The sequence below is a fragment of the Lynx rufus genome, unplaced genomic scaffold (genome assembly GCF_022079265.1).
Source record: "Lynx rufus isolate CCGP_SWC_20201006 ecotype Redwood Valley unplaced genomic scaffold, mLynRuf1.p SCAF_16, whole genome shotgun sequence".
In the NCBI taxonomy this organism is placed as follows: domain Eukaryota; kingdom Metazoa; phylum Chordata; class Mammalia; order Carnivora; family Felidae; genus Lynx; species Lynx rufus.
This window is the reverse complement of record NW_025814830.1, coordinates 188,477-476,834: the sequence shown is the minus strand read 5'-3', so window position 1 is coordinate 476,834 and position 288,358 is coordinate 188,477. Positions and strand designations below refer to the sequence as shown.

Here is a 288,358-nt window from a genome sequence, read left to right as displayed (position 1 = left end):
ACTACGAGATCATGACCTGAGCCAAAGTCGGATGCTTAACCAACTGAGCTCCCCAGGCACCCCTGTCTCCTACCTTTCTGACTTGGAATCATTTGAGAACTAAAACTGTCTTTTTTCCTGAAGCTCTGAAAACTTTAATATATGTAATTTTATGTAAAGAAATTGCCATAACAGGGTCACCTGGGTGGCTCAGTCAGTTAAGCGTCTGACTTCATCTCAGGTCATGATCTCATGGTTTGTGAGTTCAAGCCCCACATCGGGCTCTGTGCTGACAGCCTAGAGCCTGAAGCCTGTTTCAGATTCTGTGTTTCCTCCTCTCTCTGCCCTTCCCTGGCTTGCTCTCACTCTCTCAAAAAAAAAAAAAAATTTTTTTTTTAAATTTTTAAAGAAATTGCTGTAATAGCTCAAATATAGACAGCATTAGTCTATATTGCCAGAGACATTTGAACTATACCAGGAAGATTTGTCAGGTTGCCCCTGCCTGCCTTCACTGTATCTGAAGATGGTTCAGGTCTGACATCTAGATATCTGCTCTACTGGTTACCCTTAGAAGTCAGAAACTGGGTTAACTGTTGATCTAATGTTCTTGGTTTGTTTTCATATAAATGCATCATTTATTAAAATTACTTGAACCACAGGGCTAACTTGGAAAATATACCTATCTCGTTGCCTCCTAAAATGAGTTTGACTAACGTATCTATTGTCATGATTAAAATGCTAGATCATTGACATGAAAGAATCTATCACATCAACTTTTACTACATGAAACTCCCAAGGAAATTCCATATGGGGGGAATGGAAGGGGTTTAGGACAGCCTTTCCACCTCCTACTGCCACAATATGCCACAGTGTCCTGTGGATAATTTGAGATGAAGGTACTTGAGAACCTGCAGGGTCAAGAGAACCTTACTATCCCTTCCTTAACCATACAGAAGAATCTAAATTGAGGTATATTTCCCAGAGTAAGAGTTACTAACAGAGCCAAAGTTTATCTCAGTGACCTACCTCTGTGAGGTAGGACAATCATCTAATTATGAAATTTGTGCTCTTCCTATCATCCTGTGAAATGCATTTCTTTCCAGGAAGCTCCAGGCCTCCACCCCTTTTTATTTAGTTCAGGCTGACATATGTACCTCATCTTGCCTGACAGACTTTGGAATTTCCATGTTTATGTGGATTCCCTGTATATACACTTATTAAATTTGATTTTCTCCTGTCAATCTGTGCCACATCAATTTGATTCCAGGTCCAGCTAGAAGGATCTTTGAGGTGACAAGAATCCTTGTTCTTGACAGGGGATTTGACTTTAATACCTCATTCCTGGCATCCCATTTCAAGTATAAAAAGTATAAAAACATGGTGGAGCAGTAGGAAGTCTTCTAGAGGAGTTGATATTTTTGAGCTCAGTTTTTGTCACTATTTCAGAAGGTTCCTTATTTTTTTCCTGTGTGGATACTATCTTGTCAGTGTTTTCTTTAAAAGCTTCTAAGTAGCAGTCAAAATATGCATTTCACTCGATTTGTTTAGTTGAGTAGATGGCTCTCTGGAAGTGGATGTATAAATACACAAATTATGTATTTCAAGGGTTCTCTTTGACCATTCAAATCATCCTTAGTGTAGGGGTGCCTGGGTGGCTCAATCGGTTAAGCATCCAACTCTTGATTTTGGTTCAGGTCATGATGTCATGAGCGAGAAATTAAGGCCTAGGTTGCACTTCATGCTGAGTGTGGAGCCTGCTCGGGATTCTCTCTCTACCTCTGTCTCTGCCTCTCTCAAAAAACATTTCAAAGAAACTTTTAAAAATCATCCTTAGTATAATTTTCTATTTATTTAGGTATTTGCAAATATGTCGTCCATGTGTGTTAAACGATCCCACTAGATTGTTGGAAAGTGGTTCTCCATCCTTTTTCTCCATTGTGATGGTTTATTTTCCATCCTAGTGGGTTTAAATGCTCAGCACAATCTAAGGGGTCTCAGCTGTGAATGAATTGCTAGAGTGACCTTCCTCCTGCAGATGTCGCCCTGGAGTTGGTTGATTGTATTTTGTGTATTTTGTATATTTCTCTGGACTTAGCCTGCCTAAATTCAAAGTGCTCAGCATGTTAAGTGGCTGATTCTTTGATGCTTTCCCTGAGAGAGCAACTAAATTATTTGTGTGGTGAATGGGAATCCCTGTGGGATGGCTGCTGGGTGCTGTTGACTCTGCCCCTGTCTAATGAGAAGAGCTAATGTCCTTTGTCTTGGGATTCATTCAGAATCTCATGTACAGAATGCATCAAGCATTTACATTGACAACACTGTGAAGAATTTTAAAATTCTAAGAAGAAGAGTCATTTCTGCCACAGACCAATAATCTGTGCTTTCCTGACTCTAAAGTGTATTGTGGCCATGCAGTATTCCAAAGGAAAATGATCATCCTTTATTAGAGTCCTAACTGAACACCAGCTTATTGTGTAACATACAGCCTAATGGACTGCACATGGAGAGCTAGATCAGAAATTTCATTTCCCATTGCTAGCCAAAACAGAAAAAAAAAAAGACAAAAACAAAAAATTTTAATATAATCACAGATCCAGAACCATAAGACCTCTCAGATTCTGTAAACTTTTATAACCAGAAAAGGACTAGTCCTCACCAAAATGAGTTTATGATGAAACTGCAGCCAAGTAATAAGAAATTTCTCTGGTGTGTCCTAAGTTATTTACCAAGAAAGGTTTTCCCAGCAAGAGGCTTAATTTCTCTCATTGCAAAATGAAAGAACCATACTTGAGTCATTTCGCATTTTACTTCATAGTCGTCTTACAGCTAACTTTTTGATATGCTCAATATTTTTAAACTCCTCTTGTGTGTGTGTGTGTTGTGTGTGTTCATGATAGCTTAATTCTAAATGTTATTCTGTGCCTAAAATGTAACAGTTGCTTTCGACTTATATTTGCTTATGTATAGCTTTGTTGTTTGAAACCAAATGCAGAGTCTTGAGCAGGTGACATTTGTGATGTGTCTAATATCAGAAAAGGGTCACAAATACTACAGTCCTAAAAAACTCCTTGCTTTATAAATGCATTACTTCTGGTTCTGGGATATATTAAAATAACAACTGTATTTATAATACGTCAGCATTTTCTAGTAGTTTCTCTTGAATCCATTTTTAATATCCAGCATTATACAGGCTGGGCAGTTATACACTTCAGGCCAATACTATCCAGACTGTAAAAGCCTATAAAATAAATTTTTGGTACTCATCAGTCTTCTACACTTGATCTTAGCCAAAAGGCCGAGAAGCGATCATCAGTCTTCTATATTCAAGAGCAAAACACATACATCCTTGTGCAGGGCTCAGAGGTGCAATATATTTCTCTTGAATATCTGAGAAAATGAGAAGTCCTTTGAAGAAAATCTAAGAAACATAATAATCCTACCTGCTGACACTAAGGAAAAAGGACTTCATTCACTCTTTCATGCAGTGATTTACTGGTCCCTACTGTTTTCCAAATTGATCACTGTAATAAGTTATGCTGGTACCTCTGAAAGTCAGCCCTGTGATCTTTACTTGTTTTGTGTTTTGCTTAAAATCAGCAAGATTGAAAATTTTGATTGTGTGAAATTGGACATGTCAAGGGCTTTCTTTAATGGCTGAGCAAAATAATGTATCCACTTTATTGTGACCCATTTTTCACTATATGTGCTTTGTGTATCTAATATTTATTTCACTACATACTAAGCTCTTGTTTCTTCACCTGTATTGTTATATATATAATATTTTATTGAGATGCAAATAAGATTGTGTAATAAAAATCTCTCTGGATTTAAGCAGATTAGAAAATGCTATGTTACAAAAAACAAAAATATCTACAGTTAGAATTCAGCCTTCCATCATCCTTCAGTGCCTTTTCAAATAAGGTGAATTTGAACACATGTATTGTCCTTAGCTCATTACAGATAACAGAAATTGCATACACTTCTAAGATGAAACTGGGAAAAAGAAAAAAGAATAATTATAGTGATCTCTCAAAAATAAAAAAAAATAAAGTGCCATAGGCCAACAAGATCTGGTCAGCTGCTGGATGGGACCTTGAGATGCTCCCACTGTCCAGGGGTCAAACAATCATGGGCAGAACATGTACATGGGACTGGGTTCCCTTTATGCACACCAAAATAGTACCCAAAGCAAATGAGAGTTTGTGCACCGTGCACAGTATGCCAATAAAATCATACACTGAGCTCTTGCAGGGAACCAATTTAAGCTATTTGTGTGGCCCCACCCAGGAGAAGGAGAAATTAATGTTCAAGAGTCCTAAAGTCCCCAGTGGCTTGCAAGTGAAAGTTTATAAGGGGAAAGCTGAGTTCAAGCCTTCTTCTGACAAGATACAGCAGAGATTAGACTCATGCCTCCTCAACACTGGCCATGAAATCCAGCACTCTTTGGCTGCCAAGATAAAAGAAAAGAAAAGAAAGCAAGCTAAAACTCTCTGCCTATTGAATAGTTTGTGTTGCAGTAATTCGGAGGATGCTTACTATGAACACTGGCAAAGACTGGACCAAACCAGGGTCTGCCATGATGGACTCTCCCTGACCTCTACTTGGGGAGTCTCACTGAGGACACTTTCCTTTGTGCTTTCTCCCTTCTTCTCAAGCATAATCCCCAAAGAAACCTTGCCTGAAACTCTGATTTAGTTTATTATCCATTTCTATTGCTTAGAAAGCTCAAGGGCATGGTTTGGTTCAATATCACTGAGAAGGTGGATGTCGTTGATTGGAGATCCATGAGGCCATGTTAGCATACGTTACTTGATAACTTCTGCTGCCACTTTACCTGATACCCCACAGATGTATTCCATCTCAAAAGCCTTTGAGTCAGAAAAATATCTTTCTTCTTTTTTTTTTTTTAATATATGAAATTTATTGACAAATTGGTTTCCATACAACACCCAGTGCTCATCCCAAAAGGTGCCCTCCTCAATACCCATCACCCACCCTCCCCTCCCTCCCACCCCCCATCAACCCTCAGTTTGTTCTCAGTTTTTAACAGTCTCTTATGCTTTGGCTCTCTCCCACTCTAACGTCCTTTTTTTTTTTTTTTTTCCTTCCCCTCCCCCATGGGTTCCTGTTAAGTTTCTCAGGATCCACATAAGAGTGAAACCATATGGTATCTGTCTTTCTCTGTATGGCTTATTTCACTTAGCATCACACTCTCCAGTTCCATCCACGTTGCTACAAAAGGCCATATTTCATTTTTTCTCATTGCCACATAGTATTCCATTGTGTATATATACCACAATTTCTTTATCCATTCATCAGTTGATGGACATTTAGGCTCTTTCCATAATTTGGCTATTGTTGAGAGTGCTGCTATGAACATTGGGGTACAAGTGCTTAAAGATCATAAAAGCCATTTATGAAAAGCCCACAGCTAACATCATCCTCAACGGGGAAAAACTGAGAGCTTTTTCCCTGAGATCAGGAACACGACAGGGATGCCCACTCTCACCGCTGTTGTTTAACATAGTGCTGGAAGTTCTAGCATCAGCAATCAGACAACAAAAGGAAATCAAAGGCATCAAAATTGGCAAAGATAAAGTCAAGCTTTCGCTTTTTGCAGATGACATGATATTATACATGGAAAATCCGATAGACTCCACCAAAAGTCTGCTAGAACTGATACATGAATTCAGCAAAGTTGCAGGATACAAAATCAATGTACAGAAATCAGTTGCATTCTTATACACTAACAATGAAGCAACAGAAAGACAAATAAAGAAAATGATCCCATTCACAATTGCACCAACAAGCATAAAATACCTAGGAATAAATCTAACCAAAGATGTAAAGGATCTGTATGCTAAAAACTATAGAAAGCTTATGAAGGTAATTGAAGAAGATTTAAAGAAATGGAAAGACATTCCCTGCTCATGGATTGGAAAAATAAATATTGTCAAAATGTCAATACTACCCAAAGCTATCTACACATTCAATGCAATCCCAATCAAAATTGCACCAGCATTCTTCTCGAAATTAGAACAAGCAATCCTAAAATTCATATGGAACCACAAAAGGCCCCGAATAGCCAAAGGAATTTTGAAGAAGACCAAAGCAGGAGGCATCACAATCCCAGACTTTAGCCTCTACTACAAAGCTGTAATCACAAGACAGCATGGTATTGGCAAAAAAACAGACACACAGACCAATGGAATAGAATAGAAACCCCAGAACTAGACCCACAAACGTATCTTTCTTCTTTATATTAGAGGTTCAATTAGGTACATGCGGTAGTTATAGTGTTGTATTGAATAACTATTTGTAAACTAGTGGGGTTACCTTCCTATATCTTGAGTCTGGGCTACATGTTCCCCGTCTGGTATGGCCATGCAATATGACGTGAAGTGTGCATTTTTTCATCTGAACTGACAAGATCAATGCTGGCTTCATTAGATCAATTTGGTGTTAATACTGTTAGGGAGCACAAATTTCTATCCCCTTCAAGGACCTTCCAGCTAGACTAAGAATCCAATTGAAATGAGACAGATTAACAGGAGGAGGGCAAATTAAGTTTTATAAGTACAAGAAACCCTCACAGACATGGAAATCCCAAAAAGAGTCAAGCAAATTGAGGTATACATGTCATCCTGAAGTAAGGAGGAGGGTCTGGGGCTTTGAGGTGGAGAAATGCCCTTCACAGGGCGATACGAAGAGCAGATTTTTGGTAATTAGATGTTTGCCTTTTCACACAAATGGGTGACTCAGATAAAATTTATCTCTGGTAATAATACTCTGTGAACGACCCCAAGTTTTTATTCTTCTGTATAGTTAAGAGAGGGGCAGAAGTTTCTTTGGGGTGCGGTGGGGGGCATCTGTGTGGCTCAGTCAGTTGAACATCTGACTCTTGATCTCTGTTCAGGTCTTGATTTCCTGGTCTTGAGTTCAAGCCCCACATTTGGCTCCACACTGAGCATGTAACTTACTTTTTAAAAATTCTCTTGGGGCGCCTGGGTGGCTCAGTCGGTTGAGCGTCCCACTTTGGCTCAGGTCATGATCTCACAATTCATGGGTTCGAGCCCTGCATCAGGCTCTGAGCCCCACATAAGCCTCTGGGCTGACGGCTTGCTCAGAGCCTGGAGCCTGCTTCAGATTCTGTGTCTCCTTCTCTCTGTCCCTCCCCTGCTCATGCTTTGTCTCACTCTGTTTCTGAAAGAATAAATAAATGTAAATAAAAAAGATTTTTTTTTATTCTCTTGGGCCTATAGTATGTCAATTGCTTTAACCCCCGGAAGTTTTCATGCCAGTGTCCCTTCTTGGGACAGCCTGCCCTTGGCCCCTACAGAACATTGCTTTACCGTAGTCTTTGCATATAGAGCTGTGTGTCATGTTAGATAAACTCTAAGATAACCTTGGTTAACAGCTCTTTTCTTCCACTTATTGGTTGTTTAGCTGTCATAAAAGAGAAAAAAAAATATGTTGGTCTCAAATTTTTTGGTGTCTCTTTCTTTGTATTAACTTATAAAAATTGTTATAATGCTATCTAATGACTAATGTTTAAAAATGAATGTTGAGGCGCCTCCTTAGCGCAGTAGGCAGCGCGTCAGTCTCATAAAAATGAATGTTGTTGTCATTCTTCGTATTCCAGTAGATCTTACAATTGCCATGAAAATCATTCCATTCAAACTCAAGACATAACAGTGTTTTGGGAAATAAATTTCTAGAATTCTACATTGTCTTCTCTACTATGGACAAACTGGATTGAAAATTAGAGGATTACCAACAAAACTCATATTCCTATTTTTAAAATAAATGGGTCTTGCTATATCTTATGCCAGACATGGTCACCTTTTTGGAGCAAAGAAGCCCTGGGATGTGAAGAGAAAGTAGCTTTACATACAGTTAGGTGGGAATGAATTAAGCAGATGACACAGGTCCAAAGGTGAAGGAGGAGACCACACCTTATAATGTGGTTCGAATGGAAATAACTTTTGAGAAGCTTCAGTTCATTAATCTTGCTGTAACCGATATACAATCCTATCTAATTTGCGCCAAGCTTTTACATCCTCTAAAATTCTCTTCTTCTCCCTTGGTCTTCCATCATATTCACAGTGAGGGGCAAAGAACTTGCCATAACCTGTGAGGGCCTCCATGATCTGTCTGCTTTTCTATGGCCTTTGCAGGTCTTGGGAAATCTGTACAATTTTCTCAGGAACTCTATGCTAAGCCATTTTTTAAGTTCCATTTTTCCTTCATGACAGAAGTTGATTGTTATGTTTCTTAAGAATGATTTTCTAATTTTGTCTTGCTTATATATGAAGATCCTGTGACTGTGTTCTCTATGTTTTCATTTTTTAATTAGTGTTTTCTGAAATTCAACTGAGATTTTATTTTTTAATGAAACTTATTGTCAAATTGGTTTCCATACAACACCCAGTGCTCATCCCAACAGGTGCCTCCTCAATAGCCATCACCCACCCACCCCTCCCTTCCACCCCCCATGAACCCTCAGTTTGTTCTCACTTTTTAAGAGTCTCTTATGTTTTGGCTCCCTCCCTTTCTAACCATTTTTTTCTCCTTCCATTCCCCCATGGTCTTAAGTTTCTCAGGATCCACATAGGAGTGAAAACATATGGTATCTGTCTTTCTCTGTATGACTTACTTCACTTAGCATAACATGCTGTTACAAAAGGCCATATTTCATTCTTTCTCATTGCCACGTAGTATTCCATTGTGTATATAAACCACGATTTCTTTATCCATTCGTCAGTTGATGGACATTTAGGCTCTTTCCATAATTTAGCTATTGTTGAGAGTGCTGCTATGAACATTGGGGTACAAGTGCCCCTATGCATCAGTACTCCTGTATCCCTTGGGTAAATTCCTAGCAGTGCTACTGCTGGGTCATAGGGTAGGTCTATTTTTAATTTTTTGAGGAACCTCCACACTGTTTTCCAGAGCAGTTGCACCAGTTTGCATTCCCACCAACAGTGCAAGAGGGTTCGCATTTTTCTGCATCCTCGCCAGCATCTATAGTCTGTTTTGTTCATTTTAGCCACTCTGACTGGTGTGAGGTGATATCTGAGTGTGGTTTTGATGTGTATTTCCCTGATGAGCAACGTTGAGCATCTTTTCAAGTGCCTGTTGACCATCTGGATGTCTTCTTTAGAGAAGTGTCTATTCATGTTTTCTTCCTGTTTCTTCATTGGATTGTTTTTCGGGTGTGGAGTTTGTTGAGCTCTTTATAGATTTTGGATACTAGCCCTTTGTCCAATATGTCATTTGCAAATATCTTTTACCATTCCGTTGGTTGCCTTTTAGTTTTGTTGATTGTTTCCTTTGCAGTGCAGAAGCTTTTTATCTTCAGGAAGTCCCAATAGTTCATTTTTGTTTTTAATTCCCTTGCCTTTGGAGAGGTGTCAAGTAAGAAATTGCTGTGGCTGAGGTCAGAGAGGTATTTTCCTGCTTTCTCCTCTAGGGTTTTGATGGTTTCCTGTCTCACATTCAGGTCCCTTATCCATTTTGAGTTTATTTTTGTGAATGGTGTGAGAAAGTGGTCTAGTTACATCCTTCTGCATGTTGCTGTCCAGTTCTCCCAGCACCATTTGTTAAAGAGACTGTCTTTTTTCCATTGGATATTCTTTCCTGCTTTGTTAAAGATTAGTTGGCCATACTTTTGTGGGTCTAGCTCTGGAGTTTCTATTCTATTCCATTGGCCTATGTGTCTGTTTTTGTGCCAATACCATGCTGTCTTGATGATTACAGCTTTGTAGTAGAGGCTAAAGTCTGGGATTGTGATGCCTCCTGCTTTGGTCGTCTTCTTCAAAATTACTTTGGCTATTCGGGGTCTCTTGTGGTTCCATACAAATGTTAGGATTGCTTGTTCTAGCTTGGAGAAGAATGCTGGTGCAATTTTGATTGGGATTGCAATGAATGTGTAGTTAGCTTTGGGTAGTATTGACATTTTAACAATATTTATTCTTCCAATCCATGAGCACGGAATGTTTTTCCATTTCTTTTTTTTTTTTAATTTTTTTTAACGTTTATTTATTTTTGAGACAGAGAGAGGCAGAGCATGAACGGGGGAGGGTCAGAGAGAGAGGGAGACACAGAATCGGAAGCAGGCTCCAGGCTCTGGGCCATCATCAGCCCAGAGCCCGACGCAGGGCTCGAACTCACGGACCGTGAGATCGTGACCTGAGCTGAAGTCGGACGCTTAACCGACTGAGCCACCCAGGCGCCCCTTTTTCCATTTCTTTATATCTTCTTCAATTTCCTTCATAAGCTTTCTATAGTTTTCAGCATACAGATCTTTTACATCTTTCGTTAGGTTTATTCCTAGGTATTTTATGCTTCTTGGTGCAATTGTGAATGGGATCAGTTTCTTTGTCTTTCTGTTGCTTTATTGTTAGTGTATAAGAATGCAACTGATTTCTGTACATTGATTTTGTATCCTGCAACTTTGCTGAATTCATGTATCAGTTCTAGCAGACTTTTGGTGGAGTCTATCGGATTTTCCATGTATAGTATCATGTCATCTGCAAAAAGTGAAAGCTTGACTTCATCTTTGCCAATTTTGATGCCCTTGATTTCCTTTTGTTGTCTGATTGCTGATGCTAGCACTTCCAACACTATGTTAAACAACAGCGGTAAGAGTGGACATCCCTGTCGTGTTCCTGATCTCAGGGAGAAAGCTCTCAGTTTTTCCCCATTAAGGATGATATTAGCTGTTAGCTTTTCATAAGTGGCTTCTATGATGTTTAAGTATGTTCCTTCTATCCCAACTTTCTCAAGGGTTTTTGTTAAGAAACGATGCTGATTTTTGTCAAATGCTTTTTCTGCATCGATTGACAGGATCATATGGCTCTTATCTTTTATTAATGATCTTTTATTAATCTTATCTTTAATTCATCTTTTATCACATTGATTGATTTGCAAATGTTGAACCAGGCCTGCAGCCCAGGGATGAATCCCACTTGATCATGGTGAATAATTCTTTTTATATGCTGTTGAATTCGATTTGCTAGTATCTTATTGAGAATTTTTGCATCCATATTCATCAGGGATATTGGCCTGTAGTTCTCTTTTTTTGCTGGGCCTCTGTCTGGTTTAGGAATCCAAGTAATGCTGGCTTCATAGAATGAGTCTGGAAGTTTTCCATCCCTTTATATTTTTTGAAATAGCTTGAGAAGGATAGGTATTATCTCTATTTTAAATGTATGGTAGAATTCCCCTGGGAAGCCATCTGGTCCTGGACTCTTATTTATTGGGAGATTTTTGATAACTGATTCAATTTCTTCACTGGTTATGGGTCTGTTCAAGCTTTCTATTTCTTCCTGTTTGAGTTTTGGAAGTGTGTGGGTGTTTAGGAATTTGTCCATTTCTTCCAGGTTGTCTATCAACTGTGATTTTAGATCCTAACATGCTTGAATGTGTATATGTTTTATAAGAAGTGAGCTCAATAATTACTAAAAACCTTATATTTATTACAATGTTTGTTCATAAATATAAACTTCCCTTGAGGCAAATATTAATCATCAACATTTTCATCCACTTTTCTCAAAATGTATCCTAACTGTGGTATAATTAATACCCAAAGGTTTATATATACATGTACATACATACACATATATACACATACATAGCAGTGATGTTCAGCGTAGTTTACACACTCATGGTATTTCTTATTCAAAAATGTCGTCTTCTTCTTGTTGTTGCTTCCAATGGATGAAAAATATCCTTGACATTCAGTGTAAAAGTGAGATTATCTCTTAATCATTTATTGTCATTTAAATGCTTATAAAAATTTTATTACAGCATTTTATGATTAGCTGTAATGAATTTTCTGAGAAATTTATTTTTTTAATGTTTATTTATTTTGAGAAAAAGAGTGAGCACATGCATGCATATGAGTGGGGGAGAGGCAGAGACAGAATCCCAAGCAGGCTCTCTAATCTCAGTGAGGAGCCCAAGGCAAAGCTGGATCCCACAAACTGTGAGATCATGTCCTGAGCCAAACCAACTGATTGAGCCACCAGGTGCCCCATTCTGGGCAATTTATGTCATAACACATGTAGTGCTTCAAATGCTTGTTTTTCTTGAGTGCATAGTGTCAGTTTAAAATTATAGTTATTAGGAAGGATCCTTTTATAATAGAATATCTTTTATTCAGAAGTTTTTTGGTTACAATTTCCCTTATTCTTGAATTCCAGTTCAATAACAAACTTCCTTTTTTTGTAAAACAAAAATAGCTTTATTTTAAATTATGACCTTTTTTTTTCTTCCAAGGTTTTATTTAAATTCAAGTTAGTTAACATATAGTGTAGCATTGGTTCTCAGGAGTGGTATTCAGTGACTCATTACTTACATATGACACCTAGTGCTCATTACAACAAGTCCCCTCCTTATGCCCAGCATCCATTTAGCCCATCCCCGCACTCCCTCCCCTCCACCAACCCTCAGTTTGTTCTCTATAGTTAAAAGACTCTTATGATTTGCCTATTTATTTTCAACTCAGTTTATTTTTCCTTCCCTTCTGGCACATTCATCTGTTTTGCTTCTTAAATTCCACATATGAGGGAATTCATAGGGTATTTGTCTTTCTCTGACTGACTTATATCACCTAGCATAATACACTCTAGTTCCATCCACATCCTTGGAAATAGCAAGATTTCATCCTTTTTGATGGCTGAGTAATATTCCACCATGTAAACATACCATGTCTTCTTTATCCATTAATCAGTCAATGGACATTTGGGCTCTCTCCATAGTTTGGTTATTGTTGATAGTGCTGCTACAAATATTAGGGTGCATGTGCCCCTTCGAATCAGCATTGTTGTATCCTTTGGATACATACCTAGCAGTGCAATTGCTGAATCTAATTTTAACTTTTTGAGGAAACTCCATACTGTTTTCCAGAGCAGCTGCACCAGTTTGCATTCCCACCAACAGTGCAGGAGAGTTCCCCTTTTCTGCCTCCTCACCAACATCTGTTGTTTCCTGACTTGTTAATTTTAGCCATTCTGACAGGCATGAGGTGGTATCTCATTGTGGTTTTGATTTGTATTTCCCTGATGATGAGTGATGTTGAACACCTTTTCATATGTCTGTTGGCTATCTGGATGTCTTTGAAAAATGTCTGTTCATGTCTCCTACCCATTTCTTAACTGGGTTATTTATTTTTGGGGGTGTTGAGATTGATAAGTTTTTTAATATATTTTGGTTACTAGTTTTCTGTCATTTGCAAATATCTTCTTCTCTTTAGTAGGTTGTCTCTTTGTTTTGTTGATCATTTCTTTTGCTGTGCAGAAGCTTTTTATCCTGATGAGGTCCCAGTAGTTCATTTTTGCTTTTGTTTCTCTTGCCTTTGGCAATGTGTCCAGTAAGAAGTTGCTGCAGACCATGTCAAAGAAGTTGCTACCTATGTTCTCCTGTAGGATTTTGATGGTTTCCTGTCTCACATTTAGGTCTTTCATCCATTTTTTAAAAATTATTTAATGTGTATTTATTTTTGAGAGAGAGAGAGACAGTTCAAGCTGGGGAGGGGCAGAGAGAGGGAGACACAGAATGTGAAGCAGGCTCCAGGCTCTGAGCTCTCAGCACAGAGCTCCATGCGGGGCTTGAACTCATGAACCTTGAGATCATGACCTGAGCTGAGGTCATATGCTTAACCGACTGAGCCACCCAGGTGCCCCGTCTTTCATCCATTTTGAATTTATTTTGTGTATGGTGTAAGAAAGTGGTCCAGGTTCATTCTTCTGCATGTCTCCAGTTTTCCCAACACCATTTATTGAAGAGACTTTTTTCCACTGGATATTCATTCCTACTTTGTCAAAGATTAGTTGGCTTTATAGTTGTGGGTCAATTTCTGTGTTTTCTCTCTTCCATTTATGTGTCTGTTTTTGTGGCAGTACCATACTGTCTTGATGATTACAGCTTTGTAATACAGCCCAAAGTTCAAAATTGTGATGTCTCTCACTTTACTTTTCTTTTTCAGCATTACTTTGGCTATTTGGGGTCCTTCCTTGTTCCATACAAATATAGAATGGTTTGTTTTAGCTCTGTGAAAAATTTGTTGGTATTATTTTGTTAGGGATTGCATTGAATGGGATTAGGGATAAGGCTGTTTGGATAGTACAGACATTTTAACAGCATTTATTCTTGTAAACCATGAGCATGGGATGCTTTTCCATTTCTTTGAGTGTTTTTCAATTACATTAATAAGTGTTCTACAGTTTTCAGAATGCAAACTTTGGTTAGGTTTATTCCTAGGTATCTTATGTTTTTTGGTGCAATTGCAACTGGGATCAATTCATTGCTTCCTCATTTTGCTGCTTCATTACTGGTGTATAGAAATGCACGGATTTTTCTTTTCTTTTCATGTTTATTTTAAGGGAGAGAAAGAACATGTATGCAAGGGGGAGAGGCAGAGAGAGAGAAAGAGAGAATATTAAGCTGGCTCCACACTGACAGCACAGAGCCTGATGCAGGGCTCGAACTCAGGGACCATGAGATCATGACCTAACCCAAATGAAGGGTTGGATACTTGACCAAATGAGCCACACGGGCGCCTCTAGCAATGCAACAGATTTCTGTGTGTTGATTTTATATTCTGCAACTTTCGTCAATTCATGTATCACTTCTAGCAATGTTTTGGTGGAGTCTTTCAGGATTTCTACATAGACTATCATGTTATCTGCAAAGAGTGAAAGTTGGACATCTTCCTTGGTAATTTGGATGCCTTTTCTCTTTGCTGTCTGATTGTTGAGGCTAGGACTTCCAGTACTATGTTAAACAACTGTGGTGGGAGTGGACATCCCTGTTGTGTTCCTGACCTTAAGGGAAAAGATCCCAGTTTTCCCCCATTGAGGATGATAGTTGTGTGTCTTCTGTATATGACTTCTATGCTGTTGAGGTATATCTGCATCCCTACTTTTTATATTTGTATATAACTTTTCAAGTTTATTTATTTATTTTGAGAGAGGGGGAGTGAAAGAACATGAGCAGGGGAGGGTCAGAGAGCAGGGGTGGGGGGAGAGAATTCCAAGCAGGCTCTGTGCTATCAGCATAGTGCCTAATGCAGGGCTTGATCCCACAACCCTGGTATCATGACCTGAGCCAAAATCAACACTCAGATGCTCAACTAACTGAGCCACCCAGGCGCCCCTATTCCTACTTTCTTGAGAATTTTTATCAAGAAAGGATCCTGTATTTTTTCATATGCTTTTTCTCCATCTCTTGAGAGGATCATATTGTCCTTATCCTTTCTACAAATCTTCCTTTTTAATGATAGTTGCCACAATAGTAATTGTTTTTTTAAATGTATGTTTTATATTTTTGGATAACAATTTTCAGTTGAGTACATTTGGACAGTGTAGGTTTTACTTCAAATAGGAATCAGCCACTGTTAATTGCCAATAAATTTATATGTGTATTTGCATGTGTAAATATTACCCATACATTGTTGGTTCATGACTTTTCTTTTTTCTTAGTTGTCAATGGCTGCTTTATCCTGGATAAGCTGTCATATGGCATTATCGTCATCATCTATTAGTGGATGAATTTATATCCTCTTTGTGAAGCAAGCACATTTTGGAATTGAAGGTAATTTTTTTTAACTCATCATTATCAATTTTAGGTATCATGATTTATCCATAATTTTAGTCAAAAACATATGCCATAGAATTTACCATTTCAACCTTTCTTTAACTGTAAAGTGTACTTACATTACTGCAAAACCAATCTCTGAAATGTTCTCATCTTGCAAAACTGAAACTTAATACCTGTTAAACAACAAGTTATATATCTGTCTCTATTCTAAGCCCCTGGCAATCAATCTTTCTTTCAGTCTGTCATCTCCTTTCCTTCCTTCCTTCCATCCTTCCTTTCTTCCTTTTTTATCAGGTTCAGGACACTAGTCACTTAACTGAAATCATGGTGTATTCCTCTGAGTTGTTTATTTCACTTAACATAATATCATCATGCTTTAACCATGTTGTATAATGTGAGAATATGTGTCTTTATTTCAAAGGCTAATACTATCCCAGTGTATGTATACTCTACATTTTCTTTATCCATTCTTGCACATTTCTGTCACTTACACTTATCATTGGCTTTTCTAAATAATGCTGCTATGAATCTGCCTGTGCAAATATGTCTTGCACATCTTACTTTGAATTCTTTTGGTTATATATTTTCAAGTGGGATGGCTAGATCATATAATAATACAATTTGAAATTTTCAACAAACCTCCATTCTGTTTTCCATAATGGTTGAGCCATTTGTATTTCTTCTAGCAGTGCATAAGAGTTCCATTTTCTCCTCGTCCTTTCCTACACATGTAGTTTTTGTTGTTCTTGATTAACGGTGGGATCCAAAGAGGCATGAGGTAATAACTCACTGTTTGATTTGTATTTCTTTAATGAATGGTGATTTTGAGCATCTTTCATATGTCTATCCATTTGTATATTTTCCTTGGATTATATCCATTGAATCCTTTGTCATGCTAGTTACTTTATGGTTGTTGTTGCAGGAGTGCTTTCTATATTATAGATATTAATTCCTTTTGCTCTAGAGGCTTTGCAAAAAAAAATGTCCTTTTATTACACAGGTTGACTTTTTATCACTGAATGTTTCTTTAGAATAATTTTCTCTGAATGCTATATGCTTCAATATTTTGTGTTTTATTTCATTAGTTTCCACATAATTACTGGTTATTTTTTAATTTCATTTTCACCCACTGTTCAAGAGTATGTTGTTCAATTTCCAAATATTGGTGGAATTTCCAATTTTCCACCTGCTATTCATTCCTAGTTTCATTCCATTGTGGTCAAAAAGATACTGTATGATTTTAATCTTAAGTTTCTTATGAATTGTTTTGTAGACTAACAGGTTGTCTCGAGTAGAGAATGCTCCATGTGTGATTTCTGCTCTTGTTTGCTGGAGTGGTCTGTATATGTCCATTATATGCAACTAGCCTGTAATATTGTTCAAGTGCTGTCCTTATTGAACTTGAATGTGGTCTTTGTATCCAGTTAAAGTGAGGTATTAACCTCTATTGTTATGATGCTGTTTATTCCTTGATTCAATTCTATCTTGTGTGCATCACATATATGGGATCTTTGATATTAGATGCACTTATAATTGTTATAGTATCTGGGCAATTTCATTCATTTCAAAACAAAGTCCTTTTTTTTCCTTTCTGACTCTCCATCAACTTAATTTGTATTTGTCTGATATTAGCATGGTCACTCATGCCCTCTTTTGGTTTCCATTTGCATGAGATCCTTTTACATACTTTTCCTTGCATCTTATGTGTGTCATTAGATTTAATGTGACTCTCTTGTAGACAGGAGGTTGTTGGATATTGTGTTTTATTCGCTCAGCCAATTTGTGTCTTTTAATGAAGGGAGTTTAATTTACTTAGAGTCAAAACAATTACTGAGAGGGAAGGACTGCTGCTGCTGTTTCAGTTTTCTGTAATTCGTGTGGCTATTTTATCCCACTTTTCCTCTTACTGTGTCCCATTATGTTTATTTTATGTTTGTAATGACATTCTTTGATATCATTCTTATTTCCTTTTTATGAGTTCTGTAAGTTTGTTGTTTGTTGATCATGGGAATACATAAAATCTCTCAAAGCTGTAACAAACCATCTTAACCTGATATTGGTAATAGCCTACAAAACTCTACTACCTGTCACTTCCACCTCTGTACCCACTTTGTTACCCTTATCCCAGCTTCTCTATTTTATGTGCTGTATTCTACAATTTAGATACATCATTTTTATGGGGTCTTCTGCATTGTGGCAGGTGCTGGACTCGGGTCTTTGAGGGGTTCACCTGCATTCTTATTGTGCACATGTGGCGTTTTGGCACTAGGAAAGACAGAAGCAGGAGAGGGTATCAAAAACTAGGTGTAATAACAACACTGGTCAGAGGGAGAACTAGTCTGTTCATACACGCTGGTCCCAGTTCATCTGAACTGTGAACTCAGGTGTGTGCCCGGTTGAGTTGGGATTCAATGCTGGTGTTCTGGATACGTGGCCTGATGAAGGGAGGAGCACATGACTGCAAGGTTTTGGTCCTGAGCGGGGCTGTGTGTGCCAGAAGTCCTCTCTGTGCACATATAGCACTGGGTGGGAAACTATCTGCGCAGGCACTGTGGGAAGCCATTAACAAAGATGAAGTCTGGGCAAGTGAAGGTAGAGTCGCATTGGTAGCTAATGTGCATGTGCAAAAGTGGGCGGGGCGGGGAGGGAAAGATGTCACAGGGCGTCAGCTGCCCGTTTACAACGTGGGATGGAGGTTTATGCCTCATGAGAAAGTGCTCAAAATGAGGTGATACTGTGTGTATTAAAAGATGAACTGATGTATGTTCAAATTTTCAAGTTATTTTGACCAGTTATTTGTCTATTCAAGTGTTTAGGCATGCTCCACCTGCAAGAGCTAGCAGTGAGGTTTTTATAGAGAGGCTGTGGAAGTACAGGAAGGATAGTGTTTGATTGGATATACCTTAAGCAGTTGCCTTATTTTTGGAAGGCCTTGTTGACTGTAATTGTTCTTTTCTTTGTGCATTGACGGTAAATTAAGTTATGGTTTGCCTACAGAAGCTGCTGAGGCATTTGAGCCACCTGATTCTTTTTTTAATGTTTATTTTTGAGACAGAGGGAGACAGAGCATGAGTGGGGGAGGGGCATAGACAGAGACACAGAATCTGAAACAGTTGAGCCACCTGATTCTAAGGGCTTCCCTGTTTAACAGAGGACATGTAGTTAGTAGTATATTATAGGGTTTTTTTAAATATCAGTTTGCAAGGGTAATATTCAATTGCATAATTCCATAAACATGAATGTTGCAACAAGGTCTCCTTTACAATTACCGTGAGGTATGATGTGTTTTTGTGTTGCAGTAAATCCATTTCTAGTAGTGTGAAAAGACCCCTTCATGTAGCATTAAGGTAAACAATTTGATCCACAGTAAGTCTCATATGACAATATTTATGTAACATTGAACCAGGTACAAAATATTTTAGTGTCTGTGTGTGTTATGCAATTTCAGAGTATATATGAAATTGCATAAGAGGGATGATTTAGCTCAATCTCACCAATGGTTATGTCTCAAGATCTGAAGTTTATAATTTTCATTTTACAGTTAATGATATGCCTATGTGGAGTTCTTTTCTATCACTATCATATCCAGTTGCACATAGGTAGAAAAGTAATAAAAAAGTAGTTCTGTTATTAACAAGTCTGAATTTCAGTGGACTTGGCTGGGCTTTCTGTTTAGGGCCCTATATGGTTAAAAATCAAAGTTTCATGAGGTATTGGATCTTCTCAGGAGCCTCTAGGTCACCAGTCACTCCCAGGACCTTTGAGATTGTTGGCAGAATCCATTTTCTTCTCATGGTTTCCACATGATCTCTTCCGTGGTCAAACCTTGCTCATGGTATCCTCAAAGAAGCAAAAATGTTGAGTCTCACTGTTTACTCAGATTTTGCCTGTGGTCCTTTACTGTCCATTCAATTGAAAGGATTACTGGGTATTTTATAGAAGCAAGTTATTGCCTTATGTGCTGAAATTATAAAGTGTGTCATATGTAAATCAGAGAATTAATGAGTAGGATGAATTTGTGCCCTCCACATGAACACCTGCAAATTTCATCACCCCAGATCTCTCCTTCTCCTGCCTCCTCTCTACCCTTCTTGTGACCTCAATCTCTCTATCCCTGGGACCATTAGATTTCCATGAAACCTAACTTTTTCCCTGCAAATGACCCTCCTAGTCTTCTTCACTGTTCATCTATAAGGTGAATTTTACTTATTTATTGGTGCACTTTAGACCTCTAGACCAATAAAACCTGATTTGCCTGATCCTAGCACCCTCAGCCCAAACATCCTCCTTTTTCCATTGCCATTTATCTTCCCTCCCATTCCAATGACTTCAGCCCATTTTTTATGTCCACTGCCCTCAATGTCCCAGGCATCCATTATCAGGAGTCCTTAGTTTCCTCATGAACCTGCACCTAATACCAACAAACCTATACTCCCTGATACTTTCTCATGGGCCCTTCAGCCTACTGATGCCCACTGTTGGACAAACTCTGATGGTGCCCTTTATGTTCTCCACACATCATCTTTCCTTCCCACCCTTTATCTCAGTTTGGAGCACTGAATACCCCCAAGACTCCATTCACAAGCCAACGATCTTCCTTCTACCCCCTTGTTCTTCAACCCTTCATAGGCAGAAAGGTTTGTGTGCCTTTGACCCAATTTTTTCCTCATCCATGATCCCTTTCCTAGGATTTCCTTCACCCTCTTATTCCCTCTCCAAACATATCAATCATATACTTAATGTCCCTGTATACACTCCACCTCCAACCTTAAATCCTGTAGTGCACTTTAACCTTTGATAACATTTAACTAGTCCCTTTTAGCCCTGTTATGGATTACATAGTGTGCCTCAAATATATATGCTTAAGTCCTAACCCTCAAGTTCCTGTAAATGTAAACTTATTGGGCAATAGGATCTTTGCAGATGTAATCAAGTAAAAATGAGGTCATACTAGAATCAGGTCAACTCTAACCCAATAACTGGTATCCTTATAAGAGGAAAATTTAGAGACACTCTGAAGGATGTGTGATGATGAAGGCAGGGACTGAGTGATGCATCTACTGTCCAGGCTAGGCCAAGGAGAGCTGACAGTCCCCAGAAGTTAGAAGAAAGACTCAATTCTTGAGATAAAGTATGGCCCTGCCAACAGTTCAAACTTCTAAGAACCTCCAGAACTGTGAGACAGTAATTTCTCAGTGTGTTTAGACCCTGACTTGTGGTACTGTGTGACAGGAGCCCTAGGAAACTAACATAGGTTCCCGTCTTCTCTTTCCCTGTGGCTCTATTACCCCAAGCATCCAGGGTCTTTGCAACTCCATTTATCTCTGTGCCCTCTTTCTTACCCCCCACTGTATCACTCCTCATTTTCATGCCACACATCTCCACTTAAGGTGGCAGTGCTGCTTACTTCCAGGGGCACACGTTGTATCATCCTGGATTATATTGTTAAATGTATACATCATACCAGAATCCTGATTTTTGTCTTTAGTGGAAGATATACACTAGTGCATACTTGAAAATGCTGTGTATTCTCATACAGTCACAATATTCTAATTTATAAGATTATATTTACCAAATAAGCACATACCACCTTCTAGACAGTCCATTCTAGAGAACATAGTAATTACCTGTAAATTTCAGAGGTGCTTTTTGCTACTCACCTATGTCTGTGTCCAGACTGTCTCCATATTCTCAAACTTCAACATTAGCTCTTTGCTGGGTCTCCAGCCTACTGGTCTTTGCAGACTTTAGAATTTCCAGCTCTCACAATCATGTTAGCCAATTCATTAAAGAAGTCTTCCCCTCTTCTCTATATATGCAGACATATAATGAGAGATAGATACCTATTTCTATATATGATAAGCCATACTTCTATGTAGATCTATAGAAATATAGATACAAAAATACATATATAGATATCCATTCTATTGATTATTTCTTCGGAGAAAACTAATATGGATTTTAGCATATGTACATTTCCTTCATCCAAAATCTGTTGAACTTGACTCACGCAAATAATTATACATGTCATGTCTAATTTGAAAAACCTTCCTTCCCATGTGCTTTTCAAAATTATTTTTGTGGGGCACCTGAGTGGCTCAACTGGTTGAGTGTCTGACTTTGGATCAGGTCATGATCTCATGGTTCAGGAGTTTGCCTCACATCAAGCACTCTGCTGTCAGTGCAGAGCCTCCTTTGCATCCACTGTTCCCCTCTCACTCTGCCCCTCCCCCCGCTTGTTTGCACGCACTCTCTCCCTCCCTCTCAAAAATAAACATTGTATTAGCACAAAAATGAAAACAGAAGTTAAATCCTAAACTCCATTTGAAATTTTACACTTATGTGTTTAATGAATATTTGAATTTATGTAGTCTTTGATATTTGTCCTTAATACCAGGTGGTCTTGTGCAGAAATTTATTTGAGGTTCTTTTTATACAGATTAGGATATAATTTACATGTTGAATAATTTACCTACTTAATGTGTACAATTGATGGGTTTTTAACCAATTCATATGTAGAAGCAAGCAAGCCATTGTTAATTTTAGGACATTTCATCACCTCCTAAAGAAACCTCATACTCTTCAGCTATCACCACCCTCTTATCCTTATGACTAAGTGACCACTCATCTGTTTAACTTTTTTTCAGTGAGATATTGACATTTAACATTATGTTAAAATGTTTTGCAATATATAAGTTAACATTCACATCACATCACAACTATAAATTTTTTGTGATAAAAATTTTTTAACGTTTCCCATTATACCAATTTTCAAATAGGCAATACAGTCTTGTTCATCATAGACAATATGTATTGTATATATACACCACATTATCTACTCCTCTGACAATGGACATGTTATTTCCATGTCTTGGCTGTTATGTTGCATGTTATTTTTTACGTTAGTGAATATTGACTTCATTTCATGCTATTGTAGTCAGGAAAGATGGTTGACATGATTTCAGTCTTAAATTTATTAAAACTGTTTTCATGGACCAACATATAATCTGTACCAGATAATGTTACACATACACGTGAGAATGTTTTTTCGTTTGTTTTGGGTTTTTTTTTGCTATTGGATGGATATTTGTAACTCCATCTGCTTAATGTCACTGAAGTCTGATGTCTCCTTATGGATTTTCTGTCTGAATAATCTACCCATTATTCAAGGTGCAGTATCAAATTCCCCTGCTATTGTATTACTGTCCACTTCTTCTTGTCTGCTAATAGTTGCTTTATGTATTTAGGTGCTTTTATCATCGGTGCATAAGTATTTATATGCTTTTATTGAATGGACTCCTTTAATTTTCTTTTTATTAGGGAAAGCAAGTTATATAGTGATCTTTTATTGTTGTGCAAATAGATATATCTTCAAACAAAATTACTTTTTTAAAAGTAAGTGACTCATGTATCCAAATTTTGGTCAAAGCAACAATATTCCAATTCACAAAGAGATTATTATTTACTTCAAGGACCAAAAAGCTAACAATTGTACTTCTCATTTCTGTTACATTAAAGCTGTAGGTTTGTATATGTTTGTTCCTATATTTCTCCAACATTAAAGGAATAAATGTTTTATATTTAGTGAATATGTATATGATGTATAAAACATTTTGTCCATATAATGTAGCCTAAAAAGTGTGAACTAAGTAGAATGTATATCTTCTCATAAGAAAGCCTTACATTTCAGAAAGAACCCAACCTGAAATAAATCCATATTGCAAAGATGACCCATAAAAAGTCAATCATTTGCAACTGTATACAAACTTCCCAGAAATTAATATCAGAAATCTTACTGAGGGAGTATTATACTAACCTATCTGAAAGGACAAATAATCTATTTGGCAACTTTAAAAAGCAGATAACAATGTAAATTAAATAACATGAAAAAATATGCAACGTATAATAGCAAGATGTTAGGAAAAAATACTGTGAAAAAGATTTATTAACCTGTGCAAGTTGGTTTTGATCAATTGCCTGCTTGGTAGAGTAAATTACCAAGATTTTCTTTCCAACAGTATTTTCCCACACCCATTAAATTCTGGAAGCAATACGTTTTTCTCAAATTGTCATCCAGTGTTCTTTTTTGTCCCCAACTCTCTAAACACAGAAATAGGTTTTGAATCTCAACTAACCATTCAAGGGAGACAGAAGATAGAGATGTTCATAAACACTACACAAGCTAGGGGTGCCTGGGTGGCTCAGGTCGTGTCTCATGGTTCATTAGGTCAAGATCAGCATCAGGCTCTCTGCTGTGAGCAGAGAGCCTGCTTTCAATCCTCTGTCTCCCTCTCTCTCTCAAAAATAAGTGAACATTTTTAAAAATTATACAAGCTGCAATTGAGGTAGCTGGACAAACATCACCATTCATGTGAAAAGGTGTTGGTTTTAAAAGTGGTAAGACTACATGAGATATATATACTCATGTATATAGTTATACACACACATATTTGTGCGCCCTTCAAAACCAAAATTGAGGAAAACTTTATTACCATTCTGTCAACCACTTAACTAAAAATGTTCAGAAAGTGATCCCTTTATTTTATACTGACATTCACTGTGTCTTAGAGCAATCTTAAAATCTATTTTGTCTGATGTAAGCATAGCTACCCCACTTTCTTGTGGTTTCCATTTGTATGAAATATCTTTTTCCCCACCTAGACTTACATCTGAGTGTGTTTCCAAATCTAGAGTCTCTTGAAGGAGGCATACAGTTGGGTCTTGTATTTCTTTCCATCCAGCCAATGTATATCTTCTGATTGGAGAATTTAGTCCCTTTACATTTAAGTGTTGATACAGGTATGGAGTTACTGTTGTCATTTTCCTCCTTGTTTTCCAGCTGTTCTAGAATCATTGGCTCCTTTCTTCCTCATTTGCTCTTTACCTTTGTAATTTGATGATTTTCTAGAATGGTAAACCTCAGTTCTTTTCTCTTTTGTGTATCTACTACAGGTTTTTGCTTTGGGGTTATACTGAGGCTCTATGAAGACATCTTACAAGAGTCTATTTTAAGTTGTTAACAGCTTATGTTGCATATTAAAACTCTTAAAAGTGAAAATACAATGGCTTGTCATTTTAGAAAAGAGTTAGCTATTCTCTTTCTTATATCTGTAAAGATTTCATCATTTCAACCATTATTTTTCCCTGCCCCTGTCACTTCTCTCTTTGTATGTGCTCTTCCATCAGCACCACCACCACCCTGTTCTTTGCTTGTAGCTGGTGTTTCTGGTTTTTTGCTTTGGGTTTTTTTCTTCCTTTGTATTATTTATTTGTGTGTTTTTGTTTGCTGTCTGTTTTCCTTTCCAGGGCTATGTCAAGGAACAAATCAAAGCACACCTGGTGGAGGGTCCAAATCATCCCTACGAGTCACGAAATAAAATAACCAAAGTCACAACAACAGAGAGCAATTAACACTCTCCAAAAAACAGCTCCTAAAGGGCCAGGCCCTGGACAGTGTATGACGACCCCCCCCCTTTAATAGGGCAGTGCTCACAGATGCAGAGCACATAACAAGGTTTTAAATACATAAAGGAGACAAAACTACCCAAAATGATGAAACAGAAGAATCCTCCTCCAAAGAAACTCCAGGAAGAAATGACAGCAAAAGAATTGCTTAAAACAGATATAAGCAATATAATTGAACAAGAATTTAGAATAATAGTCATAAAATTAATCACTGGGCTTGAAAAAAGACAGAGAATCTATTGCTGCAGAGATCAAGGAGTTAAAAAATAGTAATGATTAATTTAAAATGCTATAAATAAGGTACAAAATAAAATGGAGGTGGTCACAGCATGGCTTGAAGGGGCAGAGGGGAGAACAGGTGAAAGAGAGATAAAGTTATGGGAAAGGATGAAGCCAAGAAAAAAAGATTAAAAAATTCTGGATCATGAGAAGAGAATTAGAGAACTAAGTGACTCAATTAAATGGAACAAAATTCATATCACGGGAGTTCCAGAAGAAGAGAGAAAGGGGCCAAAGGTGTACTTGAACAAATCATAGCTGAGAACTTCCCCAGTCTGGGGAAGGAAATAGACATTGAGATCCAGGAGACACAGAGAACTCCCTCCAGAAGTAACTTGAATTGATCTTCTGCACAACATATCATAGTGAAACTGGCAAAATACAAGGATAAATAGACAATTCTGAAAGCAGCTAGGGATAAACAGGCCTTAACATAAAAAGGTTGACACATAGGGGTAGTAGCAGACCTATCTACTGTCACCTGGCAGGCCAGAGGGGAACGGCAGGAAATCTTCAATGTGATAAACAGGAAAAATATGCAGCCAAGAATCCTTCATCTAGCAACCCTGTCATTCAGAATAGAAGGAGAAATAAAGGTTTTCCCAAACAAAACCTGAAGGAATTCATCACCACTAAACCAGCCCTACAAGAGATCCTAAGGGGGATTCTGTGAGTGAAATGTTGCAAGGACCACAAAGGACCGGAGACATCACTACAAGCATGAAACCTACAGACATCACAATGACTCTAAACCCATATCTTTCTATAACAACACTGAATGTAAATGGACTAAATGCTCCAGCCAAAAGACATAGGGTATCAGAATAGATTAAAAAAAAAAAATCTATTTGCTGTCTACAAGACTCATTTTAGACCTGAGGACCTTCAGACTGGAAGTGAGGGGATGGAGAATTATCTGTCATGCTACTGGAAGTCAAAAGAAAGCTGGAATAGCTATGCTTTTATCTAGACAAACTAGACTTTAAATTAAATGCTGTAACAAGAGATGAACAAGGGCATTATATAATAATTACAGGGTCTATCCATCAGGAGGAGCTAACAATTACAAATGTCTATGTGCCAAATACGGGAGCCCCCAAATATATAAAACAATCACAAACATAAGGAACCTTGTTGATAAGAATGTGGTCATTTCAGGGGACTTTAATACTCCACTTACAACAAAGGATAGATCATCTAGACACAGGATCGATAAAGAAACAAGGGCCCTGAATGATACATTAGATCAGATGGACTTGACAGATACATTTAGAACTCTGCATCCCAAAGCAACAGAATATACTTTCTTCTCGAGTGCATATGGAACATTCTCCAAGATAGATCACATACTGGGTCACAAAACAGCTCTTCATAAGTATACAAGAATGGAGATCATACCATGCCTACTTTCAGACCATAAAGCTATGAAACTTGAAATCAACCACAGGAAAAAGTCTGGAAAACCTCCAAAAGCATGGAGGTTAAAGAACACCCTACTAACGAATGAGTGGGTCAACCAGGCATTTAGAGAAGAAATTAAAAAATATATGGAAACAAACGAAAATGAAAATACAACAATCCAAATGCTTTGGGATGCAGCGAAGGCAGTCCTGAGAGGAAAATACATTGCAATCCAGGCCTATCTCAAGAAACAAGAAAAATCCCCAATACAAAATCTAACAGCACACCTAAAGGACCTAGAAGCAGAACAGCAAAGACACCCCAGACCCAGCAGAAGAGAAATAATAAAGACCAGAGCAGATATAAACAATATAGAATCTAAAAAAAACAGTAGAGCAGATCAATGAAACCAAGAGTTGGTGTTTTGAAAAAATGAATAAATTTGATAAATCTCTAACCAGGCTTCTCAAAAAGAAAAGAGAAAGGGCCCAAATGGATAAAACCACCAAAGAAAATGGAATTATTACAATCAATCCCTCAGAAATACAAGCAATTATCAGGGAATACTATGAAAAATTATATGCCAACAAACTGGACAACCTGGAAGAAATGGACAAATTCCTAAGCACACACACACTTCTAAACTCAACCAGGAAGAAATAGAAAACTTGAAGAGACCCATAGCCAGCGAAAAAATTGAATCAGTTATCAAAAATCTCCCAACAAATGAGTCCAGGACTAGATAGCTCCCCTGGGGAATTCAACCACATTTAAAGCAGAGATAATACCTATCCTTCTCAAGCTATTCCAAAAAATAGGGAAAGAAAACTTCCAGACTTATTCTATGAAGCCAGCATTACTTTGATTCCCAAACCAGAGATGCAGTAAAAAAAGAGAACTACAGGCCAATATCCCTGATGAATATGGATACAAAAATTCTCAACAAGATACTAGCAAATCGAATTCAACAGCATATAAAAAGAATTATTCACCATGATCAAGTGGGATTCATTCCTGGGCTGCAGACCTGGTTCAACATTTGCAAATCAATCAATGTAATACATCACATTAATAAAAGAAAAGAACCATATAATCCTGTCAATCGATGCAGAAAAAGCATTTGACAAAAATCAGCATCCTTTCTTAATAAAAACCCTCGAGAAAGTTGGGATAGAAGGAACATACTTAAACATCATAAAAGCCATTTATGAAAATCCCACAGCTAATATCATCCCCAATGGGGAAAAACTGAGAGCTTTCCCCCTGACATCAGGAACATGACAGGGATGTCCACTCTCACCGCTGTTGTTTAACATAGTGTTGGAAGTGCTAGCATCAGCAATCAGACAACAAAAGGAAATCAAAGGCATCAAAATTGGCAAAGATGAAGTCAAGCTTTCACTTTTTGCAAATGACATGATATTATACATGGAAAACCCAATATACTCCAAAAGTCTGCTAGAACTGATACATGAATTCAGCAGTCACAGGATACAAAATTAATGTACAGAAATCAGTTGCATCCTTATACACTAATAATGAGGCAACAGAAAGACAAATAAAGAAACTGAACCCATTCACAACTGCACCAAGTAGCATAAAATACCTAGGAATAAACCTAACCAAAGATGTAAAAGATCTGTATGCTGAAAAATATAGAAAGCTTATGAAGGAAATTGAAGAAGATATAAAGAAATGGAAAACATTCCATGCTCATGGATTGGAAGAATATTGTTAAAATGTCAACACTACCCAGAGCTATCTACACATTCAATGCAATCCCAATCAAGATTGCACCAGCATTCTTCTCCAAGCTAGAACAAGCAATCCTAACATTTGTACGGAACCACAAAAGACCCCGAATAGCCAAAGTAATTTTGAAGAAGACAACCAAAGCGGGAGGCATCACAATCCCAGACTTTAGCCTCTACTACAAAGTTGTAATCATCAAGACAGCATGATATTGGCACAAAAACAGACACATAGGCCAATGGAATAGAATAGAAACCCCAGAACTACACCCACCAAAGTATGGCCAACTAATCTTTGACAAAGCAGGAAAGAACATCCAATGGAAAAAAGACAGTCTCTTTAACAAATGGTGCTGGGAGAACTGGACAGAAACATGCAGAAGAATGAAACTAGACCACTTTCTTACACCATTCACAAAAATAAACTCAAAATGGATAAAGGACCTGAATGTGAGACAGGAAACCATCAAAACCCTAGAGGAGAAAGCAGGAAAATACCTCTCTGACCTCAGCCACAGCAATTTCTTACTTGACACCTCCCCAAAGGCAAGGGAATTAAAAGCAAAAATGAACTATTGGGACGTCATCAAGATAAAAAGCTTCTGCACTGCAAAGGAAACAATCAACAAAACTAAAAGGCAACCAACGGAATGGGAAAAGATATTTGCAAATGACATATCAGACAAAGGACTAGTATCCAAACTCTATAAAGAACTCACCAACTCCACACCCCAAAAAACAAAAAATCCAGTGAAGAAATGGGCAGAAAACATGAATAGACACTTCTCTAAAGATGACATCCAGATGGCCAACAGACACATGAAAAGATGCTCAACGTTGCTCCTCATCAGGGAAATACAAATCAAAACCACACTGAGATACCACCTCACGCCAGTCAAAGTGGCTAAAATGAACAAATCAGGAGACTATAGATGCTGGCGAGGATGTGGAGAAACGGGAACCCTCTTGCACTGTTGGTGGGAATGCAAACTGGTGCAGTTGCTCTGGAAAACAGTGTGGAGGTTCCTCAAAAAATTAAAAATAGATCTACCTATGACCCAGCAATAGCACCCAAGGGATACAGGAGTGCTGATGCACAGGGGCACTTGTACCCCAATGTTTATACCAGCACTTTCAACAATAGCTAAATTATGGAAAGAGCCTAAATGTCCATCAGCTGATGAATGGATAAAGAAATTGTGGTTTATATACACAAAGGAATGCTACCTGGCAATGAGAAAGAATGAAATATGGCCTTTTGTAGCAACGTGGATGGAACTGGAGAATGTGATGCTAAGTGAAATAAGTCATACAGAAAAGGACAGATTCCATATGTTTTCACTGCTATGTGAATCCTGAGAAACTTAACAGAAGATCATGGGGGAGGGGAAGAAAAAAAAAGTTAGGGAGGGAGCCAAACCATAAGAGACTCTTAAAAACTGAGAATAAACTGAGGGTTGATGGGGGTGGGAGGGTGGGTGATGGGCATTAAGGAGGCCACTTGGGATGAGCACTGGGTGTTGTATGGAAACCAATTTGACAGTAGATTTAATATTTTAAAATAAAATAATAAAAGGATCTCTCTTCTAAAAAATAAAAATAAAAAAATAAATATTACAAAGCCATAGTTATCAAGATAACATCCTTCAGACATAATGACAGGCATAGAATAATGGATAAGTGATGATGAGCTAGACCTTACTTCTCCACGTTAATGTTTATGACAATGAACTGAAGACCTCATTAAATTCATATTGTGGCTTTGATTTCTGACTGGGGTATGAATTTCCATATTTCTCTCAAATTGCGAGTGACGCTACAGTCATTTCAAGAGACATGATTTTAATTCCAAAAGAAAACAAAAAAGGAAAAAAGAAAAAAGGAACAAATCATGATGACTTTGAAATTAAAGATTATTGTGGAAAGTACAAGTTGTGACCTCAAGAACAGTAACAACAATTTTCCTTGAACATTTCCTACACAGTACAAACCATTCTAACACTTTTTCATAAAGTCCCCCAGGAATCCATGGTGACCCATGTGAACGTCTGATGTGATTTTCATCTTTCACAAGAATATGTTGGAAAAACTGTAGTCATAGCGGAGCTTGAGTTTTAGCTCAGATTGTCTGTCTTTGAGTTTGTCTAATGGAACACACTGACCATTATACAGAGGAAACCCTAAAAGAAGGTTCAGAGTAGGTTTCACAGTGAAAGAGGTAACACAAACACGACTGAACCACAGACCTCATCAACCAAAAGAGGGCAGTAAAGATACAACACAAAATATGAAAATTACAAAAAAAAAAAAAAAAAGTGTGATAGAATTAAACTGTTTTGGTCACTGAAACCAAAAAATGTTTTCAGGGGCTTAAAACGTACAGATCTATTTGTGGTGGAAGCTTTTTGTGTCCCCCCAACACACCACAGAGACCAACCCTCACATTGATATAATGGACATAGCTATTATTTGTGAATTCCCTAGGGTTTTCAAAGTTCTCGCCCCATTGATCTTTTCTGCTGAATTATATTTTACATATTTAAGACAGTTGTGTATATATGATGCATATTTTTTTTTCTAGAGCAACAGCGAAGTGACAAGGAACAGTCCATCTGTGACATGAGTATAGAATCGAATGGAAACTTTCAGCAGCAAGGCCTGATTTACAAATTCCACTTCCTACACTAGTATCTCCAGCAAACATAAGAGAGAGCCTTCATTTTCTAAAGAGACTAAAAACAACATGACTCACAGAAGCGAATTTCCAGCTTCAATGAGGTGATTTATGCATATCTTTCAGTAAATCCTCCCAAGGAATTTAACCTTACATGGGAAAAAAACGTTAACTTATCATGGAGGGATCTTGCTGAGATCAGAGAGCAAATGAAGTGTAGAGATCCGTAATGGTTCACAGTTGTGTCAGGTGCCTAGCATTCTTGAAAGGACATATAATAACTGCTGGGAAATACATGTCCAGAGCAGCAAGTAAGTAAATCACAATCTAAAAGTAAACATGCAAACATGTTGACAGGACTCCCAGTTCTCCTGCTGACTGATGTCTAATGTTTTTCTCTCAGGATGAGATGTTTTTTTCATCTCAGGATGTTCTTGTATTCTTTCCTCAGTGTGCTCAGAGCAAGGTACCTCTCCATACAAATGTTATTCATCCAGTCAGATAGAAGAGGAAAGGCAGAGTTTATTTAATGCCAACTGAATCTATGGCTCCCTTACCTCATTTGTCTCTCAGGTTTAACCAAAGAATGATAAAAATGTGAATCCTTTTGAGGTGGTGGAAAAAGAGAGGGAAGAGGCACACCTCAAGTGGGAACCAACAGGTTCAATCAAGTGTCCACAAAATCCAGCTTGAGTTCAGTCATGGGCACTAAGTGTGTTTACAAAATGAAACAAAATCACAAAATACTTCTATAATCAGAAGCTCACTGCCCCTTCTAGGCTGTAGAACGTATGTCACAGGCCTGCATCACAGGAAATGAACAGTTTCAAAAGATGCTTAAACACAGGGAAGAGGACAAAACAGGTGAGCCTAAGGCCCTTCTCTCTCCTCTTTTCATTCAAGCTGCCTCCACCCTTGCATGGAGAACTTGGTCAACCACTTTTATTTCTCCTTCTTCTCGTCACCATACCAAACATATTCTTGGAAGTAGTTGCCTCTTTTACCCAGCGATGCAGGTACAACTGCTTCTGATTGAAATGTTGCATTTCTTAGCTTGGAGCCCATCGATTCCATAGCCTTTAAAAATATCAAGTTTTCTCTGTCCTTTTAGTAATTCCCAAGCTTTATGCTACAGGATCTCATGTGTTTTCAACCCAGGTTCCTTCCCAAAATCTGACTTTGACTAAAATGAGCATGGACATAAAGTTTAGTTGCACTTTGGCATTTTCCCAAAAGGACCCACTTATACAGAGAAGCCTTTAGAAGACATGTACCCATTATTTTTTTTTTTTAATTTTTTTTTCAACGTTTATTTATTTTTGGGACAGAGAGAGACAGAGCATGAACGGGGGAGGGGCAGAGAGAGAGGGAGACACAGAATCGGAAACAGGCTCCAGGCTCTGAGCCATCAGCCCAGAGCCCGACGCGGGGCTCGAACTCACGGACCGCGAGATCGTGACCTGGCTGAAGTCGGACGCTTAACCGACTGCGCCACCCAGGCGCCCCACATGTACCCATTATTACAGGCACTTTAGGAGAGGAGAGATGAGACAGAGCACACGGCAGGGCAAACAATTTGAGAAGCTCTCACAGAAATTACTGTTCTTCATGTATCTCCTGGGCTTCTCAGCCAATGAGGACTCCAGACTCCTCAGATGTTCCTATTCACCTTTCCACTCAGCGAGGCACACTCTCCTCTCTACCACGGCCTACTTTCCTCCAGCAATTTACCTTTATCTCCATTTTGATAAAAATAAATTAGCTTTCCTAAGTCTGCATCTTACTATGAACACCTAGGATGAGCATGATTTAGAGAGTAGGCTAGCTTTCGTTACAGACAACTTCTTAACAAAATGTTTAACCTATACATGTACATGTGGATTGGCATCTAGTTTGTTTTCTCTGTGTTCTCTTCAAGTATACTTGACACAATGTTACAGCAGTTCGGATGTACAACTTGGTCATTTGACAACTCTACAGGGTTAATTAGGCTCACCACAAGTGAGCTACCATATGTCACCATACAGTGCTGTTATAATACCATCGAATGTATTCCCTGTGTTGTGTCTTAATAAGTCATGGTGATATAATTCCCTAACTGGAAGCCTGTCCTTCCCTATCCCATTTACCAATTTTGCCCATTCTCCCTCCCTCTTCCACCATGGTAACCAGATGTTTCTGCTTTTGTTGTCCTTTCTTACCGTTTCTAACAATGTAGATACTTCTCAGAGTAAGTACTTCTCAGAGTAAGCTCAGCTGGCAAGTATTCACATTAGACATCACTGGGGAAATCTCAATACCCCAAAATAACAGGTATTGAAAATGAATTCTTGTCCTTCCATTGAACCAATGTGAAATGTGTGTAGAGCATGCTACCCTACTTTATTTTATTGGGTTCTACAACTGATAAAAATCCTCTTTCCACTCAGGTCCAAATGGGTGCAAGGACAGCCTAGGCCATGAAACAACATAGGGACATCTAGCCTAAAAACTGGGTAGGCTGTTTACAGCAGAGATATGCTCAGTGCCAGTGACTGGTGACCAGCTTCCCAAGGAATCAGTGCTCTGCACATAGTTTGGAGCACAGACTAGACTCAACACAGGGCTGAGTGGATGTGAGGGAGGTCTCTGCCAGCTGTGGGTCAGGATCCTTGGAAGGTCACCCATCAACAATGGATGAGACCTATGTTGGGCTTATATACCTGGGATGCCAGTGCTTTGAGGAACTACCCACATGCCTTGCTGGTTCTGTTAGTGTCCAGTAGCCTTTTGCATCTTTAACACCAACTCTGTCATGTGACATCTTCAAGCTATGCCCACAATGTTCCCCACTCCATCAACCTCTACAAAACTGGGCCTGGGAAAGTGCAGTTATCTATGGCACCCAACAGCATCTGCTCCACAGTACCACTAGAAAATTGTTTAATCCTGAGAAAAGGATCTGACATCCCTCGATCCCAGAAAACCACCAGGTTGGTTCCCAAGTTCCCTTCTAGGTCACATTTGTTCATCACAAGAATTGTCCTATGATCTTGCAGTGATCAAAGAGAGCTTCTTGTCAGAGCTTTCATCACATTTCAGGAGCTTTCCATATTTGTTTTTGTAGGATCTATCTTCCTCTCAAAGCATACTATCCTAATGTTTTATCTGTCCTCATAACTCTCTCCATACCAATTGCCTGAAGTAATCCTGTAGACGATTTTTTCCTGTTTCTTCCATTTAAGTGGTGATAAGACTGTACTGAAATATTAGAGATGGCTCAATTGATCCAATTAGCAACATTTCCCATTATATTAAAAAATTCTAGAGGTGCCTGGGTGGTTCAGTCAGTTTAGCACCTGACTTCAGCTCAGGTCGTGATCTCATGGTTTGTGACTTTGAGCCCTGCATCAGGTTCTGTGCTGACAGTGCAAATCCTGCTTGGGGTTCTCTCTCTTTCCCTACTCTGTCCCTTCTCCATTCTCTCTTTTTGTGCCCCTAAGATGATGAAATAAACTTAAAAATTTTTGAAAATTATAAGCTACTGGGGTGGGACAGGAAGATGGCGGCGTAGGAGGACGCTGGGCTCACCGCGCGTCCTGCTGATCACTTAGATTCCACCTACACCTGCCTAAATAACCCAGAAAACCGCCAGAGGATTAGCAGAACGGAGTCACCGGACCCAAGTGCAGACGAGAGGCCCACGGAAGAGGGTAGGAAGGGCGGCGAGGCGGTGCGCGCTCCACGGACTGGCGGGAGGGAGCCGGGGCGGAGGGGCGGCTCGCCGGCCAAGCAGAGCCCCCGAGTCCGGCTTGCAAAAGCGGAGGGGCCTGACGGACTGTGTTCCGACAGCAAGCGCGACTTAGCGTCTGGGAGGTCATAAGTTAACAGCTCTGCTCAGAAAGCGGGAAGGCTGGAGGACAAAGGGAGGGTGAGCTGCGGAGCCCCCGGACGACAGAGCTCAGTTTGGTGGGGAACAAAGGCGCTCGCCAGCGCCATCTCCCCCGCCCATCCCCCAGCCAAAATCCCAAAGGCAACCGGTTCCGGCCAGGGAAATTGCTCGCTCCGCGCAAACACCCAACTCTGTGCTTCTGCGGAGCCAAACCTCCGGCAGCAGATCTGAATTCCTCCGGCTGCCACAGGGCCCCTCCTGAAGTGGATCACCTAAGGAGAAGCGAGCTAAGCCTGCCCCCCCGCTGCCGTGCACCTTGCCTTCCCACCCCAGCTAATACGCCAGATCCCCAGCATCACAAGCCTGGCAGTGTGCAAGTAGCCCAGACGGGCCACGCCACCCCACAGTGAATCCCGCCCCTAGGAGAGGGGAAGAGAAGGCACACACCAGTCTGACTGTGGCCCCAGCGGTGGGCTGGGGGCAGACATCAGGTCGGACTGCGGCCCCGCCCACCAACTCCAGTTATACACCACAGCACAGGGGAAGTGCCCTGCAGGCCCTCACCACACCAGGGACTATCCAAAACGACCAAGCGGAAGAATCTCCAGGAAATAACAACAGCTAATGAGCTGATCAAAAAGGATTTAAATAATATAACAGAAAGTGAATTTAGAATAATAGTCATATGGGGCGCCTGGGTGGCGCAGTCGGTTAAGCGTCCGACTTCAGCCAGGTCACGATCTCGCGGTCCGTGAGTTCGAGCCCCGCGTCAGGCTCTGGGCTGATGGCTCAGAGCCTGGAGCCTGTTTCCGATTCTGTGTCTCCTTCTCTCTCTGCCCCTCCCCCGTTCATGCTCTGTCTCTCTCTGTCCCAAAAATAAATAAACGTTGAAAAAAAAAAATTTAAAAAAAAAAAATAAAAAAAAATAAAAAAAAAATAAAATAGAATAATAGTCATAAAATTAATCGCTGGGCTGGAAAACAGTATACAGGACAGCAGAGAATCTCTTGCTACAGAGATCAAGGGACTAAGGAACAGTCACGAGGAGCTGAAAAACGCTTTAAATGAAATGCAAAACAAAATGCAAACCACCACGGCTCGGATGGAAGAGGCAGAGGAGAGAATAGGTGAACTAGAAGATAAAGTTATGGAAAAAGAGGAAGCTGAGAAAAAGAGAGATAAAAAAATCCAGGAGTATGAGGGGAAAATTAGAGAACTAAGTGATACACTAAAAAGAAATAATATACGCATAATTGGTATCCCAGAGGAGGAAGAGAGAGGGAAAGGTACTGAAGGGGTACTTGAAGAAATAATAGCTGAGAACTTCCCTGAACTGGGGAAGGAAAAAGGCATTGAAATCCAAGAGGCACAGAGAACTCCCTTCAGACGTAACTTGAATCGATCTTCTGCACGACATATCAGAGTGAAACTGGCAAAATACAAGGATAAAGAGAAAATTCTGAAAGCAGCAAGGGGTAAACGTGCCCTCACATATAAAGGGAGACCTATAAGATTCGTGACTGATCTCTCTTTTGAAACTTGGCAGGCCAGAAAGGATTGGCACGAGATTTTCAGGGTGCTAGACAGCAAAAATATGCAGCCGAGAATCCTTTATCCAGCAAGTCTGTCATTTAGAATAGAAGGAGAGATAAAGGTCTTCCCAAACAAACAAAAACTGAAGGAATTTGTCACCACTAAACCAGCCCTACAAGAGATCCTAAGGGGGACCCTGTGAGACAAAGTACCAGAGACATCACTACAAGCATAAAACATACAGACATCACAATGACTCTAAACCCGTATCTTTCTATAATAACACTGAATGTAAATGGATTAAATGCGCCAACCAAAAGACATAGGGTATCAGAATGGATAAAAAAACAAGACCCATCTATTTGCTGTCTACAAGAGACTCATTTTAGACCTGAGGACACCTGTAGATTGAGAGTGAGGGGATGGAGAACTATTTATCATGCTACTGGAAGCCAAAAGAAAGCTGGAGTAGCCATACTTATATCAGACAAACTAGACTTTAAATTAAAGGCTGTAACAAGAGATGAAGAAGGACATTATATAATAGTTACAGGGTCTATCCATCAGGAAGAGCTAACAATTATAAATGTCTATGTGCCGAATACCGGAGCCCCCAAATATATAAAACAACTACTCATAAACATAAGCAACCTTATTGATAAGAATGTGATAATTGCTGGGGACTTTAACACCCCACTTACAGAAATGGATAGATCATCTAGACACAGGATCAATAAAGAAACAAGGGCCCTGAATGAGACATTGGATCAGATGGACTTGACAGATATATTTAGAACTCTGCATCCCAAAGCAACAGAATATACTTTCTTCTCGAGTGCACATGGAACATTCTCCAAGATAGATCATATACTGGGTCACAAAACAGCCCTTCATAAGTTTACAAGAATTGAAATTATACCATGCATACTTTCAGACCACAATGCTATGAAGCTTGAAATCAACCACAGGAAAAAGTCTGGAAAACCTCCAAAAGCATGGAGGTTAAAGAACACCCTACTAACGAATGAGTGGGTCAACCAGGCAATTAGAGAAGAAATCAAAAAATATATGGAAACAAACAAAAATGAAAATACAACAATCCAAATGCTTTGGGACGCAGCAAAGGCAGTCCTGAGAGGAAAATACATGGCAATCCAGGCCTATCTCAAGAAACAAGAAAAATCCCAAATACAAAATCTAACAGCACACCTAAAGGAAATAGAAGCAGAACAGCAAAGGCAGCCTAAACCCAGCAGAAGAAGAGAAATAATAAAGATCAGAGCAGAAATAAACAATATAGAATCTAAAAAAACTGTAGAGCAGATCAACGAAACCAAGAGTTGGTTTTTTGAAAAAATAAACAAAATTGACAAACCTCTAGCCAGGCTTCTCAAAAAGAAAAGGGAGATGACCCAAATAGATAAAATCATGAATGAAAATGGAATTATTACAACCAATCCCTCAGAGATACAAGCAATTATCAGGGAATACTATGAAAAATTATATGCCAACAAATTGGACAACCTGGAAGAAATGGACAAATTCCTGAACACCCACACTCTTCCAAAACTCAATCAGGAGGAAATAGAAAGCTTGAACAGACCCATAACCAGCGAAGAAATTGAATCGGTTATCAAAAATCTCCCAACAAATAAGAGTCCAGGACCAGATGGCTTCCCAGGGGAGTTCTACCAGACACTTAAAGCAGAGATAATACCTATCCTTCTCAAGCTATTCCAAGAAATAGAAAGGGAAGGAAAACTTCCAGACTCATTCTATGAAGCCAGCATTACTTTGATTCCTAAACCAGACAGAGACCCAGTAAAAAAAGAGAACTACAGGCCAATATCCCTGATGAATATGGATGCCAAAATTCTCAATAAGATACTAGCAAATCGAATTCAACAGCATATAAAAAGAATTATTCACCATGATCAAGTGGGATTCATTCCTGGGATGCAGGGCTGGTTCAACCTTCGCAAATCAATCAACGTGATACATCACATTAACAAAAAAAAAAGAGAAGAACCATATGATCCTGTCAATCGATGCAGAAAAGGCCTTTGACAAAATCCAGCACCCTTTCTTAATAAAAACCCTTGAGAAAGTCGGGATGGAAGGAACATACTTAAAGATCATAAAAGCCATTTATGAAAAGCCCACAGCTCACATCATCCTCAACGGGGAAAAACTGAGAGCTTTTTCCCTGAGATCAGGAACACGACAGGGATGCCCACTCTCACCGCTGTTGTTTAACATAGTGCTGGAAGTTCTAGCATCAGCAATCAGACAACAAAAGGAAATCAAAGGCATCAAAATTGGCAAAGATGAAGTCAAGCTTTCGCTTTTTGCAGATGACATGATATTATACATGGAAAATCCGATAGACTCCACCAAAAGTCTGCTAGAACTGATACATGAATTCAGCAAAGTTGCAGGATACAAAATCAATGTACAGAAATCAGCTGCATTCTTATACACTAACAATGAAGCAACAGAAAGACAAATAAAGAAACTGATCCCATTCACAATTGCACCAAGAAGCATAAAATACCTAGGAATAAATCTAACCAAAGATGTAAAGGATCTGTATGCTGAAAACTATAGAAAGCTTATGAAGGTAATTGAAGAAGATTTAAAGAAATGGAAAGACATTCCCTGCTCATGGATTGGAAAAATAAATATTGTCAAAATGTCAATACTACCCAAAGCTATCTACACATTCAGTGCAATCCCAATGAAAATTGCACCAGCATTCTTCTCGAAACTAGAACAAGCAATTCTAAAATTCATATGGAACCACAAAAGGCCCCGAATAGCCAAAGAAATTTTGAAGAAGAAGACCAAAGCAGGAGGCATCACAATCCCAGACTTTAGCCTCTACTACAAAGCTGTCATCATCAAGACAGCATGGTATTGGCACAAAAACAGACACACAGACCAATGGAATAGAATAGAAACCCCAGAACTAGACCCACAAACGTATGGCCAACTCATCTTTGACAAAGCAGGAAAGAACATCCAATGGAAAAAAGACAGCCTCTTTAACCAATGGTGCTGGGAGAACTGGACAGCAACATGCAGAAGGTTGAAACTAGACCACTTTCTCACACCATTCACAAAAATAAACTCAAAATGGATAAAGGACCTAAATGTGAGACAGGAAACCATCAGAACCTTAGAGGAGAAAGCAGGAAAAGACCTCTCTGACCTCAGCCGTAGCAATCTCTTACTCGACACATCCCCAAAGGCAAGGGAATTAAAAGCAAAAGTGAATTACTGGGACCTTATGAAGATAAAAAGCTTCTGCACAGCAAAGGAAACAACCAACAAAACTAAAAGGCAACCAACGGAATGGGAAAAGATATTTGCAAATGACATATCGGACAAAGGGCTAGTATCTAAAATCTATAAAGAGCTCACCAAACTCCACACCCGAAAAACAAATAACCCAGTGAAGAAATGGGCAGAAAACATGAATAGACACTTCTCTAAAGAAGACATCCAGATGGCCAACAGGCACATGAAAAGATGTTCAGCGTCGCTCCTTATCAGGGAAATACAAATCAAAACCACACTCAGGTATCACCTCACGCCAGTCAGAGTGGCCAAAATGAACAAATCAGGAGACTATAGATGCTGGAGAGGATGTGGAGAAACGGGAACCCTCTTGCACTGTTGGTGGGAATGCAAATTGGTGCAGCCGCTCTGGAAAGCAGTGTGGAGGTTCCTCAGAAAATTAAAAATAGACCTACCCTATGACCCAGCAATAGCACTGCTAGGAATTTACCCAAGGGATACAGGAGTACTGATGCATAGGGGCACTTGTACCCCAATGTTCATAGCAGCACTCTCAACCTTAGCCAAATTATGGAAAGAGCCTAAATGTCCATCAACTGATGAATGGATAAAGAAATTGTGGTATATATACACAATGGAATACTATGTGGCAATGAGAAAAAATGAAATATGGCCTTTTGTAGCAACGTGGATGGAACTGGAGAGTGTGATGCTAAGTGAAATAAGCCATACAGAGAAAGACAGATACCATATGGTTTCACTCTTATGTGGATCCTGAGAAACTTAACAGGGACCCATGGGGGAGGGGAAGGAAAAAAAAAGAGAGAGAGGTTAGAGTGGGAGAGAGCCAAAGCATAAGAGACTCTTAAAAACTGAGAACAAACTGAGGGCTGATGGGGGGTGGGAGAGAGGGGAGGGTGGGTGATGGGTATTGAAGAGGGCATCTTTTGGGATGAGCACTGGGTGTTGTATGGAAACCAATTTGTCAATAAATTTCATATATAAAAAAAAATTATAAGCTACTAAGAAACAAGAAGAGCCTGCATGGTTTTCATGGCAGGGGGGAAAGTCAATGTAACACAGGAAAGAACACTGTGATGGCTACATCATTGGAATGGAGATGAGGAGACAGATGAACTGGAGAGCATTTGGCAAGAAAATGAGAAAAATTTATCCTTCTATAATTCAGAGTCACTTGTGCAGCCTAGGTCAGATGTCCTTCCCCATAAGAAGAATTTATGCCAATGCTTCAGCCTAGATGTTTATTAAATCTCTTATCTTGGGCTGCATCATCACTCTTAACAGAATACTGTTTTCTTCCTACATTTAGAACATCTACTAAGCCCTCAGCACTGTGCATGTTTGTTTCCTTCAAATAAAGGTGAACACAACCCATGACTCATGAATCTCCAAGTTTTCACCTCATCAAATTTTTTCACAAAAGTGAATATCTTGGATGAGGTCACTCCCAAGAAAGCAAAGGAATAGTAACTAAAGAAATCTTATTCAGTGTTCCTCTCCAATTGAGTGGGAAGGAAATGTATCAAATAAATTACATGGAATTTAATATGCTCCTTATAGAATTACTCCCATATTCAAATGAATATTTGAACACCATGTCATTTCATGCAAGAGAATCTTAAAATCCCTGCGCCACTCATAGAAGCAAAAGTTCATGAACACTGGAACGTGGAAATAGAATAGATTCTACAAGAATATTAACCAGGTAGACAAGACAGGATTTGCATGGGGAGATTCTCAAACCAAGATACGCAGAGATTTAGGAGACATAAATTCAATACAAAAAATGTAGAGAAGTATTCCTGTTTTTATAAATCCATAACATTTTGGTTGTCAGGAAATTATCAGTTTTAAGATTTAAAATATCCTCATTTCAACAAATATTCCCATTCCCTCTAAAGATCTTGGTTTGCATACACATGCATTCTTCTTCCTTATTAGTACTGTTATTCCAAAATCCATCTTTAGCCTAACATAATATATTGCATTCTGTGCATTTCAAAACTGTAAAAATCTGGGTTCCATATGCTCACAAAAACTACACTAAAAAAAAAAAAAACAGAACAAAACACATAGGTTAAGACTTCAAATAGTGACTAAGAGGGGCGCCTGGGTGGCGCAGTCGGTTAAGCGTCCGACTTCAGCCAGGTCACGATCTCGCGGTCCGTGAGTTCGAGCCCCGCGTCGGGCTCTGGGCTGACGGCTCAGAGCCTGGAGCCTGTTTCCGTTTCTGTGTCTCCCTCTCTCTCTGCCCCTCCCCCGTTCATGCTCTGTCTCTCTCTGTCCCAAAAATAAATAAACTTTGGAAAAAAAAACAAACAAACAAACAAACAAATAGTGACTAAGAATCTGTAGAGAGGTCTTAGATTTGTAGTGAATTTGTTTAATTAGCAGTTGTTAAGTAGAACCGCTGTGCATTATTTTGTGAGCCAAGGATCAATAAACAAAAAAGAAACGATTTACTACTCATAGGCCATGGAGGATGTGTACAATATGTCACGAGGGGCAAGATGTAGAGGTTAAGGTTGAGTGCAGGCAGAGAGAATGTCAGGAACTGGGCAGATGCCTTTTTGGGGGTGCATGGTTGGAGGACTGTGGAGCTCCTGGGCTAAGTCTAGAATGCACAGTTGACCTCAAAATCAGTGGAGAATGGCAGATGCTCTCTGCAGGGGTCCTCTCCAAAGGATGTGCAAGGTGAATGAATATACTGAGATTGGGCACTCTTATACAAATGATGATTAGAGAATTCCTATCAGGAGCTTCTGTTTGCTTGTGACTGTGGGGCTCTTATCTAGTGAGTTTGGTATTGGGTGGAGCTAGAGTCAGTTCAAACCCACCTCCTGCAGCCAGCCTGTTTATACCAAATGGATTGCAAGGCAGAAGTATCAGGAAATTGTTCAGCTACATTCTCAATAATACTCTTATATCATCCTTATTAAAAGCTCCTAATGCCCCATCACTTACAAAAAGGAAGGTATAATATGTAAACTTTGGGAAAATTAAGTTCAAATAATTTGAGGTTTAAGGCCACTGGGCAAAGAGATCATTCGTGATAGCATCCCACTGCTTAAACAAGCACCAGTGACTCTTGAATGCAGGGGTTCAGTGTACCCACCACCCACGCAGTTGAAAATCCGGGTACAAGTTTGACTCCCCAACACATCAATTTAATAGCCTACTACTGAGAAGAAAAGTAGTCAATTAAAATATACTTCACATTTTATAGGTGTTCGTTATGGTATTCCTACCATCAAGGAAACTCATCAAAAGAAAATATTAAGGAAATCAAAAGGAAGAGTACATACATTTACACTACTGTACTATAAATAAATCTTCCTGTAAGTTGGACTCACACAGTTCAAACCCATGTTGTACAAGGGTCAAGTGTACTTTGTGTTCCTGTTTACCTGCAACCTTGATGAAGATGGGGCAGGCTAAGGTTGCAGTAGGACACCACTTCTTTCATTATAAATCAGAGTTAACATATTAAAATCCATTCTGGCTTATTAATGAACAGATATTAATTTCAAATGTACTCTTAAGAAACCACTGCAAAATCACTGTATGATCCTTGGTCAAAATGCACATTAAAGTCTTTCAAGAACCATTCTTTTTCCCCATATGTATTGATTTGTGAGTTGTACTTTCCATGATGTTCGAATTAAGGCTAATTATTGAGTAAAAGTAGATTGATAATCATCTTTCACCCCTTTACAGAAGAGTTAGCTATACTTTCCTCAGATATCTGTGAAAATCTCTTTATTCCAACTACATAACTAATATTCTTCACTTGTAATAAATGCTATTATGAAGATATACTCAGATGTTTATGAGCTGCTACTGTATTTTTTCTATACACTAACTGGCAAAACATTTAAATTCAGAATGTTTCTGTCTCACTTGCATGCAAAGAATGATACCCTGAATACTTCTTGGTGACTGATATCATTGTTATATATCAATCCCAAAAAGCATCCCCATGTAGACTTCCTTCACATGTAGTACCTAACAGTGTCCTTAATCTTCCAAGTCAAAGTAGCTAAGCATGCATTTCCCATCATAAAAGAGCCCCTCGTGTCTGTGAGACAACAGTCAAATCATTTTGCATGACATAAGCAATAAAGCCATAGCATGAGATGATCTATGAGTAAAACTAATAAAATATGCCATGCAGGGGCGTCTGGGTGGCTCAGTTGTTTGAGCGTCCGACTTTGGCCTAGGTCATGATCTTGCCATTTGTCAGTTGGAGCCCCACATCCGGCTCTGTGCAGACAGCTCAGAGCCTGGAGCCTGCTTCAGATTCTGTGTCTCCCTCTCTCTCTGTCCCTCCCCTGCTCTCGCTCTGTCTCTGTCTCAAAAGTAACTAAACATTAAAAAAAATTTTTTTTAATAATAAAATATGCCATGCAAAAAAAAAAAAACCCTCAGATATGGTCGATAGAAGAAAAGAATAATTATCCTTCTCCAGATATCCATTACCCCTTGATCCTTTCAGGCATCTCCAAAATATAGCTGATCATTCAAGAACATGGGTTTAAACAGTGTGCATCCATTTATACAAAGATTATTTTAAATATAAATCCAATGAACTACTATAAATATGTTTTCATTATAGGTTCCTTAATCTTTTGTTTTCTCAAGCTTACTTAATTATAACGATACCATTTATAATACAGACAACAAAGAAAAGAATACGATGATTCACTGGCAATGTTCTAGGTAAGGCTTCAGGTCAACAATAGGGATTCATTCCTAGACTGCAGGGCTGGCTCAATATTTACAAATCAATCAACGGGATACATCACATTAATAAAAGAAAGGAATAAGAACCACATAATCCTGTCAATAAATGCAGAAAAAGCATTTGACTAAATACAGCAACTTTCTTAATAAAGATTCTCAAGAAACTCAGGATAGAAGGAACATAACTTAACATCATAAAAGCCATACATGAAAGGCCCACAGCTAATATCATCCTCAATGGGGAAAAACTGAGTTTTCCCTGAGGTCAGGAATACCCTAGGGATGTCCACTCCCACCACCGTTGTTTAACATAGTGATGGAAGTCCTAGCCTCAGCAATCAGAAAACAATACAAAATAAAAGGCATCCTGGGGCGCCTGGGTGGCTCAGTTGGTTAGGTGACTGACTTCAGCTCAGGTCATGATCTCATGGTTCATGGGTTCGGGCCCCACATCAGGCTCTGTGCTGTTGGCTCAAAGCCTGGAGCCTGCTTCAGATTCTGTGTCTCTCTCTCTGCCCCTCCCCAACTTGTGCTCTCTCAAAAATAAATAAATGTAAAATAAAATAAAAGGCATCCAAGTTGGCAAAGAAAAAGTCAAATTTTCACTCTTCACAGATGACATGATATTCTACATGGAAAACTCACAAGACTCTACCAAAAAACTTCTAGAGCTGACCCATGAATTCAGCAAAATCGCAGGATATAAAATCAATGTACAGAAATCAGTTGCATTTCTATACACCAATAATGAAGCAATAGAAAGAGATATCAAGGAATCGATTCCATTTATAATTGCACCAAAACTCATAAAACACTGAGGAATAAACCTAACCAAGGAGGCAAAAGATCTGAATACTGAAAACTATAGAAACTATGAAAGAACTTGAAGAAGACACAAACAGATGGAAAAACATTACATGCTCATGGAGTGGAAGAACAAATATTGTTAAAACGTCAATACTACCCTAAGTGATGTACATATTCAATGTAATCCCTATCAAAATAGAACCAGCATTCTCCACAGAGCTAGAACAAACAATCCTAAAGTAGGTATGGAACCACAAAATACTCCAAATATCCAAAGTAATGTTGAAAAAGAAAACCAAAGCTTGAGGCATCACAATCCCAGACTTTAACCTGTATTACAAAGCTGTAATCATCAAGACAGTATGGTATTGGCACAAAAACAGACACATAGATCAATGGAAGAGAATAGAGAACCCAGAAATAAACCCACAAATATATTGCCAGCTAATCTTTGACAAAGCAGGAAAGAATATCCAATGGAAAATAGTCTCTTTAACAAATGGTGCTAGGAAAACTGGACCATTTTATTACATCATATACAAAAATAAACTCAAAATGGATGAAAGACCTAAATGAAATGTGAGACAGGAAGCTATCAAAATCCTAGAAGAGAAAACAGGCAGCAATCTCTTTGACCTCAACCGCAGCAACTCAATATGTCTCTGGAGGCAAGGGAAACAAAAGCAAAACTGAACTATTGGGACCTCATCAAAATAAAAATCTTCTAAGCAGAAAAGGAAACAAAGAACTAAAAGGCAACCGACAGAATGGGAGAAGATATTTGCAAATGACATATTGGATAAAGGATTAATATCCAAAATGTGTAAAGAACTTATCACAAACAGACACATAAAAAGATGCTCCACATAACTTATCATCAGGGAAATATAAATCAAAACAATAATGAGATATCACCTCACACCTATCAGAATGGCTAAAATTAACATCTCCGGAAACCTGTTGGCAAGGATGTGGAGAAAGGGGAACCCTCTCGCACTGTTGGTGGGAATGCAAACTGATGCAGCCACTATGGAAAACAGTGTGGAATTTTTTCAAAAAATTAAAAATAGAACTACCCTATGACCTAGCAATTGCACTATTAGGAAATTATCCAAAGGATACAAAAGTGCTGATTTGAAGGGTCACATGCACTTCCATGTTTATAGCAGCACTATCAACAATAGCCAAAGTATGGAAAGACTCCAAATGTCCATCAACTGATGAAATAGAAGATGTGGACTGGAGGAGTTAAAATGGCAAAGCAGCAGGGAGAGCCTGCGCTTATCTCATCCCTGAAATGAAGCTAGATCAGCACCAAACCATTTTGAACACCTAGGAAATTGATCTGAGGATTAACACAACTATCTGCCTAACTTTAGCCACAAAACTCGGCAGGTACATGATCTGCAGAGGTGAACTGAGGAAGAGAAAAGCCACATAGAGTAGGGAACCATTTTTATAGAAAGAGGACAGAGAGACAAAGAGAAAGAGGGAGAGTATGATACATTGGGATTGTGAAGAAAAGCACTCCCCCTCCCCGAAAGTAGCTGGAGAGAAAAAACAAAGAGTGAAAACCTTCACAGAGAACTGAACAAAAAATGTTCCCCAAAACCATTGATGGGAAGAAAGGAGGGGGTTTCAACACCACCAGGATTCTATAAGCACTGGAGGTCAGAGGCTGATGTTTCAGAGCTCAGTGCCTTGTGGTGCTCTGGTGAGGAAGTAGGCAAAACCCCAAGAGCACACAGCACGGCCTGAGGGGTCCATGTGCCACATGGGAAAAAGCAGTTCCCCTGCTTAGAGGGCATTTGGTAGAGGCCATATGGCCTCCCCACAGGCAAAAGTCCCAGGAGACCCCAGAGAGCAGCCACATTTCTTGGTATTGGGACAAAGACACCGAGTGCAGTTAAACCTGAAGCTGGCTGTGTGTTGGCCATAATCTTGGAACCTTTACCACTGCATGATCGCATGAACATTTTCTGGGGCAAGCTGGCACTCAGCCATTGCTCAGCAAGACCCTCCCCTAGAGAGTCAGTTTAGGTCCAAACCGCAGGAGTTGCTTAAGTGTGGTGTTGTGAAACACAAGTCCATGTGAGATAAAACTATGGAGGGAGGTACCACCTGGCAGGCAGACAGCTTGAACATGGACAGGGTAGAGACAGGGAGTGGAGGGAGGCCTGAGACAAAAAGAAGGAGTGCTTGATCGAAGGTCAGTGAGAGTGCAAATTTCCTGTACCAGAGACTAGGGAACTGGGTGAACCCATTTCCACCTCTCCCATGCACATTCATGTGCACGTGCACACTGATCCACTCCAGTAAGCTAAGCAGTGCCACTTAGTGGAGAAGGGAGCCATTAAACAAAGCCCCGCCCAACTTCCCCTTCCAAGCACATACCCTAGAAGTCCAGCACAAGTCACTCCACTTGCTTAGGATACAGACTATAAAGTGTTTAGTAGTTTCAGTTCTAGGGAAAACTGTATGTGACTTCGTTTGGATTTCATTCTGTTTGCTGATTCATTTATTCTTTTTCTTTGCTTCTGTTTTTGCTTAAATTGTTTTTTTTCTTTATTTTCTTTCTCTTCCTTGAATAAAGAAAAATTTATTTTTATTATTTTTATTTTTTAAAATATTTATTTTATTTTCATTGTTTTATTCTATAATACCTTATTCTATAATTTTTTTTAATTTTTAAATATTTTCCTTTTTTCTTTCCCTTCCCTTTTTTCTCTATTCTATCAAGCTTCTTTCAACAAGCAGACTGAAACACACCTAGAATCTAGTTTCCTTTATTTGATTTTTTTGTTTGTTTTAAATTTCTTTATATTTTTTATTAACTTTTTTTCCTCCAAAATGACAAAATGAAGGAATTCACCCAAAGAGAAAGAACAGAAAAAAATGATAGGGACTTAATCAACACAGATATAAGTAAGATGTCTACACTAGAATTTAGAACCATGATATTAAGAAAACTAGCTGGGGTTGAAAAAAGCATAAAAGACACCAGAGAATCCCTTTCTTCAGAGATAAAAGAAATAAAATCTAGTCTAGCTGAACTTAAAAATGCTATAACCAAGATGCAATTATTGCATTGAATGGATGCCATTACAGCAAGGATGGATGAAGCATAACAGCGAATCAGTGATATAGAAGATAAAATTATGGAGAATAATGAGCAGAAAAAAGAGAGGGAAACAAAGGCAAAAGATCATGACACAAGACTTGGAGAACTCAGTGATGTATTAAAAGGGAGTAACATCCAAATCATAGGAGTCCCGGAAGACGAAGAGAGAGAAAATGGGGAAGAAGGTTTATGTGAGCCAACTATAGTGGAAAACTTCCTTAATACGGGGAAGAACACAGACATCAAAATACCAGAAGTACAGAGAACTCCCATTAGAATCAACAAAAAAACGACCTTTACCGAGGCATATCATAGTCAAATTCACAAAATACACAGACAAGGCAAGAATTATGAAAGCAGCAAGGGAAAAAAATTACTTACCCTATAAGGGAAGACACATCAGGTTTACAGCAGACCTATCCACAGAAACTTGTCAGGCCAGAAAGGAGTGGCAGGATACAATCAACATGCTTAATCAGAAAAATTTGCAGCCAAGAATTCTTTATCCTAAACACTGTGTAGGTTCCTCAAAAAATTAAAAATACACCTACCCTATGACCCAGCAGTAGCACTGCTAGGAATTTACCCAAGGGATACAGGAGTACTGATGCATAGGGGCACTTGTACCCCAATGTTTATAGCAGCACTCTCAACAATAGCCAAATTATGGAAAGAGCCTAAATGTCCATCAACTGATGAATGGATAAAGAAATTGTGGTTTATACACACAGTGGAGTATTATGTGGCAATGAGAAAGAATGAAATATGGCCCTTTGTAGCAATGTGGATGGAACTGGAGAGTGTGATGGTAAGTGAAATAAGCCATACAGAGAAAGACAGATACCATATGGTTTCACTCTTATGTGGATCCTGAGAAACTTAACAGAAACCCATGGGGGAGGGGAAGGAAAAAAAAAAAAGAGGTTAGAGTGGGAGAGAGCCAAAGCATAAGAGACTCTTAAAAACTGAGAACTGAGGATTGATGGCAGGTGGGAGGGAGGGGAGGGTAGGTATTGAATAGGGCATCTTTTGGGATGAGCACTGGGTGTTGTATGGAAACCAATTTGACAATAAATTTCATATATTAAAAAAAAAAAATAAAATAAAATTAAATAAATAAAATAAAATAAAATAAAATAAAATAAAATAAAATAAAATAAAATAAAATAAAATAAAAAAGAATTCTTTATCCAGCAAGGCTGTCATTCCAAGTAGAAAGACAGATAAAGAGTTTCCCAAACAAAAACTAAAGGAGTTCATGACCACTAAACCAGCCCTGCAAAAAATTTTAAGGGGATTCATTGAGTGGAGAAAGATGAAACAAAACAAAAAGACCAAAAGCAACAAAGACTAGAAAGGCCCAGAGAACATCACCAGAAACACCAACTCTACAGGCAACGCAACGGCACTAAATTCCTACCTTTTAGTACTCACTCTAAATGTGAATGGACTAAATGCTCCATTCAAAAGACAGTGGGTATCAGAATGGATAAGAAAACAAGACACATCTATGTGTTGCTTACAAGAGACTCATTTTAGACCTAAATACATCTGCAGATTGAAAGTAGACATAGAGAAACATCTATCATACTAATGGTTGTCAAAAGAAAGCTGGAGTAGCCATACTTACATCAGACAAACTAGATTTTAAAATAAGGATTGTAACAACAGATGAAGAAGGGCATTATATAATTAAGGAGTCTATCCACGAAGAAGATCTAACAATTATGAATATTTGTGCCCCCAACATGCTAGAACAAAAATATATAAATCAATTAATCATGAACATGAAGAAACTCACTGATAATACCGTAATAATTAGTAGGGGACTTCAATACCCCACTTACAACAATGGACAGATCATTTAAGGAGGAAATCAACAAGGAAACGGTGGCTTTGAATGACACACTAGACTGGATGGACTTAACAGATATATTCAGAACATTCCATCCTAAAACAGAATACACATTATTCTTGAGTACACATGGAACATTCTCCAGAATAGATCACATACTGGGTCACAAATCAGCTCTCAACAAGTAAAAAAAAAAAAAAAAAAAAAAAGAGACTGAGGTCATACCTTGCATATTTTCAGATCACAATGTTATCAAACTTGAAATCTACCACAAGGAAAATTTGAAAAGCCCATGAATACTTGGAGATTAAAGAACATCCTACTAAAGAAAGAATGGCTTAACAAGAAATGAAAGAGGAAATTTAAAAGTCCACTAAAGTCAATGAAAATGAAAACTTCACCTCAGGTCATGAGGCTCCTGTGGGTTAGCCCTGCATCAGGCTCTGTGTTGACAGTTCAGAGCCTGGAGCCTGCTTCAGATTCTGTGTCTCCCTCTCTCCCTACCCCTCCTCTACTCATGCGCTCTCTCAAAAATAAATATATATATTTTTTTAAATTTTTAAAAGAAGGAAGAAAGGCCTCAGGTATGCAACCTAACCTTACACCTAAAAGAGCTGGAAAAAGAATAGCAAATAAATCCCAAAACCAGAAGAAGGGAAATAATAAAGATAAGAGTATCAATCAATGGTATATATATTTAAAAAAAAAAAAAAACAGTAGAACAGATCAGTGAAACCAGGAGCTGGTTCTTTCAAAGAATTTACAAAATTGATAAACCCCTAGCCACTTTGACCAAAACGAAAAGGAAAGGACCCAAATAAATAAAATCACAAATGAAAAGGGAGAAATCACAACCAACACCACAGAAATACAAACAATAATAAGAGAATATTATGGGTAATTATATGCCAACAAATTGGGCAATCTGGAAGAAAAGGACAAACTCCTAGAAACATATAAACTACCAAGACTGAAACAGGAAGAAACATAAAATTTGAACAGACTCATAACCAGTAAAGAAATTGAATCAGTAATCAGAAATCTCCCAACAAACAAGAGTCCAGGGCCAGATGCCTTTCCAGGGGAATTCTACAAAACATTTAAAGAAGAGTTAACACCTATTCTCTTGAAGCTGTTCCAAGAAATAGAAATGGAAGGAATACTTCCAAACTCATTCTATGAGGCCAGCATGACCTTGATTCCAAAACCAAAGACCCCACTAAAAAGGAGAACTACAGACTAATTACCCTGATGAACATGAATTCAAAAAATTCTCAACAAGATACTAGCAAACCAGATCCAACAATACATTAAAAGAATTATTCACCATGATGAAGTGGGATTTATTTCTAGGATGCAGGGCTGGTTCAATACCCACAAATCAATCAATGTGATACATCACATAATAAAAGAAAGGGTAAGAATCACATTATCCTCTCAATAGATGCAGAAAAAGTATTTGACAAAATACAGCATCCTTTCTTGATAAAAACCCACAAGAAAGTAAGGGTAGAACCAGCATACCTCAAGATCATAAAGACTATATACACAAGACTCAGTTCCAGATAAAGGTCTTGCCAATATTCCTGACAATTTTAAGTATCTTCCCAGGATGTATTATCTCACATTGAATGTTTTATGAGTTAAATGCTTTGCCACCTTCTTTAAATTTTATGGTTTCTCTCTAGTATGCACCCTCTGATGTTCAGAAAGTTTGCAGTTCTGCTTAAAGTTTTTGTCACATTCTATTTTACATTTGTCAACCATCTCCCACTATGTATTACCTTAGGTTGGTAAGTTTTGAGAGGGTAGTTAGTGCTTTTGCCACATGCTATCCATTTTTAAGTTTTATTCCTATTATAAAATCTCTGCTGTTGAATAAGTTTAAACACAAGTTAAAACCTTTGCCATAGTTACTACATTTCTAAGTCTTCTCTCCAGTGAGGATACAATGCTGTATAATAAGATTTGAGCTTTTGTAACAGACTTTCCCACATTTATTACTTTTATACTGTTGTCTGGAAATTGAGTTCTCTGATGTTTATTAGGATGTGACCCTTAACATTTCACCCAGATTCACTGCATTGTTAATTTCTGTTTCCATTATAAAGACCTCGGTAATTATGGGAGATGGAGTCCTCACTAAAGATCTTCCTAAATTCACAACACATAAAAACTTGTTCCAAATTAAGTATTATGTGATAACTATTGAACTGTGATGTTTGCATAAAGACCCTTCTGTGTTTATCAAAATTAGAGACTTTGGAACAAGGAGGGATCATGTGTTGGTGGAAGAAAAGTGAGCCCTCCAAAAAGGACTTCTCAAATCAATCACACTTATAATTTTCATCTTCATTTTAAAATATCTAATTTTCAGAAATGTTTCAGTGAATGATTAATCCAATCTTATATCTGAAATGGTTTGAATGATTACTTTCACCATGGATTAGGTGACTTTCCAAAATTTCCAAATGTCCTTTCAGAAAACATGTATGTTTAAAAAATGGATTTGGGTCTTTGCATTCAAAGACAGCATTGTGTAAAATATAACTGGCTTAACGTTGACTCCCCCCCCCATTGTTTTATATCCTTGATCTCTTCTGGCAGTGAGGATTTCATTCTTGGTAATTGTCTCAGTTTGGTTATACCATCCTAACATCCTTTCTGCCCTTTACTCCCCCCATTATTGTCCCCATTCAGTATAAATACTCAGGGCCACAGCTTCCATATCTTTCTAACATCAGTCTATGGGATGAATCTCCTGTGCTTGCCTTTGCCAACAAGTCAAGGGTGTTATGGAAAGATACAAGCAAAATATATAAAATAAGATAACCTACTTCCTACACTCACATACATATACGTGAAAATGCTAAAGCACAAAATTAGTACCCATCATAGGACATCAGCAGAATAGAGAAATAGGAAGTTCCAGGACTTTGTTCTTCCATGAGTAAAAAATGTACCAAATTATCTTTTTCAGTGCTCCACAAGCCAGTTAGGAGTACATGGCACACCCGGGAAAGTACAAACAAGGAGCCACATCAAAGAGACAAGGAAAGTTTGCAACACTTGCCCACAACATCTGCTCATTCTCCCTGGCACTCCATGGCAAGACTGATAAAACTGATGTGTTTGTTCAATGATCTAGTTTCTTTGCAGCTGCCTGAGAGACTTCTGTCATGCATGACACGGAAAATGCAGGGAATGAGAGCACCCTGTGGATGCGCTCTGGTGACTGCTCCAATAAAATGTGACATTTGTTCAAACGATGGTGGGACAACAGAGCTGCAGAGAGAGGAAGTTATCATGTGCTCTCAAGTAACTACACTTTATTAAACTGGGAAATTGCAAAACTCAGACATTACAAATGCCCAAAACATATGTGACAGTCCCCAGCATTACTATAATTTGAGCTCCTCTGTAAAAGCAAGCCCATAAGCCTGAGCAGAGGCAGTGTTTTTAATTCCCAAATGTTAACAAAAGATCACAAGGCAGTCAAAGAAATAGAAAGACATGTTCCAATCAGAGGAACAAAATAAATCTGAAAAACTTGTCCTAAGTCAATAAAGAACTATTAATTGTCTGACAAAGAATTCAAATGACCATCATAAAGATACTCCTGGAGGGAGAAGAGAAAACAGCTAGATAACTAAATGATATCAGGAAAACTGTGTGTGGCCAAAATGAAAATCCAAACATACGGAAATTATAACAATAATCAACTAGAAATTGAGAGCTGAAGAGTACAATCACTGAATTTAAAAATACACTAAGTGGTCAGCAACAGACTTGATCAAACAGAATAAAAAAAATAATTTAAAACAAGGGGTCTTTCAGTTGTCTTATCTACTAAGTAGACCATAGAAAAGTGTGGGAAGGTAGAACTACAGACCAATTTCCCTGATGAACATGGATGTGAAAATCCTCAACAAGATACTAGCCAACCAGATCCAACAATACATTAAAAAAATTATTCACCACAACCAAGTGGGATTTATACCTGGAATGCAGGGCTAGTTCAATACCTACAAAACAATCAATGTGATACATCACATAGTAAAAGAAAGGACAAGAAACACAAGATCCTCTCAATAGATGCAGAGAAAGCATTTGACAAAATACAGCATCCTTTCTTGATAAAAAACAAAGTACAGATAGAAGGATCATACCTCAAGATCATAAAAGCCATATATGAAAGACCCACTGCTAATATTATCCTCAATGGGAAAAAGCTGAGAGATTTCCCCAAGGTCAGCAACACGACAGGGATGTCCACTCTTGCCACTGTTGTTCAACATAGTACTGGAAGTCTTAGTCTCAGAAATCAGAAAACACAAAAGAGTAAAAGGCATCCAAATCAGCCAGGAGAAAGTCAAACTTTCAGTCTTCGTAGATCACATGATACTCTACATGGAAAACCCAAAAGATTCCACCAAAAATCTGCTAGAACTGATCTATGAATTCAGCAAAATCACAGGATATAAAATCAATGCACAGAAATCGCTTACATTTCTATAAACCAGTAATGAAGTAACAGAGAAATCAACGAATTTATCCCATTTACAATTGCACCAAAAATCATAAAATATCTGGGAGTAAACCTAACAAAGAGGTGAAAAATCTGCACACTGAAAACTATAGAAAGTTTATGAAAGAAATTGAAAAAGACACAAAAAAAATGGAAAAATATTCCATGCTTCTGGATTGGAAGAACAAATATTGTTGAAATATCAATACTACCCAAAGTTACTCACTTATTCAAGGCAATCTCTACCAAAATAACACCAGCATTCTTCACAGAGATCAAACAAACAATCCTAAAATTTATATGGAACCAGAAAAGACCCCAAATAGCCAAAGCAATCTTGAAAAAGAAAAGCAAAGCTGGAGGCATCACAATCCCAGACTTCAAGATGCACTGCAAAGCTGTAATCATCAAGACAGGACGGTACTGGCACAAGAACAGACAATGAGATTAATGTAACACAATAGATAACCCACAAATGGACCCACAAACGTATGGCCAACTAATCTTTGACAAAGCAGGAAAGAATATCCAATGGAATAAAGACAGTCTCTTCAGCAAGTGGTGCTGGGAAAACTGGATAGCGACATGCAGAAAAATGAACCTGGACCACTTTCTTACACCATACACAAAAATAAATTCAAAATGGATGAAAGACCTGAATGTAAGACAGGAAGCCATCAACATCCTAGAGGAGAAAGCAGGCAAAAACCTCTCTGACCTTGGCCACAGCAACTTCTTACTCAACCCATCTCTGGAGGCAAGGGGAACAAATTCAAAAGTGAACTATTGGAGCCTCACCAAGATAAAAAGTTTCTGCACAGCAAAGGAAACAATCAGCAAAACTAAAAGGCAACCGATGGATATGGCAAATGACATATCAGATAAAAGGTTAGTATCCAAAATCTATAAAGAACTTACCAAATTCAATGCCCAAAAAGCAAGTAATTAGGTGAAGAAATGGGTAGAAGACATGAATAGACACTTTTCCAAAGAAGACATACAGATGGCCACCAGACACATGAAAAGATGCTCAATGTCACTCATCATCAGGGAAACACAAATCAAAACCACATTGAGATACCCCCTCACACAGGTCAGAGTGGCTAAAATTAACAACTCAGGAAACAACAGATGTTGGCAAGGACGTGGAGAAAGAAGATCTCTTTTACAATGCTGGTGGGAATGCGAACTGGTACAGCCACTTTGGAAAACAGTATGGAGGTTCCTCAAAAAATTAAAAATACAACTACCCTGTGACCCAGCAATTGCACTGCTAGGTATTTATCCAAGGGATACAGGTGTGCTGTTTCAAAGAGGCACATGCACCCCAACGTTTACAGCAGCACTATCAACAATAGCCACAGTATGGAAAGAGCCCAAATGTCCACCAATGGATGAATGGATAAAGATGTGGTGTGTATGTGTATACACACACACACACACACACAATAGAGTATTACTTGGCAATCAAAAAGAATGAAATCTTGCCATTTGCAACTACGTGGATGGAACTGGAGGGTATTATGCTAAAAGAAAGACAAATATCATATGACTTCACTCATATGAGGACTTTAAGAGACAAAAAAGATGAACATAAGTGAAGGGATACAAAAATAATATAAAACAGGGAGGGGGGCAAAACATAAGAGACTCTTAAATATGAAGAACAAACAGGGTTGCTGGAGGAGTTGTGGGAGGGGGGATGGGCTAAATGGGTAAGGGGCACTAAGGAATCTACTCCTGAAATCATTGTTGCACTATATGGTAACTTGGGTGTAAATTAAATAATTAATTAATTTAAAAAAACAGAACATTCTCCAAATGAGAAACAGCAATTGGAGAATTTGAATAAATTTTAGCAATTCTGAATTAATAAATATGGTATATACCATTTCAAAAAAGAAGAAGATGTGGTTTATATACACAATGGAATAGTACTTGGCAATAAGAATGAAATCTTACCATTTGCAACAACGTGGATGGAACTGGAGGGTATTATGCTAAGTGAAATAAGTCAGTCAGAGAAAGATACCATATGTTTTCACTCATATGTGAAATCTGAGAAACTTAAAAGAACATGGGAGAAGGGAAGGGGGAAAAAACAGTTTCAAATGGAGAGGGAGGCAAACCATAAGAGACTCTTAAATACAGAGAATAAACTGAGGGCTGATGGGGGGAGAGGTGGGGGAGAAATCGGTGATGGGCATTGAGGAGGTCGCTTGTTGGGATGAGCACTGGGTGTTGTATGTAAGCAATGAGTCGTTGAAATCTACTCCTGAAACCAAGAGCACACTGTATATACTGTATGTTAGCTAACTTGACAAATTATATTTAGGGGTAAAGCAGGGGGAAGGGGATAGTAAAGGGAAAAGATCAAGAAGCCCAAGTCCCTAGTAACTTCAGAAGCCACTATACTATCCTCGGACTACTCACTTTAGGTGCATCTCTGTTATTAGGAGCTGAATGCAATTCCTCACTGATGTATTTGTCAAGGATGGTTTTAAAAAACAAAATTCAAAGTAAATTTGAAGATCTAAAAAAAATAATAAATGTGATGGTTTCTACACATCTCTCAATGCATCCACCTAAGATCCTTATGAATGATAAGAGGGAAAATATGAATGTTATAGGAGAGAAATCTGGCAGAGAACACGATGCCAATAAAAGAACGTAACATCAGCTGTAAGGAAACAATTTGCTATCAGTGCCTAAGGCACTCTGAGGACACACGATCACTGGTGCGTGCTTGTGGCCGCCAAACAGTAAGTCAAAATATAAATCTAATTATGAGAATTCAGTGGATTTATCCAAATTCCAATCACATTATAGTCCTATAATAGCTGCTATATATATATATTTTTTGTTTTATTTTTAATTTACATCCAAATTAGTTAGCATATAGTGCAATAATGATTTCAGGAGTAGGTTCCTTAATGCCACTTACCCATTTAGCCCATCCCGCCTCCCATGACCCCTCCAGTAACCCTCTGTTTGTTCTCCATATTTAAGTCTCTTATGTTTTGTCCCCCTCCCTGTTTTTATATTATTTTTGCTTCCCTTCCCTTTTGTTCATCTGTTCTGTGTCTTAAAGTCCTCATATGAGTGAAGTCATATGATATTTGTCTTTCTCTGACTAATTTTGCTTAGCATAATACCCTCCAGTTCCATCCACGTAGTTGCAAATGGCAAAATTTCATTCTTTTTGATTGCCAAGTAATCCATTGTTTATGTATACCACATCTTTATCCATTCATCCACTGGTGGACATTTGGGCTCTTTCCATACTTTGGCTATTGTTCATAGTCCTGCTATAAACATTGGGGTGCATATGTCCCTTCAAAACAGCACACCTGTATCCCTTGGATAAATACCTAGCAGTGCAATTGCTGGGTCACAGGGTAGTTGTATTTTTAATTTTTTGAGGAACCTCCATACTGTTTTCCAGAGTGACTGCACCAGCTTGCATTCCCAATAGCTGCTATATTTTAAAGAGTATATTTTTCACATTCCAAAGACTAAGAATGCCTTTTTTTCCCAGAATTTTCCAAGTTAATCTGGGCCTCATATCCGTCCTGTGCATTTGTTCATTTTCTTCATCCTGGTCTACACAGAGCTGATAAAGCATCCAGATCGATTCTAAATGGGAACAGTTTTCTTGTTTTCTTCCTTTTTTTCTTTCTTTCTTCCTTTCTTTTTTTATCCATATTTTTTTTTCAATATATGAAATTTATTGTCAAATTGGTTTCCATACAACACCCAGTGCTCATCCCAAAAGGTGCCCTCCTCAATACCCATCACCCACCCTCCCCTCCCTCCCACACCCCATCAACCCTCAGTTTGTTCTCAGTTTTTAAGAGTCTCTTATGCTTTGGCTCTCTCCCACTCTAACTCTTTCTTCCTTTCTTTTGTGAGAGAGAGAGAGAGAGAGTGAGCAAGCAGGGGAGGGGCAGAGAGAGAGGGAGACACAAATCTGAAGCAGGCTAACAGGCTCCCTGTCAGCACAGGGCCCGATGTAGGGCTTGAACTCACAAAACATGAGATCATGACCTGAGCCAACCAGGTGCCCTGGGAACAGTTTTCCTTGAGTCCCAGGACCAGACCCCATCAGCAAGACCCCATCAGCAACAGGAATCTTCAACTCAACACCTTCCCCTATGGATCTGTCATAAAGGGAGTATTTTCATACTTGTAGGACTTTAATTAAAAGTGACAACTGTTGGGGCGCCTGGGTGGCGCAGTCGGTTAAGCGTCCGACTTCAGCCAGGTCACGATCTCGCGGTCCCTGAGTTCGAGCCCCGCGTCAGGCTCTGGGCTGATGGCTCGGAGCCTGGAGCCTGTTTCCGATTCTGTGTCTCCCTCTCTCTCTGCCCCTCCCCTGTTCATGCTCTGTCTCTCTCTGTCCCAAAAATAAATAAACGTTGAAAAAAAAATTTTTTTTTAAATAAAAAAAAAAAGTGACAACTGTTGATGCCCTATTGGAAGCCAGGTTGGAGAATGGAGAGAAGTCTCCAGTTTACAGGGAAGAAGTGGGTTCTAAAGACCTAATCTTGAGTATCATTTCTGAAAAGATTTAAAAATTAGGTGAAAACATAAGGCAGAAATATCAGAAGTAGAAAAATCAACATTTGCCATTTCTAAATACATAGAATTTCGGGAGAAAAAGATGATGCAGCTTCCAACGTGGGACACAAGGCTTAACTGAGAACTGGCCATTTCTTCTTCTTTCACCTCATTCTCTAGATTTATTTCTTGGGTGGGTTTTGTGGTGAAATCCCAGCTGCATCGGGAGAATATGTCTTTAAAGCCACCAACACAGCCTCTTCACCAGTGAACTGCTCACTGGCAGGACTTAGTAATGCAAAATTCCTGGTCCTTTGTGTCAGGAGGTATTCAGAAACTCTGAGCTTCTACTTGCAGATCAATCCCTGAGCTTTCCTTCTCTACTTTCAGGTGGCTTCTCCTCCCATAGACACCCACAAATTCTGCTAGAGCATAGGAACAGTGTGCTTTATGAACCTGACCCTCCCCCTGAAGCAGAGACCCCGTTAAAGGGTCCTTGAGTCAAAGCCTGCACTCAATTCTCATAAATTGATGGGAAGCCTTCCTGCTTAACCCTGGCCTCACTTAGATCACCTGGAGCACTTGAAGAACTCTGTCCTTTCCACCCAACAAAAATTGATGGAATCTGTGGGGGAGAGCACAAGATATGAGCATTTTTCAAACTCCACATATGATCCTATTGGGAAGCATTTGGGGAGGTGACCAGGCAAAGCACAGTAACCAAGGCTATGGTTGTCCAGATTTAAACCCCTACCTTCTCCACTGATCAGAGTTTCTGGAGATTTACATTCTTCTGCTTTCTGCTACACACAGGGAGACATCCTTATAAATGAAGCTCTCCCTTATACATGCAAATACCTCTTACAAAAGGAAACTTATCCTGTATGTGGGTGAAAAACTAAAGCACAAAAACTAATATTGTGGATCCTAACAAAAACAGAAGACATGCAGTTGCAAATGGAAAAACAAGACAAACTTCACCACCTAAATTCTGGATACGACATAGATGTACTACTAACAAGATTTCTTCCATATAATGTAAGTCTTAACCATGACTGTGAACTTATTACGGTCAAACACTAGGAATCATGGGTGTATATTGTAGGGCAGGAACATTCCACAGGAAATGCAACAGTTTAAAGGAACCGTTTAATGACTAAACATTTAAAAGACACTAGAGAAATTTAATATGTATTAATATAGTGTTCCCACTATTATGCTAAATATAAGGGCTTTAAGTTCCCCTTGCCAAAAGCCACAGACTGTTTTAGTGAGGTTTCCCATTATTAAGTTTCACATTCCTCCTTGTTGATCGAGATCTTTCCTTGAAAGCATCACTGACCAACAGTCTGGTTCATTATATTGAGTGGTTTTGTCTCTCAGGGCCAGGAAGGCTTCCTGGTTGTCATGTCTCAGGTCACAAGGGAAAGTATTCAGCAGTTGGAAATCACTGAAGCCACATTTGAGTGTTGGGGGGGGGGGGGTGGTTAGAAAGAAAAAACTCTCAGGTGACTCACATCTGAGGTTTGTAACTTCTCAAGACTAAGTATTTAGCCACCATCAACTTATTGGGTACACCTTTCTTGTAAAAGATTGATAGCAATTACAAATCAAAAGCAACTGATAATTCCAAACTGTATGTTGGTTCTAAACCAGGACCCTAGGTCTGAAAGGGTCCTGAAATATTTACTAGCATTTTTCTGAACTTAGGGAAGAAATGTTTCTCTCTATGAAAGCCTCCTGGAAGTCATCTCTTAAAGTGGCTATGAGGCAAAATAGTGTAATACTATGGGAGTGCACTGAATGAAATAACCTAGCATATTTAGGAACATACACTACATGTATAAACATGCAGCAATAGTTAATGAAATTTTTGCAAGAATAGCAAATCTTCAAAGACTTTTTAAGTAGGCTCCACACCCAGCATGGGGTTTGAATGCATGACCTTGAGATCAAGATCTGAGCTGAGATCAAAAGTCAGATGCTTAACCAACTGAGCCACCCAGGCACCCCTCAAAGACCTTTTAAAACAGAACTGTTATCTCTAAGGAACTGTTTAAAACCACATGTGTTATCCATAATACTCTGTGAAGTTTTAAATTCCAAAACCATGCATTTGGATACGAATCCAGAGTAGGTTCATAGTTATGGGGGAAAAAAACAACAACTGTGAATTCTCATCTTCTAATCCTTCAGAAATGCTCACAGGATCATAATGAGGCTTTTTCTGAAAAGGCCATAATCAAAAGACGTTCCTCCTTTTGCAAGAGATTGGGAAGTTGAGGAAAAGGGCATTTTCTTTCCAGAAAAGAGAGTGAAAAAAACAATATTGAGAAAAGTTACACAGGTCTAGCCTGGACATCCTGGGAAAGCTGTCAGCCCAGATGTTGTCTGTTTTAATTCCAGGAAATCTTTACTTTCATATCATCAGATGGTGTGTTGGTCCAGTTAGGTTCCGGTGCTTTCTTTAGACATGTTACATGGATTCAAGAGTCCATTCCCTGGAGTTTGGGAGCACAACGTTGTCAAAGGGGACCCCATGACTGTTTATTCAGTGGTCTTAACTAAAGGGCAGTGGCAGAAATGATATCCCCATGCCACAGGGTCCAGTCAATGTCTATAATACCCTACTGGGCAATAACAGTCCCCACGTTTTTGGGTGAGCATTCCAAGGCCATTTCCTCTGTAACATATACAAAGTGGAAAAAAGGAAATTGATAATTCAGATGTCCAAGTAGGGGTATTGTTTAGACTTTCCTTTAAAGTCTCAAAGCCTATGTCATCCCCTCCTTTCAAAATAATAGGATTAGGTTTGTTTGTTTTTTTAGTAAAGTATATGCAGGCTGAGACCTAAAGGAGAATCCAATTTCAGATAACCAGAAAGCTCCAAGAAATCCTCATAATTGGTGCTTACTTTTAGGATTGGGGAAATTCAGAATGTCTTCACTTCTACTTGGATCCAAATGTAGTCCTTGTTCTGAGAGCAGGTGCCCTAAATATGTAACCTGAATCTGAGCAAATGGCAGTATTTTTCTTTTTTTTGGGGGGGGGGGGAGGAGATTTTATGTCTCTTTAATGCCAAAAGTTTCAACAGGTACAAGATGTCTTCATGTGAACAAGCTTGAGAAGTGAGCAGATAAGCAAATCATGTATACACCATATACAGGAGAGCCTGCAGAAAACTTTATGTCATTCAAATCGACCTTCAAGGTTTGTGACAAATAGGATGGACCCTCTGTGGAACCCTGAGGCATTACTGACCAGGTGTGTTGCCTTTCCTCCCAAGTGAAGGTAAAAAGATACTGGCTATCCTTATCAACTGGAATTTTTTTAAAAAGCACTGCATGGGTCAATTACACTGAAAATTTTAGTCAGTGGGAATGGATGTTACTGGCATATGAGGGTTGAGAACAGCAGGATGTTGACAGATAAGAGTGTTATTTATTGCTCAGAGGTCCTGGAAAAACTTTCATCCTCAGCCTTTCAGTTTTCTCAGCGGTAAAACAGGGGTGTTACATGGACTGGTGTAGGGAATAAGAGGGCCCTGAGATTTACAATCCTCCATTATGGGTTTGGTACCCTCAGGCACTAATTGTAGGGTAGTAATTCTAGGCAGAGATTTGGTGGGGGGGATCTAGTTGAATCTTAATGGGAGGTGCACTGTGGATTGTGCCAATATCAGTTGAACATTTTCTTCATAAAGAGAATGGTAGCTGATCCAGTAGGAATAAATACTCAGAACCCCTAACCTGAGCTATTGTGCCATCAGAGACAGAGCATAGAAAACACGTTGAAGCATCATTTATTTCCCCTTTGTTTCCAATTGAGCTTACTACTGTCAAATTCTAGAATTCTTTTCCCCTTGGGGCACCTGGGTGGCTCAGTCAGTTAAGCATCCAACTCTTGATTTTGGCTCAGGTTATGATCTCACAATTTGTGAAACAGAACCCTGCACTGGGCTCTTCACTGACAGCTAAGATCCCACTTGAGATTCATTCTCTCCCTCTCTGTGTGTGCCTCCACTGCTCTTTCATTCTCTCTCTCAAAATAAATAGACTAGTTTTATTTTTTTTATGTTTATATTTTTGACAGACAGAAAGGGAGACACAGAATACAAAGCAGGCTCCAGGCTCTGAGCTGTCAGCACACAGCCCAACACGGGGCTCAGTACCACAAACCATGAGATATGACCTGAGATGAAGTCAGACGCTTACCTGACTGTACCACCCAGGCACCCCGAGAAAGAAATTCTTGCATGCTATTTTTTGAAGAAATCCCAGCCTAGTAAATGAAATGGGGCAGATGAACTAAGGAGAAATGGGTATGTAATGCTCAAAGGGCCTAGATACAAAAAATAGGTTCATTGACAGGGACCCATGGATATTTATTGAAGACCCGTATTCTTTGGACTGTTTTAGTTCTCTGAGGCAGGGGGTACTTGTAGCACTGGGTTTGAGCACCAAGAGTGCAGCTCAGATGTCAGTAAGGCAGACACAGATTTATTCCCAATGTGGAGAGTGGTTTCTCCAAGCAAACTGAGATGGAGGGTTGGAAAGAGCCCCTGTAGTTCATTAGAGTACTGCCATTGTGAATTAGGAAGACATTGAAAAAGTCAGCTCAAGAGCTTAAGGTGCCTGAGGCTCTTAAATTTATAACACTTTTTTTCCAATGTCCTGGTTCCTTGCAGTAAGTGCAGGAAAAAGGCTTTCCAGTTTTGTTTATGGGCATTCATTTGCTGGAGTTGAATATTGAAAATTTTTAGCCATCTTTCTCTAGGTGACTTATCCAGGCTGTGGGCAATCTGGTCTGCCAGGTTAATTAAATATGGGTGGACATAGCATCCCACTCCATCCTGGTCCTTTTAACTAAAAGGGAAAGATGCTGAAATAGTCCATTAATAAACATAGTTAATGCTACATGGGTGGATTCAACATCTAAAGATCAAAATTTTCTTTAAAGACAAGTTAGATTTGACTATAGTCATCATGAAGGAATTTATCAGACTTCTGTGTACAAGCCTGAATTTTTTTCCGATCCACGGGTTTGGGGAAAAGCCATTATAATCAATTGGAGGGGTCTTCCAGTGACTTCTCTAGGATCCTGCCAAAAGTCAGCGGTCTGTTTCTTTAAATCCTATTTATGATGTTCCCAGTGAACTAGTTTCATCCCAAGTTTGGCCTACCCCACACCAACAAACAGGTGGACCAATTGATATAAATCGGAGAAATCATCTTGGTAAATATGAATAACTATGTTAAGTCCTTCAGCAAACCCATGGGGGTCTTTGGTCACTTAGGGAACTCTTTCACTATGGCTCAAAGTACAGCCTAACTCCAGGAAACCTAGGAAACTTGGGTCCACTTAGATCCTCAGAAGACTCAATTTTAAGGAGCTGGTTTTAATAGACTCAGGAGATGAGAACACAGAGGGCACTTCAGAGCAAAAGTAAGGTGCAACAAAAGGACAGAATGAGGGTGGAGACCTCATGCCTGTCAGAGTGGCTAAAATGAGCAAATCAGGAGACTACAGATGCTGACAAGGATGTGGAGAAACGGGAACCCTCTTGCACTGGGTGTTGTATGGAAACCAATTTGACAGTAAATTTCATATATTGAAAAAAAAGATAGACTAATTTTTATACTTTTTGAAATAAATATAGCCTGCTTTCTCGTAAAAAAATAAAAATAAAGGGATCAATTCAATGAAAAGGATATAACTTTTATAAATATTTATGTACCCAACATAAAAGCACCTAAATATGTAAAACAACTATTAACAGACAAGATCAGAGAAAGAGACAGCAATATAACAGCGGGGACTTCAATACTGCACCTACAATAATAGATTATCCCAACAGAAAATGTGTAAGAAAACCTCAGACTTCAGTGACATTAAGCAGATGGACTTACAACATTGCATCCAACAGCACCAGAAAACACATTCTTCTCATGTGCACATGGAACATTCTCCAGTATAGACTATATGTTGGTCCACAAAACAAACCTTAATAAATTTAAGACTGAAATCCTGTCAAGCATCTCTTCCAACCACAATGGCATGAAACTAGAAGTCAATTACAAGCACAAAACTAGAAAATTCACAAATATGTGAAACATAAGCAACATGCCACATTATTCATAATAACCAAGACATGGAAATAACTGGTGTCCATTGTCAGTTGCCTAGATAATATGGTGCATATATACGATATATGCTGGCTAAAATGAACAATACCGGATTGCCTATTTCAAAGTTGCTAAAGCGAGTAGTTCTAAATCCTAATCATACACAAAAACTTGATAACAGTGAGGTGGTGGATGTTAACTTATCGTGGCAAATGTTTTGCTATATATACCTATATCAAGTCGTTATGTTATACTCCTTAAAATAATATAATGGCACATGTCAATTATATCTCATAAAACTGGGAAAAAATTGGGGCGCCTGGGTGGTTCAGTCGGTTGAGCATCCGACTTCGGCTCAGGTCATGATCTCACAGCTCGTCAGTTTGAGTTCGAGCCCTGCGTTGGGCTCTGTGCTGGCCGCTCAGAGCCTGGAGCCTGCTTTGGATTCTGTGTCTCCCTCTCTCTCTGTCCCTCCCCCACTCATGTTCTGTCTCTCTGTCAAAAATAAATAAACATTAAAAAAAACTGGGAAAAAATTTAAATAAGCAGATTAGCGGTTGCTTAGGCATGGGGATAAGAGGATGGGAGTCATGATAGCTAAAAAGTATGAGGTTTCTTTAGGAGTTGATTAAATGTTCTAAAATTGACCACTGTTTGCACCAACATGTGACTTGGTTAAAAACCTACCGATTGTACCTTTTAAATTTTTTTAATATTTATTTGGAGAGACAGACAGAGCATAAGTGGGGGAGGTGCAGAGAGGAGACACAGAATCTGAAGCAGGCTCCAGGCTCTGAGCTGTCAGCACAGAGCCCTACACCCGGCTCAAATCCACGAACCACGAGACCGTGACCTGAGCTGAAGTCGGATGCTTAACCGACTGAGCCACCCAGGCGCTCCCCTATTGTACATTTTAAATGGTGAATCATACAACATGTAAATGATATCTAAATAAAGCTCTCTAAAAAGAACCCCAAATAAGAAAATTCTGCATAACAAGATCTAGTTTTATGATAAATCTCAAAGACTGCATAAATCTAAATATTAAACATACACACACACACACACACACACACGTGTAAGATTTCAAATGGAATTTAGAATTTAACTTTCTCCTCTGTTTTAATTTGTATGATAACATAAAAAACAATTTTTAAAAGAAGCACATGGGAAGGAAGTTTTGTCAAATTACACAAACATGTACAATTAGTAGTATGAGTTAAATTCAACACTTTGACGTTGGATGAAGAAAATGTACATATACTAAATTCTGTATTAGTTTTCTCCAAAGAAACAAAATCAACAGAATGGATATCTATGTACCTAGTTTTGTATTTTTAATACATTTTATGCTTTTTAAATTTTTAATGTTTATTTAGTGTTTTTGAGACAGAGAGCAACAAAGGGCCAGCAGGGGAGAGGCAGAGAGAGAGAGAGGGAGACACAGAATCTGAAGCAGACTCCAGGCTCTGAGCTGTCAGCACAGAGCCCAACACAGGACTCAAACTCATGAACTGTGAGACCATGACCTGAGCCAAAGTTGGACGCTTAACCAACTGAGCCACCCAGGTGCCCCTAATATATTTTAATAAATATTAAAATATAGATATAGCCTATCATATATAGAAATAGACCTCTGTCTCTCTATATATCTCTGCATATATAGTGAGATGGGAAGATTTCTTTAATGAATTGGCTAACACGATTGGAGAGCTGGCAAGTCTGAAGTCTACAAAGATGACCAGGAGGCTGGAGACCCAGGGAAGAACTGAGGTTGATTCTAGAGAATCTGAAGACTGTCTGGAGACAGACATTGGAGAGTAGAAAAAAGCACCTCGAAAATTTGCAGGAAATTACTGTGTTCTCCAAAATGGACTGTGTAAAGTAGGTGATATGGGGTCATTTGAGTCAAACTTTAATATCAACTAATCGAAATGGAAAAAACTGCAAATAATTTCTGAAAAGAGTTAAGCAATCTTATAAATTAGAAATTTTTGATTTTTTTATTAAATAGGATTAGAAAATAAAAAATACCTCTGCAACTGAAAGCTTATTTTTCTAACTATAGGAAAAGTTAATTGATAGAATACACATGAATATTCCATAATGAAAACTGCTCAGTTTCGTAGCTAGAAAGTGGAATACAGGGGCAGGCACCTTGGTTAATCGTCTGACTCTTGATTTCAGCTCAGGTCATGATCTCATGGTTTGTGAGTTCAAGCCCTGCATTAGGCTCTGTGCTGACAGCACAGAGCCTGCTTGGAATTCTCTCTCTCCCTCTCTCTCTGCCCCTCCCCCACTTGTGCTTTCTCTCTTTCGCTCTCTCAAAAATAAACTTTAAAAAAGTGGAATACAAATAAATACACAGACATCACTTTTAGCCTTATGATAGCTGAAATTAAAATGAGAGGTAATAAAGAGTGTTGGTGAGGCCAGGAGGAAAAACTCACACATTATTCATAAAATAGGGTATAAGTGCAACTTTAGGGATGAGCTCCTGTCCAATACTATAAAAAATTTCAATTCATTCACTTCTGAAGCAGTAACTACAGTTCATGTTCTACGATCCACAGAAATCAACATATACAAATTTGTCTGAAACATATCACTGCATTCTTTCTATAGAGGAAATTAAAAATGACTTACGTGTGATCAATAAGAAAATACATGGATATTTATGGGGTGCCTTGGTGGTTCAGGTGGTTGAGCATCTGACTTTGGCTTAGGGCATGATCTCTCAGTTCATGGGTTTGAGCCCTGCATGGGCTTTATGTTGACAACTCAGAGCCTGGAGCCTGCTTCAGATTCTGTGTCTCCCTGTCTCTCTGCCTTAGCTCACTTGCACTTTGTCACTCACTCTCTCTCAAAAATAAACATTAAAAAAAAAAGAAAATACATAAGTATGTACTCATTTTATTTTTAGTACTAGTAAAACATCTCTAAAATATATCAGGAGAAAATCTACATCATGTTAGGGCAAAAATGCACATAAAATGGCTTGCATACTTTTACATATATATCCCTGCATTTATAAAAGATTTACAATTCTATAGCTAGGAAAATACGAGGGTATGTTTCTGTAGAGAGGGATTCATATTGTACATATAAAAGAACATAACTTCTCATTCAGAAGTATTTGAAATATTTGTCCAAAAAAGAAATGTTGCACTAGTAACAAGTGTTGGAACCACACTGGAAACTGTCTGATCACAAGGCCAAAGTTCTGGGTTGTACCTCAGTTGAAGCGTAAGCATTTTTCTCTCATTTATAATGAATACTCCACAAGATGTACTCCATATACAACTGGACTTCAGTTCAATGGATGAGGTGTAGATTTTCTCACAACCAGTGTTTTGGGGTTGATCCAGTTAAAAATATTATTGAGGATGTCAATTGTGTCCTGTTGGCCTTCTCACTGAAGCTCTCATAGTTGTTTTTGCAACCTGATTTTTACATTGTCAATGGAGACATTTAGGAGTGAGCCAAATGCCTGATTAAGATGTCTACGCATTTGGCCCCTGGACTCATTGAATAAAGTGGGAGTGATACAGTAGGTTGTGAAACCAAAGTCACATATAAGCTGTGGTCGGGTCCACAATACCTGTTGATGGTCCCCTACCTAGACAACAGTGGCCTTGAATGCCTGAAGTTGGGCAAGGACTTATTGATTGATTCTCACTTGTTCTTCTATTTTTTTTTTATTTTTTTTAACGTTTATTTATTTTTGAACAGGGGAGGGTCAGAGAGAGGGGGAGACACAGAATCCGAAGCAGGCTCCAGGCTCTGAGCTGTCAGCACAGAGCCCGACGCAGGGTTCGAACTCACGGACCCTGAGATCATGACCTGAGCCGAAGTCGGACGCTCAACCGAGCCACCCAGGCGCCCCTCTCACTTGTTCTTCTAAATCTAATGTGGTATTTTGCATATATTGATTTATTTGATGTGTGGTCTGGAAGGAGATGGCTAGAGAGGCGTCTGCTCAGGCAGCTGTTGCTGCTAGTGCCGTAATGGCCAAAACAGCCACCAACAAAAAGCCTAGAAACGTTTTGGTTCTCTTTCTTTCTTGTAATGCAGAGACAAGCTGTTGCAGTGGGGACACCCCCCTCCCCCGCCAAGGCTGATTTAATTGGATTGGCATCTGAGCTGTGCCTTTTATTTAGCTGTGTAGACAAAGGTTATATGTAAATGTGATGTGTTTGTAGTGGAGAAACAAGGGGTCACCCATGTTTTGTTCCCTGTGAAAATACCACGTACCTCATTAAAATCTGGACTTGTAGATGCAAGTAAGAAAATATATGGCCCGGTAGTACATAAAAGAGTACCGTTGATTTCATCGGTGTAGGACCAGTTAAATTTACCATGTATAAATGAAGCAGGTGGCAGCCAGGAGATCTGAGATTAGGCTAGGTTTTGATCGAAGGGGTTATTTATTGATTTGGGAATCCATTCCTTGGCATCCATGTTCTGAACTTGGGAGGCCTGACTCCCGTTTTGTTTCAGGGCAGGGGAGTCTGTGCCCCTCTTCAAGTTTCCCTGAATAGGGTTACCTTGGGAATCTATTCTTGATCTACATTGATTGGCCCAAAGAAATTTTTTTTTTAATGTTTTATTTATTTTTGAGACAGAGAGAGACAGAGCATGAACGGGGGAGGGGCAGAGAGAGAGGGAGACACAGAATCCGAAACAGGCTCCAGGCTCTGAGCTGTCAGCACAGAGCCCGACGCGGGGCTCGAACCCACGGACTGTGAAATCATGACCTGAGCCGAAGTCGGATGCTTAACCGACTGAGCCACACAGTCGCCCCGGGAATTTATTCTTGATCTACATTGATTGGCCCAACGAAACCCTTTTTTTTTTTTTTTTTTTTTTTTACATTTTTGGCATTTTTTTGAATAGGGCGTTTTTGTTTTCCATATTTAAAATATTTTGGGAGTTTTAGTGTTGAGGCTAGTAACACAGCTTTGTAAGATTCAGTCCCCACATTTTGACAAGTTTTAATCATTTTAGCAATATTAGGGTTCCATCCCTGTAAGGGAGCAAGGATCTTCTAGCAATCCTGGTTAGTATTTTCATATGCCAATTGAAGAGTTAAAACATTTTGAGCATCCGTGTTAGCAACCTACCTTAAGATAGCAGTTTATAATCTTTTTTTATTTTTATTAAATTTTTTTTCAACGTTTATTTATTTTTGGGACAGAGAGAGACAGAGCATGAACGGGGGAGGGGCAGAGAGAGAGGGAGACACAGAATCGGAAACAGGCTCCAGGCTCCGAGCCATCAGCCCAGAGCCTGACGCGGGGCTCGAACTCACGGACCGCGAGATCGTGACCTGGCTGAAGTCGGACGCTTAACCGACTGCGCCACCCAGGCGCCCTTATCAGGGTTTTTTTTTTGTAAAGCGTGAATGGCAATGTGGCGTAAGTTCCAAGTATGTAAATGAGAGATCATTACCGGGCCAAGAGCACTTTTTTTTTTTTAACATTTATTTTTGAGACAGAGAGAGACAAAGCATGAACGGGGCAGGGTCAGAGAGAGGGAGACACAGAATCTGAAACAGGCTCCAGGCTCTGAGCTGTCAGCACGGAGCCCCACGCGGGGCTTGAACCCACGAACCGTGAGAGCAGGCCGAAGTCAGCCGCTTAACTGACTAGTGAGCCACCCAGGCGCCCCCTAATATCCTTGTAGTTCCTTAAGTGAAAAGAGCACTAGAGGCATCTTTCGGTCCAATATTTGGTCTTTGATCTCATCTGTGACAGAGTTCCTAAATCCCTTGGAATGTCCTGGGTGATAGGAGCAGCTCTTATTCTTAATAAACTTTTTATTTAAAAATTTTTAATGTTTATTTATTTTTGAGACCGAGAGAGACAGAGCATGAGCAGGGAAGGGGCAGAGAGAGAGGGAGACACAGAATCGGAAGCAGGCTCCAGGCTCCGAGCTCTCAGCACAGAGCCCGACGCCGGGCTCGAACTCAACGGACCGCGAGATCATGACCTGAGCCGAAGTCGGCCGCTTAACCGACTGAGCCATCCAGGCGCCCCCCAAGAGCACTTTTCAAGCAGCGCCTTACATGCTCCCATTTGGCCACTTTAAGGGACCCCTTAGTGGGGTATCATGGGCATTGCTGATAAATTATAAAAAGCAACTGGGTTGAATCTCTGTCTGGGCCTTTACATGCTGATGAGTGCAGAAGCATATGGAGTTGCTTCTGCTGTTTAGATAGTGAAACTCCCATGACAGGCGATCATGAAAACACAAGTAAAAGAGACAAGAAGATGAGGGGTTCTGCACACCTGATTGGAACAGGAAAGATTAGGCAACAAATGTCGCTGGATCCTACCTAAATAAGCATTATGGGCATCGCGTGCCAGTAGTTCCTACCTGAATGAGAGAACGTCCTCTTCCCTTTCTGGGCTTGAGAGAGGAGGTATGCATCTGGGAGCTAGTCGATTCTGCTGGTCCCTGTTTGGGCACCACTTGTAGCCACGCACTGAAGACAAAGTTCTCAGACACTTAGACTGAGTGGACGTGCAGGGCTGTCTTTGCCAGCAAAAGGGCGGCAGCAGCAAACTGCACATGATCTTTATTTCATGCTCACCAGGTATAAACAGCAAAAAATGTCAGAGCATGGGAGGAAAACACAAAGAGCATCCAGCCAGAGACCCAACACACATCTGGTGTTTATGGGGAAGCATGCAGGAAAGATGTGCGGTTTCAAGAACTGGTAGGTCGTTACAGTGGGTCAGTCTCCTAACTGGCCCCTGGGAGATCGTGGGGCTCTGTTCTCATGGTGCTATCACATCTTACAGCCTTGAGACCAGAACATCGCTGATGCTTCAGCAATTACCCCATTCACTGTCCCAGGGCTTACAATACACTCTAGAACTAACTCCACATTCAGCTGGTCCAAGGTGGGGCCCATGAATTCATACTTTTTTCTGTTGTAACTCAGGAACTAATTTTACTTAGTTTCAGCTCTACTGAAATATGACTGACCAAAAACTATATATGCCTAGGTTATACAAATGGTACTTTGGTATATGTATACCCGGTGATATGATTACCACACCAAGCTAATTATCGTATCCTTCACTGCACATAGAGTTCTTTCTTCCTTTTTTATGGTGGTAAGGGCCAGGGGGAAATGGGAAATGTTTGTCAAGGGTACAAACTTTCATAAGTTCTGGAGACCTAATATACAGCATGGTGACCATAGTTATAATAATGCATTGCATACTTAAATTTACTAAGGGAATAAATCTAATGAACTTGTACACATCTTCAGATGGTTCTGATGCTAGTCGCCTCAGACCCCACTTATAGTTGCTATGATTTAGTAAAAGGCAGAGAAAACTAGAGCCTGTTTCACTAACCCACATATTTCAACACAAATATTATTTGTTCCCACTACAAGTCTGTACACTTCCTTAAGAGATCATCTTCTCAGTTGGCCCTTTGCAAAATGAGAGGGAACAAGAGACAACTGTAGTGTCTGAACAAGGCTGTATTTGGGAAACAACATTCATTCATTCATTTTTTTTTTATCAAATGAATGTCTCTGGAAACAAACTGGTGGTTGCCAGAAAGGAAGGGAGGGGGAGGGGGGATAGCAAAATGGGTGAAGGGGAGTAGGAGGCACAGCCTTCCGGTTACAGAATGAAAAAGTCATGAAGATGAAAGGCACAGCACAGCAAAGACAGACAACGATATTTTAATAGTGTCGTACGATGACAGATATGCTTAGACTTATGCTGAGCACAGCATAACATAACTTGTCCAGTCTCTGTATTGTGTACTTACAACTAATGTAACATTGTATGTCGACTATACTTTAGTAAACAAATTCATAAATAGAGCATCTACTATCCACTCACATACGTGGAAAGATGCATATAGTGTGGGAACTTCACATTATGTGAGTCAATCCTGACATTACCATGGGAGTTGGTTACTACATATCTACATCTTTCCCCGGGTGCTGGGCCTTGGATGCTGGCCCAGAAATTCTGGGGGCAAAGTTTCTCTGTCTCTGTGTCTCTTTGTTTACTTTATTGATCCTAAGAATGATCCTGCATGAGAGAGAAAATAAGTAAGAAGAGGATAAGGAAGCCTGGGTGGCTCAGTCAGTTAAGACTCTTCATTTTGGCTCAGGCTGTGATTTCACAGTTTATGAGATTGAGCCCTGTGTCCTAGATGACAACACAGAGCCTGCTTGGGAGTCCCTCTCTCTCTGCCCCTCCCCCACTCATGTACACATGCACATGCTGTCTCTCTCTCAAAATAAATAGGGAATTTTTTATTTATTTCTGAGAGAGAGAGAGAGAGAGAGAGAGAGAGAGAAAATGCATGAGTGGGGGAGGGGAAGAGAGAGCGCAGGAGATACAGAATCCTAAGCAGGCTCCAGGCTCTGAGCTGTTCGATGCTGGGCTCGAACTCATGAGCCGCAAAACCATCACCTGAGCTGAAGTCGGATGCCCAACTGACTGAGCCACCCAGGCACCCCATTAATAAGACATCTTTTTAAAAAAGAACAAGAAAAGAGAGAAAATGCATGAGTAGGGGAGGGGAAGAGAGAGAGCAGGAGATACAGAATCCTAAGCAGGCTCCAGGCTCTGAGCTGTCAGCACAGAGCCCGATGCGGGGCTCAAACCCATGAGCCACAAAACCATCACCTGAGCTGAAGTCGGATGCCCAACTGACTGAGCCACCCAGGCACCCCATAAATAAGACATCTTTTCAAAAAAGAACAAGGGAAGGATAGAGAAAAGGCTTTTTGTCTAAGAAGCAAAAGACAAAGGAGAGAATAGAGATTTTGAGATTTGGGTATTCACTTGCATTCATGTATTTTGTGTGTTTCCACCTTGAAGGACAATCAATACGCTTGCTAAAAGTGGAAGATGGGTTGCTGCAAGGTACTCCTGAAGCACATGTTTTAATCAGAAAGATACAAATGCCCTCACAAAATTTAAGTCCTCTCTCTGAGTCGGGTGTCAGGAAATAGCACCAATCCTGGACCATCAGGGAATGGGGCTGCCCTGAACTGTGGTTCTCTGAGCTGTTCTAGAAAGGCAGAGCCGTGGGAGAGTGTGGGAGAAGGGCCAGGGTGGGGCCACCACCTGGTCTGAGTTTTTCTAGAGGAAACTTGATCTGGCAGTTTTCTGTTATGCCCTGCAGACCCAGACAGGCTGTCTCTAGTATAACCAAGCATCACCCCAAATGGAAAATACCTGTAACATCCAACTGTGGTGTGAGATTCTAAGCAGGTTATAGGATTGTATGTATAGTAGTGTTACTCATCCTTGGAACTGGATTCTAAAGATAAACAGTAAGAAAAATTCACACTACAGGACATTGTGAGAAACCAGGGATGTGCATTCCACAAAACTGTCAGTGTCACACAACATTGGGGGGGGGGGGGGGGGGGGGAGGAACTGTTCCAGGGGAAAGATACTAGAGATAAAAGAATCAAGATGACTAATGCAATCCTTGTACCATGATTGAATCCTGGAGATGAAAACATGGAGATAAGCCATGATTGCACCACTGGGAGAAAATGTGTATGCAGACTCCCTACTAGAGGAATATATAATAGCAGTGGTAATGTTTGGACTGTGATGAGTATACTGTGGTTATGTATGAGAATGATCTTCTTGTTAGGAGAAAAATATTCTGATGCTGGAAGGGGAAAGATACCAAGATGCCTATATGTTACTGTAAAACTAAATAATGGAAACTTCACGGAAATTGAGTCAGCCAGCCAGAAGGGGGCGCTCCCATGCTTTACCACTGCAGACCCCAACAGGAAGAAGCCTATACTCTACTTCCTCTGCAAGATGAAGAAAGGGTTTCTCCTTGCCTGTCAACAGCCCAGCCAACAAGACATTGCCCCAACTCACCAATGAGAAGCCACTACACTTCAAACACCCAGTTTGCTCCAATGGACATTTTGTTTATAACAGCCCTCCCAGGGGCGCCTGGGTGGCGCAGTCGGTTAAGCGTCCGACTTCAGCCAGGTCACGATCTCGCGGTCCGTGAGTTCGAGCCCCGCGTCGGGCTCTGGGCTGATGGCTCAGAGCCTGGAGCCTGTTTCCGATTCTGTGTCTCCCTCTCTCTCTGCCCCTCCCCCGTTCATGCTCTGTCTCTCTCTGTCCCAAAAATAAATAAACGTTAAAAAAAAAAATAAAAATAAAAAAAAATAAAAATAAAAAATTTATAACAGCCCTCCCAACCCCATGCCTTCCTCTAGAAAAGTGTGTTCCTCTACTTTGTTCTCCACACTTTGCTACTGTTTGCCATAGCTTGCTTGTCCCTATTTGCAATTCTCTGCTTTTCCCAAATGGATCCACTTTTGCTGGCAAATAACTTTTCTTTTTAAGGTCAACATTATTCTCACATAATAAATGCTAAAAACATACACAGAGAAAGAAGATGTGGTTACATGGCGAATTTCAATGTGTACAGACAAAGAGTATGCAGTTGTCTTTTGTGCTATCGAAGTATTCCCTGTAATCCCCTTTGCTACCATAATTCTCTGCATTTTTTTTTAGCCCTCCCTCTGCATCCAATGTCCCCCATTTAACTTCCTTGCATACGTTGACCCTTGTGGCCTCAAAACCCCCAATAGTTTTTTTTAATGTTTATTTTTAAGAGATAAAGATAGCAGGAGTGTGATGGGAGGGGGGGGGAGCAAAGACAGAGGGAGACAGAGGATCTGAAGCAGGCTTTGCACACTGACAGCACAGAGCCCATTGTGGGACTCGAACTCATGAACTCGAGATCATGATCTGAACCAAAGTCTGACACTTAACCCACTGAGCCACCTAGGTGGCCCCACTCTGATTTAATCTCTGTGCCCTTCAGCCCCATTCTCTGACCATCTGCACTCTCCCCTTGTACCCTCTGTCCCTCACCACCATGCTCCCTGGGTTCCATCTTTCCCTATGCTTCCCTTTCTGTGTCCTCTTTCTTACCCTGCACGTTCTTACACTTACATTGTTATACACTCCAGCTTTCCTGCCATGCACCTCATCCTGAAGAGGCAATGGTCACTGCACTCTTTAAATGATACACATTGTGAACGCTGTCGTGGTGGTTTTTGCAGGTTTAGAAAGAGTATAAAAGGTGCAAAAGGCACCATTTTTCATTCAGCCTGTGTTCTGGAGGCATTACTATTCTTCCACATATGAACATGCTGTCATGGTAAATGTGTGGATGACAGTGCTGTGATAGAGAGCATAGGGTCATGTGTATGTATGTGTAAGTGACCGGTTTTGGTTATGTGGATGCATGTCCACGAGTGTGTTATGTTTAAGTGTGATTTCTCCACCCTCATGACTCCAATTCCTGACTTAGAAATCAAGGATAATTACACAGTGAACCAGAATCAAATTTCGAGTTGGAAATACCAAGGGTTGGCATATACTTATTTTATATATATTTAAAGAGAGAGAGCACACACGAGCAGGGGAGAAGGCCAAAGGAGGGGAAAGAGAGAGAATCTTAAGCAGACTCCACACCCAGCTCAGAGCCAGATGCCAACCTCCATCTCATAACCTGAACCAAAACCAAGAGCCTGATGCTTAACCAACTAAACCACACAGGTGCCTTGGTGTGAACTCAGATTTTATATTTCATTTCTTATAAAAGTAACGAGTGCCCATGACTTTAGTTTCAACAACAAGTATAGAGGAGTGTGGTAATTATTCAATCCTCCTGAACTGAGTGAGAAAAATTGAATTTTTATATTCTTTAAAGGGGAGATTCTGTCTGTAAAACCATCTAATGATGGTGCTTTCATTTGTTTAGTTCTTTCTTCTCTTTCTTTTGTGGATATGGTTTTATTTAGATTTCCTGTATTATTGAGGTCAATATTGCTCAATCACATTTTCCCACAAAAAAAAAAATATTTTTAACCATCTAACTTTAAAATTCACTGGCATTGGGGCGCCTGGGTGGCGCAGTCGGTTAAGCGTCCGACTTCAGCCAGGTCACGATCTCGCGCTCCGTGGGTTCGAGCCCCGCGTCAGGCTCTGGGCTGATGGCTCAGAGCCTGGAGCCTGTTTCCGATTCTGTGTCTCCCTCTCTCTCTGCCCCTCGCCCGTTCATGCTCTGTCTCTCTCTGTCCCAAAAATAAATAAACGTTGAAAAAAAATTTTTTTTTTAATTCACAAACCGTGAGATCATGACCTGAGCAGAAGTCAGATGCTTAATCGACTACGCCACCCAGACACCCTGATAATTGCAGTTCTGAAGGGAGATGAGGTCACAGAATCACAAACCCATATCTCAGGGTCTGGCTGCCTCCCTGTCACACATGCAAGGGCAGTTGCAACCCTCACACTAGGTACACCTTCCTGGCACTAGCATATTTTCTGTTTCAGTGTGAGGGACAGAGTCTGTAAGGGAAGGAGGCAGATTAACAAGCTGGGTAAGTGATCATGTCAGTAAATGGAATTCTGGGGTAGACTGTACTCCACTTCAAAAGCTGCATAGGAATAAAGAAAATTCCTGAGGCATGAGCTGAGCTGGTAGAGAGAATGGGGCTTTTGACGCTATAGCAATCCCCAATGGCTTTTTTTTTTTTTTTTCCCAACGTTTATTTATTTTTGGGACAGAGAGAGACAGAGCACGAACGGGGGAGGGGCAGAGAGAGAGGGAGACACAGAATCGGAAACAGGCTCCAGGCTCTGAGCCATCAGCCCAGAGCCCGACGCGGGGCTCGAACTCACGGACCGCGAGATCGTGACCTGGCTGAAGTCGGACGCTTAACCGACTGCGCCACCCAGGCGCCCCGCCAATGGCTTTTTTAAGTTTATTTATTTTGAGAGAGAGACAAAGTGTGAGTGGGGGAGGATCAGAGAGAGAGGAGAGAGAATCCTAAGCAGGCTTTGCACCAAGAGCATGGAGCCCAATGAGGGGCTCGAACCCATAAACTGTAAGATCATGACCTGAGCCAAGGACGGATCCTCAACTGACCAAGCCACCCAGGTGCCCCAATCCCTGATGGCTGTTAATGTAATTTACTGTACTCCTTACTGGCAGTGTTTTCTCGTGTTTAATCCAAGTAATAAAATCTGATTTTTAAGATGCTTAAGGATTACAGTTCTTAAATCTATCTCTTGAGTTTATTTTGACTAACTTTTCAGGGTTACCAAAGGGTGTCTGCAATACATCCGTGCTTCTAATCATGACTCAGATTGATCTTTTGGAATCATGTAATCTTATACAAGAACGGTCTCTGAATGAAAGTTTCTAAAATAAAAATATTTTTCTCTAACTATGGGTTAGGATGCACGTAAGGGGGACATTGATTCTGTCTCTACCGGAATATCTGTTTTGTGATGATTATGGAGAGACTGTTGAAGGTAGGAAATAAAGAGCATTTAGAAAAAACTTTGCACCATGTGTTTCATAGAGCTGCTGTCAGGCTCATATGCATTTTGTGATGTTTTCTCTGGTTTAAAAATACCTTAGTGTCAAGCCCGAGTTCAACATGCATTTCTCCACAACTTTCTACCATTCACAAGACTTCACACATCTCACTCAATTGGTGAAAGTTTCATTTACCTCAAGTGTGAATAGAGAAATAAGTGATCTGAAAATAGTCAAAACTTCATTTCTACACAAGAGTATATAAAAGATTGAAGTTTCAGGTATTATAGTTAGTGAAACAAAGGATGTGATACCCTATGTGACATTATTGTTCCATTACTGTGATATATAACATCGTACTTTGACCCTGGCATACAAGCAAATGAGTCTTATTAAATAATTGAGTCATTCCGCTTTCATTAAATCCAAGTTGGTCATGGGGCAGATTCTTTTTCCTATTCTACCGCAATAGTTCACCTAACTTAATAAGAATCCCAAGTCTTTTTCCCTAGTTGATATTGATCTGCAGAATGTTTATACCAAAAACAAAACAAAACAAAAAAAAACTCGTGAAAAAAATTGTTGAAAAACTATCAACCTAAACTAAAATGTCAAGGTATAAGAAACTAAATAACCCTCTAAATTATTTGAAAACCCAGCTGTCATGATTTATTAGCACAGCACAGTAGATAAGAGCAGCTTCTTTGCTACAACCCCAGCCACTCTGCCCCTAAGCGGTGTATGCATTTTCACATATTGGCTAAACATTGTGTGCCTACTTCATTTTCCTCTGCAAATGAAAACTACATGTGGGCCTATATTAAGGAGTTACGAAGATTTTAAAAATACATGTACAGTGTTCATACCAGTGACTCATATAAATTGTTCATTTTTTTAATATTTTTGAGGAGACAGAGAGCATACATGAGTGGGGGAGGGGCAGACAGAGAAGGGAGGTACAGAGGAACCAAAGCGGACTCTGTGCTGAGAGCAGACAGCCCGATGAGGGACTTAAAGCCATGAACGCAAGATTATGACCTGAGCCAAAGTCAGATGTTTAAGCAAGTGAGCCACGCAGGTGCCCCCATATAAATAAAGTCTTATATGGTCAAGGATTGGAAGCCTCTTAACAAAAGGACTTATATTTTAAGAATTTCTTTTTCAGTGGGAACTAGTAGTAAATGTGAAATCTCAGCTTCAGTTGACGTGCTCCATAGAAGTCCTGCCTCATATTTCCATGTAGGACTGTGTGGACATGAAGGTGAATCTCAGTCATCTGGAAGCCAGCAGAATGGCCTCCAGCCACTTGACAACAAGACTTATATTTCTATTACAGACGTTAGTTGAAATCCTGAGGAATTTCTTTCTTCTTTCCCATTATATCCTTTTATTCCACTGGCAACGGGTTGAGGTCCACAGATCTGATTCTCAAACACCTGACCATAGACAACTCTTTGGTTATTCTTTGGAGTCATCTAGACAATGGCAGCTTTGGGGCTGACAGATATTCTCAACGATTTTGGATGGAAATTTGTTTGCAGGGGGCAGGGGTGTGTCCATTGGCACACCTGCCTCTTGAGTGTCTTTCAGGCCATCATGATTAGTCCTTGGAACTCCAGGTGGGCAGACCTTAAAGTGCAATCTCCCAAGTACATGCAGGCCTATATGTCCCTTAAGTGGATGCTTCATATGCTGATAAATTCGATTTGTCCTATAATTTGTGGCTGGCCAATTGAACAGGAAAAATATCATCAAGAAGAAAGATTTTGGATACTGTTCTGCTAAATTTCATGGAGAAATCACAATGTCACTATTTGTGCATGGTTATAATTCCCTGGTGTTACACCTCTGGGGCTGATCTGGGGCAGTGGCTCCACGATTTTTATGCTGTCCTGACACAAGAAGCAAGTCCAACACTTCCATAGAAATCAGGTTTTCCCCACATCTCCCCAGAGACGAGAGCTACCCAGAGTATCCTTGTCTGTTTGAGCACCCTTATATCATTGTACAGCCTCCCCTCCATCTTCCAGGTGTATATTGCTCTTGTTAATAACCCCAATCACTGCTGATGAACATCTCTGCACATATTTGCTGCATGTTTCCCAACTTCCTCCCCTTTCTTCTCATGAGTCATGACTCCAATCTATCTGGGCTCTGTTGGGACTGGAGAAGGAATACAAATCCTCCTAATATAATCAGAGAGATGTGAATTCTAGGTTTTACACAACGTTCTGATGTTATTTTCATTCGTCTCCTGCCAAGTCCTAAGTTCTTTTAACACATTACGGGCAAGCAGTGACCAAGACAGATTGAGCTTTGCCCCAGTAATGAAAAGTAAACTGTAATAGCAATTGTAAATGAAATTCTGTGTGTTTGTTGTCGACCTGTAGAATTCTAATGTTATTAATGCTTACAGTGGAAAAGTCCAGAGTCTATACATTAATAAAACATTAGATGCTAAAACAAACTGGAGATGACAGAGAAATATCTGAGTGTGTAACTTTCAATGCGACAAATCAAAATGTCCCAGATGTTAATTAGGAATGGGAATTTAGGACAATTTTATCAATAAGGAATCACATAGAAGATGATCATTCAAGAAACTGAAGAAAAAATGGACACACAAAGGTAGCAGAGAAATGGTGGGTCAACATACCATCCATCCATCCTAGAGAAAGGACATTCATTTAAAGTATGAAGTTATGGAGGAACCTTAGCATATTTAACTTTTATTTGTGTGAAAATGGCCATATATGAACTTACATTACAGGAGAGCAAACCCTGATTTACTTGCTGATCTTTTAAAGGTATCTAGTGAATATGAGAAACTTATACACAGTGTCTTGGATCAAAGGCAATTTGTTTTACTTTATTTAGTGATTATATCAATTGACCATATAGGTATTAGGACTTTTAAGGGTTTGCACTCATGATCTTCAAAGTGAAAAAGTCTGTAATAAAGTTGTTATTAAATTTGAAGGTTTTGCATAGTCACTTAAGGAGAGGAAGTTTTTGTCTATGGGGAGTTTGTGACTTTTGGATTCCAATGAGAACGTAATGAATATTCCTCCACTCTTAGGAAATATTTTAATACAGCTCTCTCTGTAACAACAGTGTAAGCCTGATTCAAGATATTAAGCAAAGAAGTAGACAGATCACTTTGACATACTAACAGTGATATATAGAGTGATATACACAGCATATACGTATATATGTAAAATTATATAAATATATATATAGGATATATATAATGATATATATAGGAGATATATATATGATCCTCTGCCACAGTGAGGTTCGAAGCTTGTGGAGCCTAGAATATTTTCCAAAATAGTTTTCTCATGAGGCGCCTGGATGGCTCAGTCTGTTAAGTGTCCGACTTCAGCTCAAGCCACAATCTCATGGTTTTTGAGTTCAAGCCCCACATCAGGCTCTCTGCTGTCAGTACCGAACCCACCTTGGATCCTCAGTCTCCCTCTCTCTGCCCCTCCCCTCCTCCTCCCTCCCTCTCTCAAAAATAAATAAAAAGTAAAATATTTTTGTCAGTTGCTAATTACCAATTACCAGTTTCTATTATGAGGTCACACACTACAACCAGACTGTTAAGAGTGTTCAGGAGAAAGGGTTTCTCTTCCATCATCCCTGGAAAGCAAAAATGCTCTCATATGGAGGGAAGCAGACCAGGCTCAAGTCTGACACATGAGGGATGGGCACCAAGCTTGTGTGTGTCAGTGGATTCTAGGTTTTCCTGAGAAATTCTTCTACTGGAACTTCAGTTCTTTCCTAATCTTCAGACCACTGAGCTGTGCCATGATTCATAAGTAGAGAAAAGCAATCAAACAACTCGATAGACTCAGGAATAGACCAATTAAAATGAAATGACAATAATTTCTGTTATGCTAATTTGAACAAATGAAAATCAGTTTGCAAATTAAATAAAATGAACATGTGGTGGGAAAATATAATCTAACAATATTGATCCCAGGATTAAAAAGAATTCTAAACAGAATATTCATAAAGAGCATGAATGTTCTAAAAGAGCCTCTCAAAAAAAAAAAAAAACAAAAAAAAAAAACAAAAAACACCACCACAGGAAAAGGTTTAGTAAGCAAATTCTGCCATTTAAAAAAAAAAAATCAGTGAAGGGCATTTACACATAAAGACTACTGAATAGTTATCTTTCTCACTTTTTTTGTAGTTGGCATTAACTTCCTAATATTGAACAAATATTAAAAATTATTTGATCCTCGGGGCGCCTGGGTGGCACAGTCGGTTAAGCGTCCGACTTCAGCCAGGTCACGATCTCGCGGTCCGTGAGTTCGAGCCCCGCGTCGGGCTCTGGGCTGATGGCTCAGAGCCTGGAGCCTGTTTCCGATTCTGTGTCTCCCTCTCTCTCTGCCCCTCCCCCGTTCATGCTCTGTCTCTCTCTGTCCCAAAAATAAATAAATGTTGAAAAAAAAAAATTAAAAAAAAAAAATTATTTGATCCTTTCAGATTTCAAGGACGCAAATCCACATTTGATCCCGGTCTCCCTTCCAAAGTCACCACAATCACCAAGGCATGAATTAAAGTTGTTATAGGGGATAACTATATTCTACTATACACACAGACCATATGTACACATGGACAGGTACAAATACAAGCCTCCATTAACACTCAAACATTCAAATACACAATCACATATACTCACACGCAGTCACCTATATACTCACACACTTAGTCCCACATTCACCAACATCCATGCAGACCACATACCATATAGAGACTGCCTCATAACCCACACACGCATGATGAAACACACTTATGAGGACACAATCTCACAGTCACACTCAGGTTCACAAAATCTCATTCAGCCACATGGGGGAGTGTATCTCCACAAAGCGTTTGTATGTGGAAAAAGATCAACTACAACCCTCTGGATGTCTGCAAACAAAAGCTCTTTCCACTCTTTACACTCCTTCCAACAGAGCAAGCTTCACCAGGACCATATTCACAAAGTGAATTCCCATTCTAGGGTGCAGCGCATGATATGAAGACAAGAAGGGATACGGTGGGGTAAGAAAGAAGACACAGGCAAAAGACACAGAGGGATAAATGGAGCTGCAGAGACCCTGGGGGCTTGGGGTCAAAGAGCCACAGGGGAAGAGAGAACGGGACCTGTATTAGGGTCCTAGGGCTGCTGTCACACATTATCATACCTGGGTGTCTAAACACACTGAAAAATTACTGTCTCACAGTTCCAGATGTTCTTAGAAGTCTGAAGTCAAGGGGTGCCTAAGTGGCTCAGTCAGTTCGGTGTCCAACTTCGGTTCAGGTCACAATCTCAGGTCGTGAGTTCAAGCCCTGCATCAGGCTCACTGCGGGCAGCACAGAACCTGCTTCATATCCTCTGTCCCCCTCTCTCTCTTCCCCTCCCCTGCTCCTCACTCTCTCAAAAATAAAATATGAACAGGGGTGCCTGGGTGGCTCAGTCAGTTAAGCGTCCAACTTCAGCTCAGGTCATGATCTCGCAGTCTGTGGGTTTGAGCCCCACGTCGGGCTCTGTGCTGACAACTCGGAGCCTGGAGCCTGCTTCGGATTCTGTGTCTTCCTCTCTCTCTGACCCTCCCCCGTTCATGCTCTGTCTCTGTCTCAAAAATAAATAAATGTTTAAAAAATAAATAAAATATGAACATTTAAAAAATTAAACAAAAAAAGAAGTCTGAATTCGAGCTGTTGGCAGGGGCACACCTTATCTTAAGAATTAAATCTTTCCTCTTTCTAACCTCTGGGGACTGTCAGCTATCCTTAACCTGGCTTGGCTTCTAGATGCATCTCTTAGTCCCTGCCCTCATCATCACACACCATTCTGTGTCTGTCTAAACTTCCTTCTTCTCAGCAGGACAGCGGTCATTGAATTCGGTTTACCCCAAACCACTATGACTGCATTTTAACTGGATTAGATCTGCAAAGATCCTGTTGCTCAATAAGATTGCAATTACAGATACTGAGGGTTAGGACTTGAGTCTATTTATTTGAGGCACACTACGTAATCCACAACATGGCTAAAAGGCACTAGGTAGTTAAATGTCACTGAGGGGTTAAAGTGCACTATGGGTTTTGAGGTTGGGAGTGGAGTGTATGCAGGGACATTAAAGAGAGGAGGGATACGTGTACTGAGGGAATAAGAGGGTGAAGGTAATCGTGGCAAGAAGGGGGATAATGGATGAGAAATTAATTGGCAAAAAGAGTTAGGAGGCAAGGTTGGGTCAAAGGCCTTTGACAAAGGTCAAACCTTTCTGTCTATGAAGTGTTAAAGAACACAGGGATGGAAGGGAGATAGTTGCTTATGAATGGAGTCCTGGGGGTATTCAGTGCTCTAACCAGAGATAAAGGATAAGAAGACAAGAAGATGCCTGAGGAACAATGTGCACAGGAAATAAATGTGAGTGGAGGCAGATCATCAGAGCTGGGAGAACAGTAGGCATCAGTAGGCTTAAAGACCGATGAGAAAGTATCAGGAAGTGTAGGGCTGGGGGTAATGGGTGCAGGGTCATGAGGAAATGAAGGACTCCTGATAAACGATGGCTGGGATATTGAAGGCAGTGGACATCAAAGACACAATAAATGAGCTGACACATTAGAATTAAGGGGTGGGGAAATGAATGGCAATGGAGGAAGAAGGAACGGAGGACGGAGGTTTGGGGGACAATGGAAGGAAGTTTGGATTAAAGGCTCTAGAATCAGGCAAAAAAGAGGTTTATTGGTACTGAGGTCCAAAGTGAACAAGACGAATGTAGAAAAGCAATGAGGAAACCTAGACGGATCCTTTGGAAGCAGAGTGTCGGGTCTCATGGATACCCACATGTCGTGGGGGGGTACAGAGATTGAGGTCACAATGGGGGGATGGAGATGGATGGAGAGAAGGGTTGGATCTGGGGGTGATGGAATTTGCAGGGGATCAATTGGAGGTCATTAATTCATTCTCCTACTCATTAATTACCACATTGGCATTTGATTCACAATTGTCAAGTTTCTAATTTAAGCCCATGAGTCAATAACCTCACCTCTATAAAATACCCAGTAAGCTTTTCAATGGAATACACAGTAAAGAATCACAGGTAAACTTTTTTTTTTTAATGTTTCTTGAGAGACAGAGACAGAGAGTGCAAAGAGAGGGAGAGAATTCCAAGCAGGGTCTGTGCTGTCCACATGAACCTGACTCATTGACGATGAGATGATGACCTGAGCTGAAATCAAGAGTCAGACAACTAACTGACTGAGCCATCCAGGTGCCCCAAACCTACCAAATATTTAAATAAATAAAAATATCCATTAATTACCTCCATTTAGTAATAGTTTGGTGTTCAGATAGAACAACTCATTGGTTTGAGGGATTCCTCCTTCTTGTGTAGTTTCAGAGTGCACGTGAACTTTTTTTCTTAACATTTATTTATGAGACACGGAGAGAGATAGAGCATGAGCAGGGAAGGAGCAGAGAGAAAGAGAAAGGGGGAGGGGAGGGGAGGGGAGGGGAGGGGAGGGGAGGGGAGGGGAGGGGAGACAATGAATCCAAAGCAGGCTCCAGGCTCTGAGCTGTCAGCACAGAGCCCAATGCAGGGCTCGAACCCAAGAACCAGGAGATCATCACCTGAAAAAAGTCAGAAGCTTAACCAACTGAGCCACCCAGGCACCCCAAGAGTGTAGGTGAAGTTTCATTTGAAGTTTATTTATTTGAGAGAGAGAACATGCACAGGAAGGGCAGAGAGAGAGAGGGACAGGGAGAACCCCAAATAGGCTCCTCACTATCAGTGCAAGGAGCACATGACCTATTAGATCATGCCCTGAGCCAAAATCAAGAGCCAGGTACTTCACCAACTGAACCACCCAGGTGCCCCTGAAATTTCATTTGAAACTCATTAGGAGTCAGAAGGAAGATGGCAGCGTAGGAGGACACTGGGCTCACTGCATCCTGCTGACCACTTAGATTCCACCCACATCTGCCTAAATAACCCAGAAAACTGCTGGAAGACTAGCAGAATAGACTCTCCAGAGCCAAGCGTAGACAAGAGGCCCACGGAAGAGGGTAGGAAGGGCAGAGAGGCGGTGTGTGCTACACAGACTCGCGGGAGGGAGCCAGGGTGGTGGAGAGGCAGACCGCCTGGCAAGGCAGAGCCCCTGAGTCTGGCTTGCAAACATGGAGGGGCCGGACAGCATGTGTTCTGACAGCCAGCAGGACTTAACATCTGGAATGTTATACGTCAACAGCTCTGCTCCGAGAGCAGGAGGGCTAGAGGACAACGGGAGGGAGAGTTGTTGAGCCCTGGAGGACAGAGCTCAGCTTGGCAGGGAACAAAGGCGCTCGCCAGCACCATCTCCCTTGCCCATCCCCCAGCCAAAATCCCAAAGGGAACCAGTTCCCATGAGGGAACTTGCTTGCACTGTGCAAACACCCAACGCTGTGCTTCTGTGGATCCAACCCTCCAAAAGGTCTGCCTCTCTCCTGGTGCCACAGGGCCCCTCCCGAGGCAGACCACCAAAGGCAAAGTGAGCTGAGTCTGCCCCTCTCACCCCTGTGCACCTTGAGGATCCACCCCAGCTAATACGCCAGATCCCACATAAGCAGCACCACAAGCCTGGCAATGTGCAAGTAGCCCAGAGAGGGGCCACACCACTCCACAGTGAGTCCTGCCCCTGGGAGAGGGGAAGATATGATACACACCAGTCTGACTGTAGCCCCAGCAGTGGGCAGGGGACAGACATTGGGTCTGACTGCAGCCCCACCCACCAACACAAGTTACCCCAGACAGCACAGGAGAAGAGCCCTGCAGTTCCACACCACTCCAGGGACTATCCAAAATGACAAAACGGAAGAATTCTCCTCAAAAGAAACTCCAGGAAGTAGCGACAGCTAACGAACTGCTCAAAAATGATGTAAGCGATATAACAAAACAAAGATTTAGAATAATAGTCATAAAATTAATCACGGGGCTTGAAAAAAGTATAGAGGACAGCAGAGAATCTATTGCTACAGAGATCAAGGGACTAAGGAACAGCCAGGAGGAGCTAAAAAATGCTATTAATGAGCTGCAAAATAAAATGGAGATGACCACGGCTCGGACTGAAAAGGCAGAGGAGAAAATAGGTGAACCAGAAGATAAAATTATGGAAAAAGAGGAAGCTGAGAAAAAGAGAGATAAAAAATATCCAGGAGTATGAGGGGAAAATTAGAGAACTAAGTGATGCACAAAGAGAAATGATCTACGCATAATTGTTATTCCAGAGGAGGAAGAGAGAGGGAAAGGTGCTGAAAGTGTCCTTGAAGAAATCATAGATGAGAACTTCCCTGATCTGGGGAAGGAAAAAGGCATTGAAATCCAAGAGGCACAGAGAACTCCCTTCAGAGGTAACTGGAATCAATCTTCTGCATGACATATCATAGTGAAACTGGCAAAATACAAGGATAAAGAGAAAATTCTGAAAGCAGCAAACAATAAACGTGCCCTCACATATAAAGGGAGACCTATAAGACTCGTGACTGATCTCTCTACTGAAACTTGGCAGGCCAGAAAGGAACGGCAGGAAATCTTCAATGTGATGAACACGAAAAATCTGCAGCCGAGAATCCTTTACCCAGCAAGTCTGTCATTCAGAATACAAGGAAAAATAAAGGTTTTCCCAAACAAAACCTGAAGGAATTCATCACCACTAAACCAGCCCTACAAGAGATCCTAAGGGGGACTCTGTGAGTGAAATGTTGCAAGGACCACAAAGGACCAGAGACATCACTACAAGCATGAAACCTACAGACATCACAATGACTCTAAACCCGTATCTTTCTATAATAACACTGAATCTAAATGGACTAAATGCTCCAACCAAAAGACATAGGGTATCAGAATGGATAAAAAAAACAAGACCCATCTATTTGCTGTCTACAAGAGACTCATTTTAGACCTGAGGACACCTTCAGACTGAAAGTGAGGGGATGGAGAATTATCTGTCATGCTACTGGAAGTCAAAAGAAAGCTGGAATAGCTATGCTTTTATCTAGACAAACTAGACTTTAAATTAAATGCTGTAATAAGAGATGAACAAGGGCATTATATAATAATTACAGGGTCTATCCATCGGGAAGAGCTAACAATTATAAATGTCTATGCGCCAAATACGGGAGCCACCAAATATATAAAACAATTCATCACAAACATAAGCAACCTTGTTGATAAGAATGTGGTCATTGCAGAGGACTTTAATACTCCACTTACAACAATGGATAGATCATCTAGACACAGGATCGATAAAGAAACAAGGGCCCTGAATGATACATTGGATCAGATGGACCTGACAGATACATTTAGAATTCTGCATCCCAAAGCAACAGAATATACTTTCTTCTCAAGTGCACATGGAACATTCTCCAAGATAGATCGCATACTGGGTCACAAAACAGCTCTTCATAAGTATACAAGAATGGAGATCACACCATGCACACTTTCAGACCATAATGCTATGAAACTTGAAATCAACCACAGGAAAAAGTCTGGAAAACCTCCAAAAGCATGGAGGTTAAAGAACACCCTATTAAAGAATGAATGGGTCAACCAGGCAATTAGAGAAGAAATTAAAAAATATATGGAAACAAATGAAAATGAAAATACAACAATCCAAACGCTTTGGGATGCAGCAAAGGCAGTCCTGAGAGGAAAATACATTGCAATCCAGGCCTATCTCAAGAAACAAGAAAAATCCCAAATACAAAATCTAACAGCACACCTAAAGGAACTAGAAGCAGAACAGCAAAGACACCCCAAACCCAGCAGAAGAAGACAAATAATAAAGATTAGAGCAGAAATAAACAATATAGAATCTAAAAAAACTATAGAGCAGATCAATGAAACCAAGAGTTGGTTTTTTGAAAAAATAAACAAAACTGATACACCTCTAGCCAGGCTTCTCAAAAAGAAAAGGGAGATGACCCAAATAGATAAAATCATGAATGAAAATGGAATTATAACAAATCCCTCAGAAATACAAGCAATTATCAGGGAATACTATGAAAAATTATATGCCAACAAACTGGACAACCTGGAAGAAATGGACAAATTCCTAAACACCCACACGCTTCCAAAACTCAATCAGGAGGAAATAGAAAGCTTGAACAGACCCATAACCAGCGAAGAAATTGAATCAGATCAAAAATCTCCCAACAAATAAGAGTCCAGGACCAGATGGCTTCCCAGGGGAGTTCTACCAGACGTTTAAAGCAGAGATAATACCTATCCTTCTCAAGCTATTCCAAGAAATAGAAAGGGAAGGAAAACTTCCAGACTCATTCTATGAAGCCAGCATTACTTTGATTCCTAAACCAGACCCAGAAAAAAAAGAGAACTACAGGCCAATATCCCTGATAGATATGAATGAAAAAATTATCAATAAGGTACTAGCAAATTGAATTCAACAGCATATAAAAAGAATTATTCACCATGATCAAGTGGGATTCATTCCTGGGCTGCAGGCCTGGTTCGACATTCGCAAATCAATGTAATACATCACATTAATAAAAGAAAAGAGCCATATGATCCTGTCAATTGATGCAGAAAAAGCATTTGACAAAATTCAGCATCCTTTTTTTAATAAAAGCCCTCGAGAAAGTCAGGATAGAAGGAACATAAACATCATAAGCCATTTATGAAAATCCCACAGCTAATATCATCCTCAATGGGGAAAAACGGAGAGCTTTCCCTCTGAGATCAGGAACACGACAGGGATGTCCACTCTCACTGCTGTTGTTTAACATACTGTTAGAAGTGCTAACATCAGCAGTCAGACAACAAAAGGAAATCAAAGGTATCAAAATTGGCAAAGATAAAGTCAAGCTTTCACTTTTTGCAGATGGCATGATATTATACATGGAAAACCCCAAAGACTCCACCAAAAGTCTGCTAGAACTGATACATGAATTCAGCAAAGTCACAGGATACAATATCAATGTACAGAAATCAGTTGCATTCTTATACACTAACAATGAAGCAACAGAAAAACAAATAAAGAAACTGATCCCATTCAAAATTGCACCAAGAAGCATAAAATACCTAAGGAATAAGCCTAACCAAAGATGTAAAAGATCTGTATGCTGTAAACTATAGAAAGCTTATGAAGGTAATTGAAGAAGATATAAAGAAATGGAAAAACATTCAAGGTTCATGAATTGGAAGAACAAATATTGTTAAAATGTCAATACTACCCAAAGCTGTCTACACATCCAATGCAATCCCAATCAAAATTGCACCAGCATTCTTCTCCAAGCTAGAACAAGCAATCCTAAAATTTGTATGGGACCACAAAAAGCCCAAATAGCCAAAGGAATTTTGAAGGAAACCAAAGCAGGAGGCATCACAATCCCAAACTTTAGCTTCTACTACAAAGCTGTAATCATCAAGACAGCATGGTATTAGCACAAAAACAGACACATAGGCCAATGGAATAGAATGGAAACCCCAGAACTAGACCCACAAAAGTATGGCCAACTAATCTTTGACAAAGCAGGAAAGAATATCCAATGGAAAAAAGACAGTCTCTTTAACAAATCGTGCTGGGAGAACTGGACAGCAACATGCAGAAGATTGGAACTAGACCACTTTCTTACACCATTGACAAAAACAAACTCAAAATGGATAAAGGACCTGAATGTGAGACAGGAAACCATCAACACCCTAGAGGAGAAAGCAGGAAATAACCTCTCTGACCTCAGCCGCAGCATTTTCTTACTTGACACCTCCCCAAAGGCAAGGGAATTAAAAACAAAAATGAACAATTGGGACCTCGAGAAGATAAAAAGCTTCTGCACAGCAAAGGAAACAACAAAACTAAAAGGCAACCAACGGAATGGGAAAAGATATTTGCAAATGACATATCAGACAAAGGGCTAGTATCCAAAATCTATAAAGAGCTCACCAAACTCCACAACCGAAAAACAAATAATCCAGTGAAGAAATGGGCAGAAAACATGAATAGACACTTCTCTAAAGAAGACATCCAGATGGCCAACAGGCACATGAAAAGATGCTCAACATCGCTCCTCATCAGGGAAATACAAATCAAAACCACACTCAGATATCACCTCACGCCAGAGTGGCTAAAATGAACAAATCAGGAAACTATAGATGCTGGAGAGGATGTGGAGAAACGGGAACCCTCTTGCACTGTTGGTGGGAATGCAAACTGGTCCAGCCACTCTGGAAAACAGTGTGGAGTTTCCTCAAAAAATTAAAAATAGACCTACCCTATGACCCAGCGATAGCACTGCTAGGAATTTACCCAAGGGATACAGAAGTGCTGATGCATAGGGGCACTTGTACCCCAATGTTTATAGCAGCACTCTCAATAGCCAAATTACGGAAAGAGCCTAACTCTTTCCATCAGCCATTCGTCAACTGACGAATGGATAAAGAAATTGTGGTTTACATACACAATAGAATACTACGTGGCAATGAGAAAGAATGAAATATGGCCTTTTGTAGGAATGTGGATGGAACTGGAGAGTGTTATGGTAAGTGAAATAAGTCATACAGAGAACGACAGATACCATATGTTTTCACTTTTATGTGGATCCTGAGAAACTTAACAGAAGCCCGTGGGGGAGGGGAAGAAAAACAAAAAAAGAGGTTAGAGAGGGAGAGAGCCGAAGCATAAGAGACTCTTAAAAACAGAAAACAGGGGCGCCTGGGTGGCGCAGTCGGTTAAGCGTCCGACTTCAGCCAGGTCACGATCTCGTGGTCCGTGAGTTCAAGCCCCGCGTCAGGCTCTGGGCTGATGGCTCGGAGCCTGGAGCCTGTTTCTGATTCTGTGTCTCCCTCTCTCTCTGCCCCTCCCCCGTTCATGCTCTGTCTCTCTCTGTCCCAAAAATAAATAATCTTTAAAAAAAAAAAAAAAAAAAAAAAAAACAGAAAACAAACTGAGGGTTGATGGGGGGTGGGAGGGAGGGCAGGGTGGGTAATGGGTATTGAGGAGGGCACCTTTTGGGATGAGCACTGGGTGTTGTATGGAAACCAATTTGACAACAAATTTCATATTTTAAAAAAAAGAAATTCTTTAACCCACAAACTAAAATAATTTGCACTTGCTTCAATGTTTACATGAATATTATCATAACAGACTTACTGTCAATCAATTGCTTTCTTTAACCAATGTTACAAGAAGATGGATGTTTTCACACTAGTAGAAAGGATTTACTGCATTCCTAAAACACATCATATCCCACAGTAATTGTAAACACAACACCGTTGTTTATATACTTACACAGTTGAATGTACCAATCTCCCGCTATCACACACAGCATGAAATTTGCAACTTTGATTTGTACACCTGTGACTTAATTGGGTGGTTCTGGGACAGGAGATAGTTGCATCACCATGACTGTGCATTCTTACAAAGGGTGGTCAATTTCTAAATTGCTCTTGCTAATGGATTAAAAGAAAAAACTGGCAATCCCTTATCAAAATAACACCAGCATTCTTCACAGAGCTAGAACAAACAATCCTAAAATTTGTATGGAACCAGAAAAGACCCCAAATAGACAAAGCAATCTTGAGAAAGAAAACCGAAGCTGGAGACATCACAATTCCAGACTTCAGCATGTATCACAAAGCTGTAATTATCAAGACAGTATGGTACTGGCACAAAAACAGACACTCAGATCAAGGGAAAAGAACAGAGAACCCAAAAATGTATGGCCAACTAATCTTTGACAAAGCAGGAAAGACTATCCAAAGGAATAAAGACAGTCTCTTCAGCAAGTGGTGCTGGGAAAACAGCGACACCTGGACCACTTTCTTACACCATACACAAAAATAAGTTCAAAATGGATGAAAGACCTGAATGTAAGACACAAAGCCACCAACATCCTAGAGGAGAAATCAAGCAAAAGCCTCTTTGTCCTCGGCCCCAGCAACTTTTTATTCAACATGTCTCTGGAGGCAAGGGAAACAAAAGCAAAAATAAACTATTGGGACCTCATCAAAACAAAAAGCTTCTGCACAGCAAAGGAAACAATCAGCAAAACTAAAAGGCAACCAACAGAATGGGAGAAGATATTTGCAAACGATATATCAAGGGTCAATATCTAAAGTCTATAAAGAACTTCTCAAACTCAACACCCAAAAAACAAATAATCCAGTGAAGAAATGGGCAAAAGACATGAATAGACACTTCTCCAAAGAAGACATCCAGAAGGTCAACCGACACATGAAAAAATGCTCAACATCATTCATCATCGGGAAAATACAAATCAAAACCACAATGAGATATCACCTCACACCTGTCAGAATAGCTAACATTAACAACTCATGTAACAATGGACATTGGCAAGGATGCAGAGAAAGAGGATCTCTTTTGACTTGCTGGTGGGAATGCCAACTGGTGCAGCCACTCTGGAAAATGGTATGGAGGTTCCTCAAAAAATTAAAAATAGAACTACCCTGCAATCCAGCAATTGCACTACTAGGTATTTATCCAAGGGATACAAGTATGCTGTTTCAAAGAGGCACATGCACCCCAATGTTTCTAGCAGCACTATCAACAATAGCAAAAGTATGGAAAAAGCCCAAATGTCCATCGATGGATGAATGGATAAAGAAGATGTGGTATGTATGTATGTGTGTGTGTGTGTGTGTGTATATATATATATATATATATATATATATATAGACAATGGATTACTTGGCAATCAAAAAGAATGAAATCTTGCCAATTGAAACTACATGGATAGAACTAGAGGATATTATGTTAAGCAAAATTAGAGAAAGAAATATATGAGTTCACTCTTATAAGGACTTTAAGACACAGATGAACACAAGAGAAGGGAAGCAAAAATAATGTAAAAACAGGGAGGGGGACAAAACATGAGAGACTCTCAATTATGGAGAACAGAGGATTACTGGAGGGATTGTGGGTGGGGGGTGGGCTAAATGGGTAAGGGGCATTAAGGAATCTACCCCTGAAATCATTGTTGCACTATATGCTAACTTGGATGTAAATTTTATGAATTAATAATAAAGAAAAAATTTACAGATAATGAACAACAACAACAAAAAATCTCAGACACCCTAGAGCGTACTCTGATTTTTCATTTCTTCCCTCTGGCATTTTCTGTGCCCATCACTGTCCTCATACTTGCTCACTCATGGGCCAGCGTACCTGCCCCACCAACATGCATCAAACGATGTTCCATGCAGCAAAGGAGGCAATGGCAATCTGATAGGACTTAGAGAATTGGATCTGAAGTCTTCTGTTTTCATTCAGGGAAGGCCCTCTTCCCCAAGTCACTACTCCCTCCAAGTCTTTGACCAGAATTGTGATATATGGGTTAGTCTAATTAGAAATCGTAGCACTGGGTGTTGTATGGAAACCATTTTGACAATAAATTTCATATATTAAAAAAAAAAGAAAAAAAATCGTAGCACTGGTGGACACATAAGATATTTGCAAATGGCTCTCGTTCTCTGCACTGTTTCACAGCATTTAACAAAAAGGCCATCACACTTTGCCCTGAAATTAGCCCTTAGAATTTAGAATATCCTTAAACTTCATGCACAGGGATTTATTCTACATGCAAATGGACTGCTGATGAAGGGCTGCATAAACCTGCAGTTATTTACAGTCTTATGGTAAAAGCCAGCAACTTTTGCAAAGCTGGCCTTTTGCAACTACGAGGACGGAACTGGAGGGTATTATGCTAAGCAAAATTAGTCAGAGAAAGACAAATATCATATGACTTCACTCATATGAGGACTTTAAGAGACAAAACAGATGAACATAAGGGAAGGGAAACAAAAATAATATAAAAACAGGGAGGGGGACAAAACAGAAGAGACTCATAAATATGGAAAACAAACTGAGAGTTACTGGAGGGGTCGTGGGAGGGGGAATGGGCTAAATGGGTCAGAGGCATTAAGGAATCTACTCCTGAAATCATTGTTGCACTATATGCCAACTAACTTGGATGTAAATTAAAAAATAAATTAATCTGAAAAAAAAAAACAAAAACAAAAACCTGTGATATCCTATCAACTAGGTTTGCACTGTCAAAGAAATTAAATAGGGAAGCCACAGCATGAGGTGGTTCTAATGCCTCAGTAGCCTCTGTAAGCAAATCACAACTTAATTCACAGTCACTGCACTGGAACATAAGAAAATGAACTTAAGAACAATTACAGTCAACTAGGGCTTCAAAAATAAGGCGAATGCTCAAGGTATATCCAGCCAAACACTCTCTCTGCTTTGCTTCCACATCCTCCCTGTAAAAACCTCATCACTACCTTCTACAAGTGGAGCATGCCTAACCTCTGAATAGATCATTTTAACTGGCCAAATGAACTCTTGTAAATGTGAATTTACAGATCAGTTCATCATTTAACACCACACAGTATCACCTTCCATTTTGACCACTTTTCTCACATGGCATGAATATCTTACCCACTGCCATTGTGGGCATAAGAGTCCGTGACCTCTTTCCCTGTCCTTCACGTCCCACTTTTGCACATGCGCATCAGACACCAATGAACCTCCCCTCACTTACCCAGACTTCACTCTTGGTAATAGCTCCCCACAATGCCTGCGCACATAGAGGTTTCCGCTAGTTCTGCACGTGCGCAGAGGACTCCTGGCGCACACCGCCTGGTTTGCTTATACGGTTACATAGTTGAATGTTTCTGTCTTCTGCTATCACACATATCATGAAATGTGGATCTTTGATTTGTACACATGTGACTTAACTGGGTGGTTCTGGGACCTCAGACTGCTGCCCCATCATGACTGCACATCCTTATGAGGGGTAGACAGTAGCTAACAAGGGGTAGGGGAAAGCTTAACATCCTACTAACTGTGTTTCCACTGTTAAACGGGGAAGCCATAGCCTGAGGTGACGAATGCCTCCGTAGCCTGTGTAAGCGAACCACAACTTAATTCACAGTCACTGCACTGGAGTGTTAGAAAATGAACTTAACAACAAACAATTACAGCCAACTAGGCCTTCAAAATAAGGCAAACGCTTAAGGCATGTCCAATCACTCTCCTTGCTCTGCTTCCACATCCTCTCTGTAAAAACCTTACTACTATTTCCTATAAGCGGAGCATGCATAACTATTTGAAGCGACAGATTAACGCGTCAGATTAATTCTTGAAAGTTCGAACGTACATCCGTTCATCTTTTAACACTACACAGTACCACCTTTCATTTTAAGCACTTTCCTCCCGTGGCCTAAACATTTCGCCCACTTCCAACGGGGCAAGGAACAGGCTCGTTTCCCTGCCCCGCCTTGATCGCCTTCACACATGCGCACAAGAAACAAAGAGGACTCTGCCCTCACTTGCCCAGACTTCACCCTAGTAATGGCTCCCCACAGCGCCTGCGCAGTTTCCCACCAGTTACGCACACGCGCGCAAAAGACCTCTGGCACACAACGCCCCGCTCAGGACTAAAGCCTGCAATCCTGTGCTCCTCCCTTCACCAGCCTTGAATCCCATTTCAGCCAAGTACTCACAACTGAGTTCATAGTTCAGACGAGCTGGCAACCAGTCCTCCCTCAGGCTTATGTTCGTATCCAGTGTTTTTGATGCCCTCTCCCGTTTCTGCTTTTCCTAGTGCCAAAACTTCACACATGCGCACAAACAGAATTCAGGTGAACCCCGCCCCAAGGACCTGAGTCCGGCACCTCCCACAACACAGAGAACCACAGAGCAGACGGGGATCGGGGACTGGCCATCCAGAATCGCGCTGTGTAAAATAAATGCATAAACGCCCATCAGTCACAGCACTGCAGGGGACCTTCTGACACCTCCCTCCTCCTCCCTCCCTCTCCCCTTTAAAGGCCTCAGCACAGCCTCCCCCTCTGCTCTCTTCACCTCAGAGCTAGCAGCATCTCGAAATGCACAAAACGCTGCCTTCTCCTTGACTTTGTCGCAGGAAAGCTTCAGAAAAAAAGCTCCTGCGTGGACACTTACCTGTGAGTTTCTCCTTCCCAGTTTCAGATGTCCTCCCCTCCCACAGACAGCCACACATCCTGCCACAGCTCAGAGAAAGTGGGCTGCACTAACTTGCCCCTTCCAAGTCCACGCCGAACAGACTATCATCGTCTTTTCTACTGAAAGGCCGACGCAGCCCTTCCAGATACGTCTGCGAATCCTCGTGCTTCACCCTGGCCTCACCTGAGAAGTCACCTGGAGCTCATAGTTAAAGCAGCACCGATGCTCTCACCCTGACCAATAGACAGACTCCGGCAGAGGGCACAGGTGATACTGGTTCTTAAATCTCACCATGGGATGCTTATTGTGAACCCAGGCTCATAAGCAGTTCGTGCTTTCAGATTTTCATGTGCATATAAATCATGTGGTGTCCAGGTCCCATAGAAGAAATGGTGATTCCGCAGGTTTGGAATGGGGTCCATGAATCGCCATCTTCCACCAGTTCCTTGTTAGTGCTGATGCTGCTTCCCGAGACCCATGTTTAGTGGCACTACCTGAGAGAATACAGGCACAGCACACCGGAGCCCACAGCCACCATCTGACTCAACACAAACAACTCCTGCTGAGTTCCCAGCCAAGAGTTCATCACTTACTTTCCACCGTTGTCAGTTTACTGTTGGTTCCCAGCAAAGACCACCATCACTATCCTGCAGGACCACACGCTTTCACAGCACTTTAAAGTTTACTGGAAGAAGGCTCTGGAATGCTCTAATGTCTAAGCCAGTCTCTATTTGGAAAATACGTGTATACATTGATTACTGCAGTGTTTACTGAGCATTGATTTTGTGTTCACAAGGAAGTTATGGTGCACCACCTGGGTACCTCACATATATGATGTGACTTAATCCACATAGTCCCCTGCAGACTGGGTACCAGGTGTCCTATAATAACCACGAATATGTAGATACTGGTCCCCCACCTATCTGCCTCTTCTGTTTCCCTATCAACTGAAAAAAAAAAAAAAGTTGGTTAGAACCAAAATATGGATGAATGAAAAAATAGAGAAAAGAAGGGTAGATTAGAAATTCAGAGAGTTTTCATTGTTGTGTTTACATTTTCTTAGCAGGATAGAAAAATGTTTGAGTTTATAATTAAACGCCAGTTCTGTACGTAATACACTGTCATCAGCAATATATGATTATTTTAATTCCTTCACATTGGTGTTAGCAATTTTGTTGTTTTTTTTCCCCCCTAGTTTAGTCCTTTTAGAAAATAGGAAGTGTCATCTCACTGTATTTTCCCTGCTTCCTAGGAAGGGTGGTTAAAAAAATGTGATATATATATATATGTATTATATTTTTAATATATATTTATATACTATATATAATTATATATCATATACTTATTATATAATTACTTAAATTATTTATACCTTTTGTTACCTATATACATATAATTATTATATAATTACTTATATTACAATATATTATGTATCATAAATAATGTATAATATATAATATCTATCTACCTATATACAAGATATATATACATTTTCCTTACGAAAATGGAAGGGACAATGTAGGTGAGCCTGGATGATGTTATGCTAAGTGGAATAAGCCACACAAAATGTCAAATACTGCACTATCTCAATTATATCTGGAATCTAACAACACTGAACTCCTAAAAGCAGAGTAGAAGTGCGATGGCCAGGAGCTGGCTGACGGCGGAGTGGGATATGTTGGTCACATGGCACAAAATTTCAGTTACGCAGGATGAATAAATTCTGGAGATCTAAATACAGCATGGAGACCACACATAATTATAAGTCTGTTATACTTGAAATTTGCTAAAGAGGGGTGCCTGAGTGGCTCAGTCAGTTAAGCAGCTGACTTTGGCTCAGGTCATGATCTCAACAGTTCATAGATTCGAGCCCCGTGTTAGGCTCTGTACTGACAGCTCAGAGCCTGGAGCCTGGAGCCTGCTTTGGATTCTGTGTCTCCCTCTCTCTTCTCCTCCTCCTTGCTTGTATTCTGTCTCTGTCTCTCAAAAAACAAAACAAAACAAAACAAAACAACTTATAAAAAATTTGCTAAGAGAGTAGGTCTTAGACGTTCTCAACAAAAATTAATTAAAAAATCAGAAGTCAAAAATCCTAACTATATAAGTTGGTGGGCATGTTAATTAGCTAGATTGTTTTAATCCTATCATAATGCATACATGTATTTCTATTTCGTTACCTGAGACTACTAAATCTGCGCGAATGGAAAACAGGATTCTAGGTGAAAGGCTCACTCACGCATCCTGTGAAAGGCACAGGGTTTAATGATAAAAACAGAAATGAAGGCACTAAAATATATAGTCCTTTGCTCCCATTCATTGGATTCTGAGTTTTGGGAATTGTGAGCACTGGCCCCAGAGAGATGAAAGGAGCAGCCACTCAGAATCTGACCTCCTCTAATCTATCCTGGGAAGAGAGGAGATCCCAGAGCCAGGACAGACCTGAACGCAGTCTCAGAAGGGAGTGGATCTGGTTTGGGGGAGGGAGGGAGCTGCCTGAAGAATCTTCCTCCCTCTTGGGTACTTGCTGCTCTGTCAGTCCTAAGCCTGCCCAAAGAGCAGGAGTTCATACTATTTTAACCTATTTAGTCTACTTCCTGTCTATTTCATAAAAATAAAACAAAAAGCAACTTAACATGAACACTTACAATTTTCTGGGACAATTAGAAAACTTGTATTCCTAACAAGAATGTAAAATAAATGCTACTACTACTGTTAATAAAAACTCTTTGGCCCACGGATGACCCATCAGAAGTGACACCAGAACTCACACCACAACACAGAAAGGGAAGTGGCCCAACTTCAGCAAAGGCCCCTGTGTTCCCACCTCTTCCACTCACTGACTCCACAATCCTGAATTCAACAATGTACCCACTTACTCCAACCTAAAATTTCCTGCATGGTAGAGATCGTGACTTTTCATCTGCTTTTTTTTTTTTTTTATGTTTATTTATTTTGAGAGAGAGAGTGAGAGAGTGAGCAGGGAGGGACAGAGAGAGAGGAAGAGAAAGAATCCCAAGCAGGCCCTGAGCTATCAGCACAGAGCCCAACAGGGGGCTCCCACAAACCTTGAGATCATGAACTGAGCCAAAATCAAGAGTTCAACGTTTAACCAACTGAGCCACCCAGGCGCCCCCATTTTTTTCTAATGACCAGATGCCATGGAAATACTCTTTTTCAGTGTTCTTTACCACAGTACCAGGAACCTGAAACGACCCCCAGCTGGGCACCATGAAGGAGATTCCTTCTTTGGAGGGAGGAGGGAACCCTGGCTGACTCCTCTTTCTCTGAGATGTAAGCAGATTCAGATTCTGGTGCCAACCTAACCCCAGTCTATACAGGACATCCGCAAATATTCCTAAGAGTCCCTAGTGCTGGAGGGAATGTCCCCACTGAGACTGACCCGATGCCCCCACAGGGATCCAGGTACCAGAAACCTTATGCTGAGTCTGGGCCATCAGGTAGAGCATAGGCCTGTCCTGGTACAGCAGTATCCCTGATGCAGTTGGGATGTTTTCTCTCCCTGAGCAGGGCTCTCTGGAGTAAAAAGCCTCTACTGCAGTTAACAGAAGTTGCAGGTAGCTGTAGTTGTGGTCATGGTTCTAGATATTTTGAGTCTTAACCTTGCGTTCTTAAGGGATCTTCTCCTCTCCTTAGTTTGGATTAATGCAGGACCTACTGTGGCAGGTTTCAAGGCCTATGCTTGTTGCCACTTAGAGACTCTGCACTATCAGTAACACTAGTTTCTGGAAGGACCCAAACATGTTAACCATTTTGTGGAACTGTCTTCAGAACCCCATGCCCAGGTAAATGTTGGGCATAGATAATATCTCAGGTTGAAAGATACACATTCGAAGATATTTTGTGTATCTCTGAATTCTTTCAGGAGAAACTCTTTCATTCCTGATTGGACTCTGACCTTATCTACTGGAACCATTAATACAACATAGTTGTATGGATAATTATATAATAATTATTAAAGGATTCATTGTATGGCTATAATTTATTATTTATTACTAAAATAGATTCTCTGTATTATTCACAGTTTTACACACAATGTGACTGGCTTGTAATTGTACATACACTCTGTGAGGCTTGAATATATGTTGACTGACATGGAGAAAAACAGACTACACTTTTCTCATGAGATGAGGAAGTTCTGTAATTCCTCCAGGATACAGAGAAGAACATGGAAACACAGTAGTCATTTCTCAAAAGAATAAAGGGACGGGCAGTTGGGAGACACACATTGATTAAGGCTCAGGTGTTCACTTCCCTCCATATAGTGTAAGGAAAAAGAGAAAAATTACAAAAATGGAAGAGAATGTATAAAAAGTTACAAAGATGGTCCCTAGGACAAGAATGCTTGGGGTAGCTGTTATCTCAGTGGAGGATCTAGGTATGATACTGTTCCTATCAATATGTTGGCCCCTTGGCTTGCGCATAGAATGAAAACCATTAGTCCTAAGCAGAAAACATCTGGGGTACATCTGAATACTGCAGAGAGTAAGTCTATGTGTTTGCCACAAAGCATAGCAGAACAGGGTCTGATACTAGGTGTTCTGATCTATTTCTTGTTCTTCTGGTCACACACAGACGTAGCAACTGTGATATTTACCAGGTCAAGTAGGATCCAGCAGAGGATATTGGAGGGGCCAATGGAATGTGGGACTGTTGCTTAATGCTTTGCCCACCTGGAGTTCCTGGGATTGGTGGTGATGGCCTGGAAGACATTCAAGGACCAGAGTTGGCAATGGACTCACCTCTGGAAACTCTGAAACTAGAATATAAGTCTGCATCCAAAATCATAGAGAAAATGTTTCAAACCAAAGGCTGCCAAGATGTCTGGGATTCCACTAGAAGGAATGACCAACACTTGGCTACATTCAGATGACTCATAAAAACCTCTCAAACTTGCCCTGGTTCCACCACAGTAAAGGAAAATGATGACATAAGAGGTAGAAATCCTGCAGGTGTCCAGTGAAAATCTGGACCAGGAAGATCATTCCCAAGTGTCAGATTCTCAGCTGCCATTTTCCAGGGTTCAATATTTACATTCAAAACCAGAAAAAAAAATCAGCATAGAAACATGACTTGTGGGCTACCTTTTCCGTGAAAAATGAAATCTACAGTATTCACCAAGTTGTTATATAGTGTTTACACTGTATGGTCTACTGTCATTAATGCTTTGTTCTAATGATTTTAACGTTCATGATTTTATGAATTTGGACTAATATAATTATCACTTATCCTAAGTGATAAGAGCACTAGATGCATCATTTGTTCTATGGAAACAACTCTAGGTGGGCTCCTGGGGGGGGGGGGAGGGGGCTGGCCACTAGAAAGACCAAACTATGATCAGAAGCTTAGAACATTTACATTCATCTCCCCCCACCCCTTACTCCAGAGAAGGGAGAAAAGCTGCAAATGGAGTTAATGACTGGTCATACCTACATGAAGAAAATCCCATTAAATCCCAATAGCATGGAGTCTGGAGAGTTTCCAGGCTGCTGAACACATTCACACAGGGAGGGTGACGCACCCTAACTTCACGGGGACAAAAGCTCCTGAGCGTGGGAACTTCTCCAACCTCACACTACATATCTCTTCATCTGGCTGTTCATCTGTATCCTTTATCATATCCTTTAATAATCTAGTAAGCATAAATGTCTCCCTGAGGTCTTTTTTTTTTTAATTGTTTAATGTTTATTTATTTCTGAGACAGAGAGAGACAGAGCATGAGTGGGGGAGGGGCAGAGAGAGAGAGGGAGACACAGAATCCGAAGCAGGCTCTGGGCTCTGAGCCATCAGCACAGAGCCTGATGCGGGGCTCGAACTCACAAACCATGAGATCATGACCTGAGCCGAAGTCGGTCGCTCAACCCACTGAGCCACCCAGGCGCCCCTCCCTGAGGTCTTCAAGCCTCTCCAGCAAGTTGATGGAACCCAAGGGAGAGATTATCAGAATATCTAATCTACAACCAGCCATTCACAAATATGGGTAATAGCCTGAGTTTTGAATAGTATCTGAAAGTATGTGGGGGGAGGGTTGGGAGCAGTCTTGTGGGACTGTGCTCTTACCTGTAGGGCCTAACAACATCTCTGGGTAAATAGTGTTTAAATTGAGTTAAACTGCAGGATATCCAGGTGGTATTAGAGACTTGCTAGTTGTGGGGAAAGCTCCCACCCCATATTTATGACCAGAAGTCTAAGAAGTAAATTGTTCTGTGTGTGTAGTAAGAGTAACACACAGGAGAGAAACGCAGTAGGGAAAGACAGGGTTTTTCCCTTCATAGAAAATAAACAATAGGTTTTTTCTTTTCTTTACAACTGACCAAAATAATTTAGTTCAAGAAAGATTTAGTGATCATCTAAATATTGGTAGGGTCAACATTTGAACCTGGGTACCTACAGCAACAGGAGGAATTGAAATGGCCTTCCAGAAAAAACACCTGTTCTTTGATTCTCTCCTCTGTTTGACAATCAATGCTTCACCCAGAATTCTTCACATGGAATCTCCATGGTCTGAGACTTGAGAGTGTACATTCCAGCCCTGGAAACACACATATGACCTGAGTGGAAATTTAATTGACTACTGAGGACCAGATACACAAGTCTGACTTCCAGGGTTAAAACACAGGAGAAGCCCAGCCTACATATGAGCCCACTTTCACATCTGGAGAACCAAGACCAGGGCCCCCCCCCCAAATAATTCATGATCATCTGTGCTTTTAACTGCATTCTTGATGCACTAACTTTATTGAAGATGACAACCATAATTATGCACCCAGATTTTCATTCTCAAAGTACATTCCCAAAACAGGCCCCACTGGCATCACCTGAGAACTTATAAGAATGGAAAATTGGGGGCTACAGTCCAGACTATTGAAATGGTGACATGGAGGGGCGCCTGGGTGGCTCAGTCGGTTAAGCGTCCGACTTCAGCTCAGGTCACGATCTCGCGGTGCGTAAGTTCGAGCCCTGCGTCGGACTCTAGGCTGATGGCTCAGAGCCTGGAGCCTGCTTCCCATTCTGTGTCTCCCTGTCTCTCTGCCCCTCCCCCGTTCATGCTCTGTCTCTCTCTGTCTCAAAAATAAATAAACGTTAAAAAAAAAAAAAAGAGGGGCGCCTGGGTGGCGCAGTCGGTTGAGCGTCCGACTTCAGCCAGGTCACGATCTCGTGGTCCGTGAGTTCGAGCCCCGCGTCGGGCTCTGGGCTGATGGCTCGGAGCCTGGAGCCTGTTTCCGGTTCTGTGTCTCCCTCTCTCTCTACCCCTCCCCCGTTCATGCTCTGTCTCTCTCTGTCCCAAAAATAAATAAATGTTGAAAAAAAAAAATTAAAAAAAAAAAAAAAAAGAAATGGTGACATGGGAAAAAAATGGCTCAGAAATCTGAAATTTTTACAAGTACACCAGAGGACCCTCATGCAAGATAAATTTTACAACCTGTGCAGTAACTGAGTCACAGGTCATCCATGAGTTAAGTAACTCTTTGAAACCATCTATTTGTGGCAATGTTAGTGATATCACACACACGCACACACACACGCACATTTTCTTTATTCATAAGTATATCTGACCTTATACGTTCTTCTGGCTTTTTTCTCTTCCATGTCTTACTTCTCTTAAGACCCTCCCTGAGCTTCCTGAGATCACCCCCCAAATACACTGGTCTTCACATTCTTTCCTCAAAATAATCCAACTTAGAGTAAATGGGAATTTATTCAAATATTTCATCAAATAACATTTGAAACACATATAGCCAAGCCTGAATAGATGCTATAACTTGTAATAGAGTTGAATATAGAGTTCTTCTCACTATGAATCTGCATTTAATGACTTTTACTATAACAGCATGACCAATCGCAGGCTTAAGCAGCTCTTCATGCCCAGCCCTGAGGAATTAGTCCTCCATTTGCATACATGATAAAATTAATGTGAATCTGGGTAGGCCTGCTCTAAATTTCAGGTTGTTTCCGGAACATCTGATTCCAGTCCAAGGCATGGTGTCCTTTGTGTCAGATGCCTTGAAATACTTCAGGCAACACTGGCCATTCCCAAAATTTCATGTGTCCACCTGTGTTACAGATAAGTTGTTACTTAGAGTTGTGACATGGCAGTGTTCTGCTCAATGAGACGAAGAGAGAAGTGCCTTAAAGGGAAGACCTTCCCTCTGAAAAAGGAGTGGTTGGAAAACACATTCCCTAAGTCCCATCAGACTTACACTCCGTCTTTGCTGCATGCAACACAGTTTGGTGGCTGACAGTGGGGCAAGCATCTTTGGCCATGAGAGAGCAAGTGTGAGCACAATGTCTGCAGGTGGACAATACCATAAGGAAGAAATAGAAAAACTAGAGCACACCCTAAGGTGTATGAGCCACTTTATCAGATATAAGCATCTACCTACTCACTGTATACATAACCCAAAAGATGCATCTTCTTTTCTATAAGTACACATTGGCCTTTTCATGGTATAGCTGAACACAAAGTAGCAATTACCCAAAAATGCATCATTATATTTCTTTTTTATTTTTAGTTTACTTATTTATTTTGAGAGAGGGTGGGTAAGGGCAGAGAGAGAGAGAGAGAGAGAGAGAGAGAGAGAGAGAATCCCAAGCAGGCTCCGGGTTGTCAGCACAGAGCCTGACACAGGGTTAGATCTGACAATGGTGAGATCATTACTTGAGCTGAAAGCAAGAGTTGGATGCTTAACCAACTGAGCTACCCAGGCACCCCCATTATTGTATTTCAGTTATGCCAATGTTAAACATGAGCATAGCCTGCTGTCCAACTTCATGGTCTCAGTTTCCACAACTGACAGAAATGCTCCACATAGGATGGGATAAAAATAAAGTATGAGGTGAATGAACATAGGGGCATCTAGCCTAAAGACTAGGTGGACCGTCCAAGGCAGAAATGTGCGCTGATGAACTGCCCCCCAACTCATCAGTACCTTGCACAATCCTCACAGTAGAACACCCATCATGGGGCTCAAGCAGAACTGAGTTTCCTGCCAGCTGTGGATCAGCTTCACTGGAATGTCATCCATCTACAGTGGATCAGACTGATGTTGGGGTTCTGTGCCTAAGATTCTAGTGCTTTGTGGAAGGACAGCACACACCTCCTGATCCTGCCAGCGTCCAGAAGGCTTCCTCATTTCCAGCATCTACTCTGCCATGTGACATGGGAAAGCTATGCCCACAACGTTTCCATCTTCCAGCAACCCCTCTCCATCCACTGCCACCGATGTTAGCCTGAAAAGTACAGGAATCTCTGTCATCCAACATCACCTGTCCTCAGCACTGCAACAGGGACATATGAAATCATGAAGAAAGGATCTGACTTCTCTGAAACCCACGTCGTTTCCCAAGTCTCCATCTCTGTCACATTTGCTGATCACACGTAGCTTCCTAAGCCCTTTCAGTGACTAAAAGAGACTCCCTACCATTTGTGTCCCACATTTCAATAGTTCTCCATATTTGCTTTCAGTAGCCCTATGTTCCCCTCAAAGGATACCATCATTATGATTCATCTGCCTTCATAACTGTCTCAGTGCCAAGTGCCTGAGTTAAACCTGTGGCCCATTGACACCTCTGTCCTCTTATCTCAATGAAGAGGTGACAACATTGTATTTAAATTTTAAATATGACCTCCAATGATCTGTTTAAAGATCATTGCTCAGAAAAGTTCCAAACTACTCATGAGAACCTACAAGGACCTGAGTGACTGATGTGGAAGGGGGGCAGCTGTGATGCATAGGCTGCTGGGATTTGGAGATGAAGAGACATAGAAGAACTGGAGATGATTTGGAAAGAAAACAAATAGAATTTACCTTCCTGGTTCAGAGTCAGTAATGCAGCCCAGGGACAGATGTCCTGTTTCCACAAGCAGAATTCATACCAATACTTCATCTGGATGTTTTTCATCTCCGACCTGGAGCAGTAACATTACTCCCAATGGAATACTGTTATCTTCCTAAGCACACTATAGCTGCTACATACTCAGCACTGTCCCATGTTTGTTCACTTGAAAGAAATATCAAAACAACCCAAGATGAACACATATTATCTATATTAGATGTTTTATATATGGTATTATGATAAAATAAGGTAGAGAAAAGAAAATGTTATTAAGAAAACCATAAGGAAAATGAACTTACAGTACTCTACTGTAAAAAAATACGCCTGTCAGTGGACATGCAACATGGACATGGGTTCGAACCATGGTGTTCAAGGGTCAACAGTACTTTGTCATTACAGTCTCTTTACTACAACCTTGTTTAATATGTAGTGGGTTAAGGTTGGTACAAGGAAAACAATTCATTCATTACACATCAGTGCTAACACATGCAAATCCGTTCGGGTTTACTAATTAAAATATATCAAGTTTGGGGCACCTGGGTGGCTCAGTCAGTTAAGTGTCATCGGGCTTCGGCTCAGGTCATAATCTCGTGGTTTGTGGATTTGAGCCCCGCATCAGGCTCTGTGCTGATGGCTCAGAGCCTGGAACCTGCTTCAGATTCTGTGTTTCCCTCTCTCTCTGCCCCTCCCCTGCTCTCTCTCTCTCTATCTCAAAAATGAATAAACACTAAAAAAAGTTTAATATTTTTAAATAAAAAAATTATATATATCAAGTTCATTGTGAGCTCAAGCCCCACGTCTCACTCCGTGCGGACAGCACCGAGCCTGCTTGGGATTCTCTCTCTCCCTCTCTCTCTGCCCCTCCCCTGCTTGCTCTCTCTTTTGCTCAAAATAAATAAATAAACTTTAAAATATATATTATAAATATAAATAAATATGAATATTTGTAATATTTATATGCATATAAATCACTGCAAAATTACTGTAGGATCCTTGGTCAAAATACAGACTACAAGCATTCAACAACCAGTCTTCTTCCTCTGATGTAATGATCTGAGAGTTATGGTTCCCTTGGTTTTACTTTTCACATTCCAAATATGTGTTGATCAAACTGTTTATGTTCTCAGTAAGGTTTCTGGTAAACAGCAGTCTATAATAACAGTTAAATTTGGGGAAATCAAGTGCAATACACCTATTTCAACTGCACAGGGGTAGAGCCTCTAACCATACATTTTGAAGACTCTCCTAAAAATGATCTAAGTGTTTTAACTTTGGGTTATTCTTTACAATAAATATTATGATTTAGATTATTGTCTTTAAAGTGGTAATAGGCTTAGTGCTTTTCACTATGAATTCTCAGATGTTTATTCAGATTTTCTTTTTCATTATATACAGCACCAATTTTTTACATATTTGAGGTTTTTAATGCTATATGAACCTATTCTTATCTGAAATGTATATTTAAAACAAAAGTATTCCCCATACATTACATTTCTAGGGTTTCTTTCCAGGATACACCTTCTGATGAGTTGATGTTGAGTTCCATGGAATGGCTTTGCCACATTCTTTACATTTGTAAGTTTTGTCCCCAGTAAACACTCACTGATGTTTACTTAGGTTGTAGTTTTAGCGAAAGGCTTTGCTATAGCCTGTATATTGGTTGGATTTCTCCCGGGTACATATACTCTGATGTCAAAGAAAATTTAAGCAATGGTTAAAAGCTTCACGTACAAAATTTTACAGGTTAAAATCATACCTTTTACATCTGTAAGATCTGTAAGATTTCTTCCCAGTATGTGTTTTCTGATGTTAAGAAAGGCTTGCGTGCTAATTAAAGGCTTTGCCACATTCTGTACATTTGTGAGGTTTCTCCCCAGTGTGAAATCTCTGCTTTTGAGTGAATTTTGAAAACGATTTAAAAGCTTTGCCACATTTACTACATTTATAAATCTTTGATAAGGATACAATGACATACAAAAAAGCTTCAGCTTTGATAAAAGTCTTTCTGATATTTCTTTTTTTAATTAAAAAAAATTTTTAATGCTTATTTATTTTTGAGACAGAGAGACACAGAACTTGAATGGAGGAGGGGCAGAGAGAGAGAGGGAGGCACAGAATCTGAAACAGGTTCCAGGCTCTGAGCTGTCAGCACAGAACCCCACGTGGGGATCAAACTCACAGACCATGCGAGATCATGACCTGAGCTGAAGTTGGACGCCCAACTGACTGAGCCACCCAGGTGCCCCAAAAGTGCTATATATTTATGTTGTTTAATTTTTTAAGGATTTGTAAAAAAAAAATTAATGTTTTTGTTTTTGAAAGAGAGAGAGCACAAGTGGGGGAGGGGCAGGGAAAGAGGGAGACACAGAATCCAAAGCAGGCTCCAGGCTCTGAGCTGTCAACACAGAGACCGACATGGGGCTCGAACTCACGGACCGCTAGATCATGACCTGAGCCAAAGTCGCACGCTTAGCTGAGCCACCCAGACGCCCCTGATTTAGACTTTTGATCTTCATTTAAAATTTTCTGACATGAAGAAAAGTTTGAATAATTAATCCTTCCTGTATTTGAAATGGTTCAAATCATTACTTTCTTTTTTTTTTTTTAATTTTTTTTTCAACATTTATTTATTTGTGGGACAGAGAGAGACAGAGCATGAACGGGGGAGGGGCAGAGAGAGAGGCAGACACAGAATCGGAAACAGGCTCCAGGCTCCGAGCCATCAGCCCAGAGCCCGACGCGGGGCTCGGACTCACGGACCGCGTGATCGTGACCTGGCTGAAGTCGGACGCTTGACCGACTGCGCCACCCAGGCGCCCCTCAAATCATTACTTTCTGCATGGACCAGGTGACTTTCCAGAAAGTCCAAATTTCTTCTCAGAGAATACGTACGTTTAAGAAATGGAGTTGGGTCTTTGTGTTCATGAAGACATTGTTCTGCAAACATACCTGTCTTAAAGCAGGGTTTTGCCCAAAATGTTTTCTACACCCTATCTCTTGTGGCAGTAAGGAGTCCATCATAGAAGTTTACTTATACCCATAATAACCTTCATTCTGCCTTTCACTCCCTTCAATCACTTTCTCTATCTTTCATGAACTGTGCTTTCTTAAAGTCACAGCTTCCATATCTTCCCAATAGCACTTTATGGAATAAATTTTCTTTGCCTGTCTTTGTCAAAACTCCCAGGTGTCACAGCACGCCTGGGAGGCTCAGTTGGCTTTGAGCGTCCAACTTCTGCCTACGTCATGATCTCGTGGTTCGTGGGTTCAGGCTTCACATCTGGCTTGGTGCTGACAGCTTGGAGCCTGGAGCCTGCTTTGGATTCGTGTCTCCCTTTTTCTCTGCCCCTTCCCTGCTCATTCTCTCTCTCTCTCTCTCTTTCTCTCTCTCTGTCTCAAAAGTGAATAAACATTAAAAAAAATTATTGGGGCACCTGGCTGGCTCAGTCGGTTGAGCGCCCGACTTTGGCTCAGGTCATGGTCTCACAGTTCATGAGTTTGAGTCCTGTGTCGGGCTCTGTACTGACAGCTCAGAGCCTGGAGCCTGCTTTGGATTCTGTGTGTGTGTCTCTCTCTCTGCCCCTTCCCTGCTCATGCTCGCTCTCTCTCTCTCTCTCTCTCTTCTCTGTCAAAAATAAATAAACATTTATTTTTTAATTTTAAAAAAATTATTAAAAAAAAATCCCAGGTTCCATAAGAAGACATAACTGAGAAAGTACCTAAGAAATTATCCCACTTGCTACACCTACCTGTATATACTTTAAAATGCTAATGTAAAAAATTCATATCCATCATAGGACATCAGGAAGATGGAAGAAAAGGGCAGCACCGGGACTTTCCTCTTCTGTGGAGATACAAACTCACCAAATTGCCTTTTTGAGTGCTCCAGAAGCCTGTTGGGAGAACACAGCACCTCCAGGCTGGCACAAATGAAGAACCACCAGTTTGAAAAAAGAAAGAAAATCTGTTACCCTTGCTCACCAAAGCTGCTCTCTCTCCCTGGAACTCTCTGACAAGACCATGAGAAAACTCTCAACTCTGCTCAGGAGAGGAAGATATGAGTGACGTGTGTGGGCAATAATCTGGCTTCATGGCGGCTGCCCGTCTCATGCATGACGTGGAGGGCTGAGGGAATGGGAACACACTCTTGATGCATTGTATTGTCCACCCTCAGAACAGGTAAGTACTTGTTCAAACACCAGCGAGACTGCAGAGCTGAGCAACGTCAGGAGAGGGATGCATGGTGTGCACCAAACAAGAAACAACAAACACTTCTTTAATTACACCCAGACATTACACATCCCAGCATATGTTTGACAGGCCCCAGATTTACTACACAAGTGGCTGTTATTTCTGTTCTCCATAGAAAGCAAGTGCATATATCCTGGGACCAGAGGCCGGTTTTTAAATTCCCAAACCTCAGCAAAAGATCGCAAGGCATACACGGAAACAGAAGAACGCGGTCCAATCAAAGGAACAAAATAAAACTTCAAAACTGGCTCTCAATTAACAAAGAACTATTAATTACCTGAGAAAGGATTCAAAATAACTATCATAAAGGTGCTCACGAAGGAAGAGGAGAAAGCAGACAGGTAACTAAAATGATATCTGGTAAATTATGCATGACCAAAATGAGAATCCAAAGAGACAGAAAGTAAGTATAAAAAAACAACCAAACAGAAATTGGGAGCTTGAAAGTACGATAACTGAATTTAAAAGTACACTAAAGGGTCAGTAGACTCGATCAAACAGAAGAAAGAATTAAACAACTTAAAGACCCCTTGGGGTTTTTTTTCATTTTTATTTTTTAATGTTTATTTTTAGAGAGAGTTAGAGAGAGAGAGAGAGAGACAGTATGTGAGCAGGGGAGGAGCAGAGAGAGAGAGGGAGACACAGAATCTGAAGCAGGCTCCAGGTTCCCAGCTGTCAGCACAGAGCCCAAAGCGGGGCTCGAACCCACCAGCTGTAAGATCATGACCTGAGCCGAAGTCGGAGGCCCAACTGACTGAGCCACCCAGACGCCCCAAATCATACGGAGGGGAGCAAAGTCCATGTGAAAAATGACAGAGTCTGAGGGACTTATGGGACACCAAAAGTGGACGAATATATATGTTAAGGGGACCCCCTAAGGCGAGGAGAGTGAAAGGGGGCAGAGAACTTACATAAAGAGCTACTGGCTTATCCTTCTCACAACTGTGGAAAGAAAGACACATATCCAAGGCGCTCAGTGAATTTTAAGTAGGATAGATGTCAAGACATGGGCACTGTGGCACAGTATAATTAACATCAAAAATTGCAAGTGAGGGGCACCTGGATGGCTCAGTCGGTTGAGTGTCTAACTTCAGCTCAGGTTATGGTCTTGTGGTTAGTGAGTTCAGACCCCGCAGTGCACTGTCTGCTTCCAGAGCAGAGTCCACTTCAGATCCTCTGTCCCCCTCTCTTCGCCCCTTCCCCACTTGAGCTCTCTCAAAAATAAACAAACATTAAAAAAAAATTACATGGGGCCCCTGGGTGGCTGTCAGTTAAGCCTCCGACTCCAGCTCAAGTCATGATCTCACGGTTGGTGGGTTCGAGCCCCGTGTCGGGCTCTGTGCTGACAGCTCAGAGCCTGGAGCTCTTCAGATTCTGTGTCTCTGTCTCTCTCTCCCCCTCCCGTGCTCGTGCTATGTCTCTCAAAAATAAATAAAATCGTTTAAAAACTTTTTGTTAAATTTTTAATTAAAATCACAAGTGAAAAGAGAATTTTGCAACAGCATGAGAAAAGCAACTTATCTTGTGCAACAGAGCTCCTCTAAGAATATGAATGGTCTCTCAGCAGGACTTACATGAAGAAGTACATGAGATAATATATTAAGTACTGAAAGATCAGAAACTATCAACCAAAGGTGGTGCATCTGGCCTTTTGTCCTCCAAAAATAGAGAAATGAAGAATTCCCCAGGTAAAAACCACTAGACCTGCCCTGCAAGAAACATTAAAGGAAGTCTTTCTGGTTAAAATGCATCGACTCCAAACAGTAACTAAAACCACATGATACGATAAAGCTCTCTGGCAAATGTTTACACAAAGATAGAAACCTAGAATGTTTTATTGAGGGAGCACAAATTGCTTCTTTTTATATGACAAAAATTTAAAAAATAAAATGAAAGTATAAAATGATGTATCAAAATTATAGACTACACCACATAAAAGAGAGAATTGGGGTTATTGGTGACATAAAGTGGGTGCAAGGATGGACAGGATAAGTAGTAGAGTTTTTTTTCTTTAATGTTTATTCATTATTAAGAGAGAGACAGAGTGCTAGCAGGGGACAGACAGAAAGAGAGGGAGACACAGAATTCAAAGCAGGCTCCAGGCTCTGAGCTGTCAGCACAGAGCAGGACGTGGGGCTTGAACTCATGAGCCACGAGATCATGACCTGAGCTGAAGTCAGATGCTTAACCGACTGAGCCACCCAGACACGCCAAGTAGTAGAGTTTTGTATGCTACTGCCAATATCTGGTTAAAATGGTTTCTTACAGCTTTGGGAGGTTTTAAATAATCCCCATGGTAACCAAAAAAAAAAAAAAAAACTGTAGAAGACATAAAAAGGAAATGACAATGGTATCAAGTTATGTCATTACAAACATCAAAGAAACATAATGGAACACAGGAAGAAAAGAAAGGTGGGATAAAATAGCTACAAGAAGTACAGAAATCTATGAGAAAACAGCAGCCATAGTCCTTCCCTTTCAGGAATTACTTTGTACGTAGATTAAACGCCCCCACCCCCGCATTAAAAGGCATAAATCGGCTGAGTGAGTAAAACACAAGATCCAACATCCTCCTGGCTATAAAAGAGTCACATTAAATCTAAGGACACACATAAGATGCAAGTAAAAGGAGGTAAAAGCATATTTCTGGGGTGCCTGGGGGGCTCAGTTGGTTAAGCATCTGACTTCGGCTGAGGTCATGATCTCACAGTGTCAGGCTCTGTGCTGACAGCTCAGAGCCTGGAGCCTGCTTCAGATTCTGTGTCTCCCTCTCTCTCTGCCTCTCCCCTGCGCTCTCTCTCAAAAATAATGAATAAACATTGAAAAAATTTAGAATGTCTCTCATGATGGCATCAGATGTTGTGATGAACCTTCTGAGCAGTTCATACAGCGAGCAGCTTCCCCATAGGTAACTTGTTGTGGTCATTTTTCCTCAGCTTCAGCTTGCAGAGCTTCAAAAAAAGAAGTTTTAGTTCTCATGATTCCAAGGCAGAAAGGAAAAAGTTCAAGACGTTAATTTGGGGAGTTGTAGCTAGATACTGGAGAAAACTAGAATTCAGGATTTTTTAAGGACTAGCAGAAAGCTCCAGACAGAACCCACAGGGATGCTTTACCACCTTCCATTAAAAACAAATAAACAGGGGCGCCTGGGTGGCTCAGTCGGTTAAGCTTCCGACTTTGGCTCAGCTCACGAAATCATGGTTCATGAGTTTGAGCCCTGCGTCGGGCTCTGTGCTGACAGCTCAGAGCCTGGAGCCTGCTTCGGATTCTGTGTCTCCCTCTCTCTCTGCCCCTCTCCCACTCGTGCTCTGTCTCTGTCTCTTAAAAATGAATAAATGTAAAAATAAAATTTTTTTAAAGGACAATTCGGGCAAATGGAAACCAAAAGAGGGCATGGGTGGCCATACTTATATCAGACAAATATACATTAAGTTCATAGAGTGTCAGAACAGAAAAACGACATTATATGTAGATAAAAGAATGAAATTACCCAGGTACTAGAACAATTATGTGTGTACCTAACACCAGAGATCTCATATATATGAAGCCCAAAAGACAGAAGTGAAGCAAGAAATACACAGCATCAGCACAGTAGCAGAGGGTAATACCTCGATTTAACTGGATAGAAGGACCACATTCAAGTCCAAGAAGGAGAGAACTTGAACAATGTTATAGACCAATTACATATAATGGACGTAACACAGATCACTCCACCAGGCAAGAACAGAATACACAATCTTCTCAATCACACACGGAACATCCTCTATTAGAGACAATCTGTTTGCCTTCAAAACAAGTTAACAAATTTGCTTAGGCCTTCTTGAATTTTTTTTTAATTTTTTTTTCAACGTTTATTTATTTTTGGGACAGAGAGAGACAGAGCATGAACGGGGAAGGGGCAGAGAGAGAGGGAGACACAGAATCGGAAACAGGCTCCAGGCTCTGAGCCATCAGCCCAGAGCCTGACGCGGGGCTCGAACTCACGGACCGTGAGATCGTGACCTGGCTGAAGTCGGACGCTTAACCGACTGCGCCACCCAGGCGCCCCTTGAATTTTTTTTTTTTTTAAGTAGAGGCTTGAACTCACAACCCTGATATCAAGACCTGAGCTGAGATTGAGAGTCAGATGCTTAACCAACTGAGCCACCCAAGTGTCCCCAAAACAAGTTAACAAATGTAAGATGATGAAATCATACCAGTGTCTTCTTTGACCACCACATAAAGAAACTAAGAGTGAATAGCAGGTGGAAAATTGGAAATTCCACAAATACTTGGAAATCGAACAACGCACTCTGAAACAATCAATGGGTCAAAATGAAATTAAAAAAAAATAATAACCAGTAAATACCTTGAGACTAAGGAAATCAAATGCAATATATTCACACATATGGAAACCAGAGAAAGTAATTTTAAGGAAACAGTGGAGTGAAAAGGCAACCTGAGATATGGAAGGAACTTTTTCGCAGAGCCTCCAGAGCATAATGAATTAACATCTAGAATATATAGAGAACTCTTGCAACAACAAACACAAAGCAACTAGCATGATTAAAAACTGGACAAAGGATTGAATGGACATAATCCAAGGAAGGTACAGAAATGGACCAGCACAGGAAAGATGCTCAAAATCCCTATTCATTAGAGAAATACAAATCAAACAGTGAGTTGTCACTTCATACTTGTTCACCCCCACTATTAAACAAGAACAAAAAAGCTACATGTGTTGGAAAGGAAGAGGAGAAATTGGAACCCTATGGACTGCTAGAGGAAATGCAAATGGTGCGACCACTATGGAAAACAGACTGGAGTTTCCTCACAACTTTTGAAATCATGTTATTGCGTGATCCAGCCATCCCACTTGAGACTATATAATCAAAAGAATTCAGAATAGGATCCGCAAGAGATATTTGCACAAACAGATGGGCAGCAGCATTATTCAGAAAAGCTAATAATAAATGCAAGCAACAGAAATGTTCATGAATGGATAAAGAAAATATAGCATTTAAATGCAGTAGCATCATATTCAGCTTTGAAAAAAGAAACACATCTTGTCGTTTTATACAACATGGTTAAAAAGTGATGATATTATATTAAGTGAAATCTATGAGTCACAAAGAGAGATACAGTATGATTTCATTTAAGTGGCTAAATTAATGTCTTGAACCTCATGAAGAAGGGAGGAAGGAAGGAAGGAAGGAAGGAAGGAAGGAAGGAAGGAAGGAAGGGGAAGGAGGGAGAGAGAAAGAAGGAAGGAAGGAAGGAAGGAAGGAAGGAAGGAAGGAAGGAAGGAAGGAAAGGGAGGGAGAGAGAAAGAAGGAAGGAAGGAGGGAAGGAAGGAAAGGGAGGGAGGGAGAGAGAAAGAGAAGGAAGGAGGGAAGGAAGGAAGGATGGAAGGGAGGAAGGAAGGAAAAGGAGGGAGGTAGGGAGAGAGAGAAGGAAGGAAGGAGGGAAGGAAGGAAGGAAGGAAGGAAGGAAGGAAGGAAGGAAGGAAGGAAAGAAGGAAGGAAGGAAGGAAGGGCAAGCAAGCGGCTTAGAGTAGAGACAAATGTGGAAGTGGCTGCTTTAACAGATATGGAGTTTCAGTTTTGCAAGATGAGAAAATTCAAGAGGTGGGTTTTGCAATAATGTAAATACACTTAATACTTCAGTTAAAAACTGTTAAAATGGTAAGTTTCATGGCATATATTTTGGACCACAATTAAGAATAATTTATGACACCTAAAATTGATACAGAGATATAAGTTTAACAAAATGACATTCAATTCAAAACGGTGTTTCTCTCCCAAAGAGAATATGAATTCATTCCCAAATAGATGACGACATTAATTCTATTATGACAACTCACCCGGGATAAAACAGGATAAAACAACCACCGACAACTAACCAAAAAACAAACAAACAAAGTTAAGTCATGAAACAACAACGTACGGGTAATATTTACACAAATAAATTTACACATAATTTTATTGGCAAGTGACATATGGCTGATTGCTATTTGAATTAAACCCTACACTGTCCTCAACTGCAATGAAAATTGTTATTCAAGATTACAAAACATAGATAAAAAGCAAAAGCACAATTAATTAATGATGTGGCAACTATCATTAAAAAGGAAGCTCTGGGGTGCCTGGGTGGTTGACTCAGTTCAGCATCTGACCCTTGGATTCAGCTCAGGTCATGATCTCGCAGTTCCTGGGATTGAGCCCTGTGTGGGGCTCCATGCTGACAGTGTTTGGGATTCATGCTCTCCCTCTCTCTGTGCCCCTCGTCTGCTCATGGGCATGTGTATGCGCTCTCTCTCTCTCTCTCTCTCAAAATAAACTTTAAAAAATAGAAAGCTTTGTTATTGGATTGCAAAACAAGATTAAGTAAAATGTTAACTGAAAAAATTCTGAATAAAGCATACAAAGGATCCTTCTAGATACCATAATTTTATAAAAGGATCCTTCTAGATACCATAAGTTTAAGATTTTTCTTAATGTTTGTTTTTGAGAGAGAGAGAGAGACAGACAGACACAGAGTGTGAACAGGGGAGGGGCAGAGAGAGAGAGGGAGACACAGAATCCTTAGCAGGCTCCAGGCTCTAAGCTGTCAGCACAGAGCCTCACGTGGGGCTCAAATTCACAAACTGCAAGATCATGACCTGAGCTGCAGTTGAAGGCTTAACGACTGAGCCACCCAGGCGCCCCTAACTATAATTTTTAAACGGAGTGGGCACTCAAGCAAGCATTTGAAACAGTAGCATGTTATATGCCATAAATTGCTCAGAAAATTCTTTTCACTGAGTCATAAAATGCTCTAATAAAAATTTTACAAGCATTAAATGACTCTATAGAATGTTATTAGAGACACTCCCACTTTTACACAGAATGCCAAGGCTGTAATTCATCCTTTACAAGCAACAACAGGGGCACGTCGGTGGATCAGTCATTTAAGTATCTGACTCTTGATTTCAGCTCAGGTCATGATCTCATGGTTCCTGGGACAGAGTCCTGTGTCAGGCTCTATGCTGACAGTGTGGAGCCTGCTTGGGATCCTCTCTCTCTGTCTGTTCCCTGCTCATGCTTACCTGCTCTCTCTTTCTCTCTCAGAATAAATAAACTTTTTTTTTTTAATTTAAATAGAAGTAACAGGGGCACCTGGGTGGCTCAGTAGGTTGGGCATCTGACGTTGGCTCAGATAATGATCTCACAGCCTATGAGTTCAAGCCCCGCATCGGGTTCTGTGCTGGCAGCTCAGAGCCTGGAGCCTGCTTCGGATTCTGTGTCTCCCTCTCTCTCTGTATGCCCCTCCCCCGTTCACACTCTGTATCTCTCTCTCTCTCTCTTTCAAAAATAAACATTAAAAAATATTAATAAGGGGCACCTGGGTGGCGCAGTCGGTTAGGCGTCCGACTTCAGCCAGGTCACGATCTCGCGGTCCGCGAGTTCGAGCCCCGCGTCGGGCTCTGGGCTGATGGCTCAGAGCCTGGAGCCTGCTTCGGATTCTGTGTCTCCCTCTCTCTCTGCCCCTCCCCTGCTTGCACTCTGTCTCTCTGTCTCTCAAAAAAAATGAATAAACATTAAAAGTTTTTGAAAAAAAAAAGGGAATGTGAGTTTTGTTACAGATTCTTTAATTTTCAATCCAATATTGTCCTCATTAGAGAAGAGAGGCTATTATAGAATTCTAGAAAATAATTTCCCCAAAACATTTTTATTTGAGGAGTTTGAATGGAATGATGTTTTTTTTAACATTTATTTATTTTTGAGAGAAAGAGAACACAAGCAGGGGAATGTCAGAGAGACAGGGAGACACAGAATCTGAAGCAGGCATCCCTTTTTTAAAAAATTTTTTAATGTTGGGGCGCCTGGGTGGCGCAGTCGGTTAAGCGTCCGACTTCAGCCAGGTCACGGTCTCGCGGTCTGTGAGTTCGAGCCCCGCGTCACGCTCTGGGCTGATGGCTCAGAGCCTGGAGCCTGTTTCCGATTCTGTGTCTCCCTCTCTCTCTGCCCCTCCCTCGTTCATGCTCTGTCTCTCTCTGTCCCAAAAATAAATAAACGTTGAAAAAAAAATTTAAAAAAAAATTTTTTTTTAATGTTTATTTACTTTTGAGAGAGAGAGAGAGAATGTGAGCAGGGGAGAGTCAGAGAGAGAGAGAGAGAGAGAGAGAGAGAGAGAGAATCTGAAGCAGGCTCCAGGCTCCAAGCTCTCAGCACAGAGCCTGACGCGGGGCTCAAACTCACAAGCCATGAGATCATGACCTGAGCTGAAGTCAGACGCTTAACTGACTGAGCCGCCCAGGCGCCCCCAAGAGCATGCAACTCTTAATCTCAGGGTTGTGGGTTCAAGCCCCATGTTGGGCATTGCGCCTACTTAAGAGGAAGAGACAAGGAAGGAGAAGGAGAAGGAAACAGAATCCCAAGCAGGTTCAACACTGTTAGCACAGAGTCAGACGTGGGGCTCGAACTCACGAACCGTGAGATCATGACCTGAGTCAAAGTTGGAAGCTCAACTGAATAAGCCACCCAAGAGCCCCTTGAATGGAATGATTTTTATGGCAATTATGGGTTCTACTAGAATATGAAAAATGGAAGCTACAATCCTTTTTGAACATTTACTATTACTACATTAGTAGTGTAACAATTTTTATAAGTTAATGCAAAAAAAAAAAAACCCACCAAAATAATTTGAGACCAAACATAATACTTTTTCTCCTTTACAACAGTATTTTACCAAACAACCAATAAATGGAAGAAACTAGGTTTTAACCAAGATTATCTGGTCTAGAGTTTATCTAACATGGCACACACATCTATATACAGAGACTACCTTAAAGCAATGTTCTGTAGGGGCCAGGGGCAAGCTGCCCCAACAGGGGACATTTTGGCATGAAAATTTTGGGGGGGGATAAAGGCAACTGACACCCTGTGGGCCCAAGAAAACCTTTTTATCTTCTCCCTTTACTATGTAGAAGAATCTTAATTGGGGATCTTTCAAAGAATAAGTATTATCACCAGAGACAAATTTTATCTGAGTGACTGTGTGAAAGGGCAAACATCTAATTACCATACATCTGCTTTTATTATCGCCCTGTGAAGGGCATTTCTCCACCGCGAAGTCCCAGACCCTCCTCCTTAGTTCAGGACGACATATATACCCATTTTGCCTGATTGTCTTTGGGATTTCTGTGTCTGTGAGGGTTCCTTATACTTATGAAATTTAATTTGATCTTCTCCTGTTAATCTGTCTCATTTCAGTTGGATTCTCTGTCCAGGTAGAAGGACCTGAAAGCGGAAATAAATTCACACTCCCTGAGAGTATCAACACACAATTGGTCCAATGAAGCCACCAGCATTGATCTTGTCAGTTCAGATGAAAGAATGCACAGGTCATACTGCCCCCAGGCACAGATGTACCAGCCAAGGAACATGTAGTCTCGACTCAAGAGATAGGAATGTAACCCCACTAGTTTACAAGGGATTAATCAGCACTACCTTGCAGATATAACTACCAGATGCATCCAATAAAACCTTTAACATAAAGAAAAAAGACACTTTTCTAATTCAAGGTTTTTTGAGATGGAATACACCTCTATGATATCAGGTAAAGTGGCAGCAGAAGTTATCAAGCAACATCTCCTAACATGGCCTCAGGGGTCTCCAATCGATGGCATCCACCTTTTCAGTGCCAATGAACCAAACTGTGCCCTTGGGCTCTCTAAGCAAGAGAAATTGATCATAAACCAAACTGAAGTTTCAGGCAAGGTTTCATTGCATCTTGTGCCTGAGAAGAAGGGACACAGCACAAAGGAAAGTGTCACAAGGGACACACCACAAAGAAAAGTGTAGAGGACAGGGAGAGTCCATCTTGGCGCACGCTGGTTTGGATCAGTCTTTGCCAGTGTTCATAGTAAGCATCCTCCCTCTGAAGTCCTGCAACATAAACTACTCGAGATGCAGAGTTTTGTTTGTTTGTTTGTTTTTGTTTTTTTCCCTAATGGAGGGAGTCAAACAATGTTGGATTTCATGGTCAATGTTAAGGGGGCCTGAATCTAGCCCATGCTCTGTCTCATCAGAGGACTGTTGAACTCAATTTTCCCCTTAAAAGCCTTCACTTGCAAGCCACTGGGGAGTTCAAGACTTTTGAGCATTAGCTCCTCCTTCTCCTGGGTGGGTCCACACAAATAAACAGCTTAAATTGGTTCACTGCAAAAGGCCAGTGTATGATTTTATGGCTTGCTGCACATGGTGGACAAACTCATTTGCTTTGGTTACTATTTTGGTGAGCATAAAGGGAACCCAGTCCCATGTGGATGTTCTGCCCATGATCAATTGGCCCCTGCCAGTGGGGGCATCTCAAGGTCCCATTGTGAGAAGGGAGATGAATCATTTTCAGAAATACCAAATAAAAGCTGTGCAGTCTAATTAATAATAGGTTTACAACCTATTGGAAATATGTACAGACGCCCCCCTCTCCCCACATTGGAGTCCCAAATGCTTAGACACTTCACTTCCTTGTTCTTCTTCCCCTCTCCATTTAGTGGTCTTATTTTTGTGGGTTTTGCAATAAGCATGAGCCAAAGAACAGAGGGAGGAGGGACTGAAAGTCCCTGTGTCACCTCAGAGAATGCACCCTTTTTTGAGTCAGACTACTTTTTGCCCTACCTGGGCACAAGCAACTTTGGGTAAGGCTGTAACCTCTGTAATGCTCAGCCAATGAGGAACCAGGGGAGGGACTTACCTGTAGTGCTCAGCCAATGAAGAATCAGGGGAGGGACTTGCATGCTAGGAGATAAACTGTCTGCTGTGACTGCGCCCTGCGCCCTGTGTGCCTATCCCGCAGAAACCACTCTTGCAAGTTCGTTGAGTAAAGCCTTTCTTCACTGTGATCTGAGTCTCCTCATCCCTCCTTTGACTGGGTTGACGGCTTATTTCTCACACCATCCAGGAACTTCCTAGAAACTTGTTCTGGGGACAGTTTTGAGACACTCACCACTGAGCAGATCTGGTTGATCTATGGCGCTTTTTTTTTTTTTTTAAAGAGATCTGCTATCATTTTTCTATTCCTTTTTTTTCCGCTTTCACTTTAGGCCATAAAATCATACCATTTCTATTATTTGTGATGAGCTGGGGGACAATAGAAGTGTTCGAATTTAACTTATCCTAATAGTAAGGCAATGAAGTGCAATGGAAGGCTGAATGCTAACTGTAAATGTTTTTTGTAACATAACATTTCAAACCTGCTTAAATCCAGAGAGATTTTCTTATTACACAATTTGATTTGCACGGCAATAAAATATTAGATATATAGCAATACAGATGAAGAAACAAGAATTTAATTTGTAGTGAAATAATTATTAGATACATAAAGTACACATAGTGAAAACAGGTCACAGTAAAGTGAGACATCATTTTGCTCGGTCACTAAAGCTCCTGACACGTCCAATATCATACCATCAAATTTATCGTTCTTGATGATAGAGCAGAACACAAAACAAATATGGATCCCAGAGCTGACTTTCAGAGTTTCCAGCATAGATAACTCACTACAGTGATCCAATTTGGAAATTAGTTGGGACCAACAAATCACTGCATGAAGGAGTGAATGAGGTCCTTTATCCTTAATGTCACCAGCTAGGATTATTATGTTTCTTGGATTTTGTTGAAAGGATTTCGTATTTTCTCAAATACTGAAGAGAAATATATTTCACCTCTGAGCCCTACACTAGCATTTATGTGCTTTAGTCTTGAATATAGAAGAATAATGAATTTTAAATTTTATTTTATACATTTATATAGTCTAGATGGCATTGGCCTGAGGAATATAACTGCCCAAGCTGTACAACATTCAATCTTAAAAATAGGGCACCTGGGTGGTTCGGTTGGTTAAGTGTCTGCCTCGATTTTGGCTCAGGTCATGATCCCAGGGTGCTGAGAGATTGAGCCCTACATCAGATTCTCTCAGCCCCTTCTCCCCCCTCTAAAAATAAATATTAGAAAACTTAAAAAACTAAAAATAATGGGGTGCCTGTGTGGCTCAGTCAGTTAAGCGTCCAACTTCAGCTCAGGTCATGATCTTGCGGTTTGTGGATTCAAGCCCTGCATCGTACTCTGTGCTGACAGCTCAGAGCCTGGAGTCCGCTTCAGATTCTGTGTCTCCCTCTCTCTCTCTCTCAAAAATGAACATTAAAAATTTTTTTCAACTAAAAATAATTCTAAAAACAAAAATAGATTCAAGAGAAGTTACTAGGAAATGCTGACATACTATATATACAAATTTTTAGTTTCCTATATCCCATTATATGGAGGAGCAAATGTAATGCGTTTATAAAGGAAGGGGTTTTTTAGGACTCAAATATTAATTTGTAACCCTTTTGCATTTGTTCTGAAATAGACACACCAGAAAGGTCACCTTCCCAAAATTGTGTCCGTTTGGCCTCAACCTACAAATATGTACCTAAGCAAAACTTTAAGCCAGAAGTAATTGTTCTATTTTACAAGTGCAAGATAAAATTTGTAATTAAACCGTCACAAAACAAAACAAAAGATTTAAATGGACTATGCATCAAAAATTTAGTTTTAAGGAGACCATGAAGGAAGATGCGAAATAACTTGACTATGGTGCTTTCATTGTCCAGTGAGAGAAATAAGGCAGCGGACTGGAAAAACCTCTTTTGATAAAGTTAGTATGTGATGACACCAGACATTTTTTTATTAGAGTTTCATCATAAACTCATTTTGGTGAGGACTTGTACTCTTCTGGTTTCAGAATCTAAGAAGCTTTGTGGTTCTGGGTCTGTGCTTGTGTTGTTTCTTGACTGGCAATGGGGACTGTTTCTGATCTAACTGCCCATGTGCAGTCCATTAGCCGCATGTTACACAATAGGCTGGTGTTCAGTTAGGACTCTAATAAAGGATGATCATTTTCCTTTGTAATACTGCATGGCCGCAATACACTGTAGAGTCAGGAAAGAACAGATTGCAGGTCTGTGGCAGAGATGACTCTTCCTCTTAGAAATTTAAGTCTTTGGGCGCCTGGTGGCTCATTTGGTTGGGCGACTGACTTCGGCTCAGGTCATGATCTCACAGTTTATGAGTTCAAGCCCTGTGTCGGGCTCTGTGCTGACAGCTCAGAGCCTGGAGCCTGCTTCAGATTGTCTCCCCCTCTCTCTGCCCCTCCCATGATCCTGCTCTGTCTCTCTCTGTCTCTCAATAATAAATAAATGTTTTAAAAAAAATCTTTTTAAAGAAATTTAAAAGTCTTGGTGTGCCTGGGTGGCTCAGTTGGTTAAGCATCCAAAATTGGCTCAGGTCATGATCTCACAGTCCATGAGTTCTAGCCCCACATCAGGCCCTGTGCTGATGGCTCAGAGCCTGGAACCTGTTTTGGATTCTGTGTCTCCTTCTCTCTCTGCCCCTTCCCCCTTGTGCTCTGACTCTCTCTCTCTAAAATAAACATTAAAAAAAAAAAAGAAATTTAAAATTCTTCAGTCTTGCCAATGTAAATACTTGATGCATTCTGTACATGAGATTCTGAATGAATCCCAAGACAAAGGACATTAGCTCTTCTCATTAGACAGGGACAGAGTCAACAGCACCCAGCAGCCATCCCACAGGGATTCCCATTCATGTCACAAATAATTTAGTTACTCTCTCAGGGGAACCATAGAAGAATCAGCCACTTAACATGCTGCGCACTTTGAATTTAGGCAGGCTAAGTGCAGAGAAAACCAAGACACAAAATATAATGAACCAATTCCAGGAGCAAATTTTTGCAGGAGCAACATCACTCTAGTTAGCACATTCATTCACAGCTAAAACCCCTTAGGTAGTGTTGAGCACCTAAACCCACTAGGAATCAAAATAAATCACTAAAATGGGGAAAAGGATGGAGACAATTGTTGGAGACCTTCCAACAATCTGGTGGGAACTCGTGTTTAACACACATGGAGAACATGTTTGCAATATCTAAATAGAGCTGTACTAAGGATGATTTGAATGCTCAAGTGGCCTGAATGAGGACCCTTGAAATACTTAATGTGTGTACTTAATGCATCCACCTCCAGAGAGCCATCTATTCAACTAAATAAATCGAGTGGGACACCTATTTTGACTGCTTCTTGTAAGCTTAAAAAAAAAAAAAAAAAAACAACTAACAAGATAGTATCAATGCAGTAAACAAATAAGGAACCCTCTGAAATCGTGGCAAAAACTGAGCTCAAAAAACCAACTCCTCTAGAAGTACTTCCTACTGCTCCGCCATGTTTTTTTACTTGAAAAGGAATGCCAAGAAATGAGGCATTTAAGTCAAATCCTGTCGGAGAACAAGGATTCTTGTTGCCTCAAAGATCCTTCTAGCTGGACTAAGAATCAAATTGACATGAGACAGGTTAACAGACCATCAAATTTAATGGGTGTATATACAGGGAATCCACATAGAGGTGGAAATTCCAAAGACTGTCAGGCAAGATGAGGCACTTATGTCATCCAGAACTAAGGAAAAGGGGGTAGGCGCCTGGAGCTTCCTAGGAAAGGAATGCACTTCACAGGGTGATAAGAGTACATATTTGGTAACTAGAGGCTTGTCCTACCTCACAGATGTGTCACTCAGATAAACTTTATCTTGGTTAATAACTCTTACTGTGGGAAAAGCCATACAACTTAGACTCTTCTGTGTGGTTAAGGGAGGGGGAAAGTTCTCTTGAGCCCACAAGTTCAAAGTACCTTCACCTCAAATTATCAACGGGACAAAGTGGCATATTGTGGCTGAGAGGAGGGGTGGGGGCAGGCGGAGCAGGTTGTCCTAAACCACTTCAGTTCCCCCATCTGCAACTTCTATGGTAGTTCACATATTAAAACTTGACCTAGTAGATTTTTCACACCCTCGATCTGGTACTTTAGTCCTGACAATAGGTGTTTAATTAGTCGAAGTTTCACGAGGCAAGGATTCAGCTGTATTTTCAAACTAAGCCTTGTAGTTTCAAGTAGTGTTATTAAATGAGGCATTTATATGAGAACAAATCAACTATTGCTAATAGTCACTGAGTTTCTGAATTCTGGAGGCATCCCGTAGGGAGAAAAGATAAATGTTTCAATTTGTTTACAAGGTAGGTTTTGTGAAACTCCTGCAAGTCAGTTAAGAGAAAATGTTTGCTTAAATCTGCAAAAAACACAACTATTTTTTAAAGGTTTTATTTAAATTCCAGTTAGTTAACATACACTATATTAGTTTGAGGTGTACAAGTGATTGTATAATTCCATACAACACCCAGTGCTCAACACAAGTGCGCTCCGTAACTCCCACCACTTATTTAACCCGTGCCCCCACCCACCCACCTCTATTCTGGTAATCATCAGTTTCTTCGATATAGTTAAGTCTATTTTTTGATTTGCTTCTTTTTTCCCCATTTGCTTGTTTCTTTATCACACACGACTGAAATCAGACGGTAGTTCTCTGATTTTTTTCGTTTATACAATACCTCCATCCAGGTCAGTGCAAATGTCAAGATTTCATTGCTTTTTATGGCTGGGTAATATTCCGTTGTGTACATAGACGGTATCTTTCTTATTCGTTCGTTAGTCAGTGAACACTTGTGCTGGACTGTTTGAATCAAAAATGCTCACTGCCACTAATTCCCCAACTTCAACAATTCTGTGCCTTGGAAAGAATCAGAACACGGAACTATACTCATCATGGGCTGACTGAAGACAGGAAGGTCCCTCACAGCAATGCATCAGCTTCCCTAAAACGTCACCCTCGTAGAGTGGATCTAACCATAAAAGGGCTTATATACCTGGGATATTAGTGCTTTGATGAGACCAACCACAGCACATGACTTGCTGATCCTATTAGTGTCCAGAAGGCTTCATCTCCAAAATTTACTCTTATATGTGACATTTTATAGCTAGGCCCACACCTGTGCACCATTCATTACCCCCTCCTCCATCCACTGTCACTGATCTATGTCTGGGCAATCACAGTAATCGCCATCCAAAATCTGTTCTTCAGTAACACACAATTCGACTGAATCATGAAGATAAAAGACGAATCTCTTAATCCTCAGAAACTCACCCCATTTCCAAAATCCTCATCTCTGTGACATTTACTCATTAGATGACAACACCAAGAGCTGCCTATGACTTTGGTGACAAAAGGGAGCCACCTCCAGTTCCCTTGCCACATTGAAAGGGTAACTCACATTTTCATTTCATAGGTCTTAGCTCTCTAAAGATGGTGTCATGGTCACGTTTTACTTATATTCTCATTCCACATCCCAGGGCTAAATGTCTGAATTAATACTGTGTCCCACTGGGGGCATCTGGGTGGCTCAGCTGGTTGAGCAACCGACTTCGGCAGTTTGTGAGTTTGAGCCCCGCATCGGGCTCTGTGCTGACAGCTCGGAGCCTGGAGCCTGCTTTGGATTGTTTCCCCCTCTCTACTCCTCCCCAGCTCACGCTCTGTCTCTCTCTATGATGAATAAACGTTAAAAAAATAATTTAATAAAAAAAAAAGTACCGTGTCCCACTGGCCAAACATCTCTATGATCGCATTTAGGATTTCAGTGAGGACATTCTAGCCGCCAACACAGGCAGAAAATGTTTTTGATGCCTATGTAGCTGGAAACAAAAATGAGGAAAAACAGAATTGGAGATCTAGAGATAACTAGGAAATAAAACAAAATAGAAGCTTTATTTTTTGAAATGCAGAGAGTCAGTTGTGTAACTCAAGTGTCTTCTCTCCACAGGCAGAATTTATGCCAATTCTTCATCCTGTTATCTAGCTCTTACCTGGGGCTACATCACTCCCATTGGAATGTTTCCCTACTTATGGGTATCTACTACTCAACCAGTATTGTCATACATACGTGCTTACTTCATGTTAAGTATCAAAACATTCCCCCCTTATGACTGGGGGCACATACCTTTATTTGGGGCCATAATGTGGTGCTTTAGAGTCCCTGCACAAGGTCCAGATTGGGTCATTGACTATAATAGGTTTAGGTAAATTCTGTGGGAATCTTCTCTAAGGGACACACAAGGGGAAAAGTTGGGGGGGGGGAAGAAGTTATATCAGAAGTTACACTAGGGGTCGCCTGAGTGACTCAATCCGCTAAAGGACTCAGATCATGATCTTAAGGCTTGTGAGTTTGGCCCAGGTTGGGTTCTGCCCTGCTGGCACAGAGCCTGCTTGGGGTTTTCTGTCTCCGTCTCTCTCTGCCCCTCACCCTCTCTCTCTCTCTCAAAATAAATAAATAAACAATAAAAAAAAAGTTACACTAACTTGTGACTCTACAGGGTGTTATCTAGGGACCATACTAGTGAGAAAAGGCCGGTGTTAGTTCAAGTCCCTGCGAAACTACTGGCTATACAAAATGGCTGCCAAGTGGCACCAACATGGAGTCCTTGAGCTAAACGGTCTATAATACCTCTATATAATCTATAATATATCCGTGTACTATCCCACTAGTCCCGAAAAGGAGAAAATGATACAATTGAGAAACTAGGGAAAAAATAATCACACATTACTTAAATTTTAAAGCCACTGAGAAAATGGATTTCTAGGTGTATTATTCCACTCCATTACAAATACGTGATAGATATCATCAGTTTCCTACAACCTTAAATAAAAATGAGATAGGTTAACATTGGTGGTGGGATAATACTTCATTCATTACACATCCATGCGAACACGTTAAAAACCATTATGTTTTAGTAACTAAAATATATTAAGTTCACAAATAGACTAAGTAATGCATTCCAAATCCACTCTATAACCCTTCTTCAAAATACAGAATACAGGCATTCAAAAAGCATTGGTCTCCTGATATAATGATGTGGAAATAGTACTTTCCATAATTTTCAGGCCTGAGGTCCTTCTTAAAAAATGTCTATCTAAAAATCATATGCCGTTTGGGGGAAGCATTTGCTATCCTTTCTGACATCTGCGAGGATTGATCCATTTCAACCACATCAACTGACATTCTCTACATCGAATTTTAGCTGTTATGAAGATACGCCAGTATTTTACAAGACTGCCATGTCTTTTTTCTTAAAGACAAGCTGGTAAAATAAAAAAATACTTATCATATTCAGGAAAGGTTTTACTTTGAATAAATGGAGAAGATTGATGTTCTGAACACCTATCTCATTATAAGCATAAATAGCATCTCCATTTAGATTTTCTTCATATTGTACATCAGACTGTCCTCCATCTTCCATGAAAATTTAGATATGCAGGAGTCCCACCTAATGAAGGACATCTCATATCTTTGATGCATCAACAATCAGCCACATATTTTCACACACCCACTAGGAATGAATTCTGCGATTTGAGAGTAGAAATACAATAATACTTGCTAGTCAAATATCTCAGGGTCGATGTAAGAAAAAAAAAACACATTGAAATTAATTATACCTATGCAAAAATCCATCCACTTAAGCTTTTGAAGCATATTAGCATATATATTATCTAAGTGTTTAGCTTTGTATTTTTACTTATAATGAGTATTTTGATGTAATGTCTAAATAGGTTGACTGACATAATGCTTGCCACTTGATTTCTGTCACCTCTATTGACATTTGATATTCAATTAAATATTTTCCTAAATATTTGTATCTTTCAAGTTGCTTTCCTCTATGCACTCTGGTGTTTGCTAAAATGTACATTAAAATGAAGGTCTTTGCTCATTCATTACATTTTCAGGGATTGAATCTGGTGTGCATTTGGATTCCGGTTAAAGGCACTGCAACTTTCTCTACATGTTATGGTTTCTAAACTGTTAAGATAGCTATGATGTTGAACAAATTGTGAGTTTCGGCTACAGGATTGCCACATTCTTTACTTTTGTAATGTTTCTCCTCAGTATAAGGTCTGTGATGCTCAGTAGGGTTGAGCCTAAAAGTCTTACCAGATTCTTTACATTGGTAAATTTTTCCTCCAGTATTAATTCTGTGATGTTGAATGAGGCTTGACCTCTGATTAAAGGGCTTGCCAAATTCTTTATATTTGCAAACTCCTCTCCAGTTTAACTTCTCTGTTCAGGAGTCAGGGTTTAGCATTGCTTAAAGGTTGGGCTACATTCTTGACATTTGTATGGTTCCTCTCCAATAGAATTCTCTGATGTGGAGTAAGGGCTGAGAAGTCCTTAATAGTTTTCTCATTCTTTAGATTTGTAAGGTTTGCTCCAGTGTGAATTCTGTGATAATGAGTAAAGGTTAACCAGAGATTAAATGTTTTGCCACATTCTTTACTTTGGTAAGGTTTCTTTTAAGTGTGTATTCTGTGATGTTGAATAAGATGTGAATACTGGATAAAAGTGTGGCCACATTCTTCACATTTGTAAGGTTTCTCTCCAGTATGAATTCTGTGATGTCGAGTAAGGTTTGAATGCCTGTTAAAGGCCTGGCCACATACTTTACATTTGTAAGGTTTCTCTCCAGTATGGACTCTGTGATGTCGAGTAAGGTATGAGTGCCTGTTAAAGGCCTGGCCACATTCTTTACATTGGAAAGGTTTCTCTCCTGTATGAATTCTGTGATGCTGAGTAAGGTTTGAGTGTCTGTTAAAGGCCTGGCCACATTCTTTACATTGGAAAGGTTTCTCTCTAGTATGGATTCTGTGATGTTGATTAAGATGTGAGTGCTGGTTAAAGGCCTGGCCACATTCTTTACATTTGAAAGGTTTCTCTCCAGTATGAATCCTGTGATGTCTAGTCAGGTTGGAGTGCTGGTTAAAGGACTGGCCACATTCTTTACATTGGTAAGGTTTCTCTCCAGTATGGATTCTGTGATGTTGGGTAAGGTATGAGTGATGGTTAAAAGCTTGGCCACATTCATTACATTGGTAAGGTTTCTCTCCTGTATGAATTCTGTGATGTTGAGTAAGGTTGGAGTGCTGGATAAAGGCTTGGCCACATTCTTTACATTGGTAAGGTTTCTCTCCAGTATGAGTTCTGTAATGGTGAGTAAGGGTTGTGTGCTGCCTAAAGGCCTTGCCACATTCTTTACATATGTAAGGTTTCTCTCCAGTGTGAGTTCTGTAATGTTTACTAAGGATTGAGTGCCATTTAAAGGTCTTGCCACATTCTTTACATTGGTAAGGTTTCTCACCTGTATGAACTCTGTAATGACCAACAAGGGTTGCATGCTGGGTAAAGGCCATCCCACATTCTTGACATTTGTACGGTTTTTCTCCAGTATGGATTCTGTGATGTTCAGTAAGATGTGAGTGCCTGGTAAAGAGTTTTCCACATTCATTACATTTGTAAAGATTCTCTCCAGTATGAATTCTGTGATGTTGAGTAAGGCTTGAGTGGTGGATAAAGACCTTGCCACATTCGTTACAAATGTAACTTTTCTCTCCAGCACCGATTGTCTTATGTATATACAGTCTTGATGACTGACTATACATGTTCCCAGGTTTATTACGTCTGTATGAGTTTTTTCCCACATGCATTCTCTGATGATCAATAACATTGGAGGTCTGGTTAAGAGCTTTGTCACATTCATTATATTTATAAGGATTCTCTCCCATATGCATACTCTTATGTATAATAAGGTTGGAGCCTTGATAAAAGACTTCCCATTTATTACACTCAAAATGGTTCTCTGGAAAATGAGTAATCAGATGTTTATTAACATTTGACCCCTGGATAAATATCTTCTCAGATTCACTGTATTGAGCAATTATGTTTTCATTGAAAATGCTCTGGTAGTTTTGCAGGGTTGACTCCTCGGTGAAGGAACTCTCAAACTGATACCACATAGCGCTTTTTTCTTCATTTTTAAATCCCTGATTTTCAGAAATATTGGACTGAAAGGTCAATGCAAACCTATTTTCAAAATGGTTCAAATAATTATTTTCAGCCTGGACTAGGTAATTTTCTAGATTTTCCAAATTTGGATTCTGCATATACGTATCTTTGATCATTGGATTTGAACCATTGCTTACAGAAACACAAGGCTTTGCAGAAGTAGTTGACTTAAAAAGGGATGTCGTCCAGAATGTTTTATATCCTTCACCGTCTGGGGCGGTGAGATTCTCATAATGGGCAGTTATCTCTGTTTGGATACGTCCTTCATATCTCGGATGCTCTGCACTCTCTCCATCATTGTCCCAGTCTATCATTAAGTGTAAATTCTCAAGGGCACTCTGTTTATATCTACCCAGTGACACATTCTGAAAACAAGATTCTATGCACGGCTTTGGCAGCAAGCTCTGGGTGTCATTTGAAGATACGGCTGAAAGAGATCAAATAACAGAAAAATAAAATCATTTTTATCCAACTACAGTCAGATAAATACACTGACCAGTTCTAACATGCAAAATTAAAATCGATCGGAGAACTTCAGCAAGATGTTTGAGAAGCAATCATCAGGACCTCATTCTGCCGGCACACAGAAATTTGCATATAACGTGCTGACCCCGTAGCCTAAGAGATCATTCTGGAGTACCGTCACCTGTAGTACACGTCGCTTTTCTATATGGCAAAAAGTCAGAAGTACCGTTTGAGAACAAAATTAGCAGAAGGAAGGAAATCTAAACATCAACCACAAATGAACAAAACAGGATATAGCAAAAAGTGGACAGTGTCAACAAGACAAGGAGCTGGTGTTCAGAAAAGATCAACAAACATGACAGACCTGTAACTAAATCAGGGAAGAAGGACAGAGAAGACCAAGTACAATCAGAAGCGAAAGCAGACACATTAAAACTGATATGACAGAGGGGCGCCTGGGTGGCTCGGTCGGTTAAGCGTCCGACTTCGGCTCAGGTCATGATCTCGCGGTGAGTTCGAGCCCCGTCGGGCTCTGTGCTGACAGCTCAGAGCCTGGAGCCTGTTTCCGATTCTGTGTCTCCCTCTCTCTGACCCTCCCCCATTCATGCTCTGTCTCTCTCTGTCCCAAAAATAAATAAACGTTAAAAAAAAAAAAAAAAACTGATATGACAGAGGGGCGCCTGGGTGGCTTGGTCGGTTAAGCGTCCGACTTCGGCTCAGGTCATGATGTCGCGGTCCGTGAGTTCGAGCCCCGCGTTGGGCTCTGTGCTGACAGCTCGGAGCCTGGAGCCTGTTTCAGATTCTGTGTCTCTCTCTCTCTGACCCTCCCCCGTTCATGCTCTCTCTCTCTCTGTCTCAAAAATAAACGTTAAAAAAAAATTTTTGTAATAAAAAAAACTGGTATGACAGAAACAAAAATAATTACAAGAGGTGACCATGCCCACAAATAGGTATCCAAAAAAAAAAAAAAAAGAAAGAACCTGTGTATATGGGGTGCCCGAATGACTCAGTTGGTTAAACATCTAAAATGGCTGAGGTCAACATCTCAGGGTTGTGAGACAGAGGCCCACCTGGGGCTGCCTGAGGAGTGTGGAGTCTGCTTAAGATGCTCTCCCTCTATCTCTGCCCCTCCCCTGCTCTCCCACCCCTGTACTTTCTCACTCTAAAAAAAAAATTGAATTAAATTAAATTGACTTCTGGGGAGCCTGGGCGGCTCAGCCAGTTTAATGTCTGACTCGGTTTCAGCTCAGGTCATGATCTCACAGTTTGAGGAGTTCCAGCCCCATGTTGGACACCATGTTGACAGTGCGGAGCCTGCTTGAGATTCTCTTGTCTTCCTCTCTCTGCTCCTCCCCAAGTTGCACTCTCTTTCTCTCTCAAAATAAATAAACTTAAAAAAAAAAAACTTACTTGTAAAAAAATAAGTATAAATTTCAAAAGGTGTAACATACCTGACTCCATCATGGAGAAATATATAAAAATAAAATAAAATAAGAAATATATATAATTTTTGAGACAGGGACAGAATGCGAGCTGGGGAGGGGCAGAGAGAGAGAGGGAGACACAGAATACATATCAGGCTCCAGGTTCTGAGCTGTCAGCACAGAGCCCAACATGGGGCTCAAACCCAAGTACCGTGAGATCATAAACTGAAGTCGGACGCTTCACTGAGCCACCCAGGCGCCCCTATATATATATTAAAAAAAAAAAATCTCGGGGCGCCTGGGTGGCGCAGTCGGTTAAGCATCCGACTTCAGCCAGGTCATGATCTCGCGGTCGTGAGTTCGAGCCCCGCGGCAGGCTCTGGGCTGATGGCTCGGAGCCTGGAGCCTGTTTCCGATTCTGTGTCTCCCTCTCTCTCTGCCCCTCCCCCGTTCATGCTCTGTCTTTCTCTGTCCCAAAAATAAATAAACGTTGAAAAAAAAAAAATTAAAAAAAAAAAATCTCAACCTGCCAACAGCTAGGTAGATTAGATTGATAAAGAAATGTTATTTTTCGGGGCGCCTGGGTGGCGCAGTCGGTTAAGCCTCCGACTTCAGCCAGGTCACGATCTCGCGGTCCGGGAGTTCGAGCCCCGCGTCGGGCTCTGGGCTGATGGCTCAGAGCCTGGAGCCTGTTTCCGATTCTGTGTCTCCCTCTCTCTCTGCCCCTCCCCCGTTCATGCTCTGTCTCTCTCTGTCCCAAAAATAAATAAACGTTGAAAAAAAAAAAAATTAAAAAAAAAAAAAAAAAGAAATGTTATTTTTCTTTTAAGCTTATTTATTTGTTTTGAGAGGGAAAGGAAAGTGGGGGGGAGGGGGCAGAGAGGGAGGGAGAATTTCAAGCAGGCCCCAGGTTGTCAACGCAGATCCTGATGCAAGGCTCGAACCCAGGACTCGAGATCATGACCTGAGCTGAAGTCTGATACTTAACCAACTGAGCCACCCACGAGTCCTACTAAATTTCTACAAACTTTCAACAATGAAAGGTCCTCTGCCAGATGATTCATTTAATGAGAAACAGATGAAACGACGAGAAAGTGCTTCCAATCTCCTCCAACATTTCCAATAAGTGAAGATAAATTATCAAAACACTCTCTGTGACACGACAATCACCTGGTTATCAAAGCCAAAGGAAGACACTACAAGTACACAAGATTACAAAGTACTACCTGTGAGGAATATTCAATACAAAGTCCACAATAAATTAAAGCAAAATGAATCAAAAGCACACTTCAATATTTTACAACATAATCAAGTGGGAATTCTTCCTGTAACTCAAGGGTGTTTCAACTTATAGAAATCAAGAAATTTAAGACTGCACATTAACTAAGAGAAGATCAAACAGGACATGATGCTCTTAATTGTCGCAGAACAAGAGTGTGTGAGCATATTGGAAAGCGTTTCATGATTTACAACACTCAATAGTAGGAACAGAAGGAAACTACCTCAACCTAATAAAGAACACAAACGTACAAAAGTTGAAATCTAACATATTCAAAGATAAAAGACTGAAAGTTTCTCCTGTGTGATCATAAACAAGGTAAGGAAGCGACTTCACTACTTCCGTTCGACAAAGTACTGGAATATTCTAGTCAGAACAGTTAGGCAAGAAAACATACAAAAAAGGAATCCAATATAAAAAGTAAAACTATCTGTTCACAGATGACATGATCTAAGAAAATCCTCAAGAATCCTTATTTCTTTTTTCTGTTATTTTATTTTTTTGGTCATTCCTTGTATTGTTTATTTATGGTAATTTTCCCTGCTAGGAAACCCATTTTCAAACTTTTTTATGCTATAAATGCTTATGTTAAGAAAAATTTCAGCAGCACCTGGGTTCAGTCAGTTAAGCATCCAACGTCAGCTCAGGGCATGATCTCACAGTTCATGAGTTCGAGTCCCGCTCCATGCTGACAGCTGGGAGCATGAAGCCTGCTTCAGATTCTGTCTGTGTCTCCCTCTCTCTCAATCTATCCCTCCCCAGCTTGTGTGCTCTCTCTCAAAAATGAACAAACATTAAAATAAAAAAAAGAAAAATTTCAGATAAACAACTTAACACTACACTACAAGGAAGTAGGAAAAGAACAGAGCTGAGATTTAGTAGAGGAAGGAAATGACAAAGAAAAATTAAAAATAAATAGAAATCAGAATAAGCAAAAACATAAGACTGAAAGTAACACAATTTCCATCAAAATCCCAACGCCATTTTTGGCAGGAAGATCAAAGTCTGTCCTAACATTTATATGGATTTTACAGAATGACACATACACAGAGCAATCCTGAAAATACATCGAGATCATGTTGCTGGCAGCACACTTCCTGATTGAAAGCAACTACAATCCGTAGCTATAAAAATAATGAACTACAAACATAAAGAGAAGCATAGAGTAATGGAAACACGTAGGTGAGTCACATGTGTACTTCTCCAGTGTTAACGTGTATGAGAACAAAGTGGCAATCTTGTTAAAATTCATATTCTGCTTTGGATATGTAGGTGGGTTCCAAGTCTCCACATTTCTTAAAAGCTTGAAAGTGATGCCAACCTTTGGCTCAAGAGCCATATTTTTGTTTCTTTTTTTTTTTTAATTTTTAACGTTCATTCATTTTTTGAGACAGAGAGACAGAGCATGAGTGGGGGAGGGGCAGAAAGAGAGAGACAGAGTCCAAAGCAGGGTCCAGGGCTCTGAGCTGTCAGCACAGAGCCCAATGCGGGGCTTGAACTCATGAACCACGAGATCATGACCTAAGCCAAAGTCGGATGCTTATCGGATTGAGCCACCCAGATGCCCCAAGAGCCACAGTTTTAGGTTCCAAAAATAAACATAAAAAAAAGAAGAAATCGTGGATGACTGTGAACTTAAAGACTATTGTAGAAATTACAAGTTTGTTTTTTTTTTTTGAGACAGAAAGAGACAGAGTATGAACGGGGGAGGGTCAGAGAGAGGGAGACACAGAATCTGAAACAGGCTCCAGGCTCCGAGCTGTCAGCACAGAGCCCGACGCGGGGCTCGAACTCACAGACCGCAAGATCATGACCTGAGCCGAAGTCGGACGCTTAACCGACTGAGCCACCCAGGTGACCCTAGAAATTACAACTTCTTTTTTTTTTTTTTCAACGTTTTATTTTATTTTTTTATTTTTGGGACAGAGAGAGACAGAGCATGAACGGGGAGGAGCAGAGAGAGAGGGAGACACAGAATCGGAAACAAGCTCCAGGCTCTGAGCCATCAGCCCAGAGCCTGACGCGGGGCTCGAACTCCCGGACCGCGAGATCGTGACCTGGCTGAAGTCGGACGCTTAACCGACTGCGCCACCCAGGCGCCCCTAGAAATTACAACTTCTAACGTCGAGAACAGAAACAATGGTTCTCGAACATTTCCTACACACTGTATACCATTATAACACTTTTTCATAAACGTACCCATGAATCCACAGTAACCTATGAGAACTGTTCATCTTTCAAAAGACTCTCTTGACAAAACTTCAGTAATAGCAGAACCTGAGTTTTAGCCCAGACTGCCTGCCTGTGAATTCACCTAAGAGAAACACGCAGACCGTTGTACAGAAACAACCTTCAAGGAGATTCACAGGTTTCAAAGTGACTGTGGGAATGGAAACACAATTAAACCACAGAACTGATCCACTACAAGAGGTAATTGAGGATAAAACATAAAACACAAAAATTCCAAATTTCAAGAAAGGAATAAAAATGGGGTGCCTGGGTGGTTCAGTTACAGCTCAGGTCACGACCTCACGGTTCGTGAGTTCAAGCCCCCACACTGGGCTCTGTGGTGACGGCTCGGAGCCTGGAGCCTGCTTGGGATTCTGTGACTCCCTCTCTCTTTGCCCCTCCCCCGCTTAAGCGCTGGCGCTTTCTCTCTCAAAAATAAACATTAAAAAAATTTTAATAAGAAAATAATAAAATAAAATAAACCATGTTTTTAAAAAGAGCATGCTCTAATTTCTAGCTAAAGCAATACGTGACTGAGCACAGTGTTCACAGAAAAGAATTAAATGTCAAATTAGTTTCTTAGTATGAATACAGGAAAACATAATAAATAATAAAAAATAGAATATAAGGAGGGGCGCCTGGGTGGCTCAGTCAGTTGGGCAGCTGACTACAGCTCAGGTCACGATCTCGTGGTCCATGAGTTCAAGCCCCGCGTCAGGCTCTGTGCCAACAGCTCAGAGCCTGGAGCCTGCAACTGATTCTGTGTGTCCCTCTCTCTGTCCCTTCCCTGCTTGCTGTCTCTCAATCTCAAAAATAATAAACGTTTTTTTTTTAATTTTAAATAGAATATAAAGAAAAATATAAAAAATGGAATACAAGTAAAAACATAAAAATGTTGGTAAATCCAAATCCCAGAATCTACATTAGAATATTAATTCTTCACCTAATCAAATTGTTACAGTAAAGTGTGAATAACTTGGATGATGCCACTTCCAAGAAGCAAAAACACCAGTAACTAAAGAAATCTTTTTTAATGTTTGTGTATTTTGACAGATAGGGAGAGAGGGTGGGTAGAGACAGAGAATACCAAACAGACTCCATGCTCAGCATAGAGCCCGACGCGGGGCTGGATCTCAGGACTCCGAGATCACAACCTGAGTTGTCAAGAATCAGAGGCTTAACTGAATGAACCACCCTGTCCCCTAAAGAAATCTTTCTTAGTGTTCTTCTCCAATTCAGAAGGAAGAAGTGAAATGTAGCAGTTAAACTATATGGAACTGGATATACTCCCTGAACAATTATTTCCATATTCAAATTAATTTTGAACACGTCATTTTGTGCAAACTGTTCTAAAAATCCCTGAGCAAGTTATATGAGCAACAACTAATATACAGCCGAACAAGGAAAACAGAGATGTTATACAATTAATAGCTAGGTAGATAAGACAGGATTTGCCTGGAGAGATTCTCAAACCAAGATACATGAGATTTAAGAGAAATAACTTCAATACGATGTAGAGAAAATTATTCCCATTAGGTATCTCTTAACATTTTTGTTTGCTAGAAAACCATCAATTTTTTAATATATTTTAGAGAAAGACAGAGCGTGCAAGCAGGGGAGGGGCAGAGAGACAGAGACAGAATCTGAAGCAGGCTCCAGGCTCTGAGCCATCAGCACAGAGCCTGATGTGGGGCTTGAACTCACGAAAAGTGAGATCATGACCTGAGCTGAAGTCGGACACTCAACCGAGGCACCCAAGCGCCCCTAAAATCATCAGGCCTGCTTAGGACTCTTTCTCTCTCTCAAAATAAAATAAACTTAAAAAAAATTAAAGAAATAAAAGAGAATCATTCTTCTGAAAGAATGATCTGTGAGTTCTGCTTCCCATGCTTTATAAACGGAGGCTAATAATCAAGTACATGTGGATGTACAATAATTTCACACCCTTTTACGGGAAGAGTTAGCCAATCTTTCCTCAGATATTTGTGAAAATTTCTTTATGCCAACCACATAATTAATATTCTTGACTTCCACGAATGGCCATTTTGAAGACATCCATATTTTGATGCAATTCCAATGTTTCCTACTTAAACGGCAACTGGCAAAACTATTTAAAATTCTGAGTTTCTCTGTCTTACTTTAGCGCAAAGAATGATGCCCTGAACACTTACTTCATGCTGACTTTGTCACTCTTACACATCAACCACAAACAGGATCCCCATGTGGACCCCCCTTTGTACAGTCAGTATACACGACAGCCGCTTTGATCTTTCATGGAAAAGTAGGTATGAAGGTGCCTGGGTGGATCCATCAGTTAAGCGTCTGACTTTGGCTCAGGTCATGAGTTCAAGTCCCCCAATGGGTGAGCATAAACCCCACTTCTCTCTGCCCCTCCCTCACTTGTGCCCTCTTTGTCAACAAAAAAAAAAAAAAAGGAAAAAAATGAAATGTAGGCATGAGCGTATTCCTCAACATAAAAGAGCCCCTCAACAATCAAATCATTTTGCATGCACAGAAGTAACACAGGCATAGCGTGAGATGATTTCAGAGTAAAAGTAGGGACACCTGGCTGGCTCAGTGTGTTTAGAGTCCAACTCTTGATCTCCAGCTCAGGTAATGATCTTGGTTTGGGACATGGAGCCCAAGGTATCTCCCCAGGATGTTATTACCTCTTGCTGAAAACTTTTGATCAGGAGTTAACAGCTTTGCCACATTCTTTGCAGTTTAGGGTTTTCCTCCATTATGTGTTCTCTCATGTTCAGAAAGTCTGTAGTTCTGTTTAAAGGCTTTGTCACATCATATTTAACATTTGGCAGCCTTCTCCCCACTACGTTCTACTTCGGGTTGGAAGTTTTGAGTAGTACTTTACTGCTTTGCCACATTTTGTAGATGTGTAATATTTCTTCCCATTATAAAATCTGTGCTGTTGGGGAGCTTGGTTGGATCCGATGGTAAAGTGTTTGAATCTTGATTTCAGCTCAGGTCATGATCTCAAGGTCCGGAAATCAAGCCCCACAATGGGCTCCATCTTAAGACGCTGCTTAAGATTCTCTCTCCCCCCACCCGACTTGCGCACACGCTCTCTCTTTAAATGAATGAATAAACAAGTAAGTAAAATCTCTGCCATTGAGTGGGTTTTGAAGTTAAAGGCTTTGCCAAAGTGACTACATTTGTAAGTCTTCTCTTTAGTAAGGATACAGTGGTACATAGTAAGATTTGAACTTTCGTAGAAGACTTCCCCACATTTATTATTTTTATGTGGCCTCTTTGCAGACTGAGTTCTCTGATGTTTATTAGGATTTGACCCTTGATTAGCATTTTCCCAGATTCACTGTATGGGTAAGTTATGTCTCCATTATAAATACCTCACTAAATACAGAAGATACAGTCCTCACTAAAGATCTCCCTATGTTCACAACACATGAAAACTTGCTGCAAACTAAGTATTATGTGATAACTATTGAGCAGCGAAATCTGGTTAAAGATGCTACCACATTTACCAAGATTAGAGACTTTGGAACAAGGGATTATGTGTTAGTGGAAGAATACGAAACCCACCGAAGAGAATTTCTCAAATCAATCATATTTAGAATTTTTATCTTCATTTTGAAATGTCTAACATTTCAAAAAAAAAAAAAGTCTAACATTTCAAAATGTCTCGGTGAATGATTAATCCAATTTTATGTTTGAAATGGTTACTTTCAGTACGGATTGGGTGCCTTTCAGATTTTCCAAATGTCCTTTAAGAGAATGTGTATGTTTAAAAACTGGATTTTGGTTCTTGTGTTCAAAGACATTGCTCTGCAAATATAACAGACTTAAAGTGCAGTTCTCCCAAGTGTTTTACACCCTTGATCTCTTCTGGCAGTAAGGATGTCATTATGGATAACTGTCCCAGCTTGGTTATATCAATCAGAACATCCTTTGTTCCCTTTACCAACCCCCATCATCATCCTGTCATTAAGTATAAATACTCGGGCAACAGCTTCCATATATTCCCAGCACTCTATAGAAGAATCTTCTTTGCCTGTCTTTGCCAACAAGGCTAAGAGGTTATAGAGAGACACAATGAAAAGATACAAAACAGGTTATCTCGCTTACTAAACTCATATGCATGGTCATTAAAATACTGATGTGCAAAATTAACCCCCATCATAGGACATTAGGAGAATGGAGAAATAGGAAGCATCAGGACTTTGATCCTCCATGGAGACAAAATTGACCATATTACCTTTTTTTCAGTGCTCCAGAAGCCAGTTAGGAGAACACAGCACAAGCATTCAAGTATGAATGAAGAAGAACCACACTGAAGGGACAAGGAAAGTTTTTGACAGTTGTGCACAACAGCTGCTCACTCTCCCTGGCACTCCGTGAACAAGACCGTGAGAAAAGTCTCAACTCTGCTCAGGAAAGAAAGATATAAGTGAACTGTGTGGGAGCAATAATCTGGCTGCTTTGCAGCTGCCCGGGGGACTTGTTTTTTTGTCACGCGTGACATAAAGAGAATGAGAGAACCCAATGATACACTGTGGTGGCTGCTGAGTCCCAAGGCGAGCATTTGTCTAGACATTGGAGAGACTACAGAGCTGAAGAGAGAGGGGAAGGTATCACAGGCTCTAAAGAAGTAACTCCACCTCTGTAAACTGGGAAATTAACAAAAACTCAGACAACACAAATGCCCAGAATACATGTGACAAGCACCAGGATTATTGTGATTTGGGTTCTCCTGTACAAATCAAGTTCAGGAGAATGGGCTCAGAGGCTATTTCTTAAATTCCCAAATGTGAACAAAAGATCACAAGGCATAAAAAGTAGAAAAACTACTCCAATCAGAGGAACAAAATAAATCTCCAAAACTGGCCCTAAATTAAAAGAGAACTATTAATTACCTGACCAAGAATTCAAATAACCATCATGAAGATGCTCGTGGGAGGAGAGAAAACGGGGAACTAAATGATGTCAGGAAGACTATGCATGGCCAAAATGTAAACCCAAAGAGATGAAAAGTATAACAATCAATCACCCTAGAAACTGGGAGCTGAAGGGTATAATCACGGAATTTAAAAATACACCACGGGGTCACCAACAGATGTGATCCAGCAGAAGAAAGATCAGATTAACTGAGAGATCCCTTGTTGTCAATGATCTACTGAGAGGAGCTAAGAAGAAGGTGGAACAGGACAGAGTCTAGGGATTCATGGGACACCACCAAGTGAACCCAGAAATACATTAAGGGAACCTCATAAGGAGAGGAGAGTGAGAGGGGGCAGAGTTTACAGAAAGAACTACAGGCTTCTACTTCCAACATATGTGGCAAGAAGAGACAAATTCAAGAAGCTCAGTGAGTTCTAAGTAGGATAAACGTCAAGACATGAACCCACTAACACATTATAATTAATCTATCAAAATTCACAGGTGATCAGAGAATTTCAAAACAGTATGACAAAGGAATCTCATACAAGGGAGCTCCTGTAAGATTATTGGTAGGATTCTCAGTAAGACCTTAGGGGAAGAATATTATACTATTAGGACAATTCATGTATACAGGATACAACATTCAGTGAACACTAACCAAGGGAAAAAAATCAACAACGTGTGTCACGAAGTATGTGTGCACGGTATTTATACAAATACATACATAATTTTACTGGTAAAGTGCATAAAGTGGATTCATACTTGAGTTAAACTCACATTATCTTAAAATCTAAGTTGAAAATTGTCATCCTACCACAAAATACACAGGCAAAAATGAAATCACAACTAAATAGTGTTGTGGAAAGGAAACACATTATTCACAACTGCAAAACCATAATAAGACAAAATTTACCCCAAAAAAACTCTACATAAAAAATAGTTGAGGGGCGCCTGGGTGGCTTAGTCGGTTGAATGTCTGACATGATCTCAGGTCATGATCTCGTGGTTCGTGAGTTCAAGCCCCATGTTGGGCTCACTGTTGTCATCATAGAGTCTCCTTCAGATCCTCTGTTCCCCCACCCCACGCCTCTCCCCTGCTTGCATGCTCTTTCTCTCTCTCTCTCAAAATAAAATAAACTTCAAAAAAATTTTTTTAAATAGATGAATTTTTAAAAGGCAACCTTCTATATAACTATAATTTTAAACTATGACTGTGTACCCCTAAGAAAATACCATTTTCAATTACTGGTAGGACTTCCTCAATGGTAAAATGAAAAACAGTATTCATTAAAAGCAACCATGGAAAGTTCTAATGAAGAATATTATGAATAAGCACTGAAAAGACATTAAAAAATTGTATTATGTTATTAGAATATTCCTCCTCTTACACAGAATGTGAGGCTATAATCCATTCTTTAGAACCAAGCAGACAAAATAAACCTATTTGTAAATAATGAAACCACCAGAGCTGTAAAATATGTTGACAATCACTTTATGAAAAATAAATATTGGGGATTAAATTCAGAAACATTCTGAGGAAAGCAGAAGAGAAACCTATTATTGGTTATTTTTTACTGAAGTAAAATTACATTATAAAAAAAGCTTTTTAAAATATGGCAATTTTACTAATTATCCACCTTACTTCTTATAAGCATATGCCAATGGCCTATCAGAACTTTTGATCTAAAAATTCAGAGATTAACAGAGCGCCTGAGTGGCTCAGTCGGTTGAGTGTCCGACTTCAGCTCAGGTCATGATCTCCTGGTTTGTGGGACTGAGCCCCACATCTGGCTCTGTGCTGACGGCTCAGAGCCTGAAGCCTGCTTCAGATTCTGTCTCCCTCTCTCTCAAAAATAAATAAACATCAAGGAAAAAAAAAGGCTTTTTAAATTTAGTGATTAATCTCATATATAACTAATCAGAAAACGAGAACACAAATGACAAAATCACAAGAACTTATCATATAAAATAAAATTATAAAATGATGCAATTATTAAGAAATATGGTGATAATTGAGAGACTTTATGATAGGCTGTGAGTTCTAAGCTCTAAATGTTGGAGCTCCCCTAGGGCATTAATTTCTGTAGGAATTCTGGGATACACATAGATGCATTAAATTATTTCACCATTGAGGAATGGAATGCAGAGTGAAAATTCCTAATTTTAGTTAACAGAAAGACAAATGAACTTTTGACGTGAAATAAAGGATTAGATTTTCTTATTTTAGGGAGGTGCTTTGTTATCTGATGAAATTACTGAGTCTCAGTTTTGTATGATTAAGATTAAAGCCTCCATAACATTGGAAAGGTTAAACAAGAAAACATGTGATATCTGTCTCCAGCGTTCTCGGAGTTTATGCACCAAACCCCAATATGGCCACCACTATCCTGACACACTTCTCACATAAGGCAAAACAGAACCTAGAAATAGCTTAGAATAGAGTTCGTCAGAAATATGGAAACTTCCCCAGGGCCCTCAAAGCAATGGAGAAGCTCTCAGAATATGCAGGCCCTCACACTCCAAGGGGAGTCTCCTCTTGGCCCTCACTGTGGACATGATGGACCATCACCGGAGCTGAAGGAGAATTCTCAAAGAATTTAAGAGCATGAGGTGTTAGATAGCAGATGGCTTGCTGTGAGAGACCTAAAACTAGCTAATTTCCATTCAAGGAGAGCTGCTCAAACCACATTTTAAGGCCTATCTTCCTCCTTCACGACTGGTCCTCACCTCTGTCATCTGCTTCACTCATCCCCACCTACCTGGGGGTGTGGCTATGGTTTCCTTTTCGTTCACATCACACAGCTCCTTCTTTTCCTCCAAAAACATGACCAGGTCTGGCTTTGACACAGCAAGACCTGTTTATTAGAGAAAAGGAACAGAGTATTGACGGGGATTCTAACTTTCGACCCACTATTATGCTCAGCGGACGAGAGAGGCCACTGTGTAGAATTTTAGGAAATGATTTTCCAAAAGCCATTGCCCATAAGTCCCTTTACAGCATGCAGGAAGGATTTCCAATGTTCAGATCTTGACCTCCACTTCCAAATACTAGATACAATAAGAAGGAGAACTTGGAGTTAAACATGTGGGAGGTACCATTTTATGCCATTCAATGTTTACAATTGCCGCTAATTTACAGAAATGAAGATCTTACATGAAAGGGAGGCTAAAGCTGAAAAGGAAACATCAGGAAGGTATTTCTCTACACCTACAAACCCCTACTTCTTTCCCTCACTGCAGGGATCTGAATCCCAGTCATGCAAAGAGGAAGCTTTTTCAAAGGAAGGAGCAAAACCCTGAGTGTGGTTTCGGAAGTCTGGAAGGAGTTATCCTCACCCAAGAAAAGGAGGTGTCCGTAGTTCTCTAACATCACATCCCTGTACAGTTCCCACTGAACGACGTTCAGGAATCCCCACTCGTCCTGAGAGAATTCTATGGCCACATCCCTGAAAGTCAGCAGTTCCTGCAATGAATACCACAGTTACCAAGTGACCACAGGCAGAGGTCATAATGGTACCTAAGATGAAAGAGGGAGTTAATGTCACCAGCTGGACCCCAAGACCTGACTTTCACTGCTTACCTGCTTGTTCCCACTGACCTTAATCCCTCAATTTCCTTTACCTCTTCTTTCTACCATCTTCTACTTCAGGCAAAACCCCCCATGGGCTCAGTCTCCTATGGGAAAACAGAAAGTATCCAACAAAAGGTAATGACTGCCCCGAGGAAGAGCTTGGGCTGGCCCAGTATGAACTTAGCCCCTGACTCACACCTATTGCAGATGGACTAAAGAGTAACCCAAGGAGTGACAGTTGCCATTACTCACCTCTGCATATGATGGCAAGGCTCTCCTTTCTCAATATCCACCCTAATCTTAAATAAAAGGAAACCGTTCCCCATTCCTCAGTGAGCCTCTACTCTGGAAATTATTCCCTTTCTCCTAATTTGCTGAAAATCAAGTTTCCTTTATGTGACAACCCCAGCTGGTGTAGTTTCTCTCTGTGAGTCAGCAAAGAATGAACTCATGTTAGTAGTTATATTAGGAGAGCTGGTTCTGGCCTAGGAGAATTTCTAGCTTTATGCAGTGATTTTTAAGACAGTAATATGTTCTCATGTATTCTCTAATTTTGAGATAACAGGCTGGTATATGATTTCACAAAAATTACAACCCAAGAGGATTTGTGAAATAAAGGCATCAATACAGGAATATGCATTTTTAAATACTGCATTTGTATCATATAGAAGTTGTGTCTATTTCTTAGATGGAAAGTTTGAGTGGGTTACAAATATGCTTACCAAATTCTAAGGTGAATGAGAATTTCACTACCGTGTATTAAAGATCTTGTTAAAATGCAGGTTCCGTTCAGGACTTTTGCGGTGGTATCTGAGTCTGCATTTCTAACAAGGCATTAGCCTTTGGGCCAAGGGATACATTTTTGAATAACAAAGGTAGAACTCCAAGGCAAGAATTCTTGGAGGGCTGGTAACTGAATGGGTTTTATGGCAATTACAGGTTCTACTAGAATAGCAAGAAAGCCAACAATTTTTTTAGCATTTCATACTTATCAGTGAGCATCTAAGTTTCTCGTAAACTAATGAAATATAAATAATACTCTAAGAGAACAAACTCGTTATTCTTTTATTTTCATGGAGTATTTTGTCAAACATCCAATATACAGAAGGGATCAGGTTGTAAGCCAGGTTATCTGCCCTACAGTTGATCTAAAATGACACACAGGTCAGTATACAGAGAGGACCCTATAAAATTGTTCATAAAGGTGTCAAACCTGAGGAGTGATGGAAACAAGCAATCCACACAAAATTGATGTACCTTTTTACATTTCCTGCACACATCCATACATTTATTTAGAAAGTAATTAAATACACATTAAAAATGACAGAGTAGAAAACGGTCATGGTGACTTAAACATTTTCAATGACAATAAAACTCATCTCTTTGTGCCTGACAATGCTTCTTTTATTCACAACGGCAACACGAACACACAGAATGAAATTATTGTTATATCTGAGTCCAGTATGGTGATGGATACAAGCAGTAAACTGTTCACCGTTAGCCCAGAAAGCTGCTCTCTAGCCTGCATAGATTCCTTAAGGATCAAATACGTGCTGGTTGCTGCATTCTTACAGGGTCTCGTGGCTGCTTATACATCTCATCGATGGCTAGTATCGAAATGAATGATAAGCACCAGAAAAATCTTGCAAAAGTAGCTTTCCAAGTAGAAATTCCAAGAAACACTGATGATCTAATACTCCCCACATGTCCCCTCCCACTTGAGCACTTTGCAGATAACCCCCAGCTGCATACAGCCAACCTGCAGCTCTTTCTGCCCAAGGTTCCTGTTCCCAAGCTACTGAAATATAATTAGTAACATGCACCATAAAACGTCTCAAGAATTGTTTCTTGACAGTTGTGCTCAAGGATCCCACAGCATAGTATTTCACCGAAGACTTTTGTTTCAATCCTCCTTTTTGATCTATTTCATGATTTTAAGACACTCAAACATGTTAATTCTGTGGTTCTTCTTTTGCTGAAAACACAAAGTAAATAGAAGAGGATGCCTGTGACGAGAGCGTAGAGTAAAATAGAAGCCTACAGGACGGAGGTCTGACTGAATTAGAACCTCCATTCCCAGAAGTCACTATCTCTACTACACAAGTGTGTAAACTGAGGCGATGTGGGTGGGCCCGGGAACCAGAAGTCAAGAAGAATTCTTGAGACACAGTCATTACAAAAAGCTGCTTCCATTAAAGCATGGGGACAGGATCTGCACTGAGGCAGTGAGGAGAAATAATCGTCTACTTTTAAGTTCTGGGGATGAAAGAAGCTTGTACAGGAATTTTCACATGTTAAAGAGGACTTAAGGGATCCTGAAGGTCTTGCTATTGTCAAGCTAAGGTTGTTGTTGTTTTTTGCCTCTACCTGCAAGTTGCCAGGAAATTTTATTGTATCTACGGTTTTTTCGCCTTTGTTCTCCTTAACAGAAACTACAAGCAAAGATAAACTCAGGAGAAAAAAGTTTCCAGTTTAAATGTGATGGTTTCTGCACATCGCTCAGCAAATCCATCTAAGGTCCTTTAGGAATGAAACGAGGGAATTTGTGAATGAAACCTGGTGGAGAACACCACGCCAAGTTAAACAACGGAACATCAGCTGTAAGGAAACGATTTGATGTGTCCGAAGGTCACATGATCACTGGCGTGTTCTTGTGGCTCCCTAACAGTAAATCAGAAGATAAATCTAATTATGAAAAAAACCAGTGGATTTATCCCAATTTCAATCACATATCGTTTCCATGTCCTATAATACCTGGTATATTTTAAATAGAGTAGCTTTTTCACATTCTAAAGACCAAGCCTGCCCTTTTTTATTTTATAACCTCGGAGTTATTCTGGGCCTCAGATCCATCTTGTATTTATGTTCATTTTCTTAGTCCGGGATCTACACAGAGCTGATAAAGCATCCAAAGTGGACCTAAATGGGAAGTGTTTTTTTTCCTTGACTGAAATACCAGGGCCAGACCCCATCAGCAATAGGAATTTTGAACTCCCCAATTTCCCCTGGGGATCTGTCACAAGGAATATTTTCAATAATTGCAGGACTTTAACTCCAAGTGACAACTGTCGAGGCCCTCCTGGAACCCAGGTCGCAAAGGGGACAGAGAAGGCTCTGGGATATAGAGGAACAGTGTTCTAAAGACCTAAGCTTGAGTATGATTTTTGAAAAGGTTTAAAAAACCAGGTGAAAACAAAGCAGAAATATCAGGACTAGAGGAACCAACATTTGCAATTTCTAAAAGCACAGAATTTCAGGAGAGAGAGAAGACGCGGCTTCTGACGTGGGACGCCAGGCTTACCTGAGAACTGGCCATTTTCTTCTTCTTCCACCTCGTCCGCTAGACTTCTTGCTCGGTTGATTTCAGTGATGAAATCACGGTTGCATCAGGAAGAAAATGCCTTTAAAGCCACCAACACAGCTTCTTCACCAGTTAACTGCACGCCTGCAGGCAGGACATTGTAATGCAAAAACGGCCCAACTTCCTAGTCCTTTGTGTCCTGAGCTATTCAGGAACTCTGAGCTCCCACTTGGAGACCTAGCTCTGAGTTTCCCCTTCTCTGCTTGCAGGGGGCCTCTTCTCCCACAGACACCCCCAAATTAGACTGCAGCATGGGAACGTGTGCCGCACGGACCTCACCCTCCCCAACTCCTACAGAGGAGACCCCATTACCTCTCCTTTAGCCAAAGCCTGCACTCAACGTTCATAAATTAATGGGAAGCCGCCCCGCGTAACCCTGGCCTCATTCTGAATCACCTGATGCAGTTAATTAAAATAACAGTTGGGAGGCGCGCCAGGGTGGCCCCGTGGGTTCAGCCTCCAACTCCTGATTTCGGCTCAGGTCAGGATCCCAGGGTCGTGGGATCCAGCCGGTTGTGGGTTGCACGCGGAGTAGGGAGCCTGCTTAAGATTCTCTCTAGCTCTGTCCCTCCCCCACTCACGCTGTCTCTCTCTCTCTCTCTCTCACTTGCTCTAAATTAAGAAAAAAAAGAAAAATTAAAAAAAAAAACACTTGGGGCGCCTGGAGACTCAGCTGTTTAGCGTCCCGCTCTTAATTTCAGCTCAGATCATGATGCCAGGGTGGTGGGATTGAGCCACGCGTCGGTCTCAGCTCGGAGCGTGGAGCCTGCTTAACATTCTCTCTCGCCCTCTGCCCCCCCCCCCCGCCTGCGCATGCGCTCTCTCCCCTCTCTTAAAAAAAAATACCGTGCATGTATAAAAATAAAACAAATAAAAAATTGCTGTCCTTCCCACCCACACCAATTGACAGAATAGGAGGGGGAGGGCAGCTGATACCTTTTTTCAAACTCCACATGTGACCCTATTGGGAAGCATTTGGGGAAGTGACCAAGCAAAAATCAGTAACCATGGGTATTGTTGTCACCCAGATTTAAATCCACGCCTCCTCCACTGATCAGAGTTTCTGGAGATTTACACATTCTCCCTCTTTTCTCTACACGGAGGGAGACACTCATTCAAATGCAGCCTCCCCTTATACATGCAAATGCCTCTTACAAAAGGAAATTTACACCAGGTTTCAGAGCTTTTCATTTGTCTGCTGGATCTTTAAAATAACCAGCCGAGAATAATCCTTAGGGCAAAGAGACATATTTTGTGCTGACAAAATTCTTCACCGCCCCCCCCCCTTCAGTAGGGAAGTGTTTATTTTCCTAAGTCACTGCCAGTTTTCCAAAGCGAACGTGTATTTTCCACTCCCATCAGTAACACGTGGGAATTCTAAATCCTCCCAATTTTCGTGTTAATTTGGGGTTATCCTTTTTCCTTTATTTTAGCCATTCCAGAAAATATTCAGGGCTTTCTCACTGTAAAATATGAAGTGATCTTACTACAGCTGTCGAATACCCTTAAAAGCATAATGCTGAACAAAAATCAAAATGACTGCATTAAAGCATCAGTAAGTCTTGACATTAAACGAAATACCAATTTTTCCTCTCTTCCACAAACCTCCCCTCCTCCCTTTTCATTTAGCCTTTTTCTTCAGGAAGCCGGTACCACCCAGAAAACCTGATGAACAAGGCAGGCAACACAAACAATTCCTGTCGAAACCGGATGGATCCTGTATTTCCCTACAAACCCCCAGCCCCTGCCTCAGGGTGGGCTTGCAGCTCTGAAGGCCCTAGCCAGCCTCAGCCTCCTCAGCCTCCCAAAGCAAGAAAGCTACTGTTCCCCAACTCTGTCTTATCCCAAACTCTGTCTTCACGCTATTATTTTTGACTCTGAAGCACAGAGGTCAGTTTTTGAAAACAGAATGAATGTGCAGGAGAGGAAAACATTTTTCTCCATCTGTTCTCTCTTCTTTGGTGGGTCTAATAATTGCAATGATGTAAGACAGGTTCACAAAGGAAAAAAACTAATTTCTTAATTATGGGAACCTCAAAGATACCAGGCTCAAACACAGGCAGCTGATGCTTATATGCCATTTTGAATTAAGCAGAAGGGGGTAGGGATTTAGAATTTCAACAAGGTGGAAATACATTCACAGGAAAAAGAAAAGAACAAATATTTGTTACACGTTTGCCATGCCAGGCAAGCAATTATTTATGATATAAAAAGTTAATCTCAAAAAAAAAAAAAAGGTAATCTCTGGTATTAGCTCTTTTCCTGGTAGAGAGGTCCCTCATCTAATTTATTCTTGGGATGTATATCAGCCTCAGAAATAAAGGAAATCCTTCCTTATGCAGCAACAAAATAAACTTAAAGCACCTTTTCTCAAGTTAAATAAGCCACACACAGAAAAATATATACTGTAGGAAATCACATATATGTGGAATCTAAAAGAGACAAAAATTATAAAAGATTAGCATGTTCGTTGCCAGGGGCTGAGGACGGGGAAATACTCGGACATTGATTCAACTGGTCCAAGATTTACTTAATGCAGGATGAGTAAGCACTGCACGTTTACATCTCGATGACCAGAGCTCATACTACTGTGTTGTATGCTTGAAATTTGCTAGGAGAGGCTATCGAAGTGTTCTCACTGATGTGGAGAACAAAGGCAAAAGAAAAAATACTATTTTCTTACGACTCACAGCCCACTGACAAGTCGTTGAGACGGGCTGAGTGGCTTTTCCTCCAGGAATTCACTTGCCTCAATGTGGACACTTTGCCAAGGGCAAAAGGCAACCTTTGTGTGACATTAGCCCCACTCCAGGATCCTGTAAATTCTCCTTCAACACATAAAAACCCTTTTGGAACCTTCCTTTATCTCTACTCCCCAAGTCATATGGTAGCAATTATCCTCCAAGCTTATGGCCCACTGATATACATCTGAAGGGTCTCATGACTGAGGCTTCACTAGACAGTAATAAATGACCTTTTCCTAATAACATCTAGACCCTCAAGTTCCTTGAAACCTTGCTTCCAAATTCCTCAGAGACTTAGGCTGTCCCTAACCCCCTCCCAACTTGAAAGTATATCCTCAGCCACTCCTACTAACCTCAGTGCAGCTCTTTCTGCCCACAGGTCCTGTCCCCGAGCTTTATTAAAACCACGCTCTTTGCACTGAAGACCAGAATTCTTTCTTGTCTGTTCACTCCTGAACCCCAACATTTTCATAGCATCACCACACACACACACAGAACATCTTTTTTTTTTTAATGTTTTACTTTTATTTTTGAGACAGAGACAGAGCGTGAGCAGGGGAGGAACACAGAGAGACCAAGACACAGAATCTGAAGCAGGCTCCAGGCTGTCAGCACAGACCCCGACGCGGGGCTCGAACTCACAAACCGTGAGATCATTACCTGAGCCAAAGTCAGACCCTCAACCGACTGAGCCACCCAGGCGCCCCCACACAGAAAATCTTAATTGTGGGAGGTATGGGATGTTTATTAGATCTTTTGTGGTAATGACTTTGTAAGCAGGACCCAAGGGTGCAGGGGCACCTGGTTCCAGTGGCCCCAGACAGACCCAGTTTTGCCACTCATGGCTGACCAAATCCAAGGGCAAGACAGAGGACTTTTGCTGCCTCAATTTTGACCTCAAACTTCCTCACTGGGTTCCTTCCAGCTTGTCTCCTGGCTCAGGAGGAAGGCCCTGAGGACGAAGTATCCCTCAGGGGAACTGGAATTAACCCTCAAGCCACAAGCACTGCCCTGAGCCAAAAGACCCCACCCTGGACTGACTCCCAGACAATGACAGATTTAACCTTCACTGTCAACCTGCAGGCACCCACTCACTTTTGCCCCCCTGTTTCCCTTATATAAACCTGGAAGTATTTCTAGCACATTGGAGACAATCTGAGACATCAGTCAGCCATCTTCCCAGTGCCTGCCTCCCTGAAATAACTTCCTTTGTCTCACCACCTCTCATCTCTCTGCCTTTGGATTTTGTCAGGAGCAAGTTACCAAACCTGATCTGATTGGGACCCTGGAGACACGTGCTCTTGCACCCCATCCCTGAACACCAGCTAACAGCAGAGCAATGAGTGGTGGCAAAACCAGAAAGGGATTTTCGTCAGAGAGGCCAACACCGAGAAGGCAGTCAGTGCACGGACATCTCAAACACGGTCTCCAAATTACCGGAATAATCCTCAACCTTGAAAAAGGAAATAGATCCTTTCAAATTAAACAACACACTTCAAATGTGAGGACATTATGCTAAGTGAAATAAATGAATGAGACACACAGACACTGAATTACTAACGTGACTAACCTAATGGAATGAACCTCATGAAAAAAGGAAGGAATGAAGGAAGGGTGAAAACAAGGAATGTGGCAACAAAAAAGTAAGAAAGGAACAAAATGTAATTGCCTGGGGTTTAGAATAGATACAAATGTGGAAGGGGGCGTCTGGGTGGCTCAGTAGGTTAAGCATCCAACTCCTGGTTTCAGCTCATGTCATGATCTCAGGGTTCATGGGTTTGAGAGCTGCATCGGGATCTGTGAGGATAGTGATCTGTGAGCCTGTTTGGGATTCTCTCTCTCTCTCTCTCTCTCTGCCCGTCCCTGGCTCATGCTTGCTCTCTCTCTCTCTCTCAAAATAAATAGATTAAAAAAAAAAAAAAAAAAGATACAAATGTGGAAGTAGTTGTGTAACAGGTATTCAGTTTCATTTTTGTAAGACGAGAAATTCAAAGGGATTCATTTTGTAATAATGTAAATATTCTTAACACCACAGTTCAAAATGGTTAAAAAGATAAATTTCAGGACTTAGGTTTTCAACCACAATTAAGAGTAAAATATACGAGCGCCTGGGTGGCTCAGTTGGTTAAGCTCCGACTGAGCGTCCAACTTCGGGCTCAGGTCATGATCTCATGGTTCGTGGGTTCAAGCCCCACATTGGGCTCTGTGCTGACAGCTCAGAGCCTGGGGCCCGCTTTGGATTCTCTTTCTCTTGCTCTCTCTCTCTCTCTCTCCCTCCCTCCCTCCCTCTCTGCCCCTCTCCTGCTTGTTCTCTCTCTCTCTCTCAAAAATAAGTAAACTTTAAAAAAAAAAAGTAAAATATAAAACCTAAAGCTGAAGGGAGTGTGGGTGGCTCAGGGGGTTAAGCATCTGACTCCTGGTTTCAGCTCAGGTCATGATCCCATGGTGCCTGAGATGCAGCCCCAGATTGGGCTCTGTGCTGACAGTACAGAGCCTGCTTGGGATTCTCTCTCTCTTCCTCTCTCTCTCTCTTTCTCAATCCCTCTCTGTATCTCTCTGGCATGCACGCATACTCTCTGTCTCTAAAAACCTAAACATAAAAAAAACAAAAACAAAAAAAACAAAAAACCCAAAGCCTAAAGTTGATACAACAAAGTGGAGTTTTAAAACATTACCTTCAATTCAAGAAGGTATTTCTCTCACAAAAGTCATATACGTTCATCCATAAATACATAATGAACAAAACAACCACTGACCCACTAACCAAGAGAAAGAAACAAGGTGAGTCATAAGCAAAGAATGTATGGGTAATATTTATATAGAAAAATACATAACTTTATTGGGAATTGATATATAGCTGATTCCAATTTGATTTAAACCCTACACTGTGGTAAAATGCAATGAGTTGAAAACTTATGCACAAACATAAAACATAGATAAAAAAACAAAAAAAAATTAATTCATGTTATGGAACCTATCATACAAAAGAAAGCATTGTTCAGGAATTCTAAAACAAAAATCAGACAAATTTTAGACCTTGAAATTCTGCATAAAACCAATGTTTTAGGTGCACTTGGGTGGCTGTGTAGATTGAGTGTCCCACCCTTGATTTCAGCTCAGTTCATGATCCCACCAGGCTCCAAGGATGGAGCCCACGTAAAATTCTCTCCCTCCCTTTGCCCCTCCCCACGCTCATGCAGGCTCGCTCCCTCTCTCTGCTATGGGGCAGAATAGTGTAATATTATGCAAGGGCGCTGAATGAAACAACCTAGCGTATTTGGGAACATAAACATGAAGCAATAGTTAAGTTTTGAAAGAATAACAAACCTTCAAGGACATATTTTTAAAGTTTATTTCTTTATTGTGTGTGTGTGTGTGAGAGAGAGAGAGAGAACAGAAGTAGGGAGGGGCAGAGAGAGAAGGGGAGAATCCTAAGCAAGCTCCACACTGTCCGCGCAGGTCCTGATGCGTGGCTCAAACCAAAGAACCGTCAGATCATGACCTGAGCCAAAATCAAGAGTCAGACACCTAACCGATGGAGCCACCCAGGCACCCCCAAAAACACTTTAAAACGGAATTGTTATCTCTAAGGAACTGTTTAGAACCACACGTGTTATCCAAAATACTCTGTAAGGTTTTAAATTCACAAATCATGCATTTGCGGGGCGCCTGGCTGGCTCAGTTGGTTAAGTGTCTGAATCTTGGTTTCAGCTCAGGTTATGATCTCACGGTTCGTGGGTTCAAGCCCCACATCTGGCTCTGCGTTGACAGTGCAGAATCTTCCTGGGATTCTCTCTCTGTCCCTCTCCCACTCTCGCTCTTTTGTTCAAAATAAATAAACTTAAAAAAAGAAAGGAAAAGTTGGCTAAAAAAGAGCTGAAGGTACCTTAGGCTCTTAAATTTGTAACATTCATTTTTCCAATGTCCTGGTTCCTTACATTAATTGTGGAAGCAAGGCTTCTAGTTTTGTTTAGGGGTATTCATTTGCTGGATTGAATACTGAAAACTTTAGCCATCTTTCCTCTAAGGGTGAGAACAAATTGGTCTGCAAAGTTCATAATGTCCAGTTCCATCTTGGTCCTTGTAACTAAAAAAGAAAGATCCTGGATCAGTCCATTTACATAACATAGTTAAATACTACTATATGGGTGAATTCCACATCTAAAGACTAGAATTTTCTTTAAAGAAATGTTGGACTTGGAAACAATTATCAAAACTAAAAGGAAACCGATGGAATGGGAGAAGATATTTGCAAATGACAGTTTAGATAAAGGGTTAGTATCCAAAATCTATAAAGAACTTATCAAGCTCACCACACAACAAATAATCCAGTGAAAAAAATGTGCAAAAGACACGAACAGACACTTTTCCAAAGAAGACATCCAGATGGCCAACCAACATATGAAAAGATGTTCAACATCACTCATTGTCCGGGAAATACAAATCAAAACCTCACACCTGTCAGAATGGCTAAAATTAACAACTCAGAAAACAGCAGGTATTGGCAAGGATGTGGAGAAGGGGAACCCTCTTGCACTCCTGGTGGGAATGCATATTGGTACATACATATATTCGGCAATCAAAAAGAATGAAATCTTGTCATTTGCAACAATATGGATGGAACTAGAGTTATGCTAAGCAAAACAAGTCACTCAGAAAAAGATAAATATCCTATTATTTCACTCATGTGGAATTTAAGAAACAGAACAGATAAACATAGGGGAAGGGAAGGAAAAAGAAGATAAAAACAGAGGAAGGCAAAGGACAAGTGACTCTTAAATACAGAAAATTAAGTGAGGGTTGCTGGAGGGGTGTTGGGTGGGGGGATGGGCTAAATGGGTGATGGGTATAAAGAAGGGCATTTGATGGGATGAGCACTGGGTGTTATAAGTGATGAATCACTAAATTCTACTATTAAGATCAAAAAAAGAAAAAAAAATCACAATTCCCTCTTAATTATAGAGAACAAACAGGGTTAATGGAGGGAGGTGGGTGCGAAATCTGTTAGATGGGTGATGGGCATGAAGGAGGGCACTTGTTATGACAAGCACTGGATATTGTATGTTAAGTGATAAACCACTGAATTCTATTCCTGAAACCAATATTCCACTGTATGTTAACTAAATAGAATTTAAATGCTGGGGAGGAGAGGGAAGGAAAGAGGAGAGGTAGGGGAAGGGAAGGGAGGGGAAGGGGGAGGAGGAGGGATAAGTGAAGGGAAGATGGGGGGGAAGAGAGGGGAAAAGAAGGGAGGGGAAGGGAAGGGGAGGGAGGAAGTTGGACTTCATTGTCATCATCATGAAGGGATTCATAGGGCTTTTGTGTACAAGACTGAATTTTGTTCCGATCCACAGGATTGGGAAAAGCCATTATAATTGATAGGTGGGGTCTTCCAGGGACGCTTCTAACATCTTGCCTAAAGTTAGCAGTCTTTCTTTAGGCCCTATTTATGATGCTCCCACTGGATGTTCCCATCCAGTGTATGGCCTGGCCCTCACCAATAACCAGGTTGTTGAGAAACCAGGTTGGGAAGGTTGGATCACCATGTTAAATTCTTCACCAATTATGGGCATCCTCAGTCACTTTAGGGAATTCTTTCACTGTGGCTCCAAGTTCAGCCTTACTCCAGAGAACATAAGAAACTTTGGGTCGACCTAGGTCCTCAGAGGACTCATCTTTAAAGGGGCAGGTTTTAGTAGGTTCATGAGAGGAGGCAGCAGAGTGAACTTCAGAGGAAAAGGAAGGTGCAGCAAAGGGATGGAATGAGAGTGGAGATGTGGAAGGGAGAGGACAGAGGAAGATGGTACTGGAGGTGGGGCCTGAGCACAAGTGGCTTCCTAGTTACTATCTGTTGACATCGCAGGTGGGGGAGAAGACTAAAAATCAGCAACTCTTTTTTATCCTTTTAATTGTTTGCTTACCTTATTTCATTGAAAAATTATATATATGTTAGAATGAGGCAATATTACATTCTTGATAGGGTTTGGAACCTTCAAAATACAAAAATAGAAATCCTATTCCGTCTTGTTGATTTCAGAATCATAGTTGTGCAACTCAGCTTTGATTAAAGTAACTTTGGAAAGTTCAAAGAATCCAGTAATGGCCACCGGAGTTCTAAATTACCTCTGGTTAAGTCCATCCAGATGCCCAAGCAGAAGTAAAGTATTTTTTATTTCTTTTTGAGACAGAGTGAGAGAGGTGGAGGAGTGGAGTTTGAGCCAGGGGCAGATACAGAGGTAGACCGAGAATCCAAAGTGGTCTCCACACTGACAGCAAAGAGCTGGATGCAAGGTTCGAACTCGAGAACCATGAGGTCATGACCTGAGCTGAAGTCAGACGCTTAACCCACTGAGCCACCCAGGTGCTCCAGAAAGTATTTTTTAAGCATAAGGAAGGTGTCTATTCCTTCGGCTGGAATAGAGGAGTAGCACCCATGAGCAAGATCAAGTCCACCCCTTCCTGTTGGGTCTGCAGACGACTACCGGTGGTATGGAGAGAGAGCTCCTCCTGCCAAATCCCCCGACTCTATTTTAGTGAGGTATCCCATTACCAATTTTCACAGTCGGAAAGGAAAATCTACTTCTTTCAGGAGACTGGCAAGTGGTGAAGATGTTGGACTTATGTCCAAAGACTATCTACAAAGTCACACAGCAAGCAGGGAGTTTCTAAGGGGGAGGCACACGGAACTAATGAGCACTGACGTGCAGGGGAAGAATGCTACAGCGCTGAATGATTCTCGATACGATCTCAAGACTTGCTGGCATCAGAAAAGGCCACTGCCTACCATGGTCAAGTTTGATCTTCTAGGAACATGGGGTTCCTTGTCTCCCAGGCATCAGTGGTCTGTTGAAATCTCAAAGAAGCTACAATTAGTCAAGGTATAAGCTAGCGAGCATAGGTCAGTGGGTTATATGTGTGCAGCCACTGTAGTGCTTAGAACAGTTATAGTCTGAGAAAGACTGTATTTGGACAATAACATAGATACGTTATTAAGTGTTCATTAAGCTCTCACTCTATGCACACACACAGGTTACATGGTGCTGTGCTGGGAACCTCAGGAACATGTATGTGAGTTAATCTTCATCATACTTTTGGGCTTGATAATAGGTGTCCCATATTTCCCCCAGAATACAGATGCTGGGCCCTGCCTTTCTGTGTTTTTTTTTTTTTCCTTAACACTGATTATATAAGATTGGAGCAAAATATGGATTACAGGAAGATACAAAAGCCTGAACTGGAACTTAAGAAGTTCAGACTGTTGACTAAGAATGAAATTGGCGGGGCACTTGCATAGCTCAGTCAGTTGAGCATCTGACTTTGACTCAGGTCATGATCTTGGGGTTTGTGTGTTCAAGCCCTGCATCAGGCTCTCTGCTGTCAGCTGGAGACTGGAGCCTGCTTCGGAATCTGTGTCTCCCTTTCTCTCTGCCCCTCTCCTGCTCATGTTCTGTCTCTCTCCCCCTCTCAAAAAAAAATAAATATTTAAAAAAAAATTTTTTTAGGGGCGCCTGGGTGGCTCAGTCGGTTGGGCGACCGACTTCGGCTCAGGTCATGATCTCACAGTCCGTGAGTTCGAGCCCCGCATCAGGCTCTGTGCTGACAGCTCGGAGCCTGGAGCCTGTTTCAGATTCTGTGTCTTCCTCTCTCTCTGACCCTCCCCTGTTCATGCTCTGTCTCTCTATGTCTCAAAAATAAATAAACGTCAAATAAAAAAAAATTTTTTTTAATAAAATAAAAAAATTAAAAAAAAATTTTTTAAAGAATCAAATTGCCATGAGATAGACCCAGAGAACGTAAAATCTGAACTGTATGTACAGAGATTCCACACACATGTAAAAATTGCAAAGACTGACAAAATAAATTAATACGTATTTGAGAAGAAGAAGAAAAGTAGGAGCCTGGGACTTTAAAGAGAAGGCAGGCACTTCAACGAAAGATGAAAGAGAGGAAATATTTGGTAAACAAATATTCTCTGAGCCACTCAAAAACAAATAGGGCATAGAGGACTTTGCTCCAACGGGCCATACTAGGTTCCTCGCTGTTAATCACACCTAGTTGATGTCACAGTCTATTTGTGTGTGGTGACAGCAATCATCCTGGGGCAGTTTCTCTATCTAAATTCTTTTTAGGCAATGAAGCGGGAGATAAAGACATTTCCTGAATCTGTTGGATGCAGATTGCTTTTTAACTCAAAATGAGCTTTCTGCCAAAGCGGCCTGTCATGGGGCAGCCTGGGCTTGGTCCATACAAACTGGAGGATATTGTGTGGAATTAAATACAACACACAGAAAGAAAAAAAAAAAAACTGTATGAAATCATATAGAATCTTTAAAAAGTTCAAATCATCAAAGCAAGGATTAGGGTATTAGAAATGTTGAGATAGTGGTCCAATGAAAATGTGAAAGTTAGGGACGCCTGGGTGGCTCAGTCAGTTAAGCATCCAACTTCGGCTCAGGTCATGATCTCGTGGTCCATGGATTTCAGCCTGCATCAAGCTCTGTGCTGACAGCTCAGAGCCTGGAGCCTGCTTCGGATTCTGTGTCTCCCACTCTCTCTGCCCCTCCCCCACTCACGCTGTCTCTCTCATTCTCAAAAATGGATGTTAAGAAAAAAAAAAAAAAAGGAAAGAAAATGAGAAAGTAGTGGGAACCGTCACTAAAATGGAGTCAGGAAGTTTCAGCAGGGGGAGCTCTCAAACCCTATCACTCATAGTCAATGGCAGATCCAAAGAGGTCTTGACCTTCCACAAACCTGACCTTGGAGGTAGCTTATATTCTACTATTTCAGCCACAGGAAGAGATGTTTTACTCATTTCTCCCAGCCAACAGCTCAACCAATAAAAATCCACCGTCCTTCAAAATACCAATTTAGTCTAAAGGACTTCGAGTTTATAACAGACTTCCCAACTTACTCCTGTCTCTTCAAAAAAGCATGTCTCTTGTTTCTTCCCTGGACCTGCCTATGGTTTTGCCACAGCCCATACATATATCCCTAATTACAATTCTTTGTTATTCCCAAATCAACCCTTCTTTTGCTGGTAAAATAACTGGTAGGTTTTTTTTCTTTTTTTTAATGTTAATTTATTTGTGTGTGAGAGAGAGAGGCAGCACAAGGGGGTAGGGGCAGAGAGAGAGGGAAACACGGAATCTGAAGCAGGCTCCAGGCTCTGAGCTGTCAGCACAGAGCCCGAAGCGGGATTGAACTCACACCCCTCGAGATCATGACCTGAGCCGAAGCTGGACGCTGAACCGACTGAGCCACCCAGGCGCCCCAGTAGTATTCATTTTTGAAGTTAAATGTTACAAGGTTCACTCATGCTGATGAGTAAGTAGTGGACTTCTCCTGTAACAGCAGAGTGACTATAATGTATTGGACACTTGCAACTTGCTAGGAGAGAGCATCTAAAGTGTCCTCGGCACACACAGAAAATTCTTCACTCTGTGGGCTGAGGGATAGGCTCATTAGGTGGATTGTGGTAATCGTTCTGTAGGCAGATAAGGTTAGGGGTCTACAGAAAAAGGAAGACAAGGCATAGATTTCCTAACATAAGACAAGTCCCTTTAGACCCCCAGCCATGTTAGGATCTATACCAGCACTACTTACCCAAAGCACATGTTTGCTGAACGTCCTGGGATTATGTCAAAATTGCAGAAAAGCAGACATCAGTAGTTAATGATTTTAAGGCAGCCAAATGTAAAAACAAATATGCACTACCAGGCCAGGAGATAGTCTAGTCATAACAGAGATAATAAACCCACGGCAAAACTTCCACTGCTGTTTCCAAAGTAAAGATGGACTTCACACGTATTCTTGAATGGTTTTGAGGGAATTAAACCCCTCTGAGCATCCAAATACCAGACTGAAAGAGCCACAGAATGGATGATGACCACCCATGGTGGCCCTGTGACTTCAATCAACCAGGATCTGGACTCTTGCCAACGTGGAATGACTTTTGAGTGAGCATATACTAAAATGTCCTTTGCCAGGCCCCTTCATAAATATGCATATGCCACTAGCTTAAAACTTCCCCAAGTCTTTTGTCTGGGGGAGTCGCCATTTTAGGAAATGTCCTTGGGGTTCTCCTTATTTGTTGCAAGGAAAACCTGTCTTTTTCCTATTCTTTGGCTTGGTGGTGTCTTTTGGCTCAACCCCCACCAAAAGGTGAAACCACATTCGGGTTACAATTTAAGAATATATACGGATATTTACTTTCTAAACCTTCAACAACAACTGGATATTCATGAATGGAAAAGAAGATGCTGAAAGAGGAAACACAAGAAGCAGAGAATTTAATAAAAAGGACAGAAATTTAGGCACCAAAATATGTAGTTCTCTGTTCCTATATATCTGCACTTGGGTTTCAGCAAAAAGTGAGTACTTACTCTACAGTTGGGAATAGGCAGCCAAGCAAATTTTTGATCTCCTTTAATCTGTTTGTGTGAAGAGAGAGCCCAGAGTGGGGCCAGACCTGGAAAATTTTCAGAAGGTAGATCTGGGTGGGGCTGTGGGGGGATAAAGGTTCTAGGCTTCTGATCTCCCTGCTTACGGTATATTTCCAGTTCTGTCTTCCTGACTTTGTATAGGGGACAATGACATTTTAAGAGCTGCCCTAAAATGTGCTCCTGTTGATTATTTTGAAATTAAAGACACTTACGAAACAGCCTACACCTGGGGCACCTGGGTGGCTCAGTGGGTTGAGTGTCTGGCTTGGGCTCAGGTCATGATCTCACTGTTCCTGGGTTTGCGCCCCACATCAGGCTCTGTGCTGACAGCTCAGAGCCTGGAGCCTGCTTTGGACTCTGTGTGTGTCTCTCTCTCTGCCCTTCCCTGCTCGTGCTCTATTTCTTTCTCTCTCTCAAAAATAAATAAACATCAAAAAAAATTAAAAAGAAAAGAAACAGCCTATGCAAAAAGAACACTGACTCACATTTAATTGCAAAACAGAAACATCAGTCTCCATGTAATAGATACCTTTCCAGCACCAAGAGGTAAAGAAACATTCTGTCACCAAAGACAGAAAAGAGCTGAGGTCTGCATGAACAAACCTTACTTTTCATTAATTTATTACCACTACACAATTTCCGTTTAATTCCTTACTACCTGAAGGCCAAAACAGCGGTTTCCTTTATGCTGTCAAATCCTCACAGACTTATTGTCTCTTTCTCTACGAAGTATAAAAACTATTTGCATTGGTTATTTCTATGGGTTTCAATTTCATTATTGGGCTTCTATGTGCATGTAAATAAACTTTGAGACAAATTTGAGATTTTTGTCTCCTATGACTGGTCTCAGTCAATTTGATTCTCAGACCAGCTAAAAGAACCTTGAATGGTAAAGGAAAATTATTTCTCCCCAACAACGTTTTCCCTAAAGTCCTAAATAACTTAAAGTGCAGGGTTGAATATCTGTTCAAGCCCATCTATAAAGAATTAGCAATCTATCTACATACATGATGAAATTCTTTTCCATCTGGGTTAAGTACATTCTAAATTTGATCACCTTTTTTTAACACCTTGTTTCAGTGCCAAAGGTGATGGCAATTGAGTCATATCCTGGGACACACTGGAGGTAAAAATAGTCATTTTCAATGACGAGTTTGTGTCCATTCGTGCTAAAGGCGATTTTGCTTTCAGTGGCTACAGGAGAGCTCTGGTTAATAAGATGGGAGGAGAAGTGTCTACGGAGGCAGGACTTCCCTGAATTTATTAGAAATGACCTCAAATCAAAATTTGTATGTACTATCAGACTCTTTCCTTATTCCTTCTTAATGCATGAGATACAGTTTGATGCCTGATGGTGGGTAATCCTATTGAGGCCATGAGAAATCAAGGATAAACACAGGGGTGCCCGGGTGCGTCAGTGAAACATCTGACACTGGTTCAGGTCATCATCCCACCGTTCGTGAGTTCGAGTCCTGTATTGGGTGAGCTCAGCCCCACACTGGGTGAGCCCCCCTTGGGATAAGTCCCACTTCTCTCTCTCTCCCTCCCTCTGCATGTGGCTCAATTGCTCCCTCTCTTTCTTATTTAATACAAGTGTTACTCTTTTCTTGGTATAGCTGAACAGAAACTAACAGCTACAAAATGAAATTATTATATTTTCATTCTATCAATGTTAAATGTGAGCACCACCTGCTACCCACCACCATCATAATATTGGTTTAAACAACTCAGAAATTATTTCCACTCCATACCCAACATGTGTAAGGGCAGCAAGAGCTGTGAAGGAACACGGAGATTTCTGGCCCAACACTGGGTGCGCTGTTTGAAGCAGAAATGCTCACTGCCTGCTCCTCAACTAATCGGTCCCTGGCACAGAGCCCGGACCATGAGACGGTACTAATCACGGGGCTGAGTGGGAGTGAGGGACATACCTGCCAGCAACGTCTGCATCACTGGAAGGTCATCCATCTACAGCGAATTAAACCTATGTTGGGGTTATGCACCTGGCATACTGGTGCTCTATGGAACCACTGCACTCACCTTGCTGATTCTGCCTGTTACAGTGTCCAGGAGGCTTCCTCATCTCTGCCATGTGACATTTTCTTTTTTTTTATTTAAAAAAAAAAATTTTTTTTAACGTTTATTTTTGAGACAGAGAGAGAGCATGAACAGGGGAGGGGCAGAGAGAGAGGGAGACACAGAATCTGAAACAGGCTCCAGGCTCTGAGCTGTCTGCACAGAGCCCGACGCGGGGCTCGAACTCACCGACCGTGAGATCGTGACCTGAGCCGAAGTCGGACGCTTAACCGACCAAGCCACCCAGGCGCCCCTGCCATGTGACATTTTCAAGACATGTCCACGGTATTTCCATCACCCAATACCCCACTTACTATCCACTGTCACTAATTTAGGCATGAGAAAGTTCAGTAATCGGTCACTCGACAGCATCTGGCCCTCAGTAACATCCAGGAATTCATTTAAGTTATGAAGAAAACGGGGCACCTGGCTGACTCAGTAGAGCACACAACTCTTGATCTCGGGGTTGTGAGTTTGACCCCTACATTGGATGTAGATAGAGATTACTTAAAATCTTTAGGGGCGCCTAGGCTGGCTCAGTGGGTTAAGCATCCGACTTCGGCTCAGCTCATAATCTCATGGTTCGTGGGTTCAAGCCCCTCATCAGGCTCTGCACTAGCAGTGTGAAGCCTGCTTAGGATTCTCTCTCTCTGCCCCTCTCTCACTTGCGTTCTCTCTCTCAAAACAGATAAAACTTAAAAAAAAAAAAAATTTGAGCCCTGGTTAAACTTTTTCTCAGATAAACAGCATTGATCTGATCTCTCTCCATTTATAAAGGCCCTGGTACTTTTTTACATGTGAGTCCTCACTGATGTGGTTTGAAGTGTTGGGGATGGAGCCAGTGGCCAAGAAAGAAATCTTGAGTTGTCTTTGGTGCAAAAAGTTGTTTTCATTCAAGCACAGGGACAGGACCCATGGGTAGAAAGAGCTGCACCGGGGTTGATGGGTGACTGACTATATACGTTCAGGTTGGAAGGGGGTTAGGGATAGCATTAAGTCTCTAAAGAATTTTGGAAGCAAGGTTTCTAGGACCTTGAGGGAGCTAGCTGCTGTTAGGAAAAAAGGTCATTTACCACTGTTCAGTAAAAACTCAGTCATAAGACCCTTCAGATGTATATCAGGGGGTCATAAGCTTGGAAGATAATTGCCAACGTAGATCTTGGGGTGGGGGTGGAGATAAAGGAAGTTTCCAAAGGAATTGTTATATGTTAAAGTGGACTTACAGGGGGGTGCTTGAGTGGCTCAGTCGGTTAAGTATATGACTTCGGATCAGGTCATGATCTCACTGTTCAAGTTCCAGCCCCATGTTGGGCTCTGTGCTGACAGCTCAGAGCCTGGAGCCTGCTTCAGATTCTGTGTCTCCCTCTCTCTCTGCCATCCCCTGCTCGCACTCTGTCTCTGTCTCTCAAAAATGAATAAATGTTAAAAAAAAAACTTTTTTTAAAAAAATAGACTTACACCCTGCGGGGGCGGGGGGTGGGGGAGGGGGCAGATAATGTTAAGCTACAATTCTTTTTCCCTTAGCAAAGTGTCAACATCAAGGCAGCTGAACTCATAGAATAATGTCACTCTGTTTGTTTCAAGGACTTGTCAAGGGGCTGTGGGCAGTGAAGAAATTTCTCAATTGCCTTTGTTTCCCCCATTATTCCCCCTTAACAATCTTTACCCTTAAATCTTTAAGTGTGATGAGGGTGGAAGGTCTCATCTTCTGTAGCTTCTTCCTGCCAAATAAGGGACGTAGAGATGTCCCTACCTATGAGCCAACACTGGTCACTTGGGGACTTATATATATATAGGAGTTACAAAAGCCAGAGGCAGCTGAGTCCAAGGGAGACCGCATGTATGGACCTTCCCAAGTGGAAAGGATCATCTGTCAGATTGAAGCTATGGCAGTCAAAGAGCCTGGGCACCAGGTGGAGGAGAGACATGGGAGAAATCAACAAAACCTGATTAGAACACCAAAAAGAACAAGCAGCTCAAAAAAGAGTTCTTTGATAGTTGACATAAATCTTCTTCGAATCCAAGAGTTTGACCAATCATTAAAGGAAAGAGAGGGATCATTTAAAGGGCCAACTTGAGCATTCACATCTGTTAGAAACCCAGAAATATGTTTGTAAGTAATCTGGAATGTATGCCCAGCACTGTCTTTGTGATAGCACATGTCCCCGTTTCTGCAGCAGTTAAAACATCTAATGCCATTTTATTTTGTAAAACTGCCTTATGCCTTTGTGTCCCTTCAGTATTTAACAGGGAAATGCTACTTTGAGTGTCATTTAAGGCTTTGACCACGTACTTATTTCCATGTAGCAAACAACATCCTCCAGTCCCAAAGAGGGATCAAAGGTGGTCATACCAATGAAACAGAACATGTCCACTGTTGTTTTACACTTAGAAGGTCGGCTGGGTTGCTAATGGTCCATGCATCCAGGCAACACCCAAAGTACAGGGGCTTCTCCAGCCTGGGTGAAGCCATGGCCACAAGTTAGAGCCACACAGACACTGGGTCCCATTCAGGGCTCATCATCTAATTCTGGGCCTCCTTGAACTACAGTTAGGATATCACGGGCCATTTGGTTTTGGAAGGCCACCTTTCCAGAGCACTGTGGATACCAGGCCAAAAGTAAATAGCAATTAATTTTTTAAGGCCTGAGCTGTTTGCTAAGTTATCTGTACACTAAAAAGGATCGTCTGTTGTCATTTTATGGAGACCAAAGTCATCCAAGTCTAGGGACAATTTCTCCTAGCAAGGTTTTTGTCACCTCGATGGCCTTTCTACTCAAATGAGTAGCCTGGTGTAAACCCTATTTTACCTTCCATTGGCTATTTGGTGGGGGGGGGGGGGGGGGGATAAAGATTTTTCCCTCATTATTAACAAGCCAGTCCTGTGCATTTTTTGAACATACTCGTTCCTGGGCTATGTGAATGTTTCGGTGTTGAATAGACTGGTGTTATGGGCTTTATTGGAGTTAGACTGGTTTAAGACTTAGCATTTGTTTATTTGGTGCTGCCCACTTGGCTGCAGGGCCTGCCAAATTGTTTCCTTTAGATCCTAAGGTCATATCTTTTTGCTGTCTTTTGAGGCGAATAACAGTCACCTCCATCAGCAGGTGTACAACCTCAAGAAGAGTAATCACTTAGGGCCCATATTTGATTGGGGAGTTGTTATGACTTGATTATAATCCCCTTTTCTTCCAAATTGCCCCATGTAAGATTAGGAAGGCACACTTAGCTTATTTTGAGGTCCTATGCCAATTTTAAAGCACAGACGAGTGCTGTTATCGCTGCTTTTGGGGCAGATCTATTTGCTGGGAGGGCTTTGGCTTCAACAGTTTGAGTCAGACTGACTACAGTCTATCCAGCTTTTCCTATGCCCTTTTCTCCCATGAAACTTCTGCAGGGGCACCTGGGTGGCTCAGTCAGTTAAGCGTCCAACTTCAGCTCGTGTCATGATCTCACGGCTCATGAGTTCAAGTCCCACATCATCAGCACTGAAAGCAGCGAGCCTCCTTCAGATCCTCTGTTCCCCTCTCTCTCTCTGCCCCTCCCCCACTCGCACCCGCACGCTGCTCGCCCTCTCAAAATTAAACATTAAAAAAAATAAAGTTTGACAAGTGTTAGGTATTATTTGAGGTATATCTAAGAGCATAGCCTGGTATTTAGTAAGTCGACCTCCCATCATCCACTGGTGGCCTTTGGTCTCAAAGCACTCTGGCCCTGATGTGGAGTCATCATTGTCAGGGACTGTCCCACTGTTAAGTTTCGAGGCTTCTTCTACCAGGAGAGCTGTTGTGTGCTTGGATAGAGCCTCTATTTGGAATTGTACATCAAAAGAGGTGGTTCCTGGGACAAATAGGACTAAGGAATAAAACCATCAAGAAGCTCTCTTTGAGGTCTAGCCTTACCAGTATCCTAATTATGAGGAATCTCTGACAAGTGGGAGAAGACTTGTCTCAAGAGATCAGGGCATCCCCAAGTACACCATCCAGTCCAATCATAAGGAAAGTTCAGTCATCCATTATGCCCACAAGTCCATAGTTAACCCCATGGAGTGGGGTATGCTCTGGCTTTTAAGGAGAAATTTTTCCATTCCAGCCACACAGAACTGATCAAGGTGATAGCTGAGTGACATAATTATTGAGGAATCTATCCCATTTTCCAGCTGTTCACATATTCACATATCCACAGGGTCCTGTTATCCCCAGAGAATAATAGGCATGAAGACTGTCTATACATGAGCTATTGTGTCAATTTCTCTGAAGTTCACCTCAAATTGTCCGGCCTGGGCAAACAACAAACAACCAGAACTGAATATCCGTAAAGATCAGTTATTGAAACATAGTTTTTTCTCTCCATAATCACCCTTATTTCCAGAGAGAGCCAAATGAGGGCTAATTTGACTGAAAAACAAATCCAATTTTTAACAAACTTGGCTTATTATTTACATAAACTCAGTAAGAATAGTCATTGACCATACAGATCTTTTAAAATCGTTTTACTTAGGGGCGCCTGGGTGGTTCAGTCAGTTAAGGTCCAACTTTGGCTCAGGTCATGATCTCGCTGTTTGTGAGTTCAAGCCCTGCATCAGGCTCTGTGCTGACAGCTCAGAGCCTGGAGCCTGCTTTGGATTCTGTGTCTCCCCCACTCTCTGCCCCTTCCCCACTCGTGCTCTGTTCTCTCTTTCTCTCTCTCTCAAAAATAAACATTTAAAAAAGTCTTTTTGGGGGGCACATAGGTAGCTCAGTGGGTTGAGCGTCCAACTTTGGCTCAGGTCATGATCTCACAGTTAACGGGTTCAAGCCCCACATCGGGCTCTGTGCTGACAGCCCAGGGCCTGGAGCCTGCTGTAGGATTCTGTGTGTGTCTCTCTCTGCCCCTCCCCTGCTTGTGTTCTCTGTCTCAAAAATAAACATTAAAAAAAAAAGTTGTTTTTTTAATTTGCTTTACTTGAACTTCTCATGAGGAATCTAGATTGAACTTTTAGTAGCCTGTCTAGGCCAGAAGCCAAGCCAAGTTCTTGCCACCAAACATGCCTGCAATATCTATACATTTGGGTGAATTCCTCTGCTCAAGATCCCCAAGATATCCTCAGATTCCTGCACTCGCCAGGAAGTGACATTCTCTACTCACCTGGTGAGGCTGCTGGGAACTTTGTAAGAAGGTATCAGGCCAACATCCCCAAGAGGCACCATTGGCTCCGTATTTCATAAAGTCAACATCGATTCCTTAAAGCCATCTGGTCATATCTGAGTCTATGCATGTCTCTCAAATATGACATTCCAGTCAAAGCTTTGGTAAAATAACCAATGTTTCCAATGGTGTCCGGTTGCAAGGAGAATAGATTCTTTATGGAACTTTTGCAAATAATTATGACTGCCAAGGAAGAAAGCATACTCACTGAGACTTTTTGAATTTCAGAGGGTTCAGGTAGAGAGAAAAGTTAAATGCTTCAATTTTTTCACAAAGGAATATTTTATCATATTTTTGTCAGTCATAGATACCTTAAGAGAAAGTTTCCTTAATCTGGAAGAGCAAACATTAGAGAACCAGCAATGTTCCAAAGAAGAGTCATAAAAACTAATCGTTTTTTTTAGTTCATTTTGTCCCATGTTACTAATTCTTCAATTTGTTTTTTTTTTAATTATTTTTTTAACTTTTTTTATTTATTTTTGAGACAGAGAGAGACAGAGTATGAACAGGGGAGGGTCAGAGAGAGAGGGAGACACAGAATCTGAAACAGGCTCCAGGCTCTGAGCGGTCAGCACAGGGCCCGACGCGGGGCTGGAACTCACGGACCACGAGATCATGACCTGAGCCGAAGTCAGACGCTTAACCAACTGAGCCACCCAGGCGCCCCACTAATTCTTCAATTTGAATGCAACCTTTTTAGTTCTGGAAATTCTTACCCATTTGAGTTTTAAGATCTTAAAGATATGTATTTGTCCTAAAAGTCCTTTTTATGAATCCCCTTATATGCTCTGTAAGAGCACTGGAACAGTTAAAATGACAAGGACCCAGAAATTGACATTGTTAAAGAACTGAGAGTTCATTATAGTGCAACTGACAGGGAAAGTCAGTGATTTCTGTGACAAAGAACACAAACACCTCCGTAACCTGCACATCTTGATGACCTTAAACTACAACATACCAACGAAACAAGACTAATTAGTCAAAAAGATTCCCTTTAAGATCTAAATCTTGGGGAAGTTTGTTAAAACCTTAGAAAGTTTTAAAGCACATGCCTAAATAGGATTAGGATCACCAAAGGCCTGATAAAGTCAAAACACAGAAACTGGTTTTTCTAGGCTGACAAAGAAAAAAGAAAACCATTTTGTTTACATTTTCTTATCAAGAGAAAACCAACAATCTGGGCAACTGTCTTTTAAACAAGACAGTAAACAGAATGTGCTTATTTTTTTTTATTTTTAAAAAAATGTTTATTTATTTTAGAGACAGAGACAGAGCACAAGTAGGGGAGGGGCGAGAGAGAGGGAGACACAGAATGGAAGCAGGCTCCAGGCTCTGAGCTGTCAGCACAGAGCCCGATGCGGAGCTCGAACCCACAAACTGCAAGATCATGACCTGAGCTGAGGTCGGATGCTCAACCGACTGAGCCACCCACATGCCCCAGAATGTGGTTTTTAAAAATCTATTCATTTCAACTTTAGTCCATCCTGACCACACATAAAATTCCTTTCCAAAGATTTCTCTTCACAAACCTTCTACAACTTTCCTTTGCATTCAGATTTTGTCCCAAGCCATTGCTCTCCAAACAACCAGGACAAAATTACCTTCAACAAAAATGTATTTTCATTCCTTACATTTTTCTTACACATCTCCTACTTTTCTACATACAGAGTTGCTTCCTTTATTTCCATCAGTCTTAGTTACATTTAGCAGAATGTAGCATTCTTAGGAACCTTAGTCTCCAATGGGAACTAAGTAGTAACCAATTGTGAACTGTTATACCAGAATTCTTTAGATGGAAAATTCATGAATCAATCAAACAGAAAGCATGTTTACCAACAGACCCAAATATCCTTAGTTTCTCAGCAACAGGAAGTCAACAGTAGATACACCTTATGTTTAGTAATCAATGCCTTATCCTATTTGGAAAACACATAGATAGATATCCAATGAATTCAATCCAAGGAAAGTTTTAAAGTCTCAGGTTACCAAAAATTTTGAAAGCTATCTTAACAATTACCCATGAAATCTTTGAGACAAAGTTAACCGTTTTGTTTTTTTTTTTAATTTTTTAACGTTTATTATTGAGAGACAGAAAGTGAGCAGGAGAGGAGCAGAGAGAGAGGGAGACACGGAATCCGAAGCAGGTTCCAGGCTCCAAGCTGTCAGCACAGAGCCCGACGCAGGGATCGAACTCACAAACCCCAAGATCATGACCTGAGCTGAAGTCAGACACTTAACTGACTGAGCCACCCAGGCACCGCAACCATTATTTTAAGTCATCTTTTTATTACAAATTGCAACAGAGAACATGAGCTTATTTCACCTTTAGTAAACATTGGTGGAATGAAAGTGTCGTATTTAATGATGATAACTCTAAATTTAGACATGTCTATTTTAATTAAACCACAAACTTAAGTTTGAATACCAAATTATGTTCCACCTGGGTCCACACAAAAATCCATCAATTTAGAGGCACCTGGGTGGCTCAGTCAGTTAAGTGTCTGACTTTGGCTCAGGTCATGATCTGGCAGTTTGTGGATTCAAGCCCCACATCGGGCTCTATGCTGACAGCTCAGAGCCTGGGACCTGCTTCAGATTCTGTGTCTCCCTCCCTCTCTGCCCCTCCCCTCCTCGTGATCAGTCTCTCTCTCAAAAACAAACATTTTTTTAAAAGTCAATTTGTGGGGCGCCTGGGTGGCTCAGTTGGTTGAGCATCTGACTTCAGCTCAGGTCATGATCTCGCAGTTTGTGAGTTCGAGCCCCGCGTCAGGCTCTGTGCTGACAACTCAGAGCCTGGAGCCTGCTTCCGAGTCTGTGTCTCCATCTCTCTCTGCCTCTCCCCTGCTCATTCTCTGTCTCTCTCTCTGTCAAAAATAAACTTTAAAAAATAAAATAAAATAAAATAAAAGAATAAAAAGTGAATTTGTTCCCCATTGTCAATTTTTACCTGGGACACTGGTGGGGAAATCTGAAGTGGGTGGCCCAAAGGGGATGCTCTTTGCTCCCTGACAGCGAGGGTAAGAGGAGAAGGCAATGGGTGCCAGAGACACCACGGATGGTATAGGAACCACTTACACAGACCGCACTCCAAGTGGTACAGAAACAGGAGGGAGAGGCAGAGGAGGCGAGGTGCTGCCAGAAGGCAGAGAAAGAGGGCTCCCAGTTCTAAACCTCAGCCGATTGGACAGATGAGCAGATGCCATGTTTTTTTTCTACCAAAATGGAAATATGCCATCCCTGTCAGGCTGGAGAAGACAGGGAATTTCCCCAAAACAAAGGGAGTTTTGGGAACTGTTTGGGAATCTTTCTGAAAGTCCGCATCCAGAGATACTGACTCCAATTATAGCCATTAGCCTGGAAAATGAACGGAAGAGAAGCCTCCACATCTATTAAGAGGAACAGTGAGAGTCAGCATCCCATTCATTAGGGATGGCCTGTGTTTTGTCCAGCAACCTGGGTTTATTTGGAAGCCTGTTTAGGCAATTATCCTCCAATATGTCAGGAGGGAGTTAACTGGCCTGGTTACTGACCAGACACGTTCTGCCAGAGCCTCTTAGTTCCAGATCCTGACTTACAGCCCTGAAGGCCTGGACCTAGGGTAACTGTCCATTTGCCCTATTTCCTGCACAAGAGATCTAACTGATAAAGCCCACTGAGGCCATGCAGTGTTACAGATCAGTCCTTTCCTAAATTTTGCAATCCAAATTGTTTCCAGTGGGTGAAAAGGCATTCCAAGGGAAAGTCCCTGGGAACTGAAGAAGAGAGAAGGTCCATTACCAAGAAAAGGGGAAGGGGAGGCAGAAGAGACAGAAGTGCTACCAGAAGGCAGACAAAGAAAGTTCTAAACTTCATCAGCTGGGACAGATGAGAAGGCACCATGGTTTGTTTGGTTTTGCTTTTTTCCCACCAATGTGGAAATATGCTGTCCATGTCAGGCCGGAAAAGGCAGGGAATTTCCCCAAAACAATGGGAGTTTGGGCACCTACTTGGGGATATTCCTTAAAGTCCCCATCCTGGGGTAGACTAACCACACTTGGCCCCAGTTGTAGCCATTACCCCCGGAAATGGATGAGGGAGAAGCCCCCCCCCATACAACAAGGGTAACATGGGTCTGTTAGGAGGAGGAACAGTGAAAGAGGGTCAGCGTCCCCCTCGCTAGGGATGGCCTGTTTCCTCCAGCAACCTGAGTTCTATTAGAAGGAGGCCTATTTAGGTAATTATCATCCAATATGTCAGGAGGGAGTTTACTGGCATGGCTAATAACCAAACACATTCTCCAACAGGCCCTTAGGTCCGGATCCTCCTTTACGGCCTTGAAGGCCTGAACCTAGGGTACCTCCATCCATTTGCCCAGTTTCCTACAGAAGAGATCTGATAGATCCTACTGAAGCCATAGAGTGTTATAGATCAGTTCTTTCCTAAACTTTGCAATCCAAACGGTTTCCAGTGGGTTAAAAGGCATTCCAAGGATAAGTCCTTGGGAACTAAAGAAGAGAGAAGGTCCATTACCAAAAATCCCACCCAGCTCCTTGTGTCGAAAGCAACCGGCGGCATCCTTCGAATGATCACTGCCTGCCATAAAGGGCCCGTAGGAAGGATGCTAGTCTCCCCCCATTCCTCGTTGCACCCTAGGCTACAGATGGGGGTGCCTGTTGAACGGACTGAAGTACCGTGCCTTATGGTGGCCAAGCCTTCTAGTGACGGCTGCACTACTGCCTTCCTGTGAAGGCTGTGCTGTTGTTTTTATTTTTAATCTTTTTATTTATTTTTTTAATTTATTTTTTATTTAAATTTTTTAATTTATTTTTTTTTAATTTACATCCAAGTTAGTTAGTATATAGTGCAACGAAGATCTCAGGAGTAGATTCCTTAATGCCCTTTATCTGTTTAGCCCATCCCCCTCCCACAACCCCTCCAAGCAACCCTCCGTTTGTTCTCTATATTTAAGTGTCTTATGTTTTATCCCCCTTCCTTACTTTTATATTATTTTTGCTTCCCTTCCCTTATGTTCATCTGTTTCGTATCTTAAAGTCCTCACGAGGGGCGCCCGGGTGGCTCAGTCGGTTAAGCGTCTGACTTCAGCTCAGGTCACAATCTCGTGGTCCGTGAGTTCGAGCCCCGCGTCGGGCTCTGGGCCGATGGCTCAGAGCCTGGAGCCTGCTTCCAATTCTGTGTCTCCCTCTCTCTCTGCCTCTCCCCCGTTCAGGCTCTGTCTCTCTCTGTCTCAAAAATAAATAAATGTTAAAAAAAAAAAAAAGTCCTCATGAGCAAAGTCATATATGATATGTCTTTCTCTGACCAATTTCGCTTAGCATACCTTCTAGTTCCATCCACGTTTTGCAAATGGCAAGATTTCATTCTTTTTGATTGCCGAGTAATACTCCATTGTATACATATACCAAATCTTCTTTATCCATTCATCTATCAATGGATATTTGGGCTCTTTCCATACTTTGGCTATTGTCGATAGTGCTCCTATAAACATTGGGGCGCACGTCCCCATTCAAAACAGCATACCTGTATCCCTTGGATAAATACTTAGTACTGCAATTGCTGGGTCATAGGGTAGTTGTATTTTTAATTTCTTGAGGAACCTCCATACTGTTTTCCAGAGTAGCTGCGCCAGTTTGCATCCCCCTGTGCTGTTTTCTAACCCATAGAAAATGCTAAAACAGTTTTACAAGGGGAAATCACCCAATTCAGTAGTCTAAGTAGTTAGCAGAGGACACTGATGGAAAACGGTAAAGATAGAAATCCATCATGGTCTAAGCAACATTCCATCACAGGTAGTCTTTACAAGCAACCTCTCTAGGAAATGGCCCCCACTTGGGATTTAACTCAATCGGGTACTGGTTTCGGCCGGCTTCCAGGGCAGGTCCTGCAGCCAGAAGTAGCTAGACCAGGGATGTGGAGAGGATCACATTAGAACCATGAGGACTGGGGCGCCTGGGTGGCTCCGTCGGTTGAGCGTCCGACTTCAGCTCAGGTCACGATCTCACGGTCCGTGAGTTCGAGCCCCGCATCGGGCTCTGGGCTGATGGCTCAGAGCCTGGAGCCTGCTTCCCATTCTGTGTCTCCCTCTCTCTCTGACCCTCCCCGTTCATGCTCTGTCTCTCTCTGTCTCAAAAATAAATAAACGTTAAAAAAAAATTAAAAAAAAAAAAAAAAAAAGAACCATGAGGACTCACATAGGAGTCTTAAGACTGGCAGCAATGCTAGTCACAAGTCGCTGTCCCGTGCCCAAGACAGACAACTTTGTATAAGGAAAGGAATACAAAAGAGGGCATCAAGTTTCTGAGCCTTATTACCATCGCGGCCAGGGTACTAACTTCCAGCCAAAAGGCAGGCTTTCTCCTCCATAGGGTAGCCACGGGCTAGATAGAGGATTGCAGCCTGAGCAATCCACAGGGAAGTGTTCCAATAGACCATACTCCTTGAAAGGCCCCTGAAATGAAAGTAAAGGAAGAGAAAATAATACTCCTCAGGTTTGCACCAAGGCTCAGAGTCCAAATGAGAAGGCTCAACCCCACGTTAGGACACCAAATGATGTGGTTTGAAGTGTTGGGGTCCAGAGCCAATGGCCAAAAAAGAATTCTTGAGATGTCTTCAGTGCAAAAAGGCGATTTTATTGAAGCATGGGACAGAACCCATGGGCAGAAAGAGCTGCACTGGGGTTGTGACAGATGACTGTTTATATACATTCAGATTGGGGGGAGGTTAGGGATGGCATAAGTCTCTACGGAATTTTGGAAGCAAGGTTTCCAGGACATTGAGGGGGTTAGCTTTTGTGTAAGAAAAGGTCATTTACCACTGTTTAGTAAAAAATCAGTCATGAGACCCTTCAGATGTACATCAGAGCCCATATGCATGGAGGATGATTGCCAGCATATATCTTGTAAGGTTAGAGACAAAGGAAGTTTCCAAAGGAATTTTTCTATGTTAAAGTAGACTTAACAGGATCCTGGGGGGTCAGGATAATGTTAAGCTAAGATTCCCCTTTTCCCTTAGCAAAGTGTCAACATCCAGGCAGCTGAGCTCCCAGAGGAAGGTCACTCTGCCTGTTTAATGGGCCGTAAGCAGTAAAGAAATTTAATTTTTCAGTTGATTTGGTTTCCCACATCACTCACTAAAGTTCTAGTTTTACTACACAGGTAAAGTTCTTCATGGTGATTCATTCTCTGACGCTCAATGAGCAATGATGAATAGTTCAAGATCATCCCACATTTACGATGTTTATAGGTTTCTTTTTTTTTTTTAAGTTTATTTATTTTTGAAAGTGCGAGCAAGTTGAGAAGGGTACAGAGAGAGAGAGGGAGACAGAGAATCTGAAGTGGGCTCCACCCTGATAGCAGAGAGCCCAACAACAGGCCTGAATTCACGAACCATGAGATCATGACCTGAGCTGCGTTAGACACTTAACTAACTAAGCCACCCAGGCGCCCCTAAAGTTTATAGATTTCTGAACTAGGAGGGATTATTTGTTGGTAAAAGACTAAAGAACCCTCACTAAAGGGTCTCTCAAATTGATTCCACTTAGCATTTTTAAATTACTGCTGTTCAGAAATATTTGACTAGATAAGTCAACCCAACCCTATTTTCAAAATGGTTCAAAGAATTATTTTCAGCATGCACTGGGTACTTTTCCACATTTTCCAACTTTTCTTTCCATGAACTTGAACGTTTAGATATTTGGTCTGAGTCTTCTCGTGCAGTAACACACTGTTTTTGGAAAAGTAGCCAACTTACAAAGGGAATTTTTCCAAAATGTTTTATATCCTTCATCATTTTTGGCAAGAAGATTCTTATTGTGGCCACTTGTCTCAGTTTGGATATGTCCTTCACAAAATCCCTGCTGTCCTTCACTATCTTCATCATTGTCCTAGTCTATCAAGCGAAAAATCTCAAGGCCACTACTACATGAATGTCTTCCCACCGAGACTCTGCAATGAAGTTTCTATGTGTGGTTTTGGCCGGAAGGCCTGCATGTCATGAGAAGATAAAAGACATCAAATAACACAGAAGAAAACTCATTGCCCTTACTACTCGCAGATGAGTATACTTATACCCAGGGGCACCTGGGTAGCTCAGTCCATTAAGCGTCTGACTTTGGCTCAGGTCATGATCTCATGCTCATGAGCCCATGTTGGGCTCGGTGCTGACAGCTCAGAGTCTGGAGTCTGCTTTGGATTCTGTGTCTCCCTCTCTCTCTGCCTTGCCCCCCACTTGCTCTATCTCTCTCTCTCTCTCTCAAAAATAAACATTAAAAAATTTTTTAACAAATAAATAAACTCTAATATGCAAAGATAAAGTCAATCCGAGAATGTCAGCAAGATAATGGAGTAGGAACCATGAGGACTTCATTCCTCATTGGAGACATGAATATATACACAATACATAACCAAAGAGCACTTTTGGGACTCCATAAGCCAATCCAGAGGTCACAAAAAGCCATCAAAGGTGAAATCAAGAATAGTCACATTGAAAAGGGAAGGAAAGTTTGTCACATGTGCCCATAAGGGTTGTCTTCCTTCTCTAGCACACCATGTGATGACTGAGAAAACTTTCAATCCCTCCTTTTTGCCTTGGAGACAAAGAGAATATTGGACGATGTGTCCCAATCTGTGACTTTTCGTGCAAGTGCATCAACTTACTTCGTTTTGCATGGCACAGAGTACAAGACAGAATGGCAGATAGCATGAATGCACCCTTGGTTGTCATGAGTCAAAAAGGCGAATACTGTGTTAGCACCGGAGAAACTGTAGTCCTGAAGATGGACATCAGGGAGAGCGAGATATCATGCGTGTTTAAGAGAGAAATTTTTGGTTACTGGAAAGTTACACGTACAACGACCAAACGGGTGTGAGCAGATACAATTATTCTAGTCCAGCTGGCTGTTACTGGTGTTCTCCTGAAAACAACCACGTCCATAAAGACTAGAAGACATAGCTCGTTTAAATTCCCAAATCTCAACAAGAGATCAAAAACCATACAAAGAGACAGAAAAACATGGCACAGTCAAAAAACCAAGATATAGGGGTGCCTGGGTGGCTTGGTCGGTTAAGCGTCCGACTTCGGCTCCGGTCATGATCTCACGGTCCGTGAGTTCGAGCCCCGCGTCGGGCTCTGTGCTAACAGCTCAGAGCCTGGAGCCAGTTTCAGATTCTGTGTCTCCCTCTCTCTGTCCTTCCCCTGTTCATGCTCTGTCTCTCTCTGTCTCAAAAATAAAGGTTAAAAAAAAGAAAATTAAAAAAAAAAAAACAAGATAACATCTGCGGAAAGTGGCTGTAGGCAATGGGCATCTATATTACTTGGTATACAATTCAAAATAACCATCTAAGTGATGATTAAATAGCTAAGAGTAAATAAATCAATTAAATAAAATATGGAAACTATTCTGGAAGAGTATGAAAATGTCAGTGAAACAGAAGTATAATCAACGAATGAACAAAAAATGAGAGCTAAGTACAATAACTGAATTTGAAAATTCACTAGAGGCATTAATTATGACTTGATCAAGCAGAATAAAGAACTAAAAAACTTGAAGACAAGTTATTAAAATAATCATGTTAGATAAAAAAAATAATAAAATGTGGGCATGGGACGAATGCCTGAGGGACCCGTTGAACACCATCAAGTCAGCCAATATATGCATCAAGGGGACCAATACGGTACTGAGAAAGAAAAGGGGGCAGAGAGCTTGTATGAGCAATTAATGACTTAAATGTCTCTCCTCCGCAGAAAGAAACAGACCTACAAAATCAAGAAGCACAATGAATTCCAAATAAAATAAACTAAAAAGCGTCCACACAGATACACAATACGATCACACTGCCAAGTATCACAAACAAAAAGAAGATTTTAAAGGAACAAGAGAGAGCAACTCAGAGGATACAGGAGAGTTTTTACAGAATGATGGGTGGATTTCTGAGCAACAACCTTGTATAAAGAAAACCATCTATAGTCTATTAATAGTCATGAAGGAAGGAGCACCTGGGTAGCTCAGTCAGTTAAGTGTCTCTTTTTTTTTTTTTTTTTGCACAAAATTAATGTTTGTGTCATATTCCTGGATCCTTCACCAATGTTACATGAGGAAAAAAACACCTGAACTGAAATCAGAATCACTAACGTTATCAAGTAGGGAAACAAATAAATTAAAATCTAGCAGCCATCAGCAAGAGTACAGCAAAGACAATGATGTAAAAAGAAACAAAGAAAATCGCTAGAAAACTGTATGCATCATACTCTTCCAAACCAGCAAAATATGCTCCTGCATACAATGGAACATAAACAGAATTTTTTTTCCTTTAAGCTATAGAAATGCAAGTTCTTTTTTAAATATTGTGGATGCGTAAAATGTGTTTATAATGGTAATTCTACTAAGCTATTACAGAGTGGGCCAGGAACACATTCATGGATTCTGGGGATGATGTGTACCGTAATTCTTTGTTTGGGATAGTGGACACTCTAGCCAAACAAACAAACAAAAAAAAGCGAACACAGAAGTACAAGACAAAGGCGAATGAGACTTCTCTTATATCTTAGCAACATTTAGATGGAAATCAAATTTAAATGCAGTCCACTCTGCTTTGGAAGAGGCTTTGGTTCAGCTCCCAAATCTCGACTGCTTGACGCAGTCTCCTATGAGAATACTCAGAAGGTGTCTTCTCAAACAGCAAACCTGTTTTTAGTGGTGGAGTCGCTCTTAGTAGCTGTGTCTGCATGGGACTGATAACCGATCACTATCTTTGGAGGAAGTCCTCACCTTTCCTTGTATGCCCTCCCTATATGTGTAACAGCCTCTCTGTTTTCACATTCAGTGGTCCATATTGCTCCCTTGTCACCTTTAGCTCTAACGTTAACAACAGCTCCACATACATCACCGCTGGAGTCATCGAAAGATTCTCCAATAAGGCACGGCAGGGTGTCTAGCCAAAAGCCATCCAGATCACTTCGTCTCTGCTGTTCGATGTAATTAACCATCGTCCTCCTCGTTTGATTTTTCTCATCTTCCCACACAGGCTCAATACCATCCTTAAAAAGTGAGTAGTCACAGCCAGGCATTAAATTACTAGACAACTGGGGGCGCCTGGGTGGCGCAGTCGGTTAAGCGTCCGACTTCAGCCAGGTCACGATCTCGCGGTCCGTGAGTTCGAGCCCCGCGTCGGGCTCTGGGCTGATGGCTCAGAGCCTGGAGCCTGTTTCCGATTCTGTGTCTCCCTCTCTCTCTGCCCCTCCCCCGTTCATGCTCTGTCTCTCTCTGTCCCAAAAATAAATAAATGTTGAAAAAAAAAAAATTACTAGACAACTGGATGTGGTTGTACAGAGCCCAAAAGTCTTCAACGGTATCAAACTTAGAGATCAGCCGAAGGTTTGCTTGCCAAGTTTTGCTTTTATCATTTTTAAAAAACCAGAGTGCCCATCTGTTCTGTAAAGGAAGTTTAATACAGTGTACTGGGTTAGCAACCTCCTGATTAGATTCTGTTTTCTCTTCTTCTGAAGGGGGGTGGGGATTAGGAGTAGGGGTGGTTTCCGGTTCCACAGTCGCCATCTTGTGTCTGATCTGACACAAGTCACATCAAGTGTCTGACTGGTGATTTCGACTCAGGTCATGATCTCAGGTTCGGAGTTCAAGCCCCACATCGGGCTCTGCACGGACAATGTGGAGCCTGCTTGGGATTCTCTCTCTGCCCCTCGCCCTCTCACTCTGTCTCTCTCCAAAGAAATAAGTAACATTTTTTAAAAATAGTGGAGGAGCGGGACCCCTGGGTGGCTCAGTGGGTTCAGCTTCCGACTTCAGCTCAGGTCATGGTCTCAGGGTTCATGAGTTCAAGCCCTACATCGGGGTCTGTGCTGACAGCTCAGAGCCTGGAGCCTGCTTCAGATTCTGTGTCTCCCTATCTCTGCCCCTCCCTGCTCATGTTCCATCCCTCTCTCTCTCTCTCTCTCTCTCTCAAAAATAAACAGGGGCACCTGGGTGGCTCAGTCGGTTAAGAAGCCGACTTCGGCTCAGGTCATGATCTCACGGTCAGTGAGTTCAAGCCCCGCGTCGGGCTCTGTGCTGACAGCTCGGAGCCTGGAGCCTGTTTCAGATTCTGTGTCTCCCTCTCTCTCTGCCCATCCCCTGTTTATGCTCTCTCTCTGTCTCAAAAATAAATAAAACGTTAAAAAAAATTTTTTTTAAATAAATAAATAAACATTAAAAATTTTTAAAAATAAAAAAAATAAATGGTGGCGGAGGCCTGAGTGGCTCAGTCAGTTAAACGTCTGACTTTGGCTCAGGTCATGATCTCATGGCTCGTGAGTTCAAACCCCACATCAGCTCTCTGCTGACGGTGCAGAGCCTGCTTCAGACCCTCTCCTCTCTCTGCCCCTCTCTCTCCCTCTCAAAGATAAATATTTGTTTAATGTAGCATATGCACACCATGAATACTTTTCACCTTTGGAAAGGAAATAGATTTTGTCACATGATACAACTTAGATAAACCTTGAAAACATTATTTTAAGTGCAATAAATGACTCACAAAAAGTCAGATACTGTAGGATTCCACTGAGGGGAGACAGATGGTCGTGGTGGTTGCTCAGAATAAAAGCTGAGTACTTATTGAAACGCTGGAGAGACTACAGCTGCAGACAAACACCAGGGACAGTAATGTATCATGGGCTCTAAACAAGAAACAACAAAGCCTTTTTTAACTGGGATATTACAAAAACACAGACATTACACATCCCCAGATTAGGTCTGACAGGCCCCAGGATTATTAGCGTAGTTGACTGTTATTTTTATTCTGCGGTACAAAGCAAGTACATGAAGCCTGGGACCGGAGGTTTTTTGAATTCCCAAATCTCAGCGAAAGATCACAAGGTATACAAAGAAAGAGAAAAATGTGTTCCAACCAAAAGACCAAAAATAGGGGCGCCTGGGTGACTCAGTCGGTTAAGCGTCTGACTTTGGCTCAGGTCACGATCTCATGGCTTGTGGGTTAGAGCCCCGCGTCGGGCTCTGTGCTGACAGCTCGGAGCCTGGAGCCTGTTTCAGATTCTGTGTCTCCCTCTCTTTCTGCACCACTCCCTCCTCCCCACCACATTCGTGCTCTGTCTCTCTCTCAAAAATAGACATTAAAAATAATAATAATAAATTAAAAAAAATAAACAAAACTCAAAACTGGCCCTAAATAGAGAATATTAATTATCTGACAAAGAATTCAAAATAACAATCATAAAGATGCTCATGGGGAAAAAAGAGAAAACAAACAGGTAAACAAATCATATCTGGAAAACTACTCACGACCAAAATGAAAATCCCAACAGACAAAGTATAAAAAACAACTAAAAAGAAATTGGGAGCTGAAGAGTTCAGTGACTGAATTTAAAAATACACTACAGGGGCGCCTGGGTGGCTCAGTCGGTTGAGTGTCCAACTTCATCTCAGGCCATGATCTCACAGTTCGTGAGTTCAAGCCCCGTGTTGGGCTCTGTGCTGACAGCTTGGAAGACTGGAGCCTGCTTCGGATTCTGTGTCTCCCTCCCTCTCTCTGTCTGTCTGTCTGTCTGTCTGTCTCTCTCTCTCTCTCTCTGCCCCTGCCCTGCTCATGCTCTCTCTCTCTCTCTCCTCAAAAATAAATAAACATTAAAAAAAGAAAAAGAAAAAGAAAAATATGCTACAGGTTCACAAGCAATATTCACCAAGGAAAAGAAAGAATCAGACATCGTAAAGGCCCCTTGTTTTAAATTCTCCATTGACAGAAGAAAATATGGAAAAGGACAGAGCCTAAGGGACTTGCGGGACACTAAGATAGGGAGCAATTTATTATATATTAAGGGGTTCTCCATGAAAAGAGAGAAATGGAGAATAAAACTTACATGAAGAGTTAATGCCTTCCACTTCCCACATTTATGGGAAGAAAGACAAATTCAAGTAACTCAGCAAATTCAAAGTAGGATAAATGTCAAGACAGGAACACAGTGGCACATCATAATTAATTAACCTATCAAAAAGCACAGGTGAATAGAGAATTTTTAAACAGCATGACAAATGTAATTCATCATGTACAAGAGAGCTCCTATCAGATCATTAGCAGGGCTCTCAGCAGACCTAATAGGAAGAGGTGCGTGGGATAATATATTCAAGTGCAGAAAGATAAAAAATGTCAACCAAGAATGCCCTACCTGGCAAAACTGTTCTTCTACTATGGAGAAAAGAAGGCTTTCCCGGGTACAAACCCTGGAAGTTTACCACTAGATCTGCCCTACAAGAAATGTTAAAGAGAGTTCTTCTACTTGAAGTAAAAGGATTCTAAACACTACAACCACATGGAAATATGGAGTTCTCCGGTAAATGTAAATATTGCCACAAATACACAAACCTGAATACTGTAATGAGGTAGCACTAATCAATGTTATTTCTGCTATTAAAATTGTTCTCAACCAAAGCATAAAAATCATAAATCTAGGTTACAGAGTACACAACATAAAAGGCAGAGTGTGGGATGTCGCTGACATACAGTATGTGCAGGGGTGGTACTAAGTAGGAGATTTTGAAGGCAATTGACAATATCAATTTTAAATGGTTTGTGACGCTCTTGGGGCACCTGGGCCCCAACCAACTGAGCCAAGTTGGTTAAGCGTCAGACTCTTGATTTTGGCTCAGGTCACGATCTCACAGTTCAGGAGTTTGAGCCCCACGTTGGGCTCTGCTTGGGATTCTCTCTCTCCGTTTCTCTCTCTGCCCCTCCCCTGCTTGGGCTTATGCTGTCTCTCAAAATAAATAAATACACTTTAAAAAAAGAAGAAGTTTACAAGAAACTCCTGAATAACCAATGGGTCAAAAAAAAAAAAAATCAAAAAGACAATCAGAAAATATCTGGAGACAAATGAAATAAAACATAACACACTAAAATGTACAGAATTCAGAAAAAGTCTAAGGACATAATCTATGGAACAAAAAGATGACCTGTGCAATGGAAGGAAATTTTTCAAAGAATCTAGCAGATAAGGAGTTAACTTGCAGAATGTAGACAGAAGGCTTGCAACATGAAAAATACGGTATAATTAAAACATGGACAATGGATTCAGTAGACATAAACCAAGATCACAAATAGACAAGCATTTTAAAGACACTCTAAATCACTAAGTATTAGAGAAACACAAATCAAACCACAGTAAAAACCACTTCACGCTTACTAAGATGCCACCATCAAACAACAAAATCAACAAATGTTGGCTGGGACAAGAACCAGAACCATTCTACACTGCCGGAAGAGCTACAAATGGTGCAACCACTATGGAAAACAAACAACATTAACACATAACACAGCCACCCCACTTCTAAAGATACAAGGAGAATAAATCAAAGGATCTATAGGTATCTCCAAAACCGAGTTTATTACAGCACTATTCACAAAAGCCAAGTAACAGGGGAAGCAAGAGAAATGTCTTTGTATGGCTAAATAAAGGGAATGTAGCATATATATGAACTGGAATATGATTCAGCCTTGACAAAGAATAAGATGTTATCACAGCATACAACATAGGTAAAACCTGAGGGCATTATGTTAATTAAAATAAGTTGAGGGGCGCCTGGGTGGCTCGGTCGGTTGGACGTCCGACTTCAGCTCAGGTCATGATCTCGCAGTCCAAGAGTTCGAGCCCCGCGTCGGGCTCTGTGCTGACAGCTCGGAGCCTGGAGCCTGTTTCGGATTCTGTGTCTCCCTCTCTCTGGCCCTCCCCCGTTCATGCTCTGTCTCTCTTTGTCTCAAAAATAAATAAACGTTAAAAAAAAATTTAAATAAGATAAGTTGATTAAAAAAATATCTCAGATATTACAGGATTCCATTTACAAGAGTAATCTAATGTAGTCAACCTCATCAGGGGAGGGGGGGCTGTGGGGGAAAAAACAGTGACAGCCAGGGGCTCAGGCAGAGGGACGTGGAGAAGTGGCTGTTTAACATAGGTATTGAGTTTGGGGTTTGAAAATGAAGTCATTCCAGAAATCAGTTTTACAACAATGTGAATACACTTGACTCTACTGTTAAAAATGGTTAACGTGGTGGGGCACCTGAGGGGCTCAGTCGGTTGAGCGTCAGACTCTTGTTTTCGGCTCAGGTCATGATATCATGGTTTGTGAGTTTGAGCCCTGCGTACACAGGGACCGACAGCACAGAGCCTGCTTTGGATTCTTTTTCTTTCTCTCTGCCACGCACACACACACTCTCTCTCTTCTTCTCTCAAAAATAAACAAACTTAAAAAAATAAAAACAAAAATAAAAAAAATTTTTTTAATCCTTAACATGGCAGATTTTATGCTCTCTGTCTAGGACCACAATTAAGGATAAAATGTAATACCTAAACTTGATACAGAGATATAATATTTTCTAAAATAACCCTCAACTCATAAAAGTGTTTCTTTCACAAAGAGAATATAAATTCATCAAAAAAGAGATGACAAAATTCATCCTATGATTAGAATAACTCATCTAGCCATGATAAAACATAGACTGACCACTAACCAAGAAAACAGACAAGAGGAGTCACAAAGTATTATGGGTAATTATGCAAATACATAACATAATTTTATTGGCAAAGGAAATATGGCTGATTCATAGTTGAGTTAAACCCTACAATATCTTAAAATGTAATGAGTTGAAATTGTCATCCAAAACATAAGATATAGGTAAAAAGCAAAACGCAACTAAATAATATTGTGGAAAGTACTATGAAAAAGGAAGCACATTATTATGGAACTGGATAACCAGAACAACAGAAAATTTAACCCAAGAAGTTATACATAAAAAGGGATGTTTTATTAAAAAAGATCTTTCTTGGGGCACCTGGGTGGCTCAGTTGGTTAAGCAGCGGACTTCGGCTCAGGTCATGATCTCACAGTCTGTGAGTTCGAGCCCCGCGTCGGGCTCTGTGCTGACAGCTCAGAGCCTGGAGTCTGTTTCAGATTCTGTGTCTCCCTCTCTCTGACCCTCCCCTGTTCATGCTCTGTCTCTCCCTGTCTCAAAAATAAATAAAACGTTAAAAAAAAAATTAAAAAAAAAAGCTCTTTCTACAGGACTATAATTTTACACTGTGACTGTGCACCCATGAAAACCAACTATCTTGAACCACTAGCATGTATTACATGGCTGTAACAGTGTGAACAAAATTAATTAAATCAATCATAAAATGCTCTCATGGAACATGTTATGAATAAGCACTTAAAAGATACCAGAGAAATGTATTCTGCTATTTTTTACATAATTTTTAAGTTCATTTATTTGTTGTGGGAGAGAGACAGAGAGAGCAAGCAGGGGTGGGGCAGAGAGACAGAGAGAGGGACGAGAGAATCCCAACCAGGCTCTACACTGTCAGCATTGAGCCCGACGCGGGGCTCAAACTCGCGAACTGTGAGATCGTGACCTGAGCCAAAATCAAGATTTGGATGCTTAACCGACTGAGCCACCCAGGCACGCTGAGACTCTATTTTAATAAGCAGACCAAAACACACCCAGGATCTACTTCTTGGGGTTTTGTTTTTCTTTCTTTTCTTTCCTGAACAAAATGATGAGATGGATGTAATTCACTCCATTTAATCAATACAAATAGAAGATGTACGAACTAGAATTTAAAACAACTTATAAGGATACTAGCTGGAGATACTGAAGAATCTCTTTCTACAGAGATAAAAGAACTAAAATCTAGTCAGGCTGAAAAAAAGACGCTATAACCAATATGCAAACCCAAATGAAGGCCATAAAAACGAGGATGGATGAGGCAGAGAAGCAGAAGATAAAATTATGGAAAATAACAAAGCAGAAAAGAAGAGGGAAAGAAAGGTCATGGATTACAAAGACAGCCTTGGGGAATTTAGCAACTTGTTAAAATGTAATAACATTTGGGGCACCTGGGTGGCTCCATAGGTTAAGATCCAACTCTTAATTTCAGCTCAGGTCATGATCTCACAGTTAGTGAGTTCAAGCCCCTCATTAGGCTCTGTGCTGACAGCGCAGAGCCTGCTTGGGATTCTCTGTCTCCCTTGCTCTGCCCCTCCCCCAATCATCCTCTCCCTCTCTCAAAAATAAATAAATGTTAAAAAAAAAAAAAAAAAAAAAAAGAATGTCGCATCCTGACAGGTGCAAGAACCTCAGGATACTTGGGAGACATCAAGAAAAGAGGAATTCACCTAAATCACAGGTATTGCAAGCAAATGTAATGGCAAATATTTGGCCTGTCTTCTGGTCTCGAGATACTATGAAATTTCAGTCTGAAATTTCTTATAGAAAGTTTCAGCAGGGGCACTTGGCTGGCTCAGTTGGTGGAACATTTGACTCTTGATCTCAGGGTTGTAAATTCAAGCCCCACGGTGGGTGTAGAGATTACTTAAAAATAAAATCTTGGGGGGGAGGGGGGAGGTTCCAGCAAAGCAGACATAAAACAAAACAAACAAAACAACAACAAAAAACAAAACCATATGGCCAAGCACTATTCTTGCTGTGTTATGTAAATTAGGCCAAATTTGTTAAACTTGGAATTCTTTAATAAATGCATTATTAGTCTGCATTTGAAGATCTTTGATGGAAATGAGGGTGGTTTTGGAGAAAAAAATTGTTTTAGTAACACATATTTGGGGGTGTCAGATTCTAGCTCTGATTAACTGTCTCTTAATGTTTTTGTTTGGCTATAAATTGGGCTGGATCCTGAATTCTACTTGCTTCCTCAAAAATCTGGCTATGACTGTCCAAACTAAGGTTTCTAATTTTCTCTCGTTCTCTTGGCTTGCAATCACTGAGAACTAAAATTGCCCTTTTTCCTGAAGCCCTGCAAACTGAAGCTAGACAACTGAGGTAGACCTCAGGGAAATTCCCACAACAGCCCGGGTTCACATAATCTTGCCTACTGCTGTGTGGGCCACCCAGAAGAACCACCAGAGACATCTGAAGAACAAGCCAGAAAAATCGATCAGATTCCCACCGTCCGCTCCTACCCCATTGGAGGATGCTTCAAGCCTACCCCATTGGAGGATGCTTCAAGCCTACCCCATTGGAGGATGCTTCAAGCCCGACATGTAAAAATCCTCTCACTGACAGCACTCAGGACTCAGACACTGGGTTTATAATTTGCTCCAAGCATTGGGGCACCTGGGTGGCTCAGTTGGTTAAGCGTCTGACTTCAGCTCAGGTCATGATCTTGTGGTCCATGAGTTCGAGCCCCGCGTCAGGCTCTGTGCAGACAGCTCAGAGCCTAGAGCCTATTTCAGATTCTGTGTCTCCCTCTCTCTCTGCCCCTCCCCTGCTCATGCTCTGTCTCTCTGTCTCAGAAATAAACATTTTAAAAAAATTAAAAAAAAAATACTAATAATAATAATTTGCTCCAAGCATTAAGCTGTGTTTTTCTTTGGTTCCCATAGAAATGCCTCTTAATAAGTAATTACCTGATTTCTTGCACAATATAGGCTTAACTTTAAGACTCTGTTGCAGGACCACCCCCTGAAATGAGACAATTGTTCAAATGAACTAACCTATTCTGAAAATGAAGACTGGTTCATGAGGTATGAAGTAAACTTCTACCTAAGGTCCAGAGCAGAGCTTAAACTCCAGCTAGAAGGAAACCATGTTGATCTCTGATGTTTTTCTAAGGAAAATTGTGTCAAAAGGGGAGACTGTGCAATTGCCACTAACTCCCTCCCAACCTATAATGCACGTTCCACTAAAAGACAAGTTCTAGGTTTTATAGACCGGTACTATTCATGACAGTCCTACACCAAAATCCATCCACATGCCCATTTAGAGTAAAATGATGCAGGGCGCCTGGGTGGTTCAGTCAGTTAAATATCTGACTTCAGCTCAGGTCATGATCTCACTGTTCGTGAGTTTGAGCCCCGCGTCGGGCTCTGTGCTGACAGCTCAGAGCCTAGGGCCTGCTTCTGATTCTGTGTCTCCCCTCTCTCTCTGCCTCTCACTCACTTGCTGTCTCTCAAAAATAAATAAACGTCAAAAAAATTTTTTTAATTAAAAAAAGAGTAAAATGATGCAATTAATTGTTTGATATTCACACAATGGAACTGGACCCATCCATTCTAATGAATGATACACAATAACGTGCAGGACAGATAAATTCACAAACAACACATGGAAAGAAAAAAAACAAACAGAAAAGAGTGCCTGTTGCCTGATTACATTTATATAAAGTACAAAAATGAGGACAGCAATCTATCACCTTACATGTAAAAAGAGAGCCTAGCTTTGGGGGAAATTATACTGAGGAGCTAAAGAAAAATTTTACAGGACAAACAATATTCTCTTTCTTGATCTCAGTGGTTTTTAGAGATTTACTCAGGTTGCAAAATTCCATTGAGCTGTTTACCTACGATTTGCATTTTATTTTTTTTAAAAACATACTCATTCCAGGGGCATCTGAGTGGTTCAGTCAGTTAAGCATCTGACTTCAGCTCAGGTCATGATCTCACAGTTCATGAGTTCAAGCCCCGCATTTGAGCTCTGTGCTTACAGCTCAGAGCCGGGAGCCTCCTTTGGATTCTGTGTCTCCCTCTCTCTCTGCTCCTCCCCTGCTCTTGCTCTCTCTCTCTCTCTCTCAAAAACTAAATAAAAACATTAAAAAAAAAATCTATACCGCCTATATCGTAACCATCACAATGTCCCAGTACTTACAAAAAGGAAGAAAAGGTACAATACTAAACCTGGGGAAAATAATCTCAAGTAATTTGAGGTTTAAGGCCCTTGGGAAAAGGGATTACTGGTGATGCCACCCCACTGCATTAACAAGTACAGGTGACCCTTGAACCATGAGGGGGTTGAGGTCCCCAACCCCTATGCACCTGACCATGTATAACTTTGACTCCCCAACACTTAACTTCTAATGGCCTACTTTTGACCAGAAACCTTACTGAAAACATACACAAAGATAGCATGTATGTTATATATGGTATTCTTACTATAAAGGAAGCTCAGGAAAAGAAAATGAAAAGAAAACCAGAAGGAAGAGAAAATACATTTACAGTACTGTATTGTAAAAAAAAATCCGACTGTAAGGGTACCCACAGTTTAAACCCACGTCGTTCAAGGCTCAACTGTACTTTGTGTTACTGTCTGGTTACCTGCAGCCTTGATGAAGGTGGGGCGGGCTAAGGTCAACGTAGGGATAACCCATCATTTATTACACATCAGTGTTAACACATCAAAAACCATTCAGTGTTATATTCATTAAAACATACTAAGTTCAGGGGCGCCCGCGTGGCTCAGTCGGTTAAGCATCCGACTGCAGCTCAGGTCATGATCCCACAGTTCATGAGTTCGAGCTCCACATCGGGCTCTGTGCTGACAGCTCAGAGCCCGGAGCCTGCTTCAGATCCTGTGTCTTCCTCTCTCTCTGCCCCTCCCCCACTCACACTCTGTCTGTCTGTCTGTCTGTCTCTCTCTCTCTCAAAAATAAATAAACGCGGGGCGCCTGGGTGGCTCAGACGGTTAAGCATCCGGGGTTGGCTCAGGTAATGATCTCATAGTTCACAAGTTCGAGCTCCACATTGAGCTCTCCTCTGACAGCATGGAGCCCGCTTCAGATCCTCTGTTCCCCTCTCTCTCTTCCCCTCCCCTGCTTGTTCTCTCACTTTCTCTCTCAAAATTAAACATTTAAAAAAACACACTAAAGAATCAACACAGACTTGACCAAGCAGAAGCAGACATCTTCGAAACATCTTGTTTTAAATGATCTATGAAGAAAAAAAAGTATTTTTTTAATAAATTATCTATGAAGAGGAGCAAAGAAAAACGTGGAAGAAAGGTCTAAGGGACTCATGGGACACCCACAAGTGGACCGATATGCACACTGAAGGGACCCCAGAAGGAGAGGGCAGGAAAAGGGAGCACAGAGCTCTACTGAAGAACGCCTTGTAAAACTGAGAACAAACTGAGGGTTGATGGGGGGTGGGAGGGAGGGGAGGGTGGGTGATGGGTATGGAGGAGGGCACCTTTTGGGATGAGCACTGGGTGTTGTATGGAAACCAATTTGTCAATAAATTTCATATATAAAAAAATAAATAAATAAATAAATAAATAAATAAAATAAAATGAAGAACGCCTTGTACTTCCCACCTTCCTGGGAAGAAAGAGACAAATTCAAGGAGCTCAGTGAATTCTAAGTAGGATAATGTCAGGACAGGAGCACAGTGACACATTATTATTAACCTAGCAAAAACCACAGGTGAAGAGAATTTTGAAACAGCTTGACAAAAACAGCTCATCTCGTACAAGAGAGCTCCTATCAGATTAGTAGCAGCTTTCTCAGCAGACCTTATAAAAAGAAGTGCATGGGATAACGTATTCAAGGGCAGAAAGATCAAAAAATACCAACCAAGAATACTGTATCTGGCAAAACTGTTTTTCAAAAATGAAGCAATGGGGTGCCTGGGTGGCTCAGTCGGTTGGGCGTCGGACTTCAGCTAAGGTCATGATCTCATGGTTCATGAGTTCAAGCCCCGCATCCGGCTCTGTGTTGACAGCTCAGAGCCTGGAACCAATGGAGGCTTTCCCAAGTAAACACCTCTGCCCTACAAGAAACATTAAAGGGAGTCCTTCTAGCTGAAATAAAAGCATTCTATACGGGAACTAAAATCACATGAGAATATAAAGGTCTCTGCTAAATACAAATATCTGCACAATGATGGAAACCTGTAGTGTTGTAATAAGGTCGCGCAAGTTGTTTTCATTTCCGCTACAGAATTTCTTTTTTTTTTTTTTTTAAGGAAATTCAGGCCCAGCACAACACCCAAGGCGGGGCTTGAACTCAGGACCCTGAGATCAAGACCTGAACTGAGCTCAAGAGTCGACACTTAGTGGATAGAAGTAGAGTGTATTGTGCTAAGCAAAATAAGTCAGTCAGGGAAAGATAAATATCATATGATTTCACTCATATGTGGAATTTAAAAAACAAAACGGATGAACATAAGTAAGATAAAACGGAGAGGGAGACAAACCACAAGAGACTCTTAAATTTAGAGAACTAAGGGTTGCTGGAGGGGAGGTGGGTGGGGGGACAGGTTAAACCGGTGTTGGGCATTAAGGAGGACATGTTGGGATGAGCACTGGGTGTCATACGTAAGTGAAGAATCACTGGGTTCTAGTCCTGAAACCGTATTTGAGGAAATTAATTCCATTACTATGACAACCCACTTAGACATAAAACATTCACTGACCACCAACCATGGAAAGAAAGAAACAAGATGAGTCACAGGCAAAGTATAAATGGGTGATATTTATACAAATACATAATTTTATTTATTTATTTTATTTTATTTATAATTTTATTTTTATTTATTTATTTATTTATTTATTTATTTATTTATTTATAATTTTATTTTATTTATTTATGTAAGGTCATACAGCTGATGAATAGCTGAGTTGAACCCACACTGTCTTAAAATATACTGAGATGAGGGGCTCCTGGGTGGCTCAGTCGGTGAAGCGTCTGGCTCTTGATTTTGGCTCAGGTCATGATCTCACGGTTTGGGAGTTTGAGCCCCGCGTCAAGCTCTGTGCTAACAGTGTAGACCACGCTTGGGATTGTCTCTCTCCCTCTCTCTCTGCCCCTCCCCCACTTGTGCGTGCACACCCTCTCAAAATTAACTTAAAAAAACTATAAATAAATAAACTTGGGGGATTAAATTCAGACACACTCTCAGGAAAGAAGAAAAACCTGAGGATTAATTTTTCTTGAGATAAATAACATGTGTGAACAAAACATTTTTTTTAATATGAGACTTTTACTAATTATGCAACTCATTTCTTTTTTTTAAGTTTATTTATTTATTTTTAAGAGAGAGAGGCAGAAAGGGAGAGACAGAATCCCAAGCAGGCTCCACACTGTCAGCACAGAGCCCAACACAGGGCTCGATCCCAGGAACCTTAAGATCACAACTTGAGCCAAGATCAAGGGTCAGACACTTCACGGACTGAGACACCCAGGCACACTTTATGTGCTCTAAGTTCTAAGTGTTCCAGCTCCTGTATGGCATTACCCTATGTAGGAACTCTAGGATACAAATAGAAACATTGAATTATTTAACAATTGAGAAATTGGAACACACTGAGTTGCAATTTCTACTGTCAGTCCAGAAAGAATAAGGAAACTGTGAAGTGAAATAAAGCATTAGATTTTCTCATTTTAGGGAGGTGCTTTGTTATCTGGAGAAATTCCTCAGTCTCAGTTTTGTACAGTTATGTTTAAAGCCTCCCGAAGACTGGAAATCAAAAAGCAGAAAACAGGTGAAATCTGTCTCCACTGCTTCTGGGATTTCTGCACCAAATCCCCATATGCCCCCGCATCCTCATACACTTCTGACGGGAGGCAAAACAGAACTTAGAAATGACTTAACATAGAGACCCTCAGAAATATGCACAGATTTCCGCAGGCCTCCAAAAGCAATGGAAAAGCACTTAGATCATGGAGGCCCTCACCATCCACGAGGAGGCTTTTGTCCATGCTGTGGACGTGATGGACCATCACTAGAGCTAAAGGAGAATCCTCAGAGGATGTAAGAGCTTGATGAGTGTTGGATAGGAAGCGTCCCTCTGTGACAGCAAGAGAAATACACCTACCCTTCTCAAACTTATTTCTATTCAAGGAGAGCTGCCTAAACCACAATGTAAGGTCTACCTTGCTCCTTGACGTTTGAACCCTTCCTCTGGCATCTGCTTCATTCATGCCCACCTACCTGAGTGTGTGGCTACCTTCTCCTCTCTCTTCACATCCCTGAGCTCCTTCTCTTGCTCCAAAAAGATGACCAGGTCTGGCTTTGACACAAGATCTGTTTATTAGAAAAAGGAATATGAGTATTGCTGGAGATTCTAACTTTCCATCCACGACTGTGCTCAGTAGAGAAGAGAGGACACTGTAGAAATCTAGAAAATCTAAAAATAGAACTATACTACCATCCAGCAATTGCACTAGGTACTTATTAAAAGGATACAAAAATACAGATACAAAAGGGCACACAAACCCCGATGTTTATAGCAGCACTATCAGCCGTAGCCAAAGTATGGAAAAAGCCCAAATGTCCATCAAGTGATGAATGGATAAAGATGTGACGTGTGTGTGTGCGTGTGCATGCGTGTGTACACACACACACACACACACACACACACACACGCACACACAGAGGAATATTACTTAGCTATCAAAAAGAACGACATCTTGCCATTTGTAATGACATGAATGGAGCTACAATGTATTACACTAAGAAAGATAAATCAGACAAAGCCAAATATCGTATGATTTCACTCGTGGAATTTAAGAAAGAAAACAGATGAACATATGAGAAGGGGAGGGGAGAGAAGAGAGGACAATAAGCCACAAGAGACTCTTAATAATAGAGAACAAACTGAGGGTTGACAGAGGGAGGTGGGTGGGGGGTGGGCTAGATGGGTGATGGGTACTGAGGAGGGCATTTTGGTGGGATGAGTACTGGGTGTTGTATGGAAGTGATGAATCACTGAATCCTACTCCTGGAAGCAATATTGCACTGTATGTTAACTAAAATTTAAATTTTAGGGGCGCCTGGATGACTCAGTCACTTAACCATCCGACTCTTGATTTCAGCTCTGGTCATAAATCTCACGGTTGGTGAGTTCAAGCCCTGCATCAGGCTCTGCACTGACAATGCTAAGCCTGCTTGAGATTCTCTCTCTCTCCCCCTCTCTCTCTGCCCGCCACCCCAAGAATAAATACTTTTTTTTAAATAATAATAAAATAGGGGCGCCTGGGTGGCTCAGTCAGTTGAGCGTCCGACTTCAGCTCAGGTCATGATCTCACGGTTCATCAGTTTGAGTCCCGCGTCAGGCTCTGTGCTGACAGATCAGAGCCTGGAGTCTGCTTCAGATTCTGTGTCTCCCTCTCTCTCTGCCCCTCCCCCACTCATGCTCTGTCTCTCTTTCAAAAATAAATAAAAATTTAAAAAATAGTAATAATAAAGTAAAATTTGAATTTTAAAAAAAGGGAAAAATAAATATTCACCCTAAGCCTAAATAAAAGGAACTCATTCACTCTTGCTCCGGAGTCTTGGCTTTAGAAGCTATTCCCTGTGACCTCCTTATTTGCTACAAATAAACTTTCCCTTGCGTTGGCAACTCTGCTTGGTGTCGTTTCTGTCTGTGACTCACCAAGGAGCAAGTTCACTTTAGTTCACTTACGAATCTGGCAATCCACATGTGTCTTTCTCAGGTTCTGGTCTCTGTTTCCCTGGTTCCCAACAGATGAAGCAGCGGTCAGCACAAGGTCACTCTGGCTAAACCTGTTCAACTTACTGTGGCAGGAGGCAGATTCCTTGGGGGACAGAGGGGGCGCTCACTCTTCACGCCTGTGACTGCCAGCCTGGTGTTCTGACGGCCCCTGAAATCCAGTGGCCATTCTGAGTACTATTACTCAGAAGGATTTCTGTTGGGATAAGCCATACCAGGTCTGTGGCACAGCTTTAAGAGGTAAATGGGGAGAGCTGTCCCACAAAGTCTGGGCAAGATGGCATAACGCTCAGAATACTCGGGGAAAATTGAATACTCATTCAAGTTGAGTCTAGACATCCCCGGAAGATCACAGGACCCAGCCATTCACAGGCTTGGGATGGGCCAAGCTTGCAAAATGGGAGAGACCCAGCAGAGACGGGGCTAAGGTCTGAGACTGAAATCTCCATCCCACCTGGTTGTTTGGTGGGCTTCTTGTTCCCAGCTTAAATCTCCACCCTGAGCACTTGCTCCTTTCCTTCTAGCCCCAGACAAAGGAGACAGCAACTCCCTGGGTCACTGGAAGCGGGCACTTGGAACAAGTAAGAGCTCTATTTAACCGGTTCAAAAGACAAATGCTTATTTATATATGTGTGTGTGTGTGTGTGTGTGTATGTGTGTGTATATATTAGAATGTCATATATATGATACATATATGCCAAATGTTTTTCACATTCACATATCTGGGATCATTTTTTGTAAGCTAAAGTTTAAGCTTGTTGGTTTCATTAAAATAGGCAGATCTTTTGGAGTTATCAACATTGAAAATAAGACATAATTAACCTTTGTTCTACCTGAATTTACTAGTCATGTTCACATCGTATCTGTTACAATTTGTCACCAAAAAGAATTTAAAATTCGGTCTGTCCCATGGTTTTCATGGGTAATTGTTAACGAGTAAATAAGTTCAATAAGTAAAAAGACTGATAGGTGAATGTTTAAATAGCTTACAAAATCTTTGATAATCTAACACTCTGAAGTTTTGCTCAAGTAAATGATAAATTGGTTTGAACTCACTGGATATCTAAGTCTTTTCCAAAGAAGACAGAATACTGAAACACTGATTATTAAACATTAGGTTTATCTGTTCTTGTTTTATTAGAGAGAAACTAGAGATAAATTTGGGTCTGGAAGTACACATGTTTTATGCTTTATTAAAAGGTTCTTGGGGCGCCTGGGTGGCGCAGTCGGTTAAGCGTCCGACTTCAGCCAGGTCACGATCTCGCGGTCCGGGAGTTCGAGCCCCGCATCAGGCTCTGGGCTGATGGCTCAGAGCCTGGAGCCTGTTTCCGATTCTGTGTCTCCCTCTCTCTCTGCCCCTCCCCCGTTCATGCTCTGTCTCTCTCTGTCCCAAAAATAAATAAAAAAAAACGTTGAAAAAAAAAAATTTAAAAAAAAAAAAAAAAAGGTTCTTGGGGGCGCCTGGGTGGCTCAGTCGGTTAAGCGGCCGACTTCGGCTCAGGTCACGATCTCGCGGTCCATGAGTTCGAGCCCCGCGTCAAGCTCTGTGCTGACAGCTCAGAGCCTGGAGACTGTTTCAGATTCTGTGTCTCCCTCTCTCTGACCCTCCCCTGTTCATGCTCTCTCTGTCTCAAAAATAAATAAATGTTAAAAAAAAATTTTTAAAAAAAAAAAAGGTTCTTGGGGCACCTGGGTAGCTCAATCAGTTAAACATCCGACTTCGGCTCAGGTCATGATCTCAGTCTGTGAGTTCGAGCCCCGCGTCGGGCTCTGTGCTAACAGCTCAGGTCCTGGAGCCTGCTTCAGATTCTGTGTCTCCCTCTCTCTCTGACCCTCCCCCGTTCATGTTCTCTCTGTCTCAAAAATAAATAAACGTTAAAAAAAAAAAACAACTTGTAATTCTGATATGTGTAATTAAGGCTGCTAAAAATGGTAAGGAAAGCAAGTCTATATGGAAGGAAAGTAATATGTGTTTTTGGTAAGAAAGGTAATGACAAATAGGATTACATTTTTGTTGAGGGAAGACTGCTAACTACCAAGCATGCAGAAATTAAATATGGCAAGGAAATTCTCAGACCACCAGAAGCCATACACACACCTAAATGAGTGGCAGTGGTTCATCGTCGAGTCCTCAAAAAGGAAATTCAGAGGGAACAGAGGAAAATAATTTTGCAGATGCAGCACCAAAAGGACACCAAAGTCTGGGGAGATTCTGCATTTTCCAGTAACTCCCTCTCTACCACCATGTAAGCTCACTCCGTCCTGCTTCCACAATGCGATAAAAGAGGCTGTAAAGCTGGGTTATCGATGGTTCCCACCAGCCAGAGGATGGATGATGAATAACCACTGGAGAATCCGGGTACCTAAGACTTCTGTAGACTCCCTGAAGAGTGCACCTGCCTCAACCCACCATGGTAAGGAAGACTTATACCTATGGTTACTAAAGATTATGAGCACCCCAACGATGAAGGAAGTCACCGAGAAAATAACAAATCAATGTGCCTACTGTAGGCAAACAATGATAAACCAGACCTTTGGTACACCCTTTAGTTAGAGAAACTCAAATCCAAGGGCAATGTCTGGGGAGGGTTGGTGAAGGGAACTTAGTGTAAGGCAAATTGCTCCCAGAGGGTTCCGATACCTTTGGGTGTTTGTGGATACATTCACTGGATGGATTGAGGCCTTTCTCTGTGAGGCAGAAAGGACCTTAATAATTTAAGTTTTTTTAATGTTTGTTTATTTTTGAGAGAGAGAGACAGAGAGAGAGAGAGACAGAGACAGAGACAGAGCACGAGCAGAGGAGGGGCAGAGAGAGAGGGAGACAGAATCCAAAGCGGGCTCCAGGCTCTGAGCTGTCAGCACAGAGCCAGACGTGGGGTTTGAACTCACGAACCACAATATCATGACCTGAGCCAAAATCAAGAGTCCGACGCTTAACCAACTGAGCCACCCAAGAGCCCCAGAAAGGGCGTTAATAAGGGGGAAAATTCCCTGATTTGGGTTGCCAAGGTCAATCCAGAACGACCTTTTTGATTTATATCAAAAATCATTTCTAAGGTAGCCAAGCCCTTAAATATCAAGTGGAGGTTTACACTCTGCCTGGAGACCTCTCAGTCTTCTGGGAAGACAGAATGGGCTAACAGAACCCTAAAAAGACTCTGGCAAAGTCGTATCAGGAAACAGAGGAAAACAGGTTAAATTTAGTTCCAAATAGCTCTCACCAGAATCAGAGCAGCCCCAACAGGCAAACTGAAAGCTCTGCCCATTTTCTCTGGGGTCAGTGCACAGCCCTTTTCAGATACTGTCTCCGCCCCCCCCCCCCCCAGCTCGTGCTCTCTCTATCTCTCTCTCAAAAATAAGCATTTAAAAAAATTTTTAAACTTAAAAATAATAAAATAAAGAAACTAAAAGCTCAGCCCATTTGAAATGACGTATGGGAGAGAACTTTCCAAAACGCTCCACCTGCCTCCCCCCTCCAGAGCCAGAAGTCAGGCCATTTAGCAAATAATTAATCCCCAGCAGGTGGAGAAGTTTCCTCCCACTACCCATTGAAACTAAGCTTCACTCAAATGAAACTGGAGACTGATGTACCTCAAAATATGGAAAAACAGGGATGCCTGGGTGGCTCAGTCAGTTAAGCGTCAGGCTCTTGATTTTGGCTTGGATCATGATCTCATACTTCGTGAGTTCGAGCTCCGAGCTCTGCATCAGGCTCTGCACTGACAGTGAGGAACCTGACTGGGATTCTCTCCCTCCTCCTCTCTGTCCCTTCCCTGTTCACCCTCTCCCTCTCCCTGTCTCAAAAATAAACTTTAAAAAAAAACTTGGAAAAGTGGGTCACCCCATTTTTACCCTGACTATACTCTTGGCCAGCACCCCACCCAGTACTACTAACCACATGCTCTTCCTTCAAATTAGAAGGCATCCTACCTTCTCGAATCCACCAGATTAGAGTAAAAAAAGTATCTACACAGAGGCCCAGGAAGCCAGAGCACCAGATGACAATATTCCTGTGAGCAACTCACTGACCTGAAACTTCTGTTCTGGAGACACTCTCAAAATAAGGAGAACCTCAATGGATAAAGGTCCTCAAATTTAAAACATAATAATCTCAAGGTGCCTGGGTGGCTCAGTCTGTTGAGCATCTGACTCTTGGCTTCAGCTCATGTTATGGTCTCGCAGTTCATGGGTTCAAGCCCTGCATCGGGATCTGTGCTTACAGTGCGAAGCCTGCTTGGGATTCTCTCCCTCTCTCTCTGTTCCTCCCCAACTTGTGCTCTGTCTCTCTCAAAATAAAGAAATACACTTAAAATTTTGTTTAAAAACAACAACAAAAGGGGTGCCTGGGTGGCTCAGCCGGTTGAGCGTCCAACTTCGGCTCAGGTCATGATCTTGCGGTTTGTGGGTTCGAGCCCCGCGTGAGGCTCTGTGCTGACAGCTCAGAGCCTGGAGCCTGCTTCAGGTTCTGTGTCCCCCTCTCTCTGCCCCTCCCCTGCTCACACTCTGTTTCACAAAAATAAATAAACATTAAAAGGAAGAGAGAGAGGCGCACCTGGGTGCCTCAGTCAGCTGGGCGACCGACTTCAGCTCAGGTCATGATCTCGCGGCCCGTGAGTTCGAGCCCCGCGTCGGGCTCTGTGCTGACAGCTCAGAGCCTGGAGCCTGCTTCAGATTCTGTGTCTCCCTCTCTCTCTGCCCCTCCCCACTTGCACTCTGTCTTTCTCAAAAATAAATAAACATTGGGGCGCCTGGGTGGCGCAGTCGGTTAAGCGTCCGACTTCAGCCAGGTCACGATCTCGCGGTCCGTGAGTTCGAGCCCCGCGTCGGGCTCTGGGCTGATGGCTCAGAGCCTGGAGCCTGCTTCGGATTCTGTGTCTCCCTCTCTCTCTGCCCCTCCCCCATTCATGCTCTGTTTCTCTCTGTCCCAAAAATAAATGTTGAAAAAAAAATTAAAATAAATAAATAAATAAATAAATAAATAAACATTAAAAACAAGAGAGAGAGAGAGAAAGAAAAGAAAAACATAATCACTATCTGTATGATACTAGTTCCGTTCTGATTTCTTCAACCTTACTGGTTGCTGCCAGGCCCGTTTAACAGATTAAATCACTCTCTCCATGAGGAGTAATAAATACCACAGCTTATTGTTAATACATAGCACAATAATGTTCTAGCCCCCTCTTCCTCTGGTCTGATGTCACAATGAACACTCTCTTAATGTGAGTTCTTGCCACTATTATCCTAGAGATGCCAAAAGCTATCAACACAGTGGGCCATCCCTGGGGGATAACTTCCCTAGTAAACAGCAGTAAGATCACATAGCAAAAGGAAACTAACAAAAAATACTGCTCTTCTTGCTGTTTGGACCTTGCACACTTGCATCGAATTTGGTACAATTTGTGTCCAAGCTCAGAGACCATAAAGTTACAAACGGTAGTAACACGAGGTTACATGAGCTTGGGGACCCACAAGCAGATCTAAAACTAGCTGAGGGAGGGCGCCTGGGTGGCTCAGTTGGTTACGCGTCCAACTTGGGTCATGATCTCGCGGTCTGTGGGTTCACGCCCTGCGTCAGCTCTGTGCTGACAGCTCAGAGCCTGGAGCCTGCTTTGGAATCTGTTCTCCCCCTCTGTCTGCCCCTCCTCCACTCATGCTGTCTCTCTCCATCTCTCAAAACTGAATAAACATGAAAAAAAAAATTTTTTTTTAAATCTAGCTGAGGGGAAATTCTGCTCCTCAGTCAATCCTTATGACATGCCCAGCAGGAAGTAGCTCCAGGATGGACCTTCTGCTGGTGCCCCTCGAGAACGAAGGGCAGAATGAAACTAAAGGAGGGATTTGTCACCAGCTAGACCCTACTGCCCACCTGCATGTCCCCAACGAAACCTTATCCCACATTTTCATTCAGCTCTTCTTTCCTGCCTATCTTTCAATTTGGGCACGAGACCTGATGGGCATAGCCTCGCATCATGGAAATGGAAACTTCCGAACCTCAAGCAATGAGTGCCTTGACAAAGAGCTCCAGTGCCCCGGCCACCGACACCAGCGTAAGCTTAACCTCCAAATCACACCTGCAGACGGACTTTAGGGTGACTGACAATTATCTTCACCTCATTAGAATACTAAATCTCCACCCAAGGAGCACAAGCCCCATTGATGTAACATACAAAGCACAGACCTGTTTCCGTATGGAATGTGCATGGCCTTATGTCCGCCTCTACCTAATATGACAAGGCTCCCCTTTCTGAACATCCATCCTAACTCTAAATAAAAGGAACCCACTCAGCCTTGCTTGGGAAATCAAGGCTTCAGAATTTATTCCCAAGGATCTCCTTATGTGCTGCAAATAAAATTCCCTTTGTGTCACAACTTTACCTGGTGCAAAGGTAAAGTTCGCCTTTAGCTTTGTTAAAAGTCACTCTGACTCTTACCTGGTGTGAACTCATGTTACTTTGATTATATTAAGGACAACTAGTTCTGACTTACGTGTGTTCCCTGCTTTATCCATAAGATAATTAAGCCAGTAATATGCTCTGATGTATTCTCGAACTCTGAGTTAAGAGGATGGCGTCTGGTCCACAAAACCACTATATATACTGTGTTTACCCAAGATAAATTGTGAAATGAAGGCATCAACACAGACATACACATTTTTGAGTACCGTATTTCTATCATAGAGTATACGTTGTGTCTCTTAGATGGAAAGTTTTAGTGGGTTACAGATGTACTTAGCAAATTCTAATGTGAATGTGAATTTCACAATAATGCACGGACATCTTCCTGAATGCAGATTCTGTTGAGTTCTGGGGTGGGATCTCCATTTCTTTCCAGGCAGTAGCCTGTGGGCTAAGGGATACATTTTTTTTTTTAATTTTTTTTTTTTAATTTTTTTTTTCAACGTTTATTTATTTTTGGGACAGAGAGAGACAGAGCATGACGGGGGAGGGGCAGAGAGAGAGGGAGATACAGAATCGGAAACAGGCTCCAGGCTCTGAGCCATCAGCCCAGAGCCCGACGCGGGGCTCGAACTCACGGACCGCGAGATCGTGACCTGGCTGAAGTCGGACGCTTAACCGACTGCGCCACCCAGGCGCCCCTTAATTTTTTTTTTTTAACCTTTATTTATTTTTGAGACAGAGAGAGACAGAGAATGAATGGGGGAGGGGCAGAGAGAGAGGGAGACACAGAATCGGAAGCAGGCTCCAGGCTCCGAGCCATCAGCCCAGACCCCGACGCGGGGCTCGAACCCACGGACCGCAAGATGGTGACCTGAGCTGAAGTCGGACGCTTAACCGACTGAGCCACCCAGGCGCCCCAAGGGATACATTTTTTAATAACAAAGAGGTAGAACTCCAAGCAGTACTGGAGGACTGGGAACTGAAGGCATTTAAACGCAATTGCAGGTTCTACTAGAATAGCAAAAATGGCCCAACAATATCAGTTACTAGATGACATTCTAAGGATTTTTTCATAAATTAATGCATAAATAAGTATTAATAATCTAAAAGAACATATTATTCTTCCTTTTTTATGAGACTATTTTGTCAACCATCCAGTACATGGAAGGGATTAGGCTTTAATCCAGGTTATCTGCCCTAGAGTTGATCTAAAATGACACACAGGTCAATATACAGAGAGGACTCCAAAGCAATGTTCATGAAGGTGTCAAATCTGAGAAGAGTGATGGAAACGAGACAGGATCCATACATGTAAAAAGTAATTATATACACATTAAAAGTGACAGTACAAAACTGTCCTGGTAACTTAAATTAAGAAACATTTCCAATGGCGTAAAACTTATAAACCCATGTGTGGATGATGTCTTTTAATCACACTATGAAATCACACAGAACGCTATAAAGAAAACAGCTATATCACATATATACATATATATATATACACACACACGTATATGTATAAAAACTTCCTAGAATTTGAATAAAAATTTGGAAAAAAAAAACAGCTAATGCTTCTGAGTCTAGAATTTCATTAAAAAATTTTTCAATAATCATTTATGCTATGTTAGGTTTTAGAAGTTTATGGCGCTAAAACATATGTCAATTTATGTGATTCTTTTCTTTTTCTGAAAATACAAGGAGAGCGTGTCTGAGACATGAGTGCAGAGTAAAATGTAATAAAACGGAAACTTGCAGGACAATGGCCTGAATTATTTAGAAACACGGTGCCACAAGTGTCTCCAGAGTACACAAAAGTGAGAGTCTTCATTTTCCAACAGAAACTACAAGAAGAAGAAAAGAGTTTGCAGTTTAAACGTAAAGGCTTCTGCACCTTTCAGTAACTCCACCGAACCTCCTTACGAACGATATAATGGAAAATATCGATGCTGTAGAGGAGGACCCGGTCAGAGAGCAATGAGCCAAGGAAAAGAAGTTAATTAACATCAGCCGTAATGAAGCAAACCGGTACCAGTGCCTAAGGCACACGGAAGGACACATGATCACCGCTGTGTTCTCGTTCCCCCAAAAAGTAAATCAGAATATGAATCTAATTACTAGAAAACAGTGGGATTTATACAAATTACAAGCCACACGGAGCTCCCACGGCCTGTAACGTAATCGTGTATTTTAAATAGAGCATCTTTCTTTCACATTCTAAACAGGGAAGACTATCTCTTTTCCAGAACTTTCCGAGTTATTCCGGGACACTTATCCATTCTGCTTATTTAACCGCATTTTCTTAATCCGGGTCTACCCAGAGCCGTTAAAGCATCCAAATGGGACCTAACGGTGAAATGTTCCCCTTGCCCGATCTCCCAGGACTCGGCCCCCTCCGCAACAGAAAACTTTGGGATTCCCTGTGGATCGGTCAGAGGGGACATTTTCGATACACGCAAGACAGGAGTTCCGAGTGACAATTGTTCACGTCCTGCTGGAAGCCGGGCTGGAGGGAAGAGAAAGAGGGCGCTGGAACCGAGGAGGGTTTTCTAAAGCGCAAAATGTCAGTATCCTTTTAAAAAAGCTTCCTAAAAATAGGAGAAAACGCTCACAAGGCAGGAACGGGAGAACTAGCGTAATCAACATTTGCAAAAAAAAAAAAAAAAAATTTTTTTTTTAATTGAGAGCGAGCGAGCGCGTCCACGCGTGCGCGCGCGCGAGGAAGGGGCGGAGGGGGAGAGCGAGAGAGTCTCAAGCAGGCTCCACGCTCAGCCGCGGCCGGACGCGGGGGGAGGGGGCTCCAACCCACGACCCCCCCGGGGCCGGGGCCTGAGCCGGAATCCAGAATCCAGAAAGCTCCACCGACTGGGCCACCCAGGCGCCCCCGACCTTGGCGACTTCTCCTTGCACGGAATTTCGGGACAAAGAGATGACACGGCTTCTGACGTGGGCCGCACGGCTTACCTGGGACCCAGCCATTCCTTCTTGTTTGTTTTTTGGGGTTTTTTTTTCCTCTCCTCGTCCTCCAGATCTCTTTCTCCGAAGGCACTGGCGGAGAAGTCGCAGCTGCGCCGGGAGAAAATGCCTTCAGAGGCACCGGAAGGGCGTCTCGGCGGCGGCAGCAAACCGCTCGCCTGCAGGCAGGACGCCGAAATGCAGAAGAGGCCCCACTTCCTGGTCCTTTGTGTCCTGAGCTGTTTCAGAAACTCCCTGAGCTCCTACTGGGAGAGCACCCCCTGCCTTTCTCCTCCTCTGGGTGCCACAGTAGGCCCTGAGTCTGTTCCGACGGGCTCCCTGCAGGGGAGGGGAGGGGAGCGTGGCCCCCTGGCAGGGGAGGCGGATGCCCACGCGGGCCGCTCTCCACGAGAAGCCAGCTCGAACCAGACAGGCCCAAGATGGCGGGTGCCATGACAGGAAACGCCTGACCAAATAAGGAAGAAAAGGCGCGGAAACCCTGCTTGCAAGAAATTCCCACCCCAAGTAATAAATAGCCCACCCCCTAGTTAACAACTGTCAATCACCCTTGGAAACCCAAAACCCAGGGCCCCCAGCTCTCTCCCCCCTCCTCCCCCCCCAGAGATCTCTTACTCTCACATCTTGAGAGTGTACTTTGTTTCAGTAAGCTGTCCTGTTTGTGTCACTCATTTGCTGTGCTGTATGTGTCCCTGAATTCTTTCTTGGGACCCTTCAGCAATCTATTTGGGAGGGGCTGGGCTGGAGAGAGGCCCCAGAGACCACCCGGCGACTTCCAAGGGGCCTCATTTCCTACAGAGGCCCCCAAGTTCTGCAGCGCAGGAACGCGTGCGGTAGGGACCTGACCGGCCCTCCCCGACTCATGGAGAGGAGACCCTGTTACCTCTTCTTGAGCCAAAGCCTGCACTCAACTCCCATAAAATGATGGGAAGCTCTCGTGCTTAACTCTGGCCTCACTTAGAATCGTGGAGAGTGCTTCATTAACACAACACTTGTTTCCACCCACACCAAGTGACCGAGTGACGGAATCTGAGGGGGTGGGCAGCAGCAGTAATGCTTTGGGGAACCCCACGCGTGATCCTACTGGGAAGCATTTGGGGAGATGACCAGGCAGAGCACGAGGATCAAGCCTACGGTTGTTGTCCCGATTTCAATCCATGCTTTCTCCATTGATCAGTTTCTGGAGATTTGCACATTCTCCCTCTCTGGGCTACAGAGGGAGGCATCCTTACAAATAGAGCTTTCCTTTATAAATGCAAATGCCTCTTACAAAAGGAAACCAGAACTTCGGATTTCAGACTTTTTCCTTTGTCTGCTGTTTCTTTAAAATAACCAGCCTAAAATAATTCTTAACGGGAGAGGCGCATGTGTTCGGGTGACCAGATGCTCCCCTTCAGTAGGGAAATGTTTATTTTCATAAGTAACTGCCAAGCAGCTTTCCAGAGTTGAATGTAGCTCTTCCACTCCCGTTAGCAGGATATGAGAACTCTAATTCCTCAACGTTTTCACTGGAATTTGGTGTTGTCATTTTTTTTTTCTTTATGCTAGGCATTCTAGAAAATAGTAAGTGGTTTCCCACTGTAAAATATGAAATGGTCTCGCTACAGTTGTCCTGCTGATTGGGATGAATGTGTAGAAGAGGAAAACTTTTCTCTTCCTTCTAGATTCTTTGGCTGGTCTAATAATTAAACTGACATAAGACAGATTAAGGGCGCCTGAGTGGCTCAGTCAGTTAAGCCTCTAACTCTTGATCTCAGCTCAGGTCTTGACCTCAGGGTCATGAGTTCAAGCCCCATGTTGGGCTCCATGCTGAGTGTGGAGCCTACTCAGAAAAAAAGAAAAAGAAAAAAAGAAAGAAAGATTAATCACAGGAGAAAAACAAATTTAATTTCTTCATTACAGAAACCTCAAAGATAGGAGGCTCAAGGACAAGCAAATGATACCTATTGGCCATTCTGACCTAAGAAGGGGTGGGGGGGGGGAGTAGGGATTTAGAATTTCAAAAAGGGGTTAATAAATTCACAGTAAAAAGGAAAGAGCAAATGTTGGCAAAGGTTTTCCACACCAGGCAGGCCAATCTTGCTGATAAAAAAATTATCTCTGGTATTAGCTCTCTTCCAGGTTGAGGTCCCCTATCTAATTTCTTCCTAGCAGTTAACTTAGAGGCAAAATCACATTACCTGAGCCTGCTGGGTCCTAATTGCCTTCAGCTCAAAAAAATCCACATGCAAAGTGATTTTTTTAATTCCTTTATTTTTTTAAGTTTATGTATTTATCTTGAGAGAGAGAGAAAGAGTGAGCGGCAGAGGGGTAAAGAGAGAGAGAGAATTCCAAGCAGGCTCTGCACTGTCAGCACAGAACCTGATGTGGGGCTTGAACTCAACAAACTGTGAGATCATGACCTGAGCCGAAACCAAGAGTCAGATGCTCAACAGACTGAGCCACCCAGGCACCCCACAAAATGATTTATTTTGACATCACATATTCTCTCCTCCAATGAATAAAAACAGTATTTTGTGTGCATATATATATATATATATATACTCCTGAATATACTTCTGAAGTGTGTGTGTGTGTGTGTGTGTGTGTGTGTGTGTGTGTGTTCAGCCTCAAAAGTGAAAGAAATATTTCCATTTGCAGCAACAGGATGTATCCAGAGGACACTTTGCTAAGTTAAATAAGCCACCAGGAAAAAAACAATTCTGTATGTATATGTGGAACCCATAAAAAGTTAAAATCATAAATGTGAAGATTAGCATGTTTGTTATCAGGCGCTGAGGGCAGAAGAAATATTGAGATGCTAATCAAATGGTACTCAGGCAGGTTAAATAATTATTGGAGTTCAGCTAGCCAGCCCTCTTACTCAATTGCAGACCCCAACAGGCCACACCAGAAATAGGGGTGCCTGGGTGGCTCAGGTCGTTAAGCGTCCGACTTTGTCGCAGGCCATGATGTCACAACTTGTGAGTTTGAGCCCTGTGTGGGGCTCTGTGCTCACAGCCTGGAGCCTGCTTTGAATTCTGTGTCCCCCTCTTTTTCTGCCCCTCCCCTGCTTGTTCTCTCTCTCTCTCTCTCTCTCTCTCTCTCTCAAAACTAAATTTTAAAAAACATTAAAAAAATTTTTAATACAACCATAAAATAGACAAGACCATTTCACTAGTGCTCTAACTGAAGCCCATTGTTCTTATAGCACAGTCTTTAAGGCACTGATGAAGATGTTTTGAAACGACCGGGACATTCCAATGGCTGGGGCAGAAAAGCCCTGATGGCAACAGAATGCCTACAAGACTTCCTCCCCTGTGCTGCTCGTGATCAGGCGCTGAGCACATACCAGCCCCCACGCATGACCATGTGCTCCCTGCCCGTTCTCGCGCAAGCGCCCCCCTGACCCTCTTCCTATAAAACACTAGGTGTCCATCCTGTTAGCAGGATGTTAAGGCTTGTGTCTGCCTCTTCTCCCCCCAAATAAATTTCTCCCTTTCTCTTTGCCCAATCCCTTGTCTCTTGAGTTATTAACTTCTCTTGTGAGGAGGTGATGGGAGTTATTTCAGCAACATTGTTGGCAAACCCAGCTGGGAGCTACCCTTTACATTTGTCCAGCCCTGTAGGGATTTCCTGGAACAGAGCACTTGGCCATGGCAGTGCACCAGGCTTACCTGTCCATTTCCTGAGCTAGGAGCCACGCTAAATAGGTCAGTTACAAGTCTAATACACATCATTGTGGCTATGATTAATAGTGTATTGTACACTTGAAATTCACTAGGAGAGAACATCTTAAGTGTTCTCACCACACATATACACAAATCTTAGCTATATGAGGTGAGGGGTATGTTCATTAGCTTGATTGTGATAATCCTTTTACAATGTGTATTTGTATTCATGTTTTAAAACTTGAGTAATGGGGCGCCTGGGTGGCTCAGTTGGTTAAGCATCCGACTCTGACTCAGATCATGCTCTTGCAGTTCATGAGTTCCAGCCCTGCCTTAGGCATCCTGCTGTCAGCACAGAGCCTGATTTGGATCCACTATCCCCTGTCTCTCTGCCCCTTCCCCCTCAAAAATAAATAAATATTTTATTATTTTTTAAGTTTATTTTAATGTTTATTTATTTTTGAGAGAGAGACAGAGAAAGACAGAGCATGAGCAGGGGAGGGGCAGAGAGAGAGAGACACAGGATCCGAGCAGGCTCCAGGCTCTGAGCTGAGAGCATAGAGCCCAACACGGGGCTCGAACTCACAGACTGAGAGATCATGACCTGAGCCGGAGTCGGGCACTCAACCAACTGAGCCACCCAGGTGCCCAAAAATAAATATTTTTAAAAATAATTTTAGGGGCGCCTGGGTGGCTCAGTCGGTCGAGTGTCCAGCTTCGGCTCAGGTCATGATCTCACAGTTTGTGAGTTCGAGCCCTGCGTCAGGCTCAGAGCCCCACTGTCAGCTCAGAGCCCAGAGCCTGTTTCGGATTCTGTGTCTCCCTCTCTCTCTGCTCCTCTCCCACTCGTGCTCTGTCTCTCTCTCTCTCTCTCTCAAAAATAAATAAAACATTAAAAATAATAATAATAATAATTTAAAACTAAGACTTGAGGGGCGCCTGGGTGGCTCAGTCGGTTAAGCGTCCGACTTCGGCTCAGGTCACGATCTCGCAGTTCATGGGTTCAAGCCCTGCGTCAGGCTCTGTGCTGATAGCTCAGAGACTGGAGCCTGCTTCAGATTCTGTGTCTTCCTCTCTCTCTGGCCCTTTCTCCCTCTCTCTCTCTCTCTCTCTCTCAAAAATAAACATTAAAAAAATTAAAAAAAAAAAACCTAAGACTTGAGAAACTATAGGATGTTCAGAAAGAGGAAACAGGGTGGTGAATGGGTAGGCTCTCAAAGCACGGAATCTAATAAAGACAAATTTAGGCACCAAAACATACAGTTCTTTGCTCTCATGTATCGGTAGAGCACCTAGAACCGAGCTGTTATAACCAAATGAAGGGGAGTTTGCTCCTTGGTGAGTCACAAGTAGAGTACAGCCTACACCAGGGGGAGTTGTCACACAGAGGAAACTTTATTTGCAGCAAATAAAAAGATCACTGGGAGTAACTCCCAACGCAGTGACTCCCTGGGCAGGGGTGAGTGGGTTCCTTTTACTCAGGGTTAGGATGAATAGTAAGAATGAGGAGTTGTGTCATGCCATGTAAAGGCAGGCAGAGGTTGCACAAGTATGCTTAGAAAACATGCCTATACGTGCATCCTATGTTAGGTTCCTGAAGCCTGGTCTCCTAGGGCGGAGACTTTAACATTGTAACGAAGCCCAGGTAACCCTCAGACCAGGGGAAGGGGTGATGAGCTGAGTGAGTATGCTTGCAGACCCAGTGCAAAGTGAACGGGGCCTCAGGCCCCTTATCTCAGGAAAGGAATACAGGTCCTTGCTTACTTTTCAAACAGCACTGGAAATATGTGCCACTGATTTATTGTCTCTGATATGGTAAGGCTAGAGACTGGTACTTTCTGTCTGTCTCTGATATGGTAAGGCTAGAGACTGGTACTTTCTGTCTTCCCTTTGTTCCCTTAAAATCCTCAACTACCGAGGTTTTTGCATTGCTCTGTAATTCTGACACCGCCTAGGAAGTTTTGCAGGAAGTATGCTAGACCAAGTAGAGCCTGTGAGGCACAGATCACAGAAAATAGCTGGGGACTTAAAAAAAAAAAAAAAAAAGACTCCCCTTTCTCTTGCTGGGGACCCCTAACTCTTGCTGCTTATAATGCAGGAGGAACTGCAAACCAAAACTCTCACCTCCTCTAATCTGTTCAGTAAGGGGAGAGATGAGGGTGGGGCCAGGCCTAGACAAAGCTTCAGAAGAGAAGGCATCTGAGTGGGGCCTGGAGGGAGAGCTCTCTAGGCTTCTGATCTTCCTGCCTAGGGGGTGTCTGTCTTCCTAACTTTGTGTAAGGGACAAGGGTGCCCTAAAATGTACTCCTTTGGCATACTGTTTTGAATTAAAAGTGATTTATGAAATAGCAAATGCAAAAACAACATTCTGAACCCCCCCCCCCCCCGCCGCCCCACCCAACATCAGTCTCCAGAAAGCAAGAAATCAGTCTCCTATGGGAAAGGTGCCCTCCCAGTTCCAAGAGATAGAGACATTCTTATCACCAGGGGTAAAGAATTTAGAGCTGAGAAGTCTGTATAAACAAATCTTGTTACTTTTCACTAATCTACTTCTCCAGCCCAAATTCTCTAGAGAATTCCCTTACTAATTGAAGGCCCAGACATTAGTTTTCTTTTTTTTACATTTATTTATTTTTGAGAGACAGAGGGAGACAGGGCACAAGTGGCGGAGGGGCAGAGAGAGAAGGAGACACAGAACTGAAGTAGGCTCCAGGCTCTGAGCTGTCAGCACAGAGCCTGATGCGGGGCTCGAACTCACGTACCGCGAGATCATGACCTGAGCCAAAGTCCGACGCTCAACCCACCCAGGCGCCCCTTTTTTTTTTTTTTTAATGTTTATTTATTTTTGAGAGAGAGAGAGAAACAGAGTGTGAGTGGGGGAGGGGCAGATAGAGAGACACAGAATCTGAACAGGCCCCAGGCTCTGAGCTGTCAGCACAGAGCCAGATGCAGGGCTGGAACTCACAAACTGCGACATCATGACCTGAGCCAAAGTCGGAGGCTTAAACCACTGAGCCACCCAGGTGCCCCCAAGTTTTCTTTATCATGTCTATTTCTCACAGATTTATGGTAAGAGACAATAAATCTATTGACCAGCTAGCATAATTATGAATGGTAAAAGAATATTGTTCCTCCACACCGATAATTTTTACCATAAGATCGTAACATAATTGCAGTGTTCTATGGCTCTTCCTGCCCACTCCAAAAAAATAAGCCATTATTTGCATACATGATGAAATTCTCGTGCATCTGGGTAAAGCATATTCTAAATCACAGGGTCTCTTTGTAACAAGTTTCTTACAGAGCAATGGGTGATGGCCATTGTGTCAGATGCTACGAAAGAGTACCAGTGATGTTCTCATGTGTCCACTCGTGGTATAGGCATATATTTTTGCTTAGAGTGGCCACAGGACAGAGTTCTGGTGAATGACATGGAAAAAGTAGTGCTCAGATAGGAAACCTGAAGGACTCCATAAAAATCTGCTTTTTGCTCCTTTTCCTGATTCTATTTTTGCCAGGACCTGCACCCCCAAGTTTACGCATGCCTCATAACGCAAATAGTGTACGTCCTCCTTGTAGGGGGCAAGGAGCTAATGATTTCTTTGGAGTCCTGCAGCACAATGGATAACACCTAAGGAAGGACCAGGTAGAATGACCAGAGGAAGTCATCATGTGCATATTCAAGACCACCAAAGCTAGACAGCTGTGCCCTTGTGTTTGTTCTAACCAGTTCCCGGATGCCAAAGAGGACATGTAAACCAGACCACCATCCTCAAAAAAATTCCCAGGCCCCAAGCAAAGGTAAGACTCTCTCTCTCTCTCTCTCCTTTCCTTTCTGAGTCTTATAGATACCGTCTGTACCTGCTCTCTCCGTACCTTCAATAAACTCTGGTCTCACCTCCTACTGGCTTGGGTTTGATTTCTAACCTGTGCTTAGCCAGACATCCTTCTGGCTGGTGCTGCGGGACCCCTTCGCGGGTCCTCGGACCCAGCCTACCTGCATCATCGTGGCGACCACGAAGGGACAGTCTGAGGAACGGCGATACCCCAAAATTGAGTCTTCACGGCACAGTGTGGCTTTTGGGGGGGGCTGGTAAATTCCTCCTTTGGGAAAGAGAGTCGATTTAATGCCGATGTAATTTCTGTCTCCGTGCTTTAATGTGTCTATTCTCCAGGGAAGAAGGGGAACTGGAAGAACTGGTCTGGGAACCTGTTCTTACTGCTGCCCACTCTGCTCTGAATTACTTCGGCCTGCTCTGACACGCCATAGTGTGCAGTCCCCTTGGGAACCCAAAGGGGGAGTGGTGGGCCCTGGGAGCACGCACTGGGTCTCACTCCTCAGTTTCCCAACCTAGAACCTGGGAACCTAGACAACCGCTTGGGGTTACTACCCTCTTTAACTGGCTTGGGATTTAAACTGGCTTTCACTGTAACTGCCAGCTCTCTTTACCCAGGCTTTGGGACAATTTCTAGGTTGTTAGTTGGCGTGAGAGACTGAGTCACTCAGCTCCGAAGAAATGGGACACTTGCTCCTTCCCACCAAAAAGGTGTTCATAGGTGACTAAGGAACCAAGGGAAAGTGTCTGAGGTTATTCCTTGATGCACAGGGAAATCCCCCCCGCCATGAAAATTAATTTCTGGATCACCAGTGGATGCACACGTAAGACGTGTTCGTTTTGTGCTCTGAGCCCTCACATCATGTCGGAGAAGTCACTGTCCCAATTTCTATTGGACAGAAAAAAAAAGAAGTTCAATAAGGAGAGGACTTGAACCGTAATATACAACAATTAGCTATAACAGACATAAACCGAGGACACCACTAAACTACACTAGAATACATCATGTCCTCAATCAGACATGGAACAACATTCTCCAGTATAGATAACCTGTTTGTTCACAAAACAAGTTAGTGTTTGTTTGTTTGTTTGTTTGTTTGTTTGTTTTTGGTGCAAAAAGGTGATTTTATGGGAACAGGACCCCAAGGCAGAAAAGAGCTGCCTACAGGGGCGTCTGAGTGGCTCAGTCGGTTCGTTCAGCATCTGACTTTGGCTCAGGTCACGATCTCGAGGTTCGTGAGTTTGAGCCCTACATCGGGTTCTGTGCTGACAGCTTGGAGCCTGGAGCCTGCTTCAGAATCTGTGACTGCCTCTCCCTCTGCCCCTCTCCGACTCATACTCTGTCTCTGCCACTCAAAAAATAAATGTTAAAAAAAAATTTTTTTTTTTTTTTAAAGAAAGAGCTGCCTACAAAGCAAGTATTAACACATTTAAGAAGATTGAAATCATATACTTCTCTTTTATGGCCACAGTTGAATGAATCCAAAAATCAAGAGCAGATGGAAATCTAGAAACTCCCCAAATATGTGGAACCTGAACAAAACATTCTTGCCCAATCAATGGGTCAAAAAAGAAATAAAAAAGGAGGGGCACCTAGATGGCTCAGTTAGTTGAACATCTAACTTTTGATTTCAGCTCAGGTCATGATCCCAGGGTGGAGGGATCGTGCTGGGTGTGGAGCCAGCTTGAGGTTCTCTCTCCCCTCCTCTCTCTGCCCCTCCCCTGCTTCATGTACATGCGCCCAGGTGCACGCTCTCCCTCTAAAAATAAATAAGAAATAAAAATAAATAAAATAGGATATAAATAAAAATAAATAAGAAATCAAAAAATATGTTGAGATGCTTGAAATGAAACACAATATACCAAAACTTATGGGATTCAGAGAAAGTAATAATAAGGGTGAAGTTTGAAGTAACATATGATGGGGTGTCTGGGTGGCTCAGTTGGTGGAGCGTCCGACTTCAGCTCAGGTCATGATCTCACAGTCTGTGAGTTCGAGCCCCGCGTCGGACTCTGTGCTGACAGCTCAGAGCCTGGAGCCTGCTTTGGATTCTGTGACTCCCTTTCTCTCTGCCCCTGCCCCGCTCATACTCTGTCTCACTCAAAAATAAACATTAAAAAAAAATTTAATAAAAAAATTAAAAAATTAAGTGACATATGCTTACATCAAAAGATAAGATATCTCAAGTGAACAACATAAACTTTTATCTCAAGGGAGTAGAAAAATAAGAACAATCTAAGTCCAAAATTAGCAGGAAGAACATAATTTTAAAATACAGCAGAAAAAAAAATAAAATGGGGTATGGCAAAAATAGCAAAATAGCAATAAAAGAGTTTTTTTTTAAGATCAAAATTGACACACCCTTATCTAGATTAAGAATAAATGAGAGAAGACTCAGCTAAAATCAAAAGTAAAAACAGACACGTTATAAATGATGCCATAGAAATAAAATAATTTTGAGGGAAGATGAACAATTATATGTCAACAAATGGATATTAAAAAAGTATGTAAAAATTTCTAGAAAGATACAACCTATCCTGAACTCTGTCTTGACGAAATTAAAACAAACAAAAAGTCACAACAGATCTATATCTACTAGGAAGATTGAAAAAGTAATTAAAAAAAAAAAAAACTGCCAACAAAGAAAAGTCCTGAGCCAGATGAATTCACTAGATAAGTCAAGCAAACAGTAAGTAATAATAACAATAAATAATAAGTAAATGATGTCACCTCTCATCAAAGACTTCCAGAAGTGGAGTGTAATTTTATAAGGCTAGTATCAGCTGATATCAAAGCCAAACAAAGACACTACAAAGAAAATTACAGACTACTACTCATGATGAATATTGATGCAAAAGTTCTCAAAAAATATATAACAAACTGAATTCAAAAGCACATTTTGAAATTATACACCACAAACATGTGGAAATTCTTTTTGGAATTCAAGGGGTGTGTTGATGTAGGGACATTAAGAAATCTAAGACTTAAGGGGCGCCTGGGTGGCTTAGTCAGTTAAGCATCCAACTTCAGCTCAGGTCATGATCTCATGGTTCATGAGTTCGAACCCCACGTGGAGCCTGCTTCGGATTCTGTGTCTCCCTCTCTCTCTGTCCTTACCTCCCTCTCTATCTCTCCCTCTCTCTCTTTCTCTCAAAAATAAATAAACATTTTTAAAAAAAATTTTTTTAAAGAAATCTAAGACTTAACAGAATTAAGGTAAAAAAAAGAAAACCCACGTGATCATATCAATGAATACAGAAAAGGAATTTGACAATATTCGACATCATTTAATGATACAAAAAAAACCACACACACACACACACACACACACACACACTCCACAAATTAGAACTGGAAGGAAACCATATCAATATAGTAATGGCCATATATGGAGAACATGGGAAGACAGAGGAAAATCCTAGGCTCACCTCATCCCACAGACACACCTAGATGACAGTCACATCAGTGTCAATAATCCAGAAAACAATCCTAAAACTGTTACAGCAGACTCTACAATTAATTAATTGTAGAGAGGAGGCCACATCAAAAAAGGTAGGAATGCAGGTGCCTGGGTGGCTCGGTCGGTTAAGCATCTGACGTCAGCTCAGGACATGATTTCATGGCTTGTGGGTTGGAGCACTGCTTGGGATTCTGTCTCCCTCCCTCTCTCTGAGCCTCTTCCCCCCCAGCTCACACTCTCTCTGTCTCTCAAAAATAAATAAACATTAAAAAAAAAAAAAAAAAGGGTAGGAAGGGTGGAGTCCTGGGCGGTGGGTAACCAAACTAGCCAGCCAGATCAACAACAAAAGGGAGGAAGACCACACACATAGAGGAAGGAGAGGAACAGACCCCACACCAGGCACGCCAGACACAGCGGACCTGCACTGAGAAGATGAGTCCCCTGACGTCTGGCTTTGAAAACCAGACGGGCATAACATCACAAGTTTTTACAGTCAGTGGGGCTTAACACTGGGAGCCTTAAAACTTGGCAGGCTGGGCTCTGGGACAGCCGGAGGGCAAAACAACAAACAATCCTGCCGAAGCAGCATACTAGGAACAGTTTGAAGAGCAACTCAGGTGTAAGGGAAGGAAGTTTATTTACTAAGCTCAGAATCTTTAGGAAACTTCTCCAAGATGTAAAGTATGATGTCATATACATAAAACATGGGGAGGTGGGTAAAAATTTAGTGCTTTTATTTTTTTTTCATTTTTTAAAATGTTTATTTACTTTTGAGAGAGCGAGAGAGAGACAGAGTGGGAATGGGGAGGGGGGAGACAGAGAGGGAGACACAGAATCCGAAGCAGGCTCCAGGCTCCGAGCTGTCAGCACAGATGATGTGGGACTGGAACCCAAGAAACGTGAGATCATGACCTGGGCTGCAGTTGGACATTTAATCGACTGAGCCACCCAGGCGTCCCCAAAATTTAGTGCTTTTAGAATGGGGGGCACCCAGGTGGCTCAGTTGGGTAAGTGTCCAACTTCAGCTCAGGTCATGATCTCACAGTTCGTGAGTTCAAGCCCCACGTCAGGCTCTGTGCTGACAGCTCAGAGCCTGGAGCCCGCTTCGGATTCTGTGTCTCCCTCTCTCTCTGCCCCTCCCCTGCTCGTGCTCTGTCTCTCTCTGTCTCTCAAAAAATAAACATTAAAAAAAAATTTAGAGGGGCACCTGGGTGGCTCAGTCGGTTAAGAGACCGACTTTGGCTCAGGTCATGATTTCACGGTTCATGAGTTCAAGCCCCACTTCAGGCTCTGCGCTGACAGCTCAGAGCCTGGAGCCTGCTTCGGATTCTCTGTCTCCCTCTCTCTCTGCCCCTTCCCTGCTCGCACTCTGTCTCTCTCTCTCAAAAATAAATAAACGTTGAAAAAAAAAAATTAAAAAAAAAAAAAAACCTGTAATAGAGGGGCGCCTGGTGGCTCAGTTGGTTGATTAAGCAACCGACTCTTGATTTCAGTTCAGGTCTTGGTCTCGCAATTTATGAGTCCCAGCACCGTATCAGGCTCCATGTACTGACAGTGCAGAGCCTGCTTGGATTCTCTCTCTCTCTCTCTCTCTCTCTCTCTCTCTCTCTCTCTCTCCTCCCCGGCTTCCTCTCTCAAAACAAAATAAAGCAAAACACTTAAAAAAAAGACCTGTAATAGATATGCGAAAACTAAAGAGAAAGAATTCAAGCATATGACTAAAGTCAATCAAAACACACAAATGCCATAGGAATCCACTTATGTGAATAATCGTATGTAGTCAACCTCATAGGTAGAGAAATAACAATGATACTTGCCAGGGGCTTAGAGTAGAGGGAAATGAAGAAGTGATTGTTTTGTTTGTTTGGTTGGTTGGTTGGTTGGTTGGTTGGTTGGTTGGTTGGTTTTTTAATGTTTATTTTAAGAAAGAGAGTGTGAGCAGGGGAGGGGCAGAGAGAGACTGGGAACAGAGGATCTGAAGGGGCCTCTGTGCTGACCGCAGAAAGCCCAGTGTGGGGCTTGAACTCAGGAACCATGAGACTATGACCTGAGCTAAAGTTGAATGCTTAGGCAACCGAGCCACCCAGGCACCCCAGGAAGTGGTTGTTTAACAGGTATTGGGTTTCCGGGCACCTGGGTGGCTCAGTGTGTTAAGCATCCAACTCTTAGCTCAGGTCATGATCTCATGGTTCAGGGGAATGGAGCCCGACGTCGGGCTCTGCGCTGACAGCACAGAGCTTGCTTGGGATTCCCTCTCCCCCTCCCTCAGTCCCTCCCCTGTTCACATACATGTTCTCTCTCTCTCTCTCTCTCTCTCTCAAAACTAAATAAACATTTGGGGCACTTGGGTGGCTCAGTTGGTTAAGCATCCAAGTTCGGCTCAGGTCATGATCTCATGGTTGGTGAGTTCAAGCCCTGTGTCAGGCAAGCTCTGTGCTAATAGCTCAGAGCCTGGAGCCCACTTTGGATTCGAAGTCTCCCTCTCTCTCATCGCCCACCCCTGCTTGCACTCTCTCTCTCTCTCATAAATAAATAAATACATAAACAAAAATGTTTTAAATTAAAAAAAAATAAACATTTAAAGAAAGAAAAAGGCAATTTCATGACTACTCACCTAAACAGGATAAATAAAGCAACCTTTGACCATTAACCAAGAAGAGAAATAAGCAAGGTAAGTCATGAACACAGTAGGGATAATACTTATACAGGCAGACACAGACATAGCTTTGTTTGCAATAGACACAGGACTGATACACATTTGAATTAATCCCCACATTGTCTTTAAGGATACCAAATTGGTCATTGTGATCCAAAATCTTAATATATACGTAAAAACCTAAAGCGCAACTCTCTAAGGCTGGGGATCCTTCCACAAAACAAGGAAACACGTTGTTAGGGAATTGCAAAACAAGAATAAGGAAACCTAACCATCAAAATTCTGAATACAACATAAATGTATTATGTCGATATCGCTTCACACACTTCCAACATGAAAGAGAAAAAGGACATAAGACAAGGCTTAGCACAGTGTTCCTCAGAAATATGCAGACTCCCCCCAGACACCCAGGAGCGACAAACAGTTGCCAGATCATGTAATCTCTCATGGCCCCAGGGAGACCCTGGTCCTCACTGTGGATGCGATGAAAGACTCGAGCTGCAGGAGAATCCTGAAAAAACTATATACACAAGCACAACAAGTGTTGGGCAGATGTCCCTCTGTGACAGCAAGAGACGTGAACTTAGTGTTCTCAAAAATCACGTTACTGAAGCAAAGCTGCTCAAACCACATTTTTTTTTTTTTAATTTTTTTTCAACGTTTATTTATTTTTGGGACAGAGAGAGACAGAGCATGAACGGGGGGAGGGGCAGAGAGAGAGGGAGACACAGAATCGGAAACAGGCTCCAGGCTCTGAGCCATCAGCCCAGAGCCTGACACGGGGCTCGAACCCACAGACCGCGAGATCGTGACCTGGCTGAAGTCGGACGCTTAACCGACTGCGCCACCCAGGAGCCCCTCAAACCACATTTTAAGGTGGGGCTTTCTCCCTGACCTTGGACCTCACCTCCATCATCCACTTCATTCATGCCCAGCTACCTGGGTGTGTGGCTACCGTCTCCTTTCTCTTCCCATTCCAGGGCTCCTGCTTTTGCTCCAAAAAGACGACCAGGTCTGGCTTAGAGACAGCAAGTCCTGTTTCTAAGAAAACAAAGAAACAAACAAACAAAAACAAAACATGACCCTCATGACTCTTGCTGGGGATTCTCCAATTTCCAATCCAGTATTTTGCTCAGGAGAGAAGAGAGGATGTTGTAGAAGGTTCTCAAAAGTGATTCCCCAAAATACTGTTTTCTGACAGCATCTTTAGTACGTTAGAGGAACATTTAAAATTTTCATACCCTGAGTTCCACTTTTGAGTACTAACGAGTTAAAAAAAAAAAAAGGTAAAAAACTAGTGAGTAAAAAACAAAACAAACAAACAAAAAAAACACTGGACTTTAAGAGGCGGACAACAATAGGGGCGCCTGGATGGCTCAGTCAGTTAAGCGGCCAACTTTGGCTCAGGTCATGATCTCACGGTTCATGGGTTTGAGCCCTGCATCAGGCTCTGCACTGCTGGTATGGAGCCTGCTTGGGATTCTCTCTCTCTCTCTCTCTCTCTCTCTCTCTCTCTCTGCCCCTTCCTTGTGTGCACTCTCTCTCCCTCTCAAAAATAAACAAACTTAAAAACAAAAAAGAGAATTTAACTTAGTATTACTCTCTATTTTAGTTTCTAACTCTGAGGAAAGATGATATAAGATCCACAGAAATACTGTAGATACTATATTTTTATGAAACATAAACTATAAAATTAAGGCACCAACACAGACATATACATTTTGAGTGCATGAAAAGTGTGTATGATTCTCAAGTGAGAAAGTCATGAGGAGTTAGAAGTGTACTTCTTCAATGTTATATGTATAACAGTGAACTGGAGACCTTGTTAATACTTATATTCTGATTCACAAATTTTGGGGTGGTTCCTGAGTTTCCACATTTTTAAAAATTTTATAGAAGTAATCTCTACACCCAATATGGGGCTTCAACTCAGCACACTGAGATCAAGAGTCACATGCTCCACTGAGGCAACCAGGTGCCCCTCCACATTTCTACTTCTGGTCCAAGAGCCACACTTTTGAATAACAAAGAGATCAAAGAATCATGGATGACTTTGAACTGAAAGGGTACTGTGAAAATTACAAGTTCTTTTTTTTTTAACGTTTTATTTTATTTTTTGAGAGACAGCGTGAGCAGGGGTACAGGCAGAGAGAGAGGAAAACACAGAATTCAAAGCAGGCTCCAGGTTCTGAGCCGTCAGCACTGAGCCCAACAAGGGCTGGAACCCACAGATGCAAGATCATGACCTGAGCTGAAGTCAGACCACTCAACCAACTGAGCCACCCAGGCGTCCCCCCTTTTTTTTCTTTTAAAGTAGGCTCCACGCCCAACATGGAGCTTGAACTCACAACCCTGAGCTGAAGAGTCACACACTCTACCAACTGAGCCAGTCAGGTGTCCTGGAAATTACAGGTTCTAATATCAAGAATGGAAACAACAATCCTTCTTGAACATGTACTATGTACTAGGTATCATTCTAACAGCTTTTCATAAATTAAGCCATAAAATCACAAAAATGATCTATGAGAGCAATAGTGGTATTATTCTTCATGACTCAAAAGAATATCTTGGCAAACTGTCAGTAAGTGTAGAACCTGAGCATTACCCCAGATTATCTGACCTCGAATTTATCTAAGTGGAGCATACAACTATAGAGGACAACCCTAAATAATGTTTGTAGCAGGTTTTGAAACTAAATATTGGAAAAAAGTTAAGAAGATACCAATACAGAATTGATCAATTAAAAAGAGATAAAAGACACTAATAGTTAAATTTTTAAAGATTAAAAATGGCTGGCTGTCTCACTTGGTAGAGCATGCAATTCTTGATCTGGAGATCGTGACTTCCAGCCCCACATTGGGGGTAGAGATGACATAAAAAATAAAATATTCTTCAAAAATTAAAAAATATATATGGGCCTATGTGGCTTAGTTGGTTAAGCGTCCAACTTTTGATTTTGGCTGAGGTCATGATCTCACTATCATGAGATTGAGCCCCACATAAGGCCCAATGTGGAGCTCAGAGCCTGCTTGGGATTCTCTCTCTCTCCCACTTTCTCTCTGCCCTTCCCCTGCTTGTGCACTCTCTCCCTCTCCAAATAAATAAATAAACCTTTTAAAAAATAAATTAGTCGGACTCTGGGCTGATGGCTCAGAGCCTGGAGCCTGTTTCCGATTCTGTGTCTCCCTCTCTCTCTGCCCCTCCCCCGTTCATGCTCTGTCTCTCTCTGTTCCAAAAATAAATAAACGTTGAAAAAAAAATTTTGTTTAAATTAATTAATTAATTTAAAAATTTAAAATATATTAAAAAGGGGTGGTGTCGAAAATTTTCATTGTCATTGAAATAAAGAATTTTTTTTAATTTTATTTTTTATTTTTTAAAATTTACATCCAAATTAGTTAGCATGTAGTGCAACAATGATTTCAGGAGTAGATTCCTTAATGCCCCTTACCCATTTAGCCCACCCGCCCCCACAACCCCTCCAGTAACCCTCTGTTTGTTCTCCATATTTATGAGTCTCTTATGTTTTGTCCCCCTCCCTGTTTTTATATTATTTTTGTTTCCTTTCCCTTATGTTCATCTGTTTTGTTTCTTAAAGTCCTCATATGAGTGAAGTCATATGATTTTTGTCTTTCTCTGATTGACTAATTTCATTTAGCGTAATACCATCCAGTTCCATCCATGTATTGCAAATGGCAAGATTTCATTCTTTTTGATTGCCGAGTAATACTCCATTGTGTATATATACCACATCTTCTTTATCCATTCATCCATCGATGGACATTTGGGCTCTTTCCATACATTGGCTATTGTTGATAGTGCTGCTATAAACATGGGGTGTCCCTTTGAAACAGCACACCTGTATCCTGTGGATAAATGCCCAGTAGTGCAATTGCTGGGTTGTAGGGTAGTTCTATTTTTAATTTTTTGAAGAACCTCCATACTGTTTTCCAGAGTAGCTGCACCAGCTTGCATTCCCAAAAATAAAGAAATATTTTTAATTGCTTGAAACTTATACATCCATTTCTGGATGATGATTTTTTTTTTTTTTTTTGGCCTAATAAACACACTCTGGAGACACACATTGATAGAACTAAAACAGCTATTGTTTCTGAGTCTTGTGTTTCTTTGAAAGTTTTTGTTTCATTTTTCCTTTGTGCTGAGCTATATTTTACAGTTTTAGGACAGTAGAGCTTATATTAATTATACAATTCTTGTTTTTGTTTTCTGCAGCAAAGGAGAAGTGATAAAGAAGAGGAGGTCTCTGACATGAGGGCGGAATACAACGGAAACTTACAAGACCAAGACCTGATTAAAACCTTCACTTGTGGGATGGGGCACCTGGGTGGCTCAGTCGGTTAAGCGTCTGACTCCAGCTCAGGTCATGATCTCACTGTTTGTGGGTTGGAGCCCCATGTCAGGCTCTATGTTGACAGCTCAGAGCCTGGAGCCTTCTTCGGATTCTGTGTCTCCCTCTCTCTCTGCCCCTCTGCCACTCATGCTCTGTCTCTTTCTCAAAAACAAACATACATTAAAAAAAACAAAACAAAAAGACCCTTCACTTGCAAAAGCCAGTATGTCTGGCCAACAGAGAAGGAATCCTTTATTAGCCAGAGCAAACTACAAGCAAGGTTTAACTGAGAAGAAATGGGAGTTTCCAGATTAAATGAGGTGATTTATGAGTATCTCACAGTATATCCCAAGATACTTATTTTTTTTAAAAATTTTAGGGGCGCCTGGGTGGCGCAGTCGGTTGAGCGTCCGACTTCAGCCAGGTCACGATCTCGCGGTCCGTGAGTTCGAGCCCCGCATCGGGCTCTGGGCTGATGGCTCGGAGCCTGGAGCCTGTTTCCGATTCTGTGTCTCCCTCTCTCTCTGCCCCTCGCCCGTTCATGCTCTATCTCAAAAATAAATAAACGTTGAAAAAAAAAATTAAAAAAAATTTTTTTTAAATTTATTTTGAGAGAAAGAGAGCAGAGGCGGGGCAGAGAGACAGAGACTGAGAATCCCGAGCAGTCTCTATGCTGTCAACACAGAACCTGAAGTGTGGCTCGACCTCATGAACCTCGAGATCATGACCTGAGCCAAAACCAAGAGTCAGACACTCAACTGAATGAGCTACCCAGCTGCCCCAGAAGTGTTTAGTTTTAATGAAGTTTAGCTTATAAATTGGGGTGCCTCGGTAGTTCAGTCGGTTGAGCGTCTGTCTTCCGCTCAGGTCATGATCTCACAGTTTGTGAGTTCGAGCCCCACCTCGAGCTGGCTGCTGTCAGACTGTCAGGGCAGAGTCTGCTTTGGATCCTCTGTTCCGCTCTCTCTCTCCCTCCCCCACTTGTGCTCTCCCAAAAATAAATAAATATTAATAAATAAATAATTTCATTCATCCATTGTCTCTAGTGTTTTACTTAAAAAGCATTCATTATATATCCAAGGTTATCAAGGTTTTCTCCAGTTATGTATGCAGAGTTTTGTTTTTTTCACTCTACATTTAGGTCTGTGTCCATTTTGAGTTAATTTTGGTTTTGCTATTGTTGTTGTTGTTTATTTATTTTGAGAAAGAAAGAGAGAGAGCAAGTAGGGGAGGGGCAGAGGGGGAGGGAGAGAGCATCCTAAGCAGCCTCCAAGCTGTCAGTGCTTGGAGCCAGCAGGACACGGGGCTCGAACTCACAAACTGTAAGATCATGACCTGAGCTGAAACCAAGAGTCAGATGCTTAACCAACTGAACCACCCAGGTGCCCTGCTGAATTCGTTTTTGTGAAGGGTGTCAGGTCAGTTTCTAGATTCATTTTCCTTCACGCAGACATCCAGTTCTTTCAATACCATTTGCTCAAAAGACCATCTTTCCTCCACTGGTATTTTCTTTGCTTCATTGTGAAAGATGAGTTGACTGCATTTACGAGGGGTCTCTTTCTGGGTTCTCTATTCTGTTCCATTGATCTATCGGTCTATTCTTTTTTAAGTTTTTATTTTAGTTCCAGTTAGTTAACATACAGTGTTATGTTAGCTTCAGGTGTACAATATTCAACACTTGCATACATCCCTGGGTACTCATCACAATAAGTGCATTCCTCTATCAGGTTGTTCTTCCACTAACATAGCCTTGTGTTGATTACTCCAGCTTTATAAGTCTTGAAGCCACATAGTGTCAGGCCTCCAACTTTGTTCTTCTCCTTCCATACTGCGTTGGCTATTCTGGGTCTCTTGTCTCCACACCTGGGTGGCTCAGTCAGTTAAGCGGCCAACTTTAGCCCAGGTCATGATCTCACTGTTTGTAAGTTCAAGCCCCACGTTGGGCTCTGTGCTGACAGCTCAGAGCCTAGAGCCTGCTTCGGATTCTGTGTCTCCCTTTCTCTCTGCCCCTCCCCTGCTTGCACTCTGTTTCTGTTTCTCTCTCTCTCTCTCAAAAATAAAAATAAACATTAAAAATTTTTTTTAAAAAATGTGTTGGGGCGCCTGGGTGGCGCAGTCGGTTAAGCGTCTGACTTCAGCCAGGTCACGATCTCGCGGTCCGGGAGTTCGAGCCCCGCGTCGGGCTCTGGGCTGATGGCTCAGAGCCTGGAGCCTGTTTCCGATTCTGTGTCTCCCTCTCTCTCTGCCCCTCCCCCGTTCATGCTCTGTCTCTCTCTGTCCCAGAAATAAATAAACGTTGAAAAAAAAATTAAAAAAAAAATGTGAGTATACTTAATGCCACCTAATTGCAAATTTGACAGGCTTTAGAATGGGGATTTGTGGTTTCCAGTTCCACATATAAGGATCTTGAAAGTTGTCATTTCATTCTAACAAAAGGTAAAAAACTGAACAGATTAAAAATAACTCTTCTTGGACCCATAAAAGAAGGGAGGACATGGGGCAAACTGCTTTCCCCAAGACTGGATTGACAATTCCATATTTACATCATTTCTCTCTTCTCCCGTTCTAACCAGAAGCAGCCAGGAGGAAACAGACTATTGTTTTGACACTTTGCTTACACCTTTCCTCGGCCGAAGATCCAATTCCATCGCTCACGAGGTTTACCCTGTACAAAACACCAGGACAGGAACACAATTCAGCCAAGTGCTTTCCATATTGTAACAGCAACACCTCTCCTCCAGCTTCCTTCTCTTTTTTTTTTTTTTTTTTAATTTTTTTTTTCTTCAACGTTTTTTATTTATTTTTGGGACAGAGAGAGACAGAGCATGAACGGGGGAGGGGCAGAGAGAGAGGGAGACAGAATCGGAAACAGGCTCCAGGCTCTGAGCCATCAGCCCAGAGCCCGACGCGGGGCTCGAACCCACGGACCGTGAGATCGTGACCTGGCTGAAGTCGGACGCTTAACCGACTGCGCCACCCAGGCGCCCTCCAGCTTCCAATAAAGCGTTCCTCATGTGTGTCTGGGACCCCACCAGAACTGCCTCTGCTGTCTATATTTCCACTGAGGTGTTCTCAAGAAGACTAAGGTCCCCTCTACAGTCTCCCCTTCTCTTCTGAGCTGTCACCAGAGTCGCCCTTCCTGGTCCTTTTGTGCTGATGCAGGCTTTTTCTACCCTGCTCTCCCACAGTCTTCCAGCCCCCATCCATCATGCTGTTCCCATGCCACAGGTTTAGGGATGTTTCACAGGTGTACCCCAATTCTCATTACCCATTTTTGTCTTAGTCTATTTCAGCTGCTAAAACGGAATGCCAGAGACCGGGTAGTTTATCAACAACAGACTTTTTTTTTTTTTTTTTTTTTTTTTGTCATAGGGGTAGAGGCCGGGAAGTCCGAGATCAAGACACCGGCAGATTCGGTGTCTGGTGAGAACCCATTTTCTGGTTTATAGACAGAATTTTCTGGCTAGGTACTCAAATGATGGAGGGGCAAGGGAGCTTCCCTAGGCCATTTTTATAAGGGTACTAACCCCACTCATGAAGTCTCTGCCCTCATGACCTACTCACCTCCTAAAGGCTTCACCTCTTCATGTCATCAAGGTGGGAGTTAGGTTTTACCATATAAAATCAGGTGGGACACAAATATTCAGACCAGAGCAGGGTACCAAAGAGAAAATAGATTTTTCCTTTACTGCAGGAAGGTTCAAACACTGTAGATTTTTACTTAGTCCCAATAACCTTTAATTGGTAACCAAGACTTTCAATTTTGCCATGTTTTTTTTAAAAAAAAAATTTTTTTTAACGTTTATTTATTTTTGAGACAGAGAGAGACAGAGCATGAACGGGGGAGGGTCAGAGAGAGAGGGAGACACAGAATCGGAAACAGGCTCCAGGCTCCGAGCCATCAGCCCAGAGCCTGACGCGGGGCTCGAACTCATGGACCGCGAGATCGTGACCTGGCTGAAGTCAGACGCTTAACCGACTGCGCCACCCAGGCGTCCCTAATTTCTTTTTTTTTTTAACATTTATTTATTTTTGAGACAGAGAGAGACAGAGCATGAACGGGGGAGGGTCAGAGAGAGAGGGAGACACAGAACCTGAAACAGGCTCCAGGCTCTGAGCCATCAGCCCAGAGCCCGACGCAGGGCTCGAACTCGCGGACCACGAGATCGTGACCTGAGCTGAAGTCGGGCGCTCAACCGACTGAGCCACCCAGGCGCCCCAATTTTGCTATGTTTTACCGGCTACTCTACTGGCAGGGATGTGATAACATCCTAGACAGGGTATTGACTGAACCTCCAGAACTACCAACAAAGAGAAGATCATCTAAACAGTGAAAAATTTGCCTCTCGAAGGATGGAGGCACCCATGCTAAATTCTGCTGTGTCCATCACTGGCAGGTGGCAGGAGATTTGGTCTTACCAACACTTCTCTCCTTGCACGTCTCTCCAATGAGAAAACTTCCCTCTAAAACTTGTAAGACAGGGAAATATACAGTGCAACCCATCAATGTCTACTATAATTCTAAAGCAGGAACAGTAACAGGATGTTGAACGCATCCAAAGGATTCTGTCTATACTGTTACGGGAGCTTCCTTCCCAAACCCGATCACTCGAATTTGAGTTACTTTTTTCTAAGGGAGTGCGACGTATTTTAATGCACAGAGTCAGGTGCTGCAGCAATATTACACTTTCCCTTGGGCAAGTATTTGGGAGGGATTGAAGGGACTGTGTGAGGCTACGACGGGGTCTGCCCAGGATGCTAGGGAGATTTCATTCTCCTTTGGCTCTTCACCCTAAGATCCCTGCTGCCTTCTTTATCTTACAGCTCCTCGTGTCTAGAGAGTAATCAGGACCACGGGCTTGGCTCCATCCATGAAAGTAACCTGCAGACTTGGTGCTTCCAGACCCCCCTGTACCTAATGTCCCCTCCCTCTGCAGCATCACAGAGAACAAGATGGTGACATGGGTACCTGTTGTGAAAAAAGAGACAAGAGGACCAAACTGGGGTCACCTATGCTCAGCCCCACATTCCCCAACCAAGACTTAATCCCTAACTTAATTGCAGTTTCAGCCTCTCCCAGCAATGGGATCTGAAACCCGTCAGTGTGGAATCACTTGTTTGGCACTAGTGAAGTAATCTGCCTCACAGACCCCTACCGTTACTCGAAGAAAGGTGGCCTTGCCACACCAATCCACTTTGTGTTTGTACAACTTCCTTGTCCTGCTCTCTCCTGCCCAGAAGTCTTTTATTTTGAAAAAAAAAAAAAATTTTTTTTAACATTTATTTATTTTTGAGGCACAGAGAGAGAGAGCATGAACAGGGGAGGGTCAGAGGAAGAGGGAGACATAGAATCTGAAACAGGCTCCAGGCTCTGAGCTGTCAGCACAGAGCCTGACGCGGGGCTCGAACTCACAGACCGTGAGATCGTGACCTGAGCCGAAGTCGGACGCTTAACCGACTGAGCCACCCAGGCGCCCCTGGAAGTCTTTTATTTTGTACAGCTCCTCAGCGCTCCTTTCTATTTGCTGGATGGGATGATGCCCAATTCATGTACCATAAAATAATATCTTTTAAATTGTGTTTGAATTGTTGAATTGTGTTTTTTTTTTAATTAATTTTGAGAGAGAGAGAGCGCGTGTACACGCGCACGAGCAAGGGAGGGACAGAAAGAGAGGGGCAGGGGAGACAGCAAATCCCAAGCAGGCCCCATGCTGCCAGCACAGAGCCCGATGCAGGGCTTGAACTCATGAACCGTGAGATCATGACTTGAGCAGAAATCAAGAGTCAGACACGGGGCGCCTGGGTGGCTCAGTCAGTTAAGCGTCTGACTTCAGCTCAGGTCATGATCTCATGGTTTATGGGTTCCAGCCTCACACTGGGCTCTGTGCTGACAGCTTGGAGCCTGGAGCCTGCTTCGGATTGTGTCTCCCTCTCTCTGCCCCTCCCCCACTAGTGTGCCATCTCAAAAACAAATAAACATGAAAAAAAGAGAGAGAGAAGCTTAAACCAACTGAGTCACCCAGGTGCCCCTGAATTTTGTTTTTTAACAGTACAGGTGGCAGTAATAGGACCATAGGAAAGTTCTGACAGCTTTGGGGACAATGAGAAACACAGGCATGGGTCCCTGCAAACCCTCTGACCTCTCTCTCTTCCTGACCATTTTCGAGGGCTGTAGATAAATTCTCTCCGTTCCGAGCTCCTCCCTCTGCATCAAGCTCTCATTCTAATTGGCTTCCTAGTTCAGGGAAGGTGAACTTGAGTTAGCAAATTGTTTCACCCAGAACCCAAGCCCCCAAGGCTTGGTTCAGTCCACAGTGTCCCATTTGATTGGAATCCTGGTCCACAAATATTTGGCAGTGTCTAAGAGAAATGAAAATCTATGACCCAAAGATTCCACTACTATTCCAACTACTATATACTGAAGATAGATTCATACGTGTATCAATGTCTCACCAAAACACAAGTTCTAGGATTTACATACCAGCACTATTTCTAACAGCCACAAGCTGAAAACAACTCACTTGCCCATAAACGGTAGAATAATTACTTTTTTAATATTTACTTATTTTGGGGAGAGTGCAAGCCAGGGAGGGGCAAGGTGAGAGGGACAGACGATCCAAAGCAGGCTCTGAACCGCCAGCCCAGAGCCCGACGCGGGGCTCAAACTCACAAACCGCAAGATCGTGACCTGAGCCAAAGTCGGATGCTCAACCGACTGAGCCACCCAGGCGCCCCACAGGATAATTAAATCAATAGTTTAATGTTCACACAATGGAATACTACACAATAATGGCAATGCAAGGTCCATGCAATGGTATAGATAAATTCACAAACACCCATATTGAATAAAAAAAGATAAATAGAAAAGAGTTCGTGCTGTGCCATACCATTTATATAAAATGAAACACAGGAGAAACTGATCTGTGTTTTTAGAGGCTAGAATAGTGTTCACCCTTGGGGTGGTGACTGAGAAGGGGAACCAGGGACTTCTGAGTGTTAACAATTTTCTGTATCTTTATCTGGGAGTTACATACAGAAGTATATGCAGATTCTGGAATTTCTGAAATTTGCTGCGTACTTAGGACCTGTGCGCATGTCTTTGTTTTTTCATAGGTATCACAAATTCTAAAAAACGGGTCTGGGAGAAGTACCTGCGTGACTCCGTAGGTGGAGCATGTGACTCTTGATCTCAGAGTTGTGAGTTCAAGTCCCAGGTTGGATGTAGAAATTACTTAAAAATAAAATCTTAAAAAAAGAAAGAAATGTAGAAGAGTTAAGATAGAAAAACAAGACGGGGCGCCTAGGCAGCTGAGTCTGTTAAGTGTCCAACGTTGGCTCAGGTCATGATCTCACAACTCGTGAGTTCAAGCCCTGTGTTGGAGCCTGGAGCCTGCTTCGGATTCTGTGTCTCCCTCTCTCTCTGCCTCTCTCTCTCTCTCTCTCTCTCTCTCTCTCTCTCTCTCTCTCTCAAAAATAAATAAATTTTTGGGGCGCCTGGGTGGCGCAGTCGGTTAAGCGTCCGACTTCAGCCAGGTCACGATCTCGCGGTCCGGGAGTTCGAGCCCCGCGTCAGGCTCTGGGCTGATGGCTCAGAGCCTGGAGCCTGTTTCCGATTCTGTGTCTCCCTCTCTCTCTGCCCCTCCCCTGTTCATGCTCTGTCTCTCTCTGTCCCAAAAATAAATAAACGTTGAAAAAAAAAAATTTAAAAAAATAAATAAATAAATAAATAAATTTTTAAAAAAAGATAGAAAAACAAGACAATGGACTAGATTCAATGTAGAGCACACAATAAGAAGGTAATTCTAAACCTATATATGTATATCCATTACCATAGGAAACACAGGAATTGCTCCTGTTAAAGTCAAACTTTTTAAAAATTATATGCAATTAGATTTTTTCATGGATATAAATTACAAGAATTAAACTAGAGAAATGGAAAATAGGTTCTACATAATTTTAAACAGTGAAACAATTAGCATAGATTTTAAGATTAAAGCATTTTGCCATTATTGAAATCAGTATTATTTTTAAGTTCCTTAATGAATAATACTGCAATACTATTGAGTGATAGGAAACAATTATATGCATATGTATATGTGTGTATGTATATACACATGATTACATTTATATGAATACCATGTATATATATATTTATATATACATATACACAAAAACATATATATATACTAACATAGTATATATGTATATATTTTCTCCCTTGTGATCTAATATATGGTAGGTATTTTGGTGCTCATGTGAGCTGAAAATATCTTTATTTTGTAGCACAAAATTCAATATCTATAAGGTCAAATTAACCCTACTGCTTTTAAAAGTGTAGAATCCTAGATACTTTGCATCAGTTTCATAATGTAAAGAGAATTATATGAAAATATTTCCAAAATTAGAAATATCCATTTTTGAAATCTGCAAGCCACACACTCCCCATTTAAAAAACAAAAAACAAAAAAACAGAGGGGTGCCTGGGTGGCTCAGTTGGTTAGGTGTCCGAATTCGGCTCAGGTCATGATCTCATGGTTCATGTTTTGAGCCCCGCATTGGGCTCTGTGCTGACAGCTCGGAGCCTGGAGCCTGCTTCAGATTCTATGTCACCCTCTCTCTCTCCCCCTCCCCTGCTCCCACTCTGTCTCTCTCTCTCTCTCTCTCTAAAAAATAAATAAACATTAAAATTAATTTTTAAAAATTAAAAAATTCTAAAAAGAAAACAATAGATTCATGGGGTGCCTGTCAGTTAAGCATCTGATTCTTGACTTCAGCTCAGGTCATGATCTCACCATTTGTGAGGGCTCCATGAGTTCAAGCCCTGAGTTAGGCTCTACATTGATAGTGCACAGTCTGCTTAGGATTCTCTCTCTCCTGGGGCGCCTGGGTGGCTCAGTTGGTTAAGTGTCCAACCTCGGCTCAGGTCACGATCTCACATTTCGTGGGTTGGAAACTTGCATTGGGCTCTGTGCTGACAGCTCAGAGCCTGGAGCCTGCTTCAAATTCTGTATCTCCCTCTTTCTCTGCCTCTCTCCTGCTCATAATCTGTCTCTCAAAAATAAATAAATGTTAAAAAATGTTTAAAAAAAGAAAAAGGATTTTCTCTCTCTCCTTCTCTCTCTGCCCCTCCCCTGCTCACGCGCACATGCCCTCCCTCTCCCTCTCAAAATAAACAAATAAACTATATATTAAAAAATAGTGCCTTGCCAGTATTTCTCACACCTGTCAAGGTCCTGAAAACCAAGGAAAGACTCAGAGAGTGTCATAGAGAAGACTGGGGAGACACAATGACAAAGTCTACTGTGATATTCCACACTGGACCTTGGAAGAGAAAAAAGACCAAATGCACCACGGTAACATCCAATGGTAACATTACAGGAGACTGGATAGAAGGCATTTGAGACATCTCTGTATTATCTTCACAACTTTTCTGCAAATCTAAAAGTAAATAAATAAATAAATTAGGGGGGCCCTGGGTGGCTCAGTCAGTTAAGTGTCTGACTTCGTCTTGGGTCATGATCTCATTGTTCATGAATTCGAGCCCTGCATCGGGTTCTGTGCTGACAGCTCAGAGCCTGGAGCCTGCTTTGGATTCTGTGTCTCCCTCTCTCTGCCCCTCCCCCACTCAGGCACTGTTTCTCTCCCTCTCTCTCTCTCTTTCAAAAATAAATGAACCTAAAAAACTTTTTTAATGAAAATAAATAAATAAATAAATAAATAAATAAATAAATAAATACTGTTGTTGTTTTTTTTTTTAGAGTAAGCTCTGTGCCCAACATGGGGCTTGAGCTCACGACCCCAAGATCAAGAGGCACACGCTCTACCAACTAAGCCAGCCGAGCCCCTACAAATGTAAAATTATTAAAAAAAATTTTTTTAACGTTTATTTAGTTTTGAGATAGAGAGAGACAGAGCATGAACGGGGGAGGATCAGAGAGAGAAGGAGACACAGAATCTGAAGCGGGCTCCAGGTTCCAAGCTGTCAGCACAGAGCCTGACGCAGGGCTCGAACTCACGGACCTCCAACTCACGGACCGTGAGATCATGACCTGAGCCAAAGTTGGATGCTTAACTGACTGAGCCACCCAGGCGCCCCTAAAATTATTTTAAAATAGAACATTTACGGGGCGCCTGGGTGGCGCAGTCGGTTAAGCGTCCGACTTCAGCCAGGTCACGATCTCGCGGTCCGTGAGCTCGAGCCCCGCGTCAGGCTCTGGGCTGATGGCTCGGAGCCTGGAGCCTGTTTCGGATCCTGTGTCTCCCTCTCTCTCTGCCCCTCCCCCGTTCATGCTCTGTCTCTCTCTGTCCCAAAAATAAATAAAAAAACGTTGAAAAAAAAAATTTAAAAAAAAAAAAAAATAAAATAAAATAGAACATTTACTTTAAAACTTTGCAGCTTATAATTACAGATAGCTACATTACAATATTTCCCATGTTTGATACCATAGCCATTTTTTCCTTGAAGGTATTTTAATGCCCTTTGTGATTTCAAAAACAAAATTCATCCTTAACCAGACTCATATCTTTTGCGTCCTCTATTTCTTCAAGCTTAATAGAAAATTCCTCCACAAATGTGTTTCCTTGGGTTGAAAATTCAGGAGTCCATCTTGAAACCTTTTTCTTGTCAACACAGCCAATTGGCATCAAGGTTTTACAGGGCAGACCCTAGAAATGCCTTTATTTTCCCCATGTACCAAATCTCTATTTAATTGTTGCTTCCCACCTGCTGTTCTTTTAAACTTCAGCCGTTAACATCTTTCTGTCTCTTCTTAGTGACCCTATTGTTCATTCTTCCACTGTTTACCTGAAAACATTTTCATATGCTAATCTACACCATAACCACGACTGTGTTTCAAACCACCATTTACCTTAGGAGGTGAGGGACAAAATTTAAAACAAGGCTTTTAGTTTCTGCAAGAGCTGAAATGTAACGTTTCTCCTGCTTCACACCCGGCCATTGGCATTAACATCCAGGCCTCTCTTCCTTCTGGATGGATCACCCCACATGCAATTCCTTTTTTAGGGAACTGTCCTTACAATTCCATGCCCAGTTAAGTTTTAGGAAAATTTAATACATCAGATTGAAACTGACACTCAAAAACATTTTCAGTATCTCACATACCTTCACGACTATTTTATCATTGCATGGACTCTGAATTTCTCCACAGCAGTTTTTGATGACCCACACTTATGTCAGTAAGTACATAACACTTTATTTACTACCACTACTAACATTTACTTCTTATTATTAGGACAGAATCACAGTCTGTCTTATTTACTAGTCTATCTACGATGACACTGGTTTATAATTGTGCTTGAGGGTTTGGGTGAGAGGATTTCATCAATGACTAAACACAGCCCCAAACAAACCATTTTATATTTTTCTGATGAGATCAGGGAATTCTGTCTTTCTTCCACAGCAGAAAGAGCAGAGCCTGTACACAGTGGGATTACGGCTCATGAGAACAAAGGGACTGACGGTCGGGAATCCTGTGGTGATTAGTATAGAGGTGGTCACCACCCACCAATTGGGATTATCACAAAGAGCCAGATAAACATAAAACACGAAGGAGAGGGTGTACAAAGATACAAAGGCGCTTACCAGAACAAGGATCGTGTGGATGGCTCTGGTCTCCGGGGAGGATCTTGGGGAGGCCTTGGTCCTATGAATGTGTTGGACCCGCTGCCTGTGCCTGTTCAGGATGAACACCATTGAGCCGCTGGCCCAGGACATGAGCCCCAAACATAAAACATCATGAAAGGCTATCAATGCTGTATACGTGGAGTCTGAGACTTTGTCGTGAAGCGGAGTAGGACAGGACATCATTGTGACGGTTTTGTTACTCCATCTGCCAGTCGCAAACACTGGAAAAATAAAATTTACCAGCATGTGGAGGACCCAGCAGAGGGTATTGAAGGACCCGATGTACTTCAGGGCTTTGGCTTTAAGTTCCGCCCACCTGGAGTTTCTGGGGCTGATGGTGATGGCCTGGAAGACACTCAGGAGACAGATGGTGCCAATGGTCACACCCCTGGCCACTCTGTGAATGTATAAAACAAGTTTGCATCCAAAATAATTGAGGAAATGTCTTAACCCAAAAGCTGCCATTGTCCTTGGGATTCCTCTGGAGAGAAGGACCAAGGAGTTGGCTACAGTCAGGTGCCTGAGAATTAAATCGGTTGACCTTGGTTTGCATCCACTGAAGGCAAGGGTCACAGAATGATATAAGAGCGAGAAATTTCCCCAAACTCCAACGACTATCTGGAACAGGAAGATCATTACAAATTTCAAATCCGCGAAGGCCATTCTGTCATTTTCCAAGAATTTGACATCAAAATGCACACGCAGAGCTTTTCTGTAAAAACATGAGTTGTGGGCTACATTTTTCACGGAAACAGAAATCCCCAAATCTCCATGTCCAGTTATTCCTCCAAAAAATCCACGTCTGGGGGCGCCTGGGTGGCGCAGTCGGTTAAGCGTCCGACTTCAGCCAGGTCACGATCTCGCTGTCCGTGAGTTCGAGCCCCGCGTCAGGCTCTGGGCTGATGGCTCAGAGCCTGGAGCCTGTTTCCGATTCTGTGTCTCCCTCTCTCTCTGCCCCTCCCCCGTTCATGCTCTGTCTCTCTCTGTCCCAAAAATAAATAAACGTTGAAAAAAAAAAATCCACGTCTGTAATGTATTTTCTTGTGGAGAGATTTACCAAGTTTGATTTGTATCTCACCAGAGCACCTGCATGAGCCACTGTTATTAATGCTTCGCATGGCCTAATATTTAATACTCACAAATTTGTGAGCTAGAAACTAAAATTATTCTCCTTTTACAGACAAGGGGAATTTAGGTATGGGGAAGTTGTAGTGAGGGATCAAACCAAGGAAGCCTCATTACATTGACACTGGTACTTAATATCATACCACACTCTCACAGCTACCTCATTTTGTTTTTTAATATTATGCCATCTATAATATTTCCACATTATTTTGTAGTTGTAGTTAAATACAGTCACATTTTAAATTTACTTTGTTTTAAGAGTGCCTGGGTGGCTCAGTCAGTTAAGCATCCAACATTTGATTTTGGCTCAGATCATAATCTTGTGGTTCATGAGACTGAGCTCTATGTTGGGCTCTGCACTGACAGTACGGAGCCTGCTTGGAATTCTCTCTCTTCCTCTCTGCACCCTTTTCAAAATAAATATATAAACATTAAAAAAATTGTTTTGTATAAACTTTGTTGTAATAATTTGCCATTTGGTTATGTATTTACTTTATATTCTAACACTTTTGAATGAAAACTCAGTACTCTTAATGAGAGTAGATGCATTGAATGATTTTCCACATTTTGATTAGATTTATTTATTTTTAATGTTTATTTATTTATTTTTGAGAGAGAGAGACAATGCAAGAGCGAGGGAGGGGCAGAGAGACAGGGAGACAGAGGATCTGAAGCAGGCTCAGTGCTGAAAGTGCAGAGCCTGATGCAGGGCTCAAACTCATGAACAGCGAGATCATGACCTGAGCCAAAGTCGGATGCTTAACCAACTGAGCCACCCAGGCATCCCCTTTTTAAAAAAATATTGATTGATTGATTGGATTTATTGAACATGGAAAAATATAAAGACATTAAGAGGAAAAACTTCATTTTTTGTCAGGGACTAAGTGCAATGACAGTAATCACAGAAATTATTGCACAAAATTATAGTGTGCCCTAAATCATAGAACATGATATTACTGTAAGTAACAAAACATGTTAGGGTAGAAAGTAATTTAATACTCATTAGAGTATAGGCAACTATAACTTTATTACATTAGAAAAACTAATTGAAACTTTAACATTTGATTTGGGAAAGATATTAAAATGCAAAAAAAATTATGTGAAATGTGATTTGGGGTCATGAAATCTTTTGCATTCAATAAATTGAAATGGATGAGAGATGAGCAGAGAGAGCCTGGTAATAATATGGAATGGTTTTAAGCCAGAAAAAAATAACACAAGAAATATTTATGCTTTAAAATTGCTGAAGCCCCAATTGTTTTCCTGCTGTCTGAAACCTTCAACTCTGGCATTAAAGGACCTTTCTTCATTTCAGGTGACAAAATCATCTCATCTTGATCAAAAGACCACAGATAGTTTCAGTAGACACACATTTTGCCATCTCCATTAAGGACATCACACACAAATTACAGAGAAAATAATTCTGTTTTAGCAATTGCAATTCAGCCACGCTGCTTCTGCTGGGAATTGAGCAAATAAATTAGCTCCATCATACTTATTATGAAGGTATTCTGAACAAGCCTCCCCAAAATGTGCTACTTTGGCATATGGATTAGTTGGAGCCAGAGTCTATAAAACCCAAAGACACAGAAGAGCTTTTACCTTCTCCTTAATGACCTGAAAGAATTTAGATAGGGAGCCTGGCCCAGTAAGGGAACTTTTGTCCAAGAGATCTTTTTTTCTGGAAAACCTATCTGTATGGCAGGGTGAACATCTGCTTACCGAACATCTGCTCTTGTCATTGTCCTGTCTATTACTCTCCTCCCTTTGGAAGCCCCAGGCTCCTATCTCATTCCTTGGCTCAGAGTGGTAAATAAACCTCCATTGCCTGACTTGTTCCCGGAGTCTCATATTCTTAGGGGGCCCGTGTCTGTAACTAAATTTGTTTTCCTTCTGGTGCCTGGGTGGCTCAGCCAGTTAAGCATCCGACTTTGGCTCAGGTCATGATTTCACAGTTTGTGAGTTCAAGCCCCACATCAGGCTCTCTGCTGTCAGCACAAGCTTGCTTTGGATCCTCTGACCTCCTCTCCCTCTGCCCCTCCCTCATTTTCTTGCTCTCTCTCTCTCTCTCTCTCTCCCCCCCACTCTGTCTCTCAAAATAAATAGACATTAAAAAAAAATTTCTCCTGTTAATCTGTCATGTTCATGTGATTATTAGATCAGCCAAAGAACCTAGAAGGGTAGAAGAAATTTTTTCCTCTCCTCCCCAACAATCATATGCACAGATTTTCCTGATGTAAGTATGGTCTTTTTGAAGTATTCTCTGTGAACTTTGCACATCATATTAATTATTAGATTAATTTCCAAATTACAGTCTTTGACTACATTAAAATAAAGATTTTTTTTTTTGTAAGTAGGCTCCATGCCCACTGTGGAGCCCAATGTGGGGCTTGAACTCATGACCCTGAGATCAACACCTGAGCTGAGATCAAGAGTCAGATGCTTAACATACTGAGCCACCCAGGCACCCCCCAAAATGAGGATTTTAATGCCACTTGGTCAAATCCCAAGAACCACTTTCAGTGAGGATTTCATTAACTTACATCAGCAGCTGTCTGAGGTTGCTGTTGTAGGACCTGCAGCCTCCAGTCTCCCCACAAATTCAGCCCATGCCTCAGGACTTACCTTCCTTCTAGTGGCTTTGGCACTGGCTCAGTTTTTAGCCCCAAAGAACTGCTTTTTGAGACATGAGCTCCTACGCAGATTTGTGATTCATCATCTTTCCTAGCAGATTCTGCCTCTCAGCTGGAAATTGGAAGTCCTCAACTGACTCCCTCCTGCTACCAAGAAAGTGGGCTCCATGTGAAGGTCCTGGCAGCCAGTACATGCAGGAGTGGGGCAGCCAAACCCTGAGATATGTGTAGTGATCCTGAGACCTCCCCTCCCCGCAGCACTGCAATTACCACTTCACCTGTAGTGGCAGCGATGGTTCCCACTTGGGGAGCTGAGAATAATTCTGAAAAACATTGTCCTGGTTTTCAGTTCCTGGAAACGATTACAAGTTTCTGGTAAGCATTTCTAATGAGACCATTGGAGAGTTTGAGAGAGGCTCCCCCTGTGTCATGATCCTTGGGGGCAGACAAAGGCTCACTTGAAGTGGACAGGATATGTTGAAGTCTGAAGCATGAGGAACTGGCAGAGAAATATATATATATATATATATATATATATATATATATATATATATATGTGTGTGTGTGTGTCTCATTGGAGTGAATACTTCCCTAGGGAAATAGTCTATCCAAAATATAATTCTTTATTAATCTGCAGACCCCTGAGTACCACCATTATCTAATTTTAGGCAGAAAAATAGAATCTCACAAAGCACCTGAGAAGGGTTTTCCATTTGGCATGTGCAAAAGGAAGAACATTATACCAATAACTGACTTGAAAAACAAAAACAAGGGGTGCCTGGGTGGCTCAGTCGGTTAAGCGTCCATGTCCGACTCCTGATTTTGACTCAGGTCATGATCTCATGGTTTGTGAGAGTGAGCCTCATGTCAGGCTCTGAGCTGACAGTGTGGAGCCTGCTTGGGATTCTCTCTCTCCTTCTCTCTCTCTGCCCCTCACCCCCTCTCAGAAATAATATAAATAAACATTAAAACAAAACCAAAAACATTTGCTTCATTTGGCCAATTCAATAAAAATTAACTAAATGAAATAAAAATTTTCTGGGAAAATATGCTTTGCCATTTTTAAGTAGAGATAGAACTTTTTTTTAATGTTTATTTATTTGTTTTTGAGAGAGAGGGAGAGAGCACAAGTAGGGGAGAGGCAGAGAAAGAGAGAGAGAGGGGGAAACACAGAACACTAAGCAGGCTCCAGGCTCTGAGCTATCAGCACAGAGGCTCGAAACCACCGATCACGAGATCATGACCTGAGCCGAAGTAGAATTCGTAACCAACTGAGCCACCAAGGCTCCCTAGAGATAGAACTTCTAAATAATAAAATATCCATAGAGGAATGAGAGTTTATAAAGCAGTTTCTCACAAACCAACAAACAAACAACAACAACAACAACAAAAAAAGGATAGGTTGTTTAACAGAAAGTTCTGCAACACATTTAAATATCAAGATGTTGCTATTTATTTAAGAGCATTGCAGAGGAATTAAATTTTCCAAACGAATTTTATAAATCAAATAGAATACCGATACTAATACGTCACAAAGTTTGTAGCAATACAGTACCACAAAAAGATTCTACATAGGACTACATAGAAACAAGTAAAATATAGCAAACATACTACTACTGATATAATATAAAGATAATATATGGTTTCCTAGGACTTCTATAACAAATTTCCACGAAATTTGGTGGCATAAAACAACAGAAATTTGATCTGAGTCCAGAGGTTCAAAGCTTAAGTGGCCAGTGGACCACGCCTTTTTTTGTTTTGTTTTGTTTTGTTTTGTTTTGTTTTGTTTTGTTTTGACCATGCTTTATCCGAAGGCTCTAAGGGGGAATATTTTCTTGCCTCTTTCTAGCTTCTGTTGGTTGCCAGAAAACCTTGGAGTTCCTTGGCCAACAGCTCCACAACTCTAATCTTTGTATATGTTATCACATGACCTTCTTCCCTCTGTGCCTTTACTTAGCCTTCTTACGAGACACCAGTCATTGGACCTCTGTCTATCTGAATTCAGTATGACCTCATCTTACCTTGATTTCATCTGCAAAGACCCTATTTCTAAATAAGGTCACATTCACAGGTTGATGGGGATTGAACTTGAAATATTCCTGGGGACACAATTCAAACCACAACTGTGATTAAGTGCATTTTATGTACTGAATTCAGGAACGATTAAATATGAGACAATCTACTAATAAAATTCCTTGTATTTATAGATAGAAAAATAAAATCAGGAGACCATGTTCATAGACACAAAAGCATCCCTTGGCAGAATTCAACAAGTGCTAAATTAAAACACTCAAAATTAGGAATTGATGGATCTTTGCTAACTTGACAAAACTAAACATTCATTGTTCTCATGAGAATGAATTAGGAAGATTCCCACTAAGGTCAGGAATAAGACTAAACATACACAATTACTTTATAGTCAGTTGATACTGCATTGAAGGGTTAGCCAAGGACATGTTAAAGTGGCATAAGAACTGAAACAAAGAGGGGCGCCTAGGTGGCTCAGTCAGTTAAGCGACCCACTTCTGCTCAGGTCATTATCTCACTGTTTGTGAGTTCAAACCCCACCTCAGGATCTGCACTGACAGCTCAGAGCCTGGAGCCTGCTTCACATTCTGTGTCTCCCTCTCTCTCTGCCCCTCCCCTGCTGGTGCTCTGTCTCCCTCTCTCAAAAATAAATAAACATCAAAAAAAATTTTTTTTAAAGAACTGAAACGAAGATATAAAAGTCTGTTAGCAAAAGATATAATTGTATATTTGGAAACACAAAAGGAATTAATAGCAAAAAAATAATTTGGTAAACTAATATATTATTGACATACAAAAAAACAGGTATCTACAAATGTACAAAAAATAATAATTTACAAGTTACAATTGAGATGGGAATTACAGTTATTTAAAGAATAAAATAACACAATAAAATAAACTAGGAATAGAGGCACATGGCTGGTTCAGTCAGTAGAGTGTGAGACTCTTGATCTCACCCTGGGTGTAGAGCTTACTTAAAAATAAATAGGGGTGCTTGGGTGGCTCAGTTGGTTAAGTGTCTGACTTTGGCTCAGGTCATGATCTTGTGTTTCATGAATTCGAGCCCCACATCAGGCTCTGTGCTGACAGTGTGGAGCCTGCTTGGGATTCTCTCTCTCCCTCTCTCTCTCTGCCCCTACCCCATTCATGTGCACTCTCTCTCTCTCTCTCTCTAAAAAAAAAAAAAAATAAATATATATATATATATATACATTTATATATTATTATATATATTATATTAGTATATATTGTATATATATAGTGTTTAAGTACTCAATATGTTTTTAAAAATAATAATAAATAAATACAAATTAAACTAGGAGTAAATCTAACAAAATACTTTTAGTATATGTGACAAAAACCATAGAAAATTCCCGAAATAGATGCATGTAGACATAAGCAAATAGAAAAATTACATCATGCTCTTGGGTAGAAAAACTCAATGTTATAAAAATCATCAGTTGTCCTTAAGCTGATTAAAAATGTAATTTTACCTCAGTACAGATACCATCAGTTAGTTCTTAGAACTAGGCATGTTACCGCAAAACTCTTATGGATGAAAATACAAATAAGGATAGCCAAGAGAACTCTAAAAAAAAAAAAAAAAAAAAGAGGGGCACCTGAGTGACTCAGTTGGTTGAGTGTCCGACTCTTGATTTTGGCTTGGGTCATGATCTCAGGGTTATGGGTTTGAGCCCTGAGTTGGGCTCTGCACGGAGCATGGAGCCTGCTTAAGAGTCTCCCTCTGCCCCTCCTCCACTCGCACTCTCTAAAATTAAGTAAACAAACAAACAAACAAGCAAACAAATAAATAAAAAGAGGGTAGCTAGCCCTATAAGATTCTATGTTGATCATGAATAGACTAACAGACAAATATTCAGAAATATAACATGCATAATAAGAGCCAAGAAACAACAAAACTACATTGTAGTTGGCATCATTAATATTTTTTTTTGCCTCAGAACTTGATGTTTCTTATCACAAAGAAAAATAAAATTCGATTTATTCTTCACATCCTGTAGCAAGACAAAGGCCCAATGACAGATAAACCTAACACAGCAAAAGAAAAAAGAAGTTTTTTATAAGGTAAATTATGACAAGTTTTGCCAGGATTTTAGTGTTTCTGAGAGTGGGCATGCCCCCAGACCTCTCTACTCCTGTACTGTCACTGTGTCATTCCCCTCGATTCTTGCTTTGGAAGTGGATAAAAAATGTTTTCTCTGATTCCTTATTTTTTTTTTAAGTGTTCTTTTTTTTTTAAGTTTTTTTAAGTTTATTTATTTTGAGAGGGGGAGGGGCAGAGAGAGGGAGAGAAAGAGAATCCCAAGTGACGCAGGGCTTGATCCCACAAACCCAGAGATCATGACCTGAGCTGAAATCAAGAGTCGGACGCTCAACCAACTGACTGAGCCACCCAGGCACCCTGCTTACTTCTTTGATAGACTCAAAGAAACCTATATGCACATGATCCTCAAATGATCAGTCAATGGTCTTCTGCTGAGGAAAGGCACACAATCTCATAGTCCCGGAAGCACAATGTCTCTTGAGATAGGACACTTCTTCCTGAGGCCACAGGTTCTATCTCACGTGTGATCAGAGGCTTTCACAGGCTCTACATGACTCTTCAGACCAGCCCCACCACAGAGGCTGAGCCTTGAAAATCTGACATCAGAAGGTGACTGATGAACACCAGTCATGGGTACACTCATCTCCTACAGGGATTCTGTTCTCCCTTAAGAATCCCTCCAGATCCACTCAAATACAATGAATTTTCCTGGAGATATCTACCTCTTGGAGATAGATTGGTAGGTTTGGACAGAAGCTTTCATCCTCCCTGGGACCTCTGCTCTTTCCACCCATCCTATCTAAAAGTATGATGTTCTAATCTTTCCCAAGAGCCCTCATCTCAAGGAATCTCTTTGTGTTGGTTTGAAACCTCAAGAGCTTCCTGGGTGGCATCTGAAACCAGACCCTGTGCACAGAGGGCAAGGATGGATGGAAGAAAAAAAAGGCAGGCCACTCCAGTTTGGTAGGCGGCAGATATAATAAGCAAGTGAGAATTTGCATACAAGGTTTGTCTTGTGCACCATAAAGTGAGTAGGCCTCTGCCCCTACCCACCAGAATCTTTCAAGCTTGGACAGAGACCTTAATAGGATTCAGTCACATACACCATCCAGATGGTCTCAACGACACATTGCCTCCTCAAGGCTGCATCCTTGAAAATGGTTCCTAGTACAGCGGGTTGAACATACATTCCAAGGACAAGGGAAGGGGTTAGAAGCCTCTGGTCACTGAGGGCCTGCCAGCTCTCATGTCAACCAGTGGTCACATCTTTTCCATGACCTCTCCCAACACTCTGTGACCATGTAATTGATTTAGTAAAGTGGGAAGAGCAAAGTGCAAGAGGCACCTTATGCTGGGTCATGGGTCTGGGGTTCCCTTGCCTGACTTAGGTCTCTAATATTTACCCAAATATTGATAAATATAGCTTCCTCTCTAGGTGGTGGTAAGACAGTAGGAGGCTCAGTTTACACAAGAAGTAGAAAATGGAATCAGTGATGCATGAAAGCATGGAATCCAGCTTAAACTCAGCCATGAGGTACTAGGTCTCTTTGGAAAGGAAACAAAGAGTCCTCCATCATCTGAAGCACACTGTGGCCTTGGACAGCTGGACACCGCTGATCTAATTCCATGCCTGCATCACAGAGCAACAGAGCAGACCCAAAGGATTCTTATGGGTGAGGTAGGGGACCAAAAGAGAAAATGATCCCACAGCCCCTGCCCTTCCATCCGCTCATACAGATACTGCCACCATCCTGGCCCAGCACAATTGCCCTACCCTTCTCCAGGACTCCCTACGTCCCATCCCCTTCCTCCTGCCATGTCTTACCTACACTTTGGAATAACTTTCTAGTTATTCCACTGATGTTAATCCTCACATAACCCAAACATCACCTGCATAACCCTTCAGCCTTTAGAAACCTCAGGTCTGACCACACCAGATCCGAGGTCATGAAAGTCTGAAGTTTTTCCAGGAATTTTTGCCAGTTCCCATGGATTGGCAGGATCTCCACCATCCTTCATTTAGTTTTCCCTGAAAAACCTGTGAACCCAGGTACAGAATTCAGTCTCCCCTCTAATTATCTCACAAAAATAAAAGGCTTTTTAAAAAAGCCTCAGTGAGCCCTTGAACTTTATACACTGTAAGATGGCACAAAGGGAAACATCAGCATACCCCATAGAAAATGATTTCATACACTCTTACGGTGATTTTTTCTTCCTTCCAAAGTTGCTTCTGCACTGCCAAGCCAATGAGAACTCTCAGCTCTCCCCTTTCCACCTATGCAATGTCCCCCATGCTGACCACTCTGCTCTCCCAGACCCAATGTTTTAATTCATTACCATTTTTACAGTGATCAATTTGCTTCTCCCAAATCATACCCGACCTACACACCCAAACTCATCCTGATTTGGAGACTGAGGGAAGCTTCTCTTAGCATAACACAATCTGTTAGAGGGGGGGGAAATGTGTGAATACAAACACCATATGATCACTTTCAGAAACTAGAAAGAGTCCAAAATTTTAGCCAAATGGCAGGTGAACAAGTTAGTCTTCAAAGGTTTCATGGATGTGGGTAGAAGACACAAGACTCCTAGATCAGAGACAAGGGCTTTATTATTCACAGTACCACAGGTAACATAAGCTTGATATGTGCATTGGTTCCCTTTGGCCCCCAAGCTTCAAACCGATCCAGCTTTTGCCTGGAAACATTACCTTCATTTTCCTGCATGACAAATAAATCTGTTCTATGCCCCAAAAGGAGAAACCATCTATTTTCTAAGGCTGTTTTCTATATAGACATCTTTGGGAAAATAGGAATAAAATCTATCAACAACTCTGCCCACAAGACACACAGAAACTTGAAAATCCCATGAGTATCAGCTCCTTCCTTCAAAGCATCATTATTATTTTAAGATTTATTTTTATTTTTAAGTAATTTTTACACCCAACATGGGGCTCAAACCCACAACCCCAAGATCAAGAGTCATATACTCTATCGACTGAGGCAACCTGGTACCCCACAGCTCCTTATTTCTGTATAGTTGACTTCTGGTAAATTTTCCCATGAGTATACCCCACCATTGGACAGTGGCAAATCACAGAGAATAGGCTGATACCAAATTCATTAATCATTTGATTAAAGTTACTATCATCAGGGCCCCATGCAGTCAGATCAGGGAAGCCTGACCTCAGCAATACACTCAAAGTCTCAGATTCAACCACCTGAAAAATTTCATAAGCCATCAGGACATGCTTTGGGGAGCCAGGTGGTTTTCTCCTTAAGTGTTTGCATTGACCTTTATATTGAAGCTGTATCAGGGATTTGTTCTAATCAAGTGTGGTAAGGTGACAGAAATGGAAATGAATGCCTTTGAAAAAAGAGTTTACTACTTACAGCTCCTGGGGAAAAGGAACATTTCACACCACACAAGACCCGCAGGGAAGTACCAGGCAGGGTCAGTAGGAGTCTGAAGGAGCAAAGGGAAAGCACCGCTCAGAGCATTTAGTGCGCTTTCTGTGGGAAGAAAGAAGAGAGGGAAATCAAACCACTTAAGATTGGCTAGTTTGAATAATTTCAGTGGACTCTGGACAGTAGGTGTGGTCCCCAGTCATTCAGTACCCGGCCCAGGGGTGATTTAGGGCAAGGGTAAATATTGGTTTGGTATGTAAGAGTTGGTTAGGGCTATGGGCTCTGGAATGGCCGGTGGGTTTACACAGACGATTGTCACAATGTGAGGCAGTGGTTAGCTATCTCTAGGCGTTAACTAGCACAGAGCGGGACAGTCTCTCTAGAATTAGGAAAGCCTCCAAGATGCCAAAGTATCATAAAGCACAGAAAATAATAATAATTTTTAAAACCTTGATTAATACATTTCACTTGGCCAGGGTTATTAATCCAGGTACACACTACTCTGGCCTGCAAGGAAGAAGTCTAGAACTATTTCTTCACTCATAATAACCATGATCGGTGAGTTGAGGCTGATTTGAATACCTTCCAGGGCCAGTATGTTGTTTCCTTAAATACTGGCAAAGTCTCTTATGACCACCCCTAAGGTTCATGTCAGCCTATGCTCAGGGGTGAGGGATGTCAATGAATGGTTTCCACATAAGAAGAATCCTACGGATGTACACAGCATATGTACTTAACAAGTTTTTTTTTCTTTTACTTTTTTTAATGTTTGTTTATTTTTGAGAGAGAGAGAGAGCAAGCAGGTGAGGGGCAGAGGGAGAGAGAGAGAGAGAGAGAGAGAGAGAGAGAGAGAGAGAGAGACAGAACCCAAAGTAGGCTCCAGGCTCTGAGCTGTCAGCACAGAGCCTGACATGGGGCTTGAACTCACGAACCGTGAGATCATGACCTGAGGGAAGTCGGATGTTCAACCAACTGAGCCACCCAGGTGCCCCAACAAGTGTTGTTTTTAAGGCTGGGTCCTACCAGTGGATCCCATGTCAATCAGAGTGCATGGGCTGAGAGCACCTAAAACATGCCATCCCTCTAGGCTGGCAAACCTTAGAACCCTGTGTTGTCCTGTAACTTTTACCCCTTCCATCCCTATCCTGGAAACAGTCAAGAAGAGAACATCTGCTCTTGAAGATGGCTACATTCAATCACCAAATGGCCAAGCCAAGTTGTGTGGGCCAGGAGGAGGACATAATAGAGGTAGAATTAGACAGTTGACCCATTTTTAGATTTGGTGATAAAACGCATAACATGGTGGGAGTGCAAATGATCCAGAAAGGGTAAACAGTGACACGGCTTGCAGGGTCACAATGATGTGGCTGGAGTTGGCTAACTGACATGCTGGAGGCATTAGCAGTGTGAGGCATGATGGCCTGGAGTCATTCTGCCTGGAAGGGTTGGGAGCCTCCCAGCCGTGAGACAAACAAGTCAACTTTCTCCCAGAACCACAGGTCTGTCATGCAGTGATGGCCTCTGCATCAGCACAGAGCTGAGCTCCATCATCGATCGCATGATCAATCAGTGCTCAGTGATCAGTCCCTTATGACAACAAGCCCTTAACACGGGTTTCCAAGGGAGCAGCAGCTGAGATGTGTTCCCAGGTCCCAGCCCCACCACCATAATCAGAAGATCTACAGTTTTCAACATGGAAGGTCAAGAGCTAGAACATAGGCAACAACCCCAAACCCTGAATTCTGACGACCGATCTTTGGGTGGAGCCACCATGCCCGCTTTGGGTTCTGCGTGGCTGGCACTGAGGCTGGGCAGCCACAGCACCCTAGGGAACACCATTAGGTGTCACTTTTCCCAAGCTGTCACTAAACCCTTGGCCATGCGGTCAGGAATGCTCGGTGAACCAAAGGCCTCACAGAAGAAGGAAATTTGCTTCAGACACTTGAGAAGGTATTGCAGACAGGGAGTCTGGAGTTCTCTCTTGTCCAGCAAGGCAGAGGATGCAGGATTAAATAGGAGAGAGGCTAGTGTCCAGGAAGAGACAAGAGCCAGGAATAGTGGTTTTGTCTCCATATTTATTCAGCTCACAAGATATTACCCACATGATGAACGTGAAGAAAACAAGATCCTACACACATGAAGGTGGAGAAAACAATCAGAAAGTAATCTTTAACTTGTGCATGTAAGAAGCAAGGCAAGTGGAGTTTGCAATCAAGGTACATTAGTATACTGGCACCAGATGGACAGTAATTGCCTGCAGGTGATACAAGTTACTCATGATCCATTACACTATCTCACTAGCTAACCTCAGGCATTTTTGCCCCATGGTGGTGGCTTCCACTGTAAGCTTTTTTCTAACCCATTTATGTAAGTAGAAACTATTTCTTCACAAGAAGGCATAAAATTTCCACCAAAGATAGCTCCCAATTTTTCCTTTAGACCTGAGATGTGCATGCACCAGTGTATTTTCCCCTCTTGTATATACAATTTCTACATGACAAGCAAGGCTTCTGGGGCCTTTCAAAGAGCTTGCATTGACCCAACTCAAAGCTGGAGGAGTCTGGGGGTCTCAAGCCCTGGATGGGAAAGGATTCAGTCTGACAAGAGCCCCATAGGAAGAAAAGAACTGACCTTCAGGATCAGTACAACCAGTAATTATGTCCAAGTAGCTATGAATCTAAAACCCCAAGGCACTTCCAGGTGGCGCCTTCGCCAACTGGCCCCAGACGACAAAATCACCAAATTCTCTTCACCAGTGGAAGAACTGAGCATTGTAAATATGACCACACATTTCCAGGAAACCTCAAGTGGAGAAAGGACTATGAATTTCAACCACCCTTACTGATAGAGAGGTGGTAACAACCCAGGCAGGGCTATGGAGACCACCCTTCTGACTTGTCGATGAACAAACACAGTACTATCCACACAGTGGAAAGTTTGGACATAGAAAGGTAGAGACACTCATGATAAGACCTATCGTGCCTCCCTAATACTTTTCTACCTGCACTTCATCCAGATTGGCGTGATTCACTCTGGCACTAATGGGACCTGGAAGCCCAAACATACAACAGGTGGATTCCAGCTACTGACTGATGGAGAAACAGCAGGATGCTGAATTAGCCACAACTCACAAACTTCCCTTGTTCAGTTCTCTTCCTTCCCTCACCATGGACCCTGTCCAAACCCTATCAGCTGAGTTTGATTGCTTTATAATTATTTTTTCTTTTTTTTTAATGTTTTTATTTATTTTTGAAGGAGAGAGAGACCGAGCGTGAGCAGGGGAGGAGCAGAGAGAGAGGGAGACATAGAATTTGAAGCAGGCTCCAGGCTCCGAGCTGTCAGCCCGGAGCCCGACGTGGGGCTCGAACTCACGAACTGGGAGATCATGACCTGAGCCGAAGTCAGACGCTTAGCCGACTGAGCCACCCAGGCGCCCCTATAATTATTTTTTCTATGTAAATAGAGGCTAATGAGTTTAACACTTACTTGAGTCAGGGGCCAAGCAAGGTTACGCTATCCCCTGGGCATGTGAATGCAACAGGTCAGGAGAAGCTAATATGGGAGGAGACAGGGAAAAGGGGGAGGTTGTATTTATATTTTTAGTTTTTCCCCAGTTTTATTGAGACATAATTGACGTATGATATTTTATAAGCTTCAGACACTTAATGATTTCTATCACAATGACTTCAGACAATGTAATGATTTCTATGTGCATAGGTAAATGATTACCTCAATAAGCTTAAGTAACATCCAGGTACTATTCTCTTTTCCCTTTTCACACTAAGGTCTGTGCTGCCTTCTTACTGTGGTACATTCCAGGGCTTGGGAACACAGCAGTCCCCCCCCCCCCATTCCACGGGGGATACATGCCAAGACTTTATTTTATTTTTTTTTTTTTTTAATTTTTTTTTCAACGTTTATTTATTTTTGGGACAGAGAGAGACAGAGCATGAACGGGGGAGGGGCAGAGAGAGAGGGAGCCACAGAATCGGAAACAGGCTCCAGGCTCTGAGCCATCAGCCCAGAGCCTGACGCGGGGCTCGAACTCCCGGACCGCGAGATCGTGACCTGGCTGAAGTCGGACGCTTAACCGACTGCGCCACCCAGGCGCCCCAGGACTTTAGATATATATCTTGAGAATGATTAGTTGGAAACACCAATGATTGGTTGATATGCATATCTTATACTTCTTCACTAATCACTAAAGTAATGAATACTTGTTGCAGAAAATGAGCAAACATAAGTGTAGAAGACTCTGGCAATTCTTCAAAGCTCTTGAACTGAAAAAGGATAATTATCTCTTCTTTTAAAAATGGTAGAATCCACCCATCAAACCATGCGATGAAGGTGCTTTATCTGTTTATTTACAAAGATATCTCTTTCTTCTGTGTATACGTCTTCTACTTAGGCTTCCTATCATTACTGGAGTCAATATTCCTCAATTACTCTTTACTACAAAATTCCATGTCATCTAACTTTCAACTTAATCGGCATCGAGTAGGTCAAACATGTCCAATAATTCCTAATGCACATTAGCGGTTTCATGTTCTTTCTTTTACTTGTATTCCACTGATTATCCTTATCAGGTATTTTGTCAGATTCCATTTTTTTTATGTTTATTTATTTTTGAGAGAGAGAGAGAGAGAGAGACATATCGTGAGCGGGGGAGGGGCTGAGACACAAAGAGACACAGAATCTGAAGCAGGCTCTAGGCTCCACCCTGTCAGCACAGAGCCTGACTCAGGGCTCAAACTCATGAAAGGTGAAATCATGACCTGAGCCAAAGTCAGATGCTTAACCGACTGAGCCACCCGGGTGCCCCTCAGCTTCCATATTTCTGCTCATAACTTGAAGGCGGTGCACCCCAGTGGTCTGAAAATTAATAAGAAACCTGTTTTTAGGCAGAAAATCTTCTACGGGAAGTGGAAGATCCAGTAAGACGCAGGTGCTTCACCTCCAGTTCCTCATCTGTCAGACGACAGCATCCTGCTTCTTCCCTGTCTGCCTCCAGGGATCCCAGAAAAGAAAGTACTGTTCACAAAGGCAACCAACTGAATGGGAGAGGATATTTGCAAATGACATATCAGATAAAGGGTTAGTACCCAAAATCTATAAAGAACTTATCAAACTCAAAAAACAAGTAATCCAGTGAAGAAATGGGCAAAAGACGTGAATAAACACTTCTCCACAGAAGACATCCAGATGGCCAACCGACACATGAAAAAAATGCTCAACATCACTCATCATCAGGGAAATACAAATCAAAACCACATTGAGATACCACCTCATACCTGTCAGAATGGCTAACGTTAACAACTCAGCATACAAGAGATATTGGCAAGGATACCAAGAAAAAGGATCTCTTTTGCACTGTTGGTGGGAATGGAAGCTGGTGCAGCCACTCTGGAAAACAGTATGGAGGTTCCTCAAAAAATTAAAAATAGCACTGCCCTATGACTCAGCAATTGCACTACTAGGTATTTATCCAAGGAATACAGTAATGCTGTTTTGAAGGGGCACATGCACCCCTACGTTTATAGAAGCACAATCAACAATAGCCAAAGTATGGAAAGAGCCCAAATGTCCATCGATGGATGAATGGATAAAGAAGATGTGGTATGTTTATGCAATGGAGTGTTACTCAGCAATCACAAAGAATGAAATCTTGCATTTGCAATTATGTGGGTGGAACTAGATAGTATTATGCTAAGCAAAATTAGTCAGAGAAAGACAAATATCATATGACTTCAGTCATATGAGGACTTTAGGACGCAGAACAGATGAACGCAAGGGAAGGGAGGCAAAAATAATATAAAAACAGGGAGGGAGACAAAACACAAGAGACTCTTAAGTATGGAGAACAAACAGAGGGTTACTGGAGGGGTTGTGGGAGGGGGGATGGGCTAAATAGGTAAGGGGCATTAAGGAATCTACTCCTGAAATCACTGTTGCACAATATGCTAACTAACTTGGATGTAAATTAAAACAATAAAAAATTAAATTAAATTAAACTAAATTAAAAAGAAAGTACTGTTCACACACGTTCCAAAGGACTCTTCAGAGATATGAACCAGAAGGTTGTAATTGTTTTTGGTAATTGGCAACTAGGAAAAACTTTTTTTCAGAAACGTTCCTAGGTCTCCAAGTCTGCACTGTCACTGCCAGTACATGTGAAATGGTAATTGTGGGTCTAAGGGGAGGTGAGGACACAGGACCACAAACCCATAGCTTACAGTATGGCTGCCCCCCTAACCCCCTGCCACCCCCTGCACACAAACACATAAGCAAAGGCTGTTGCAACCTTCACACTCAGTCCACCAGCCTGGCAGCAGAAAGTATTCAAGTAAGGGTTTTCTCTTTCAGGCTGAAGAGCAGAGTCCCTAACGAAAGGAGGTGTTTCAGGAGCCTGTGTAAGTGATGTCAGAAAAGGAATACTTCTGGGGTGGAGCCTGCTCCAGTACCAAAGCTATATGGGGATGAGGGAAATTCCTAAGGCATGGGCTGAGCCGGTAAAGAAAACTGGGAGTACTAGACCTACACCAACCCCTGATGATTCTTTTTCTTTTCTTTTTTTTAAGTAGGTTCTGAACTCAATGTGGGGCTTGAACTCCTAACCCTGAGATCAAGAGTCACATGTTTTACTGACTGAGCCAGCCAGGTGCCCCAATCCTTGATGATTCTTAACATAACCTAATACAATCCTTACTCATGGTGTTTGCTCGTGTTTAAGCCAAGTGATTATGGAATTTGATTTTTTTTTTAAATTTTTTTAACGTTTATTTATTTTTGAGACAGAGAGAGAGCATGAACAGAGGAGGGTCAGAGAAAGAGGGAGACACAGAATCTGAAACAGGCTCCAGGCTCTGAGCTGTCAGCACAGAGCCCGACGCGGGGCTCGAACCCACAGACTGTGAGATCATGACCTGAGCCGAAGTCGGTCGCTCAACCGACTAAGCCACCCAGGCGCCCCTGGAATTTGATTTTTAAGGTGTTTAAGGATTATAGTTCTTAAACCATCTTCTGTTCCATATACCTTATAGAAATCCAAGACTAAAATTTTAGGTTTATTAGAGGTGCATCTATAATGTACAAGGTGCCATGCTTTTAACAAAAAGTAAGATGGGTCCATAGGAATCACCCAATCCTTGGCAGAAAAAGTACGTCTGAACAGCCGCTGCTGGAATAGAAATATATTTCTCTAACTTGGGTTATGACACAACTCAAGGGAATTAATCCTGCCCCACTGAAAACATCAATTTCCGATGATAATGGTGAAGACAGTTTTCCCTCCTGAGGTTAGGAAAACAGCATTTATTTTTTTTTATTTTTTTAATATATATTTTTTTCGTTTTTATTTATTTTTGAGACAGGGAGAGACAGAGCATGAACAGGGGAGGGTCAGAGAGAGGGAGACACAGAATCTGAAACAGGCTCCAGGCTCTGAGCTGTCAGCACAGAGCCCGACGCGGGGCTCGAACTCATGGACCGCGAGATCATGCCCTGAGCCGAAGTCGGATGCTTAACCGACTGAGCCACCCAGGCGCCCCGGAAAACAGCATTTAAAGAAAGGTAATTTAGGATTTGTGTTTCAGACAGTGGTGGTTAGGCTCCAATGTGTCCTGTGATATTTTCTCTGGTTGAAAAATATTGTGATATCCCAAACTCAATGCACATTCCTCTTTGACTTTAATACCATGCACAAGTTTCACAAATCTCATTTCTAATATTTTCACTTAACTGAGGTTTGAAAAGAATGTGATCAGAAAATAGGTACGATTTTATTTCTATACATTTTATTATTTATTAAGCTTTCGTGACCCATAGTTGATGGCATGGCATAAATTGTTTAATTCGGTGATATTAGTGTTCAATTACTGTAATACAGACACAGCACTCTCGTCCTGGTGTAAAACAAATGAGTCTTTCTGCAAACATCCTAACATTGAGCCAATTTTGCATTCATTAAACCCAAACTTGGTAATGGGGCAGATTCCTTTCGTATGATATTGTTATCTGTACTGCATATAAATTTTATTAGAATCTCTAAAGCCTTATTCTTTAAGATTTTATTTTTTTAAGAAATCTCTACCCCCAATTCATAACCCCAAGATGAAGCGTCACAGATGCTGAGCCAACCAGACACCCCTCTAAAGTTTCATTCTTAACTGGTGTTGACTTATAGAATGAATCTTTATACATAAAGAAAAGGTTTTAGGGGTGCCTGGGTGGCTCAGTCAGTTAAGCATCTGACTTCAGCTCAGGTCATGATCTCACGGTTTGGGAGTTCGAGCCCCACATCTGGCTCTGTGCTGACAGCTCAGAGCCTGGAGCCTGCTTCGGATTCTGTGTCTCCCTCTCTCTCTGCCCCTCCCCCACTCACGCTCTGTCTCCCTCTCTCAAAAATAAACACACATTATGTCCATCAACTGATGAATGGATAAAGAAATTTTATATACACAATGGAGTACTACGTGGCAATGAGAAAGAATGAATTATGGCCCTTTGTAGCAACGTGGATGGAACTGGAGAGTGTGATGCTAAGTGAAATAAGCCATACAGAGAAAGACAGATACCATATGGTTTCACTCTTATGTGGATCCTGAGAAACTTAACAGGAACCCAAGGGGGAGGGGAAGGAAAAAAAAAAAAAGAGGTTAGAGTGGGAGAGAGCCAAAGCATAAGAGACTGTTAAAAACTGAGAACAAACTGAGGGTTGATGGGGGGTGGGAGAGAGGGGAGGGGAGCTGATGGGCATTGAAGAGGGCATCTTTTGGGATGAGCACTGGGTGTTGTATGGAAACCAATCTGACAATAAATTTCATATATTAAAAAAAATAAAAATACATTAAAAAAAATTTTTTTTTTATGAAATACTACCAATCTAAGGTAAAATGTTGGGGCACCTGGCTGGCGCAGTGAGTTCGAGCCCCATGTTGGGGGCAGAGATTACTAAAAATAAATAAATAAAGCTAAAATGAATGAATGAATGAAAATAAATAAAGTAGGGATGCCTGGATGACTCCATTGGTTAGGCATGTGACTTTTTTTTTTTTAATGTTTATTTTTGAGAGAGAGACACAGAATCTGAAGCAGGCTCCAGGTTCCAAGTTCTGAGCTGTCAGCACAGAGCCCGACCCGGGGCTCAAACCCATGAACCATGAGATCATGACCTGAGCTGAAGTTGGAAGCTTAACCAACTGAGCTGCCCAGGCGCCTCTAGGCAGCTGACTCTTGATATCAGCTCAGGTCATGATCGCACAGTTTGTGGGACTGAGCCCCATCTGGCTCTGCACTGATGGCACAAAGGCAGAGGGAAAAACAACAACAAGAAAAATACATGTTTCCGATAAGATGAGGGAATTTTTTTATTCTTATCCAGGCAAAGCTGGGCCTGGACACACTGGGGTCACAGTTCATCAGCATAAAGGGGCTGAGAGTAGGAAAACATACAGCAAAGAGAGCTGACATGGCCACCAGCAACTGGCTGGGTTATTTATTTAAAAAATTTTTTTAACACTTATTTATTTTTGAGACAGAGAGAGACAGAGCATGAACGGGGGAGGGGCAGAGAGAGAGGGAGACACAGAATCCGAAACGGGCTCCAGGCTCTGAGCTGTCAGCACAGAGCCCGACGCGGGGCTTGGACCCACGGACCGCGACATCATGAGCTGAGCTGAAGTCGGACGCTTAACCAACTGAGCCACCCAGGCGCCCCTGGCTGGGTTATTTAAACAAGCCACGCAAACTTGACAAATGGAGGAGAGTCTCTGACAAAACACAAAGGTGTTCACCAGAACGAGGATGCTCTGGGTGGCTCTGGAACCAGCAGAGAATCTGGGAGAGACACTGGTTGCATGAATGTATCAGACTCTGCTTGTGCCTGTGCAGGATGGAGACCACGTAGCCCCTGGCCCAGAGCATGAGCCCCAGAGAGAAAACATCAGTGAGCGATAGCCACACCACAAACAGAGAGACTCTGATATTATCGTGAAAGACCCCACATTATCCATAATTCCTTTTTCACGTTATGTTTGTGCTGATCCACTGGGCAGTCTCATAGAGCGGGAAAATGGTGTTTATCAGCACATCCGGCATCCAGCAGAGGGCGGTGGAGGGGCCGATGTACTTTGCAACTTTCCCTTTAAGCGCTGCCCACCTGGAGTTCTGGGGACTGATGGTGATGGCCTGGAAGATACTCAACAGGCGGGTGATCTCAATGGACACACCCCTGGCCACTCTCTGAACATAGAAGAGAAGGACACATCTAAAATCGTCAGCACGTGGGGCGCCTGGGTGGCTCAGTTGGTTAAGCGTCCGACTTCGGCTCAGGTCATAATCTCGCGGTCCGTGAGTTCGAGCCCCGCGTCGGGCTCTGTGCTGACCGCTCAGAGCCTGGAGCCTGCTTCGGATTCTGTGACTTCCTCTCTTTCTGCCCCTCCCCCACTCACACTCTGTCTCTCTCTGTCCCTGAAAAATGAATAAATGTTAAAAAAAAATAAATAAATAAAATGAGGGGCATCTGGGTGGCTTGGTCGGTTAAGTGTCTGACTTCGGCTCAGGTCATGATCTCGTGGTCCGTGAGTTCGAGCCCCGCGTAGGGCTCTGTGCTGACCCCTCAGAGCCTGGAGCCTGTCTCAGATTCTGTGTCTCCCTCTCTCTCTGACCCTCCCCCGTTCATGCTCTGTCTCTGTCTCAAAAATAAATAAATGTTAAAAAAAATTTTTTTTAAATCATTGGCGCCCTGCCTCACCCCAAAATCTGCCATCATGTGGGGGACTCCTTTAGAGAGAACGACCAAGGCGTTGGCTACAGTCAGGTGCCTGGGAATCAAATCTGCACACTTCGCCCCCAGTGAAAGAAAGGAGGAGGTAAGGGTGAAGAAGAGACAAGGTCCCCAGGATTCCGACCACAGTCTGTGACAAGATCACTCCGACTGCCAGATCTCTGGTGGCCTTCCTGCCAGTCCTCAGTGACTGATGCTTGCCTTCAAAGCCATTGGATCCTGTGTAGGAACTGGGGGCGGGAAGGACATCCAGAGTGTCAACTGAATCCCAACATTCTCCGTTTACTCTGGGTTCTAAGATATTTCTAACTTCATTTTTTCGGTCTTTTCTTAAGAGATTTTTCAAGAGTTAGGGGCACCTGGGTGGCTCAGAGGGTTTAGTGCGAGACTCCAGCTCAGGTCATGATTTCACAGTTCATGGGTTCAAGCCTCGCATCAGGTTCTGTGCTGACAGCTCAGAGCTTGGAGCCTGCCTCCGATTCTGTGTCTCCCTCTCTCCCTCTTTCTCTCTGCCCCTCCCCCACTTACTCTCTGTGTGTCTCTCTCTCAAAAAATGAATAAACATTTTAGGGGCGCCTGGGTGGCTCGGTCGGTAAAGCGTCCGACTTCGGCTCAGGTCATGATCTCACGGTCCGTGAGTTCGAGCCCCACGTCGGGCTCTGTGCTGACAGCTCAGAGCCTGGAGCCTGTTTCAGATTCTGTGTCTCCCTCTCTCTCTGCCCCTCCCCTGTTCATGCTCTGTCTCTCTCTGTCTCAAAAATAAATAAACGTTAAAAAAAATTTTTTTAAATGAATAAACATTTTAAAAATATAAAAATATTTTTTTTCAGGGGCACTTGGGTGGCTCAGTCAGTTAAGTGTCCAGCTTTGGCTCATATCATGATCTCATGGTTTGTGGGTTTGAGCCTTGTGTTGGGCTCTGCAATGACAGCTCAGAGCCCGGAGTCTGCTTCAGATTCTGTGTCTCCCTCCCTCCCTCCCTCTCTCTCTCTCTCTGTCTCTCTCTCTCTGCTACTCCCCCACTTGTGTGCATGCACACGCTCTTTCTCTCTCAAAAATAAACATTTTTGGGGCACCTGGGTGGCTCAGTCAGTTAAACATTCGACTTCAGCTCAGGTCATGATCTCACAGTTCGTGAGTTTGAGCCCTGTGTCAGGCTCTGTGCTGACAGCTCGGAGCCTGAAGCCTGCTTCGTACTCTCTCTCTCTCTCACTCTCTCTCTCTCTCTCTGCCCCTCACCTGCTTGATCTCTCTCTCTCTCAAAAATAAACTTAAAAAGGGGTGCCTGGGTGGCTTGGTCGGTTAAGTGTCCGACTTCTGCTCAGGTCATGATCTCACGGTCCGTGAGTTCGAGCCCTGCATCGGGCTCTGTGCTGACAGCTCAGAGCCTGGAGCCTGTTTCAGATTCTGTGTCTCCCTCTCTCTCTGCTCCTCCCCTGTTTCACGCTCTGTCTCTCTCTGTCTCAAAAATAAATAAATGTTTAAAAAAATTTTTTTAAATGAATAAACATTTTAAAAATATATTTTTTTTTTCAGGGGGCACTTGGGTGGCTCAGTCAGTTAAGTGTCCAGCTTTGGCTCATATCATGATCTCATGGTTCGTGGGTTTGAGCCTTGTGTTGGGCTCTGCACTGACAGCTCAGAGCCCGGAGTCTGCTTCAGATTCTGTGTCTCCCTCTCTCTCTGCCCCTCCCCTGTTCATGCTCTGTCTCTCTCTGTCTCAAAAATAAATAAATGTTAAAAAAAATTTTTTTTAAATAAAAAAATAAATAAATAAACTTAAAAAAATAAAACATTTTTTAAATGAAAAATATATTTTCACTGGTATAAAAGTATACATCTATTTGTGGATGATGCTTTTTGTGTCTTTTGAACACACCACAGAGACATGCACACAGACTAAAATAAAAGCTATTGTTTATGAGTTGTGTGTTAAGCTGAAAATTTGTTCTGTTGGGGCACCTGGGTGGCTCAGTTTGTTAAGTGTCCAACTTCAGCTCAGGTCATAAGCTCACGGCTCGTGAGTTCAAGCCCTTCATCGGGCTCTGTGCTGACAGTTCAGAGCCTCGAGCCTCTTTTCAGATTCGGTGTCACCTTCCCTCCCTGTCCCTCCTCAGCTCTCACTCAGTTTCTCTCGCTCTCTCTCTCAAAAATGAATAAATTTCAAAAAAAAATTCTTTTAAAAAGAAACAAAATTTGTTTTGTTGGTCATTTAGGAGTTGTATTTTAGAATTTTGAGACACTTGAACATATATTGATATGAGTGTTACAAAGCGATAAGAGTATGTCTGTGACATGATTGTGGAATGAATGGAAATTTCAGGACCGATGCCTGAACAATTTAGAACCTTCACCCGCAAAAAATGAGTATCTCCAAGTAAATAAAGGCGAGAGCCTTCATTTCCCAAAGCAAACTGTAAGCAAAGACAAAGAAGACAGGGGTCTTTGCAGATGAAATATGACGCTTTATGCAGAACTCTCAGTAAATCACTCCAGATCCATATTAACGACAAAGAAAAAACTTTACTAACCTTAAAACTGTATGGGCTTCAGAGTGGAGGGCTCTGCCAGAGAACTGAACCAAGACGGTAAAGTTGGTTGTAATGGAACAAGCTGATGTCAGGTCCCTGACGCACCCTGGTCATGTCACTGCTGTGGTATTGTTGGAGGGGGAAAAAAAACAGTCAATTATACACCATGCCTCCAGCCCATATCAGCGTCTGCCTTTGTCACCGGCTTTGGACCTCTATCGTCACCTTGGTTCCAAACGGACCCCAAGTTCTCATGCTCCACTGGTGGCTCCTGCACCAGCCCCTGCGAATGCAAGGTATGAATGCGCCCCCTGCAGGAAGAGCCAGGTGTGCGAGGAGGTTCAGACCAGTGAACCTGATGCGGAGGAGAGAGCCTGCTCCGGATGTAGAGAGTAACGTGTGCAAAGCAGGAGCTTTAAAACATTTTTTGCATATTACTCTGAGCTGTTTGCTACATTCTTGTTTCTATGAAATATGTGAATTATACTAAAAGTTGTTGACTTTTAAAAAAAAATTTTAATGCTTATTTTATTTTTGAGAGAGAGTGAGACAGGCAGAGTGTGAGTGGGGGAGGGCAGAGAAAGGGAGACACAGAATCCCAAGCGGGCTCCAGGCTCTGAGCTGTCAGCACAGAGCCCGATGCAGAGCTTGAGCCCACGAGCCAAGAGATCATGACCTGAGCCGAAGTCAAGAGGCTCAACCGACTGAGCCACCCAGGTGCCCCTATAATTTACTGTTTTTGTTTTTTTTAATTTTTTTTAACGTTTATTTTTATTTTTGAGACAGAGAGAGGCAGAGCATGAACAGGGGAGGGGCAGAGAGAGAGGGAGACACAGAATCGGAAGCAGGCTCCAGGCTCTGAGCCATCAGCCCAGAGCCCGACGCGGGGCTCGAACTCACGGACCGTGAGATCGTGACCTGAGCTGAAGTCGGACGCTTAACCGACTGAGCCACCCAGGCGCCCCTAATTTACTGTTTTTAATCAACAACGTTTAGGGGCGCTTGGGTGGCTCAGTCGGTTGAAAATCCGACTCTTGATTTCGGCTCACGTCATGATCCCCGGGTCTCGGGATGGAGCCCCATGTCGGGTTACATGCTAACCATGGAGCCTGCTTGGGATTCTCTCTCTACCCTTCCCCCGCTCACACTCTTTCTCTCTCTCAAAAATAAATTAAAAAAAAAAACTTAAAATATAAATTTAAAAAACCAAATTATCATCAGAATCTAATCAGGAGAAAGCATCAGTTTTATGCAAATTTCGAGCCATCTATAGCTTCCAAGTCCCATAATCTCCAGTGTATTTAAACTGTTTCCTTAGCAATCTAGACAACAAGGTTCTCTTTTTCAGAAAATTCTGAATGATTTTAGACCACGAATGCCTCCTATTTATTTGTGCATTTCCTCATCCTGGTCCATACAGAGCCGATGGAACCTCTGGATGAAACCTATACATTAAATGTTCTTCCACATGGATATATCAGGACCCGAGCTCATCCCTAATCCTGGGTATCAACAGGTCACTCTGTCACCAAGGGAACATTTCCAACAGCTAAAGGCCATTCCTTCACGGTGGGAATTGCTCAAGGCATGAAAGCAGCCAGGCTGCAGAGGGTTGAGAGAAAGCTCTGGGACACAGGGAGAAGGGTCTAAAGACCAAACCCTGACCCTCATGAGAAAAACAGGAAAAATAGAAGCTGAAAATAAGCCTGTCAGACAGGACCATCAGAGGCAGAGAAATAAACGTTTCCATGTTCTAAAGCCACAATACTTCAGGGGCACCTGGGCGGCTCAGTCGGTTAAGCGGCTAACTCTTGATTTCAGCTCACGTCATGATCTCGTGGTTCATGAGATTGAGTCCTGCATCGGGCTCTGTGCTAAGGGTTCAGATCCTGCTTGGGATTCTTTCCCTCTCTCTCTCTCTTTCTGCCCCTCCCCCATTCTCTCTCTTTCTCTCTCTCTCTCAAAAATAAATGTAAAAAAAAAAAAAAATCCATGGTATTTCAGAAGAAGACAAGGACACCACCTGACCCGGGACTCAACATTTACCTGAGAACTTGCCTGTTGCCTTCTCTTCCTTCTCTGGGTTTCTTCTTTAAGTGAGATTATATGAAGGAGCGATGTGTGCATCTTGAGACTATGCCTTAAATGTGCCAGCCCAGCCCCTTCACCTGCTGCCACTACATCGCAGGCAGAGGGACCATGAACTGCAAAAAAGTGCCTGGCTGGCTCAGTCGGTGGGGCATACGAGTCTGCATCTCAGGGGTCATGAGTTCGAGCTCATGTTGGAGGTGAAATTTACGTAAACAACAGCAACAACAACGACAAAAAACAAAAGGTGACCTTCTCCCGACCTTTGTTGCAGGTAAGAACCAGGGTTAATAAGCTCCCACATGGAGATCAGCACATGACTCTCTCCTTTCCTGTGTTCACGTGGCCTCCCCTCCCACAACTCTGGCAACAGCATTGGGATGGTAGCTGCTCCAACCTGCTCCTTCCAAATTCACCTAGAGCAGACCCTTGTTACCTCCCCTTAAGCCAAAGCCCGCACTCAACTCTCATAAGTGCACCTGGGAGCCCTCGTGATCAATCCCAGCCTCACCTTAGAATCACCTGGAGCACGTTATTAAAGTGACATGGAGGGGCGCCTGGGTGGCTCAGGTGGTTAAGCGTCCGACTTCGGCTCAGGTCGTGATCTCACGGCTCGTGGATCCGTGGTTCTCATCTTGTACAGACACGAGCAGCCAGTCCACCACGTTCACAGAACCAGCGTCTTTCCCAGATCCTCTGCCGAGGCCAGAGCCATCTGTAGACTCCTCGTGTCTGTTTTCATCCACTCTTTTCTCTTTTCAGTTTATGTGATGCCTCTAGTCCGTCCTTACTGGTGGCTGATGAAACGGCGCTGCCCTCATTGATCTCTGCTTCCCGACAGTTAGCACCTTTGTTCTCATGAACGAGGACAGCCGGGTATCCAGGCTCTGCTCTGCCAGTGCCCCAATCTGGTGATCCAGCCCTAAATGTTAGATTTGTCTTTGCAAATGCAAAGTCTAGTCACTTATTCATTTGATTCTTTTTATAATGGTTTCGATGAGATATAATTCATGTGTAAAATCTTCCTTTGGGAAGTGTGCAATTCCATTGATGTGTGTGTGTGACAAAAGAGTGCAATCATCACAATCTAGATTTATTTTTTTTATGTTTATTTATTTTTGAGACAGAGCATGAGCAGGGGAGGGGCAGAGAGAGAGGGACACAGGATCCAAAGCAGACTCCATCCATGCTGTCCGTGCAAAGACCATCACAAGGCTGGAACCCACAAACTGTGAGATCGTGACCTGAGTTGAAGTCGGGCGCTCACCTGACTGAACCACCCAGGTGCCCCCACAATCTTCCCTACAAGGGAATCTTCCCTACAACCCTTGCTCCCTGCTACATCTCCCTAACCCAAATACTACTACATTCTCTGCTTCTATTTTTGACATTCCATATACATGATAGTATACAATCTGTGCTCCTTGGGAACTGGCTTATTTACTTAGCATTATGTCTAAAAGATTCGTCTGTGTTGTAGCGTATAATGGTGCCTCATTCTTTTTAAATTTCTGACGATGAGTCTATGAATACACTACGTTTTATTTCCCCGCAAATCTGTTCACAGATATTGGGTTGTTTCTACTTTTCAACAGTTAGGAATGATGTCATGAACTTGTTGCACAAATTTTTTTGCGTGCACCTATGTCGATTCATTCATCCGAGCTTTGAATCATATCAAATGTGTGCATACCGTGGGAATGCTAGTTTGGGTAAAATATTGACTCTGCTGTGCTGATGGGGGTCTCTGCAGGGTTATGGAGGAGCCAGTGCTACCCTCTGGCTGTGAGGCTAATGGGTGTTCATGGCGGTGGCATCACTGACCTGGGGGTGGAAGTGTGATGGACATACCTCCACGTTATGACACTGCAGATATCACTGTCCTGCTGAACTCCTGTGGTCTCTCTTGGCCAGAAGATTCTCCACTCATGCGGAGAATGGAGTTTCAGAAAGCTGCCAAAGCTGCTGAAATGTTTGCTAGTATTTTTATCATTTTGGAGGGAGAGTTGATTAAGTGTGGTGTCTCCCTGCAGTTCCTGTCCATATCTCTTCGCTGGATCCTGGAGTGGTTCACGCACAGCCTTGCGCGGCCACAGGACGGTTTTGAGACTGAGTCTGCATTTACAGAGCTCAGAATTCAATAGGCATGGCAGGCACCCAACAGACCATTATGAAATATGCATGCGTGGTTCCTTTCTCTTTATTTCAATGGGGAAGTTCTGGGTCTATGTTAAGGAACTTTTCAGGGAATTTGGAGGAGACCTGGGAAATACAACTTGGAAAAAAATGGACTGAATTTTGATATATTCAGAATGTTTCTTTTTTTCTTAAGATTTTGGTGGGGGGCATCTGCATGGCTCAGTGTGACTGTTGATTTTGACTCACATCATGGTCTCATGATTGTGGAATGGGGCCCCATCTCAGGCTCTGTGCTGAGCATGGAACCTGCTTGGGATTCTCTCTCTCTCTCTCTCTCTCTCTCTCTCTCCCCCCCCTCTGCCCCTCTCCCTGACTTGCACACTCTCTCTGTCACTAGAATAATTAAAAAAAAAACAGATATTTTAAATATTTAAGTAATCTCCACACCCAACATGGGGCTTAAACTCACGACCATGAGATTAAGAGTTGCACACTCTTCCAACTGAGCCAGCCAGGTGCCTTTATTTTTTTTAAAGATTATTTTAGGGGCACCTAGGTGGCTCAGTCAGTTGAGCATCTGACTTCGACTCAGGTCATGACCACACATTTGTGGGTTTGAGCCCCGTGTCAGGTTCTGTGCTGACAGTTCAAAGACTGGAACCTGCTTTGGATTCTGTGTCTTCCTCTCTCTCTCTGCCCTCCCCCACTCACACTATGTCTCTCTCTTTCTCTCAAAAATAAACATTAAAAAAATGTTTTTAAAAATAATATAAAATTTTTAAAAGATTTTACTTTTTTAGACTTTTTTTCAAAGTTCATTTATTTTTTTTTTAATTTTTTTTTCAACGTTTATTTATTTTTGGGACAGAGAGAGACAGAGCATGAACGGGGGAGGGGCAGAGAGAGAGGGAGACAAAGAATCGGAAACAGGCTCCAGGCTCTGAGCCATCAGCCCAGAGCCTGACGCGGGGCTCGAACCCACGGACCACGAGATCGTGACCTGGCTGAAGTCGGATGCTTAACCGACTGCGCCACCCAGGCGCCCCCAAAGTTCATTTATTTTTGAGAGAGTATGTGCACACACGCACAAGCACGGGAGGGGCAGAGAGACAGGGGGACAGAGGATCCAAAACAGGCTCTAAGATGATAGCAGAGAGCCCAATGCAGGGACTCAAACAGCCCAATATGGGACTCAAACTCACGATCCGTGAGATCATGACACGAGACCTGAGCCGAAGCTGGATGCTTAACTGACCAAGCCACCCAGATACTCTGATTTTATTTCATTTTTTAAGTAATCTCTACAACCAACATGGGGCTTGAACTCACAACCTGAAATCAAGAGTCACATGCTCAACCAACTGAGCCATGTTTTCTATATTTTCATATTAGTGTTTTCTGTATTTTCAAGGGATAGTTCAGTTTCCTTCACTAAACACTATTTTTCAAAACAGAGGAAAAGAGGCACTGAATATATCTTATTTAATTAATATACCTTGATAGTAAAGTTTTTAGGTTTTTTTTTGTTTGTTTTTTGGGGTTTTTTTTGTTTGGATCATTTTTTGGTTTTTGTGAGTTTTTCTTTTTTTTCTTTTGATATTAAAACTTTTAAAAGAACCAACAACTGATGAATTCGTGTTTAAAATGGATAACACAACTGCATGGATTTTTTTTGAAGAATAGAGGACTTGTGACTATACATTTTGCAGAGCATTTGTGACTGATGCACCATACTACAAATAGATGCTTGAATAGTCTCAGCAAACTACTTGATAATTGTTAACAGTTGTTCATATTTTATAATGCAGATGTATCCAGCCTCTTAGGTTCAGCATGATCCCAGTCAACAAGTACTAGTAAATTTCATGTCGATGCTCAGACATTAGAGCAGTCCCATAAGTCACAAACGAATCTCAAGAATTAATCTCTAGTATCACCACTTGTACTCAGGAATATACTGGGATTTGTAGCCATAAAATAAGATGATAAAATACAAAAGACGAATCTTAATAAAAACAGGGATGGGGGGGTACCTGGCTGGCTCAGTCGGTAGAGCATGTGACTCTTGATCTCAGGGTCATGAGTTTGAGCCCCACGTTGGGCGTAGAGATTACTTAAAATCTGTTTTTTAATGTTTATTTATTTATTTTGAGAGAGAAGAAGATAGAGAGCAACTGGGGGAGGGGCAGAGAGAGAGTGAGACAGAGAATCCCAAGCAGGCTCCATGCTGTCAGCACAGAGCCTAACACAGGGCTCGATCCCATGAACCGAAAGATCATGACCTGAGCCAAAATCAGGAGTCGGTTGCTTAACTGACGGAGCCACCCAGGCATCCCCCAAACTAAAATCTTTTAAAAAATAATAATAATAATAAGTTTCATGCAATACTGGATGTGTGTACATGTATGTGTGACTGGGTACAATGACAATATAAATGACAATATAAGAGATCAATGGACGGTTTTATTTTTTTATTTTTTTAATGTTTATTTTTCAGAGAGAGAGAGAGAGTGCAAGCAGGGGAGGGGCAGAGAGAGGGAGACACAGAATGTGAAGCAGGCTCCAGGCTCTGAGCTGTCAGCACAGAGCCTGAGGCAGGGCTCCAACCCACACTGTGAGATCATGACCTGAGCCGAAGTCAGACTCTTACCCAACTGAGCCATCAAGGCACTGCAGACAGTTTTAATAGCAAGAGTGTCACTAAGGTGAGGGAACTGAAGAAGATGGACACAAAAAGGTTGAGGGACCGACCACATACAGCCACGCATTAAAAATGAATAATCCTGATGGATTTGGCTCTGAAATGAAAAATAGGCTAGAAGGAAAAATAGGCTAGACACATATATGTGGAGACATGGTTTTTGAATATGTGACAGGTGTGGTATACAAAAGAAAGAAGGAAAAAGTAAATTGGGCTTTACCAAAATTAAATTAATTTATGCAGGGGCGCCTGGATGGCTCAGTCAGTTAAGCATCTGACTCTTGATTTCGGCTCATGTCATGATCTCATGGTTCATGAGAGGGAGCCCTGTGCTGGGTGTGGAGCCTGTTTGCAATTCTCTCTCCCTCTGTTCCTCCCCCATTCATGTGTATGCACACATGTGCATGCATTCTCTCTCACAAAAAGAAAAAAAAAAATATATATATATATATGCATGCATTGAGGGATACTATCAAGGAAGTGAAAAGACAACCCATCTGGGAGAAAACATTGGTGAGTTATATAACTGATAAGGTTCTGATGTCCAAAATATATAAAGAACTCTTACAACTCAAAACAAGCAAACAACAACAACAAAAACTTTAAGATAAGCAAAATAATTCAATAAATATTTGCAGAAATAGAAAAACCCATCCTAAAACGAATAAGGAATGTCAAGAGTCCCCAAATAACCAAAACAATCCTAAAAAAAAGAGCAAAGTTGGAGGATTTGCACTTTCTGATTTCAAAACTTACCGCAAAGTTAGAGTAATCAAAACAGTGTGTTGTGGACCATACATAATACACAGGCCATATGCTAATGGAATAAAACAGAGAACCCAGAAATAACCCTTGTATATATGTCAGAATATTTTTGACAAGGGTGCTAGGACAGACTTTTTTTTTTAATTTTTTTTTAATGTTTATTTATTCTTGAGACAGAGACAGAGCGTCAAGAGGGGAGGGGCAGAGAGAGAGGGAGACACAGAATCTGAAGCAGGCTCCGGGTTCCAAGCCGTCAGCACAGAGCCCGACGCGGGGCTCGAACTCACGGACCGGGAGATCATGACCTGAGCTGAAGTCGGACGCTTAACCGACTGAGCCACCCAGGCGCCCCTAGGACAGACTTTTTAACAAGTGGTGCCAGGAAAACCTGATATCCACACGCAGAAGAATGAAGTTGGATCCTTACTTTACACTAAACACAAAAAACTAATCCAAGAAGGATCAAATACCTAAACATAAAAGCTAAAACAATAAAGCTCTTACAAGGAAACATAATGAAAAAGTTACATGACCTTGGACATAGCAATTGTCTCTTAGATTTGACACCAAAAGCACAGGCAGCAAAAGAAAAAAGAGAAACAGATAAAATACACTTTATCAAAAGTAAAAGCTTTTGTGCATCCTAGTACGTTATTAAAGGAGTACAAAGGCAACCCAAAGAATGGAAGAAAATATTTGCAGATCAGGTATCTGATGAAGAGTTAATAGCCAGAATACATAAATAACTCTTACACTTCAACAACAAGCCCAATTAAAAAAGAGTCGTAGGACTTGAACACACATTTCTCTGAAAAAGAGACACAAATGATGTTCAACATCATTAAACAACACATTAAAAAATATTCAACATCACTAATCATTACAGAAATGAAAATCAAAACCTCATTGGTACACCACTTCACACCCATTAGGATGATGATTACATACAGACAAAAAAAACCAAACAAAAACAAGAAATACCAAGCATTGGTGAGGATATGAAGAAGTTGTAACTCTTGGGTATTCCCAGAACAAAGGCAAAATGGTGCAGTTGCTATGCTTTTCCTCAAAAAGTTAAACACATGGGGGCGCCTGGCTGGCTCAGTCAGAAGAGCCTGTGACTGTTGATCTCAGAGTTGTGAGTTCGAGCCCCACACTGGGTGAAGAGATTGGTTAAAAAAATAAAATCTTGGGGGAAAAAAAAACATTAAACACATGATTACCATATGATCCAGAAATTCCACCTGTAGGTATATGCTCATGAGGACCGAAGTGAGGGACTCAAACAGATTTCAATACTCTTGTGTGATAATCACCTGGAAGTGTTATGTTGTTTTTTCATTACAGAGTTAATTTCTTTTATTTTTTTAAATATTTATTTTTGAGAGAGAGAGAGAGACAGAGAGAGAGAGAGAGAGAGAGACAGAGCACGAGCAGGGGAGGAGCAGAGAGAGAGGGAGACACAGAATCCGAAGCAGGCTCCAGGCTCTGAGCTGTCAGCACAGAGCCCCAGGCAGGGCTCGACTCCACGGACCATGAGATCATGACCTGGCTGAAGTCTGACGCCCAGCCAACTGAGCCACCCAGGCGCCCCTAATTTTGTAAATGTTTTAAATTCCTGCTTTGAATAATATGGAAAGGAAATAAAGCATTGATGCATCACTATGAAATATGTTTACAAGAAATTGTTTTAGTTCATTGCTGACTTCATTTTCATTAAAAAGGTAATATTTGCCACCTATATTCACAGGTAAAAGGAGCTTGTAAACTGTCCTACAGTAAAATCCAGCTATTTCAGATCCAGGACAGAGTTTTCTCCGTATGTTATTAAGGAAGGGAGCATGTGAGTGAAAGATAGACCTTGGTCAATGATTCTCACCTCTGGAATGACTGAAATCTACATTAAAAAAAATTTTTTTAATGGTTATTTATTTTTGAGAGAGAGAGACAGACAGAGGATGATCAGGGGAGGGACAGAGAGAGAGGGAGACACAGAATCCGAAGCAGGCTCCAGGCTCCGAGCTGTCAGCACAGAGCCTGACGCGGGGCTCGAACTCACAAACTGTGAGATCATGACCTGAGCCGAAGTCGGATGCTCAACCGACAGAGCCACCCAGGCACCCCTGAAATCTACATTTTGAAAAAATGTTTATTTATTTAATTTAGAGAGAGAAAGAGAGCATGAGCAGGGAGAGGTGCGGAGAGAGGGTGAGGGAGAGTGAGAGAGCGAGAGAGGGAGAGAATCCAAGCAGACTCCGTGTTAACAGTACATGGAGCTGGATCTCACGACCCATGAGGTCATGACCTGAGCTGACATCAAGAGTCAGCTCTTCAACCGACTGAGCCACCCAGGCACCCCTGGAACCTAAAAATTTAGGCTGAAGAGTTAATGATTGTAAAATCTACATTTTTCAGAATACCTCAAATATTTACACATAAAAGATTTTTAAATTACATCACCAAAAAATACATCTATGGAGTATTTATGCATTATAGTGTAATTGGCAAAGTTGAAACAACCCAAATGTTTAACAACTAATTGTTGGATTAACAAACTGGGGCATATCAGGACGCTTGAGTGGCCCAGTCAGTTAGGCATCTGACTTCAGCTCAGGTCATGATCTCGCAGTTCGTGAGTTCGAGCCCCACGTCGGGCTCTGTGCTGACAGCTCAGAGCCTGGAGCCTGCTTCGGATTCTGTGTCTCCCTCTCTCTCTCTGCCCCTCCCCCAGTCACACTCTGTCTCTCAAATATAAATAAACATTAAAAAAATTCTTTAAATAAAAAATTTTTAAAAAACTGTGGCATATCCATACAACGAAATGTCACTCAGGAATAAAAAGGAATGAACTATTAATCTACAGCACAGCATGGGTTAATATCAAAGGCATTACGCTGAGTGAAAGAAACCAGTTTCAAAAGGTTATATAATGTATGGTTCCAATTACATGATATTATGAAAAATGTAAAAATCTGATGGAAATTAGATTGGAGAATCCAGGTGTGAGCCTGGGGGAGATATGATTTCAGAGAGGCATGAGGAAATAATCTCTGGAGTGATGGCTAATCTCGGTACCTGATCACGCACAGGGCTTCTAAGAGGTGGGCGACATGAACAGGACCCAAGAGCAACCAATAACAGCTCTGTCTCCAGCATGGTCCACCTCCATCCTGGAAAATTCTGGGCTTGCAGGGTTCTAGCAGCGTCTGCTGCATGAGGCCTCTTTCGCTCAATATTCCCAGGGAGGGTATGACATCATATGGTCAACATGCCCAAGTTTGTGATTCTACCTCCATGACAATATTGGACGTGTGAGCCCCCCAAGGAAATGAAATCAAGTATGAGTCAGAGTGAAATGAAATACACTTTATTAAAAATCTCTCCCTTCTGATGATTCTACCCTAAATAAAGTCTAAGGGACATTAGTTAAAAAAAATAAGTGTAGTTGGGAATGCAAGCTGGTGCCGCCACTCTGGAAAACAGTATGGAGGTTCCTCAAAAAACTAAAAATAGAACTACCCTATGACCCAGCAATTGCACTACTAGGTATTTATCCAAGGGATACAGATGTGCTGTTTCGAAGGGACACATGCACCCCCATGTTTATAGCAGCACTATCAACAATAGTCAAAGTATGGAAAGAGCCCAAATGTCATCGATGGATGAATGGGTAAAGAAGGTGTGGTATAAATAAATGATGGAGTATTACTCAGCAATCAAAAAGAATGAAATCTTGCATTTGCAACTATGTGGATGGAACTGGAGGGTATTATGCTAAGTGAAATTAGTCAGTCAAAGAAAGACAAAAATCATACGACTTCACTCATATGAGGACTTCAGGAGACAAAACAGATGAACAACAGGGAAGGGAAACAAAAATAATATAAAAACAGGGAGGGGGACAAAACAGAAGAGACTCGTAAATATGGAGAACAAACTGAGGGTTATGGGAGGAGTGGTGGGAGGGGGGATGGGCTAAATGGGTAAGGGGCATTAAGGAATCTACTCCTGAAATCATTGTTTCACTATACGCTAATTTGGATGTAAATTTTAGAAAAATAAAAAATAAAATTGAAATGTATGAATGAATGAATGAATGAATGAATGTAGGCGTACCTGGGTGGCTCAGTTGGTTAAGCGTCCAACTCTTGATTTTGGCTCAGGTCAAGCAAGTTCATGAGTTCAAGCCCGTCACTAGGCTCTGAACTGACAGCACAGAGCCTGCTTGGGATTCTCTCTCTCCTTCTCTCTCTGCTCCTCTCCTGATCTCTCTCTCAAAGAAATAAAAATTTAAAAAATAAATATCAACAAGTAAATTTTTAGGTTCCATCTGAAATGAGGTCATAGACTTTTGTAATGATCTTTACGATGTGCCATAGAAATGTTTTTGAAGACGCTTATGTATCACAAAATCCCAAAATTCTCAGATGAAAGTTGAAGCTATAAATATCTGCTAAGACCAGAGAATAGAAACAAACACTATGAACTAGTTCTGTAAGGACCCTCTGGATCCCTTGCCTGTTCTCAGTCCTGATGCAATGATCCTGGCACGAATAGTAACTTTGGACGCGTGAAGGGAAGAATGAGCACTTTGTTAGGTTATTTTTTTGCCCTTTAGCAGAACTCGGTGTGCATGTTGAGGCCAATACAAACATGTGACATGGGCATACAAAATACTGCTTGTCTGACCTCATAAACTGGGGAATTCCTGATGCCCTCCAGGGATTTTTATCCCACAAAGCAAATTTAATAGGGCAAAAGGGAACATTAACTAGTTTTCTCAATGTACCTTATATCTCAATGATACAAATAAAAATGGAACAAGGGGCACTTGTACCCCAATGTTCATAGCAGCACTCTCAACAATAGCCAAATTATGGAAAGAGCCTAAATGTCCATCAACTGATGAATGGATAAAGAAATTGTGGTTTATATACACAATGGAATACTACGTGGCAATGAGAAAAAATGAAATATGGCCTTTTGTAGCAACGTGGATGGAACTGGAGAGTGTGATGCTAAGTGAAATAAGCCATACAGAGAAAGACAGATACCATATGGTTTCACTCTTATGTGGATCCTGAGAAACTTAACAGGAACCCATGGGGGAGGGGAAGGAAAAAAAAAAAAAGAGGTTAGAGTGGGAGAGAGCCAAAGCATAAGAGACTGTTAAAAACTGAGAACAAACTGAGGGTTGATGGGGGGTGGGAGGGAGGGGAGGGTGGGTGATGGGTATTGAGGAGGGCACCTTTTGGGATGAGCACTGGGTGTTGTATGGAAACCAATTTGTCAATAAATTTCATATATATAAAATAAATAAATAAATAAATAAATAAATAAATAAATAAATAAATAAATAAAATACAAAAAAAATGGAACAAATAAATGAGGGAGAACAGACAAATATTTCTTACAGAAGAATGTTAAATAGTATACACGGGTATTCCTCTTTCCAAGAGGTGGAGATTAGTTCACCTGCTCTTTCCAAGAGGTGGAGATCAGTTCACCCGCTCCCACACCATTGTGTTTGGGCTAAACCTATCAACTCCCTTCCAATCAATACAGAATGGGAATGGACAGATAGAAATTTTATAGTGGAGAAACTGGAAAACACTACCAACACTTGATAACCAAGTGGTCGAGATCGACATAGCCGGTGATAAGTAAAGATTAATGATTAATGAATAATTCATTTCCAGTGATATGATGTGATGAGATGTTTTTTCTAAGTAAGCATTGTCTAATCAAAGAAAAACATCAGACAAAACAAATTTTAGAGGTATCCTAGATAGTACCTGAACAGTCCTCCACATACCTGTCAAGTTCATAAAATTCTAGGAGACTGAGAATCAGAGAACAGAGGAAGTTGGAGACACATGTCGGCTGAATGTAATGTGGTATTCTGGACTGGATCCTGGAAGAGAAAAAAAAAAAAAAGACATTCGTGTTAAAACTGATGAAATAAGAATAAAGTCTACAATTCAATTTACAGTGCGGTGCCAGGGCTGGTTTCTTAGTTTTCCAAAATGTACCGTGGAAACCATGGAAATGTAAGATGTTAGTAACAGGAGAGACAGGGGGAGGGGAAGATGGGAATTCTATGTTCTTTGCTACTTTCCTGCAAATTTAGACAGATTACAAAGTAAAAAAATTACATTAAAATTGCAACCATTTATAAGTTAATTACAGATATTTACATTAAATTATGTTGGGGTGCCCGGGTGACTGGTTCGATTGAGCGTCTGACTTTGGCTCGGGTCATGATTTTGCAGTTCATGAGTTCGAGGGCCACGTCAGGCACTGTGCTGACAGCTCTGAGCCTGGAGCCTGCTTCAGATTCTGTGTCTCCCTCTCTCTCTGCTGTTCCCCCACTCACACACACACACACACACACACTCTCTCTCTCTCAAAAACAAAAAATACATTAAATTATGTCTGAGTTGATATCTACTGTTTTCTTTTGAATGTGTCCATTTGCTCTGTTGGGTGATTTCAAAAGTGGGAAAGCTCATTAAGCAAAATGGATTCAATAGATTCACGTCTTTGGTCTCCAGATGGCTACTCCTCTGCTAATCCAAGCTTAATGAAGAGTTCCTCTATAAGCTTGTCTCCCCCACTTGGAAATGCAGGCACCCGCCTTGGAATCGACTTCTCATCAACCAGCCTGTTGGCACCAAGACCGATCCCAGAACAACTGACCTTCCAAAGACCCTGAATATTAATTCATTCTCATCACAGACATAAAATGTCTACTTAATGTTAGCCTTCTACCTCCACTCTTTTTACATCTCAGCTAACATATCATCCTGCCTTGGCCTTTGTCTCCTCAGAATTCCAAGGTTGCACTGGAAATATTTTTAACATGCTCATCTTTCTCCACACACGTTTTCTTTTTTCTTTTTTTAATTTTTATTTACTTTTGAAAGAGAGCAAGAGACAGAGTGCGAGCAGGGGAGGGGAGGGGCAGAGAGAGAGGGAGACACAGAATGTGAAGCAGGCTCCAGGCTCTGAGCTGTCAGCACAGAGCCCAACGCGGGGCTCGAACCCATGAACCGTGAGATCATGACCTGAGCTGAAGTCGGATGCTTAACTGACTGAGCCACCCAGGTGCCCCAACACACACGTTTTCTAATTTCAAACTACTACTGTTCTCTAAGAATGTGAGACACAATATTCACAACCTGGTTGTCATTGTCCTTAACAATGAAAACCTAATTTTACCTCCAGCTTCACCTCAGGACACTTGCATTACGTTACAGGGATGCGGAACCCTCTGCCCTGAATTCCTCGAAGGAACACCCCACAGGTATTCCTCTTATAGGCACAACTAGTCTTACGATCACATGGCCAGTAAATCCCAAGGAAATTTGATATGTCGCATTAAAAATTATACATCCAGGGTGCCTGGCTGCTCTGTCGGTTAAGCGCCCGACTCTTGACTTTGGCTCAGGTCATGACCTCACGGTTCATTAGATTGATCCTGAGTTGGGGGGTCTGTGCTGACAGCACAAAGACTGCTTGGAATTCTCGCTCTCCCTCTCTCTCTCTTTGTCCCTCCGCCATTCATGCTCTATCTCTCTCAAAATAAATAAATAAGCATTTTAAAAAATTATACACCCAAAGACATTTCCAGTAACTCTACGTTATTTCAGGACCGTTTTATTTATTGGACTCTGAATTTCTCCACGACCAGCATTAATAAAATGTAATTACATGAGTACTCACATAATTATTACATTTACAATGGCTGTTATTTACTCCTTATTGTTGTAGCAGAAGCTCTGTCTTATTCAAAACTATAAAATAAGACTGACTGGGGCGACTTGGTGGCTCACTTGGTTAAACATCCAACTCTTGGTTTGGGCTTGGGTCATGATCTCACAGTTTCATGAGTTCGAGCCCTACATCGGACTCTGCACTGACAGTGCAGAACCTGCTTGGGATTCTCTCTCTCCCCTCTCTCTTTCTCTGTCCCTCCCCCATTTGCTCTGTCTCTTTCTCTCTCAAAATAAATAAACTTAAAAAAATTTTTTTAATAAAATAAGACTATTTTACTGAAGATTTCTTGAAGGATGAGTATAACAAGTGGCTGAACACTGGGGTGCCTGGGTGGCTCAGTCAGCTTAGCATCGGACTTCAGATCAGGTCATGATCTCACGGTTCATGGGTTCAAGCCCCATGTTGGGCTCCGTGCTGACAGCTCAGAGCCTAGAGCCTGCTTTGCATTCTGTGTCTCACTTTCTCTCTCATGCTGTCTGTTTCTCTCTCTCAAAAACAAATGAACATTAAAAAAAAAATGTGGCTGAACACAGTGCAAACCAGACAATTTATATTTCTCTGATGAGACGAGGGAAGTGTGTATTTCTTCCCATGCACACAGAGAAGAATCTGGATACACAGTGGTTGTGACTCAGGAGAATAAAGGGGCAGGCAGTTGGGAAACCTGAATTGATTAGGGCAGAGGTGGTCATCAGCCACCAGCAGGTCTCATAAAAAACAGAAAAATAAATGTAAATAATGGAGGAGAAGGTGTAAAAAGATACAAAGGTGCTCACCAGGACAAGGATACTTTGAGTGGCTCTGATCTCAGGGGAGGACGTAGGGGGCACTTTGGTTCTATGAATGTGTTGGACCTGATGCCTGTGCTTGTGCAGGATGGAAACCATGAACACACTGGTCCAAGTTATGAGCCCCAAGCACAAAACATCATGGACAGATATCAATAACATATATAGTAAGTCTGTGTGTTTGTCATGCAGTTTAGAAGTACAGTATCCCAAGTCCATAGTTCTTGAAGTGTTTCTGCTGTTCCATTTGTCAGTCACATACACAGGAACCATAATATGGAGTATTATGTTCAGAGTCCAACAGAGGATATTTGAGGGGCCAATGTATTGGGAAGCTTTCCCTTTAAGCATTGCCCACCTGGAGCCCCAGGGACTGATGGTGATGGCTTGGAAGACACTCAAGAGGCAGGTGGTGTCCATGGACATACCCCGGGCCACTCTGTGAACAAAGAAAACAACTTTGCATCCAAAGTCACTGAGAAAAGATTTCAGCTCAAAAGCTGCCATGGTCTCTGGGATCCCTCGAGAGAGAATGACCAAGGAGTTGATTAAAGTCAAGTGCCTGAGAATCAAGCCTGTGGACTTTGCCCCGTATCCCCTGAGGTAATGGGACGTAAAATGGTAGAAGAGCCAGAAGTTTCCCAGGATTCCAACAACTATCTGGAATAAGAAGATCAGAGCAAATTTCACATCTGTTGAGGCCATTCTGTCATTTTCCAGGGTTCAGAGTTCACATTCACAAAGAGAAGACTCTACATGAAAACAGGAGTTGTGGGCTAATGGTTCATGGAAAATAAATTTAAAATTCTCCACGTGCTACTGCTTTTCTCTGAAAATTTCTTTCAAATGCACACATGTTCTTTGATTCAAAGATTTCCAAGTTCAGGGGCGCATGGGTGGCTCAGTCAGATAAGCGTCCGACTTCGGCTCAGGTCATGTTCTCGTGGTTCGTGAGTTCAAGCCCTGAGTCAGGCTCTGTGCTAACGGCTCAGAATCTGGAGCCTGCTTTGGATTCTGTGTCTCCCAATCTCTGCCCCTCTCCTTCTTGTGCTCTGTCTCTCTTCCTCTCAAAATAAATAAACATTAAAAAACACTAAAAAAAAAAAAAGAAAGATTTCCATGTTTAACATATTGCTTTATATAGTTCTCATTTACTCTTTTTTTTAATTTTTAAAAAACGTTTTTTATTTATTTTTGAGACAGAGGGAGAGTACGAGCAGGGGAGGGGCAGAGAGAGAGGGAGACACAGAATCAGAAGTGGTCTCCAGGCTCTGAGCTGACACAGGGCTCGAACTCACAGACCATGAGATCATGACCTGAGGTGAAGTCAGATGCTTAACCAACTGGGCCACCCAGGTGCTCCTAGTCACTCTTATTAATGCTTTACCTATGGTAAATTATTTAATACTTAGAGATGTATACATTTTACAGACAAGGAGGCTTTAATTAAAATGAGGTTATATGACTTAGTGAAATATTTCAATAGCCAGGGTGCAATAATCTTGGTGTTTACCATCATGCTATATACTCTCATAGTATCCGAGATACTGAGTACTGAGATCTGATATACCTCGTTGTATCTTTTTTTTTTTAAGATTCTATTTTTAAGTAATTTCTACCCCAACATGGGCCTCGAACTCACAACCCTGAGATCAAGAATTGCACGCTCTACTTGGAAGCACTCTGGCACCCATACCTGGTTATATCTTTAAATAATACAGATACATGGGGGCACCCGGGTGGCTCAGTCGGTTAAGTGCCTGACTTTGGCTCAGGTCATGATCTCACAGTCAGTGAGTTCGAGTCCCACATCAAGCCCTGTGCTGACAGCTCAGAGCCTGGAGCCTGCCTCAGATTCTGTGTCTCCCTCCCTCTCTGCTCCTCCCCCACTCACACTCTGTCTCTCTCTGTCCCTCAAAAATGAATAAATGTTTAAAAAAAATAAAATGAGGGGCATCTGGGTGGCTTGGTCAGTTAAGCGTCTGACTTCGGCTCAGGTCATGATCTCCCAGTCTGTGAGTTCGAGCCCCGCGTCGGGCTCTGTGCTGACAGCTCAGAGCCTGGAGCCTGTTTCCGATTCTGTGTCTCCCTCTCTCTCTGCCCCTCCCCTGTTCATGCTCTGTCTCTCTCTGTCTCAAAAATAAATAAACGTTAAAAAAAATATTTAAAAAATAAAATAAAATAAAATGCAATACAGATATATGCACGCATACAGGGTAATCTTTGAAATTGACTTTAACTTAGGTTTGATTGTGACAATTCTTCATTTTTGCTAAAATGTTTGTTCCATTGACCAACATCACTTGTGAATGAAGATGAAAAGGTCTGAATAAAGACCTGAATAGTATCTATCCACGAGCAAAATGGATTTCCCAAATGTGGATCAATGTTAGTATAGCAACAGAAGTAATCATACAATTCCCCCCCCCCCCCCCGCACAACAGAAATTGTTGTGTAATATTTCACTTTGCCCTAAACTATGGGATTTGTAGGTTTGGAGATAAAAACATTTAGAATAGGATCTATATTATTCCTCCTTAGAGAGCAGGCAGTTAGCTGTGATTTTTGAAAAAAAAATAACAAAAACTACAAGACGAGAAAGATAGTAAGCTGCAAAACAAGCATGTGAAATGGAATTTCAAGGCATGAAATCATGAGCATCGAATAGAAGAAATGAAAGATGAGTCTGAAAATGATGCCAGAACTTTGAAAACCACACAAAATATCTATCAGAAGACACATTTAAGCTGAAAAGCGCTGAAGTCCTTCGTTTTCCTGCCCTCCAAATCCCTCACATGTGAGGGTCACCTTTTCCTGAACGTCTCTCCTAAATTCACAAAGGAAAATTGTCCTTCCGTGATCACTAGTTTGCAAATATTTTCAGCAGAGATTTAGTTACTATCTCTATTAGATGCATCAAGTGTACATAGGAGAAAAACAATTATGATTCAGCACATGCCATTCAGGCACATTATTTGCAGTGAGAGACACATGATGTGATTAACTCCATGAAACTCACTATCACATGCACAGTAACACTTTAAGGACATAACTACACATTATCGTGTAAATTTCTCTGTGGTTTCAGGAAGCGGCTTGAATAGCATATTAATTTCTGAATCGCAGGGGCGCCTGGGTGGCGCAGTCGGTTAAGCGTCCGACTTCAGCCAGGTCACGATCTCGCGGTCCGTGAGTTCGAGCCCCGCATCGGGCTCTGGGCTGATGGCTCGGAGCCTGGACCCTGTTTCCAATTCTGTGTCTCCCTTTCTCTCTGCCCCTCCCCCATTCATGCTCTGTCTCTCTCTGTCCCAAAAATAAATAAACGTTGAAAAAAAAAAGATTTTAAAAAAAAATTTCTGAATCGCAGTCTTAAGGATTGTAAAGTTCAGACTTTGCTACACCTAACTCCAGCAAGCACAGTCAGGGCGGGATGTACATTAAAACTACATGAGGAGGGGCTCCTGGGTGGCTCAGTCGGTTGAGCTCAGGTCACGATCTCACGGTTTGTGAGTTTGATCCCCACGTCGGGCTCTATGCTGACAGCTCAGAGCATGGAGCCTGAGCTTTGGATTCTGTGTCTCCCTCTCTCGCTCACTCGCACTCTGTCTCTCTCTCTCTAGAAAATAAATAAACATTAAAAAATTTAAAAAAGAGGGGGTGCCTGGGTGGCGCAGTCGGTTAAGCGTCCGACTTCAGCTCAGGTCACGATCTCGCGGTCCGTGAGTTCGAGCCCCGCGTCGGGCTCTGGCCTGATGGCTCAGAGCCTGGAGCCTGTTTCCGATTCTGTGTCTCCCTCTCTCTCTGCCCCTCCCCCGTTCATGCTCTGTCTCTCTCTGTCCCAAAAATAAATAAACGTTGAAAAAAAAAATAAAAAAAAATTTAAAAAAGAAAAAACCTACATGAGGAGAAGTTAGGGTCTGGGAGAGGACCTCAGCCCAAACCAGTTTCTACCCCAGAAGAATCCTTTTTCCTGCCATAAGGATCAATCCAGGCACAGACCCTGATACATCTCACTCCCTTACAGTTTGAGTCACTCAGACTGACAGAGAAAATACTCACCCCATCTTTCCTGTCGCCAGGATGCAGGCTCAATGGGACAGTCATGCCACCCCCTGTGTGGCAGAAGGAGGCAACCAGAGCTGATATGGGTATGATTCTGTGACCTCATCTCCCCACAGAACTGCAATTATCATTTCACCTGCGTTTTCCATGACAATACACAATAAGGCAGGTAAGACTAATTTGTAAAAGCTTCCTCCCAGGGGCAGCTGGCTGGATAGCTCAGTTAGTGGAGCAGGTGACTCTTAATCTCAGGGTCACAAGTTTGAGCCCCAGGTTGGGTATAGAACAGATCCCAATTCCCAGGAACAATTATAAGTTTCCTAGCAAGGCTCTGCAAAGAGGCAGGTTTGGTGTCAGAGAGAAACTTTTCTCTTTCCCACAACACCTGGAGGCAGACGGGGGGTCTCAGGTGGTGGAACTGGGAAATGTTCCCACCTGACAGGTGAGGGACTGGCAATGATTCACATGTATTTCATCAGACCCTGTGCTACCCTAAGAAGTTCATTGCGAGAAGGATTCCTCAAGAAGAGTAATACAGAGAACATGTTATTAACTAGAGATGCTTTGCACAACTCAGTGCAATTATTTGAAAAGTCTAGTTGATATGGGTATTTCTAGGAATAAATGTTTTATCAATATGGACACAAAAGGGGCGCCTGGGTGGCGCAGTCGGTTAAGCGTCCGACTTCAGCCAGGTCACGATCTCGCGGTCTGTGAGTTCGAGCCCCGCGTCAGGCTCTGGGCTGATGGCTCAGAGCCTGGAGCCTGTTTCCGATTCTGTGTCTCCTTCTCTCTCTGCCCCTCCCCCGTTCATGCTCTGTCTCTCTCTGTCCCAAAAATAAATAAACGTTGAAAAAAAAAAATTAAAGAAAAAAAAATATGGACACAAAAGAGACACAAATTCTAAGCTGGGCAATGTCTATAGAATAAACAGCAATATTTATAAGAAAGGTTCCTCATGAAAACAGCACTAGGTCATATAGTTTATTAATAGCATCTCACTACTCTTAAATATTAACTAAACCAGGGGTGCCTGGGTGGCTCAGTTGGTTGAGTGTTTGACTTCAGCTCAGATCATGATCTCACGGTTAGTGAGTTCAAGCCCCACATTGGGCTACTGTGCTGATGGTTTCCTCCATCAGAATCCCTTTCCCCCACGCATGGTCTGTTTCTCTCTGTCTTTCAAAAATAAACGTTAAGGGGCGCCTGCGTGGCGCAGTCGGTTAAGCGTCCGACTTCAGCCAGGTCACGATCTCGCGGTCCGTGAGTTTGAGCCCCGCGTCGGGCTCTGGGCTGATGGCTCGGAGCCTGGAGCCTGTTTCCGATTCTGTGTCTCCCTCTCTCTCTGCCCCTCCCCCGTTCATGCTCTGTCTCTCTCTGTCCCAAAAATAAATAAATGTTGAAAAAAAAATTAAAAAAAAAATAAACGTTAAAAAATATACATACATTCCATAAACCAATGTGACTTAGGCCATCCAAAAATACTGAAGAATGATACGTCCTAATAATTTTCCAAAATCTTACAAAGATAACCACACATATTTCACAAATCTCATACATGCCTAGGAATCCAAAATTATGATACTCAATATTGCATATACTGCCATACAATATTACGGCATGATCAAGTGCAGCTTATATCTACGTTCATGGATTAAAAGACTCAATGTTGTTAAGATATCAGGTCTTCCCAAACTGATCTGTAGATTTATGAAATCCTCATCAAAATTCCACCAAATTACTTGTAGGTATCGACTAACTGATTCTAAAGTCTGTATATGGAGGTGTAAGGTCCAGAAAAGCCAACCCAGTATTAAAGTAGAAGAGGGGCACTTGGGTGGCTTAGTCAGTTGAGTGTCCAACTTCAGCTCAGATCATGATCTTGTGGTTTGTGAGTTCAAGCCCCACATCAGGCTGGTGGCTGTCAGGGTGGAGCCTGCTTTGGATCTTCTGTCCCCCTCTCTCTGCCCCTCTTCCGCTCATGCTCTCTGTCTCTCTCAAAAATAAACATTAAAAAAATAATAAAGTAGAAGAAAAAAATCAGAAGGCTGAGGAAGCCCAATGTCAAGACTTAATATAAAGCCAAATTAATTAAGACAGTGTGTCACTAGTAAAATAATAAGCAAACAGATAAATGGAACAGAACAAAGAGCCCAGAAATAGACTCGCACAAAGGCAGTCAACTGCTCTCTCACAAAGGAGCAAAGGTAATTCAATGGGAAAAGGATAGTCTTTTCAGCAAACAGCACTGGAACACGCGGACATCCACATGCAAGGGAAAAAAAAATCAATCTAGATACAGATCCGGCTCCCTTCACAAAAGTTAGCTCAAAATTGATCCTGGACATAAATGTAAAACACAAAACTATAAAACCACTAGAAGATAACGGGAGAAAATCTAGATGACCTTAGGTTCTGTGATAACTTTTTTTTTTAATATTTATTTATGTTTGAGAGAGAGAGAGAGCAGAGGAGAGGCAGAGAGAAAGAGAGACAGAGAGAGAGAGAGGAAGAATCCCAAGCAGGCTCCACACTGTCAGCACAGAGCCTGATGTGGGGCTCGATCCCACAAACCATGAGATCATGACCTGAGCTGAAATCAAGAGTCAGACACTTAACCAATTGAGCCACCCAGGTGCCCCTGTGACAACTTTTTAGATACAACACCAAAGGCATAATCCATGAAAGAAATAATTGTTACATCAGACTTCGTTAAAATTACAAACTTCTACTCCACGAAAGACGCTGTCAAGGCAATGAGAAGACAAGCCAGATATTGGCGGGAAACATTTGCAAAAGACATATCTGATAAAGGACTGTTATCCAAAATATACAAAGAACTGGTTAAAATTCAACAACAAGAAAGCAAACAAGTTGATTTTTTTTTAATTTTTTTTTAACGTTTTATTTATTTTTGAGACAGGGAGAGACAGAGCATGAACAGGGGATGGTCAGAGAGAGGGAGACACAGAATCCAAAACAGGCTCCAGGCTCTGAGCTGTCAGCACAGAGTCCGACACGGGGCTCGAACTCACGGACCGCGAGATCATGACCTGAGCCGAAGTCGGCTGCCCAACCGACTGAGCCACCCAGGCGCCCCTTGATTTTTTTTTTTTTTAATGGGCAAAAGATCTGTATAGACACCTCACCAAAGAAGACACACACTTAGCAAATAAGCAAATGAATAGATCCCCATGGTGGATCGCGAATTGAAACAGTGAGATACATTAGGTGTCTATTAGAGAGGGTATAATTCAAAAGTGATACCACCAAATACTAGCATGGAGGTGGGCAAGCAGGAACTTGCCTTCACTGTTGATGAGAACACAAAATGGCAGAGCCACACTGGAGGGTAGATGAGGGTTTCTTACAAAATTAAATAGCCTCTCTCATGATCCTGAAATCTCACCCTAGGCACTTATCCAAATGAGGTGGACGTTCATGTCCACACACAGATTTCTGCACACAAATGTTTATAGCCGCTTTATTCATAGCTGCCAAAACTTGGAAAGAACAGAGACGCCCTTCAGGAGGTGAAATAAATAACTGTCATCCATGCAGACAAATTCTGTTTAATGCCAAAAAGAAATGAGCTACGGAGCCATGAAAAGAAATGCAAGAACCTTAAATAAATATTACTAAGCGAAAGAAGCCAATCTGAAAAGGCTGCACACCATATGATCCCAGCAACATGACATTCTGGAAAAGGCTAAACTATACAGTAAAGATACTAGTTGCCAGGCTTAGGGGGAGGAAGAACAGGAGGGGTGGATACATATGCATGAGGCTTTTTAGAACGGTGAAACTACTCTGTATGATGCTATAATGGTAGATACATGTCATTATACATTGGCCCAAGCCCATAAAATGTGTCACACAAAGAGTAAAACCTAATGTAAACGATGGACTTTGGTTGATGATGATGTATCAATGTTGGTTCATTGTAACAAATGTATTGCTCTGATGCAGGTTGTTGATAGTGGGAGGCTGGGGGACAGCAGGGTCATGATCTCATGGTTCATGGGTTCGAGCCCCGCGTCAGGCTCTGTGCTGACAGCTCAGAGCCTGGAGCCTGCTTCAGATTTTGTGTCTCCCTCTCTCTCTGCCCCTCTCCTGCTCACGCTCTGTCTCTCTCTCAAAAATAAGTAAACATTAAAATAAATAAATAAAAATAAAATCCATTTGGAGGCACGTGGCTGGCTTAGTCCATAGAGCATGTGACTCTTGATCTCAGGGTTCTAAGTTCCAAACTCTATGTTGGGTGGAGAAATTACTTAAAAATAGGATCTTGAAGATAAACTAAGTGTATTTTTTAGAAAGCATTATTACTACATACATAAAAATCCAATATTCTTGCTATTGGCAGGTGCAATTGCTGACATAGCAAATCTATGTACAATGATGTAAAAACTGTTAGAACTAACAGGACGTATCAGCAAAATTCCTGGATCCAAGATCAATCTGCCAAAATTGCACAGCTGGTTCCCACACTCAGAGGGCAGGAAGAAACCAAAGAAAGAGACCACTCTAGATGGGTGGGTGACAGGTTTAATAAGCAAGGGACCTTTCTTTTTATTTTTTTAATGTTTATATATGTTTGAGAGAGAGAGCGAGAGTGAGTGGGGGAGGGGCAGAGAGAGGAGGAGATGGAAAATCCAAAGCGGGCTCTGCGCTGACAGCACAAATAAAATCCAATAGATTTACACACTCAGGATCTCTGCTGTCCTCAATTTAGTCTTTCCTGCAAAATCTGCCAACCCAGACATAAAATTGAGTCCCCCTTTTAATTACCTCACAAAATAATCTATTTTTCACCCAAAGCACTCTATATATTCAATGCAATACCTATCAAAATAACACCAGCATTCTTCACAGACCTAGAACAATCCTAAAATTTGTATGGAACCAGAAAAGACCCTGAATAGCCAAAGCAGTCTCTCTCTCTCTCTCTTTTTTTTTAACACTTATTTATTTTTGAGAGACAGAGAGAGACAGGGCGTGAGCAGGAGATTGGCAGAGAGAGAGGAAGACACAGAATCTGAAGCAGGCTCCAGGCTCTGAGCTGGCTCAGCACAGAGCCCGACACAGGGCTTAAACTTACAAACTGCAAGATCATGACCTGAGCTAAAGTCGGACACTTAACTGACTGAGCCACCCAGGCGCCCCATAGCCAAAACAATCTTGAAAAGGAAAACCAAAGCAGGAGGCATCACAATCCCGGACTTCAAGCTATACTACAAAGCTGTGATCATCAAGACAGTATGGTACTGGCACAAAAACAGACACTTAGACCATTGCTACAGAATAGAGAACCCAGAAATGGACCCACAAACATATGGCCAACTAATCTTTGACAAAGCAGGAAAGAATATCCAATGGAATAAAGACAGTCTCTTCAGCAAATGGTGCTGGAAAAACTGGACAGCGACATGCAGAAAAAATGAACCTGGACCACTTTCTTACATCATACACAAAAATAAACTCAAAACGGAGGAAAGACCTAAATGTAAGACAGGAAGCCATCAACATCCTAGAGGAGAAAGCAGGCAAAAACCTCTTTGATCTTGGCCGCAGAAACTTCTTACTCAACATGTCTCCAGAGTCAAGGGAAACAAAAGCAAAAATGAACTACTGGGGCCTCATCAAAATAAAAAGCTTCTGCACAGCAAAGGAAACAATCAGCAAAACTAAAAGGCAACTGACGGAATGGGAGAAGATATTTGCAAATGACATATCAGATAAAGGGTTAGTATCTAAAATCTATAAAGAATTTACCAAACTCAACACCAAAAAAGCAAATAATCCGGTGAAGAAATGGGCATAAGACATGAATAGACACTTCTCCAAAGAAGACATCCAGATGGCCAACCGACACATGAAAAAATGCTCAACATCACTCATCATCAGGGAAATACAAATCAAAACCACAATGAGATACCACATCACACCTGTCAGAATGGCTAACATTAACAACTCAGGAAACAACAGATGTTGGCGAGGATGCAGAGAAAAAGGATCTCTTTTGCACTGCTGGTGGGAATGAAAACTGGTGCAGCTACTCTGGAAAACAGTATGGCGGTTCCTCAAAAAATTAAAAATAGAACTACCCTACGACCTAGCAATTGCACTACTAGGCATTTATCTAAGGGATACAGGTGTGCTGTTTCGAAGGGACACATGCACCCCCATGTTTATAGCAGCACTATCAACAATAGCCAAAGTATGGAAAGAGCCCAAATGTCCATCGATGGATGAATGGATAAAGAAGATGTGGTATATATACACAATGGAGTATTACTCGGCAATCAAAAAGAATGAAATCTTGCCATTTACAATACATGGATGGAACTGGATGGTATTATGCTAAATGAAATTAGTCAATCAGAGAAAGACAAAAATCATATGACTTCACTCATATGAGGACTTTAAGAAACAAAACAGATGAACATAAGGGAAAGGAAACAAAAATAATATAAAAACAGGGAGGGGGACAAAACATAAGAGACTCATAAATATGGAGAACAAACAGAGGGTTACTGGAGGGGTTGTGGGGGCGGGTGGGCTAAATGGGTAAGGGGCATTAAGGAATCTACTACTGAAATCATTGTTGCACCATGTGCTAACTTAGATGTAATTTAAACAATAAGTAATTTTTTTTTAATTTTTTTTTTAACGTTTATTTATTTTGGGGACAGAGAGAGACAGAGCATGAACGGGGGAGGGGCAGAGAGAGAGGGAGACACAGAATTGGAAACAGGCTCCAGGCTCTGAGCCATCAGCCCAGAGCCTGAGGCGGGGCTCGAACTCCCGGACCGCGAGATCGTGACCTGGCTGAAGTCGGACGCTTAACCGACTGTGCCACCCAGGCGCCCCAATAAGTAATTTTTTTAATTAGGATTAAGGGGAAAAAATATATACTCTATTTTTTTAGGGGTGCCTAGGTGGTTCAGTAGGTTAAGTGTCCAACTCTTGATTTCAGCTCAAGTCATAATCTCACAGTTGGAAGATTGAGCCTGCATCAGGTTCTATGGTGACAGCAGGGAACCTGCTTGGGATTCTCCCTCTCTCTCCCTCTCTCTCTGCCCTTCCCCTACAAAAAACAAATAAATAAACACAAAAGAAATAAGAGGGGTGCCTGGGTGGCTCAGTTGGTTGAGCGTCCAACTTTGACTCAGGTCATGATCTTACAGGTTCGTGATTTCGAGCCCCACGTTGGGCTCTGTGCTGACAGTTCAGAGCCTGGACCCTGCTTCAGATTCTGCATTTCCTTCTCTAATCCTCCACCCATGTGCTGTCTCTGTCTCTCAAAAATAAATAGACATTAAAAGAAAAAAGAATCTATGTCTTTAAAAAGCTTCAACGAGCCTATGGCCTTTGTTAAAGATGCTGTTGAAGGTGACACGTTGGGGGAGAAATGCCAGAACACCCTCTAGCAAACAATTTAATAAACTTACATAGTGATCATTTTTTTCCTATGATCCCTCCTGGTCTGTCCTGTCGCTAGGACTTTTGGCTCTTCCTTTCCACCTGTGCAATGTCCCACCTACTGATCACTCTTCCCTCTCCCCGGGCCCCTCCCTGCCCCAACATTTTACATCCTTTATCCTTTTTATATTAATCAATATGCTTTCCAAAATTTGCACCCACCTGCACACCTCAACCCAACATCATTTAGAGACTAAGTGAGCTTTC

At 41.6% G+C, this 288,358-nt stretch overlaps 3 protein-coding genes and 3 pseudogenes across 3 annotated transcripts; all 6 read right to left on the bottom strand.

Moving 5' to 3' along the window:
* Window positions 1–3,148: 3,148 nt before the first annotated feature.
* LOC124511970 (uncharacterized) lies at window positions 3,149–3,286 on the bottom strand (annotated as a pseudogene).
* Window positions 3,287–130,763: 127,477 nt separating this feature from the next.
* LOC124510804 (zinc finger protein 345-like) lies at window positions 130,764–206,565 on the bottom strand. Its single transcript, XM_047077460.1, has 6 exons — window positions 206,163–206,565; window positions 195,282–195,374; window positions 150,064–150,207; window positions 146,528–146,654; window positions 145,951–146,046; window positions 130,764–133,307 (listed from the first exon to the last, which is right to left on the bottom strand). The coding sequence occupies exons 3-6, from the start codon at window positions 150,076–150,078 to the stop codon at window positions 131,335–131,337; spliced, it is 2,211 nt and encodes a 736-aa protein (XP_046933416.1). The 5' UTR covers window positions 150,079–150,207; window positions 195,282–195,374; window positions 206,163–206,565; the 3' UTR covers window positions 130,764–131,334.
* On the bottom strand, window positions 181,238–182,202 carry LOC124511651 (eukaryotic translation initiation factor 4E-like; annotated as a pseudogene).
* Window positions 202,796–236,432, bottom strand: LOC124511650 (vomeronasal type-1 receptor 2). Its single transcript, XM_047079044.1, has 3 exons — window positions 235,561–236,432; window positions 206,163–206,264; window positions 202,796–202,874 (listed from the first exon to the last, which is right to left on the bottom strand). The coding sequence occupies exons 1-3, from the start codon at window positions 236,430–236,432 to the stop codon at window positions 202,796–202,798; spliced, it is 1,053 nt and encodes a 350-aa protein (XP_046935000.1).
* A 10,645-nt stretch (window positions 236,433–247,077) lies between these two features.
* LOC124511649 (vomeronasal type-1 receptor 4-like) lies at window positions 247,078–264,822 on the bottom strand (annotated as a pseudogene).
* An 11,542-nt stretch (window positions 264,823–276,364) lies between these two features.
* On the bottom strand, window positions 276,365–277,309 carry LOC124511626 (vomeronasal type-1 receptor 2). The gene has a single exon (XM_047079029.1). The coding sequence runs from the start codon at window positions 277,307–277,309 to the stop codon at window positions 276,365–276,367; it is 945 nt and encodes a 314-aa protein (XP_046934985.1).
* Window positions 277,310–288,358: the final 11,049 nt, after the last annotated feature.

Coding starts and splice junctions, on each gene's coding strand:
- LOC124510804 (XM_047077460.1), bottom strand. Junction 146,047..146,527: donor CGGACACCTCCTTTTCTTGG/GTGAGGATAACT, acceptor TCTAATAAACAG/GTCTTGCTGTGTCAAAGCCA. Junction 133,308..145,950: donor AACCATAGCCACACCCCCAG/GTAGGTGGGGAT, acceptor GATCTCTTTCAG/CCGTATCTTCAAATGACACC.
- LOC124511650 (XM_047079044.1), bottom strand. CDS start 236,432: ATGGCCTTCGCGGATTTGAAATTTGTAATGATCTTCCTGTTCCAGATA. Junction 206,265..235,560: donor CGTAATCCCACTGTGTACAG/GCTCTGCTCTTT, acceptor CTCCCGGCGCAG/CTGCGACTTCTCCGCCAGTG. Junction 202,875..206,162: donor AAGGAATGGCTGGGTCCCAG/GTAAGCCGTGCG, acceptor GTCCGTCTGCAG/GTGTGATTTGGAGGTTAAGC.
- LOC124511626 (XM_047079029.1), bottom strand. CDS start 277,309: ATGGCCTCAACAGATGTGAAATTTGCTCTGATCTTCTTATTCCAGATA.